Genomic DNA, 288,358 nt, shown 5'->3' with positions numbered 1-288,358 from the left:
CATTTCCGTATCGTCATTCACTTTTCAATTTTGACGCGCCATGCAGATGTCAGCGGTCAGAAAAAATAATAAACTGTCGATGATTTATAGGTCATGTCAGAATTTAAAAGCACAAACTAGCTAGTTAAAAAGAATCGTCTTGTTTTCAAGGTACTGTGTCGTGTTTTTTAAAGGTATTAGTGAACTCTGGTGTGCCTCAATTCTAGAGCTAACGTTAGGTTGCTACAATAGATTTTCCAATTAAATCATTCTTTAAGTGTTATGATTTAATATTGTAAATAATTTTTTTTCACTTGGATGTGTGAAGATTGTACCCAGGTAATGAGATCTCATAGAACAGTCTTGGTAGAGAATAGTCTAAAATGCTAGGTTGTCTATGCACACGAGAGTTTGCTAGCTAGCTATGTTTTTTTTTTTTTTTGTTACCACACTATTTTTTACAGTCAATCTACCACACACAACGTTTCACCTACATTTTTCAATTTCTTTTTTTTTTGGAAAGTTATTAATTGGATTTTTGTAAACTCTTATGAATCATAAGGTACTACCGGTATTTCATATGTCACTATACTTATTTTGTAAACAATCTATTAATACTACCCTCTTCTTTTAGGCAAATCACATTAGTGTGTGTAAAGGGACAGAGCTACCATCAATACAGAAATGCACAGAGTCTGCAGCCGGTATCACTGATTGTGTAAGATTGTGTAATTTCCAATAAATATTGCAAAACCATGAAGTGTTAATTTGATCTGGATTGTTTGGTAAATTGTCTGATCATGTGAATATACCTATATTTTAAAAACAGAAGTGGTTATATTTACAAAAGAAAAAAAATAATAATTGAATATCCAAATGGGCAAGCTAAAAAACTGTGGTCAATTAACATGTACAAGTCTGTTGTATTGACACAACGTTATAGTCCATTGATCAAGGCTGAATTTAAGTCACAAAAAATAGTGATATGATCTGAACAATGAATATTTTCAAGGTGGTTCTTGTGAATGCAGTTTGCATGAATTACTGATGTTATAATATTAAGTATATTATTGAGAATTGTTTTATGTAAAGAGATATGATAAAGATCATATTTCAATTTGCACACAGTTTTATATTATATATTTTAAGTCATAAAAGTAAAATGACAATACGGAAAAATGTGTGCAATTAAGCCTGCAAAAAATGCTGTCTATCCACTGGTGAAAACAGAAAATAAATATGCTGTCTATCTATAGGTGAAAATATAAAATAAATATATGTCTATCCAGAGGTGAAAATATAAAATAAATATATCTCAATCCAGAGGTGAAAATAGGAAATAAAATTGCTGTCCATCAGCGGTGAAAACGGAAATTAGCAGCGAAACGGAAATGACGGTGAAAATGGAAATGACGTAGGCTGTCTATCCACTGGTGTCCAGCCAGTGTCTAGTCGGAGGTGAGTCCAAGTAGGTATCGCTGCAGCCCGGAGACCTCCAAGTGGGAGGAGCTTTTGCCGCAAGTGGGCTGGACTTCACGGAGACCTCCAAGTGGGAGGAGCTTTTGCCGCGAGTGGGCGGGACTTTACAAATGTGAGGAGTTTAAGCGGAAATTTCAAATTGCGTCATTGCCCGGGTGCGCGCGAATGAGGATGGCATAAAGTAGTGATACTAATGAAAAACAGATTTATTGTTTTTCATTGTAGCTAGTTTAAATTTTATTAACGAGAGGTTGTTATTTAATTTTGTGACAACTGCAAACATTCAAGTATATTAAATTATATTAATTTCATAATTACATCAGTTTCAAGAAAATGAATGAGTAATTTAGAGCAATAAAATGTTTACTGTATGTTAATGTTTTTCTTTAATGCAAGTTTGAAATCTGAGGGAGAATTATATTGTTTAGATTGTTACAACCCCCTTGGCTCTAGGTGAACCAGCATTACAAAAGGCCACATATGGAAGTAAATTTGACAAATAAACATTTAATTAAAAAAAAGAAAAAAAATCTAAATAGTAATACAAGAATTAATAATAATAAAAAAAAACATTCCAAGACTTTAAGAGGAAAATATTAATGGTACTAAAGCCCAATTTAGTACCATTCTTTTCTCCATCTCCTTTTTATCACCAACTCAATCACTGGTAACGCTCCACACCATTCAAAATTCAAGTTTTATTTGTTATATGACATGCAAAAAGCAGTGAAATGTAGGTCTGGCATACTCTTTAGACTGTGCAAAAAATAAGAGAAAATTTAAATACAAATAATGAAACAACAGGAAAAAAATAAAAAGTTTTTTTTTTGGGGAGATAATTAAATACAAATAATGAAATATGCACAATATACTGTATTAAACTACTACACAGATGATTTGTAGAGATGCTACACAGAAACTACTACACAGATGATGTGCAGAGATGTAAACAATGTGCAGTGAGGAGGAGTTGCATAGTTAGGTTGTGTCAAAAAAGCGCAGTGTGCAGAGAGTTATTGGGTAGCCCTAAACAACCGGTCTATAAAGTTCAGTGTGTTTAATGTCCATGTTTAGTAGTCTGATAGCATGAGGGAAGAAACTCCTCCTGAGCCTCTCTGTTTTTGTCATCAGACTGCAGAATCGTCTGCCTGACTGTAGCAGGTGAAACAGTGGATTTCCAGGGTGGGTGGGGTCTTTAAGGATCTAAACAGCCTTAGATTTACATCTTCTGGTGTGGATGTCTTGCAGAGAGGGGAGAGATGTTCTGGAGATGCGTTCAACTACTCTTTGCAGGGCATTTGAAGTTATTGAAGCTGCTCACTCTCTCCACTGTGGTCCCGTTAATGATGATTGGAGTAGATCCGCTGCTGCCTCAAATAGAAAAGAGTAATTGTAAAATATTATTACAATTTACAATTTGACTGTTTCTACTGCATTTCTGAACAAATAAATGAAGGGCTGGTGAGCATCAGACTTCAAAACCATAACAAAATCTGTCCAACCCCATACTGTCCGGTAGAATAGATATTTAAGGAACCTGAGGTTTTAACCTGCTTGATTTTTATCAGCATTGGAACACTTTGCTGCTGCTTTCACTCCAAGGCTATGGATTATATTTTTACTGGAATGAAGTCTCATTAGTCACTCAGTCAACATTCAGTCCAATGACATCCTAAAATAATTCACTGTTGACAAGTTAACATTAACTAAAGTACAATGCACATTTATGTGAGACGTCCACAGAATGTAATGTCATTTACATTCCATCATTTCTCATTTAGGACAGTCTCTGACCATACCCCTGGAGCAATTTTAGGGACAAGCGCTGTTGCAAATGTCCACCTTTAAAGTATAAACATAATTTATCCACACAAAGACCCACCCACACACACACATTAGTCAAAATTCTTCAGACACAATAAATTACACATCTTGATTCATAGAAAGAACAAGAAAAAGGTGGAAAGAACAAAAAATTTGTTCAATTCCTTTGGGTTTGCAGAGAGAGGCGGTAACCAGGTCATTGAAATTTTACTTCTGGCCACCCAGACTTGAACTTTCTGTAACACAAAGTTTACACATAATGTTTTTGTTTGTTGGTGTTTCCTACAATGACAAAATTATAGGCTACTGTTCATATGTAATGCATGGTAGTGGACACGGCCGTTATCTTCATATATCCACTGTTATGATTATTAAATTGAAAAATGAATTTGGTAATTAAACCAAATGTTTCAATTGCATTACATTATTTGGATTAACGTTACGCATAAAAATAAATAACATTTTAAAAATATAACAGCAGGTTTTGAAACAATGACCAGCTTTGTTAAAGTCAAGGATTATCAGTTAGGAGTTGTAACTAAGACTCATTCTTATGGAACACTGTACTAAATCTATTAATAGTTATTGATCGCTTAAATATCAGTGCAGTTATAATACATAGGCCTACATATTTTACGTAACGTTAGTCACAATACCCGCTTATGGTCTTCAGTGTCCATAATCTGCAGCGTAAATCCTAAATATGTATTGCAGAAATATTTAGCACAAAAGGGTAACAGACACAATAAAGATGTCATTTATCTGTGCTGCTAATGCTGTTTTAACGTGCTCTCTGAATAATCGTAAATATGAGTTTTGAAGGTAAAAATTGCACATGAATGTCCTCCCATTTTCAAACTTGAATGCAGTGAGCTTGTAATCATGATTTAACTACGTCAAGACTAAAACATCAACTGCCAAGATACTGCACTTTTTCACAACTTGTAATACGTTGTACAACTCTAAACTTACCCCTTCAAATTCCTCTTTCTTGACGCTGAAAAGCCTTGGGAAGGTGACGTCGTCTTTTTTTTTTTTTTTTTTTTTTGGTGGGTCGGGATTTGCAGCGTGCATTAACCCCATGACATTAAATAAATCAATCAAAAGACTCTGGAGGTTTGTACAGCCCACTTGGAGCTGAAGTCCCACCCATTTGGAGCTGAACCGCCCATTTGGAGCTGGCTCCGACCTCCGTTTATACCCATCTCGGTGAGTCTGCGGGGCTGCAGCTGGATGCTATTGGATATATGTTTCAATTTGCGGGTCCCATACGGCCCCGCCGTGGAGGTAAGGTTTTAATCGCGGATGCAGCGTGGAGCAACGGCGGGTCCGCGATTCGCCTTTGTTTCGGATCCGTCATTGCGCGCAAGTGGACGCCGACACGGGTCCGTTTCCGGCTCCATTCCGAAGCCGCCATACCTCCGCGGCCAATTCGCTGTGGAGTCCTTTTCCTGTGTGGGATGATTCGCGAATCTGCTCCGAACTGCCGAACTGATTCAAATGATTTGCGATCCCCAAAATGACTCAAATGATTCGCGAACCTGCTTTGAACTCCCGAACTGATTTAAATGATTTGCGATCCCCAAAATGACTCAAATGATTCGCGATCCCCAAAATAACTCAAATGATTCGCGATCCCCAAAATGACTCAAATGATTCGCGATCCCGCTCCGAACTCCCGAACTGATTCAAATGATGTGCGATCCTAAATTTACTCAAATTATTGAAAACATACATAAAATGATAGTATATCACTTGCTAATCATTTATGAATATCTTGTAAATGATTAGTTCAACATTATTTAACCACTGACTTATAAATGACTTACAACTGAACGTTATTATAAAGCGTTACCCTCTTTGGCAACTCCAAATCAAATATAGTATGATCATAACTCCCTGAGCAGCTGATGGCTACTTTGCAAACACAAATTGTTCAGTCAGGTCGACTAAATGCAAGTAAATGGAGTTTACCCACTGCTCAAATGTCAAAAATAGAGTTTATCCACCGGTTTATGTAATGTAATGTTAAGAGTTTACCTCTAAAAAGATTGTTATAGGACCTTAACAAACTTAAAATATTACAAAAACACATTGATTTATCCACATACAATATGTGCTCTGATCAAGGGACCATTTAATACCACTGATATTGTTTGAACATTTTGGATGTCTTTTTTAATGACCGATAGCGAAAGGCTCGACACACCTGGATCATGAATTCATAGTTTACCCACTTCTTATTTTAACCTCCACAACCCTGTTTATAACTTTGTAAGTCACGTTTCTCACACACCTATCTCAAATATTGTATTGTGTAAGCATACTTGGCTTTGGACGCTACATATCATAAACATATCTGTCTGTTTGATTACATGCGCTGTGAGGAAAAACACTGACGCGGTCAGCCACGGATGCAGAGGTCACCAAGCACACAATCAGGTGTTCAACCTGGCAGCAGATCGGGCAACGAGGAGACGTGTCCCGCATCCATCCACACAAACAGAGTAAAAGACATGTTTAAACCATAAACCATCTTTTTATTGAACCTCTTGTCGTTCACTAGTTATTCATTTTCTGATGCTGTGCAGTGCAACATTTCATTTAAGTTGTGGTCTAATAGATCAAATATTTTTATGTTGCCAGATGAGACCGTATTTTTATGAGTCTGTTGCGGGTCCGTGGCGGATATATGGAGAAGCATCCAGCCGCAGACTCACTTCTTGCTGGACACCAGTGGCTGGACAGCAGACGTCATTTCCGTATCGTCATTCACTTTTCAATTTTGACGCGCCATGCAGATGTCAGCGGTCAGAAAAAATAATAAACTGTCGATGATTTATAGGTCATGTCAGAATTCAAATGCACAAACTAGCTAGTTAAAAAGAATCGTCTTGTTTTCAAGGTACTGTGTCCTGTTTTTTAAAGATATTAGTGAACTCTGGTGTGCCTCAATTCTAGAGCTAACGTTAGGTTGCTACAATAGATTTTCCAATTAAATCGGTCTTTGAGTGGTATGATTTAATATTGTAAATAATTTTTTTTCACTTGGATGTGTGAAGATTGTACCCAGTTAATGAGATCTCATAGAACAGTCTTGGTAGAGAATAGTCTAAAATGCTAGGTTGTCTATGCACACGAGAGTTTATTAGCTAGTTATGTTTTTGTTTTTTGTTGAAGTAGTACTTTTCCCTATGCAAGTGTAAATGCCTGATGTTTAATATGTTTATGATGATGTTTAAAGGGAGAGTGAAATGCTCGTTTTCACTCAATATCTTGTTAATCTTGAGTACCTATAGAGTAGTACTGCATCCTTCATAACTCCAAAAAGTCTTTATTTTTATTATATTTATAAGAGAAAGATAGTCTGTACCGATTTTTCCCGGAAAAACACGAGCGCCTAGAGGCGTGACGTGTGGGCGGAGCTAAAGAATCACGAGCGCGAGTAGGCTTTTGAGTTGAGAGCATGTGGAAGCTGTGACACAGATCCAGAGGCTGTAATTTAACAAGAGCAGCATCAGCAAAGGCGATATGCTATGTGGTATGTACTGAAACTGTATATATTTGCTTAGCGGTTTTGGAAAATGACTAAGTTCCACTTTATGTCGTCTTTTTTTTTTTTTTTTTTTTTTAAGCTGTACATGTGGAAAGTGCAGTTTGATGACAACATCGCATGTTTACTTGATGTGCTCACGCGCCGATAGCTAAGTTAACAACACAGAGATATTTGAAGCAGTTTTACTCACCGCATGTGGTTCCAACACACGATCGTGACCCTTTTCCGTTGGGACTGCATTATCCTTAAGAAATAAACGACGTGCAATCCGAAATGCAGGGAACAAACAAAAACACTTGCACAACTCCGTTGATGATAAAAAAATAAACTCCATCCACTGGTCCCTTAATGCTGTTTCTCTTTTGGTAATCTGTGCAGGGTTGTCTTGCCCTGGCAACCAAAAACACACTCCTTTTGTGACTTTTCGCGACGCTCTCGCTCTGATCAGTGAATGTCTGTGCTCTCAGTGCTCTGCTATACAGGAGCGCGCGCTCTTCCGGCAGAAGTGCCTCAGGACCCATATAAGGAAATTCCGCTCCATCTAACGTCACACAGAGCCATACTCGAAAAAAACTTTCCGAAACTTGTGACAAACCGGAAGAGGTTTTTTTGGAACAAAAATACTCCTTCAAACGTACAACTTAATTTTTGAAACTTTGTCCATGTTTAGCATGGGAATCCAACTCTTTAACAGTGTAAAAAACTCAGTATGCATGAAATAGCATTTCACCCCCCCTTTAAAGCGCTTTGGTGTCCGTGGGTCTGTTGAAGTGAAGTGAAGTGAAGTGACATTCAGCCAAGTATGGTGACCCATACTCAGAATTTGTGCAGATGCCTTGCTCAAGGACACCTAAGTCGTGGTATTGAAGGTGGAGAGAGATCTGTACATGCACTCCCCCCACCCACAATTCCTGCCGGCCCGAGACTAGAACCCACAACCCTTCGATTGGGAGTCCAACCCTCTAACCATTAGGCCACGACTTCCCCTTGAAAGCGCTATATAGCCTAAATGCAGTCCATTTACCATTTTACATATTTTGTATAGGAGAATGTTAACATTTATATTTATATAGTTTTTTTTGTTACCACACTATTTTTTACAGTCAATCTACCACACACAATGTTTCACCTACATTTTTCAATTCCTTTTTTTTTTTTTTTTGGAAAGTTATTAATTGGATTTTTGTAAACTCTTATGAATTATAAGGTACGACTGGTATTTCATATATGTCACTATACTTATTATGTAAACAATCTATTAATACTACCCTCTTCTTTTAGGCAAATCACATTAGTGTGTGTAAAGGGACAGAGCTACCATCAATACAGAAATGCACAGAGTCTGCAGCCGGTATCACTGATTGTGTAAGATTGTGTAATTTCCAATAAATATTGCAGAACCATGAAGTGTTAATTTGATCTGGATTGTTTGGTAAATTGTCTGATCATGTGAATATACGTATATTTTAAAAACAGAAGTGGTTATATTTACAAAAAAAAAAAAAAAAAAGAATTGAATATCCAAATGGGCAAGCTAAAGAACTGTGGTCAATTAACATGTACAAGTCTGTTGTATTGACAAAACGTTATAGTCCATTGATCAAGGCTGAATTTAAGTCACAAAAAATAGTGATATGATCTGAACAATGAATATTTTCAAGGTGGTTCTTGTGAATGCAGTTTGCATGAATTACTGATGTTATAATATTAAGTATATTATTGAGAATTGTTTTATGTAAAGAGATATGATAAAGATCATATTTCAATTTGCACACAGCTTTTATATTATATATTTTAAGTCATAAAAGTAAAATGACAATACGGAAAAATGTGTGCAATTAAGCCTGCAAAAAATGCTGTCTATCCACTGGTGAAAACAGAAAATAAATATGCTGTCTATCTATAGGTGAAAATATAAAATAAATTAATGTCAATCCAGAGGTGAAAATATAAAATAAATATATCTCAATCCAGAGGTGAAAATAGGAAATAAAATTGCTGTCCATCAGCGGTGAAAACGAAATTAGCGGCGAAACGGAAATGACGGTGAAAATGGAAATGACGTAGGCTGTCTATCCATTGGTGTCCAGCCAGTGGTGTCTAACCGGAGGTGATTCTGCGGGGCTGCAGCTGGATGCTATTGGATATATGTTTCAATTTGCGGGTCCCATACAGACCCGCCGTGGAGGTAAGGTTTTAATCGCGGATGCAGCGTGGAGCAACGGCGGGTCCGTGATTCGCCTTTGTTTCGGGTCCGTCATTGCACGCAAGTGGACGCTGACACGGGTCCGTTTCCGGCTCCATTCCGAAGCCGCCATACCTCCGCGGCCAATTCGCTGTGGAGTCCTTTTCCTGTGTGGGATGATTCGCGAACCTGCTCCGAACTCCCGAACTGATTCAAATGATTTGCGATCCCCAAAATGACTCAAATGATTCGCGATCCCGCTCCGAACTGCCGAACTGATTAAAATGATTTGCGATCCCGGTCCGAACTCCCGAACTGATTCAAATGATTCGCGATCCCCAAAATGACTCAAATGATCGCGAACCCGCTACGAACTCCCAAACTGACTCAAATGATTCGCGATTCCGCTCCGAACTCCCTAACTGATTCAAATGATTTGCGATCTCCAAAATGACTCAAATGATTCGCGAACCTGCTCCGAACTCCCGAACTGATTAAAATGATTTGCAATCCCCAAAATGACTCAAATGATTCGCGATCCCCAAAATGACTCAAATGATTCGCGAACCTGCTTTGAACTTCCGAACTGATTTAAATGATTTGCGATCCCCAAAGTGACTCAAATGATTCGCGATCCTGCTCCGAACTCCCGAACTGATTAAAATGATTTGCGATCCCCAAAATGACTCAAATGATTCGTGATCCCCAAAAGGACTGAAATGATTCGCGAACCCGCTACGAACTCCCGAACTGATTCAAATGATTTGCCATCCCCAATATGACTCAAATGATTCGCGATCCCGCTCCGAACTCCCGAACTGATTCAAAAGATGTGCGATCCTAAATTTACTCAAATTATTGAAAACATACATAAAATGATAGTATATCACTTGCTAATCATTTATGAATGTCTTGTAAATGATTAGTTCAACATTATTTAACCACTGACTTATAAATGACTTACAACTGAACGTTATTATAAAGCGTTACCCTCTTTGGCAACTCCAAATCAAATATAGTATGATCATAACTCCCTGAGCAGCTGATGGCTACTTTGCAAACACAAATTGTTCAGTCAGGTAGACCTATGCCTGATGTTATGTTTAACACAATGCAATAGTTAGTGCATCAGTGAAAACGGACGGACACGGTCACTTATTTAGTAGGAAAAAGTAGGCTACTAAAAATATTCCTGTTAACTATCAAGCAGTGGAATAATGATAATAATAAAAAGCCGATATGCAGTAAATCTTCAAAATTGCTGTGAGACTCCCTCCGTCTGATTCCTTCAGTTTGTCGCCGTCACTGTAAACGGTGTTGACCATAGGTGCACTTCTAGAAAGTGGAGATGCCAACTTCCGGCACAGTCTTGGGGTGAAACAGTGGCGTACCTGCACTTGTGCATAAAAATGTAACTACGGTGGAAGTTTAGGGATTGGAATCACAGTGGATTGTCATGTCAAGAGAAACGCACCCCAGGTGTGGGCAACAGGCCCATCATGTTATCAAAGTAAATGCATGCAAACGTATCGGCTGCCTGGTGGTTCTGATAGCTTTGCTCGTGTACATTTATCTTGTATCCCCATATTAATAATAATAATAATAATAATAATAATAATAATAATAATACACACTGATGGAATGCAGTTTCAGTTTTTTAATTTAGTGTTGATTTTGGGATGGTTAACCTAACACCTAAGGTCTCTGCTTCAACATATAGCTTGAATGTTTAGTCACTTTGAATAAAAGCATCAGCTAAATGACTTAATGTAATGTAAACCAGGACTAAATGCAAGTAAATGGAGTTTACCCACTGCTCAAATGTCAAAAATAGAGTTTATCCACCGGTTTATGTAATGTAATGTTAAGAGTTTACCTCCAAATAGATTGTTATAGGACCTTAACAAACTTAAAATATTACAAAAACACATAGATTTATCCACGTACAATATGTGCTCTGATCAAGGGACCATTTAATACCACTGATATTGTTTGAACATTTTGGATGTCTTTTTTAATGACCGATAGCGAAAGGCTCGACACACCTGGATCATGAATTCATAGTTTACCCACTTCTTATTTTAACCTCCACAGCCCTGTTTATAACTTTGTAAGTCACGTTTCTCACACACCTATCTCAAATATTGTATTGTGTAAGCATACTTGGCTTTGGACGCTACATATCATAAACTTATCTGTCTGTTTGATTACATGCGCTGTGAGGAAAAACACTGACGCGGTCAGCCACGGATGCAGAGGTCACCAAGCACACAATCAGGTGTTCAACCTGGCAGCAGATCGGGCAACGAGGAGACGTGTCCCGCATCCATCCACACAAACAGAGTAAAAGACATGTTTAAACCATAAACCATCTTTTTATTGAACCTCTTGTCGTTCACTAGTTATTCATTTTCTGATGCTGTGCAGTGCAACATTTCATTGAAGTTGTGGTCTAATAGATCAAATATTTTTATGTTGCCAGATGAGACCGTATTTTTATGAGTCTGTCGCGGGTCCGTGGCGGATATATGGAGAAGCATCCAGCCGCAGACTCACTTCTTGCTGGACACCAGTGGCTGGACAGCAGACGTCATTTCCGTATCGTCATTCACTTTTCAATTTTGACGCGCCATGCAGATGTCAGCGGTCAGAAAAAATAATAAACTGTTGATGATTTATAGGTCATGTCAGAATTCAAATGCACAAACTAGCTAGTTAAAAAGAATCGTCTTGTTTTCAAGGTACTGTGTCGTGTTTTTTAAAGGTATTAGTGAACTCTGGTGTGCCTCAATTCTAGAGCTAACGTTAGGTTGCTACAATAGATTTTTTCACTTGGATGTGTGAAGATTGTACCCAGGTAATGAGATCTCATAGAACAGTCTTGGTAGAGAATAGTCTAAAATGCTAGGTTGTCTATGCACACGAGAGTTTGTTAGCTAGCTATGTTTTTTTTGTTTTTTTTGTTTTGTTTTGTTACCACACTATTTTTTACAGTCAATCTACCACACACAATGTTTCACCTACATTTTTCAATTCCTTTTTTTTTTTTTTTGGAAAGTTATTCATTGGATTTTTGTAAACTCTTATGAATTATAAGGTACTACCGGTATTTCATATTTGTCACTATACTTATTATGTAAACAATCTATTAATACTACCCTCTTCTTTTAGGCAAATCACATTAGTGTGCGTAAAGGGACGGAGCTACCATCAATACAGAAATGCACAGAGTCTGCAGCCGGTATCACTGATTGTGTAAGATTGTGTAATTTCCAATAAATATTGCAAAACCATGAAGTGTTAATTTGATCTGGATTGTTTGGTAAATTGTCTGATCATGTGAATATACGTATATTTTAAAAACAGAAGTGGTTATATTTAAAAAAAAAAAAAAAGAATTGAATATCCAAATGGGCAAGCTAAAAAACTGTGGTTAATTAACATGTACAAGTCTGTTGTATTGACACAACGTTATAGTCCATTGATCAAGGCTGAATTTAAGTCACAAAAAAATAGTGATATGATCTGAACGATATATATTTTCAAGGTGGTTCTTGTGAATGCAGTTTGCATGAATTACTGATGTTATTATATTAAGTATATTATTGAGAATTGTTTTATGTAAAGAGATATGATAAAGATCATATTTCAATTTGCACACAGCTTTTATATTATATATTTTAAGTCATAAAAGTAAAATGACAATACGGAAAAGATGTGTACAATTAAGCCTGCAAAGAATGCTGTCTATCCACTGGTGAAAACAGAAAATAAATATGCTGTCTATCTATAGGTGAAAATATAAAATAAATATATCTCAATCCAGAGGTGAAAATAGGAAATAAAATTGCTGTCCATCAGCGGTGAAAACGGAAATTAGCGGCGAAACGGGAATGACGGAGAACATGGAAATGACGTAGGCTGTCTATCCACTGGTGTCCAGCCAGTGGTGTCTAGCCGGAGGTGATTCTGCGGGGCTGCAGCTGGATGCTATTGGATATATGTTTCAATTTGCGGGTCCCATACGGCCCCGCCGTGGAGGTAAGGTTTTAATCTCGGATGCAGCGCGGAGCAACGGCGGGTCCGCGATTCGCCTTCGTTTCGGATCCGTCATTGCGCGCAAGTGGACGCCGACACGGGTCCGTTTCCGGGTGCATTCCGAAGCCGCCATACCTCCGCGGCCAATTCGCTGTGGAGTCCTTTTCCTGTGTGGGATGATTCGCGATCCCGCTCCGAACTCCCGAACTGATTTAACTGATTTGCGATCCCCAAAATGACTCAAATGATTCGCGAACCTGCTTTGAACTCCCGAACTGATTTAAATGATTTGCGATCCCCAAAATGACTCAAATGATTCACGATCCTGCTCCGAACTGATTTAACTGATTTGCGATCTCCAAAATGACTCAAATGATTCGCGAACCCGCTCCGAACTCCCTAAACTGATTCAAATGATTCGCGTACCCGCTAAGAACACCAATGATTTCTCAATGACTTTCTTATTGAAGTCAGGAATGTCTCTGATGAGTTTCTTCTCCATCGAAAGCATTGCCAAGACATTAAGGCGATCTTGGGTCATTGTATTTCTTAGGAAAGTCTTGATCCTCTTCAAAGATTATGATCTTGAGCAGACTGAAAGTCTCTGTGAAAGTACTTTGAAGATTGTTCACAATGAAAAACTGGTACAGAGGCACGGCACCACTGCCAACCCTAAACTCAGAGTTCTCATAGATGAGGGACAGTTCTGTTTTGAGCTTGGCCTTGTTCAGCATGGGGTATACCTCCACTGTTGTTTCAGTGCTGATTCAGGAAACTTCACACTTGTGTTGTGGAAACAATTCTCCATGCAGCAGTGTTGCACTGACGAGATGCTGGGTAAAGGAGAACTGCTCCTTGGTATGAATCAGGATAGTATGACATACCTGTAAAACATTTTTAATCAAAGTTATTCTGCGTGAACATAACATTCATCATGAACAACAGCGATGAGAAAAAAAAAAAAAACTGGATAAATCATTGACTCTTGTTCAATACTAATAACACTGTATCACTGCATTCTTTTTAAGTGACAGTCTTTATATTAATCGAAAAACATCAACATAGAAATTACTCACTGCTCTTGATTAAAAAGCTTTTTTAACTTTAATCACATTTAACCACATGAATTGTGTGGTGACTGCAGCAACAGAGGAGTCCTGGGGTGGAGCCAAATTCCCTGATTTACTGTCCCAGTCGCCACTGCACATCACTGAAGCAGCTCAACATCGACTGAACGCTTCTTCTGCAGTTCAACACACACACACACACACACACACACACATCGATGCGAGGAGATGCTGCTCTGAAAACACAAGCACACACAGGTCCCAGAGGTTTTAGGAGGAAACTTCAGTGCAGTATTTCCAGCAGGTGAACATCTGTCCTGGTTCATGGGTTCGAGCATCGGTGATCGTTTGTTCTTGATTCTGTTCTTTTATTCGCAATGTTTATTAGAGGATGGGTGAATAGGAAACATTTGATGTCTAGCTTCTCTTTACAGAAGATGTGAGAAATCAAAACATTTGAAAGACACAATGGATTCATGTTACAGTGTTGTGTTTGAAATGCTCAAAAAACCTTTAGTTTCAAGCCCTTTAAGTTTTTACTAGACATAAATTGATATTAATATATATATATAAAGGCACAGTGTTACCAAATGTCATCAGTCCGAATGAATCCAGTCTAATTCAGATTCGAGCTACAGTAAGTATAACTCTAATTTGTGTCTTGATGACATGTATTTAAAGAAGAAAGCTTGCAAATATATCAGAAGAGCTTTTTAGCAAATGTTTAGGGAATCATTTGTGCATGTGACCATTTCGACAGATGTAAATAAACTTATTTTGAAACTAGCATAGTCAACTGGCAATAAATCCGACTAAGTGAAATATGTTTTATTTGGTAAAGTTGTTTATGAAACAGGCCCCGGATACTAACAGATTATTTGATCGTGTTTAAACATCAAGAGGTTTGACAACTAGCCGCTAATATTGAGGAGGTAAGGGGTGTAGCCTGATTCGATTCAATCACTAATTAAAAGCTTTATTAAAGTTAATCAAACTAAATGATGCAGTTCAGTTACGTGGACACAGACCGTATGTCCGTATAAAGACCAATACATTTTGTTTTGTGCTGTTTATTATTATTATTATGTATTTATATAAACCACGTGGGTAACAACTAACCCCTTGCTGCAGAAGTTGACGTGGTTTGTGTTCAGATCTTGAGCACTAGAGGGCAGCACTCACACGGTTTGTGTTTCTGTGTTTGGTTACGTTCAAGGACAAGTTTTTTTTTTTTTTTTTTTTTTTTAAATATGCAATTTAGTATGTTTTTTTCTTAAAAAAATAAAAAAAGATTCTGTTTTAAATTAATTTTTATTTTTCTATTTTTATTTTAAAGTTGATGTATTTTACTTTTTATTTTAATATTTTTAATTTAGCATTTTAGTATTTTAATTATAGGATTTTAGTATTTTACATTATCAAAGTAGTTTATTATTAGGCTGTTTTATTTTTATTTGTTTTGACATGTAAAATATTAGAATTTTGTAGTATTTTATTTTATAGTGTATTTTAAAATAGATTATTTTAATTTTACATTTGTGGTTTAAGATGAAGTAATCAAAATAATAATGTTCAAACCCAGCAGAGAAACGTATTTCAAACCTCACAAACATCTCTTTTGTTTTGCTGGAGATTTTCTGTCAGTTCTGTAAATCAGTGTGTGTTGGGAAAAACCTCTTCACATAAAATAAAACTGACTGAAACTTAATGGAAATCAGACATGTTCTTGTTGGGCTTGTTTTCTGGGTCACAGACGGCTCTGATCTCCAACATGTGTAGTGTTTCATCTGGCTTTGTGTTGGGTAACTCATATGACAGACATAAATCATGAAAATCAGAAACAGATTTTATTGCATGTGTACTGTGTGATTAATTCCATCTCATTTCAGTTCATTTCAGAAAGAAACAAGATGGTACTGTAAGTCACAGATCCATGCTAGGGTTAATTATAGTTCATGAAAACCATGAATATAAAGTTTTGTTAATTTAATTTAAATCAAATTTATTTAATAATTTAAATTAATAATAATAATTTTAAAAGTAAAAGTAAAAAAAATAAAGTTTACTTCAGGACGTTGCCAAGGAATAATGTCCCAGTTTCATTAACAAAAAATAAATAAAATAAAATAAAAATAATAATAATAACTATAGACATAAAAAAGACAAACCCACATCAAAACTAAAAAAATGTTTTAAAATTTTTCTAAATAGTAATAAAAACTGTTAAAGTATCTCACAGATCCAAACCAGGTTTTATAGTTAACTAACAATAAAATGAAACCTTAAGAGTTTTGTTACTTAAAAAAATGTATAATATAAAACTATATTAAAATAACATACTTTAGAAAATCATCTTAACACGGCCTGAACTGGTTTACTGTTAGTCTTCTGATCTGTTTTTTGGGTTTACATGGCTTTAGACACTTTTTGTTGATTTTGTATTGTGTCTTGTTTAAATTTGAAAGCGTTTGCTTATTTAATTTGGATAAAAGTATGAATAAAACTTGAAGTTGGTCAGATCAGGAGTCCATATAGGCTGGTTTAAGCTGTAGTTTCAGCAGTGTAAATGAATTATGAATAACAAATAAATAATAAATGATTGCATACTAGCAATTCTAGTTTTTGTTCAGGATTTGGGTTTGGGTCAGGATCACCAGTCTTCCTGATTTTTACTGTATTTTTGATCAAATAAATGCAGTCTTGGTGGCTTTTGAAGCTAATGTACATGAACTAAATCTGATGTTTGTGTGTGTGTTCATATAAATAAAGCAGCTTGGAGTTTTATCAATGGGAAGTGATGAAACACTGGTCCATTTTCTGTAAAACATCTGCTTTAGTTGATCTGATAATGAAACTGGATTCTTATGTGCTTGCATCGGCTTTCTCAATATAGTTGCGCAACATATTTCCCCTTTGTTGTAATAATTCTTATCATTCGTTGTTCCTCTCTGCTGTCGGAATGATATATTGAAAGACAAAGAGAAAGATTTTGGTTTGAAAGCCCTGTTCCTGTTCTGAAGACACTAGTCCTTGTTATCTGATCAAACCACTTTCACAATAAGTGTTAAAGCATTAGTGCTCCAGAGATGAATGATTCTGGTTCAGTGTTTTCACCTGCTCGAGCAGTAAATGTGTGAGATTCATGGGTAGATTGTGCACAAACACTCAGAAGTGTGTTAAAAATAATCATCGTCCATGTCCAAAATGAAATTTCAATTAGATTTGTACATAATTCTGTCTAGTTTGATCATTGTGATGATCAAATGTTTGAACGTCCTGTTTAAAACACTGAAAAGAGATTTGTGAAGACCTTGCAAACAAATCTGATTCTTACTGAACAGTTCAACCAGAAATAAAGCAAGTCATTTTGTGGATAGAGGACTTGTGGTTTGAGGTTGAAAACGTTTTAATGCTGGACTTGTTTCAGCTTTTGTCTTCTCCAGATGTGAACTGATGGACTGGATTACTTGTGGATTATTGGGATGTGTTTATCAGCTGTTTGGACTCTCATTCTGACGGCACCCATTCACTACAGAGTATCCATTGATGAGACCCTGATGCAATGCTACATTTCTACAAACCTGATGAAGAATCAAATTGAGAGTGAGGATATTTTCAGCCAATGTTTATTTTTGGGTAAACTATCCTTCCTCATCGTCTTCTTTTTTTTATTTTTTTATCTAAGAAATCAAACATCTTTGAAACGAGACCAATTTACTTACCTCGTAAGATAATTAGACTTTTTTTTTTTTTTTAGATAGTTTTAGTTTTATTTATAGATGTTTCTGACCATAATAACCTCAGCACAAATACAGTGAGAACATGATTTGTGTGGTACAGTTACTTATCTCTTTAGATCGAAGCATGGTACCTGTTCTAACATGTTTCTCTCTCTCTGTGTGTTTCTAGACATTCCAAAAGTGCATTTCTGGTTTCCTTGGAAGCAGACGTCTAAACAGAGGAGATTTAGGATAGAGACAGAGAAACGCTTTCAGTATATGAGCACGAAGAGTTGTGACATTAGTACAGATACATTAACTCCAGCACACATTCACATGAACATGTGATTAGACCGTAGAACAGTGTCAGTGAGGGGAAACACTCACACACTCAGAAATGAAGAAAGAATTGAGTTTTTAACCAGGGGTGTGATCTGAAATGATCCCGTGATTTTCATTGCGATTCAATTCTAGAAATGAAAGCGAGAGGAAACGTTTTCTCTTAAGTTTCTCATTAAATAATCCAATCCTTTAATAGAAAGATGCAAAACACCATCAGATTGGTGATTATGGTTATGAATATCTGGATTGTTCATTATGATACTGTAGAGAAAACAGTCAGTGAACTGATTCACTTCAGAGAACATATGAATCATTTGTGCACGCTGATTAATTCAGGCACTCAGTATGACTCACATTCAGGATCATATATTTAAATACATATTTTATATTTTTGACATGAAATGTGAAACACACGCATGTGGTCTTGATCGGAGGTGTGAGTGAGAGCTGTATGTGAACTAATGTGTGACACACAGTCAGCAGCGGTTTTGAGCGTCCAGTGATTCATGATTGTTGTGGACAGTCTGAACTCGACTGCTTTATTTAGGAAGTAAAACCACAGCTCGGAGGATTGTGCTGATCTGACTGAACACTAACCGTCCCGTCATCAGGATTCAGATTGCTTTGTGGTAATTACATAAACACATAAACAATGCAAAAGGAGTCTGTTTACATTAATGCATCTAGCAGATGTTTTTTATCCAAAACCACTTCCATAGCATTGCTTTTGATCAGTTCATGCTTTCACTGGGAGCATGGTATTGTTTGAGTATTATTTATCATATTATTGTTGTTCTCAGTGATTTTAATAATGCTAATCTCACCCGTGAACTGCCCTTACACTGTTTTAAAGGATGCACAGTACTCCTGAGCAGCTCTGGGACTCTCTGACCACTGTTTGGTTCACCTTCTTCCAGCCTCAAAGCCTGTGCTGTCCAGCTATCGTCCATCTTCACACCGCTCTTCAACAGATCCCTGAAGCTGTGTGAAGCCCCCTCCTGCTTCAAACGCTCCACCATCACCCTTTTACCCAACAAACCAAAAATCACAGGAATTAATGACTACAGACCTGTTGCTTTAACATCTGTGGTCATGAAGTCATTTGAGAGGCTCGTGTTGGCCTACTTGAAGGACATCACTGGACCCTTGCTGGACCGGTTTGTTTACTTGAGCAAACAGGTCTGTGGATGATGCCATCAATATGGGATTGCACTATATCCTCTGACATCTGGACAAACCAGAGACTTGTGCAAGGATCCTGTTTGTGGACTTCAGCTCCGCTTTCAACACCATCATCCCAGAAACCCTTCAGAATAAACCCACACAGCTTTCTGTTCCTAGCTTTATCTGTCAGTGGATCACCAGCTTCCTGACAGACAGACAGACAGCAGCCTGGGACAAACCACATCCTACACCCGCACCATCAGCACCGGAGCACCCCAGGGCTGCGTCCTCTCCCCACTGCTATTCTCCCTCTACACGAATGATTGCACATCTAAAGACCCATCTGTCAAGCTCCTGAAGTTTGCAGATGACACCACACTCATCGGCCTCATTCAGGACGGTGACGAGTCTGCCTACAGATGAGAGGCAGCTGGCTGTCTGGTGTACTCTCAACAACCTGGAGCTTAACACCCTCAAAACAGTGGAGAAGATCGTGGACTTCAGGAGAAACCCCTGCTCTGCACAGAGGACACAGTTTTACTCCGCTATTATTGAGTCTGATCAGATTTAAGAAGACTGCAACGGACTGTTAGGAATGCGGAAAGGATCATTGTGGGACCTTTATTCATTTAGCTGACGTTTTTATCCAAAGCAACTTACAATTGCTTTATATGTCAGAGGTTGCATGCCTCTGGAGCAACTAGGTGTTAAGTGTCTTGCTCACGGACACATTGTGTGTCAACCAGTGGATTCGAACCCAGGTCTCTCCGACCAGTGACATACGTCTTATCCTCTGCGCCATCACCACCCCATCTTCAGGACCTAACTCCAGAGTGAAGAAACAGACAGGTAACATCATCACAGACCCATCTAACCTCGGACAGATGCTACAGATCTCTGTGCACTTCAACGTCTAGACTAGGGATGCAACAATACGGTTAGCCCACGGTTCAATACATACCTCGGTTTTTAAACCACGGTTTTCGGTTCGGTTCGGTTCTGATGGCTTGACACATAAGAGTGTATTTCTGTTATTCTATGCACAGGCAATAAGAACAGTAAAAAAATATTTTTATTGCAATACTCCTTTATTTTACTTAAGAGCAAAGAAAAGCCCACTAGTTCCTAGTGTATTGTATAATATATATTTTTTTATTTTATTTTAAAACATCACACAGCTGTTTGTAGCCCGTGTACAAACTGGGGAACACATAAATTCCCAAATTTTGAAAATAAACATACATGTCAAGTTAGTAAACATAAATTGACCATTTCAAATAAACATACTTGTACTTAACTTAACATAAACCATCTTAATTAACCTTAACAGTACTCCAGTACAGTATCCTTCATTCAGAATGTAAAATGCAATTTGACTTAGGTCAGCTATCTATTCTTGGATTTTGAGGTTCTTCTGTAAAAAGATAAGCCTGTCAACATGCTCTGCAGCAAGGCGAGAGCGTTTTGCACTTACAATGTCCCCGGCAGTGGAGAAAGTTCTCTCACTCGCAACGGAGGTGTTGTTGTGCAGCTTTTGCTACATGTAGTATAATTATTACACATATAAGCACACAAAGCTCAGAACCACAACCACCTCCAGTGTAACATATGACAAATGTTAAATTATTTTGATCAGTGAAAAGGACACAATTTATAAGAAGCATCTAAATAGATAAAACAATCAAAATGACAAACGATAAAACACAAAAACAAATCAAATAGTACCTGCTGTTCATGCTCCAGAATTTCATGGATGATATTCCTGTAGAGCTTATCGCGAGAGTCTTCATCAAGGTAAGGCGGGGATTCAAACCTGGGGTCAAGGGCTGTGGCAATTTGGAGGTAGTCATGAAGATTGGGGTCAGTGTACCTCTTTGCCAGGTCATTTATAATGGCTGCTTTGGCTTCTTTGACTGTCGCACTGTCCTGGTCTCCTGGTGACATGGATTTGAGAATCATCTCTTTCAGAGGAAGGATCATTGATATAGTGGGGGTTGTTTCACTGCTCATGAGAGCTGTCACTGTTTTCAGTGGTGTGAGGACCTGAATCACTTCTTCTGCATGGTTACGTTCTTGACAGACAGCTTCAGATCTTTGTCCAGTAAGGCAGGATAGATGGCGGGCTGCTGTTCTGTGTATCTTTCCAACATGTCATGTACTGTATTCCACCGAGTTGTGACATCATGAATTAACTGGTGTCTGGGCAAGTTTAACATCTCCTGCTTCACAGTCAAAACATGGTGGGCTTTGGTGCTTTTGTGAAAAAATGTCACTATTTTTCTAACCCTCGCCAGGAGGCGGGACACTGTGTTGATTGACACTGCTTTCTTGGCTGCTAGGTTTACAACGTGCGCAAAACAACTTATCTGTGGCCCCAGCCCATCAGCTTCATGGACTGCATTCACAATATTCGGAGCGTTATCTGTTGGTACTGGGAGTAACATATTTGGCCTCCTCAACTTCCACGTATTCACTGCGTTTGTCAACTCTTCTGCCAAATGAGCGCTTGTATGACCTTCATACAGGGGACGCGTTTGGAGTACAGCGCTTTTCATTTCCCAATCCGACATGCAGTGAACAGTTACAGTGAGGTAACTCCCGCGAGGTCCAACCATCTGTGGTCAGAGCAAGGCTCTGTGCTTTAGCCAATTCGTTCACAATACTGTTGCACGTCTTTTCATAGAGGTCGGGAATTATCTCGGTGCTGAAAAAAGTGCGAGACGGTAGTCTGTAATGCGGATCGAGAGTTTTTATAAGATGACAAAAGCCCGCGTCTCCAATCACCGAAAACGGCTGCAAATCTTTCGCAATGAACACCCGCACTGCCTTTGTTATTTTTATGTGTCTCTCGGAACTAGTTGGGTATGTGTGCTGGAAGGATTCAGCGAGGGACTGTTGTTTTTTGGAGGACTTTATTACCTGCTCTGCTATCCTGCCTTCAGACAGTGATATTGCTGGGTGATGGCACCGCAGATGTGCAGTCATGTTGGAAGTGTTACCGTTTGAGTAGGCTACACGTGTAAAACAATGCTTGCAGACAGTCATCTTTTTGTTGTTTACCGTTTTTTTCTTCCTCGGCGTTATAGTCGACGGCAAAACCGAAATGTCTCCACACTACGGATTTGAAAGACGCCGGCGCTTCCTCGGACTGTAGCCTCACTTCACCGCCGCTCGCCATGTTAAAGTGTGGATTGGAATAATTGTTCAGTGCCCCCTAAATATTTACTCGCGGGGAGGAGTTTCCTCCTCTCAGCTCGTACACCAGGCACACACAAACAGTAAATTCGGAGAGAAATAAGACACATTTAAATTATTTAAACGTAAAACCGAAAAACCGCAATTCACAAGCGCGTATTGAACCGTGGATGTCGTACCGAACGGTTCAATATTATATTGAGAATTGTGACATCCCTAGTCTAGACATAAAAACTGATTTTCTCTCATGCCATCTCCAGCTTAAACACTTAGCATATCAATTATTACCTGTGTTCTGTTCTGTTGTCATTTCCGTAAATCATTCTACATCTTTCATTAATGCCTTCTCAAGTGTTATGTAAATATCTATTATTTATAATTTAATTTGATTTCAGTTTATTTGACATTCTATAGTAGGATCTGGATCGATATCATTAAGATATATAAGATCTTTCACCCATAGAAAACATTTGGTGCATCATAAAGAGGAAGATGCGACAAAGAAAACCCAAGACAGTTGAGCAACTAGAAGCCTGTATTAGTCAAGAATGGGACAACATTCCTGTTCCTAAACTTGAGACACTTGTCTCCTCAGTCCCCAGACGTTTGCAGACTTATAAAAAGAAGAAGAGATGTCACACAGTGGTAAACATGGCCTTGTCCCAACTTTTTTGAGATGTGTCGATGCCATGAAATTAAAAATCTTGAAAACTAAGTATGTCATATTTTTTTACTTTTTAATCTTTTTAATATTTAGTGAGTCAGTAGCTTGTTACATAGAAGAAAAATTTAATCATTGCACTAAAAATAAAAAATAGCATGTTTTGATATATTGTTGAATTATTTACTTTTAAGAATACAATTCCCAAATGCTTTTAATGTAGAATATTTGCTAGGTTTTCTGACTACTGTATGACACCTAGAAATATTGCCTATCGTAAGGTCTTTTTGGGTTTTTTCATGTTCATGTTTTCTTGTCTTTTATTTTGTTATCGTTTGTGTCATGCTTCCCTTTTCCCTCTTGTCTTCATGCTATTGGTTCCTCTTGTTCATTGTGTCATGTTCTGATTGGTTTATTGACTTTTCATGTGATTATCAATTCTGTTTGCTCATTGTTTGCTTTAGTCATGTGTCTTGTTTCCCATTGGATTGTTCTTGTCATGTGACCCTCATTGTCTGTATAAGTAGCCATGTCTTTGCCATTGTCTCTTGTCATGAATTAAGGTATGTACCTGCTGTTGGTGAAAGTGTTCAAATCAAGTATGTTCATACCTTGTCAAATCTTTGGTTATTGGCTGATTATGTTTAGATTTTGGATTGCCATTTGTAAATAAACTGCACTTGGGTTCATCTTCACTCACCTTCAGTGGACTACTGTAGGAAACTCAAAAGGTTTTCAAAACTTACTTTTTGCTTCATAATATGCATTGCTAAGAGTTAATTTGGATAATTTAAAAAGTGATAATTTTTTTCAGTATTTTTTTTTTTGCACTCTCAGATTCCAGATTTTCAAATAGTTGTATCTGAGCCAAATATAATCCTATCATAACAAATTTATTCAGCTTTCATATGATGCATAAATCTCAGTATGACAAATGTTATGGTCCAGGGTCACATATAGCCTGTAAATGCTGTCTATGTAGGAAACTCACTAGATTTGTAGGCTATGGTGCCTAAAATTGCTTTGTGGGACACACAAATTTCTTCTGGTTTTGTTTCTGAAAAAAAGCCTAGCATGCAATAGAGTCTATAAGTCTATAATCATAGCAGTGAAATCGTATAAAACTGCATTTTTGATATATTTATATTCAAGAGACCTGCAGCTTGCACAAGTCCAGTGTGAGTTCATAAACAAAAGCATCTGGGTTTAATCATGTTCTAGACGCTGTGTGTTATTATGTAGATGTGAATTGTGTGAAACAGATTCAGAAAAATAAACCTTTTGTCTTGACGTCATTTCCAGTTAAAGGTGGTAAAGAGACCGACTAATCGGCCCTTTCCATGGAATAACAGAATTTCACAAGCATTGCACTGATTTCAGAGAACGCTATTTGATCTTGTCGTGGTGATAAACGACAACAGATCTCTTCTTGCGGCCGGCACTGCAACAATCCTTCTTGATCAGTGTTGTCTTGATTTAATCGTCATTAGTAAACCTGAAGGCATATACTTGAAAAGCAGAGATACAATTTGTGGTGCACGCTTCAACACAATCACAATGTGATTTTGAATCTTCTTTTTATGTTGCTTTCTTGAGTCAAGTTACATGCAGACTCAAAATTACAATTCACTGTGAAAAACTTGTTTTGAAAGTTTATTTTTCTGACCATATTTAGCAGTTTTTACGGAGTCCTATTACTGAATAATTTCTCAGTAATTGAGACTTATCTTAATTTGACTTCCTGTGCATCAGTTGTTTGCTCTGCTTTCTTTATACGCAGATGCTTTGGTCTAGATTTGGTGCTACTGATTTCATTTCTTGTTTTGTTTTTCTCACTCGTGACTCGTTTAGGAGATGTGTTGCAAAACTTATTGTGCCACCTAGATAGACAGTATAAATATTGAGATTATTGACTTCGATGTCTGTGTGCTCATGATGCTGTCTAGGCAGGCAGCTCACAGTGTTTTTAATGTCTTCTGCAGGCAGAGGTTTTGCACGCTGTGTAGGCGTCGAGCTCACCATGTGAGGCACATGCTCAGAAATGCAGCCTAAATAAGTGTATGGGTAACTTTAGAGAGCAAATGTCTTGCTGTCTGCTTTTTTAAATGCATGGACTGCTCATTAAGGGCATGCACCTTAAAACATTGTCTGTGTAGGCAACTCACTCCTGAAAAATGCTGTCTACGTAGGGTTCTTATCAGTTTTATGTCTAGGTTGACAGCTCTTTAAGTTATAGGACGTTCCAAAAGTCTCTGTTTTTTTTTTAACGCCTAAAAATGCAGTCTGTGTAAGTAGTTTAAGATTATGATGCCTAAAATGTTACCCATGTAGGCAACTCTGAGTTTAGTAACTGTGTTTCTCACAAGGAAACTCACAAGTTTTGAGACTGAAACCTAAAAAAACAATGTACGCAACTCGCTCTTGATACTAGGATGACACCTTTGTTTTATATGTAGGTTTTGAGACACCCAGAAATGTTGTTTATGCTTAAACTCATCTGGTTTTAAGAATATTATACAAATGTTGTGTTTATAGGAAATGCCTTAGAATGTTCTCTATGTAGACAACTCACTTTTGAGAATATAATGCGCAGTAATGTCGTCTATGTAGGAAGCTCACTAGGTTTTGAGATGATGATTGGCTTTATATGTAGACCTCACTCTTGAGAAAACACCCAGAAATGTTGTTTATGTAGAAATACTCAATTTTGAGACTACAGTGTAATGCCTAGTAATGTTGTTTATGATACTCGTAGGTATGAGATGCCAAATGCTGATAGGCAACTTTATCTAGGTTTTGAGAAAATGATACAGATACAGTTTATAGGAAACTCACTTGAAATGACTTAGAATGTCGTCTATGTAGGGAGCTCAGTAATGCTGTCTATGTGGTGCTCTAAGTGTTGTCTAGTGAGTGAGCGCAGTGCGCATTGACACAGACGAGGCAGCTGTAGCGGTTCTGAGAAAGTCAAGCAGGAAAAGGAGCGCTTCCTCCTCCCTCAGAGCGCGTTCTTCACGAACATTTCCTGTCGCGTTAGTGACTCACGTCCATCTCCGCGCGTTTCCTCTCAGCCGAGGGAGGAGGATGAGGCTCGAGCCGAACTAACAGTGTACACCCGGGGTCAGACGGAATGGAGCGGCTCGGTTCCGTCGCGTTCGGATCGCTTCTTCTCGTGTGTCTGCTGTCTGGTGAGTTTCCGCTTCTGTCTCGTTACTCGCGACGCGACGCGACTCTCAAGACGCGGACTCCGCTGTGATCCGCGAGCGCGTGCGTTTCTCTGGTGCGCTGCGAGCCGCTTCGCGTCACACTCAGTGTTTATGGGGTGTAATTAGATTAATTATTAGTTCCTCTTTCAGTGACTGAAACTGTCAGACAACACGAGCCTGACACACGTTTCCTAGTGTGTGTGTGTGTGTGTGTGTGTGCGCGCGCGCTTGGAACGCTCGGAACGCTCCAATTCTGTTCCAATTCTGTTCCTGTTGTCTAATTGTGTTTGTTCTGTGTTTATTCACTTACTGTACTCTGATATTTGTCACGATATAAAGAGTTGTTACTGTGGTGCGTCATCGTTCAAATATTTACCAAAGTTTCACTAGTGCGATGGAGCCATAGTAAAATAGGCCTATTAAAAATGATAGCTAACTTTAAGTAAAATGTAAAAAGAAATCGTAAATTTAAATAACCTTTGAAATATATATTGCCTTTAATCTTTTTATATATATATATTAACAGTGGCGGTTCTACATTGAAATACACCCTGGGCGAGACCCCTTTCGAGCGCCCCCCCCCCCCCCCCCCCCCACACACACAAAAAAAATAGCAAACAAAGTTCTGCACAAACAGCAATATTTTATATTTTATTATAACAACTGTTTTCATATGATGTGAGATCATTGCATGCATGTTTCCAATTTGCCATTCCTGCACTTGTTAAATTGATGTTCCTCTTGGAAAACAATTTGCAGCAGAAGCAAAAGAGGCTGTTGTTCTTAACTGAAGAAATCAGCCAACTTCTTGCCATCTTTTCACCACTTACTAATGTCTTATTAAAATATTAGTGGTGGCAACTTCTCCCATTACTCTCATTCCTACGGAAAACAAAGCCAGGTGGCACTTTACTTGGTCCTCTGTGAACCAGCTCAGTCCGAATCCTGTCAGTCAGATGTGAGGGCCAGTGGGGCTCAGTGGGGGTTCAGCTCCAGGCATTTCTATCAGACAGCATATTGGCATATTACTCAAAACACATAGCAGTGAAAAAACACAGTCCTACTCATAAATTATCAGAAATATTAAAATTACATTAAATTGCAGTTGTCTTGTAGCCCACACACACACACACATACACACACACACCTAGACCCGGAAAATAAAAAAAACATTTATTTATTATTTTTTTTTCCCCCATGTCATCACATTTTTTTAGAGCATAGAAACAAATAGTAAAAAAAATACATTGAAAAATTATATTTTATTCACGTTGTGCTATGGTCACTGGGACTCAGTTGTTTAAAAAAATATAATGACTTTAAATTATATGTATAGGCAAAAACAAAAACTTTTTGGGTTTCAGGATATTTTTCAACCAAAATTTGTATATCAATCTAACTTTCATGGAGGTGCCATTAGGTTACTGCCTCAAATTATACGCATGACACACTTTTAGTTATGACTTGTAAAACTATACTTAGGAAACTATACTTAGCATACTGTGTAGCAAATAAAATGCCGTTGGTTATTTACAGGGCCTAATGTTAAACCAACTGATGGAAATGATAACTGAACTTTTAACAGTTTTATTGCAAAGCACAATATTATAAATTAGATCTCGTGATTGAGTTGAAACCAAATTATTGTTGTATAAGCATAGCAGGCATCATAGCAAAAAGGCTAACAAAGAGTTATACCCACCACCAATTAACATTAGCCCTTCATTCATGAAATGGATTCTGTAATCATACAGAGACAATAGTTGCATACCTTTATCTTTTGCTCGTTTCTCCTCTTCTTCTTTTCTTTTTTTTTCGAAATTGGGCACCTGGCTTTGACCTTTTCTTCTCCATCTCTGTTTATTTGGCACTCGACAATCAACAGATTTCCCATGCCCCCAACTGTCATTCAGGACCAGAAGTCAAGACTAAACCAATTCACCTTGATGACCGCATAATCGTTTTGTATTACCTAGTTTCATTTGCAGGAACTATAGGCCTGTATTATAACATTATGAATGAAATGTGCGTTATTTGGAAGAAAGTCGAGGTGTGTGACTGACTTTAGCTTATTATTAATTATATTACTAGTGTGGATCCCCCGTCCCCGTCCACCCCCGCCCTGTCCGTTCCATTTGAGAGAGACCCAGAGGTGAAATGTCGCACGCGCCTCTCGCCCCACTCCCTTACACTTCTCTCACAACACAAAGCTTCAGTGGATATTTTCAGCAAGCAGGGGCGCCGGCAGCTGCAGGGAGCGCCAATTTGCCAATTCCACACACAGTGAAATGATATAAATGACGAAGAACCGCTTTGCGACACAGAGGATATTTTGTTTGTCTGCTCGTGCTGCCGCCCCCAATGTGTCACGAAAAAATGACGCCCCGGGCGGCTGCCCGGTTCGCCCGTGCCTAAAACCGCTACTGTATATTAACATCATAAAGTGCATTAAACGTTACATCACACCAGGGTTTCCCAATCTGGGCTGCAGTGGGTTTATGTGTTAAATTAATTCGATCATAAAACAAGTTTCTTTTAAATTGATAAAGACCTTTTAGTTTGTATACGTGTTTAGATTAGATAAAAATAAATTCTTCTTAAATGAGGTTACAGGTGTTTTGTCCTGTGTCTTCATCACTAAAGTAAAACGCAGCGTCCGTCCACACCGATGTTTCTGCAGATTAGCATGAAACAACATAAACATCCGGTTGCATTTAAGAGATCCTGAAGATCCAGATATATAATTTCCCAATGCAGCATGTGTTGGTGTTTATTTTCCTGGCAGACGCAGATACTGAAGCAAGTCCAGCTGAATGTTGAGACGATTATGTCATCAGATTCTGAGATGCCTGTTGCTTTTTCATTTTTTTTTTTTCATGTGTTTAGAGTCTAAAAGTTAGTTTATTAAAACTTTTCAAAGAATTACAAAAAAACATCATACTAAAGCTTCAACTGCCATTAAAACAAAGATGAATTCAAAATATTAATGAAAGCTATAAGAGTGTCTCAATCTGGTTCTGATCTCTCCTCTGTTTGTGTCTCAGGTGCATCAGCTCTGTTCAACACAGCCAATCCAGACAGAGTGTGTAAGTCATGTGACCCTCAGCCGGCAAACTGCAAGGCGAATGAGTGCAACGTAAACTGCAGCGTATCAAGGCCCTGCCCGAGTCCAAATGTCTGCGCTGCCGTCTGGTATGATGCACTCGTGAACATGAGTCATGCAACTGCGATGGAGTTTGTTCCAACACGCTCAGACGTGATGCAGCATTCTTTACTTAAAGCAGTAGTTCACCTAACATTAACATTTACTGAAAGTGCACTTGCCTTTAGGCCATCTGAGATGTTGGTGAGTTTGTACCTTCATCAGATATGTAGCATTGCATCACTTGCTCAGCAGTGGATGCTCTGCAGTGAATGGGTGCCGTCAGAATGAGAGTCCAAACAGCTGATAAAAACAATAATCCATACTCCAGTCCACCAGTTAGTGTCTTGAGAAGTGAAGAGCTATATGATTGTTAGAAATAAAGCCATTATGAAGACATTTTTAACTTTAAACTGTTGCTTCTGTTTAAAGTTTCCGACAAGTTTGAGAGAGTTTGAGAGAGGCGGGGCATAGAGGACCTACAACAATGTACAGTAGACTATACACAAAATAATGATCTTTAAAAAACATCATGTGACCCCTTTAAGAAATGACAAAGTCTTGAAGCAAAGAAGCCTTTTTAAAAATAAAACCAAAAAGTTTTCAACCTGAATCATTCTTAAAGGTATAGTGCACCTACATTTTTTTTGGGTGAATGATCCTTTACTGGAAGTTATTTTTCGGATACATGAAGGTTTTTTAAGGCACCAGAATATAGTTGGATGAAAAGAACCAGAGAACTTTAAAAGTTTCTCCTGTGATGTAAAATGACAAAACCATCTTTGATATAGATGTGTAATAAATCCAAACCAACCTGTACACTGCTGCATTATGGGTTTTGTAGTTTTAGTGATTATTACATGAAAATGGAAAATGCAACAGGAGCTTATTTCACTTTCCATGCAGCAGAAGATACAGGAACAACGACCCAAAATACACAAACGCGGATGTAAATCAGCTGACGTACTGTTTCTCTTACTATCTACTATCTGGACACAGTACAGCTGTTAAATGTGTAGTATATACTGTGAACTAGCTATGACGTTTGTGAATAACGTGAAAGTAAAAGCACATTTTAAAGATGAACATTTCATAGTTCACTGTGGCATCCTTTAATTATCATCAGCTTGTCAGTCAATTAAAATTTTAATCTAATTTATTATATTATGTGTTGATTAATTAATCAATCTAATAATCACAATTTACATTCGGCTGTGAAAATTTCCCCCAAAGATTGTTTAAATGTTTTTTTTTTTTGTTGTTATTTTTTTTTGGGGGGGGGTAAATGAGAAAGTATTAAGTTGAAATTACTAAATGACATTTACTGAATTATATGTTTTAGAAATATATATTTTTTACTTTAATATACACTTTATTACACATTTATTATAGTTTTTTTTCATTCATGCAATGGAAGACATTGGTAACCAAAACAGCTTTGCTACCAACAGTCTTCAAAATACTTTCCTTATGTTCCACCAATGAAAATCATTCAGGTTTGAGTAAATTATGACATAAAAAAACTTTGGGTGAACTATCCCCCCAATAAGAAAGTAAATCTGCCGGCAGGTGGTTGTAAATGTCTTTATGACTCATTCATCCGCCTGCTGATTCATTCAGGAACTCAGTAAACGGCTCTTTCAATGAATGGATCTTTGAATCATTGAATCACCCGATTCGTTCAAAACGCAGATTCATTCAGAAACTAAACACTGCTGCGTTGCTCAACTTACACTTGAGGAATACAGTAAGGGATACAATTTTCAGCCCACTTTTGACAGTCGAATGTGATTTTATCAGTAATATAACTTAAATTTTTTTCATAACACGGGAAATGAAATGTTGAGCTCAATGCATTTTAGGATACAGTATCACACACATTGTGTTCAGTTATAATACTGCGCATTTTGACGAATGTAGTAGAGCATCAGGATACTGTGCAGACATACAGCACTGTGCAGAATAATATGAGTATGGTGGTATAGTGACTGCATGAACTAGAGCTGTGCTTGCCGTTTCTGTCTCTCAGGTGGAGGGATGCTGGGGTCGTGACGGTGGAGACGAAGTGTCATGACCCGACACAGCCATTGAGAGATGTGATGCTGGACGACTACAGCAGCTCGGACTGTGTGCTGTCGATCAGCAACACGAACCCTAACATCCGTCTGTGCGCCTGTACGGGACCAGAGTGCAACAAACACATTCTGCTGGAAAAACCCGATGAACGGACATGTGAGTGCAGTGGGGGAGTGTGTGTGTGTGTGTGTGTGTGTGTGGTTTCCTTCTATTTATCATATCATCAGTACCGAGTAGGTGTGTGTTTGCGGTTTCATACGTGTCGTGTTTGTTTGAGGTCTCCATCAGGTGTGTGTCTGGTTTTACGTGCATAGTATATTTCATGGATCATCTGCATTGAGCTAAATCTGAAAATGTCATATTTGCATTTATATTGTTCTTGTGCTGAATGTGAAATTGATTCGTAAAGCGCCTGTAGTAATTGTGTTGGTTTTACATAAGGCGAGTCAATCAATATAAACTTTTCTTATCTAGTTATAATAAGTGTCATGTTGTCACGGTCTGGTGAAGGGATGAGGACTCAAATGCAGGAAGATAAGACTATTTATTAATAGTAAAAAATAAACAAAACTACAACAAACTACCCCTAGGGGGAAGAATAGACAGGCCAAGACAGGGCACAGCACGGCAAGAGGAACATACACACATCTGACAATACTCTAAGACATAACGCAGAACAACGAATCAGCCCAGGACGGCAGACACAAGGAGAATAAATAGAGAACCGAACGAGGAGGCTAACGAGGGAGACACAGGTGGAGCAACTAAAACAATAATGACACAACAAGATGGGTGGGATAAGACAATAGAACGGAGAGAACACAATGCACCAAATAAACACAACACCAGCCGTGTGCTCACAAAAAAAAAAAAACACAGTGTCATATAGTGGCCACACCAGCTGAAGACTGACACATTCTGAACTGCACTTGTATTTTTTTTCAGGTAACATATTCGTAAATTTTGAAATAAACATTAAAGGGGCCATCGAATACGATATGCACTTTTACGTGTCGTTTGAACTGAAACACATTTACCCTACAATGATAATATCCACCCAGAGTGTTTTTTTTTTTAAATCTTGTTAAATCATTTCCCATTTCTCAAATCAAGCCATTGTCAGATGCCTGTCTGTGTGATGTCACACACACAAGCTCCTCCCACAATAGTTTGATTGACAGTAGCCTTTCAGCATAAGACTAGACTGGTGTTTTACCTTAGCTCCGCCCTGAGTGACTGTCATATTGTTTCACCACCATAGTTGCCAGAACTCCCCACACACACCAGTGAACACACGAAAGACATCCTGGGATTTATTTTTATGGCCACAGGGAGTCAGGAGCCCGGTTTAACGTCTCATCCAAAGAATCTTTGCAAAAGGCCTTTCCTCATAGTGTCCTTGTTTGCAAGTTTCACGATAACTGCAGCTAAAGTTGACTGTCTCTCAGAGAGCAGCTCGGAAGAGGGGGCGGGGTCAGCAGAGCTCATTAGCATTTAAAGCAACATGCACTAAAACAGCTTGCTGTGTGACAGGGTAAAAACAGTGTGGTTAAGACCCTAAAGAATCATATCAGCTTGTGAAAAAATGTGCACACAACGACCAAACAAAATCAATAAAATGCTACATGCGAGTAAATATTTTAAGCGTTGTTAAATTCCTTTGAAATTCCAATTAAGATATTATATATTTCTCTGTGTGTGTTTTGCAGTGCCTACATCAGAACCTATAGGAGGGTTCAGACTCCCTCAGCTCTGTAGGTTCTGTGACATTGATTTTACCGTGTGTAACGCCACCGGTGTCTGCAAATCCTCCTGCAACCTCTCCTCCATCTGTGAGAATCCCAGTGAGGTCTGCGCCAGTGCCTGGTATGTGTCACTTCTCTGTGTTTTACATCTATGTTTTTGTTTACAGACTCTCAAATACAGAATCTGCGTTCGGGTTCACTGCTGTCTAGACATTTGAATTTACCACATCAATCTCTGCATGAACTCTCTCTGTATCTATTCAGTATGAATGTTGCCCACGACTGCGTTAATCAGGAAATAGCTTCGCTGGGATACAGGAAATCCTGTCTGACTTCCAGAAAATCCCGCAGGAAATAGTTCAGTTCGGGTCGCAGACAAACTCTGAGAGTGAAAACAGATAGTCCGAGTGATCGTGACGTGACAGAAAGAGTTTAAAGGAGTAGTTCATCCTAAAAATAGCATTTGACAAGTTTGTTTCTTCATCAGATTTGTAGAAATGTAGCATTGCATCAGAGTCTCCTCAATGGATGCTCTGCAGTGAATGGGTGCCGTCAGAATGAGAGCGGATAAAAAATATCACAATAATCCACAGCACTCCAGTCCATCAGTTAATGTATTGAGTGAAAAACTGACACAAATCCATAATAACAACGTGTTTAACTGCAAACTATTACTTTTGGCTAGAATACAAGCGTAATACTACAAAAACACAGCACAATTTCCTAACACATATTCATGTTTAATGTCTTTGAAATAAGTCTCTTCTCCTCACCAAGGCTCCATTTATTTGATGAAAAATACTGTAAAAAGAATAAAATATTATACAATCAAGAATTTCTGTTTTCTCAAGAAACATTTCTGATTATTATCAATGCTGGAAACAGTTGTGCTGCACAATATTTTTATGGAAACTGTGATGCATTTCATTTTTTTAGGATTCTCAGATGAACAGAAAGTTTAAAAGAACAGCATTTATTTTAAATTTGAAATCTAATGTAACTTTATAAATGTTTTTTATGTTGATGTAATGCGTCCTTGTTGAATTCAAATATTAATTTCTTTCAAAGCATTTTAAAGCAGTATTTGGTGGCTTTTAAAGAGGACACACTTCTGGTATTCTCTGATAAAAGCCAGTCAGCTCACATTGTGTATGTTGTGTTTCAGGATGAGGAAAAATGGGAGTCCCATCATGGAGACGGTGTGTCACAATCCAGCGGTGCGCTTTCACGGTCAGTATCTGACAGACTACAACAACACCATCTGTCAGATGAAGCAGGTGAAGGGCATGGAGGATTTATACATCTGCTCCTGCAATGCAGAAGAGTGCAACGATCACCTCTACTTCACTTACGGTGAGTGAGATGTGAATGACAGCAGCTAGAGCGCATTTATCAAAGAAATGAATACTTTTATTCAGCAAGGATGCATTCAATTGATCAAAAGGGACAGTGAAGACACTTATATTGTTACATTTTTATTTGAAATACTATTCTTTTGAACTTTCTATTCATCAACGATTCCTGAAAAATAAGATGTAATAATAATAGGAGGCACCACACTAGTTTCGACATTGATAAGATTTATATTAAGAGCTCAGTAATAAGATTTATTAGTTTCAGTTGATGTACTAATATAACAAGAATAGGAATTATATATATATATGAGAGAGAAAGAGAGAGAGAGAGAGAGAGAGAGAGAGAGAGAGAGGGAAATATATATATATATATATATATAGAGAGAGAGAGAGAGAGAGATAGAAATATATATATATACATAGAGATATATAGAAATATATACATAGAGATATATAGAAATATATATAGAGATATATATATAGAAATATATACATAGAGAGATATAGAAATATATATATATATGGAGATATATAGAAATATATATATACATAGATATATATAGAAATGTATACATAGAGATATATAGAAATATATATATATAGATATATATAGAAATATATATATATATATATATATATATAGAGAGATATAGAAATATATATATATATACATAGAGATATATAGAAATATATATATAGAGAGAGAGATATATAGAAATATATATATATATATATATATATATATATGGAGATATATAGAAATATATATATACATAGAGATATATAGAAATATATATATATAGAGATATATAGAAATATATATATACATAGAGATATATAGAAATATATATATACATAGAGATATATAGAAATATATATATACATAGAGATATATAGAAATATATATATATACATATAGATATATAGAAATATATACATAGAGATATATAGAAATATATACATAGAGATATATAGAAATATATATATATAGAGAGAGATATAGAAATATATATATAGAGAGAGATATATAGAAATATATATATAGAGATATATAGAAATATAGAAATCTAAAAAAATTATTACTTTTTAAAAAAATTATTAACTTAAACTAAAATTAAAATATGAAAATAAAATATTAATAAAAAAAGATGCCCAGTCAATATCACCTCCTTTTCAATGACTTACTATTTTTACATAAACTATTTATTTTTTAAAGTTTGTGCTATTTTCATGTAAAGGTCCAGGAAATGTAAAAGTTTGCCGTCTTTGGAAAGAAATAATACTTTTATTGATCAAGAACACATTAAATTAATCAAAAGTTCCAGTAAATACATTTCTAATGTTAGAAAAGATTTGTATTTCAAATAAACTTTGTTCATCTGTGAATCCTGAAAAATAAGAATACATCACAGTTTCCATAAAAATATTGTGTAGCACAACTGTTTCCAACATTGATAATAATAAGAAATGTTTCTTGAGCAGTAAATCAGTTAGAATGATTTCTAAAGATCATGTGACACTGAAGACTGGAGTAATGATGCTGGAAATACAGCGCTGCATCACAGAAATATATTAAATTTCAACAGGTATTCACATAGAGAACAGCTGTTTTCAATTGAAAAAACATTTCACAATATATCTATTTTTACTGTATTTTTGATCAAATAAATGCAGCCTTAGTGAGCAGAAGAGACATCTTCAAAAACTTTTTATATATATATAATCTTAATGATTCCAATCTTTTGAAGAGTGCTGATGTATCAGTCAGATGTTCACTTGGGCAGTTCTCCATCAGAATAAGAATATTAAGACTCAGTGTTGACTCTTTCACACTGTGTTGTGTCAGTTTAAAAGCGTTCTTGGGGTGAACTGTGCGAGTCGTTGTTTTATAATGTCTCCGTGGAGCTGCTGAAGCGTTCAGACGTGTGGTTTCCTGTCTGTGTCTGAAGATCATCACATTCTCAAATCTTGTTTTTATAGCCGTGTGTTATTTCTGTGTGTCTGCGTGTGCACATGTGTGTTTTGTGTTTGGTTGCACATTACTATGTTTACTGTAACGTGTATCTTTAGGGAGTTTTGTGCAAGGAAAGGACCACTAACGTTTATTTCTTCTTCTGACTAGAGTCTAGTTTTAGATGAATTAAACAGGAAGCTGCCTCATGTGATTCTGAGAGGAAACTTTTGGTGCAGAAAATATCTCTCTCCAAATGTGAAAACTGCAAAAGTGATGTTCAGCCTCTGGTTTTTGTCATTTTCCAGTGTTTAAATATTTCTGAATCACATTTAAATATGATGACATTTTTCTTTATTCGTTGTTTTTTTTGTTCAAATGTTTTCTGAGGAATTGTGAGATGTCAGAAGAAAAAAAGACTGAGAAAAAAATCTATTTCTGCATTCTCAAACACATGAATTCATAGACTATACAGTAAAATGGCATAATATTGAGAACTAAGCAGGATGGTAATTTTGTTTGTGAATTTTGCAACTCAAACTAAATCCTGACGCTGTTTCAACGGTTCAATGCCAATAATTGTATTAGTTCAGTGATTAGTTATTACTTTCTCAGAAGTGCTCCTAAAGCTTTTATTTATTTATTTTTTATTTTTATTTTGAGTGTTTTTACTCCCGGAAGTTGTGTCAAGTCAGACAATCAGATTAGAAATTAATTTTCAAAAGATCTTTACAGTATTGTTTACAATATAAATTGTATGACATTTAAGATGGACAGTACATCCCCAAAAAAAACAATCCTCTAACATTTATTTTATTTATTTGTTACATTTTCATAATTGTTTGCACTTTTGTCATTTTCATTGCTTTTTTTATATATATATTATAAATTATCATATTATATATATATATATATATATATATATATATATTATAATTTAGGTTGAAATATTATTTATTTTTTATCATTTATTTATTTATTGTTTTAAGTTTTAATTCCTTATTTATTTTAAGTTGGTAAGTTGGGTGCTTTTGGCTTAATAGATAGTTCACCCAAAAATGACAATTCTGTCATTTATTACTCACCCTCATGTCGTTTCAAGCCCGTAAGATCTTTGTTCATCTTCAAAACACAAATTAAGATATTTTTGATGAAATCCGAGAGCTCTCTGGCCCTCCAAAGACAGCAAGGGTCCTACCATGATCAGGGTCCAGAAACATAGTAAGGACCTACAGTAGTAAGGAGATTAATTGTTGAATAAAGTCATTATTTTGTTTTCTTCGTGCATTCTAGTTTTGCATTGCATTTACATAAATAACTACTTTTGACTGGTCCATCTTTGGTGATTGTGCCAATGTAGTTTACAATCAGTGAGTAAACAACTTTAAATTGAATATATTTTACTTTGATATTGACATCTGATCAGGGGACATCTGTTCCTGAAATGTAAAATTAAATTATTTGATATTTCAGGTAACAGAAATGCTTGTAATAGTTCTGTTCTGAGTAAAGCGGTAGTAATGTTCCTCTGGTGTTCCTGTGCAGTGCCACCTGATCCTAGAGACCTTGAGAAGACTCTCCCGCTGTTGGTCACTCTGGTTCCTGTGCTGATCGCTGTCGTCGTTCTCCTCTCGGCCGTCTACTACTATCGGGTGTTCCACCAGCAGAACCTCAAAGCGCCCAAAACCAAAGGCATTGACAGCGAGACCTGCGCCATCATCATGAGCGACGACGACCGATCCGACAGCAACTCGGCCAACGCCAACAGCCTAAACCACAACACCGAGCTGCTCCCCATCCAGCTGGACGCTATAGTGGGGAAAGGCCGCTTTGCTGAAGTCTACAGAGCCAAACTCAAGCAGGGAGCGACGGACGAATCCTTCCAGATGGTAGCGGTCAAAATATTTCCCTACGAAGAGTATGCATCGTGGAAAACAGAGTGGGAGATTTTCTCCGACGCCGAACTTCGGCATGAAAATGTGCTTCAGTTTTTGACCGCCGAGGACCGGAAGATAGAGCGACGCTATTGGCTGATAACGGCCTATCACGAGCGAGGGAACCTGCAGGAGTTCCTGACGCAGCACGTGATTGGCTGGGACGAGCTGTGCCGATTGGGTATGTCTCTGGCGAGGGGCGTGGCTCATCTCCATGCTGACCGGACGCCGTGCGGACGCCCTAAAGTGGCCATCGTGCACCGCGACCTGAAGAGTGTGAATGTGCTGGTGAAGTCGGACCTCAGCTGCTGTCTGTGTGACTTCGGTCTCAGTCTGAGACTCCATAACTCCATGACTCCTGAAGAACTGGCCAACAGCGGACAGGTGAGAGTGTGACATCACTGCTGACCGAAGCCCTGGCTCATTTTTAGTTATAAATGTATATTATTATTTATTATATGTATTATATTAATAATTAATTATTTAAATTATATGCTAATACTTTAGATAGTATGTGTATATATATATATATATATATATATATATATATATATATATATATATAAATATATAGGTGTATATGTATATATATTTAAATTAAAAATTACATTTATGCATTCAGCAGACGCTTTTATCCAAATCGACTTACAGTGCAATTCAGGCTATCAATTTTTACCTATATATATATATATATATATATATATATATATGTATATATATATATATATATATATTCTATATTTAAAATAATATATTTTTAATTAATATATAGTAGTATTTAATTATAATAATTTATTATGAATAAAGCATATATTAATTAATAATAAATAATATATTCCTATAATAAATTCATTATATTAGATATATAAGGTTATGTAGAGAAAAAATGATTCTTATAAATAAATGTATTTATTTCTTTATTTTTACTATTTCATAACATTTTCTTTCAAAATGCATGTTTTAAAAATCACGTATCTATCTATCCGTTTGTCTGTTGTTAATTTGGTTTACAGTTATTTGACAGAGATATTGAAGGTTCAGTGAGTTCAGTGTATGTCTAAAAATAAGTAAATAACATTACGACACAGCCCAATGCTGAACTGAAATATAAAACAAACACTTTTCTAGAAAAATGAAAATGAAAGCATTATATACGCACAATTTGTTCCTTGTTTGTTTTACATTTCTGTATTACTTCTGATATAACACAGTGATATTAGCAACAAAACAAGCATTTTAAAATAAAGGTATGTAGTATGTTTTATATTCAAATGTAATTGCATTACACACCAAACAGAGTTAAATCTGTCCGATAATGTGATCTTAAGTTCATTATATGAGCTGACAGAAGCTCTGCTGGTCTTTCTCAGGTGGGGACGGCCAGATATATGGCTCCTGAGGTGCTGGAGTCCAGGATGGACCTGGAGAACATCGAGTCCTTCAAACAGGCCGACGTTTACTCCATGGCCCTGGTTCTGTGGGAAATCACGTCCAGATGCAGCGCTATCGGAGGTAAGACACGCCCACCAGTGATTACACTCACCATAACACACACACACACACACACAGACAGATACACTCTCACACTCACACAAACACACACACTCACACACACAGACATAAACAAACACACACTCACTCGTACTAAAATTCACACACACTCACATTCATGCACACGCACACGCACACGCGCACAAACACAAACTCACGCACACATGCACACACACAAACACACACACCATCTCCAAACAGAATTTGTTGTAGAAATGATGTATAAATCCTTAAAAAGGCCCAGTTGGATTAAAATATAAATATCTAAAAGATATGTAATTACAAATTATAGATAAAAGATAAATGCCCCAAAATATGTAGTTAAAAAACTTGTGTTAATTATATATTATATTATATTATATTATATTATATTATATTATATTATATTGTATTATATTGTATTATATTATATTATATTATATTATACAGCATTTAATATTAAATATCATTAAAAAGATTAGATGTTCAGATATAGATGGATGGATGGATAGATAGTAGATGATTGTTATAAATGATAATTACACCATAATTATAAATATATTTCATTATAAACATACACTATAAAATGTAGATATCGACTATTCTATTTAATAACATATATTTTATATAATAGCTAGTCCCAATTTATATTAACTGTTCCTAATACTTGTGTACTTACATAGTAACTAGATGTGTACAGAGTGTGTGACCACAGTGTAAGTACACATGGGTTAATAGTTTCTACAGCTGTGATGTTTGTGTAACTACACACATGTAATAATCCTCAGGATGCTTGTGTAACAAGATGTTTTTTTTTTTTTTTTTTACTTTACTAAGTACTCATGTAACAGGAATTTTATAACATACTTTCATAATTTTGTACCAGCAATATATATTATAGTAATTGGAACCATTTGGGTTTTAGAGGTTTAGGGTTGGAAATGGGATCCTGGGGTGGGGATGGGATATGTAAAGTGGGAGGAGTTGGATTTGAAGTTGGAGTTGGTGCACCACTGTAATACCTGTATAATTACATGGTTACTCCTCAGGAACTGTCCACTTAATATTCTGGACACCAACCACAAGCCTAACTTACTGACCGCTGCTGTGTAACATCAGAGTAATTACGTGATACATCTAATATAAAGTGTTACACTTTACACATCTGTACTTTCATTACGAAAAAGTGTTGTTACCAGTGTCCTGTTACACATCAGTACTTGCACATACCATTCAGTGTGGTGTCACATGTGTGTAGTTACACAAACATCACAGCTGTAGATACTATGTACCAATCTGTGCTTACACTGTGGTCACACACTCTGTACACATCTAGTTACTCTGTAAGTACACAGGTATTAGGGACACAATATAAAGTGGGCCCAAATATTTAAAAGACGTTTGTTGAAAATAAAGAGAAATACCCAAAAAGATGGTTTTCTTAAACATATTAATTATATATAAAATATAAAAACATATACAAATCATGTGTGTGTGTGTAATTATATTATATATGTTACAGTTATTATTTAACAAAGATTGTATAATATTTATATATATTTGATTGATTATTAGCAAACATGTAATGCTTCCTGTTTTTGACTCATGAATTTCCTGAGAACTGTAGAACAGAGCTTGAACGATGCTTTTCTGTAAATCTACTGAAAAGCAAAATTAAATTTCTGTTCTGAAGTTCCCAAGAAATGTATGTGACAAAAACAGGAAGCATCGCTGTGATGAACTCAGCCGTGACACGCGTCATGACACACAGCCCACTTCCTGTCTCTGCTGTATGCACTTCCTCCACGGCTTTGTTGTTGTTGTTGTTGTTTAAGGGTCTTTATTTCAGATTCAAGAGTATTTGTGGCAGGAAGCAGACAGATTTGTGTAGTTTGTTGTGAATGGCTGGTTAAAACCATGATGACGCACTTCCCACAATGCCATTCTGCAGTTCCCCTGTAGGTCCCTAGGTCCCCAGAGCTCATGCTGGTGTGTGTGTGTGTGTGTGTGTGTGTGTGTGTGTGTGTGTGTAGATGTGCGGGAGTACGAGCCTCCGTTCGGGAAGCTGAAGGATCATCTGTGTGTGGAGAGCATGAAGGATGATGTGATCAGAGACCGACTGAGACCCGAGATACCGGCCAGCTGGACTAACCACACGGTAACTAGCTAAACTAGTCTCACAGAGCCTGACGCTTCACTAAACCAGCACCGCTTGACCTTACTGACGTAAAACTGCGTTATCGAAGACTATATTCACAGACCCGAGACACTTCTAGTGCGTGCGTAATGCTAAGGAGCTGTGAAGCTGCTCATATTTCCACTTTTTTTTATTTACAGCATATTATAGGCTTATTAAAGTGAACTAAAACTAAAATCATAAAAAAAGTGTACTTGAAATAAACCAAATGTTAACTGAAATTAAATCTAAAAAGCCTACATTTGTTATTTCATCTAATTTCCAAGTTTTTATTTTAAACTTAAAATAATTAAAACCATGAACATATTTAAAAAGATAAAACTCAATAATATCGATATTGAAGCAATTTTTTATAAATTTAACTATAATATATATACTCACTATAGTACTGTGCTAGTAGATTTTTAATTCTTTAAATCTAAATTGTATTATTTATTTTAATCTATTGTACTTATTTTAACAACATTTATGTTATTGATTTAGTTTTTATTAATTATTTTAATTATTTTATAATTCATATATTTTCATCAAATGTTTTATTTATTTTAATATTTTTATACTCTGTTGTATCCTTTACTTGTAGATGTATTTATTTAATAATCTATTTAAATATTTAAGTATTATGTTTACCAATTTTTTTATTATGTACATCTATTTTATTTATCATAACCATTCATTTATTTAATTTTTACTATTTGTTCTTGTCTTTTGTTTTTATTATGTTTTAACTAAATATTTATTTTTATATAATAATTTTTAAAAATGTTTATTATTTAATAATATTTTTTTTAATCATGTATTAATGCATTTAATCTTTTTTTATTTATTATATATATTTGTATTTATAGTATACAAATATATATAATATTTATAGTATTTATTTAAATTTGTTTTAACTTGTTTTTATTAATTGTTGTTGTCTTTTGTTCCATTATATGTTTTAATTATTATATATTTTATTACATTTAATTTAATAAAAAAATTAAATCTTTATTATTTAATAATGATAAAAAATATTTGAATCATGTATTTATGCATTTAATTTAATCTTATTTTTTGTATTTATAGTATTTATTTAAATCTATTTAACTCGTTTTTATTATTTGTTGTTGTCTTTTGTTTTTATTATGCGTTTTAATTATATATTTAATATAATATAATATATTTTTTTAATATTTATTATGATTTTTACTCTGTCTCTCTCTCAGGGCGTTCATCTGCTGAGCTCCACTATAGAGGAGTGCTGGGATCACGACCCCGAGGCGCGTGTGACAGCGCAGTGTGTCGTGGAGAGATTCGGTGAAATCAGCAGCGCTGTGATCTCGCCCCTCGACACCGACACCAAGAGCGCACAGGATTCTGGGAACGATGAGGAGGAGATCTGAGCCACAGACACCCGTCTGTCCAACCAGCTGATAAACAGCCTTTTAGACAAAGTGACATTTGCACTTTTCAGGAACAACTAAACACACCAAATCCACACATGTGTACAGCACAGGTGATGCTTCCTTCTCTATGAACTCATTCTCCATATCCAGAGCGAGTGTATGACGCCAGTCGCTCGTTAGCAATCATTATAAGCTTCAGGGAAAATCTGCTTCGCTGACGTGAAACAGGCAAACACAGAGGAAGTCCTGACGCAAAGGATTCTGGGACATGTGAACTCATACCAAGAAAATCCAAGAGACCCTATGTGAATTTACAGTATTATAAAGCCGCAAGTTGATTATGAGCGATAAATCTGATCGAATCCAGCTGATTTAAGTTTTTAATAAAGTGCTGTCAAACGATTTATCGCTTTCAAAATAAAAGTTTTTGTTTGCTTACTATATGAGTGTGTACTGTGTATATTAATGATGCTTTTATACATACAAACACATGCATGTGTATATATATATATATATAAGACATTTTTTATGTATTATATTTTTATATAAAATATAAGAATATAAATGTATATGCATGTAAATATTTTAAAATATATACATGCATGTGTTTGTACTTATAATATACATGATAGAGATATACGGTACACACTTATTATGTAAACTAAAACGTCATTTTGGATGCGATTTAATCGTTTAACAGCACTAAAACTAACCAAAGAGAACTGTGAGCCAAAGACGATCTGGATTATAGAGATGAAATATGAATTCTGCTGATTTTGAGACTCTCAGCTGAAGCTGTTTGTTTATTAATGTGAAAATAAGACTTTTACCCACGTGCCTTACAGAGCCGAGGTTCTGTTGACGATCAGAAAACGAGGATCTGAAATAACAACTTCAGCGTCTGATATCAACAGTTAGAAAAGCCAAGAAAAGAGCACTTTTTGCATATATGCATATATAATCATTGTGTATATTTGTTACATTTTTTTTATAAAACATCATAATATCATTGTTTGTGAATGTTGTTTATGGACTGCTTACACACCGCAGCTGAATATAGTGCTTTAACTCAAATTAGTTGCACACATTATTTCATGTCAAGTCAACGTGCACATTCGTAGCAGGCCAAAACGATCAAAATATGCTCTTCTGTTATTCTGATTTCTGTTATCAAATGCTTTTATGCAAGGAAAGATTACTCCATATAATAAAATCTGTAAAGAAACCAGGGATTTTGTGAGGATGATTTGAGGCTCAGACTCTGCCTCCTGCTGGAGAGATTCAGCATCACACAAATACGAAATAATAAGAGTTTGTGTTTATTAGCTGCTCTCACAATAACATCAGTTTTCGCTTAGATTACCATCGTTTCAAATATGTAATAATTCATATATTATATGATGGTTTTTCATATTTTAAGATTGAAAGCCAGGTTTCGGATACAAGTAAATAAAAAAAAAAAAATCAAATAAATAAAAACACCATACAAATGTGAATTAATTATTGCATGTTTGAAATGATATTAATCTAAACTAAGAGTGAAACAAACATAATTGTATAAAAATTTTGCGTAAATATCAACATGCTATTTCAAATATTGTTGGCCTGGATATTTTTGTTTGTTTGTTTGTTTGTTTAACAGGAGAGGAGTGAAGAAAACAAAGAAAATTTAAAGTAAATGACACTTGTGAACAGAACATTTTGGTGTAATTTCAAATTATTTCTTTTTTTTTTTTTATGCAAAATGAGTAAACATTACTTATGCATATTTAAGATATAAAATGCCATCTGAATTAGCATTAGTGAGAAAAATGTAGGCTGTGCCTTTTAAATGGCAATTTACAGTGATAGCTATATTTAGTTTTTCAGGATTCTTTTATGAAGAGAAAGTTGAAGAGAATAGCATTTATTAGAACTTTTGTAACATTACACATTTTTGCTGTCACTTTTGATCAATTTATTGCATCATTGATAAATAAAAGTATTAATAAATATGAGCTTTGAAGTTCCGTTCTCAATCAAATGATTCACGATAAACGCCCCGAATCTGGGTCTGAATCAAATGATTCACAGCTGTGTGATCCGATTCGAGAGCTTCAATACAAAATCATTAGAAGTGATTTTTTTTTTACCTTTTTTCAGTTAGTTAATAGCGAAATGAATGATCGAAGTTACGAGTTTGAATCCATCGGAGCAGTTTCAGCATAAATGACATAAATGACTTAGCTTGTTAGTTTTATAACGTTAATTGAAATAAGCGAAAATATTATGTTTACAAAAAAATAAAATAGAATGCAGCACCCACTGCAGCAACCAAAAAAGATTGTAGATTGCAGAGTAGCTGTTTCACAGGAATGCAGTGGCCAATCAGAGGCGTTCAGATGAGTCATCGCAAAAACTGCTGAGTTTTGTTCAGTTAGCGCGTTCACGGTTTTTATCATCAAAAAACAACAAAGTGCATTTCAGTATTCATTTGAAATTAGATACATTTCAAGACAGCTTCATTAATTATAGCGGGAGTTGTTTTGAGAGCGCTTAAACTCGCGCTAGAGAGTGAAAATGTGCTTTGATTTTTTTCTTTGCTGGCTTTTTTTTAATAACCGTGGAAATGAAAGGTCTATAATTAGTAAATTAAAATGTTTGCACATATATATTTGCTGATGTGTAATTATTTTCAAGGAAAATAACTACACATTTTAAAGAGTAATTAATTGTTGATATGAATGAAAATTTTATTTACATTAGTCAGAAACAAAGTAAATGTACCACATGTACCACCCCAAGATTTACTGTGTCCTCCTCTTGCACCCCTTTCAAAATTGAGTGCGCCACTGAATGCTAACTAGTGAAACACTCCATTAATATAACGAGCTGCAGCTCAAAATATGTTAGATGGAAATATTGTTCATTATGATGTATCATAATGAGTTTGTAGCTTAATTAATTATATTTGAAATAGTTTGAGCTGCAGTTCAGTTGGTGACGGTTCAACAGGAAACAGTTGAAACCATGCAGTCATCTCATAACACTGAAGTAAAAGATAAATTAGCATATAAATATTTTGATTTCTCTGATTGCGTCTTTATAAACTCTGGTGAGAATATGCTAGTCTAACAATGTCCGCTGGAACGTCAGTTAGGGGAAGATTGCGGTTCTCTAATAAAACAAAACAAACATCTATTCACTTCAGGAGGCCTTTATTAACCTCCCGAAGCCACGTGGATCACTTTTAATTATGGATGGATGCACTTTATTGGACTTCTATTGGACTATTGAATTTCATCAGCCAATCACTGCCATTATAAAGCTAGGAAGAGACAGATTTTTTATTTTTTAAATGTAACTCCAATTGTATTTTTTCTGAAAGAAGAAAATCATATACACCTTGGATGGCTTGACGGTGAGTAAATCATGTGGTAATTTTCATTTTTTGGTGAATTATTCCTTTAAACTTTATCCGTATGATGGGGAAAATCACTTTGATGAAGCAAAGATAATATGTAATGTTTGTGTTTGTTAATGAGCTCAAGCATGTGACAAAATAATGAACTGCTCTCAAGCCCTAAAACTCAAAAGATTAAGTAATCAATCCTTTCTCTGATACAGACTGAATAGCTTCAGCTGAATAAACGACTCAATCACAAAGTCTCGAGAGATCAACTTATAAATTCTGCTTATGGCAGAATCGGCAGATCACATACTGTATCTTCTGCTCAGAGGCGGATCTAGAAAAATATTGACGGGGTGGTGAAAGGGGGCAGGAATTTTTGAGGGGTGGTAACAAATGGCAGACGTATATATACTGAATTTAGTCACAGATATCACAGTTTGATGATAAATACATGTGCACACTACAAAAGGACATAGGCTGCCATTTACAAACTTACTCTCATGCAATCAATGTCTTGCATTTGAAACAGTTCATGTAAGGAATAAGTGACCATACCCCATAAGCCCCACACACTCACTAATGCATACAGTGTGCATCCACATGTAATTAAGAGCGTTATAAAAGATTCAGTGTTATCAATATGTCAATGTATTATAAGAAACGCAAGACTTTAATAGCCAATGACATTTCCAGCTGGGGAGACTCAACTGATTTTCTACTGTTTAGTGTTAATCATCATCTGACTCAATCAGTCAAGAGCTACATTTAACCTTAGATGTTATATGAACCTGAAGCATAGGTTTTATTAGCTGACAATAATAATAAAGAAATAAACATTATAGGCACAAATACAAATGTACTTTTAGAAATTGTTTTTGAAAAACATGGTGTTATTGTTTTGGCAAGCTTAAATTAAAACTTCTATGAAAACGTGTGATATTCCTTTAAAATAATGTTTTAGTAGATCTTTTTTAAAGTATATTTTATAAAGCAATTTCTTACATAATTTCTTTGAGTAAGACCAAACTTTTATTTTGGTGGGTTGTGAGTTTCTGTGTTTATTAATTAACTATTATTATTAGCTATTAAGCCTACTTGATGTATATCATACTCTACTGTGCAATAGTATTATATTTCTGTTTGAATTTCTTCAAGTTATACCGAAATTTTATTTTGACAGGTTGTCGTAAAGACATTGTCGTTTCTGTCAGTCTGTGTATACGATACGAATGAATGACGATAGTTTTATCAAATGAAATGGTTAAATCCTCTCATAGCGCGCTGATGTGCACATGTGTAGCCTACATCATGCGTCAATATAGTGAAGAGCTGAAAACACCACGCGTGCTTCAGTGTGTGTGTGTGTGTGTGTGTGTGTGTGTGTAGTATAGCACACATTCCCAAACACCTTCAGGGCCGCTGCTGGCCAAATGGGTGCCCTAAGCAGGATTGTATTGTTGTGCCCCCCTTCCTCAAATATGGTGATGGAATAAACACCTACTTTAGGGGAGAAAATAGGACTTTAATCATATAAAAACTTAATGCCCATGTGAAAGAGTAGCATAATTTACATATGATTTACAGTTTATTTTAATAAATATCAAACATTTAATTCAATTGTGCATTATAGCTGACACCTACATGAACAATTACAGTTGTTTTTATGACTATAAGTCATTCTCCTCAAATGCTACTGATGTTAGAAAAGTGTATACCAATATCGCATGTAACTTTAGAAACGGTCCCTAAATTTGAGACTCTCGAACTTTCATCGTCAAGTCAACTTTATGTCTGTTTTTTTTTTTACTTTTAGTTTTCTTTTCTTTTCTCTTCGCTGGATTGGATTCATCCATCAATTATGAACATTCAGCCGCAAACATGAGGTGCGAGCGGTTGCGAGCGCGGATGGGAGAATGGAGGAAGTTTTTTTTTTTTTTTTTTTTTTTTTGGAGCAACTGATGGTGCCCCCCCCCCTGGGAGTTGGTGCCCTAGGCAGATTGAGTCAGTCAGGGAGTTCGGAGCGGGATCGCGAATCATTTGAGTCAGTCCGCGAGTTCAAAGCGGGTTCGCGAATCATTTGAATCAGTTCGGGAGTTCGTAGCGGGATCGCGAATCATTTGAGTCAGTTTGGGAGTTTTGGAGCGGGATCGCGAATCATTTGAGTCATTTGGGGGTCTCGAATCATTTGAGTCAGTTTGGGAGTTCGGAGCGGGATCGCGAATCATTTGAGTCAGTTTGGGGGTCTCGAATCATTTGAATCAGTTCGGGAGTTCGTAGCGGGATCGCGAATCATTTGAATCAGTTCGGGAGTTCGTAGCGGGATCGCGAATCATTTGAGTCAGTTTGGGAGTTTTGGAGCGGGATCGCGAATCATTTGAGTCATTTGGGGGTCTCGAATCATTTGAGTCAGTTTGGGAGTTCGTAGCGGGTTCGCGAATCATTTGAGTCAGTTTGGGAGTTCGTAGCGGGTTCGCGAATCATTTGAGTCAGTTTGGGGATCGCAAATCATTTGAATCAGTTCGGGAGTTCGGAGCGGGATCACGAATCACGAAAGATTCGCGCTCGTAAATTTTCAAATTGGCCATAACCTTTAATTTGTTGCTGCCAACTGTGGTGGCAGCAGGGGTGGCAAGGCTTTCTTTTAGGGTGGCATTTGCCACCCCGGTAGATCCGCCCCTGCTTCTGCTTATGGGGATGTGACATGAGGAAAGAATCAATGACTCCATTCGGGAGGTGAGGGGAACTTACAGACTGCATAGACTGATGCAATGAATGAATCATTTTTGTTTCTCATTATCTGGCATTAATTGCATTATAGTTTTTTTTTTCTTATTGGAAAAAATATGTAATCAGTGTCATGTAAGTAGATGTGTTGGGGTTTTTGACTATTAACATGTAATAGTTTAACACATTCTGCTGGAATGAATGAAATGACATCCAAATGAACAATATTCAAAGATCTGAGTGAGTAAAATGATCCAAACTTCTCATCACTAGTGGCAGTGATAGAGTTGCTGGCTGTATTTTTCCTTTTGGAAAAGTGGGTGGCAATGTTGTCAACTTAGCAAATTTTGTTGCCAGATTGGCAGCTTTTCAGACTACCTTTGCAAAAGCCACCAATTATACCCAATGACATCTCAGCATCACTTAGCAATAAATCAGTCGTTATTACTGTCAGGCAAAACTTGCAGCAACAGCTTTTTGTAAATTAAATGTGTGGCTTCCAGCGTCAACGATCGTGGGAGGGGCCTGTACAGAACTACATCAGGAATCCAGAACAGACTGGACTGAGAAAGTGATTATTATTATTGGGATAAAAAAAAAAAGCACTGGGTGGATTCTTTATTATTATAGTGTGAATGTGTACAAACACTGCCAACAGAAATTTCAGTTCAAACAACAGCAATCAATCAGCAAGAACTAAACTAATGTAACAAGTATTCTAGAAATAAAAACTGTAACGTTTAAAAGAAGCATTTTAATTTAAATCTAGATTAAAAACACATCTCTTTCGCCAAGCATTCGACCCTCAGAGGACCTCAGATGATGCTAACCCTGAAACAACATACAGATCTACCAAATATTCATACAATGTTACTGCACCATATAATAATAGCTGTTAATAGTGTTCATCGACTACGTCTTGTATTAACTTTTCTCAAAATTCCTGTCATATGCAAATAAACTGACAGTCATCACTGATAAGCTGCTACTGAATATTGTAGAAACTTAATTTTCTGTAAAGTTGCTTTGCAATGATTTGTATCGCAAAAAGCGCTATACAAAGAAACTTGAATTAAATTGAACTGAATTCATTTAAGTGTAAATGTTCTCTCTAATCCCTTTTTACCACAATAGCCCTAATTCTCGTCCTGCTTTTTCGTCACTATCTGAGCCGGTGAAGGGCTGCTATTCACCAGGGGAACAGTGAACCTTAGACTCCATAACCTGCCCAGAAACATACAGTACTGAGAATAGAGAACATATCTTAACCTTAAATTAATTAGATTCAGCTTTATGTAGAATAAAGCGAGTTATTGGTTAGTTATGCAAGGCAAAGTTTCATTAGTTGAAATGACTGACCAATGCTGAAGCATTTAACGACTGACATCTCATCCTTATATGTTGCATGCATTAAATAATGTAATGTACAGCACAATGAAGACTTTATGTATGAAATTAAATGTATACAACCTTTATTTCGCTGATGAACCGCTCTCTCCTAACTACCCAGCAGGCTCAACCCAAAAAATAAATAAATAACCCAGCAGCTTAGTTACAGACAAACAACCCATTAGTTTTATCTTTTTTTCATAACCAAGTAAAATGAACCAACAAGATAACTGGTGTTTCTTACCATTATTATTTTAATGTATTGTCTTGTAAACACACTGGTTTGCAGCACAAAAAGTTTTACCGTGCGCTGCACTTTGACGTTCTTCTCATTAGTATGTCTTCCACTTTCTCAGAAAACAGCTTCCAGCATGCAGCAATCTTTTAGCCAGCTTCCCGATTCTTATGTAAATGTACAGGGCACTCATCCAATATTTAAGGTAAAAAATCTACAGACTTAAGAATGGTTTGGTTTATCTTTTTGTTGCATTATCCTTTTCTGATCGACGCAAGGCAAGGTAAGAACAAGGATCATTCATTCATCATGCATTACTTCCTTCTGATGACAGTGACATTGAACAGTTACTCATTTTTCATAGTGTATCAGTGTTTTTATTATTGTTGTTTTTTTGTGTTCCTCAGATAAACACTGCCTCAGCAAGTTTGGAAAAGATCGCAGACTGCAGAAATCTGGATCGATGCTCCTGCAGGACACTTGAGTCTTTAGACTGGTTCATACATCAGTTTAACTCTCTGTCAAACTGCTCAGACTCACAGTGTTCTGGTGAACTTCACGCTTTACTCATCAATTATCAGACAAATTATGAAATTGCATGTATTTGTGGTCGCACTTTATTTTAAGATCCATTAAGCACTGTTAACAAACCATTAACTATGACTTTTGTCTAAATAAACTCTGAATTTGCTGTGAATTAATAATTAGTAAGGTAGTTAAGTGTAGTTAAGTAACAGCCAATATGTTAATAATAGACATACTAATAAGCACTAGTTAATACTGAGAACTGGTCCCTATACTAAAGTGTATATGTATTTGTTTATGTACTGTAAGTTTCTCATGAACGTTCCACCTGGAAACAAAGATACCGTGCTGCCAAACCCCCTCACGAATGTGACAAAAGAACAAACTGCTCAAGCCCTAAGACTAGAAAGATGAACTGGGCTGCCTTTCCCGAAATCATCGTAAGCTTAAGTTGATTGTAGCTCCATTGATTTTAATGGGTCTACAATGTACTTAAGTTTATGATGCTTCTGGGAAACACAGCCCTGGTCAGTTCTGTTTCTGTTACAGACTGCGTAGCCAACTTTACTTGACAGTTGAGTGAATGAAGTATCCAACATTCCACACTTTGTTTTTCAGTTATTTACGTGCATCATCCAGGTATTCAAAATTCACTATTTCTTGTTGTAATTTTCATTGTGAGCCCACAATAGAATAGTACTTAAATACACAAATGGGGACACATCTACTGTATAGTGTGTTCTGCCTAATGACACTGTTTTGTTACGTAATGATGTCACTGCTCAACATTATTTAGCAACTTTTAGCAGCAAATCATCCTGTTGTTTACAACTTAGCTAACATTTGCGGCCATTTGTAAATTGAATATGTCAGCTTCCAGTATCATCCACTTCCATCTATTTTCTGGGTTCGAGTCTCGGGCCGGCAATACCATGACTGAGGCACCCTTAAGCAAGGCACCGAACCCCTAACTGCTCCCCGGGCACCGCAGCATAAATAGATGCCCACTGCTCCGTGTGTGTGTGTGTGTGTGTGTGTTCACTGCTGTGTGTGCACACTTTGGATGGGTTAAATGTAGAGCAAGAATACTGAGTATGGGTCACCATACTTGGCCTTACATTTAAATTTTACATTTACATTTTATCATTTAGCAGACGCTTTTATCCAAAGCGACTTACAAATGAGAATACTACAAATAATCAGATCAATGCATAGCCAGGTTTTTTTTTATGAAAGACAAGAAAAGGAAGAAAAGTGCTAATATTAGTTGGTTAAGTGCTGGTGAAAAAGTTGAGTCTTTAGATGTTTCTTGAAAATGAGTAAAGAGCTGTACGAATTGAGATTGGGAGGTCATTCCACCAGCTGGGCACAGTCCAAGAAAAGGTCAGTGATTTTGAACTTCTTTGGGATGGCACCACAAGGCGTTGTTCACTTGTAGAGAACAAACTTCTGGAGGGCACATAAGATTTTACCATTGAGTTTATGTAAGTTGGTGCCGTGCCAGTGGTCGTCTTGTAGGCAAGCATCAGTACCTTGAATTTGATGCGAGCGGCTACTGGTAGCCAATGTAACCTGATGAGGAGAGGAGTAACATGAGCTTTTTTTGATCATTGAAGACAACCCTCACTGCTGCATTCTGGATCATTTGCAGAGGCTTGACAGTACATGCAGGAAGAGCCAGGAGAGCATTACAATAGTCCAGTCTGGAGAGAACAAGAGTTTGGACAAGAAGTTGGGTGGCTTGCTCTGACAGGAAGGGTCTAATCTTCCTAATGTTGTATAAGGCAAATCTGCAGGACCGGGTCGTTGTAGCAATATGGTCTGTGAAGCTTAACTGATTATCCATCATAACTCCTAGGTTTCTGGCTGTCCTGGAAGGAGTAATGGTTGACGAACCCAGCTGTATAGAGAAGTTGTGATGAAGCAATGGGTTAGCTGGAATCACCAGGAGTTCGGTCCTCGTAAGGTTAAGCTGAAGGTGATGGTCATTCATCCAGCTAGAAATGTCACTCAGACAGGCTGAAATGCGAGCAGCTACCGTCGGGTCATCTGGTTGGAATGAGAAGTAGATTTGGGTGTCATCAGTGTAACAGTGATAAGAAAAGCCATGCTTCTGAATGACAGATTTTAAAAACGTCATGTAGATGGAAAAGAGAAGTGGTCCAAGTACTGAGCCTTGAGGAACCCCAGTAGCAAGTTGTTGTGACTTATAAACATCACCCCTCCAAGACACACTGAAGGATCTGTCAGAGAGGTAGGACTTAACCCACAGGAGAGCAGTTCCAGAGATGCCCATCTTTCTGAGGGTGGACAGGAGAATCTGGTTATTAACGGTGCCAAAAGCAGCAGACAGGTCCAATAAGATGAGTACTGAGGATTTTGAAGCTGCTCTTGCTAGTCGCAGGGCTTCAGTAACCGAGAGAAGAGCAGTCTCAGTTGAGTGGCCACTTTTAAAGGTCTGTGTGGGTCCTAATGCTCCAGTGTAGTTATTTAGTCTCACATATTCACAGAAAACACCTTCCACATTTAATAAGAAGGTGGATTTCCCATTCAGAAATTCGCATAGCAGATCCCTCCGAGGACTTCCAATTGATTTTCCGTTTTTTTTTTTTTTCTATTTCTTTTTTTTTTTACAATTATCTTACAGTTTTTGCCAAATAAAAATATGCAGTAGACCAGAAATTTGTAGCAGAAACTGAATGCGGTTCAGGAACATTGTTTGTTTTTTGTTTAAACAGAATTCTTTCATTTTTTAATGTATTATGTGCATTGTTTCAATGTTCCTAGCTATGCTAATCATGAACACATTGTCATTGTCATACAGTAGGTTGGATTCAATGTGGTGTTCAATGTGCAAAATCAAAAATAAGTGTGAGTGTGTGTTTATGTGCTGAACATGAAATCACTCACTGCTCTGCTCCCTGATTAACCCTTGTAGCTTGAGTAAAGATTCGTTTATATTCAATTTATAGTTTGTGCATAAACAATTTCGAGTTTGTGAAGTTGTATCTAAAGTTCACTTAAATTAAAAGTTGTTTATATTTTTCAAAGCCCATAAAATTTAAAAAATTATAGATTTCAGTTATACTGTACAGTTAAATGGCTAAAATTAAGAGAAAAAACATCAATAGCAGTACTGGTCTTCATTAGTAATTGGCTTTTTAGTAATGCTATCTTTATGACAGCACATGATTTGATTTTGATTTCATCAAGCGAGTTACAGTTTAATAGACATACAAGGTGCATGTTTGAAACATAAAATATAATAATATAAAACAAATAATAACAAGAACAATAGGGTCTGTTTTAAAACATTTTCTATAGACATATGTGTGGGAACATACAGAATGTGTAACAGTTTTATTTGCAAGGCTGAACTACATCTTTCTTTCTCTTAAGAAATGTTAAAGAAGTACACAGTTCACCTGGGAACTGAAAGTATGCCAACGCTGGGACAGGCAGAGAGGAATATTAATGCAGTTGAGATTTACTGTATGTGTTCTTGGCCACTTGTTCTCTTCTCATGAGCCACTTCTAGTCTGACTCTTGCCTAGACAAGACATTGGACTCTGCGTCTCTTCATTCCCGGTTCAACATTAGAATGATCTTCCATTTTTATATTATTTTATCCCTTTCTAAGTGACGCAAGGCAAGGTAAGAACAAGGTTTATTTATTTCCATATAAAGCTCTTTTGCTGATCATGAAAACTGTTCACTCTGTTTTTAGGTTATATATTTGACCCTGGAGCACAAAAGAAGTCATCAGTAGCACAGATATATTTGTAGCAATAGCCAACAATACATGGCATGATTCAAAATGATATAATTTTATTTTATGCCAAAAACATTAAGAATATTAAGTAAAGATCATGTTTGATGAAGATATTTTGTAAATTTATCATGTTTGAATGTTGTGTTTTCTATCTTTCTTAGAGAAATGTTTCCGGTCATGAGAAACATTGCCTGTGTTCAGTGCTGTGGGTGAGCCGGTGTCAGACTGATCTAACACAACAGCGTTCTTCTCATTAATATGTCTTCCACGTTCACAGAAAACAGCTTTCAGAAAATACAGCCATCCTAAATTTAGCCGTATCTCTCCGGAAGCACTCTCCTCATTTTAACACTTCCGCTTCCGCAAATCTACAGGACACTCGTCCGATATTTAATGACTCTCATTTAAAGCATTTTCTGCAGACTTAAGAATGGTTTGGTTTATCTTTTTGTTGCATTATCCTTTTCTGATCGACGCATGGCAAGGTAAGAACAAGGTTCTTTAATGTCTGCATACATTACTTCCTTCTGACGACAGCAACATTGAACAGCTACTCGTTTTTCATAATATTTTGTTATATAAACCAAGGTGTTTATTAAATGTTTGTTTGTTAATTGCATTATTATTTTCTCTTCCAGCTCCACCAGATGTTCGTGTGTTTGTGAAGAAAGCTCCTGATCACAGTAAGCTTGTTCTGAGCTGTCTGGCCACTGGTTTCTACCCCAGAGATATTGAGATGAACATCAGATGGGATGAATCCGTTCTTGAGAACCAAACCTCATCTGGAATCAGACCCGATGACGAAGGATCCTTTCAGATGAGAGTCAGTGTGGAGATCGACAGAAACCTCGGAGGGTTTTATGACTGTGTGGTCATTCACAGCGGTCTGACTCAGACACGAGCGGTTTTAACCGTGTGGACCGTATATAACCAAACATTTAGTGGCGAGTAATTATGAACAGAATATCCATTATGCACTAATGCTGCTTATTAAGTGAAGATTAAATACAAATCACTACCTGTAGAAAGAGGAGCGTTAATGTTTTCAATGTGATAAAAGGGGTCATGAAACGTACTTTTAGATGCTCTTATTATGTTTCTGCAGTTTAGCCTTTTTTTGGCATAAAAATGTTAAATATGTTGTAAAAATGATCATTTTCTATCCTCAATTTTAATCTGTCACAAAATATTCAATGCAAGAGGAATGAGGAATGAAACTTGCAGCATGTTTCACTGTATCTTGTGTATATATCAAAGACATGTTGATGTACCCTTTAGTGTTATTGTGACAAACAATTTATGTTAAACTCTATCCACAGGATAAAAGTATTTATGATGCATTATATCTTTTTTTTTTTTCCTCAGCAGAGTCTCTATGGTCTGTCACAGCTGGGATATCTGCAGCCCTGGTTATATTCCTCCCTGTGATTGGTTGCTGCATCAATCAATCAACCAATAGAAAATCTGAAAAGGTGAGTTATAATATATATTCAGCCTGATCAGTGGCTTTAATCTCTTTAATATCCCTTTTAACATAATTGAAATATGTATAAACCGTTTGACAGTAAATAAAACTATTAAAAAGTTGAGTTTTTTATTATTTACAATATTTGAATTCCATTCGATAAAACAGACTACAAGATTATCCATAATATTCATCAGACAAATGTAAAGTGTTGCATCGTTACTGTAACATGCAGATATTTACAAGAACATGTTATTTATGTACTCAAAATGAAGTTTTTATATATTGTATAATCTGCGGTTTCATCTTTTTCTAGCTCTTGATGTGAAGTGACCCAATTATGTTGAAGTTGGAGTGACTGATATATATACAAGCAAGAGCATCAAATGTTACTCTATACAAATACATGTGGTCCCCAGACTGGAGATGGTTTCTTTTCAGTTTTGAGTCTGTGTAAAACGTGCTGTCTTGTGTCCAATAGTATTATTAATAGTATTCCTCGCATGCTGCATCATGATTCGCTCAGCTGCATGAACACTAGTGATATACAGGGATCCTGTAACTTGAATAATGATGATCGTGGCGTTGGCAGGAATCCCAAATCATGGGTTTGATTCAGGGATCAAATATATAGACTGAATGCAATGCAAGTCTTATTGAAAGAAGTGTCTGACTCTTGCAAAACATGTCTGTTTGGACAACGTGTTGTATTCAGTTTGCAATATCAGAAATAAACGTCTGAAGTGTGAATGTGTTTACTGGACATAGTGAAACATGCTGAGATATAAAGATCTTCACGTATATCAGACATTTCACTCAGCTCATATGAATGCACTGTATTAGATAATCAGAGAAAACTAAATTAAAGACCTTTGAGAATGATAATTAAAGCTTTTTTTAGCTTAATCGTCTTAGAAAAAGTAGAGCCAAACTGCATTGAAATCTCATTATTGTGTGAATATTAATGTGCTATTATTTCAAACCCTTGAAATAACCTTGTCCCATCCAGTAACAACTAATGTTTATTTTTGAGATCATGCACTCCAGACAAATGTATTTTCAGGTAAAGTATCACATCCCTGATTTATCAGAAATTATCATCATATTAACAAACAAACATATTCAACTACATATTTAACAAACCCCAAAATATATAATCTATAATCCACATCTCAATCCATGCATTACATTTCAAACAACTAAAAGTACATCACTATATATTTACAGTCCTGAAATAAAACAGTGAATTAATTTTTTTGCTTTATTCTATAAACTACAGACAACATTTCTCCTAAATCCAAATAAACACATAGTCATTAGAGCATGTATTTACAGAAACCGGCAACTGGTCAAATTAACAAAAAGATGCAGTGTTTTCAGACCTCGAATCATGCATTTGTATTCATTTTTAAACACGATATGTTTTAGCTTATAGGAAGAGTTTAGAAATCAATATTAATAACCCAGATTTTCAATCCCAGCTCTCGTGTGTCTTGGCACGTTCTGCATCAGTCTTTCACATTGCCATTAGGTGACTTTATAGCACTGCTGGCAAAATGTGGATGCTGGATTTGTTCGGTGGTTTGTTGACTATCCATCTTCCTGTTGATCGAGTCCCAGAGGTTTTCAACAGTGTTCAGGTCTGGAGATTGGGCTGGCCGTGAGTATTGATCCGGTGCTCTTTCATTTACACCAGAGATGGGAAACTATGATTGTGTCGAGGGACAGTATTTATTCTCCTTCACAGCAAGGGGACAGATTACTAATGCACGTCCACACACCTTTACATTGTCTTGATGGAAATGAAATTATAATGAATGCCATTAATTTTTTAAGATTTGATTAACTATTAAACTTGTGCAGTTCAGCTAATCCAGAAGGGAAACGTTGTTGTCAGCTGACAGTAATATTTCCCCAACATTTCAGTATTGTCTGTAGATTTGCAATAAATAAATGTACAGAGATCTTTTTTGTTTTATTAGTGGCCTTCAGAACATACTCAAAACAACCTAAGAGAGGAGTTAAAACGGCCTTATTCCAAATAAATCATAATAATTTCAAATGGTATGATAAAATAACCATAATAATGATAAATTTAAGACTTTTAAAGACTGTTTTAAAATATGCACTTCATGTTTCACCCTTTAAACAATTTTTAAAAGGAATGAGTCACAGGTATCTGATATTACATTATTTGAAATAAATATTATCAATTAATTATTAGCTGTAATAAAATGTAAATGTGTCTTAGTGTCTTAATTGTTTTGATTTTTATAATGCATTAGCTTTTTGTCGATCGACTGGTCCACGTTTAAAAATATGCAGAAATATAATAATTTTCCCCAGTACACAACGCAACACATGTGCAGCGCTCATTTATTCAGTGAAATCACTGCCTTTTGAAGTTTAATCCTTATATTAATTCTTGTCTTTCCATCCCCAAATTTAAGACCTTACATAATTAAGAGTTTTTGAACCATTTAAGTGTTTTCATGGCCTTAAATTTAAACAATTAAACTGAAGACATTTTAAGGACCTGCAGAAACCCATAGTTTAATAAAAAACATTTCCATCATGCATTGGCAAAAAGCTTTTGTTGACTATGAATTTTAAGGCAAGTGCAAATTTGGCATCCCCAGTTATTTGTGAGCAATGATGTGATGGTGATTTTAATAAAAATATAGATTTCCAAACAATCTACATATTGGTTTACCATATTACTTGTAAAAAATATATTCTGTTTACCATCTTAACTGAAAAATATTGCAGCTTAGACGCTTCAAAAACATATAGCTGCCCTCTTCAGTTCATCTAGAACTCCATCTCATAGATTAAATCCTCAAATAAAGACCAGTGTGGAGTACAATATTCATTATTTTCAAGAATCGATTTTAAAGATAAAGTCGAATGAGAACACCTTTATCTCTATAGTGCTTTATACAGTACAGTTTATTTCAAAGATATTGAATAATACAAGTATTGAAGTACTATATAAATCATTTGTTGGCAGAGACTATTAACAATAACTTGGCCCATCAATGCCCATTCATCTCTAATATCAATAACGCAGCAGATAAACTTTGTGTGATGGTTGATTTTGACTCGAGTGACCCGAGTTCAAGGACGTCCTTTACCAAACTTGTTCCACTCCTCTTCCCATCACATATCAGATCAGAAAGGCATTTGTTTTCAATAAAAATAAAGGAAATATTTGCAAATTTGAAATAAATGTCTCATTAATTATATAGTGTTATGAGGTGGTTGGCAGTATAGGTGTAGGGAGGTTTTTGTCCCAATGAAGTTAATTTAATAATACTTTTAAGAATGATAATATAAACACACTATATTATTTCATACTGTTTTATAATGTACTACAGTACTGAAATAAAGATCTACCACCTAACTACTATTTACACAATTATTATTAGTTCTGCTCAGTATGTAAAGTTCATTATTTTTAAATGAGTTCAATTGGGCAAATACAGCATTGTTTACTAGTATGAATCCTTAATTAACAAGCCTTTGTAAAAAGAATGGTTTGTACATTTATTTGTGAGGTAACAACCTCAGCAGCTGTGCTGAATTAATGTTTAGTCATGTGACAACACTTTAACACAATACTCTGAAATATTTGTTGCTTATTGTATACAGTTTCACGCACTATTCTTTAAAAATAGTAGGCAGTAAGCAGTAAGAAGTATGCCATTTTGAACACAGCCAATGTTAGTGCACTTCTTACTATGCTGAATACAGGGAACAGCTGGAAGCTAGCGACCTCTCCTGGTTGGAGGTAGCATTATCATCAAAACCTCAAAGCATTCTTTATGTGATTTAATTTTTAAATATTTTAAACTGCCCCATTATGGATTTTTGAAAATGACATTATGCAGCATGTAACACAGCTCAAAGTGAATGAAAACTGAAAGTATGAAAGTGCACCGTGTGTGAAGTTATTTTCTCTCAAAAGAAGGCATACAAGTCTACTGACATCACAATTGACTATTTACTTTACTATAGCACACATTGCTAGTCTTGATGTAAACAATTAATCTGTTGAAAAAAATGTTTGTCTTCATAATCTTTCATCAAAATCTGATCCTTCTGGAATGTTATTCCTTTTCTGATGACAGCTCGGGCAGAATATCCCGTTAGATTGCTATGAGTGAGAGACCGAGAGGAGGAGCCTATACAAAACCATGCCCTATACTGACCTCAAGGATTTGAACTAAAACAGGTTAGTGTTTTGTTTTTTATACCTTCATGTACTCACTCAAAAGTTGTTTTAAATTTGAAAAAGTTCCCATCTTTTGCAAAACGAAAAAAAAAATGTTATACTGTAGATTTGGGACAACATTTGAGTGAATGAACAGTGACAGAAATTAAATTTTAGGGTGAACTATCCCTTTAATTACAGTGGACGCATGCTCAGTACTGTCCCTTTAAGAACTGCACACATCTGTGTCTTTCAGGTGTTTACTTTCATTTTAGACATAACCAACTGAGGCTAAACATAAACTTTGTGTGTTTTTACAGTATTAACACAAAACATAATTTAGTTCAGTAATCAGGCGCATTTTGACTTTTTTTTTCTTGTGCGCATGCTTTGAGTTTGCTCAGAAAGAAAAGAAGAAGAAGAAGAAACGCGCGTCAGAACAGCACACAAATAGAACAGGGCTTTAAAACAAATGCATTTTTTTTCTTTTGTGAATAAGTGCAGTGTCCCATGGGGATGGTAATGTATCCAGGGCTGCTGCCGGCCAAATGTATGCCCTTAGCAGAATTGTTTTGTTGTGCCCCCTCCCCAAATTATTATGGAAAAAAATACACCTACTATAGGGGTCAAAATGTAACTTTAATAAAATATAAAAGAAAATAACTAAGTTGTAATTAAATTGTATTATTTACAAATTGCAATTGTCGCTAGACAAAAAAGAAAAAGAAAAGAAAGATTAAGTGGATATTTTAATTCAATGTTTGGTCAATATTAAACAAGGATTTGATCACCCTGTTACAACAGAAATTATCAGGCCTTTGTCGCACTTGCCGGGCATTTGTAATATATATATCTTTTCGTAGTAAAATTACGGTTAATTTTCGGAAGGTAACATGGAAACTCAGAGAATGATAAGGCAGATGTGGCAACACGTTATTAACTCAATGTTATCAAAATCCAAAAAACAGAACTTAAAAAGTTGGAAAGTGATGCACGGGCCTCATCTTGGACTTATCTCGGCGCCGGACTGCTGTTGTCTTTTCCAGGGCATAGTTGACCATCAGTTATGATCATTTGCAGACAGCCGCAAACATGACGTGGGAGCGAGCGCGCGCGCGGATCCGGGAGTGGCGCGTCACGCGTGCTTCGCCGGTCTACTGTCTTCACTGTAAAAAGTTATATATATATATATATATATATATATATATATATATATATATATATATATATATATATATTATGTTTATATTTTCATCTTTACATGATTATTTACGTATACGTAGCTATTTGTTAACATACATATAAAACAAAAGGTTTTTTTTATTCCTTTTTTGAGCAACTTGGATGGTGCCCCCCCACCCCCCACCCCCACCCCCAGGAGCTGGTGCCTACGCAAACTGCGTAGTCTGCGTACAGGGATCGGCGGTACTGCATGCATGTAGCAGTCAGTCTATGGTCCCAGTCCTATATTAATTCGAAGTCAATTCAAACAATCCGAAAGACGACTTCGAAACTCCTGAAGTGTTTCCACTTTCGAGTGATGTATGCATCAGATGCTAAGCCAGTGGTCAGTGGGCGTGACATCTGAGGCTGAGCCTAAACAATGTGTAACATTATGTGCATGGTAGAAAGAGCTTAACTGATGACTTTTCTTTCAGCTCATTCATGCACTGACAAGATCTAAACATCTATAAATAAAATAATAATAATAATAATAATAATAATAATCTAATGTATATTTATAAGTGAAAAATACCGATACCTGACCTTATGAAAACGGAAGTGTAGGCTAAATAAAGCAGTCAGTGCGGCACACAGTCGACACCGGGAACAGACGCGTTCATCTTTAATGTGCGTCTAGGACGCGAGTCTAAATTGTGTAAATGGCTAACAAGAGTAAAAACATTCTCTTTATAAAAGTAGTTTTTATTATTTTTCACATATTTCTAAGTGATGCGCAGCAAGGTAAGGTACTTTTGTATTAGGCTACTTCACTGCTGGAAAAAAAAATAGAAACCATTACAGAAATCCTAATGTATTTCATTACAAAACCATTAAAAACTATCAGTCATTAACTGTCCAAGTTAAGTATATATATTTAAAAAAAAAAAAAGACTTGCCAACCATTTTAGCCCGAGATACCGGGATCGAGGAGAATATCGACTAAATCAGACCGCATTGCGTCTCGGCTGAGTCTGACCATGGCAAGACATTCTGACTATTATTCATTCGCAGGAAATGGATTCATTGATATCAATAATTTAACTTTCACCAGTTAAAATGCTAATTCTTGATACAAGGAATTTTTGATATCAGGAATTACATTTCCACCATTTAAAAATACAATTATTGATATTTGTATATTTACTAGTTAAAGTCACGAGACTGCCATTGAAATTCAGTTGTTGATATCAAAAATGTATTTCTTACTAGTCAGAAATAAAAATTTTATACTAGTAAAATCCTTTTTTATATATCAGTAATCACGTGGTTACTATATAGTGCAAATGTCTATTCCTGATATCATCAATTGAATTGCAACTGGTGATGTTTGAATTGTTATATATATATATATTACATTTTTAGTGACAATGTTCATTTCTGATGTGATTGTTAAGAAAGAAAGCCATTTTAGTTATCAGAAATTATACAGATATCAGAAATGCATTTTTAAAAATCAGAAATAATAAATGTGTAACACATTGAAATACATTTACTAATAAAGAATGAACATTTCAGCTAATAATGCAAAAAAGTCTGTGTTAGGACAGTTAAAGAGAATAATTTAATATTATTAGTTATAGTATCAATAACAATACAGCACAATCTCTTTTCTGCACTTAAATGCTTTAGTGAGATTGAAATGGTAAAAAGGTATAAGTGCAAGCCAATGTTTGAATAAAATTCTGGCATATTTAGTGCTATTTGATAAACACGCTGTTTGAAAACATGTTTGTCCTCTGTGACAAGCAGGTGTCAGAAACACTGTACAGGGAAAACCATATAACTGCTGTATTTCTGCTGTTCCTAAAGCACCACGTCCAGTGAGAGAGTGAACTTGCATTTTTATTCAGCCTGTTTTCTTTTTTTCATATCTAGAGATAATAGTCATATTTTTAAGCAGCAAACATGCAGCGTTGTAAAACTCAACAGGTACGTAAATGTAATAAGCTAATATGCACTGTAAAAATCTAATCAATTTGGATATTAATATATCTAGAATTATTCACGTATGTTGAAGTGCAATAATATTGGATTTCCACATGTAGGCATTAATGAATTGCCTCTTTCCACTGAATTGGTCATGCAACAGAATAATAATCCTCTGTTAGTTAAAGCATTTATTGCAACTACTTTTATTCTCTCTCTCATCAAACAAACAGATGACTTGACAAACGTAATTGGTGCACTGAATAGACAGGGCTTACTTCTGTATATTCATCGATTCTCCATGGCATATATTTGGTGTTTATTTCAGAAGTACCTTAAATCTGCACCCACTTTACCTGTTAGTCCAGTGGATTTCAAACTTTTTTCTTTTTTTTATTGATGTGATATCATAATTTCCTCATGATGATGTTTCCTTTTGCTTCAGGTTCCCCAAAGATTCGTGTCTTTGCGATGAAAGCTCTTGACGATCAACACAAGCCGGTTCTGACCTGTCTGGCCACTGGTTTCTACCCCAGAGATATTGAGTTGAACATCAGATGCAATCAAACTGTTCTTGAGGCTCAAACATCTACTGAAATCAGACCAAATGATGATGGATCCTTTCAGACGAGTGCCAGTGTGGAGATGGACAGAAACCACAGAGGATCTTATGACTGTCTGGTTAATCACAGCAGTCTGACAGAACCAGTTTTAGAGAAATGGGGTAAAGGCCCAATTCAGTTTGGAGTGAATATGCACAGAATGACCGTTATATGTAACACTGCTTTGCATGTATAACATATGAACATTAATACAAGTTATAATTAAAGTGCCTCAATTCACTTCAACAGGTTTAATGCATTTATGATCTTCTTTTTTTATCATTCTGCAGATGGGACTTATTCTGACAGTGAAACAGAATCTCAGTGGCCTGTTATTGTAGGAGTTGTAGCAGTTGTGGTTGTAGGTTTGGGGTTATTGAGTTGGTTGTGTATAAAATTTCAAAAGGTGAGTTCTAGTTCAACCTCCTTGTTTAAAATAAATATCAGAAATTGTATATGCTTTATCTTCTGTTTTTCTAGGCTATAATTCACAATGCTGAAACATCATTGACTTCACCCTGTAATCCTCCTGACCCTGAACAAGCTGCGAGTAATGTGTTCAAATATGACTGCGGAGAGGCAATGCTGACTTAGATGCTAAGCTGCTATATCCTTCATATTGATTTTAATTATATTGCATTATTTCTTGTTTGATTTAGGTTATAAGCAACGCCTGTATTTGCTTTTCTGTATTTAAAAATGATAGTAATAATAAGTAAATATACTTTTTTATGTTTTTAACTAATTAAATTGTATACTAGTTATAATTAACCCTATGCTTTTGTCGTACAGGCTTTTTTTTAATTGCATGAATTTATTTATTCATTCAATTTGTGCATTGATTGAAAGCAGTCTGAGGCAGATTTATAATCTATTTCTGAATTTAAAAATGCAATTTCCCATATGTGTGCAATGTTTGTTCGGGGTGAAATACAACCCATTGCTGGGTAAAATATGGACAAACCCAGTAACTGTTTCATTAACACATGCATTCATTCATTACTTAAATATTTACTTGATTATTTAGATGTATTCATCTTGGCTGCATTTGACTGGTATGAAGTCGTGCATAGCCATGGCATATGACAAAAAAATTATTACAATTTGTTTTACGAAAAATATAGAATTATTGGTCACCATTTATCATTATTATTGTTCATAAGTGTTGGGGTATGCTAAAACATGAATTATGAATTAATATAGTTTTAACTCTATATAAGATGCAAAATGAAAATGTCCAAGCAAAAACTGTAGCAAAATGATCATTTAAGTCCTATTTTTCCTGAATGCACTTAGACTTGGGATTGCACTTTCATCATAATACCACATGATAATTGTTGCAAAAAGCAGTGTGAATAGAGTAAAAATGCACAAATCTGTACATAAATCAATCTACTCTTCTGATTCATGCACCTTATTTATTGTTAAGTCTTACTATTTAAAAAAATACAAATTCTGTTCTCATGTCAGAAATGCATGCATGGATGTATGTACCAGGAGCACAACTGGCAAATAAAGTTAATTCTGATTTAAAAATGCCAAAAATGTCGAAATGTTTCACGTGAGCAGGGAGGTGGATGTTGGGAATTGTGTAATGGTGTATCATGACATGTTTTTATAAAACCGTTAGGACTTTCAGAAAAAAATACTTCCTGAACACACACTTTGGTCTTTGGTCGTGGAAGATCATGTAAGGTATTTATGAAATTATGATTTGTTGAAACTTCAAATTCTGTTTATGCTTTTATTTCATTATCAGATTTAATTACATTGTGAAAGTGTTAGTTACAGAAAAGATGTATTATTTTTTACGCTGCAAATATGACGCTGAATTTCACATTTGTGTTGCATGAAATTCAGTTCTCTTATTGCTTAAGTCGAATGAACATTGGTGAATTATGAAATGGTGTTTCATATCAGTGGGAGTTTAAAAACATAGGTTTTAATGCTCTGATCAAAAGAGCCACAAAAGTTGGAAACGCATAATCAATGCAGATCAATGTTACAGTGTTACACTCTTCAGGAAGCTGTACTACTGTCTACTTGTAGCTGCATATGAGTATCTATTTAACATAAAATGACCCAAAATGACAATCAAATTAATTCTGAAGACTTTTACTTACGTGCCTTACATAGCAGAGACTGATGTGCATCTCTCTATTGAAATTAGATCTCACTTATTTTTAAATAAGTTCAAGGATCGAAAAAAACGGACTACATTTTATGGAGTAGCCTAGTAATTATTTATTAATTTACTTATTGATTGATAGGCCTGTTTGAATCTCGACAAATGAGGAAACTATAAAATGTTTTGATATATGTTCCCAGTCTATGCTCTTAAATAGTGTGAAAACGGTCTTTGAAGAGCGTTTAAAAATGCAAATACTGTAAAAGACTAATTTAAATAGTTTTACGACTGTAATTTTCCCCGAGGACCTCAGAAATGAAAGTGAAAGTGTGATTTCATTAATCCGCCAGTGAGGGGCAGTGTGGAGCAGCAATGCCTCATTACTCCACTCTTCAGTGTCACACGTCCTTCACAAATTATTCTAATATGCATATTTGTCAGTGCTGGAAACTGTTGTGCTGCTTAATATTTTTTTGGAAACTGTGATACTTTTTAAATATATATTTTTTTAAATATCAAACTTTCCACCCACACATTACATTTCAGTGCAATTTTAAGATTACAAGAAAGTTTTTTAGAACGAAGAACAACATTCTTTTTTTTCTTTTATTTTTTTTTACATTTTGTTCCTGAAATCCACACTTTTGAAATCAAGATAATCAAAGGTAATCAAACCAAGTACAACCTTATAAAACATGTTTAATGAATAAAGGGTTTTGTAAAAAAAAAAAAGATCATGTTGTTGGATATTCTATTAATATTACAAACATGTGGGTCATTCTTGACAAACAATCTGGTCCCATTGATTTGGAAGCATGTTTCATCTCCCAACATTTAGACTGATTTCATTGAGTTTGTTCATGGTGTATAAATCTCTGTTTGCCATTTGTTGTTCATATAGGAATTTACTTTAATAATGTATTTAATAATTTACTTACAGCAGAAATTCTATAACATATGCTTGCTTGTGTTGATCAGTATCCCTAAACACATATACAAAGTTGTTACACCCTTGTGTAGCTTTCACCATTTTTTTTCCAAAACATGACCATGTATTTTATATTTATACAGGTGTGTAGTAAATGTCATTTATTTAATGCCTTCACCACATCTGTTAATACAACTTTTAACACAGAATCATCTGAAGTCTTCATACAGCAAAAGCAATCTATCTATCTTTGAAATTAAAATGTACAAATTACTGTATGTTTTGATTTAGCCATTTGTCATTAAACTACAAAACATTTTAATTGTTATAAGTTTGTAGAAAATAAGCAAAACTTTGTTAAAATACTGCAAGGTTGTGGATTTCAAAACTTGAACAATACACATTTGAGTCAAGATGATTTTCAAGTGCACCACAATGCAGTATATGATTGAACACAAAAATAAAGTGTATAAAGACATTTTTACATATTTTTTTAACTAAATAGTGCATGTTATCTACTAAATGTATATTTTTGGGGGCAAATAAATAAAAATAAAAAAATACAGAGATTAAGAATTTTTATATTCCAGTTTATGTGTGTATAAAAAAAAACATTCAGCTTTCGCTTTTGTTATTTAAAACATTTTTTGATTGAGCAAACGATTAGGAATGACACAGAATAATTATTTTAATTTATAATTTATTATGGCACAACAGATACATTTTGGCAAAGTTATTAAACGACACATTTTAAGGACTCTTAGTTATGTAAAATGAGAATATTATAAAACTGCTTAATTGTCCCTTATGAAAGGAGAATATATTTACCAATATATTTCTTAAAATATATTGTGATATACTATTGTTATATATTATTTTCCCTTTTTATTTTCTAATATATTATATATTTGAATACATTGAATAATATATTGATGATTTAATATTCAAATGATTGCCGCTTTCAATATATTGCAATATATTGGAAAAAGTAAATATTAAATCCCATATATAAGAATATATGCCTAATATATTACATGATATTTTCCAATAAACTGCAATATATTTTTGTTTCATAAGGGGTTGTAGGCTCATTTGGAGCATAGCCTGCCTCAGGTAAATCATTACGAAAATCACTAACCATGACACAATCTATAAATTATTTTGCATATTAACAATAGTAATAAAAACAACAATAAACTAAGCATAATGGCAGTCTACGCTAAAACATACTTTTTTGAAAATCGTTTATGTTTCAGTAACAAAGTACTAATATTTTCAGTGTCGCTTTAACGCGAAACAGAAAACTCATGAATATTCATATATGCTCCGCCCAGCGTCACCCGAACATTTCACAACGCCATTGTGCGTCCTCACCTAACCAAACACATACCTGACGTAGCTACGTCACCGCGACCAGACTCTGCAGTGAGGGGTGTGATCTTTCACTTTAATGTCGATCAGTTCAGAGCGCTTTTCGAAAATGTAAATGAAAAAAAAAAATGCATTTGATTTTTTTTAAACACTTTAATTTTTTAGAATGTTTTTGCCTTTTGTGTTTATTATTTTATTGTTTCACTCTTTTCTTGGCTTTGGGCTGCAAGGTAAGAACAGAGTTTTTTTCGTTTTCAGTCGACTGATAAAAATGGCGACCTACAATCTAGTCACTGACAAACACACTATGCATAGTTTATACTATTATACAATTGCATGTAAAATACAATTTTACAGTATTCTTTAGTGGAGTTTGAAGTCAGGTTTGAAATCAGTTTTATCCACGTTTTGTCCGTTTTGTCATGGCACGTGTTTTACACTGTTCCTCAGAGAAACATTACCTTCACTTCAAGTTCACAGCCTTTTCCAAAGCAAACACACTCCCAGAGTTCAGTGCTGAGGCTGTTGCTGACGGCAGACAGATCAGACACTACAACAATAAAGATAACTCCTGGGTAAGATCGAGTCTGACTGAAGATGACTGGACTGAATTTCCTGATTCTAGAGACTGGTTCATACACCAGATGAAGACTCTGTCAAACTGCACAAACACACAGTGTTCTGGTGAGTTTCATGCTTCACTCCTCAATTATATCGGATATGTTGTGAAATGTAAATTCCTGCATACAATTTTATTATTTATCTTTTTCTTTCTTAATTTTTTGCACAGTGCTCTATACAGTATGTCTCGAGTGTTGTTCTGTGATTGTAGAGCTCCATATCCTCCAGAGAAAATCTGGTTGTGAACTGGAGAGATATAATGGAACAGTGACGAGTCTGAGAGCGTTTGATGAATATGGATTTGATGGAGAGGATTTTATTGCCTTTAATTCTGACACGCTGCAGTGGATTTATAAAAACATCAAAGCCAAAGAAATCAAAATCAAATGGGATCAGCAAACAAAACGCAATGAACTCCTGCAGCATTTCCTCAAGACCTGCATGAACTGGATCTCCACAGTTAACAACACTAAAAAGAGTAAGTTCTGATCACATCACTTTAATGAGCTGTAACTCTTTGTGAGCATGAAATAAGTTCAGGAGGTTGTGTCCACAGACGGTAAAAAGAGATTTTTGATTGAAGAAAGGGGAAGTCCCAATAAAGCATGGACATATTGCACTGATTTGAGACCAGAGTCTGCACAATAGAGAGCGAAGTGGAGCTTCAGTCACAAAGCAGAGTCAATGGCAAGCACATGCTCCTGACTCTTTTTGAATTAGCCTGACAAACTGCTACAATTTTTGTCTGCTTGATTGCCGTACAAGAGGTTTGTGTTCAAATAAAGTAAATACAATTCAAATCTCCTCCGGAAGATCCCGTAAAAGTCTGTTGGTGCCTCTGTTTGCTCAGAGAAGCTGTCAATCATTTTTAAAGCATCACATAACTAAAAGGAAACTTATTTTAAAAAACGAACACTTAAATTTACATCAGCATGATAAAAACTATTTAGTTTGTCTCACGTCCCGTTAAATGAAGAGGGCGGGGTTTATGATGTATACTGGAACCTGAGAACAGGGGGCGATCGAAACGTACTGGCTTCGCTTTCAAGACAAAAAAAATACTGATCAGTTCAAAATGTTCATCCTTGTCTGAGTGATTGATTTAACTTTGTTGTGTTTGTATCTGAAATGATACACTTACACTATTGATTTAATATAAATGATAAGGCTTTCAAAGTTGTGTTTACATGGGTGTAACTGTGACCATTTTACTCACAAATGGGCAAATGTTATGGGACAATATCCTTACAAAGATGACAATATCCGAAATCCTTGTCATTTTTTTTTTTTTTTTTTTTGAGAAAAAACAAGCTTATAAATCAGACAGAATTAATAATAAATCTAAAAATGCACAAAGTTTCATATAAGGGGTAGGTTTAGGTTTAGGGTAATAGAACAGGCTACACCATTATACCCATAGAATGTCCCCATAAAACATGGAAACCCAATGTGTGTGTGTGTGTGTGTGTGTGTGTGAATTATCAAATTGTAAATATTTGTTAATTGCATTATTGTTTTCTGCTCAGCTCCACCAGATGTTCATGTGTTTGTGAGGAAAGCTCCTGATGATGACAGTAAGATGAATCTGAGCTGTCTGGCCACTGGTTTCTACCCCAGAGATATTGAGATGAACATCAGATTGGACAAAATTAACACAGAAAACAAGATATCATCTGGAATCAGACCAAATGATGATGGATCCTTTCAGATGAGAGTCAGTGTGAAGATCGACAGAGACATCAGAGGATCTTATGACTGTTTTGTCATTCACAGGGGTCTGACAGAACCAGCTGTAGTAGAATGGGGTAAAATAATACATCTTTGATTGAAATCGTGAAGAATGGCTTTTATACACTAATGGTCCTTCTGTGTGAATAACAGATGAAACTCAATTCATCAGTACAAAACTCAGTATGTAGAAAGAAAACATAACCTTAATGTTGCCGGTCACAAACAATTACAGTTAAAAGGTCTTTACTCTTTAGCTGAAATGAATTGTATTTTTATTTTATCTATTTTTTTGCAGAAGGGAATTATGCTGACTTTGAAACAGAATCTCAGTGGTCTTTGAAAGCAGTATTAATAACAGTTTCAACAGTTCTAGTTCTCATTGTGATCTCTTACTGCATCTACCGAAGGAAACGGTTAAATGGTGGTGAGTTATAAATATTCAACACTTTTCCTTTTAGATGTTTTGTTTTTGAATAGCATTGTTTGAAAGACCTTTCAAAAAAAGTATGATGTTTGATGGTATATGCTTTATGACTAGGGTTTGGAATCGTAAAACAAAAATAAAAAATAGTGGTAAGAGAAAATGCACAGTACTCAATGCTCAATACTGTTTATACTGTCCACCTAAATTAAAGTTTGGCAATGTCAAAATTCAACATTACAGTATACAAATTTTTGGGTTCTGATTCCGGTTCCATTTGAATTAACTTATGTTTTTTCTACTATTTTACCTTCATTGAATTTAGTGTTGCTGGAAGGTAGTAAGTAATGTTGAGTAATGCTAGTCCATCAATCAGCATGTGTTTCAAAGTTGATGTTTTTTACAAACATATAGTCCTTTGAGGTCTAAGACACTTGTTCATTTCCCTAAAATTAATTAAATATAAACTGTTATACTTATAACCATATATACCCACACTCCATAAAGCCCCTATTTTACAAATAATAATCCAGTCAGGAGATGGTGTGATGCAATGAGTGTTTTCCATATTTTTAAACATTTAAAATGCATGAAAATAAATATTTTCTATCACTTTGTTTATCACTCTTGAAGTTACCAGGGGCTTTTACCATGAAACTTAACTTAGAAATTGCTCACGGTACCGGTTCTTTAAAAAAAAACAAAAAAAAACGGTTCTGAATTAGAACTGTTTCTTGGTCCCAATCCCAAATATTTTATTTGACGATCACAAATTACAAGGAACACAGCAAATGATAATTGCAAAATTGCGGTAGGCTATATATTCAAGCTAAAGCTTTTATGTAATCTACTGTATTTTCTAAAGACTGGTCGACTACAATGTTTAGTCTGTTAATTACAGAAAAAAGGCAGCGGCTATTTGCATTGAGTGAAAATAGCCTTGTTGAGACAATAAAGCCCTCCCTACACCTACCCAATAAACATTTTATATTAAGGTTTTAAACCTTATTGTATATTATTTTCCCTTTTTTATGATATGTAATGTGAAAAGGGTGAAGAATTAATTCGGCAAAAGGCAAAAAGCCAAAAAATGTCCGTGATGAAGAGAAGGCTCACCTGTCATTCATCCACCTCAAATATGACTCAATCACTGAAACATATTGAAAGCTATATTTCACCTAGAAATTACAATTCTGTTATTAATTATTCACCTTCATGTCGTTCCAAACCTGTAAGACCTTCGTTCATCTTCGGAACACAAATTAAGATATTTTTTATGAAATCCATGAGCTCTCTGACCATCCACAGACAGTAATGATATTACCACGATCAACATAGAAACACAGCAAGTATATCGGTAAAATAATGTGATATCAGGGCTATGAGATTATTTTTGTGCACAAAGAAAACAAAGCAGTGTCAGTTCTTTCCTTTCTTATTATCTGCTGTTTTTTTTTTTTCTAGGTCAGAGAAGGAGTAATGAAGTTGAAAACGGGGGGAAGATGACACCTCACTCTCATAGAGGAGAGATGGCCAGTCCTGAAGGTAAAAGAAGAAAATTGTATTATAAAAAATAAAAATCCCCACACACAGGTATCTCCGGATCTCTGCGATGTGAACAGCTTATGTTTGTAGACCTGATTAGAAATTATGTTTGCACAATACATTTGCTATTTAAGTAACAGTATTAGGACTGTCACATAAAATTGCTGGTATTTTCGGTCTAGCTTTCGCAACCCATACTGCACTTTGGGAATTCTTTATTTTCTTTTTCTGCATGGATATGAGTTTTGTTACATCTATATTTTTTAATTGTTTAACTATTTTAAAATTAATAGTGTACATATTTGGTTAAAATCGATTCCCTATTTTCATTTTTTTTTTTACTTTTTTTGGTTGGTCCGATCGATTGTGCAATCGATTTTCTAACTAAAATTGACAGCCCTAACCAGTATTGTTCTCTATGTTAGTTTCAGGGAGTACTGTAAAATTACATATTTAGGTTTATATTAAATATTTGCACTGATATCATTAGTAAACCATTTTAACATTTCACTTTTGTATTTTCATTTGCTCCAGCACCAAAAGTCATAATCCAAAGTAGCATTTATTGACTTTCTTCATTAAAACAAACAAATAAATAAATTAGAAATTGATTACTGCTGTCAAAAGAGAAAAGTAAAATTAACGTAATTTTTTCAGTCGTTGTGTTTACTATCAAAAACAAAACCTCACCGTTTATGAAAACAAAAATTGCAATATTTTGTTGCTGCTCATATTTTTTTTATTAAGTTTGTTATTTTACCAGTATTATTATTATTTTTTAAATAGCTTTATTGTTCATTATTGGCAATAACAGTTCTATAGAAATGAACAGTTTGTAAAACCTGTCCATTTCACAAAAGCAGCTATATAGTCGAAAAAACTATTTCAATTATTTTGCTGCTATTTGTGTACTTTTTAGTGTTTAGTGTTTAGTTTTAAACTGTTTTGCTGACTTTGTTATTTTCTTATCTTGTAAAGCACTTTGATCGGCCTGTGGCCATTTTTATGTATTTTATAAATAAACTGAACTTGATGCATCTCTAGTCACTGAAATGTTTTTTGTTGGAATCAAAAATAGTTCTTTCCATAACAACACTGTGAAAATTTTTTTTGAACTTCCATAAATAAAATTTAATATTTTTCAATGTATCTTATTGTACCAAAGGTCCGATGACGTGCCAGTGGTGGTAAATCACAACTTAAAACATGTTTTCATAAAAATATTAATTGCTAATGAACTTTAGTAATTGTATAAGGTGACGTGAACACTGATTTTGGATAAAATATTTGTCATTGTTTGCAGACTGTAACACCATCCAAACAGTGAAACCACATAATAAATAATCAATTTACAAACATTTGTAAATTCATGTAAAAAAACAATATTTTTATTATTATTATTATTATTATTATTGGTAAGATAATATATTTTAGTCTATTGTTAATTCTACAGTAGCCTATTGAAGAATGCAATCATTTAAATTAGTTAAGTTGTTCATTTGCTTCACATAGGCACTGTATTTTTATTATTAAATAAATGGTACCTCCCTTGTCTCTTATTAAAATAATGCTTATGTTTCTGACTACACCTTAACTGTAATAAACAAATCGGTAACACTTTAAAATAAGGTTCATTAGTTAACTACATTAACATTAACCAATAATGATCTGCTCTTATACATCAATTGTTCATTTTTGTTAATGTTAATTTCCACATTTAATAATACTTTATTAAAATCTTGTTAATATTAGTTAATGCGCTGTGAACTATCATGAACAAACAATGAACAGCTTTATTTCTATTAACTAACATTAACAAAGATTAATAAATACTGTAACAAATGTATTACTTACTCATTGTTAGTTAATACATTAATCTTTAATAAATGAACCTTATTATAAAGTGCAGCCTCCGCCATTCTTTCAAATCGACTCTCTGTCAAGAGACCCGCCCTCCTCCGACTCTGATTGGCCGTGAACTTGAAACAAACCAATCAATCTAACGATGGCAGCGAGTATTACCCAATCACGGGCCGAATAGGATGAGTCTTCACAGAAGGTGGGATGATATGCATAAGATGTTGCATTCAAGACAACTCCGAAAATACGGGACAAACCCCGTCCCGTATTGATTCAAAACGGGAAGCGCTATTTTATTCTCAAATAAGGGACGATTACGTATTTTAAGGGATGGGTGGCAACCCTATTATCAGACTGTAACATTGCCCACTCTGAATATTCCTCCAAAACAGTAACGTTTGAGATCGAGACCTAAGTGGCATAACGATTACTGTGATTGACTGAGAAGTGTATAGTATTGCTTTTGCTTTGTTTTGCACAAGGTCAGACATATTCCTTTGCAAGTGTTCAGAGTTTCGTGTACAGTAGCTACCAGTGATGCGCGGGTTGATCAAAAATGAGCGGGTGCCTGCGGTAACCCGCGGTTACGAGTCATACAAAAATATTTTTAATGATATTTGGGTCGGTCGGGTCCTTTGAAATAAAGATGCCAATTAAACCTTTGTAATTTATATAATACACGATTTAGAAATATATAGGCCTACACTTTACTGGCTGTACAGGAATTTTACCCTTTGTCCCGCCTCATGCAAATTGAGCATCTTTCCCGCTTTTTCATTGGACCCCTGAGTTTTTCTGTGGGACATGGAGGAGAATACGACATGAAGCGACATGGTGCATGTGAGTACCACAGAAAAAAAGCACATCATCAAGAAACATGCAAATCAGTGCAATGGTTTTACAATGGTCCGTGTACTTGTTGGCCAACGGATTTTCGTTTTTAAATGTGGTACCCGTCAAGGAGTAAATCTTTATGGTTTGACTACGCCACCCCCTGATGATGGGCAGGAGGACCCACAAGTCTTCCCTTAATGTAGTGTAGCTAACTCTATATTTTCCCCGCAAAGGGACAGTTGACAAGAGGCAGGTATATAAATGTATTTCAAATTTATTACAATTTAGTACAAAAAGTGTGGAAAAGTTATTAAAATGGCTCTTAAATACTGCTATACAATTGGTGGATTCTCCTCAGTCTAGGAAGGTCGGATCAGCCAATGCGAAACCCCTGCTCAGGTGGACCCTGGTGAGACAAAAAGAAACAGGAGACAGCAACCCAGCACCAGAAGAAGCATGCAACACAGCAAGCACCACTCATTCAAGATCTTCAGATACCATGACAAAAAAATCTCACACCGTGTTATGGTTATAAAGACACCCCAAACCAATGTCTCTAACAATGTGGTCCCTTGGCAAGAAGGGGCAAAGCATCAGTGTGGATCCGGCCTTGTACAGGGATAGCCTAAGCAGAAGACATAGTTAGGGAGGAGACCCACCAGCACGGATAACACCAGTTTAAGGAACCATGCTACTACAAGTAGGGCACATGGGTGGTAGGCCCAGAAGCAAAATCACATCACACAAACAAACCAACAAAACAATAAAAAAATGCACATTAATCACAAGAAAACAGTGGCTGGCCTGGTCCCTTTTGGGAAATAAACAATCATGTTAGTTGCCAGCCTCATTAAACTGCATATCATAGTCAACTCAAACATGGCTAAAAAATATAGGCCTACTTTTCAGTATGCTCAACTGTCCCACAGCTCATTGACATATGAAGACAAAGGTGAACATTCCGTTGCTACAGACAGAAAAAGTATTTTAAAACATGTTCCAATGCAGATATAAAACACTCAATGGCATATTAAGGCATTTACCGATGCAGCCCAGCAGCTCAGGTCACAATGAGGTGATCACAACACATTTTAAAACTCCATGCAGAAGCCTGTGTCCTCCATGAAGAGTAGACACACACTTCTAGAAATTACCCTGATAAAACAAAATAAATATTAAAATTCAAATGGCAGTGATTAATCATGCTCTACCATGACCAACAGTACCTACACTGAAAAGGAAGCCCAACACGCACAACAGTGTCCAGCACCAACACAAAGAGAATCTGCCTTGCAACCAGCAGACACTTATCACTTCCTAATTGGTCATGTGACTTTTCAAAACATCATGTGATCCTGGGTGTGAACGTGATGCAACTAGGTTGTGTGCCTGCCTATGTAGATCCCCACACTCACTCCTCCCAAAAGGTGTCGTCGCCCCCGACGATCAAACCTCAGCCCCAAGGAATGCTGCAGCCCTTACCCTCCCACATTGGCACTGGATACTGTGGACCTTGGCAGATTGTGAGGATTCTTGTGTCTTCCAGCTGTTACTCGCCTGGTGCGTCTAAGACCTGGTGACCTGTTTTGAAGTAGGGGATGCCCTTCATCGCTGTCATCATTATCATCGTCATCATCGTCATCCTTGTCCCAACCCTCATCCTCCTCCACAAGTACTTCTGCAACTTCATTGGGGGCCGTTGGTGGCGGATCTGGAGTGACAGCAGCTACTGGAATAGGTGTTGCTGCTTCTATCCAGGTAAGGACATCTTCGTCACTGCAAGTTGAATAACCTTCTGGGTAAGTAGTTTTTGTGGATGGCTGAGGGACCTTTGGTACTGATGGTATAATATCCAACTGTGATGCTCTAATCTCTGTTCTGTGGACTTGCCGGACATTACCAGTTCCATCAGCCAATGTGACAGTGTAGGGCCCACCAGGGCCAGTTGGTGTCCTGACGACTTTGTACAGTGCTGGTGACCAGACATCTTGGATCTTGCGACGACCTTGGCAGAGGTGATCTTTTAAATAGACCAGTTGGCCATCTGTAAAACCCTTATCACACACCTGTTGGTTGTGGTTTCGCTGCCGGTAATCTGCTGCCTCCTCCATGTTCTTGCGGGCTAGTTCACGAGTTACCTGAAGCCGTTCCTGATGCCGTATGACCCATTCATCCAAAGAGCTTGTTTCTTCGATGTCGTTAGCCCCCAAGAGGAAATCAATAGGGAGTCGAGGTAGCACGCCAAACATCAACGAGTAAGGGGAATGACCAGTGGAGCGGTGGGTAGAAGTGTTGTATGCCCACACCAACTGAGAGATGTACTTTGGCCACACCCGTTTCTTTTCCACAGTGAACGATCGGAGGAGGTCATGGAGGGTCCTGTTAAATCGCTCACATTGGCCATTCCCTTGGGGATGGTATGCTGTTGTTCTAGACTTTTCAATCCCATATAGCTGACACAACTGTGCGATGAGTACACTCTCAAAGTTTCTCCCTTGGTCGGAATGTATTCGTTTAGGCACCCCGAAGCGGTTGAACCAGCAGTCAACTAGAATCTTTGCCACTGTTCTGGCACTTTGGTCTTTGGTTGGGATTGCCTGGGTGTATTTTGAGAAAACATCGGTCATGACCAACACATTTTCCCTGCCATCTGTTGCAGACTCAAGCAGGATAAAGTCTATGGCAAGTACTTCTAATGGCTGACCTGCCAGCAGAACCCCCTGGTAAGTCTTGACTTTGGGCTGGACAGCTTTAGACAGCACACAGCGTTGGCAATTCTGACAGTACTTCTCAATTTCTGCTCCCATCCCTGGCCAGTAACACCGTTGCCTCACCAGGTCAGTGGTTCGCCGTACTCCTTGATGTCCATGTTGGTCATGGAGACCCCGGAGAAGTTCCTGGCGAAGACACTGCGGCAGGAGTAGTTGGGTATATGGCTCTCCATGAGGGGCAGTTGTCTTCCTGTACAGCAGGCCATCTTTCTCCAAGATACGATCCCACTGCCGGAGGAGATGTTGTACATCCTTGGTGAGTTTGGTCTGCTGTTCCTTGCTGGGAGGCCTTCCTAGTCTCCAAAGAGACAAAAAGTCTTTCAAAACAGGATCCACCCCCTGCAACATTGCCAGTTCGGCATTGGATCGACTTGGAAGGACTCCGATTTGGTGAGATATAGCTCCCTCAGCCCTATCAGGGATGAGGGGTTGGTAAGGTTCAACTCTCAGCTGGTCAGTCTCCAGATCTGTGGTCTCTGCCTGCATGCTGTACTGGCGAGAGAGAGAGTCAGCATTAGCATTATTTTTTCCTGGTCGGTAGTGTACAATGAAGTCGAAAGCTGCCAACTGGGCAACCCATCTTTGTTCAGTAGCCCCCAACTTCAGGGTCTGAAAATGACTTAAAGGGTTATTATCAGTGTAAACCTTACATTTGCTGCCAAGCAAGTACTCTCTGAATTTTTCTGAAACTGCCCATTTTAATGCTAAGAACTCCAGCTTCATGGAGCTATAATTCTCCATGTTGCGCTCTGAACCACGCAATGAGCGACTAGCATATGCCACCGGTCTCAATTTTCCCTCCTTCTCCTGAGAAAGGACTGCACCTAGCCCTTGATGACTAGCATCTATCTCCAAGACAAAGGGCTTTGTGAAATCAGCAAATGCCAAGATGGGAGCACTTACAAACATGCTCTTCAACTCAGTGAAACTTCTCTCACATTTTTCAGTCCACATACTGGGAAGGATGGCAGCTGGCCTGGTCCTACACACCTTTGCAGTTTTAATTACATCTGCCACTAGTTGGTGAAATGGGGCCGCTAACTGAGCAAACCCTTTAATGAAGCGGCGATAATAGTTGCAAAATCCAAGAAATGATCGGACTTCGGTCACATCAAAAGGCCTCCTCCAGTTACTCACAGCAGACACCTTCTCTGGATCAGTGGCCACACCTTCTTTGGACACGCGATGTCCCAAGTACTGCACTTCCTTCCTGAAAAAATGGCACTTACTCAGCTTTGCCTTAAGCCCTTTCTGTTGGAGTCGGCTAAGGACCATCTCCAGTCTCTGCAAGTGCTGGGCCACAGAAGAAGAAAAGATTATGACATCATCCAGATATAAAAGAACTGAGTGAAAGCTCTGATCACCAAATATTCGCTCCATGAGCCTCTGAAACGTGCCAGGAGCATTACATAGCCCAAATGGCATCCTTTCAAATTCAAACAGGCCAAAGGGGGTACAGAATGCAGTTTTTGGCTTATCCCTCTCAGCGACAGCAACTTGATTATAGCCACTAGCCAAATCTAGAGTTGAGAACCACTGGGCCCCTGACAAGGCATCCAACGACTCCTCAATACGAGGTAATGGGTAGGCATCCTTTCTTGTCTTGGCGTTAAGCTGACGGTAATCGACACACATCCGCAGCTCTCCAGTTTTCTTTTGCACCAGGACAATGGGTGATGCGTAAGGGCTGCTACTCTCCCTGATCACTCTGCTGTCCAGAAGCTGTTTTATGTGGTCCTTTACAGCCTGCCACTGTGTAGGGGGGTATTCGCCTATATCTTTGTCGGACTGGGGCATCATCTAAAAGAGGTATCTCATGTACAATCTCATCAGTGCAACCCAGATCTCCATCATATCTAGCAAAGACATCACTATACTTCTCTAACAGCTGTTTTGCTTGGCCCTCCTCTTCAGGTGAAAGCTCTGACCAGTGTAAAGCTGCAAGAACTTCTGAGATGGAGGCAGGTGGCCCCCCAGCAGTATGTATATTAACTAGGGCAACATCACCATTCTCCCCTTCAAACTTCAGCTCCTCTGCCTGAATGTCAACCACTGAGTGCAACATCCCCAGCACCTGCTTTGAGTGGACAGTAGCACCAGTGGCTCCTACATTTACTACAGGAACATATGTCACACCATTGGTAACACTGAGTAGCGACGGGGACAACAGCAAACCTGGGGCAAGATCGGAGCCTCCAGGTTCCAACAGCATTGTGGCAGGTGGCGTATGTGGGACTTTTGGGCAGGTGACTTTAATAAACTTAAGTGACCCAGCAGGGATGAATTCCCCACCCCTTTCTAGGACCCGCACCTGACCCTCATGAGTTAAATGGCACACATCTTGGCGGCGACAGTAGCGGAGCACAGACTCCCAACAGGCCTCTGCCTTAACAGCACCTAGAGAAGCAAATAATTCCTCACCCTGTTGTGCAAACAACTCCCTATAACACTGAGAAATGACATTCATTCCTAACAGCCCAGGAATGGAATGTTGTAGTGTGCCAGGGGCATCCTTCACCACCAAAACCCCCCGCCCTGGAAAGGTTCTACCCAGTACCTGGATATCCATCTCTAAATATCCAACATAGGGGATATTTAAACCATTTGCAGCTTTTAATGCCAACCACCCACATGACTTGAGCCTAGGTGCTCCCCAATGTTGAAATACTTCCTTAAAAAGGGACTCTGTGATTGTTGTCACCATAGAACCAGTGTCCAGTAGACACTTTACTTTAACACCCCCCATCTTTACCTCCACTACAGGGCATTTACCTACAAGTGAGATTGACTCATCTGAAGAGAGCAAGACCTGATTAGAGGGACTAGGATTGTTTGTCACAGTGCTTGGATCAATATGATGCATACCTGACTGTCCTGTAACTGCAGGATTTTCCTCGGGCTGGACATTGGGTAAACTGGCTGTTCGCTGCCTCGGTCCCTGTCGACACTGACGGAGGACATGCCCAGGCTTACGACATCGGAGACAGATGGGTTGGCCTTCTGGGGTAAACTGGTAATTGGGGTTATGAGGACGAGAAGTAGGCTGGTTTAACACAGATTCTATCTTAGACAGACTCAGTAGTATTTTATTAATCTGTGACTGCTGTTGGTTAAGCTGTTCCTGCAAGACAGAAACTTCAAACCCTTTTCCCACCCCCACTGCATGACAAGCCCCTTCAACATTTAGATCCACCCCACAGTGGTGAAGCTCAGCTCGAGTTTGTTCAGATGGGCGCTCACCCTCTTCCATCCATCTAATTGCTTCATGCCGTAGTGCTATAAAAGCAACAGCCGGATTTTGACGCACAATGCTCTTTAGCTCTCGTCTTAAGGAAACATCACGTACATGCTCCATGAACTGATCTCTGACTAACATATCTGGGTCTGTCAACCTATTAGGGTAAGCACGTTTGATTTCTTCAATTAGAGCCCACAAACAGTGAGAAAATTCTTTTAGAGACTCCCCATTTTTCTGTTTTCTGTCAAAGAATTTTCTTTGCAGGCTGACAAAGGAGGAGGAGGAACCATAAACTTCTTTTAAAATGTTTAAGATTGTATCCGGATTTTCCCGCTCCGCTAAAGAGCGGAATCTGATTTCAGCTTTTGCTTCTCCTTCCAAATGATCATAAAGGAAGAGGGCCTTCTCCCTAGCGCTCATATTCCTATCCCTCATGCATGACTCCATATTTTCTATCCAATCATAAATCAATATATCAGATTTAGATTTCGAGCCGGAGAAGTGGGGGCACTTTCTCTCTCTTTGAATATAAACAAAACGTTCTGGTCTAGGTTGTGGACCAGAAAAATTTTGTGAGCCCAAATCGCCACTGGGGGCTATCCCACCAGCAGTAGTGCCATTACCAGAGGTACCTGCGCTGGCACCTCTTCCTCTCTGAAGTTGTTCATTAGCCACTCGTAATCTCTGCACTTCTTCCCGAAGAGTCAAGAGTTCCTCAGGTACATGTTCCTCCACCTCAATCATCTTACCAGTTTAACAACCTCACTACCACAGAAGAGAATATGGAACAATGTCAAAGACATGGAAATCAAAAAAACACTTCAGTTGAGATTTAGTAGTCACTGGCTGTCGATTCCCATCGATTTTATTTGTGTTTTGGCCATCCACTTGTAGTCTTCTGTTGTCCAGAACCAGCCACTGTTTCTATTTTAACAAATAAAAAAAAGATACAACAAAACCATGTAGACAAAACAAAATATCAATGCCTCATTTAGATCCTGCCGACTACGCCATAAATGTGGTACCCGTCAAGGAGTAAATCTTTATGGTTTGACTACGCCACCCCCTGATGATGGGCAGGAGGACCCACAAGTCTTCCCTTAATGCAGTGTAGCTAACTCTATATTTTCCCCGCAAAGGGACAGTTGACAAGAGGCAGGTATATAAATGTATTTCAAATTTATTACAATTTAGTACAAAAAGTGTGGAAAAGTTATTAAAATGGCTCTTAAATACTGCTATACAATTGGTGGATTCTCCTCAGTCTAGGAAGGTCGGATCAGCCAATGCGAAACCCCTGCTCAGGTGGACCCTGGTGAGACAAAAAGAAACAGGAGACAGCAACCCAGCACCAGAAGAAGCATGCAACACAGCAAGCACCACTCATTCAAGATCTTCAGATACCACGACAAAAAAATCTCACACCGTGTTATGGTTATAAAGACACCCCAAACCAATGTCTCTAACAATGTGGTCCCTTGGCAAGAAGGGGCAAAGCATCAGTGTGGATCCGGCCTTGTACAGGGATAGCCTAAGCAGAAGACATAGTTAGGGAGGAGACCCACCAGCACGGATAACACCAGTTTAAGGAACCATGCTACTACAAGTAGGGCACATGGGTGGTAGGCCCAGAAGCAAAATCACATCACACAAACAAACCAACAAAACAATAAAAAAATGCACATTAATCACAAGAAAACAGTGGCTGGCCTGGTCCCTTTTGGGAAATAAACAATCATGTTAGTTGCCAGCCTCATTAAACAGCATATCATAGTCAACTCAAACATGGCTAAAAAATATAGGCCTACTTTTCAGTATGCTCAACTGTCCCACAGCTCATTGACATATGAAGACAAAGGTGAACATTCCGTTGCTACAGACAGAAAAAGTATTTTAAAACATGTTCCAATGCAGATATAAAACACTCAATGGCATATTAAGGCATTTACCGATGCAGCCCAGCAGCTCAGGTCACAATGAGGTGATCACAACACATTTTAAAACTCCATGCAGAAGCCGGTGTCCTCCATGAAGAGTAGACACACACTTCTAGAAATTACCCTGATAAAACAAAATAAATATTAAAATTCAAATGGCAGTGATTAATCATGCTCTACCATGACCAACAGTACCTACACTGAAAAGGAAGCCCAACACGCACAACAGTGTCCAGCACCAACACAAAGAGAATCTGCCTTGCAACCAGCAGACACTTATCACTTCCTAATTGGTCATGTGACTTTTCAAAACATCATGTGATCCTGGGTGTGAACGTGATGCAACTATGTTGTGTGCCTGCCTATGTAGATCCCCACAAAAAGGAAAAAAACGAAAAACGGCTCGTTTCCCAATTTCCATTAGTAAATAGGAAAACAAAAAATGGAAAACAATCCATTTTTCTTTTTTTCTTTTGATGAAGACGGAAAACGGAAAGCAATCTCGTTATCCGATTGTGTTTATAGATGGAAATCGGAAATCAAAATACGTATGTATGACCTAATCCTGCATCCTGAATTGGTACTTTTTCGTGAACCGGAAGTTACTCCCGCCCAGAGCTCCCGCCACGCCAAGAAGACCCGCCCTTCACCCAAGGTAATGTAAAACACGTAATTGATGTCCGAGCTACTGCGACAATGGAAACAACAAGTTATGTTCTCTTTTGAGAAGGCAAATGTGTCACAGTAAGAGATGATGACATGTCTGTTGACAAAATATGCAGGATATTTCAGGTACTGAAATAATACACAATATATAAGTAACGTTTGTTAGAATTTACAGTTTTGCACGCAAGGACATAACGCAGTATGTTCCTGCACAACCGGAGGCTGCATTTTCAGGACCGCAGATCTAGTACCCTATTGGTTTAGTTTGCAGTCACGTTACTTTGTATATAGCATCAATATATTAATCTCAGTAGTATTTGTTTTTAAATGTGATTTTTGATTCAAAATGCAGCAGAGGTTGATTACTAAGTTTATTGTTCATTTAAACATGAATTTACACAAAATATAAATGAAATATCAATTTTGTAAATTCGAAGTATATCAATTTTAAAACAATTGTAAAAAATGAAGAACCTTAAAAGTCTTAGTCTCTTGAATTATACAGTATATTTATTAACCTCCTTAAGGTGATTTAGCTCATTATTAGGTAAGTTAAAGTTGGAATCAGTGTATGGAGTCACTAAATTACAGCCGATAGTTTAAAAGTTGTTGAGAGGCAAGACAAGACACAAGAATGTTTATATATATATATATATATATATATATATATATGTCATTTTTGTGACAACATCACAAGCACCAAAGTGAACCCCTTTTCCATCAGTTGCTGCATGGACAGAATGGCTGTAGGCTTCAACTCTAGAGAAAGAGAGACAGAGAGAGATAAATAAGAAACATTTGTTTAACATATTCAATTGGTGTGTATATATATATATATATATATATATATATATATATATATATATATATATATATATATATATATACATATATATATATATATATACATATACATGCATTTTGTTTATATTCGTTATTAAACTAACAATGAATCTAATGGATTAGCATTTGTCTTTTTACTGTTTACCATTTATTTTAAATGTTCATTAAACTTATGCTATTTTTGAAAAAAATAATAATTTCAGTTGTTATTGCCAGATATTTTTAGGGTTAGATTGAGGTCTTCTCAAGGGAAGACGTTAGGTGTTTCTCAATGTCAATGAAGGATCCTCGGAAGCCAGTATTTCAAGGATGCTACGTTATCGACATCCGTCGAAGGACTGTTCCAATGTCGAGGATGACTGAGTCCTTCATTCTAAAAATATCCCATACACAGGAAAGGATGCATATGTGTATCCTTCGCGCTCTTCGCGTTCTCAAATCACCCACAATCCTATGCGTGCAGCTTTGCTATCTTGTTCAAAAATTCAGAAATGTCGAACGTTAGCGGAGTCGGAGTGTTAACAGTTTTTATTTACGTTACCAAACATTTGTTATAACTGTAGTAAATATAAGTAAAGTTTAACGTTTAAATGTCAGTTCAAATTACTACCATATCGATATTGTAAATTATACAAATACAAATACAAATGGTTAACTGAACCGGACCTGTCATTTAACAATTGTTAGCTTGGTTGCGTCATCTGCATTTCTTTTATAAATAACTAGTTAAGTTGTCCAAAGTAATTTAATGATACCATTCACATCGTTATTCAAACGGACCTTTTCACTGATGTAATGACGCAATTACGTGCACTTGCTAGCCTGTTCCATTTACGTGTTCTCCGAATGCTAAAGAGGAGTCTCACCTAGCCTCTGAAGGAAGTGACTTGGAAGGATCAGTCCTACCAAGGAAGTATCCTTGACATTGAGAAACGCCTCTTGTTTTCTGTGAGACACTATGATTCTGATAATAAATACAATTTTGGTCTTATTTTTTCTTGTCTAAGGTGCACATTAGATCAAGAAGAAATAGTTTTTTTCTTTTCTTGAAATATCTTTTTTTATTTAAAGTTTATGAGTTTCATTTCCTTACCTTTTTTCCTCTGGGTTCATGGTTCAGCATGCTTAGACTAGCAAATGAACTAGACCTACACTTCCCAGCATTCCATATGACGGTATAAAACAGGAAACAGGAAGGCCGCACTTCCTCTTCAATGCCCAACTTGAATGTCCCCAGAGTTACTTGTGAGTCATTAAACTCTCTTTTAACTGCAAATAAGAAAAAAAAGAAAGTCATGCAGTAAAAAAGTTTATTTATGCTGTATGATGCGGGTTGTAATCTTAAATGTAACCCTGGATTACAGGTTGTTTCCTTGGATTATTTCCAGATCAACATCAAGAAGACAACTCCTTGTTCAAGCTCTTGTTCTGTCCAAGGCTGAACTATTGCAATGCCCTCTTGGCAGGTCTTCAGCCAGTTCTATCAAACCTTTACAATTAATTCAGAACGTGGCAGCAACACAAATTTTTAATGAGCCAAAAATAATGCACATCATCGCTCTGTTTATCAATTTGCACTGGCTTCCAATAGCTGCTCGCATAAAATTCAAGGCATTGATGTTTGCCTACAAAACTACCACTGGCTCTGCACCCATTTACCTAAATTTGTTACTTCAGACTTCTGTGCCTCTAGAAGCTTGCGTTCTGAAAGTGAATGATGCTTTATTGATCATCCCAAATTTGCAATAAAATCACTTTTACGGACTTTTAAATTAAATGTTCCCTCCTTTTGGAATGACCTTCCCAACTCAATCCGAGCAGCTGAGTCCTTAGCCATCTTCAAGAATCAGCTTAAAACACATCTCTTCCATCTTTAGCACTCTCTATTCTTAAAAAAAAGTTTCCATTTTAGACTTGCACTCTATTCATTTACGAACTGCTTGTTTTCAATAAAAAAACGAACACTAGCTTTTCTAATCTTTTTGTATTCTATTTATGTTTTCTTTTTATTTATTGTACAGTTAACAAAAGCACAAAGGCCTCTAACACTAGCTTGCTCCATTATTTTTTTCTAAACTGTTTTCTCTTTTTATTATATAATAAAAAAAAAACTTTCTATGTGTACTGCGTTAAGCTAACTGAGACATGTTATAGCATTTGCGTATCATTGCTCTTTTGTGGATTTTGATTGCTTCCTCATGTGTAAGTTGCTTTGGATAAAAGCGTCTGCTAAATGTAAATGTGGTTAATAGCTATCCAACAAGTATTGTGTTTTAGCCCCTGAGTATATAAGCTGCATGTTTATTGTGCATACTGTGCTGTTTGTTGGGTTGTGATTTACATGTATTTTTAATGTGATTGGTTATGGGGTTTTAACAAGTTAGTAAAAGGCAACAATTCAGTCAAAATCAAATCATCTAAACATTGCTTTTTGTGATAATAAATCAACATTCATGTGAATCGTTGTATTTGTGTGATGTGACAGATGTAAACAGTCACGTGTAAACTGATCTCATACAAAACACCAGCTGATTGAGTCGTTGAGCAAAAAATGAAGAAAAAAGTGAGTTTTAAAAAAAGTTACTACAGGGTTTTGTTTGTTTTTACTATTTCTGATGAAATTAATGTTCACATTTAGCAGATGCTTTCATCCAAAGCGACTTACAAATGAAGGCAATGGAAGCAATCAAAAACAACAACAAGAGCAATGATATATAAGAACTATAACAAGTCTCAGTTAGCTTAACACCGTACACGTAGCATGGTTTTTCAGTCATATACAGGTTTTCCCATGGGTCCTTGAAATCCTTGAAAGTTTGTGAATTTTTTGACAGTTACTTGAAAGTGCTTGAATTTAAGTTTTCTGGAAAAAAAAAAACAAATCCATATTATTCCCTCTTGTCCACTAATGTGTTGTTTTGCATACAAGCTTTTTTGATTTACATTTTCCGGATTTATGCATAAAGTTAAGTGTTTTGCAAGTGACCATCCCTGAGCTTCAGAAGGTTTTAGAAGGCATTCTTAGGGTTTATATGAAGGTATATTAATACTAAATAGATTTGCATATGCAGGGTAGGACTTGTGGAAGTGTAGTCAAGTCAAGTCACCTTTATTTATATAGCACTTTAAACAAAAAACATTGCGTCAAAGCAACTGAAAAACATTCATTAGGAAAACAGTGTCAATAATGCAAAAAACTGTACATAAAACTGTAAGCCTAAATTAAATTTGTATGCACAAGAAAAGCTTTGTGAAGGTGTAAATCGCGTTTCAAGCGTTAGAAAACAAAATATTTGCTGCATTTTACTTTTACTCAAAAACGTAATTGAAGTATTGTGAAACTGCAGCTTCATACTAAAGCAAAATAAATATTATCTGCATTCTTCTGACTGTCATTATTGAGTGTGCCTTAAGTGTGTAAAGTGTAAATTTGGGACAACATTGTATATCAAACATATATCACAGAGAATCAGTATGATTTCACAAATGAACAGAAATTATACTTTTATGCTTTTGGCAGATGCTTTTATTTGAAGCGACTTGCTTTGCATTCAAGCTATACATTTGTTTGTTTTTATAATACTGCACATCATTCTGCAAAGAAAGCTTTATTTAGATCCATTTATATCCAGTTCAAACAAATGTGTGGTATAGCAATATTTTTTTTAATGAAAGATTAAAATCAATATTTTAAAGCAACCTCCTTTGGATCCTCACTACCACTGCATTGGAATAAAATAACGCTCTTTAAAAGCAGGGCTGTGGATCTTTGTTCTCTTCAATCTCTTGACTTTCATAGTGCACAGGTAGTTTGTTCTTACATTTAACGATAACATAATAATTGCCTGAAGTACAATTGGTAATGTTACACTCTCCATCTGAGCTTTTCTTAGAGCTTACAAGGTACACTTTAAATGAATATTTACTTTTGGTATAGTTCCCTAAAACACTGCCGGAGCCGTTACAGATTTTTTTTATGTTTTTATCACTGCCCTTGATGAAGGATTGCGTTTTAGATCTTCCACAGAGTTCATTCTTCTGTAGATACTCTTCAGCTTGCTCCTTGGATTGAAATGTAGTTGAGAGAATGTGTTTTCGCTTGAATTCATTAAAGTTCTGACAGTCTGCTCCATCACTGAGAGCCAGAATGAAGAGGAGCGAGAGAAGAGCTGCAGATCTCATCCTGACACAAACGAGAGAAAAGAGCAGGTTGAGAAAGTAGTAATTTACTATGAGAGTAAACAGCATCTGTGAGAACAGACATTAGCAGTGTTTACTATGGTTTGAATGTCTAATTGTCCAGACAGACAGTTGAATGCCATTGACAGTGTTAAACTGTAACATGATAAAAAGTGCTTGTTGTTTTTTATCATAATATCTAGAATACTGTTGGATGTTACATTTTCATTTGGGGGACCCAAAGCAAGTCAATGCTCTCTGAATTTCACTGAAACTAAGTATAATCTGTTTGCTGGAATGTTTCTTTTTATCATTTTTCAATCCTCAATGTCTTTGTATCAGCTGGTGTTTGGATGTTTTCAGTGGATTTATGAAGTCAGTTCTCATCAGGTTCACAATCACAATAACTATCTACATAACCAGAAATACACACAATTCTCAACAAAATTATTACATGAAGAAAAATAAGGCAAGAAAAATAAAAATACATTTTTGCTTCATTTAAAGAGGAAGCAGATTTACCTTTGCGTTGTTCTTGAGCTCGTGTAAATGAAGGAGTCTGGTCTGAATCTGGTCTGAGTCTGGTCTGGTCTGGAGTTCAGAAAGCATCAGAAGTGTTAGAGATGCTGACTGGACTGATATTTATTAGGCTGAAAAGAGGCAGGTGTGAAAATACACTGTGTTTCTTGGAAGTGCAACACAAAAACATTTCTTGCAATATGAGTAAATTTGAGTCTAATAATAATCTAGATGGTTTAAAGGCAGCCATGAACATCACACTAAAGATGATGAGCTCTTCACACTCAGTCGATGTGGTTCACACTTGATGTTGGTTTTTAACCAGCCAAACCAAAATGGACACATGAACAAAAGGCATGTGTATACTAAGAGGTTCAGGTTTGGCCTCATGATCTTCCTCAAAACACATTTAAGCCATTAAGCACACCACAGTTTGTTTATTTAGTGGCACTTTAAATAGAAATAAATAAAAGTTATATTTAAAGAAGTTATATTTATTTATATATTTCCTTAATTTGTTTTTAAATATAGTGTTATCATTGTTCTTTGGATACTACTGTATTCATAAAACCATTTTAGGTTAACATCTGGTAACACTTTAGAATACTGTTTCTTACTTACTACATAACTAATTAGGAATTATTGAAGAACTAACAGGTGATTATTCATTAACACTTAACTCACTACTGTTAACTACTAAGAAAGATGTGTTAACTAATCAGTATGTAATATAATTTTATGATTGTGTTAAGTAACAGTTAGCTAATCAGTAACTAATATATTCTGTGATACCTCCTGAATAACTACTATTAATTATCTACTAGTTAAGGTTCAAGAAAAATAACTATGAAATAACTACTTCTGAACAGTTATACGCAAAAAAAAAAAAAAAAAAACTATAATAATCAGGCTGTGTCCCACAAATCAAGTACTTGAGTAAAAGTACAGATACCCCAATAAAATATTACTCCAGTAAAATTATAAGTAGGCTTGTTAATTTTCAAAATTACTTGAGTAAAAGGACAAGTACAAAGAACTACTACAGTAGCAACTTTGTTACTGCCCAATTATTAGCCTATAATGGAAATGAAATATGGATTTAGTTTGCTTCTTAATGTTTAACTTTTGATTATGAAATGTTTGTTACATTAATTAAAATGTGGGCAGTATACATGTTAAAATGGAATAAAATATGCTGTATTAAGAAATGTTCTCATCTGAAATAAACAGATGAGAGTATTTTGCAAAGTTTATGATTACTTTTATAGGTTGTTCTTAGTCAAAATGATGTAGTTTATTATTTACTAGGTTCACTTTAGAATTCTGTAAGTTCTGCAAAATTATCTGATAATTCTTTATTAATTACTAATGGGTTCCCTATGTTTTCACTTTAGAATACTGTTTCAGATTCTAAGTAATTCTTCAGGAATTATTTGATAATTAATAATTAATTACTAATGGGTTCCCTATGTTTTCACTTTAGAATACTGTTTCAGATTCTAAGTAATTATTCAGGAATTATTTGATAATTAATTATTAATTACTAATGGGTTCCCTATGTTTTCACTTTAGAATACTGTTTCAGATTCTAATTAATTCTTCAGGAATTATTTGATAATTCTTTATTAATTACTAATCGGTTCCCTATGTTTTCACTTTAAAATACTGTTTCAGATTCTAATTAATTCTTCAGGAATTATTTGATAATTCTTTATTAATTACTAATCGGTTCCCTATGTTTTCACTTTAAAATACTGTTTCAGATTCTAAGTAATTCTTGAGGAATTATCTAATAATTCAGCCTGATCTCACAATCAAAACGTACATATTTAGACGTAAATTAAAACTGTCCAATACGTATGTGCCTTTACGTATTTACAGTGTTGTTTACGTATTATCTGGACGTAATTACAGGTTTCGATACGTAACTAAATTTACATAAAAACAACCTAAAATACGTTAGGATAGTACAGATAGAACGTGTTCTCTGACCAGTCAGTTATCCATAGAAAAATGCGTAACCCCACCCGAACCTAAACCTACCCAATTTATACAGAATGTTAAAAGAATAAAACATATTAAAACACAATTTTAGTAAAAATATAACATTAAAACGTTATTTTGAGCCACTAACGTTAATTCTACACCTACTCCTAAACCTACCAATAACCATTTCTTAAAATTACATAACGTTACTGTTATAAATAAACAAATAACAGACAAACAAACGTAACATTAATCATTTATTTTTTGCGAAAAGATCAAAAGTGGTACCAAAAGTAGTTCAAATGATAATGAGTTCCAGTCGCAGTCCTCTCTGGAGGTAATAGTTTTTATAAGGTACAGAGCAGAATTTAATTTATTAATCCGTGAAATTATGAATCTGTCTTCTCTCCGTGAAGGCGCACTGGCGCAGTACTGATTTCAAATGTCTATCAACTGAAACACGGCATGTAGCAATCTGTGACGAATTAGGTGGGAACCAATGACAGTTTGATATCAGTGCCGTAAACCGTGTCGTAACGTTTCTCGAGGGTGGCGCACTGGCGCTATTTTCACATTCAAATCATATAACGAGCGCGGGCTTTGACTATGTGATGGTCGCTGTTACTGAGAATGAAGATGAAGATCGATTGATAAAGGGCTGAATTTGGATATGTTCCTTGCAAACTTCTGGATTCTAAAGATATGGAGTACAGCAAACAAATAAAATGGATGTGATTTGTAATTTCATGCTGTGCTTTTGTATGGTTGTAATGCAACTCATTGGATAGGAGAAAATCGCACAGCAAAATATTGCAAAATGTTTCAGGTTCAAAATAAGTTATTCAGAATTATTTGATCATTAATTATTAATTACTGATGGGTTCCCTATATTTTCACTTTAGAATACTGTTTCAGATTCTAAGTAATTCTTGAGGAATTATCTAATAATTATTTATTAATTACTAATGGTTTCCCAACATTTCCACTTTAGAATAGGTTTAATGTTTCAGGTTCAAAATAAGTCCTCAGAATTATTTGATAATTAATTATTAATTAATAATGGGTTGCCTATGTTTTCACTTTAGAATACTGTTTCAGATTCTAAGTAATTCTTCAGGAATTATCTGATAATTCTTTGTTAATTACTAATGGGTTCCCAATATTTTCACTTTAGAATAGGCCTAATGTTTTAGGTTCAAAATAAGTCCTGCATAATTATTTTATAATTCTTTATTAATTACAAATTGGGTACCTGTATTTTCACTTTTCCTGGTATATATATATATATATATATATATATATATATATATATATATATATATATATATATATATATATATATATATAATGTGGTATATGCGGAGGAAGCACACACACAGTACTGTATATAAAATAAAAAAACTAAGGTAAGTTATCACAAGGCACTGGAGTGGGGTTCCTACTAGAAGGTGATTTCTTACAAAACACACTCACAAACCAATTTACTACATAGGCAAAACCTCTATAAAATGTATTGCATTTATTAATATTGCATTTTCATACTACTACTATTATTGCTAATAGCATTTATATGAAAGGGTCACAATTCAATGTAATAGTGTAAAACTGTTCATTAGTAGTTACTTCATAGTTATTTTTCTAGAACCCTAAGTAGTAGATAATCAATAGTAGTTCTTCAGGAGGTATCACAGAATACATTAGTTATTGATTAGCTAACTGTTACTTAACATAATCATAAAATTATATTACATACTGATTAATTAACACATCTTCCTTAGTAGTTAACAGTAATGAGTTGAGTGTTAATGAATAATCACCTGTTAGTTCTTCAATAATTCCTTATAAGTTATGTAGTAAGTAAGAAACAGTATTCTAAAGTGTTACCGAACATTTTTATAGGAAACGATCCCTATGATAAGGGAATGAGTGTTGCATCATTAGCCATGCTATAAGCTTCATGTGAATCGATGTCGTTTCAGTTACATGATTCTGATGAAATGATGGAGGTTGGCTCCACCCTTTCTGGCAGACTAAAGTGTGATTGGTTTGAGCAGCTACACAAATGTGAACAAATCAGGCTTCAGTACAGAGAAGAAGAAAAAAATTTCCTCATATGAAATACTATTTCCCATTTCTCAGAAAAATCGATTTTGCAGTAGCAGTTTGTTGTGTTGTGCATGACTGGGACACCATAGTACAGTCAACAGTCTTACTAACTTCAGTCAGACATACAAATGTATATTGCTAATCAATCATCAAATAATATAAGTGATGGCAAAGCAAGGCATTCTGAACCAGCAAGGCTTTCAACACAATTCTATCGGAAAAAGGTTCGTTACACAAAGCTTTTCAACACGGTTCATGCTGTGTCCATCTAGTGGTCATAAAAATGAATAAGACCTTCCAAAGTGATGTGTTCCATTACTGCCACTGGTTTCACATCTGGTTCTACAAATTATTATTATATTTAATTATTACATAAATAATGGTCATTGTCAAAGTCATTCATTTGTGTCATTGTACTGTCACTAAAATAAGGTCAGGTCTCCCTTGTAATAGAGCTTTCAGAGACTTCCTGGTAAAATAAAGGTTTAAAAAGTTGTTGCGTCATGTTTAGTTGTTTAGTTTTTATTTGATTATAGAAAATAAACGTTATTGCTCTCCTCACACAAAAAAAACGCAACTTTTTTTTTTTACTAAAAGGGGACCAGTGCATCTTTGAGCCTCTATTTAGTGCGAGAAATCAAGGTTTTAGTATTTTGTTTCCTAGAATGAAGAAGTTTACATGTTGAATCCTCGCTCACTACTAGAAATTTCCCAGACATTTGGTGAAGTGACATTTCTGTTGTTTAACCTTCTTGCCAACTCTTAAATTTATTAATTCTGTATTAGTTCTGATTGTGACCAGCAGAAAGCAGCATGGACTTGTGTCTGAGAGTCTACAACCTTTAAGACCTTTATAACCTTTTGTGTCCATGTCTGATCATGTGTGTTTTCTGTATTGCAATGTTGGATGCATGAAATTCTACATAAGGTCATTGTGCTGAATTCGTGTCATTAGGCTAGAAACGTTCAATAATAAAATAAAACACATTGTGTCTCCCTGTGTGTATATTTTGTGTTTACATCAGTGACGCTTGGTGCTGTGATGCTGTTGTGATCTGCAAACACTGCTCACCCCTGCTGGAGTTTATGATTATTAAGTGCTCATCTCGGTTTACATGAAGCTGAACTCGCTACTCCCTCTTCTGCCCCAGGCACCACAGAACTATGAACTGTACAGTATGTATGTAACCAAAGAATGTGCTGGGTTTTTCTGAAGAACTGTGGACTGAACCTGACTGCTAAGAACAAACATGGAAATTATCATGAAAACATATAAAAACAGAAAAAACTAGAAAAAAAACAAAAAAACTATACTACACTAAATTAAAAACAGTCGTGAATCATCCAGGTATGGTAGATCACACAGTGATGAGAACCAATAAAGGCTTTTGAGAAAAAGCCTTGGTCTGATATTTACGGTGACAATCACATTTTACATTTATGAATTTGTTTGTTTGCCTGTTTGGACCTGTGTGGTTATTAGTGTCTAAGAGCGTTTAAAGAAGATGTTGTTGACAATGACTTTAAATCTACGGATGGAAAACGAAAGTGTAATTTGATCAGCAGCCAGTGAGGGACAGTAATGCGCTCATTCACACCTGGAAGAAAAAATGATCAACTTTCACTTTACTGTTTGATCTGTTTAGGGCGCGCGCGTCTGAGATAACGAGGACTGAGATAGTTCACGCGCTCTGACTGTCTGTGTGTGTGCGCGTGTGTGTAGACAGGAATGGTTTGGCTAATATTATTATTTATTTTCCTTTTAATTTCTCCTCAAAGCAAAGCGAAAGAAGGTAAGCACAAGTTTTGGTCAAAATTGGCACTTATACAGTTACGTAAATAATATAGGCTACATAGATTTCTGCGTCAATAAACTTTACCTGACAGACTTGAGTATTTTAGACAAATACAGTGTAAGTGCAATGCTAAAATTTACATTTTAAGAGAGAGAACATTATGTGAATAAATGGCTGTCTTTAACGCGAACCTGAGCTAAACAGCACTCATCTGTAGCAAAATCAATCATAATAATAATTTTTATGTTAAATCGTGTTTTTTTTTCTTTTTTTTTTTTTGAGTTTATTGATTTGTTGATCCTTATTTATGTCAAATACAGTCACAGAATGTTGCAGATTAAACCCATCATGTTGTTGCTTGTTTCCATTACGTGGTCGTTGTTTTGTTGCTTTAGTTTCCGGTGTGGTTTGCTTTTTGTGCACATTTGGCCCACATACACCCTCAGACAAAAAGGTACAAAAGATGCCACTGGCCTGGTACTCTTTCAAAAGTTACTAAATTCCACCATTTGGGTACTAAAATGTATGCCTACTTTATAGGTACTAAAATGCACCTTTAACATACTAATATGTACTTTGATGGATAAAAAAAAACAAATATACCTTTTGAAAAGCTAAGACTACAGTTACAGCTTTTGTATCATATTGTTTTTAGAGTGTAGCTAGCTATGTTTAGGTTTAAGAACAAAAGGTGCAGCCAAAGAAAGTACAGAGTTAGTAAAGTCTCTAGTTTGGATTTTACGTTCCAGTTTAAGAACTTCCAAATGGCAGGTGCGACCCAGAGAAAAGTGTGTTTGCAGCTTCTTTTATTGTGGTTTGTGTTTTTTATCTTCCTCAGAGAAACATTACCTATACTACACATATACAGGCTTAACCAAAGCAGGTCCATTCCCTGAGTTCATTGCCGAGGCTGAATCTGATGACAAACAGATCGCTTACTACAGTAATGAACGACAAGCCTGGGAAAGATTCAATCTGACTCACTGGAACAAAGCTCCTGCAGAACCGCGTGAAACTAGAGAAGCCCTCTTACATGAACTACATGATCTGTCAAAGTGCACATTGACTACAGAGTGTTCTGGTGAGTTTAGTGCTTTTCTCTTATATATATATACATATATAATATTGCAATTCATCTCAATCAAACTGCAGTTGGGTTATTCTGATTAAGTAAAAATAACTAGGAAAAAAAACATAACATAACAAAATAAAACCATAACATAAGAAATACATAATTTAAAAAATTAGTTTTTGCATATAAACTCTTCAGATATCATTCAGCTAACAACACAGTATTAAGAGTCAGGGGGTGTAAACTTTTGAACGGGGTCATTTTTATAAATGTAGCTATTCTTCTCTATTGTGGAATAGATGTAAACATATTTTATGTGAAATTTCTTGTTCAGGTCAGTACTAAATAAACAGCATGCAATTTGTATGATCCCTCTTATTTTGGTACAATAACAAAAATTTTGCAGATTCTGAAAGTAAACTTTTGACCTCATACTAATGATTTATTATTGACTTTGTGTGTGGTTTTAGAGTTTCATGTTCTCCAGAAAAGAATTGGCTGTGAAGTGGTGAAACTTCATGATGGAAAAGTGATAAGTCTGAAAGCCTCTGATGAGTCTGCATACGATGGAAAGGATTTTATTAGCCAAATGTACAACCAACCTCTTCCGGGGACCAAAATAGGTCATCAAACTGGACAAAATTCCTTCCCCACAGATTTCCATAAAAACTGCATGGACTGGATCTCCACATTTAACAACACATTTAAAAGTACGTTCTGATTGCAATACTTTAAATAGCTCTTGTGTGTGTTTGCGTTTTTGACTCTTTCTCATTATGTCATGGTAGAGAGGTTATCATCATCACCACCACCATTGAGGACACTTCAAGAAATGTCTATTTATTCAAACATATGACTTTCACTGTAAAAAAAAAAAAAAAAATCCACCTCAGTTAAAAAATATAATTTGCAACTTTAGTTTTTAAATATAATCAAATTGTCCGTAAGTCATCAAATGTATAGGCTGATCACATATACCTTAACAATTAAGTTTTCTGCTCAGCTCCATCAGATGTTCACGTGTTTGCAAGGAAATCTCCAGATGATCACACCAAGCTGAATCTGAGCTGTCTGGCCACTGGTTTCTACCCCAGAGATATTGAGATGTACATTAGATTGAACAGAGTAAAACTTGAGGATCAAATATCATCTGAAATCAGACCAAATGATGATGAAACCTTTCAGATGAGATCCAGTGTGGAGATCGACATAAACTCTGAAGGATCTTATGACTGTTTTGTCATTCACAGCAGTCTGACAGAACCAGTTTCAGTGAAATGGGGTAAATATCACCAGAAATACAGTCACTCACATATTTGTAGCAGGAAAACATGATAATACTGAAATAGATACATGTTACAATTAAGTGTCTTAATGCATTTCAGTAGTTTCTGATGTTTATTTAAAAACAGTGATTATAAAATTATTGATTTATTATTTTCATCTTCATTGTGCAGATGGAAGATGTTTTAACTGTGAACCAGATACTCCTCTGTCTGCTAAAACAGGAGTAGTGATAGGAGTCGCAATTATCATTTTTCTCATTTTGATTGTTTACTGCTTCTGCATACAAAGGAGAAGATCACATGGTGAGTTAGAAATATTCAGCATGCATTAAATCCTCTAAATATCCTTGATATGATATCTGTATGTGTTAGAGATGAAGATTTGAGAATATGCTGTCTCTTTTCCAGGTCTGTGAAGTTACCAGTGGGATATATACGATGAGTAGTTGGAATAATTATTATTTTACATTTAGTGATTTAGCAGATGCTTTCAACAAACGCAATTTACAAATGAGCCAACAATAAAGCAATATTATGTAAATGCTGTGATAAGAAAGATGCAGTACACACAGCAACAGTATTCTTCAATTCTTTCTCTATTATGCAAGGGGTTTGTTTTTGTTTATTCAGAACATTTAATCAGAATAGAATATTTGTTTATTATGGTTATTATCTTTCTTTATGCTTAGTTGATACGTGTTTCCACATTTGAAAGGTTATTGAAACATTTCATAAAATGTGTAACTTGAAATGTAGTTCTCTATTCTCTCGCAAACTGACATTGTCGATTATGAAATGGTGTATAATAGCTTATAGTATATGCTTCTGAACAACTGATTACTGTACAGATGCTTAACCACTTCTGGTCACTGAGGTGTATTTACGGTTATTGTAGTCTAGCTGATGTTCTTTGTAGTTTTAATAAAGTAAGGTATTTTATTTCTGAGGCACTGAAAAAATAAAAATGACTTTTTCCTGAACACTCCTCTTTTGTGTAATTGGTTGGACGAATACCTGTAGTCCCACCCCCAAACTCGGGCCAACAGATCAATGTCAAACTGTTACAAAGTCAAACGACTTCTAGTGTACTGAATATAAGTGAAATGATCTCTTATCTTATAAAATATTTTTATTTTGTCAGTGCTACTTGAACAGCATTTCTTTATCCTGGTCCTTGTGATGCCCCGCTTTGCACAATTTGTTTTTACAATTTGTTTGTTCCTCTTCTTGCTTTAGAGGTTTGTTCAGTTTCACTGTAAATGCACATGTTCCATTCAAAGACAGTGTATAAAGTACCTGAAAAAGTCCTACTCAAGTTAAAGTACAGATATCTTACCAGAAAATGACTTTGCTAGAAGCAAAGTATGTGATATTTATTGTACTTAAGTATGTTTAAGATAAAAAATATATATACTTTTTGTACTCAAGTATTGAAAGGAAACGTACAAGTAAATGCAAAATGCAAAAGTAGCAAATACATGTATATAAAATGTTTCATACAAAGCTTGAGTAGCAAGATTGATGCATTTACAGATGCATAAATAGACCTTATGTTTTGTTTTTAACATAAGACATTGAATACTGATATTTGAAATAATTTAAAACTTGAAAAGAAATTGTCCAGATGTGAAATTATAACATTATATGAGTCATTGAGATTTAACCGATGCATTCAAATATTGATTCAAGCAAATTCAGTAATGAAACACTGTCCATTGCACAATTTGTTTTTTATATTGTCGTTTACGTTCTTAAATAAAGTGTTTGATTTCACCAAACAGGACTGAAAGTGTTAATGTTGTCTTCAGGGATTCTAGCAATGACCCTTGTTGACTGTGAAAATTAATAAACAAAAAATGTACAATATATAATATTTTACAAAAATAGATTTGTAGATTTTTTGTCATTTGTACTTGAATGAAACATTACATTTCAGTTCAAGATATATAGAAGCCTTACTATTCTAGACTGTTTGAAACATTATATGTATGTCTTGAGGTTATTGCCTCAAGAAAAAGCACTTTTATTTCTCTCTATTGACAGTGAAATTAAATGGACTACATTTTTACAATTTCACTTTTCCCATGACATAATGTGTCTTAGCAATGAAGACAGTGTAGGCCTAATTTCATGGAGCCAATGAGGAGCAGCAATGCGCTATATAAAGAGAACGAAGTCTTTCAATTTATCACAGAAAGTGTCTGCTGGAAGAAATATTTATGGTGGATTTTTCACTTCCTTTTGATGTTGTCTAATACTACAACGGCCCGACTTGAACTTTTCCGTCTTTGTCCTGTAGAGGCGCACTCTTCCATTAATAAAGAGCGCGCAACCAGAGACGCGTCAGAGCGCGCGTCTAAAATGGCAAAATGGTCCACACGCGCTCTTCTCTTTATAGGAATAATAACGGTTTGGCTTACTTCTGACCCTTGTCTAAGCGATGCACATCAAGATAAACTAGGTAAGTTTTCTGAGTAGCCTAATTCTGATCTGCAACAGCCAACATGTTTTCAGTTTTTGTAAAAACAGGTCTCTAATGTTTTGCTCTATTGCTTTGTCAACGCGTGTCAAACGAAGTAAAATCGAAAGGCTTTATGCCTTTAATGATGAGTGTTTTTCACTTGTTTTAAAGAGAAGCGCGCACTCTGCTCACGCGACCAGCTTCGGCTCGGTTCAGTGAATGCGGTGAAGTCAATCTCTGCATGTGCAGTGAGTTTGGGAACACAGCGGACACCAGCATTTTCAGATTCGCATAATTTCAAATGAAGTGTGGACAAAAAAGTACAGCGTTTGTCTGATTATTTAATGAGACGCGTTTGAAAGCTTCTTCAGCAGTTTCTGGTCGGGTTTCATGAAAAGTCGAGTCATGTTATGTTCTTTGCACTGGTTGCCGTTCCGTAACAGTATCGAATGGCTCTGTTTTCTATATATATATATATATAATTAAAAAAATAAGAAAAACATCTAGGGTAAGTAGGCCTAAGTTAAAGACTTAAACATGAACAAAAAATCTGCCAGTGGGCTTTGAGTTAATTATTCAAGTTTTATTTTATTTTCATTTTTATTCTATTTCAATCAGTTTTTCTTACCACATATTTGTTCTTGTTTTAAGCTTAAACTCTCTTAAATTTTATTTATTTTTCAGTATCTTAAGTAATTTTGATCTCAGGTGAAGAATGTGTAGATAGTGTAAAGCAAGACAGAAATATTGAGGAAAAAAAAGGCCTTTTTGCAGTTTTTGAGGTATAATCTCTTATAATTGTTATGATTTTAAATTTTTTTTTTTTTTAAATGCATTACGATCTATAGGCCTATATTTTTTTATGCACTTTCACGTTTATTTTTGTATTTGTTTTACAAAAGTGCTTTACAATAAGAGATATTGTGGAAAAGAAAATGCATGCATACGTACTCCATCGCCGCCCCATCCCTTGAATTGTCTGACTTGTAATGACTGTAAATTACTCAGTAAAATTACAGCTAACATATCTATTATCTAAACCTAAGCCAAAGGCAGCTTGAATATAAGCCTAAATAATATATTTTTACAATATTGCCTAAACCCTGTGAAAGAAAAGCTCTGACTCTGAGAGTAACTAACCACGAGACTAACCAACAGCAGATTAACACAAACATGTCAATGAAACGTGGCAAACAAGACAGTGTTAATACATGAACACGGGGAATGTGTGGCAAGAGCAACCCACAAACAGATAAAACCAAGCAATAAAGAAGAACCAATGAGAACACGAGACACATGATGCCCACAATAGGCCAGGAACCAGGAAGTCTTTGTTTGGATATGTTTATGTTGTGCTTGTTCATGTTTTGTTTAACAAACATGAAAGCATGACTGTGAAAAACCTAAAACACATGTGACATGGTCACATGACACTCAAACCACAGTTTTACTTACAAAAACTTTGGAAGCAGTGAAAGAGGAAGGGATAAGAGTTTGAGGTTAGCAGCTTCATGTTTTAGTGCCATTTCCCATTGATTATTGGTCCGAGACCTTCTACATTGCTTGACACTTGACAGAACTGGAATAGTCTTCTCAACGCTATCTTTAGTTTCAACCAGATTTAAATCCAAGATAATAAAACTCTTTTTATGAAAAACTGATCAAAATTATCTTAAAACAGGAACAAAATTCTGCAAGTGGGGTTTAAGTTTATCGTTCAAAATTGTTTTTTATCACATTGATATTTGTTTGTTGTAAGTTAAAACATTTTCGGAAACTAATGCAATATTTCTATTTTATTCTCATTTAAATGCTTTTTGATTAAAGAATGTGTAGGTATTTGTACTCGAAATCAAGAAAATACTGAAATACTGGGGAAGAATTTTTTTTTACAGCTTAACAGCTTTTGGTTGAGCATAGGTGGAGTGTTGGCCATGGGGATTTGGGTCAATAATGCCCCTGCACAAACAAATATAATTGATTACATCTTTTGCTAACAAAGTGAATATAAATAGACAGTGTCGATAGCGGCATTGAATTAAGATCTTCTCATGTTGTGCCGTATTTTATTTTAGCCGTTTTTACAGTGTTGCACATTTTAACCAATCACACACAATTCTGTTGAATTTAGGAATGCATTGGCCAATCAAAAGAGTTCAGATGAATCTTCGCTAAACTCATCAGTTTTGTTGTGCTCGTGCGTGTTCGCTGACTGAATTCCGGACGCTTGCGAATTCCCTCATCATAAACAACAAAGGGCAGATGTATGTACAAAGTAAGAGATTTTTTTCACAGTTTATACAGATTTAGTAATTATAACGTTAGTTTTGTTTGCTTTTTTTTTTTAAGAGAGTGCTTAAACTCGCGATAGATCAATATTAGTGATAATATCACTCTATATAATTTATTCTGTTTGAATAATTGTGGAAAGTAGGCTATATCATTATAGAATTATAAATTTCTGACGTTATTATTAAATTTTAATCTCCTTAAATACAAATTCAGTGCCATTAAAAAAAGTATTTACCCTACATGACACCCATGTCTGGTCCTTGCCTAAAAGGACATGTCATCTTGTGCCATATGGTCATCCAGAATTGCAGAATATATTTTAGTACATGCATTTGAGAGACGTTCTTGTGTGCTGTGTACATACAGTTTGCAGTTCTAATTGCCTTTTTGGTGATTTCATGACTAAGACGACAGAAAAGGGAAGTCGTGGCTAGAGAGTATAAAGATCACTAACACATGTGACCAACTGGGCGGCAACGTCATCGGAACGCAAAGAATTATGGGTATGTTTGGCCAGTTAACATGGTCTGGCATAGCAGGCTAGTGTTCTGGCATGAAAATAATGAAAAATTAGCATGAAAAACAGAATACAATCCTACAAAATGGAGCGTGCTAAAGAAAACATTGTCGGACCATACCGCCTAAAACTAAATCCTAATGCAAAGATAAGAAAATAAAGAGAATCAAAGGACTCGATCCTTACGAGCAGAGCGACTGGTCAAGGTGACACCCTCCAGCCCAAAAGAAGGGCATGTGAAAAGGCTGTGTTGTGGTGCTTTTGCAGACAGCCTGAAGAGCTTGATGACATGTTAGCTTGCGATAATCAGAACTGTCCTATACAGCGGTTCCATTTAGACTGCGTGGGGTTTGGGCCGGCAATCCCATGATTGAGGTGCCAAATGCATTTCTTATCAAGAAATAAAGGGAACAAAAATTTTTTTTTTCATCCCAGTTTTGTGTGGGATGGCCAAAGGAGTGTCCAAAATGTCAATAGTGGTGGCCATGGCCACCCCCTGGCTCCGCCAGAGCCTTCCTTACCCTGGAGTTGATTCACCCTTCGCCTATGAGTGCAGGGTAGAATCTCTTCTAATTGTTACGTCTCTTTTTTCCATTTGCACTGTAGTAAACTTGTAGTTTCTATGCACTGCCACTTACCCAAGGTTTTTTTTTTTTTTTTTTTTTTTGTATGGTTATTTCACACAGTGGTCAACTACTGATGTTTTTACTGTGCTTTAAAAATAAAATCTGTTTTAAAATCATGTCAAACTATATCCATAGAGCCCATCTGCAGTTAACCCAAAGTACTTTACGGTTAGTAATATAGGAACAAAAAACACATACATATATACTGCAGTGCCACCCGTACCTTGAATTGGCTGATTTTAATGACCGTAGATTGCAACAACCATGATGATCACATAAGGAAAGAAGAACTTGAAAAAAGTGCTTTCATGTGCTTCAAATTTTTTGTTCACATTTTATTTAATAGGCATGAAAACAAGAACCATGACATGAAAACAAATGTGATAAATGTCACTTGACACTTAAACCACAGTTTTACTTACACAGACGTTGTAACATTGTATTTTGTGCCACATATTTGGCACAAACTAGAACCGAAATCACAATATGGCTTAGTGCACAAACTTATTATCAAATCACAAAAAGTCAAGTAATTATATTCGATATATCGGTCTCCCTTTATGACAAGAGTTTTTTGTCCCATTAAAAAGTGTTTTATTGTTTGTGTTGTTTATGTTCCTCAGAGAAGCATTACCTGCACTATATGTTTACAGTCCTGACCAAAGCAGATCTATTCCCAGAGTTCACTGTTGTGGGTGTTGTTGATGACAGACTGATCTCAAACTACAGTATTGAAGTTCCAGATTGGACAAGACTAATTCTGACAGAAGATTATGGGATTGAGACTCTTGTACAATCACGTGACTCTGAAGACTGGTTTATGGATCAGGTACACATTCTGTCAAACTGCACAAATTGTTCTGGTGAGTTTAATGATTTTTTCCTATTAATTATCAGACATGTTATGAAATTGTGTGTATGTCCTACTGTAAGCGTCTCATCACTGTTGTGACTGTGATTGTAGAGCTCCATACATTGCAGAGAATAGTTGGTTGTGAATTGGAGAAGTTTCCTAATGGAACAGTGAAGAGTCTGAGAGCATTTGATGAATATGGATTTGATGGAGAGGATCTTATTGCCTTTGATAATGACACAATGCTGTGGATTGTTGAAAGTCCCAAAGCCAAAGAAATGAAAAAGAGATGGGACCTTCAGATAGGACGAAACCTGTGCATCAAGGATTTTTTTGGGAAATGCATGGAATGGATCTCAAAATTTAACAACACACATAAGAGTATGTTTTAATCAGATTACTTTATTTAGACTCTGTGTGTTGTTCGGGTATAACCTACTGTATGTTATAAGGACAAAATGTCAGCAATATCCAAAAAAATGAGGAAAACGGCTTGTAAATCCAGATTAAAATGCAAAATATATTCATATGCGCAAAAAACATGTAAATGAAAACATGTTAATACTGTTTTGACTTCCCTTCTTCTCTGTGATAAGCAAGTAGACATGGAAAGGTGCTTCTCTTTTCTAGAGGGGTAACTATGGTAAACGCTGTATTTCTGGGCTTTCATAAGCACCACTTCCTGTCAGAGAATGAAGTTTAATTTTTATTCAGGTCTTTTAAAGTGACCTTGATAAAACCGTGCAGGACACTGTTGTGACACTGGCATAGCGTCATTGAAACTCTCACAAAATGCTCAATCGATTCAACAAAACACGATGCAGCAGCCACCATTTCTGCATCACTCTACCTTCGGGAAATTTTAACCAAAGAATGTTATAGACTTTTCATTAAGACCCTAAAGAATCCTATCAACTTGGGCTTACGATGACACCTTTAATATGGCCGCTCAACTCACAGGAAGCCCCGTCGTTTGAATGGAGCTAATCACTAATCTGTAAAGTTAGCGTGTCACTGCAGCTGTCATTAGAAAACATGTTAATGCTTTAGAAACAGTCAGTGTTCTGCGCATGCACAGTGGCTGATCTGGTCAAAAGTGTGTTAATGAAATGAAAACTCAAACTAAAACATGCAAAAAAAACTGCTTTTAAACAGATTGCAAATGTTTAATTTAAAGCAGGGATAGGCAACTCCGGTCCTGGAGGGCCACTATCCTGCAGAGTTTAGCTTCAGCCCTCATAAAAACTCACCTGCCTGTATCTATCTAGTAATCCCGAAAACACTTTGTTCAGGTGTGTTTAATTAGGGTTGGAGCTAAACTCTGCAGGATATTGGCCCTCCAGGACCGGAGTATCCCTGATTTAAAGTATAATTCATTAATGCAATAAAAATAATAACATATGAAGTGTCTGTATAATATGCTTTAGATTCATTTTGAGAGCTAGTAAGAGACTATTAACTAGCCTACTTCTCACCCTTTTTATTACACGTCTCACTAAAAATGTCTACAAATTGATGAAACTGATCCAAGATCAAGCCATAGACACTGGTTCAATGCTTTGCCACTGGGGCGATCTCAATTAATGAATTAATCACATGATTCACAGGTTCACAGAGATTATTACCCCCCCCCCCCCAATGGCGGAGATAGTATTAAAGAAAGAATTACAAAAGCAAAAATGCATAGGCTTACTCATGTCTTTCAGAATGCATTTGATGTGCAATCTTCTGTGGAATATAACCCGATTTCTTCACTGCATATTAAAAAGGTTTGTTAATTGCATGACCTATTTCTCCAGATTCACCAGAGGTTTTCATCTCTGCAAGGAGAGATTCTGATGATCACACAAAGCTGAATCTGAGCTGTCTGGCCACTAGTTTCTATCCCAGAGATATTGAGATGAATATCAGATTGAATGGATCTGTTCTTGACAACCAAACATCTTCTGAAATCAGACCAAATGCTAATGAAACATTTCAGATGAGAACCAGTGTGAAGATCGACATAAACTCTGAAGGATCTTATGACTGTTTTATCCTTCACAACAGTCTGACAGAACCAGCTTCAGTAGGATGGGGTATATCACCACAAATACAGTCACTCACATATTTGTAGCAGGAAAATATAATGATGCTGAAATAGATGAATGTTGCTGATCCCAAACAAGTGCCTCAACTCAGTTCAACAGTTTACGGTGATTATATGTAATGTGTATTTATTATCTTTATTTTCATTCTGCAGATGGAACATGCTCTACATTTGAGACAGAATCTGATCAGGCCTTTGGAGTAATACCTTTGGTTTCAGTTGTAGCTGTAGTTTTTGTCATGATCTGTTCTGTTGTGATTCTTTACCATTGCAGGAACGAATCCAGTGGTGAGTTATTCAGCATGATCACTGCAGCTTTAAATGGCTTGTTTTTAATATTTTAGTTTAAAAATAATTTAAAATACGTGTATAATGGTAGAAATATGTAAACATTGTGATATAGATTTTTCATTACTGTTTTTTAGTTTGACATGGGTATGGTTATCAAACAAATGTGGAGTGTGGATAAATATATTTAAACCTATTTACATGAACATTTGATCTGTTTTAATACTGTAGAATCTTTCCCTCCTCTGCGGAGAAGTCGTCATCCTGATTATGGTTCAGTGAGTGAGCAGATATCGATGAGGACTGTTGCGAGTGCTGGTTCTTCTGAAGAATAGCTCACTGTTGATGAATCTGCAAACTAGACTGGAGTGTTAACAGGTGTTACATTTCTGTTCATTCAGAATAGAAACTGTGTATTCTAGTTATCCAGCTCTGTTCAGAAAAACTTTTGTTTTGTGGGTTTTTTCTGTCATCATGTTCTAATCTGAGTCAGCTCTTATCACAGTTCTTGTTTATGAGGTTGTTTATGCTCACTTGAAGTATGACACTGTTTTTCATAGTTGAGCAACATGATCTCATGAGAATACATGCGTATTTTTATGTTAAATATGGTTCTACCACACGTATATTTACTTACGTTTTCATGCACATAACAACGTACAACTTAGACGTATTTATAGCAGTAAAACGTACAAATACTTACATGTTAGCAGCTAAAAAATGTAATAATCTAACGTAAAGTGTGAATGTATATGAATTCCCATGTATTAATATTAAAATCGTGGCTTTAATGATTTAAATCTGTTGTATTTAATTGTCATATTAATATGTTTTCATTGAATTTATTGACAGCAGTTTACTCATCTACTTAATAGGAAATAACATTTCTGTGCATGCTGCAAACTCGTTTCGGGGGATTACATAATGTTGAACGAGACTACACTTTGAAACATTAAAATGAATACAATTTATGTAATTGTTTATATTTTGCTGTGCGATTTTCTCCTAATGACTGACAATACAACCATAGATACACAAAAGCACAGCATAACATTACAAATCACATCCATTTTATTTGTTTGCTGTACTCCATATCTTTAGAATCCAGATGTTTGCAAGGAACATATCCAAATTCAGCCATTTATCAATCGATCTTCATTTTAATTCTCAACAACAGCGACCGTCCATACACAGTAAAAGAAATGGACACAGCGACCCCATTGGAACTCAATTGAGACAAATGAAGCCCAGTTTTAGCGTTTTTTTAGCACTTCCGTTTCTGACGCGCAGACTCAAACGAAGCTTGACGACGTCAGCAACCTGTCTGCCAGATGTAAATCTTCTAAGTGGCTGTGCGTGCAAACTGCCATCGTTAATCTTGCAGAGACGGCGAGCTTGAGCGGGGAGTTCTTTGTCGTGAGTGAGCAGGAGTAAGTATTCTGATTAATTATTTTGTATGGTATTTTAAAATGTAACGCCAGTACGCCATATTAAGTTAATTTGCTGCGAGCTTCTCCACCTGTCTGTACGGTAATGCGACAGAGAGACGAGTGGTTATGACGCAATCGTTAGCCTATTTTTAACAAAAACTGTTTATACGGGGCCATAATGTAACATAGAAGGTAATGGAGCCCTTTATACATTGTCGTGTATCTTTAGAAATAAATAATGGACAAACAGAGTCTTTAAACGCCTCAGATGTAAAGTTATTCGCTGTCAAAGTGACGCCAAAATGAATGGGAGTCAATGGGAATGCTAACGCAAGTGAAGTTCTGCTACAAGATGGCAGCCCCCACCCGACTTCAACTTCCGCTCGAGTTCCTTGCCCCTTGCGACCTTCAAAATCAAAGCCCGCGATCGTTATGATTTGAATTTGAAAATAGCGCCAGTGCGCCACAATGAGGTTACGACATGGTTTACGACACTGATATCGAACTCTCATTGGTTCTCACCTAATTCGTCACAGATTGCGACATGCCTTGTTTCAGTTGATAGACATTTGAAATCAGATTCAGTCAGGCGGCAAGGAAGTCGACCGCAAGTTGAAGTCGGCCGGGTGCCGCCATCTTGTAGCAAAACTTCACTTGCGTTAGCATTCCCATTGACTCCCATTCATTTTGGCGTCACTTTGACAGCGAATAACTTTACATCTGGGGCGTTTAAAGACTCTGTTTGTCCATTATTTATTTCTAAAGATACACGACAATGTATAAAGGGATCCATTACCTTCTATGTTACATTATGGCCCCGTATAAACAGTTTTTTTTAAAATAGGCTAACGATTGTCATAACCACTCGGCTCTCTGTCGCATTACCGTACAGACAGGTGGAGAAGCTCGCAGGCAATTAACTTAATATGGCGTACTGGCGTTACATTTTAAAATACCATACAAAATAATTAATCAGAATACTTACTCCTGCTCACTCACGCCAAAGAACTCCCCGCTCAAGCTCGCCGTCTCTGCAAGATTAACGATGGCAGTTTGCACGCACAGCTACTAGAAGATTTACATCTGGCAGACAGGTTGCTGACGTCGTCAAGCTTCGTTTGAGTCTGCGCGTCAGAAACGGAAATGCTAAAAAACGCTAAAAATGGGCTTCACTTGTCTCAGTTGAGTTCCAATGGGGTCGCTGTGTCCGTTTCTTTTACGGTCTATGGATTCAGTACTGCCCCAGTGCGCCTTCACGGAGAGAAGACAGATTCATAATTTCACGGATTATTAAATTAAATTCTGCTCTGTACACTATAAAAACTATTACCTCCAGAGAGTACTGTGACTGGAACTGATTATCATTTGAACTTCTTTTGGTACCACTTTTTTATATTTTCGAAAAAATAAATGATTAACTTTATGTTTGTTTGTCTGTTATTCGTTTATTTATAACAATAACGTTATGTAGTTTTAAGAAATGGTTATGGATAGGTGTAAGATTAACGTTAGTGGCTCAAAATAACGTTTTAATGTTATTTTTTACTAAAATTGTCATTTTCCTACAAATTTCTGTCCATTATGTTTTCTTCTTTTAACATTATGTATAAAATGGGTAGGTTTAGGTTCAGGTTTAGATACGTATCGAACCTGTAATTACGTCCAGATAATACGTAAACGACAATGTAAATACGTAAAGGCACATACGTATTGGACAGTTTTAATTTAGGTCTAAATATGTATGTTTTGATTGTGAGATCAGGCTGAATTGAGAGATTCTTGAAACAATTAATAAGGTCAAGATTACATGATATGTGCTACATCAAACTCAGTTCTCTACTTGTTTCCATTGTTTATTTTTATTTAGATCATTACTGAAAAGCTAATCAAGAATTTGTGTTTTCTAATACTTATTGCTCTTAGATAAGATACTATTTTTATAACTGATAGTCTTCTCCATTTACTGTATACTGTAATACATTATCTACTGTAAGTTATACTGTGATTTTGTTTTAACTTTCAGTGGTCATGAATAAAGTCTGAATTAAAGTTGGAATGTTTTTAAATCCAGTCAGTAGACAAGTTTTTTCAGATTTGTGTCCCAATCTAAAGTCTGGAGAAGTCAGCGATACCTAAAGTCTGATCCAGTTTGCAGATTTGAGATTTCAAATAGAGTCATGTAGTGCATGATGGTCACAGACTTTGCTTCAGACTCTGATTCTATGCAGTCGGAGGGTATCAGAAATGTTTAATATTTCAGCTGATTTTAGAACACACATTGTTTTCACGTTTTATGTGAGTTTGTTGTGACTGGGACAACTTTAAAGTCTGTGTGATCCTCAGTCGTTTAGTATTTGAAGGCCAGTTTTAACTTTGTAAGTTTGTGAAGACTATAGCCTTTATAAAAATCTGTTCAGACGCTGGACAGATGTATACTATAAAAGCCTAATTAAACAATGTGTTAAATGTGCAATATTAAGAAATAAATGAGTCTTGACTAAGTGTGATTGTGTGTGATCTATATATATATATACATATATGTATATATATATATATATATATATATATATATATATATATATATATATATATATATATATATATATATATATATATATATATAGGGGCGTAGATTACATGGGGGACGTGTCCTCCCACTTTTAATATCAGGTATATTCGTCCCCCACACTTTTTCGGGCAAGTGTGTTTTCAAGAGCTGGTATGAATAAATATAGATTTAAATTCAAAGATACATGATAGTCTGCGCATGACCTGATGTTTTTTTCGGAGGGTGCTTTCACGCTGAAAGTCGTAACCAGGAATTTCCTAATATGGGCAACAGCGTCCGGCTATCGCTGTATTTTCACAGACACCAGAAACGTTTGGGTTTGGAAACAGGAAAACATTTGATTGTGACAAGATATGGTTTATTTGTTTTTCAAGTCATATCCAGGTAGCCTAATAAATAAAGTAGCCTATGGTATATGAACAATGCAGTGCTAATTGACACAGGCCAAGCATTTATTATAGTACAGAAAATATTCTGCTTTATGTTATTGTAGAAAAAAGTTTTTGTAGTATATAAACAAATCATTAGCCTATTATTGGTTATTGTCCAGCAGTCATAGATTTCTAAGCCAATTAAAAGCTAGAAGTTAGAGAAAAATGAAAGTTGCCTAAAATATCCACTGCCACTTTTAAAACAGTAAGATTTTTAGTTTTTTTAAAGAAGTCTGTTCTATCCACCAAGCCTGCATTTATTTGATCCAAAGTACAGCAAAAATGTAACATTTTGAAATATTTTCACAAGGCCATTTAAATTAACGGTTTTCTATTTGATACATATTTTAAAATATAATTTATTGTGATTTATTGTCATTACTCCGTCACACAGTCCTTCGAGATCATTCTGATATTCTGATTTTCTGCTCAAAAAACATTTATTATGATGGTGTTGAAAACATATTTTATGTTTCTGTGTTATGTTAGGTTTCTGTGATAAATAGAAAGTTCAGAAGAACAGCATTTATCTGAAATCTAAATATTTTGTAACATTATAAATGTCTTTATCATCACTTTTGATCAATTTAAAGCATCCTTTCTAAATAAAAGTAAAAATCTCTTTTTCGAAAAAATAAAATTAAAGCTTTTGAATGGTATAGTATATAATGTTATAAAAGCTTTTAATTTCAAATAAATTCTGATCTTTGGATCTTTCTGTTCATCAGAGAATCCTGAAAAATGTACTCAACTGTTTTAAATATTGATAATAATAATTTTAAAAGGTTTCTTGAGCAGTAAATCATCATATTAGAATAATTTCTGAAGGATCATGTGACACTGAAGACTGCAGTATAATGATGCTAAAAATTCAGCTTTGATCACAGAAATAAATTACACTTTAAAAGACATTCAAATAGAAAGCAGTTAATAGTAAAACAATTTCACAACATTACTGTTTATGCTGTACTTTGGATCAAATAATGCAGGTATCTCATTCCTGCCACCCTCACTTCTGAAATGACGGCTATGTCACTGGCTCCGCGTAGCAAATGTCATCAAAACATAATATTTTTATATTTATATTTTTTTTCTACCGCGGTGTGTTTTGTTTATGTGTGTTTCTTTGTGTGTGTTGTTGCGCTGATAGTGTTGATTCCTCCGTGAGTCAAACCGGATCACGAGCCTCAACTGACGTCACCTTGATACTGTCAATACATTATCCGTTATTAGTCACCATTTACACTGAAAGTAATAAAATCAGAGTCATTCTCGCCAAAGTTTGGGTGCTGCCCTAGTTATTGTTTGTTATTAACATTTTGATCCAGTTTATTGCACCCGATTCGAACGTTATCACTCGATTGAATGGGGCGTTATCAGCAGTTATCAGCCCATAGAAATGGGCCAGGAGGGGCCTCCTGCACCTACTAGTAGGCTCAGAAGGCCGTGATCATCCATCCAAATGGTTGATCACCCACAAATATACAAGAGAAGACTCCAGATCCAATCCCAGAATTCCTGCTCACCGGTAATCGGAAGTCTACCGGACGAATGCGGGAACGTTGCGATATTTCCTGCTTAATATTTTCAGGTAAGACTATTAAAATTATAAAACTGAGCATTTAAACTGTAATGGAAAACAATACATACACTCGTATTGCGTGTCATGATTGTTGACATGAGATAACCTTATAGCGAAACGTTATCGCTAACGTTAGGCCATATTACGTTATTAGCCTGTCGTTACGTTAACGTTGCATGCTTTATGTGAGCATTAACGTTGCTGTATTTACTTCTGAAGCTAATGGGAGAATTTAGTTTCTAGTTAAACGCAAAGTTAAACTGTAAACATTTAAAAACTTTTTACACTCTTACAGGCTTATTGCATATTGTGTATGCTCGATAACGCCTCACTGAAGCCGGATCATTGGACTAATGTAACCCATATCGACTTGAGAGAAATATTAAACACAAGACGTATTTTAAGGCTGTTTGGAAACCTTGGGATCTTGACTAGAGTGTAAAATAAAGTTCTGTGGGTTTGAACAAAGCTTGGCTGGATTTGATCCTATATCAGGAAGCTTTGGATCTGTCTTTCTATCTATATACCTTCTCAAAAATATAAAGGGAATACTTAACAACACAATATAACCCACAAGTGTTCCCTTTATTTTTTTGAGCATTTTATATATATAGCTAGCTAGCTGTGTATCTATTTATATAATCTATCTTTAGATATAGATCTAGCTCGATGTCTATCTATCTATCTATCTATCTATCTATCTATCTATCTATCTATCTATCTTGCAATCTATATATCAAGTTATCTAGCTAGCTGGATCTATCTAACTATCACACCAAATATCCCTCATCTGACTGCATCCCATTTTCACTCGTGTTTCTGTCTTTTAGGCTGTGATAAGAAGTACGGTAAGGGTTGCACTTTGCTTTATGTAATAATTGTCAAATATTTTGATTTCAGATATGGGAAAAGCACTTAAGATGAGCACACGTTTCAGGAACGTTAAAATTAAGTTGGTGAGGAGGTCTATGGTGGGCCCTGCAAGTTTTCTTACCTCAGTCAAGGTCTTCCCCAGCCCAGCTACAATCAGACCCACCCTTCAGACCCTTCTATTACATCTCAACCTGCTGAACCTGATGATGCGACACAAGCTGTTCTGAGAGTGCATACAGTAAGGCAAAGAAGAGAGAGCTTCATGCCTGGGATGCAGTCTAGGATGAGATGCTTAAGGTGTCGTTTGAATGTTCAGCACCGATCACTACCCAGTGTGCTGTCTGCCGAGAACATGCTGATTATAAGTGCATTGAGTGCAGCTCCACTGCAGTGTTCTGTGAGGTTTGCCTGAAGAGGATTCACAGAAATTCACTGCATCTTCCTGAAAAGTGGACTGTAAGAACAATAGCATACAGTCTTACATTGCTATTGCTATACTTGCATACAGACAGCAAACTCACAGTAATGTCAACAGATTCATTCGATACTTCGAATTGTTTTAGCACTATGCAGTATCAACTGTTAGTGTCACAAGTTTGTTGTATTAAAAACATTAGAGCTATCCATCTTTCTTACAGAGTGTTTACTATGAGCCATCCTCCCTGGGGTTATTCTTATATTTACCTGAAGCCCATGGCACCCATGCTGTGTACACAAAGGACATGAAGGTCATTGTCAGCACAGGTTTGTCATTTTACCTGATACAAAATCTTAATGTATTTAATTTTATTGACAGGTTAAGGAATTCAATCATATTACATGTGGAGTTATGATTTCCTTTAAGGAATTAATCAAATTTGTGATGCAATAAAAAAAAAAAGTCATGATAGTTATAGTTTATATACTATCATGATAGGTAAAAATGTATAGCCTGAATCCACTGTAAGTCGCTTTGGATAAAAGCGTCTGCTAAATGCATACATTTAATTTAATTTATACTGATATGGTAGTCTCTATAGTACTACTAGGTTATGTTTTTATGTTATTTTCCTCTTTATATTTGGCAGGACGGCTCTGCACCGTTACAGTCAACATGTGTGCGTGTGAACCAGAAACCTGTACTCTGCTAAGATATGGGCTCTGATTAGACAGCCTTCTCCATCCCTCTGCTAGAGCTTTCTGTTTCTCTGTCACTGGAGTGTCAGGTTTCTGTTGAGGGTTTTTCGCAACACCCCATATCCCATTTTAGGCATCACCACTTCCGACAAAGAAGTTTGGTTGATATTTGCCCACAATTAAATGATGGCACCATATGCCCAGCATGTCCAAAGGTTGGTTATAATTCCAGCGTGGTTCTTGTTTGATTAAATTAATGGCATAGAAATAAAATCTGAATTAATATCAAACTTAAAAGTTAATTTGTGTATGTAGTATTGTAATAGAATAGTAATAGTATAAATGTATAAACCTGGTGCGGGTACAAAACCAGTGTTACTGTAAGTGTTTGTTTTCCAGGCGGATGGAGATATGATTGTCACATTGGATGCCAACTTTGGCCTTGTGAGGAATCAAAGCTCTGGGACAAGTGCGGTTGATCCATTACACGGAACCCGCATGCTTAGAGGAATACCTGCTATCACATCTTGACAGCTCAAAGCCTCGAGGTGAAAACTTGTGAAAAAAGATCACTACTCCTCTCATAAATCTATGTTTTCCTTAAATATTTAGGACTGCAGTAAGCTGCTCTCATTCAAGGTATTATAATATAATATAATATAATTACTTTACTGCGTTACTTGTGCAGACATGTTGTTTTACTAGGTCTGATCTATTTTAAAGCTTAGGCACTGTATTTAAGCATACATATCCCCACTAGTCTGTCTGTATGAGTACAAAATGAAAAAATAAACTGTCTATAATTGTTACTGTACAAGCACAGTAAAATATTTATATAAAAAATATTGCACTACTGTTATTTTGCATAGAATACATTGTTCAACAATATTTTTGCACACTCATCCAACTGCATTTATTACCACTGTTCTCACGTTCCTGCTCTTCATAATGTTTATATAATCCTTCATTGCTCTGTTCATAATGTACATACAATCCCTACATTGCATTCATATTTATATTCTGTATATACTCTGATCAATATTGTATATAGCAACTACACTGTACTTTCTGTATATCATAGCTTTACTTACTCTGCACTTTTATGTATATAAAACACTATATTCTTGCACTTCTGGTTAGATGCTAACTGCATTTCATTAGCTCTGTACTTGTACTCTGCATAATGACAATAAAGTTGAATCTAATCTAATCTAAAAAAAAAAAAAAATGTGTTTACCATAATGTAATATGTTATTTACTGTAATGTACAAATGTGTGGGAGGTGTTTTGTTTTTTGTGAGCTCACCATCAAAATCCCCTTCGACTGAGTTGAAATGAAAATAAATTATTGGATCTTGAATCCTCTGAAGCAACTATGAGTTTGTAAAAACATAAAATAAAAGGGAACATAGAGGTGTATTGACTCTACGAGTTACAGCCATGTTTTCAGCCATGGTGCTCTGCACTTATTCACAGCACATTTAAAGTCAATGAAAAGTAATTTACTTAATAAATAACATACAATGAATTTACAGTCATAATCCGTATGTGACAGTGTGCCACATTCAGTATGTTCCTACATAACTGTTATTGGCTTGAAATTCTCCAGATCCAAGCCTATGTAATTTAACACATTTTTTCTCTTCTTCCCATTGGCTGTTTTCGTTTTATTTTCACTTTCTTCTTTCATTGAATGTATATTACATTTAGTTTGTTCGTTGTTCGTTGCCATGGTGGTTACGCTGCTATCGCTGAAACCACGTGGCTTGCATAACGTACTTCCGTCCAAATTTTATTCACAAGACACTTTTTTTAAAATGATGAATTCAACATTTGTCCACGAAAAAAACAACAACAAACAGATAACTCAACAATAAGATATGTTAATATAACTTTTGCACATTTCTCCTTCGATTCAGAGAAATACATTTTTGGTAGCAGAAGGTTACGGAAGTGCATTGTGTTGTGGGCGGGGTTTGCGCGTTCTACATTTCGGCTAAAAAGTCTTAAATAAACAAATATATTTAGATTTTCTTAACGTAAATCATCTAGATGCAGCGTAATTAATAGATTGGTTGTACTAGATATTTGATATATTCAGTAGATATATCTTTTTACAACCCTAATTTCCAACCCTAATTCGCAAACCAGATACTACAACTGCAGTGCTTGATTTGTATCAAGCTGCACTGAGTAGCTATAGGGAATTGTAGTTTTAAAAAAAATCGTGTATTTCTTAGAATTGGATATTGCAAATAGTGAGTTGAGAGTACAGTGTGGAGTTTAGGCGGATTGTAAACATATCTATGTAAACAGATTTTAAATGTCTAAATTTTAAATGGGTTCAAATTACTTTTAACCCGATTTGACAATATACAGAGCTGTTGACTATATTTACATCATAAATGAGGACAAGAGCTCTCTATAACAGTTAGTCCCATGTGTGTAGCCCTTTTTATTGCTTTATTATAAGCCTTCAAATATGCACCAAGGTGATGTTTCAAAGGTCAGTATTTCAAAACAGGAGCCATGTAGAATCTTCATACTTACATATGTTACTCTCTGGGTCAAGACCTTTCTAACAATGTATATGGTTTAGCTCTACGACAAAGTTTTAATTTTCTCATTTCACATGCACAAGCCATCTCGGGTGTAGTTTCAGAGAGCTATTTGAAGGCTCAATAGCCATAGCCTATATAAAAAGAAGCTATTTGCTTGTTTGTTTGTTTCTGACTTTGTAAACAGATTTATGAACCCACAACATGACAAATACCCTGTCCGCACACACACACACACACACACAGAGAGACTCATTTTGCATTTCTGTTTGGTTCCCATGTGGCAAATCTAATTATGGGATGGTTCCCCCAAAAATGAAAATTCTGTCATCATTTACTCACCCTCATGTCATTCCAAACCTGTATGAGTTGCTTTCTTATGTTGAACATAAAAAAAGATAATTTGAAGAATGCTGGTAATGGCTGGTAAAAGTTAAAGTTTTTACAAGGTTTCTGAGCAGAAGATGGCTAAATGTTTTCTCAGTCCATGTTACCAAAACTCATGTGTCATTTAAAAAGCATGTTTGAAAGCATGTCAATTAATTTCTTTGCATTCATCTAGATGCAATGTAATTAATAGTTTGGCTATACTAGATATTTTATATGTTCAGTAAATATATAATTTTACAACCCTAATTTGCAATCCAGATAAACTAATCAGATTTAAAATGTATAATTAATTATATATATATATATATATATATATATATATATATATATATATATATATATAATATAATTGACCGACAGCACTTTGAATTAAATGTAGTCTACCCACGGCAGACAACTGCAAACAAAAGTGGAACACACCAGTCCTCCCTCACATAAACTGACAATAAACTTTATTTATCTGAATCCAAGGAGAAACAATTGATATCCTTAACACAGATAAAATGATACCCTTCACATTTTCTCTTAAATGTTTATCATTAAAATAAAAGTGTAACAGTAATTGTGAAGAAAATACTTCAGAGTGGAAGTAAGCAATGCCATAGAAACCATTTAAATTTAAAATAAATAAATTGTAGTGTTCAGCTGTATACCAAAGTTTCTACAAGTACCAGTAACCATCTTTTCAATATATTTTTTTGCCAAGCATCTCCTAGTGACCGCAAAACTGTGAAAAATATAAAGTTATGTGAAGCATCTAATCATAACATGAAATCATACTCTGACCCACTGTTGTGAATATTAAGGTGAGGTCCTTGCTAAAACCCAGCCCTACTGAACCAATGATGAAACAGGTGTATATATATATATATATATATATATATATATATATATATATATATATATATATATATATATATATATATATATATATATATATATATATATATATATATATATATATATATATATAAACATGTAGACTCAATTCAGTACAATATAACTTTATTGGTCCCCACATAAGTCCTGTATAAAGGAGAACACATTGATGGTGCCAACAAACAACAATAATAAATAAAAATGGGGTGAATGAAAATAACAAAAAGATCACAATTTTCTTCTTACGTGTGAAGTGTGGTCATTACAATAAATTTGCAGCATATGTATGTATTGTGTGTGTGTGTTTGTATGGATGGGTTGGGGGCCGTCAACACAGTAAAAACAACCCAAACAAGTAACAAGATACATCTTCAGGGTGTTTGCATGGTGTCTTGACCCTGACAGTGAAGGCACATGTTCTTTTTAAAGCCACATGCTGTGTGTGACCATGATTGGCACACTGTGCACTGAGACCATGAATGCCACTTCTTTCTTGCATTCTTCTTCTTATCATAAAAATGGATGCGGCAGACACAGCACAAATTGCCTCCATCTACCAAAGAAAAAACACAAATATTTTGAAAGTCAAGCCAGTTAGTTTAAATCATACTCATCACTATATTTAAAGCAACATCTCAAAGGCAGCTTGTTCATTTTTAACTGTTGCCAAAGGAATATGTGGGTATTGTACATCAATTCATCTCAGATCTTTAGGAAAACTCTGGGTTTTTCGTTTCAGAAATGGATGTAAATCAAACCTGAAACAGAGGGGTAACTACATTTTAATTTAACAAATCTCATGACCACTTTTTTCTTCAGCTGCTTCAAGTTTGATATGGTGGTATGAGTCTTTGACAATTTCTTCAATGTGAGAATATTTGATGTTGATAGCCTTGTAAACAAAAATCAGCTGGAATATTTTTTTGTAACGAACTCATTTGAAATTATGATAAAAACTAGAGATAAACAATCCAGTTGTCTAACACAATGTTCTGCACACACCACAATTGCTGTTGATCATCCTTCCATCTAATACTTTAAGAATACCACTAATGCTTAGCAAATGAATCCTGTTTCCAAACATCTAACTTCAGCTTCTTTAAGTGCATTGTAATTTGGGCATCCCTCATCTCAGGGTTTAGGTCCTGCGCCTGCCCATATGCCCTCAGTGCTGCTGCCTCTTGAATGTATTTCTGCTTTGCATCTTCCCCCAATGTGGCGCACCTGCCCTTAATATCATTCATTGTGCCTGAAGAAAAAATAGATGCACAGAAAACTTAACGCATTAGTCAGCATCTCCTTTTAAAGTAAATTCATACAACGACAATCAGTACTTGGGTTGTGAAAACCATTTATCTGTAACAACTCTGTAAAAACAAGATAACGTGTAAAGTAGATGACCTGATGATTCTTTTCAATACACTCAGCATTCTTAAACTGATGAATGCAATTTGTGTGAGTGAAGTACTTCCCAAATACTATCATGAAAATCTGTTTCATGACGCTTCATGTATATATAGATAGATAGATAGATAGATAGATAGATAAATTATATAAATATATACACAGCTAGCAAGCTTTAGAGAGAGTGAGAGAGAAAGAGAGAGACAGACAGATAGACACAGACAGACAGCTAAATATATATATATATATATATATATATATATATGTATGTATATATATATATATTTATATATATAGAGAGAGAGATAGATAGATAGATAGATAGATAGATAGATAGATAGATAGATAAATTATATAAATATATACACAGCTAGCTAGCTAGTATAGAGAAAAAGAGAGAGACAGACAGACAGACAGATAGATAGATAGATCCAAACCCACAGAACTTTATTTTACACTCTAGTCAAGATCCCAAGGTTTCCAAACAGCCGTAAAATACGTCTTGTGTTTAATATTTCTCTCAAGTCAATATGGGTTATATTAGTCCTATGATCTGGCTTCAGTGAGGAGTTATCGAGCATACACAATATGCAATAAGCCTGTAAGAGTGTAAAAAGTCATTTTGACAGTTTAACTAGAAACTAAATTCCCCCATTAGCTTCAGACGTAAATACAAACTCATATTAGCAACGTTAATGCTCACATAAAGCATCCAACGTTAACATAACAACACGCTAATAACGTAATATGATCTAGCGATAACGTTTGCAGATACATCGCAATACGGTTATCTCATGTCAACAATCATGACACGCAATACGAGTGTATGTATTGTTTTCCATTACAGTTTAAATGCTCAGTTTTATAATTTTAATAGTCTTACCTGAAAATATTAAGCAGGAAATATCGCAACGTTCCCGCATTCGTCCGGTAGACTTCCGATTACCGGTGAGCAGGAATTCTGGGATTGGATCTGGAGTCTTCTCTTGTATATTTGTGGGTGATCAACCATTTGGATGGATGATCACGGCCTTCTGAGCCTACTAGTAGGTGCAGGAGGCCCCTCCTGGCCCATTTCTATGGGCTGATAACTGCTGATAACGCCCCATTCAATCGAGTGATAACGTTCGAATCGGGTGTTTATTGTCCGGTCGGGCAAATATATATAGCCTAATTCTCTTTCACTTGCCGCAGTCATGTAGCCTAAAATTATACAGAAATAACTGATGAAAGACTCCTCATATATTTCAGAATGACCAAAACAACATAGGTCATCTTAGCAATTCGGAAAAAGCGACGGCTTTTCTGCATTAGGTATTATTAAGTGTTTTTAAAGGCCAATTCAGTTTGGGCGAATGCAAAACATCATGAGCGCAACATCCAGCAAAACTGGAAAACATTCAATCTACCTGAGGGAAGACGTCTTTAACTATTCTAAGTTATTGCCGGGAAATAAAGAAATATATATATACATTTTAAAATATTAACTTCACACGTATTCTTAAACGTAGACCTTATTATTGTAGTACAAATGAAAAATATTTAATGGAAAAAATATGCATTTTTATTTATTGATATGCTATAATGTTGTAATGAAATTGTGAAAAAAAAATATAAGTGCCATTTTGTGTGTGTGTGTGTGTGTGTTTGTGTACAAATATTTTGAGCGTCCCTTATGGTGTCCCTTTATTATTTCCTTTAAAAAACAGTTGTCACCTATTTTCCATTTCTGAAGTTTTTTTTTTTGTTTGTTTGTTTGTTTGTTTTTTACATCAAAACGAAAGCTCTAGAAAAATACAATTAAATACAAGGTTGTAGTGAACAGTGCACTGCTGCAGACGTATATAGCCTACTGATGTTTAATGACATTATTTTAATATAGTCAGTCATGAAGTCTGCTGGTCGAAGGCATGTTTCAAAAAATGAGTCCCACTTCGGCCCTGTTTAGTGATTCAAGTGATTGATTATTTATTGTTAGGCATATGCCCTATTGGTCTTTTTTAATTTATGCAATATACTGGAGCCAAACCTGAGGAATTAGACCAGAATATTGATTATAAGAGGAGTTATTAAGGCAGTGATAATGTTCTTTAATCTGAATGTTCTTTTTCCGCTTTTCCCCAAATTTACGCACTGTTTGAATAACCGTGAAAATTAAAGCATTATAATTAGTAACTTAGTATTATAATTAGTAATTATAACTAAAAATGTTTTTGTTAAATTGTGACCAATTTAAATAGCCTACAAATTCAGTAATATTAAAATATTTCACTAGAACTTATCTGGTACACTCCACACGGTTCTTTACTCAACTCCAAAGAACCTTTTATGCTAAAAAGGTTCTATAATGACAAGAAAGAACCCTTTTGGCACAAAAGTTCTTTAGGCTATTTCATTCATATATTACATTATTCTGCAACATTTTGTATTTGTAATTAATTTATTGTTCTGATTCTGATTCTGATTCTGATTGTATTAACATAATATCACAATTTAATCATGTTGATTTTTGGAGAAAAACTGAAATGGCACTTTGTGTGATATTCATTAACTACATAATATGATATAAATATATACATTTTCTAACCCCCATATCTTGAATTTTGTGATCCTTCACATGCATTCGTTAATGCATTTAAATACACCTAATAATGCAGTGAAAGAACGCACTCAAAATACACACGCGCACTAGTATGACTTCATCATGTAACTTTACATTAGTATAGATGCGGGCACTTTTTAGGCACGATTTGTTTAGTTTTTTAATATACTTGATACTGTTAAAAGACACATCATTAAAACAAAAAATACAGTTCACATATCACACCTAAACACGCGTGGAAAACGTAATTAGAACTAGCTACTAAATTAGTTAAAAATGCCTAATGATATACAGCTATGATGCACGAACCCCAAACTCCCGATCCCGCTCCGAACTCCCGAAACTGATTCAAATGATTCACGATCCCCAAACTGACTCTAATGATTAAGGAACCGAACAGACTCAAATGATTCGCGAACCCGCTCCGAACTCCCAAAATGAAACAAATGATTCACGATCCCCAAACTGACTCAAATGATTCGCGAACCCCGAACAGACTCAAATAATTCGCAAACCCGCTTTGAACTCCCGAACTGACTCAAATGATTCGCGAACCCGCTCCGAACTCCCGAACTGACTCAAATGATTCGCGAACCCCGAACTGACTCTAATGATTAAGGAACCGAACAGACTCAAATGATTCGCGAACCCGCTCCGAACTCCCAAAATGACTCAAATGATTCGCGAACCCGCGCCAAACTCCCGAACGGACTCAAATAATTGAAAGTATGCAAGATTGTAAGTTATTTCACAAATAATTTCTGTTTTTCCAGCTTGCAGGAATCAGTAAAGCCAACTCCGACTATAGGTTTTCTTGAAGCTTCAAACCCCCTCCATGAAAAAGAGCCAGCATCAATATGGAGGGTGTCAACATTGTGAGCGCAGAAATGGATGTGATGGAGGTAATGGAGTGCCTCTTTGTTACTTATTTCATATTCAGTGTGGAATACCCCAAGCACATCACTCACATGATGAATTTTGTTGAGCAATACCTGTTTAAACTCTCCACATTTTTTAGATTAATATATAGATATAGATAATAATATAGATTAATGTAATTTTATAATGGACTTATTTTGTAATATGTAGATTTAGGTGAAACGCTATTTTCATTATTTATGCGATTTTTTAAATGGTTGGTGTTTTAATGTTGATTTGTAAATTTAAAGGCCTTGAATATTTGAAATTACAGTAGCATTCATTCAGTAATAGTAATTATTTTTGTTAATATAAATAAATGACTAGTTTTATGCACTTTGGGTGTGCTTTTTTTCAGTATTCATGGGTGACTTTTTTATGTGAATTACATTTTTACATTAAAGGGTCTTGATGTTTGTCAATTATATGAAATATTTAATCCAGAAAGGACAAAAGAAATAATCATGAATGAACCCCTAAAAGGTTCCATATAAAACCTTTTTCCTGGTTATAAAGAACCCTAAAGGGTTCTTTTGATTGAACCCTTAAAAAGGGTTCTAAATAGAACCTTTTAGGGCTTCCAAATACGTAGCGCCTGATAGAACCTTTTAAGGTTCTATATAGAACCTTTTCTTCTAAGAGTGTACTTGCCTAAATAAACGGGTTTATGATATGAATAGATTACAGTAACATTAGATATTTAATTCTTCTTAGTTTAGTGATTGTTTGGTACACCTATGATATTGAATAAGCTTTTATTTTAGAATTAAGTTTTCTCAATGATAACCAGGAGAAGACAAAATATTATTAATCATCACATGATTGAAACTGATAAATAAAATTCAACCTGTTAAACAAGTGGCGCAACTACAGCCAAGATAGATCGCTCCCATTTTAAGCAATAGCTGTATAAATAGCCCTGGCAAGGAAGGTATGTTGGTGCTTTTGGCATTTCATCTGAACATATGAACATCTCCTGAGCATCTCCTGAAATATCGGACACCCTGGGAGAACAGGTGTAGTAACATTTGAATTGCTCTATTTAATTTACAGCTCTTTAACTACAATATCTTATAGTAGTAAATACATATCTAACATTCAAAACCCAGACCCATGACCAGTAAAAATGAATTATTAGACATATAATCCTGGAATTTTCACTAATCAAAATAGCCTTTGATTTATTAAAACACTGTAAACATTCAATGCGGGTGAGACTTAGATTAAACATTCAACAGCAAATAAAGGGGACAGCAAACAGACATTTTCAGAGAGTGTTATCACAGCTTAATTTATATTCTAAAACTAGCAAATATATTTTCCTGTCCTCAGTAAATAATGTCCTCAGTTGTATGTTGATGTAATGCTGTACTGTTCTGTGTTATGTATATGTGTGGGTCACTAAAGTGTAAGCTACTGAAGATGCGTTTGCGTTATGTTTGTCCCGGTTGATTTACGGTTCTCTCTTACTGAAGCCTGTCTGACCGTGAGACTGATGTGTTGGCAGCTTGAAAAATAAATATGCCAAGAACGGTTAAAGAAACTATGAAAAGGTACTGAAACTATGAGTGTAGCACAACTCAGTCCAGAAACTCTTTATTACAAAACACAGAAATTCAAACACGTGGGTATGGTCTCAGCAAAGCACTGACAAGACTGGACAGCTTGAATTGAAGATACAGGGACTGAAATAGACAAGCAAACAAGGTGACAAAGCTGAACATGCTAAGAAATCATGTTGGTAATCATAGTAACAGACAGGTACAAACGCAAACCAAGTCCAAACTGAATCAAAAATTTTTTTTAAATAAAATAAAAATCTGACATGAATATCTGTCTATGAAAACATGAACACATGATAAGGACAGGTTAGATTATGATTATGATCAAGCAATGATATTAATAAAGGAGCAAGAAATATCTGCCTGAGGTGAAGAGTGTACTAATAAATGGAAGCTAATTCTATGACACATCCTATGATAAATCAGATAACTGAGATACATATCAGACGTAACATTACAACTTGTATCAGCACAAAAGGATGATAAGTTATGCGTTAGACCGAGAGAGAGAGAGAGAGAGAGAGAGAGAGAGAGAGCGCGCGAGCTCCCTTTAATGCATTTTCATGACAGCGTGCTGAAAGAAGGACAGATTTTACTATAGATTCCTATAAAGTTCTCATTATATAAATGTATGGCAGATTTGTGCTATATTTTCATCTACGTTATTTAGTGTAATAGGTGTAATTAAGTTTTATTTTTAAGTTAAGTTTTATTTTCCATGAACCACCTGCGCGTTTTCGAAGCCATATGAATTGAATTATGCTCACAAATATGACGAAAAAAAAGCTCGGCTGCATTATTATAACATCAATAATAAAATAATAACAATAATAATAGAAAAATAAAACATTTAAGAGCAATATCATTATCGCGCATTGCTTATGTGAGCATGAAACGAATTTCAGCATAATTGTTCATGTTAATTAATCAGATGTAGAATAACTCTTGCAACTTTTATCTGAAAAAAAAATCGCCGATGCAGATGTGAACTTGACCGAAAGTGTAACTGGGATTGCGCTTTACAAACACGAAAGTACAATAAATTCAAATTAGTGTCACTATCATTATTTTTTTTTATGTATTCTAATATTTAATTAATATTTTGTATTCACTTTGCACATTCTGATCAACCAAAATATTATTTAACAGCATGGAAATCACTGATTATTGCTAAATAATTGAATAAGATTTAAAATATAGATAAAAACTATGACAAACAAATAATTTTGATTTCGTCATCTCTATGAATATGTTTAATGTAATTAGGCTACAAATATATCCAGTGCATTTTTATTTTATAAAGACCATTTCATTATTTGTCTGTGATTTAAAAATTAACCCACAAAGATACTTTTTCTTTTTTTTTTTTTGCTAGTTTATTCAACGGCATTTATTTTAACAAAACATTGTCTTCCAGTATAACTTTAGCAGAATATTTTGATCCAGCGGTGAAACGTAGTTTTTAAAAGATAAAGAAAAAAGTTCACCAAGTTTAACCAAACAACTATTATAAGGTATAAAACAGAGACCAAATAGCCTAGATAATTTAACTATGGCTAAAACTCAAAACTGTAATAATAATATTATTTAAGAAAATTGATATTATATTTACGACCGGTGAAACATGCAAAATTCAAAAAGATAAGTCGGTCTACGTGCTCAGATGAGAGCCGAGTGCGCAGCCTGTTCACATTTAGTGGAATAAATTCGCTCTGCTGGAACAGATGTTGCAGGAACAGCCAGGCACCACTGGACAAGTAAACCTTCTCTGTCCCTGAAACTAATGGGCAGCACATCTTTCACCACCATTTTAGCGAATAGCTTTGTCGTCTTCTCGGTTCTGCCTGTGTTGCATTTAGGTCTTACGGCAAGTGATTCAATGCTCGTCTGAGTTGCCGCTCTGTTATCGCCAGATATTTTATGTACACATTTTAGATGATAGCGCATTGTATTTGTTGTAGATTTGTGTGACAGCTTGGCGCTGCACAGCTTACCCTGAACTGTATTTTCATCGTTTTTCTTAAAGGGAAACAAGCTATCACTATGTGACTTTTGAGGCCACGATTATCTGTTTTCTAACGTCTTTTGAGGCATCAAGTGGGAAGCTAACCAATCAGAGATCAGGCCCAACGTGCTGCCATAACCAATCAAAAAAATAAATAAATAATAATTTCGATCATCGTTTACGTGATCGATCATCGCTGTTGCGGTCGAGTACTCGAGTACTCGATCACTGTTGCACATCCCTAGAATAAAGGCCTGAGAGCTGTGTCTCACACACGACTCAAACTGGGCCAGACTTTCTCTCTTCTCCATTCATCACAGCATCTCTCCTCCTCCAGACGCCGCGGAGGAAGTGATTCGCAACGGCGGCGACTTCTAAACCAGTCAGGCACAATTGCACGAGATTGCAATTCACACACTCTCACATGCATGCAAACACACGCACACACACACACACACACACACACATGGGGCAGGCAAATGTAGACATAAACGCACACACATACGCAAATGCAAGCATTAACAGTTTCACAGAGCTGAAGATAAAATTCAAATAACATGCAAATGAGTCGTGCGGCGCGAGGTGTGTGTGTGTGTGGGGGGGGGGGGGTGGCTGAAAGCGTCACTCCTGTAGCTCCAGGGGTTTCAATTGTGCTGAAGAGACCATCACGACCATCACAACAATCACATCCACACTACAGAAAACACCAATACATAATCAAATAAAGACTTGTTACTACAAATACAATTTCCTAAAGTCATTTTTGTATTAAATTTTCCCTTATTATTTTCTGCATTTATAATTAGTTTTAGTTTTACCTTTATTTAAAATTTTATTTTATTTTAATTTTGTATAATGTGTTTATTTATATTTATTCTTTAATTTAATTTAACTTTTAATTTTTTATTTGTAGATTAATTTGTAGTATGGAAACAAAATACATGCAGAAATATATACATATAAAAATAAATGAATGTATAAATATATAAATAATAAAAACTAAATAAACAAATAAGAAAAAATCATAATAGGGGGAAAAATGAAGGAATAAAAGACTTTTATTAATACAAAAGTAATGTTTAATTCAATGTAGTCCTAAATTAATTTAGTTATTTTATGTATTTATTATTTTCTATATTGGTTGTACTTATTTAATTTGCTATTTATTTGATACATGTGGGAATAAATATAAACATAAAAATAATTAAAACATAAATTATTATATAAAAAAAATACATGCAATAATAGGAAAATAAATAAATGAATCATTTTTTTAACCTTTATTATTTGTTTTCCATATTTATTTGTAACTTTGTTTATTCTTTTTAACTTAATATTTTAGACTACCTTTAATTTACTTTATTTATTTGTGATGCGGAAATAAATACTAGTGGTAATAAATATAAAATAAATAAAAACAATTATATTAATTTAATAAAAGCAATGAAAAAATCTAAAAATACAGTTAAAAATAAAGAATAAAGGAGGGAAATGAATACAAAAATTATTTCAGGGCTTAATTTAAATATATAATTTAATTTAAATATAATAAAGGTCACTCTCACTACAGTGTCAATATCAAAATGTTTCTTCTTGCAATAGAAGCACGTATTGTCTGTTGATGTTCTCCACTGCATCATCAGTCATTTATTTCTCTCATCACATTCAATGGAAACTCAGGCGAGTTATCATTTCTCTGGCTGTGATGGTATTGCATGAGTGTTTGGTTTGATCTCATCTGGTTGGCTTGTGCGTGAGGAACTGTTTTCTGCTTTAATACGCTCGGGTCTGTGAAGAGAAAGGCGCAGGCGAAGGGAATCTGGCTGATTGGGTCGAACAGCAAACCGTGTCACTTCCAATTCTGTCAGGGAGGAAAAAACTGCTGGCGTGGACGAGCAACGGCGTCCCATGTTCACCTTCCTGAAAATGACATCAGCTGTCGGTTCAGATTTAATCAGGCGGTTCACAACACAACAGCCCCGGAGCATTGCCTTCTCAATCTCATCGTCTGACCCGAGACACCTTCAACACAATCACATGCTTTAGTCTACACGCTCCAGTCCAGCAACAATGAGCTGCTGTATCTGGGTCGTGAACAACTGGAAAACATTGTTGTTGTTTTTGTGTGTTTGTTTCATATGGACAATTTTAGCAGACATTTAGGAGATATAGGAGATACCGCTTACTTAAACCACTAAATAAAAGAATTATCCATGTGTGCAGCACTATCCGGAAATACACTACAATCAAAACTATGGGGTTGGTTTGTGTCTCTCCTGCACACGAGGCTGCATTTATTTGATTAAAAATACGGTAAAATTGTGAAATATTATTGCAATCTAGACTAGATGTTTTCTGTGTGAATATCTCTTAAACTGATATATATTTCTGCGATCAGATCTGTATTTTCAGCATCATTCCTCCAGTGTCACATGATCCAGAAATCAGTCTAATAAGCTGATTTGAAGCAACAGTTCGGTTTATTATCAGTTGAAACTCAATATTTTCGTGGGAACTGTGCAGGATTCACAGATGAATAGAAAGTTAAAAAGAAGTATCTGAGATAGAAATATCTTGTAACATTATAAAATGTATTTACTGTCACTTTTGATCAAGTTCATCTATCCTTGATTAACAAAAAAATCATACCAATCCCACACTTTCTGAATGATAGTGAATAACTTCTTATAAATGATAAAAAAACATGATCAGCACAGTTGACTGTGCATCTATATGAAAAAGAAATACGGATCTAAAGCTCATATCCATGATGCTAAACACACACACACACAAAACAAACACACACATATTTCACGTCCTTCTTCCATGAAGATGATTTGTGGTTTAACAGGATTAACAGGGAAACCAAAGCCAAAGGTCACGAGAACAATCGCTTTCCTGCTGCATTCAAATCAAACAGATGCATGAAAGAGAACCATGCAAACTAGTGCACTGCTAGATGTGTGCATATACACTTATGCATTTAGCAGATGCTTTTATCCTAACAGTGCATTCAGGCTATACTTTTTTTTTTAAGACCAGTATGTGTGTTGCCTGGGAATTGAACCCATGACCTTCTGCACTGCTAACACAACGCTCTACCACCGAGCCACAGGAACACACATGAGATGCATGTCTGCACAGTACTCACGGGCTGACGACTCTGAACTGGACGTAAGGGACGAGCTGCAGCAGAAGACGGACGCCGTTCTGCCATTCCTCCTCGCTGCGAAATTCACAGCCCTGAGCATCGCACTCCTCGAACGAGAACTGGTAATATGTGTTGGAGTCTTCAAACACCAGCCGCTGGTCGACTGAGGGGACGACAGAGAAGCATTTAAACACACCACACTCGTGTGTGTCATATATTACAGATACAGTCTTCCATGCTGTGTTCCATAATCCAGACAATATTCCAACGCTGTATTCAAGATTGCATTCAGGAAATTCTAAATTCTAAAAAAAGTAGCAGCAGGAAATATTGCATTCCAAACATGCAGTGTGTGTGTTCACCTAAAACATTGAAAAACCATTGAAACAATAATCATTTTCATTAAAAAACAAAAAAACAAAACATTAAATGAAATAAAACATTTTGATTAAGTTACTTGTCTGGTCGGGCAAATAGAATTGTATTTCACTTGCCCCTTCACAAAATCCACTTGAATATTACATGACAAGTGGACAAGCGTTAATGTTGAGCCCTGGAATATAATAATTTTCATATGTAATAAATAACTTGAGCTTCAGATAGAGCAGGCGTAACATTATAAGTCATTGCTTTTAGAGGTGGATGCTGCTGTTTCAGAATGACCAAAACATAGGTCATCAATGCAACTCAGAAAAACAGACGGCTTTTCTGCATTAGGTAGCCTATGTTTTTCTAGCCATTCCGCCTATGAATCTCATGTGTGCTACTAGCTCATATAGGGGAGACCGGGGATGATTGTAACACGGGGAGAGTTGTAACACTACCAATTCCATGAATCAGGGACAAGATAGGAGTCATGTGACAATTTCAGTTTCATCAGGCTTCCTTTACATTCCCTCATGGAGGTTTTCTAGTCTGTGTTGCTATCTCTCCTGAAGCTACAGCAGAAAATCTAATTCTCAGGTTAGAAAGTAAAAAAAAATAACAAGATAATATTTTGTTTAGTACTTCTACCATTGTAGATAATGTTGTATGAGTTATATCAGGTCAAACTGTAGTTTCTCTAGTAAAGAATGGTGTATCAACCTTCTGCCAATTTCAAAGCACCATGCTAATACAGCTTGCTAAACAATGGGTGACAGTGAAGGGGTAGGTCGTAACACGTGTTTTGAAAGTGTTACAACCATCCCCTTACATACAACCAAGAACATTTTTGTGATTTTAACAATACTACAGAATGCCTAGAACTAGAGTTGGGTCCGAGTCCACCTTTGTCGAGTACGAGTCAAGACCAAGTCCGAGTCTGAGTCCGAGTCCAAAAGAGGCCGAGTTGGACTCAAGTCCGAGTTCTTAAAGGCCGAGTCCGAGTCGAGTCCGCCCGAGTCCAGAAAGTAATTAAATTAAAAAAGTTTATAAATCGGTATTGTAAATGTTTACATTCTATTAATATTTTAACCTTTCAACCCATTAAACCAATGGCAATATAAAAATGTAATAAAAAAATACCACTGTTACATCTAGTCATTGCCATTGAACATTTTTATTTTATGTCAACAGAACTAGTTTCCTATCAAAAAAGGTTTCAAAGGTTTTATTGTATTACAAGTGCATGAAAATACAAATGAACCTGTTTTATCATTGTATCACACTATATTGTCCTCACGTTAAAGCTGACATTTCAGTTATTTAATGCCTCTCCCCCACATTTGACAGAGGTAAAGTGCAGCCAATGAGGAGATCCTTAATGATGACATTATGAATTTCATGTTGCCTTGGAGAACTTGCATCATAAAGTTTCATTGCTTGTTTGGTCAGTTCTGGTCTTGCAAATCCTGCAATTCTGAGCTGTGTAGCATCTGTTGGTTGCTGCTGCTGTCTCTGGTAGTCGGTTGCATCGGTTTTCGGATCACCAGTACACTGAACCGAAAACCGTTTCTTTCGGAGGCGTCCGATTTGAGAACCGATGAGCTGATGATACTGCGCATGCGTGTAATTTTTCAAGTATTTTGTTAAACATCGCAAAGTGTGATAAAACTATATATATATACGTTTTTTTTTTAAGATAGGGGCTACATGTTTCTAATCTGTATATTGTAGATTATGTATGGGCCAAATGGGTTTTCAGGGAAGTTGGACAATAATTAAGACTCTAAAGACTCCATGTTTAATATGAATAAGGGATGATTTATGAAATATCTGTACTGTATTTATAGTTAATGATGACAGATTCACAAACTGAGTTTGTAGTAAACAGAACATGGACACGAGTAGAGCAGCTGATGATACTGAACTGCAGCATGTGTCCGTGTCCTAACATTTTATCCTACCCTGTCAGATTTTCCTACCCGGGTTTTGAGCGATTCTCGTTTTTGAGTCAAGAACCGCTTGTATCAGTTTTCAGATCATCAGTACACTGAACCGAAAACCGTTTCTTTCGGACGCGTCCGATTCAAGAACCGAGGAGCTGATGATACTGCGCATTCGTGATTCAGCATGAAGCCGACTGACTCACAGCGCGTCTGAACCGAACTGATTCTTTTGGTGATTGATTCTGAACTGATTTTGTGCTAATGTAATGAGTGCGGGTAAACCTAGGGCTTGAATGAAGGGCAATCTGACGAAACGTAAGTTCATTTAATAACTAATACATCGCAATGGATTATGTATCCGGTGAACTGTTTTTTTTCAACCGGTTTATTGAATCAAACCGTCCGAAAGAACCGGTTCGCGGAAAAGAATCGAACTTCCCATCACTAATCCACATTGATATCCAGTGAGTGGTGCGTGTGTTTCGTCTGCAAGCATGAGACTTCTGCCTGCCGGTGTGGTGCAGTAAAATGACAGAAGGGGAGACATTCATTAATTTATGCTGGTTTTATTGTTACACATGACGCGGACTCGACTGTACTCAGAATATTTTCCGAGTCCAAAATGTTCAAGTCCGTGTCAAGTCCGAGTACAAATTCATCCGAGTGCGTGACAAGTCCGAGTTCATTCAAAATTGGACTCGAGTCCGGACTCGAGTCCGAGTCCAAGTTCGAGTACCCCAACTCTACCTAGAACTTGGTTGGGAAAAACAGATATTGGAGTCGATGCTAGTCTTTTAAAAAGAGCAGCAGAGAAAGTTAGGAAAGGAAAGTCTGTTAGGGCAGTGGCAAAATCCCACGGAATCTGCCATGTAACCTTGAACAGATATTGGCAGAAATATAAAGAACTGAAAGACCAGGGATTGAGGGACCTCCCTCGTGTAGGATACTACAGTCCTCACCAGGTCTTCCCCAGGGAGCAGGAGGAGTCTTTGTCATAAGCCAGAGAAGAAAATGGCAGGGCCTGATTGGTTTGGCTCGTTTATGAAGCGGAACCCCAGACTTCCAGTGTTTTTTTTTTTTTTTTCTTGTCACCATTGTGACTGGTAAAGAATGAATTTCATTTGTTCATTCTCTGGAGTGGGGATAAACATACGTCTGTTAATTTGCTCACACACACACACACACACACACACACACACATCCCATAGGTGTAATGGTTTTTATACTGTAGAAACTGTATATTCTATCACCCTTCACCAACCCTACCCCTAACCCTAACCCTCACAGGAAACTTTGTGCATTTTTACTTTCTCAAAAAAACTCATTCTGTATGATTTATAAGCGTTTTGAAAAATGGGGACATGGGTTATGTCCTCATAAGTCACCCTCTCCTTGTAATACCTGTGTCATACCCATGTCATTATATAGAGTTGTGTCCTGATATGTCACAAAAACATGCCCCCACACACATACGTACACGTACAGACATGCACAAAAACACACAAAATATGCTCATACACTCCCCATATTCACACATATTTATTGTTGCAGCCATTCACTTAAAATAAAACTGTTGTTGTGGCATATCACTTGGAGTAACCTTAGTTTTTGTATATTTTGTCTACCTGTTACAACTTACCCCAGTATGTGTTACAACCTACCCCAGTAGTGGGGTAGGTTGTAACAAAGGACCACCTTGTATTTGTCATCATCTCACAAAGTCTGTGATATAGTTGAATAAATTTAAATTGTTGCCATTTGTAGTATAAACATGTGGGTACTTTGCCTAGAAGTTTTAGACGTTTAGCCCACAAAAAAAGGTAATTTTAGGCGCTGAAGAAAAAAGTGTTACAACCACACCCGGTCTCCCCTACTGTAGCCTACTTTATTCCCTTCACCGTCCGCATTTCCATTCAGCCAAATCAGTTTGGGCAAATGCAAACATCATGAGCGTAACATCCAGTAAGACAGGAAAACATTCAATCTACCTGAGGGAAGACGTCGTTCACTATTGTAAGTTAATGCTGTTATATAAAGAAAAAAATATATACATTTTAAAATATTAACTTCACACGTATTCTTAAACTTGGACCTTATTATTGGAGTATAAATTAAACATTTTTAATTGATAAAATAAGCATTTTTATTTATTGATATGTTATAATGTTGTAATGTTATTTTTTATCAAAATGTAAGTGCCATTTTTTTGTGTGTGTGTGTAGAAAGAATTTTGAGCGTCCCTTATGCTGTCCCTGATTATTTCCTTTAAAAAAAATACAGTTGTCCCTTATTTTCCATTTCTGATTGATTTTTTCACATCAAAATGAAAGCTCTAGAAAATACAATTAAATACAAGGTTGTAGAGAACAGTGCACTGTTGCAGACTTATATAGCCTACTGATGTTTTAATGACATTATTTTAATATAGTCAGTCATGAAGTCGGCCGGTCCAAGGCATGAAACACAGGGTTGAAAATGAGTCCCACTCCGGCCCTGTTTAGTGGATACAAGTAATTGATTATTTATTTTTAGGCATATGGCCTATTGGTATTTTTTATTATTTAGGAAATATACTGAAGCCAAACCTGGGAATTGATTATATTATAAGAGGAGTTATGAGTGCTTAAACATAGACTAAAAGCAGTGATAATGTTCTTTAATCTGAATATTCTTTTTCTGCTTTCTCCATAATTTATTCACTGTTTGAATAACCGTGGAAATTAAAGCATTATAATTAGTAACTTAGAATGATTTTATTAAATTGTGATCACTTTAAATAGCCTACAAATTCAGTTATATTAAAATATTTCACTAGAACGTATCTGTTACTTGTGTAAATATACGGGTTTATGATGTGAATAGATTAGCCTACACTAACATTAGCTTAGTGATTGTTTGGTACACCTATGATATTGAAAAAGCTTTTATTTTTGAATGAAGTTTTCTCAATGATAACCAGGACAAGACAAAATAATATGAATCATCACATGATTGAAGCTGATAAAAAAAATAAAAATCAACCCGTCAAACAAGTGGCACAACCACAAACAAGATAGATCGATCCCATTTTGAGCAATAAATAGCACTGACAAGGAAGGTATGTTGGTGCTTTTGGCATTTCTCCTGAACATATGAACATCTCCTGAACATCTCCTGAAATATCGGACACCCTGGGAGAACAGGTGTAGTAAAAATTAAATTGCTCTATTTAATTGTACAGCTCTTTAACTACAATATTTACTAGTAAATAGACATCTAACATTCAAAACCAAATACAGAGACCCATAAAAATGAATAATTAAATTGGCTTGAAAAAGCCAACTTACTGATCTACTATTTAATATTATTATTTTGGCTTGGCAACCAGCCAATATACTGTTATGCTATTTAAACTTCTTCTTGTTATTATTATTTTTCTGAGACTAAATTTCCAAACGTATCTCCTCCTAGGGCTTTAAAGCGACAAGCCCCAAACTCGACAGACACCTGCGGCATAAGGGGGTGCTTTATTCTATATCTTTTCAGACTGATCAGACTTAAAGTTTTTGTTTTATTATTCTTTAAATATAAATTTCCCATAGACTTCCATTGTCTGAGAGAAACTATGCCCCTACTGGAGCAATACCCGGGAGAGAAGGGAGGAGTCTGGCTCAGTTTCACTTTTAAATCGGTTAAAAATACAAGTAAATAATACAATTTCCTTTAAACTCACAAGCAACACCAACATATCTGATTATTACAGGGGTCAGGGATCATTAATAATTTATTTCTGGGCAGAGAGCAGTCAGAAAGACGAGAGAAGAATCACTGCTGGTCAGCTCAACACGGAGCGAATTTATTCTTATTTAAGACCTTTTAAAAATAAAATATTACGGCGATTGCATGCAATCCACCCATTAGAACACACCAAGAGCTAAATTCAGATGTTTCTGACCTGTTAAAGTAATAAAATATATATTCGCTATATAAATATATATATATGATACTTTGTGTGTGCTGTTAGCTTGTGTTGATTTCCCTGTCAAACCGGCTCACGAGCCTCAACTGACATCACCTTGATACTGTCAATACATTATCCGTTATTAATCACCATTTACACTGAAAGTAATAAAATCAAAATCATTCTCGCCAAAGTTTCGGTGCTGCCCTAGTTATAGTTTGTTATTAACATTTTGATTAAGTTACTTGTCTGGTCGGGCAAATAGAATTGTATTTCACTTGCCCCTTCACAAAATCCACTTGAATATTACATGACAAGTGGACAAGCGTTAATGTTGAGCCCTGGAATATAATAATTTTCATATGTAATAAATAACTTGAGCTTCAGATAGAGCAGGCGTAACATTATAAGTCATTGCTTTTAGAGGTGGATGCTGCTGTTTGGGAACACAGTCTTGTAGCGCAGTCATTTGATGACAGACTCCTCCGATAATTCAGAATGACCAAAACATAGGTCATCAATGCAACTCAGAAAAAGAGACGGCTTTTCTGCATTAGGTAGCCTATGTTTTTCTAGCCATACAAGTGAAACACCGCCTATGAATCTCATGTGTGCTACTAGCTCATAAACTGTAGCCTACTTGATTCCCTTCACCGTCCGCATTTCCATTCAGCCAAATCAGTTTGGGCAAATGCAAACATCATGAGCGCAACATCCAGTAAGACAGGAATACATTCAATCTACCTGAGGGAAGACGTCGTTCACTATTGTAAGTTAATGCTGTTAAATAAAGAAAAACAAAATATACATTTTAAAATATTAACTTCACACGTATTCTTAAACTTGGACCTTATTATTGGAGTATAAATTCAACATTTTTAATTGATAAAATATGCATTTTTATTTATTGATGTTATAATGTTAACAGGGATGCTCTTAGGGGCCTCTGGACCAAGTTCAAATACTGACACTGGACAGGACTTGTTGAAATGCCCTCCTGGGCTGCAGGAATAGGCTCAGGAACCGACTCTTGACTCCTGCTGGGGGATGACGAACTGCCCTCTGGGGCTATGAAGATTGACCAGGAAACTGGCTCTTGACAGCCCTCTGGGGCTGCTAAACTACTCTCCAGAGCTGTAACTGGCTCAAAGACAATCTCAGGAACACCTCCTGTGTCTTCTAAACGGTCCTCTGGGGACACAGCAACAGACTCTGGGATGGATTCTTGAGTGCCCTTGGGGGCTGCTGGAACAGACTCATGAACAGATTCTTGGATTACTGATGCGGACGCTTGACTGGCCTCTCGGGCTGCAGGGACTGGGTCTTCAGGAACATACTCCTGGACTGGTACTGAAGCGGATTCTGAAGCAGACTTTGGAATGAACTGGGATGAAGACTCTAGACTCTGGTGAGGGGCTTGTGAAGATTCTGGAGGCTCCAGGGCGGAAGCATATTCAGTGCCTGTGGGGGCTGACGGCTTGAGAATGCCCTCCATGGATATTACCGACATTGAGGGCTGTTTAGGAGTGGTCTCCATGGTAGTGTCAGGAGTGGCCAGCTCAGGCCTGACATGAGTGGCGGTGACAGAGAGAGGGGGCTGCTCAGGAATTACGTCCGTTACCATAACAGGAAAATCATGCTGCTTAGAACCTGCCTCCATGGCCATAACGGAAGCATCAGGCAACTTGGGATCATCCAGGGCAAGTATATGAGGGGTCTCTGAACAAAGGGTTCTAGCCATCCTTGCACGGGACCTCCTACCCTTACGCCCCCCAGGACCGTAATTCGTAATCTTGCCCACTTCTTGAGAGATTTGGACTGGCATAAACACAATTATTAAGACTCGACATGACTGGCTTTGACTTAACTGGGACAGACTTGACAGACACTGGAACAGAGGTTGACTGGGAAACTTCTCTTAAAGCTACCTTGATGGCTTTAGAAGGCTTCATTGACTCAGAAGCAGGAGCTGGCACTGAGCTACTCTCAGAGGCTGGAGCCGGCACAGAGGACTCCATGGCAGCTGCAGCAACTTGGGCCGCCCTCTTCCTTCGGGCCCTTCGTTTCTCAGTGGGAGTCAGATGATGATCGTGGACTTGACTCGAAGAGGGAAGGAGGGCAGGTTGCTGGTCACTGCTGAAATCCTCCGGAGGGTTAAGGATTTGCCAGTCCTTGCGGTGATGCACATAATTAGAGAAGTCCCAGAAATTCAAAATACGCAGCTGCTCCATCTCCCATCGAGGTAAGGGGTCATCTAGAGTGAGGTTGAAGGCCTCCTTCAGGGTTGCATCATCATATTCAAGGCCCCTAGCCATGGTCCAAAAGAAATGGGCATAGGACCGTGATTCCTGGTCCTGCTGACGAAGCGATGCCAGTGCCTGCTGGAGCGCCAATCTCCCTTCTGCAGTGGCAGGTGGAACAATCTTAATACTCATTCTGCTGGGTCCTATAATGGCTGGTTCGATCTGTCAGGGTTTGGCAAGGGAGGACCCAGATGCAGAATTATCAGGGAGGAAACAGTTTATTAACAAGCGTGAAACACGGATGATGTAGTAAGACAGTCCACAATAGGGCAGGGCACACGACAGGAGAACAGGCTGGTCAGAAGGACATGGCTCCAGACTCTGTGGCAAAAGGAGACCTGGTAGCAACTCAAGTAGAAAGGGCCTGACCCAGTTGAAGGAACCCCTTGTAGCACCACAAGGTCTGTCAGGTCAGACGAACCAGCAACCAGGGAGGATTCAGGAAGCAGGGCAGGAACCAACACTGACACAAAGACAAAACAGGGGAGACAAGAATTTGACAGATTAAAGTACACTTGCAAACCAATGCCTAGGGAGAAACGAAAACTAAAAAGGGAAAAACAAAAAGTAATACTAGAAATAACTGGAATTAACTGAAAACAAAAAAGGATAACAATTGGAAAAAGCTAGGTATAACTAACTAGAACTACAAACCAAAATAAAGAAAATGGCAACCTTGCTGAAAACTAGAAAGAAAATAAAAAGGTGGGAAAAACCCCAAAAGGTTCAAGAACAAAAAAACAAAATTACAAAGACTATAACTAGACTACACAGGGGAACAAGTGAAAACTAGAAAACAAGAGGGAACCAAATAAGTTGCAAAATACTGATTAAAGAGTTCTCACAAGACTAAATATCTAAGCAAGAGACTGTACACAAGGCACGCACAAAAACGAACCAGCAAAGACCAGAGGGAAATGAGCACAATATAAAGGGAGCAGAGCACACAAGGATCAGGTGAACAATTAGACAAACAAAAGGACTAAACAAGGGGGCGTGGTGATTAGAAATGAGGAGGCAGGACAAGGGGAGCACACGGCCAACATAAACAAAGACACAACCATGTGCTCAGGCACAAAATGAACAGAGACACATTAAACAAAGATAGGACAGACAAGACTGTCAGGGCAGGATCCTGACAGTTATGTCTTGTACAAAGTTTACTGTCCGTATTGTCGTATGCGTATTTACTCTGTGTGATTTGTAGTTTGATGTATTATTCGTTCAATTATTAAAAACCAATATATATTCATGATTGCCTTTGTCTAAGCGCTCACATTACGAGTCAATGAAATGTCTGATATTTAGCTACAAGCTTTTACTTTTAGTAACAACATTTCATAATGATAGGATAATGTTTTCATGGCCAGAGAATATTTTTCCTTGAATTATAAGAAGTGATAACTTTATTGAAAATTGATAAGTTAATCTTACGGCCGTTTGCTGGCCGTTGATTTGCGGTAATTTACAGTAAGAGATATCACTATAATTGATATGAACAATTATGAAGATTTTTAATCTTCAATAATTTTAATGTAACTGTCATATGAGCTATATATATCAATCATATTCCTGATTAATTATTCAAATTCCCTATATATCATTTGAGTTCATTATTATGTACAACCCAGTGCGGCTACAAGATGTTGGGGAAGATTCAAAATCACATGTAGTAAGTGGACTTTAGTAGAAAAGCGGAAAAGAAAGTTCAGGAACTGAAAGTGTGCAAGAGTGCCATCAGGTGAGGAGCATAAAGGAAGAGTACAAGGTATTGGGTTAAGTTTATGTCCGAGCAAGCAAGTAATATGAATCCTTTGAAACTGAATAAATCATTGAGGGAAATGGTGTGACGATCGGGATCCAGTGAAACACAGGGAAAGAGAGATCCAATTGCAGTATGTTTTTATTTAGGGTAATCCAAATCGTAATCCAAACAAGCCGGGGTCAAAACCAGAAAACAGTCCAAATAAACAAACCAGGAAGGGACAGGAAGGGAACAGGAACGGAAAGAAGAACAGGAACTCGGAATGCGAGGAACTCGGAATACGAGAAGACTGGGTACGGAAGGAAAGGACTCCATGCAGACAACAGGAAAAGACTGGTTAATATAGGGAGGCTAATGACTAATAAGTGAAGGCACCTGGTGCAATTAACAGGAGTGCAATTACTGCGATGAAGGGACAAGGCTAGTGGGAATTGTAGTGCCTACGGTGAGGTGCCTAAGGGGAAGTGAGCTCACTAGTGGACACCCAGGGCAACAGAGACCAGACAGCGTGACAAATGGTTGGAAATATTGAAAGTGCTAAATTGTTGAGAGTTAACATTTTCTGCAAAGATCATAAACAACAAAAGGGATTAAGTCCATGTTGCAGGTTAACCACCACTTTCGATTAATGGGTACATAAATCACTCAAGATATGTATATCATTTAAAAAATGTCTCAAAGATGGTCTTAAAGAACAGTTTTTTTACATTTTTGGTATTAACAGGGTTTTTTTACGCAATTCGGTGATGACGTCACATTGGGGATAAGTCGAGCAAAGGTAGCCTCAGCCTAGTATGATGCCGCGTTCCAGACAACCCGTAACCCGTGTTTTTCCAACCTTAAACCTGTGAAAGTGAAATGGAACGGCAGTCAAACCCGTGACTTCCCACCCGTGAACTTGTGTCTCGTACTAGATCGATGTACTCCAAGTTCCGAGGTCACACAGCACTCGAAACAACGATGGCAACCCCTACGAATAATACTGCCTAGGGATGCAGTTTATGCAAGTGGTACACATTGAAAAAATTATTTTAGGTCAATGTAACGTTGCAATAAAATAAATAATCTAGTTACAATTCCTTGCGCTCAGAAAGTTTGGCATAACTTGCCTGGAATGGTATAAAGTCGTTAGTCGTGGTATGAAATAGTGATTACAAGCTCAAAAACCTGCCTGGAATGCAGCATCAGAACTATAGCGACTGACTGGGATGAGGAAAAGGTGGCAAGAACCAACATGTATGATGGCCCGCAGCTGTGTCATTTCGAACCTGCCAGACGTGAGAGGGCAAATGAGGAATTCCCAAGAACTGATGTCCGTCAAAGCACATTAAATGCATGGTCCGAGGAGAATGAGTGGAGAGTTGGTGAAGTGTCCTGGTGAGTTGCTATCATTTAGCATCGCAGCAATGATCACTGGAGCTAGTCTATGAGCAGCAGTGCACAATAACGACACATATATTTTTTTACTGTCATTGAATAGCATAGAGTGAAAAATCTACGTTTTCTTTATATCTAGTGGCAGTGATCATGACGTTAGTTCAGATAAGTACCGGTAACCTTTGATATAGTGTTGTAGAACTGGTAATCTTTGTCATCTAGAAATAGAAGGCATCATGCTAGCTATATGGACGTTTCTAAGGGTTTATCTCTTCCTCCGGTGAAAATGCTGTTGCAAACGTAGCCGCGTGTCTGTCGCTGTGTTGGGCAGGTGCTTGTGTGGGTGCCGTCCCATGGAAACTACGTTGGGAAGCTTGTGCTGTAGGGAAGCGAGTGGGTTTGGGTCGCTGTTGGTCGATATCTATCTATCTATCTATCTATATATCTAGTCTATCTATCTATCTATATTTATGTATTTATCTATTTATCTATAATCTGAATACTCTCGTCTCTCTAGTCACTCTCAATGCTCTCAAGGCGGGCTTTGGTAAATTCTCTCCCCAACGTGACGTGATGCAATGCATTGTGGGGGAAAGGAGACCGCTGTAAGATATTACCTACTTTTTCATATTATATTCCGTTTTGTGATACCCAACAACAAAGCAAATTGCACAAATTCGTTAAAAAATTAACCCTGCAACACAGCCTTTAAGGAAAAAAAGTCACAAGTCAGGTTATGGGTGGTGTGTTCACGGTGTGTTCACTTCTCACTGCTGTGTGTGTACACTTTGATGGGTTAAAGTCAAGTCACCTTTATGTATATAGCGCTTTAAACAAAACTAATTGCGTCAAAGCAAATGAACAACATTAATTAGGAAAACAGCACTGTTGGGAATGTTACTTTTAAAAAGTAATTAGCAATAGTTACTCACTACTTGTTCCAAAAAGTAACTGAGTTAGTAACTGAATTACTCTATAATAAAAATTAACTTGTTACCAGGGAAAGTAAGTATTTGCGTTACTGTTAAAAAAAAAAAAAATTTGATATGTCTACAAAGTCTTCGCTCCTGGACATAATGTACACATTACATGCACGTTCTTGCCTTTGACCACAATGAATTTGAAGTAGTGCTTATATCTCCACGTTGAAAATGCCATCTTTTCATCGGATTGCTTCTGACTTGCCATCTATGCTGCTGCTACAAATCTCTGTTTAGCTGGTAATAGATAATCGCTTATCACGTTATTAACCCACCACCTCACTATCTGTGCAATCATCTGCAATCAAGTCAACGATATCGATGTAGATGAAGTGACCCCAACTAAGCAAGCCAGAGGCGACAGCCGCAAGGAACCAAAACTCCATCGGTGACAGAATGGAGAAAAAAACCTTGGGAGAAACCAGGCTCAGTTGGGGGGCCAGTTCTCCTCTGACCAGACGAAACCAGTAGTTCAATTCCAGACTGCAGCAAAGTCAGATCGTGCAGAAGAATCATCTGTTTCCTGTGGTCTTGTCCTGGTGCTCCTCTGAGACAAGGTCTTTACAGGGGATCTGTATCTGGGGCTCTAGTTGTCCTGGTCTCCGCTGTCTTTCAGGGCTGTCCTCTCTAGGTGCTGATCCACCATCTGGTCTGGATACGTACTGGATCCGGGTGACTGCAGTGTCCCTCTGATCTGGATACAGACTGGATCTGGTGGCTATGGTGACCTCGGAATAAGAGAGAATCAAGACTAGATGCCATTATTGTAATGATGTAGCAAGTACATCGGGTGTTATGGGAAGTGTTCCCAGTTACGGTTTACCTAATTAATGCATCCTAAAAATCCTTTTACGGATTTGGATATTAGAAGCGTATTAGTGTGTTATGTGTAAGCCAGGTTAAAGAGATGGGTCTTTAATCTAGATTTAAACTGCAAGAGTGTGTCTGCCTCCCGAACAATGGTAGTAAGGATATTCCAGAGTTTTGGTGCTAAATAGAAAAAGAATCTGCCGTCCGCAGATTATAATGCAATAAGAACTCGTTCAGATACTGAGGGGCTAAACTATTCAGGGCATTAGAAGTAATAAGCAAGATTTTAAAATCTATACAATGTTTGCTAGGGAGCAAGTGCAGTGTCAACAGAACCGGGCTAATATGGTCATACTTCCTGGTTCTAGTAAGAACTCTAGCTGCTGCATTTTGGACTAACTGAAGTTTTTTTATTAAGCGTACAGAACGATCACCCAATAAAGCATTACAATAATCTAACTTTGAAGTCATAAACAAATGGATTAGCTTTTCTGCATTTGACATTTAGAGCATAGGCCGTAATTTAGGTATATTTTTGAGATGGAAAAATGTTAAACAAATGCTAGAAATGTGGTTTTCTAAGGAAAGATTGCTATCAAATAACACACCTAGGTTCTTAACTGGTGACGTAGAATTGACAGAGCAGCCATCAAGTCTTAGAGAGTGTTCTAGGTTAATACATGCAGAGTTTTTAGGTCCTATAATTAACACCTCTGTTTTTTTCCGAATTTAGCCGTTGAAACCTAACACAATGTTTCCTGATGATATCTCCCAAGGGTAACATGTAAAGCATGAAGAGTAACGGCCCTAGTACTGAGCCTTGAGGTACTCCATACTGCACTTGTGATCGATATGATACCTCTTCATTCACTGCTACGAATTGATGACGGTCATATAAGTATGATTTAAACCATGCTAATACACTTCCATTAATACCAACAAAGTTTACTAGTCCATGCAAAAGAATGTTGTGGTCAATAGTATCGAATGCAGCATTAAGATCCAATAGCACTAATAGAGAGATACAACCACGATCAGATGATAAGAGCAGGTCATTTTTAACTCTTCGGAGAGCAGTCTCAGTACTATGACAAGGTCTAAATCCTGACTGGAAATCCTCAAAGATACCATTTTTCTCTAAGAAGGAATATAATTGTGAGGATACTACCTTTTCTAGTAACTTGGACAGAAAATGGATATTGATCTGTAATTTATCTAGATTTAAGAAGTTTTTGGGACATATCCTAATGACAATGAGGAATTAATAATAGTCAGAAGAGGATCTATGACTTCTGGAAGCACCTCTTTTATGAGCTTAGATGGAATAGGGTATAACATACATTTGGTTTAGATGATTTAACAAGTTTATACAATTCTTCCTCTCCTATAGTAGAGAATGAGTGGAACTGTTCCTCAGGAAGTCTATAGCACACTGTCTGATGCGATACTGTAGCTGACGGCTGCAGGTTTACAATTTTATCTCTAATAGTATCGATCTTAGAAGTAAAGTAGTTCATAAAGTCATTACTGTTGTGCCAATGGGAAATGTCAACACTTGTTGATGCTTTATTTTTCATTAATGTAAGCTCCATATGGTTAACTCTACTGACTGTAAAGCTTTTGCAAAATAAAGAAAACTACTTTCTACCATCTGGATCATGGATCATATCACAATAAAGTGAAACTCAGCACATTTTGTTAATCTGTCAATAATTTAAGTGAAATGTATTTTGTTCATAGGCCTATATATTCCTTTTTTATGTAAGTCTAGTTTTATTCTGTATGATCCATCCACAGAAGCCCTGCAGGTGCTGTGATCTGTTGAATCCATCTTCCAAAGACTATACTTGGATAAACTCTTACGCCGATCCCTTGCCATTGCGACTTACCTATCATGAATTCACAGCTGAGTGAGGGCATTTCACTCATTGGATGTGTCAGCATCACATTTGCATAGGTAATACTACTTGAATTTGTGATTGGATGACAACAAATTTCAAATGTTTAATGTAACATAAAATAATGTTTTTAACAATGTTCGTTATGTAGGAAGGAAGACGGCAGGGTCAGCTGTGACTACTGACTGTTTATTTAGAAATTCTCAAACAAAAAGTGGGCAAAACATGCACCAACAAAAGACATAATCAACATAAATTCAGTCCACATGTAGCAGCAAGCAGTCCTTCTCTCTCTCCCCCGCTCCTGTTTCTTCTGGTGTTTTATACTCTCTCCACGCCAATTACTGCAACAAGAGACAGGTGTTTGTTATTTGCGCTTAACCCACTCACTCACCGTGCGTCTCCTGACGCTCTCCCCCACTGCAGGATTCGCTAAACCATGCCCCCCCCCCCCGTAAAGCTATGTACCAACAAGTGATCCGCGCGTTGGTATCCTTCATGCGGAACAGACACTGCAGGGGAGCGTGGTCCGAACAGTGGGTGAATTCCCGTCCCAGGAGATAATAGCGGAGGGTGAGGACGGCCCACCTGATGGCCAAACACTCCTTCTCCACGGTGCTGTACTTAGTCTCTCTCTTAGAGAGCTTGCGACTAATGTACAGCACCGGCCGTTCCTCCCCCTCTATCTCCTGCGACAGGACAGCACCCAGCCCCCTGTCCGACGTGTCCGTCTGCAACAAAAAAAGGGAGAGAGAAATCAGGGGAGTGAAGCAACAGCCCGCCACATAGAGCAGCCTTCACCTGGGTAAACGCCTGCTGGCACGGCTCTGTCCACTGAACCGTATCTGGTGCTAACTTTTTAGTGAGATCAGTCAAGGGGATGGTGAGGTCCGAATAATTAGGCACAAACCTTCTATAATATCCCACCAGCCCCAAGAACCGTTTCACCTCCTTTTTGGTATTGGGACGCAGACAGGTCGCAACCACTGCAGTCTTATCAATTTGGGGACGCACCTGTCCATGTCCCAAGTGAAAACCCAGATACTTTACCTCCATGTGCCCAATCGCACACTTCTTCGTGTTGGCCGTGAGCCCAGCCCCTCTCAGCGACCTCAGTATTGCCCTCACATGCTGCATATGCCGCTGCCAGTCATTACTAAATATAATGATATCATCTAGATAAGCAGCATGGGGCCGCAACACCCTGTCAATCAGTCGCTGAAACGTAGCCGGCGCCGAACAGCCCGAAAGGGAGTGTAACAAATTGGTGTAATCCAAACGGCGTTGTGAAAGCTGTTTTTTCTCTGGATAATGGAGACAAGGGGATCTGCCAATAACCCTTTGTTAAGTCCAATGTCGAAAAAAAAACGAGCCATACCGAGCCGGTCAAGCAATTCGTCAACCCGTGGCATTGGATATGCATCGAATTTCGACACAGCATTCACCTTGCGAAAATCCACACAGAACCGCACTGAGCCGTCCGTTTTAGGAACTAAAACTATCGGGCTCTCCCAGTTACTGTTGGATTCTTCTATTACCCCCACTTCAAACATCGCACCTGATTCTTCCTGAACTACTTTTTTCTTGTTTTCAGGCAAGCGATATGGCCGGCTGCACGCCTGGCTTTGTCTCGATATGGTGCTGAATGAGATTTGTATGGCCAGGTAGGGAAGAAAACACATCAGCTAACTCCGCCTGTAATGTAGTCAAATCAATGAGCTGGGAAGGCGAGAGATGATCTCCCCCTGGGGCCAGAGCGAGAGATTTTTTTATATTCGCTTCTGGTCCAAGATCATCCTCTCCACTAATCACCATCCTCAACATCACTGATTCTCCCTCATCCCATTTTTTTAGGAGATTGAGGTGATAAATTTGACGTGCTCCTCTCCTATCTGAGCGTATTACCTCATAATCGAGCTCTCCAACTTCCGTGTGACCTCAAACGGTCCTTGCCACTTTGCAAGTAATTTTGAACTTGACATTGAGAGTAATACAAGCACTTTATCACCCGGTGCAAATTTATGCAAATTGGTTCCCCTGTTATACAGCCGGCTCCAGGGCCGCGGGAAGTAATTTTGAACAGGGGGTGCTGTGATTTTTTTTTGTTTTGTTTTTTTTTGACAAAAAACCTATGAGCCTATAGGCCCATTTAAAATACATTTAAAAAATAAATACATTGAGATTGACTACTTTATTGTCATATACACTTCAGTGCACAGCCAGCCAGGGTCTGAAACACACAGACATCAGTTCTCAGATATGCGCAATGCGCTATTAATCTGAAGCAGAAGCAGAATCAGAAATAATAGTTTAATAATCGAAAGAAAACGAAATAATTACTTTCATTACAATTTCAGATAGCCTATACATACATGCACCTTATTTAGATACAACAAATAATATTACAACAAAATATAATATTAATCAAACTTCACAGTAACGCTAAAACAATGCAATCGATTTGGTCAACTGGCTTGAGTCACTGCATGTTTATGTCACACGCAACTCTATTAACTCCAAAATCTTTTTACGCATACCACAAGGAAATAATCTCTGACTATTTAAGCAATTTGTTTATTGAACAGTTCTCCACATCCATTACGCAAAGAACACACGCACAGTATAAAGCTTTCTGTCTCCATCTCCAACCTTTTTACACAAACCACAAGGAAATAATCTCAGACTATTTAAACGTTATTTAACAGTTCTCCACAACCATTACGCAAAGAACACACAAACGAAATAATACTCTCCATCTCCATCCCCACCACCTTACAAAAATACTATAGTATACTACTTACAATTGCTTGGCTAGTCAAAGCTGATCCCACACTTGTTGCCAAAAAAATAAATGTTACAAGCGCGGCAGCACCATACTCTTACCTGAGCTACATGCAGGCGGGGTGCCCTGGTTACAGGTGTCCAAATGTCGAGGTGCGCTGTATTATATAAAGATGGATGTATTCTGCATGGAACGAACGGGAAACCTCGTTACTCGGCGACCAAACCTGCCTGCCTGACGTTGACAACGTAACTTCCGAACCTGTGTTGATTAGGCCTCAAAATATGAAATTAAAATCCAAAATATACGTAATAGCCTACGTGTGTCAAAATCATTTTCTAAAATATTTTAATAGGCCTACATTTTTTTTTTTAAATCTCCCTCTCGTCACTAGGGGGTGCTGCAGCACCCCCACTTCCCGCGGCCATGGCCGGCTCTTTTTGTTCTGGGCCTGTAACAAATTATCCATAGAAAGCCACCCCAAAGTGTGGAGTTTTGTTCTCAGGTCCATCACAAACTGAATTTCGTTTTTAGATTGAGAAGGTCCATCCTCCCAAGTCTCTCTTATGACATCCAGCACCCCGCTGGGCTGGCGACCATAGAGCAACTCGAAGGGGGAAAACCCCGTGGAGGCTTGCGGGACCTCTCGCACAGTGAACAACAGGGGTTCCAACCATCTGTCCCAATTTTTGGCGTCTTCTTGAATGAATTTTACGAATCATTGTCTTAAGCGTGCGATTAAAACGTTCGACCAGCCCGTCCATTTGTGGGTGAAAGACGCTGGTCCGAATCAATTTAATGCCCAATAATTCATAAAGTTTGCGTAATGTCTGTGACATAAATGTCGTGCCCTGATCAGTGAGGATTTCCTTAGGAATCCCCACTCGGGAGATTAAAGAAAACAGTGCGTCAGCAACACTCTTGGCGGAAATGTTGCGAAGAGGCACTGCTTCTGGATATCGTGTTGCATAATCCACAATGACTAATGCAAAACGATGTCCTCATGCTGATCGCTCTAGTGGCCCGATGAGGTCCATGCCAATTCTCTCGAAGGGGACCTGCATTAATGGGAGGGGGTGCAAAGGCACTTTTGGGGTGGCCAGTGGGTTTACTGACATTCACGACAAGCCACATTCTCGTGAATGCCCAGCCAAAAAAAAAAAACGGGTCATGAGGCGATTTAGTGTCGTTCCTTGTCCTAAATGACCAGCCTTTGGATTAGAATGAGCCGCCTGAAAAGCATTTAAAAGCTCCTAGGAACTAATAACTGGGTTGTATCTTCTTTTGTCTGAGCGTATTGGGTCACTCGATACAACCTATCTTTAATTATTGCATAATATGGACAGGTAAGCGGCTGTCCAGGATGGAGAGGCTGACCGTCGATGGTCCTGACAAGTTCAAACACGCGTTTCAGCGTCTCATCCTGAGACTGCTCCAGGGGAAAATCATTGCGCTCCGAGAGAATAATTCTCTCGATTTCACTCTGTTCCCCTGAGGCAGTACTCATTGGTCCCGGTTCAGTCTCTCCGCCTGCACACTTGCATTCCCCTCCGGTGCATTCTTTCCTGAAGAGGCATCCGTACATAAAACCCCCAATAATTCTTTCAACTCTGGCCAATTCGTCCCCAAAATTAATGGATGCCGGAGGTGCGAATTAACTGCCACCTCAACACTATGGTTTTGTCCCCTAAATTTAATAACGACTGGCACAATGGGATACTCAACCACATCCCCGTGCACACACCATACTTTAACCATGCGGCTCGTATCCAATGCCCCAGATTGTATCAAACTTTGATGGATGGAGGTTTGGTTACATCCTGAATCCACCAATGCCTCATAGGTACCCCCCTTAATACTCACAGGTATTTGGTACCACCCAGCCTGACTGGGGGCAGTCTGCGGGATGTCCGGGACCAGGATCATTGTCCCCACCTCCATAACGGGACACTTGTCCACAAAATGGTCCGGATCCCCGCAACTCCAGCAGGCCAGCCCAGACCTCCCCGCCACTCCAGTGGCAGGGAGTGGGTTAAGCGGTTGGCGTGGAGAGAGCGGGGACACAGGGGCGGGGTCCACCCCGGCCGATGCCAGTCCCGCCCCCCTGAGCCGCATAGTGGCTTTGGCCATTCCGCTCCTGTTTCTTCTGGTGTTTTATACTCTCTCCACGCCAATTACTGCAACAAGAGACAGGTGTTCGTTATTTGCGCTTAACCCTCTCACTCACTGCGCGTCTCCTGACGCTCTCCCCCACTGCAGGGTTCGCTAAACCATGCCCACCCCCCCTGCCACAACGTTATTAACTGATTCATGACCATTTCAAATTTTTTATTCTGTTCGGAACTATAACATTTTATTTAGTTTCTGTTTCAGCCAAAATTTTGTTTATTTCTCTTTTTTTGTATTCGTTCCTTAAAGAGCCACACAGATGAGAAATCAAAAATTACCTGTATTACAGTGTATGATGTAGCTGTCCATCAGTGTAAACAATGTGCAAAGTAATTAAACTAAAAAGTACACGATTTATAAAGTTATTGGCTTCTAAAGTAAGGAGTCGACTCTGAATTGCTGAAACGAGTCGTTATAGATTTCAAATCTTTTGCCCATCTCTATGTACGTCACTAGAACACTTTGCATAATAATCTCCGCCTACCGTCTTGGGAGAAACGGAACTCTGACCTGCCACCCCCCCCCCCCCCCCCCACAGACACTCTGGTTGGTGTGAGAGCATCATGTCGAGGAGACGGTGCGTTTTTAATTGTAAAGGCAAGTTTGGTTTATTTTCACTGCCAAAGAATGAAGATCAGAAGAACCAATGGCTAAAATTCATTTTTACCACAATACCAGAGCAGTACAACAAATCCTTGTTGTGTTCACAACATTTCACTGATGACTGCTTTTCTAATCTCGGTGAGTACAAGGCGGGATTTTCAAAGCGTTTGGCCATAAAAGATGGTTCATTACCAACTTTATTTAGAACAACGAGCATCTCTGAATCACAACGTGAAGTATGATTATGAAGTTATGTGTCTGTTTTCTCCCGAGCGTCTTATCAGTATGTGTGCTGTCTGCAGCCTGTCTGCGCTGTTCTTCATTTACAAACACGTCATTAAAATGAACTGTAACTCAGTGAATACTCAACGAAGAGACATGAGAGAGATATCTATAGAAAGCTTGACATCTACTTTAAAACTAAACACGTGCTGCTAACAGATATTCGGTGATAAAGTAATCCATATGAAAACAACGCGATGTCTGTTTTTCATGTCTCCCTTCGTTATATCTAATGTGACCACGCCCCCGCGCTGAACGCTCTATTCAGATTCAAACTGAAGCGAGCGGCTTGAATACACCCACACAGAAGAAAAAGCAGCGAGACTGTTCAAGTTTTTTATTTTACTGTTTGCTTCACGGTGAGAGGAATAAGACATAATTCACCCCAAACAGATGCTAACGCATTGTTTACCGTGAAGTTGTGTGCGGAACAACCAATCAAAACTATGTTAGTTGACCAATCAGAACACAGTATGCTACCGAAAGGTGGGGTTTAAGGAAACTGAATCTTTTGAACAGCTTCGCGCGAACCGTTTGGGGATCTCTGAGAATTGAGGTAATTTTAAAATGATATTTTGACAAAATGACAATGTTTTTTAACCTTGGATGGATTTAAACCTAATGTACAGGACTTATAGACAGTGATAGGAAGCTTAGAATTTTCATCTTACTGGCTCTTTAAGCCTTAGAGCCCTGTACAGCAGTACATCTAACCTAATGATTTGTTTGTATAAGCCCAATGCTGTTGTGATGAATTATGTATTTATTTTTATTTACTTCACTTTAAGGGAGGTATCCAAAATAAGAGCAATCTAAAGTTTCATAGAAGACAAGGTAAGTCATTTTTAAAGCTTTTTTATTTCAAATTTACCTAAGGTAAATTTATGAATAATACAAATAATGAGAGTCTGAACAAATGTTTGGACCTTTGTTTATTGTGTCTACAGAAAATTTGAAAGACAAAAAGAAATGAACGCCACTGCCCAAGAAAATCAAGCTCAGCTCAGTGTTATCTCTTGGAATATAAATGGACTAAAAGAAAAACTCAAAAAATACAGAAATAAAAAACAATTACTGAACATTTTTGATAAATATGACATTGTCCTGCTCCAAGAGACCCACTTAGGTAAAAAAAATAAAAACAAAAAGAAGGTAGCAAAGGCTACACAGCTAAGAGAGGAGAAGCAGCTCTTAGAGACAGGGCTACATTCAGAGAATGAGAATAAGGATGAGGAGGAAATGAAGTTGGAAAATAAGGATAACTCAGTGGATTCTGAAAAGCAGGAAGAGCAAATTAAGGATGAAACTGATTCAGAGAAGGAAGATGAAGACGAGGAGGAAATGAGTGAAGAATATGAGAACACAGTGGATTCAGAGAATGAAGATGAAGACAAGGAGGACATGAGTGAAGAATATGAGAACACAGTGGATTCAGAGAATGAAGATGAAGAGGACATGAGTGAAGAATATGAGAACACAGTGGATTCAGAGAATGAAGATGAAGAGGAAATGAGTGCAGAATATGAGAACACAGTGGATTCAGAGAATGAAGATGAAGACGAAGAGGAAATGAGTGAAGAATATGAGGAGAGGACAGTGGATTCAGAAAACCAGGATGAGCAAAGTGTGCATAGAATAAATTCAAAGGATGAAGATGAAGATGAAGAAGACGAGGAGGAAATTAGTGCAGAATATGAGAACACAGTGGATTCAGAGAATGAAGATGAAGACGAAGAGGAAATGATTGAAGAATATGAGAACACAGTGGATTCAGAGAATGAAGATGAAGACGAAGAGGAAATGAGTGAAGAATATGAGCAGAGGACAGTGGATTCAGAAAACCAGGATGAGCAAAGTGTGCATAGAATAAATTCAAAGGATGAAGATGAAGATGAAGAAGACGAGGAGGAAATTATTGCAGAATATGAGAACACAGTGGATTCAGAGAAGCAGGATGAGCAAATTGATGATGACATTATAGATTCAGAGAATAAAGATGAAGAGAAAGTCTTCATTTTTTTAAAAAATAGTGGTTATACTGTAGAAGTGCTACAAAATCAGAAATGCATAAATCCTAGGACAAGAGCTAAGCGCACAATCTATCTAACAAAATTCAGTTCAAATAGCAAGGGTGTTGCCATTCTTGTGAATAAGCAGCATAAATGTCTAAAAGCATTTTGCGACGGAGGAGACTATGCTTGGGTTTATGTTGAGATTGATAAAAAGAAGTACACATTTGTGAGTGCTTATAACCATCCCAAAGAAAAGTCTAATCTCATGTTGAGGATTATCTGCAGCTTTGTGAAACAAGAATCAAAAGCTTGTAAATGGCCTGTCATTGGTGGAGACTTTAACACAACACTTAATTACAAATTGGACAAATATAGCACAACAGATAGCAAAGATAGCAAAGAGCACAAACCACACAGAAAGAAAATCCTGGAAATCATGGAAATGACAGAGCTAAAAGATGTCTGGAGAGAGAAACATCCAAATGAAAAGAGCTTCACATATTCATGTAAAATGTCTGAGTCCAGATTAGACTATGTGTTCATGTTTAAGAAACATATGTCTTGTGTGCAAAACTGTGATATACGGCTGGATATAGACATGGTTTCAGAACTGTCTGACCACTATCCTGTGAGTCTCACTCTGACTAGGAAGAGTGTTTGAAGAAAAAAAATATGATTTATTATTAATATTTAAAATAAATATTATTCTAGAACACTTATTAAATTAATATGAAATGCCGAAATACTGTGCAAACTGTTTTTAGGAATGATTATATACATTGTATGTAACTGTCATTTGTCAAATACCTAAATTTTAATTGTGTGTTATAATATAAGGAGTATTTAGTGTTTTGGTGATGTGATTTACCTTTTCTACATTCAATTCTATTGGTCATTTTATAATCTAAAAAAATAAATTAACAATGAACAAAAAAGTTGTTCAGTGTTGGTTCATGATATCTAATTAATTAACGATCATCAGTAAATTGAATCTTGTTGTAAATATGTAAATGAGTTAAATGTTGCATAAAAAATAAGAATCAAATAAAATATATTGTATTTAGAACTGTATTCAACCAAAATAAAATAATTTGCATATAAACAGTACTTGTGTAGTGCATCTTATAAAATATTTGAGAATTTAAGTTAGTCTAAAAATATTAATGCATGTGTAAGGTTAAAATAAAATAAAAAGGCTTGTATTTCTGCAAAAGAAAATAGGGGGCAGCTGTGGCCTAATAGTTAGAGAGTTGGACCTGTAACCCAAAGGTTGACTTTCACTTTCAAAAATAGATTTGACCCAGCCATGGATTTCTTTAAACCTAGCATTTTTTGTATGTGTTTGAAGTAGGAAAAGAAAAAGAAAGAAAGAACCGTTGTGCTGAATATCAGCTCCCCACCGAAGCATTGCCCCTAACATCTGAGTCAACATTACTCCTAGTAAACAGCTGAACATATTTTTATTTACCTCATTTTAAAGGCTCTCGATATCTCTGTGATTAGGATCTTATCATCAATAATACATTTAAAGCAATAAGTAGTTTTTAGCTATGAAACATTTATATTTAATAGGTAAAAATAATCACAGCTTTTTAAATTTGGAAATATTTTTATTGGTTTTAAACGAGTTATAACAGTGGATGGGTCAATGACATGACGCCTATATTTACAGTCCGATTGCATTTTTATTTTATTTTTTCAGTTAAAAAATAAGTTTAAAAGCATAAGATGCCATATGTAAAAACCTTATCCCCCTGCAGCCCAAGACTGGTCCCCCACTGAAGCCTGGTCAGTACCTGGATGGGAGACCTCCTGAGAAACTAGGTTACTGCTGGAAGAGGTGCTAGTGAGGTCAACAGGGGGCGCTCTCCCTTTGGTGTGTGGGTCCTAGCGCCCCAGTGCAGTGATGGGGACACTATACTGTCAACGAGCACCGTCCTTCGGATGAGACGTTAAACCGAGGTCCTGACTCTCTTTGGTCATTAAAAATCCCATGGCACTTCTCGTAAAGAATAAAGTCCTGACCAAATTCCCCCTTGGCCTTTGTCAATCATGGCCTCCTAATAATCCCCAACCACTTGATTGGCTCTGTGTCTTTCTCCTCTCCAGTTGTAGCTGGTGTGTGGTGAACGCACTGGTGCCGTTGTCCTGCCGTCAGACCGTCCAGGTGGATGCTGCACACTGATGGTGGTTGAGGAGAGACCCCCACATGATTGAAAAGCACTTTGGGTGTACACCAATATTCATTCATTCATTCATTCAAGTAAATGTACCTTTTAAGCTCACAAAAAAATATACATTGAGTTTTTTTTTAGTGCACAAGATATTGGTTTCAGTACAAAAAGTTGATCTCTCACAAACATATTCAGTTTTATTTTAAATGACAAAAGCATTTAAATTAAGATATACATCATTAAATGCTAAAAGTTTGTCTGTGCTCAATGAGTACATTTTTGTATCCTTTAAGCTCACCCCGTTCACATTATGCTCACGTCATGTTTTATCAAAAACTGTTTATTTATACATATATACATATACATATATATACATACATATATATATATACATATACATATATATACATACATATACATATATATACATATACATATACATATACATATATATACACATACATATATATATATACATATACATATATATACATATATATACATACACATACATATACATACACATACATACATACATATACATACATACACATACATACATATACATACATATACATACATACATATACATACATACATACATACATATACATACATACATATATACATACATATATACATACATATATACATACATATATACATACATATATATATACATACATATATATACATACATATATACATACATATATATACATACATATATATACATACATATATATACATACATATATATACATACATATATATACATACATATATATATACATACATACATATATACATACATACATATATACATACATACATATATACATATATACATACATATATACATACATATATATACATACATATATATACATACATATATATACATACATATATATACATACATATATATACATACATATATATACATATATATACATATATATACATACATATATATACATATACAGTATTGTTCAAAATAATAGCAGTACAATGTGACTAACCAGAATAATCAAGGTTTTTCGTATATTTTTTTATTGCTACGTGACAAACAAGTTACCAGTAGGTTCAGTAGATTCTCAGAAAACAAATGAGACCCAGCATTCATGATATGCACGCTCTTAAGGCTGTGCAATTGGGCAATTAGTTGAATTAGTTGAAAGGGGTGTGTTCAAAAAAATAGCAGTGTGGCCTTCAATCACTGAGGTCATCAATTTTGTGAAGAAACAGGTGTGAATCAGGTGGCCCCTATTTAAGGATGAAGCCAACACTTGTTGAACATGCATTTGAAAGCTGAGGAAAATGGGTCGTTCAAGACATTGTTCAGAAGAACAGCGTACTTTGATTAAAAAGTTGATTAGAGAGGGGAAAACCTATAAAGAGGTGCAAAAAATGATAGGCTGTTCAGCTAAAATGATCTCCAATGCCTTAAAATGGAGAGCAAAACCAGAGAGACGTGGAAGAAAACGGAAGACAACCATCAAAATGGATAGAAGAATAACCAGAATGGCAAAGGCTCAGCCAATGATCACCTCCAGGATGATCAAAGACAGTCTGGAGTTACCTGTAAGTACTGTGACAGTTAGAAGACGTCTGTGTGAAGCTAATCTATTTTCAAGAATCCCCCGCAAAGTCCCTCTGTTAAAAAAAAGGCATGTGCAGAAGAGGTTACAATTTGCCAAAGAACACATCAACTGGCCTAAAGAGAAATGGAGGAACATTTTGTGGACTGATGAGAGTAAAATTTTTCTTTTTGGGTCCAAGGGCCACAGGCAGTTTGTGAGACGACCCCCAAACTCTGAATTCAAGCCACAGTACACAGTGAAGACAGTGAAGCATGGAGGTGCAAGCATCATGATATGGGCATGTTTCTCCTACTATGGTGTTGGGCCTATTTATCGCATACCAGGGATCATGGATCAGTTTGCATATGTTAAAATACTTGAAGAGGTCATGTTGCCCTATGCTGAAGAGGACATGCCCTTGAAATGGTTGTTTCAACAAGACAATGACCCAAAACACACTAGTAAACGGGCAAAGTCTTGGTTCCAAACCAACAAAATTAATGTTATGGAGTGGCCAGCCCAATCTCCAGACCTTAATCCAATTGAGAACTTGTGGGGTGATATCAAAAATGCTGTTTCTGAAGCAAAACCAAGAAATGTGAATGAATTGTGGAATGTTGTTAAAGAATCATGGAGTGGAATAACAGCTGAGAGGTGCCACAAGTTGGTTGACTACATGCCACACAGATGTCAAGCAGTTTTAAAAAACTGTGGTCATACAACTAAATATTAGTTTAGTGATTCACAGGATTGCTAAATCCCAGAAAAAAAAAATGTTTGTACAAAATAGTTTTGAGTTTGTACAGTCAAAGGTAGACACTGCTATTTTTTTGAACACACCCCTTTCAACTAATTGCCCAATTGCACAGCCTTAAGAGCGTGCATATCATGAATGCTGGGTCTTGTTTGTTTTCTGAGAATCTACTGAACCTACTGGTAACTTGTTTGCCACGTAGCAATAAAAAATATACTAAAAACCTTGATTATTCTGGTTAGTCACATTGTACTGCTATTATTTTGAACAATACTGTATATACATATACATATATATACATACATATACATACATATACATACATATACATACATACATATACATACATATACATACATATACATACATATACATACATATACATACATACACATACATACATATACATACATATACATACATATACATACATACATATACATACATACACATACATACATATACATACATACATATACATACATACACATACATACATATACATACATACATATACATACATATACATACATATATATACATATATATATATATATATATATACACATATATATACATATATATATATACATACATACATACATATATATATACATACATACATACATACATACATACATACATACATATATATATATATATATATATATATATATATATATATATATATATATATATCTCAAACTTTCACCCCTTCAAGCGAGTGAACAACGCGAATCAAGTTGGGAATTTTACATCACTATTAAAAAGCAAGAGATTGACTCAGAAGAATCATCTGTTCAAGAATCGGATCATGAACTTGTTTAACGAGTCAAAGGTGATTTATTGAACATTTCGAACAAATTAAGACTTGAAGTTCATCTAAAGCACATAAAGCTATGGTTTGAGTTTATAAACCTCTATTTCATGCATGATTCATATGGATCTGTTAACTGATGCAAAGTGTGAGTTCTAGGAGAATGTTTGTGTCGTGATGAGCATGTATCGCTCACAAGGAGTCGCTAAATGTGCAGCTTTTATGGTTTGTTTGTTTGTTTTTTTCAAGAGAGGATCAGTTGCCATATTGGTTAAAATTCCCAAACTGTTTACTTAAATATTAAATTAATAAATTAAATCGAAACAGGGGCGGATGTGTTAGGATGTGGTTGACTGCTGTGGGCCAGAAAGTCCAGGGCCACTTTTTGGTCCGAGTCCGCCCCTGTTGTGAGCAATGAAGTGCTGCGTAACTGAGTAAACAAAGATAAAACTACAATAGCATCTTTACAGCTGAAACTGACCTGCACTTGAAACCCTGAACAGTAGTTTTCTGCTCCAGCTGTGCGCTTCAAGAGTCCACTTCATTCTCTCTCTCACATTGATTACTCGGAGTCTGATCCAAACCGTTTGACGGAGCGCTCGAGCCAAAGCATCGACTGTAACGACTCACCGATTCATGATCGATTAGAGATTTAATAATCGAATGGCGGACTCTGAAATTATCATGTTCTTGTTATGTGGGTTTGTTCATATAAAACATCAGAGGAGAGCACTGTGACTGTTGATCAGCTTTAATACCGCCACTAGAACACACACACACACACACACCGGATGCAACAACTTCTACACGTCCACAACACACACTGCCCTCTAGCGGGACCTTGATGTAACTAGCATCAATACTCACTGACTTGAGTTCTTTTAATTACCGCATATACTACAGAAATAATCGCTTTATTACATGTGACATGCAATTATACAATAATAATATTAAAATAGTGGGCCAAATCGGCTTCCAGGCCACCGGGAATTGTCCCTGTTCTCCGGGAATTGTCACCAGCAGGAAATAAAAGCAATGTGCAATTTCAGTCTGGTGTAGTTCTAATCCACAATAAAGGATGCTTTTACAAATGTAGTTGTTTTGATTGTAAAAAAAAAAAAGACAAACAAAACAAAAACAAAACAAATTTGACATCAGTGAAAGACAACAAACAGCATATTACACAATGTGCCGATTTTATTCATTTTGTTAATGCTATTATTTTCAAAAATAACACTGAGAACTGAACAAATGATAGCTGCCATGAATTCCCTGAAACAACTGTAAAGTGCATTATGTAACAGGGAACAAACATGGAAATACAAAAAGGTGATAATCACAGCATATTTTATACAAATTGATACAAAAGAATTTGATTAAATTAATTTAACACATTGCACAATTTAACACAATGCTACTAATAATAAAAGCATAAAAAATTAAGTTAAGATAAACCCAGCTCTCAGTAACACAACTTCAGCATCAAAAATGCACTAAGCCTTTGTTGAACTAATCTGCATATTTAAAGCTGAACTATTGCAGTTTTTCTCAGGTGCTTTGGCACATTTTCACATTTGGCACAAAGCATTAATCTCTAAGTGCAATTGTCACAACAATTTGCTAAAACAACACAACCCTGATGCATGTCTGCAAAAGCTATAACTCACCCAAAACATTTAATTCATGCTTTAAAATCTAGTTATTGTTTCAGTGACCTGACCAATGCCACCAAAAATAAGAAGAGTTTTTGTCATTGTGTGATCCACGGTGGACAAAATGTTTAGATGTCTATTCACCATGGAAATATTTGTTATATACAATTTTCATTTTATAATCTTCAACACTTCAGCCGGTGTCCATTATAACACACTCTTGCTTTTAGGTCAAATAACTGACTGACATCTGGACATAAGTCACTATTCTCTGTATTAGTCGGTGTTGGGCAGCGAAGCTACTAGTTTAACTACATTTCTCAGTAGCTTGGTTGTAGCTTTGCTACTTTCTGAATCAAATAGCTTATCAGTAGCGAAGCTCTTTTTTTTACCAAGTAGTGCGGTAGCTTCCACACAAGCTTCATTTTCGCAAGCATTTCTGAGGCTCAAACTCAGATCGGGAAATACAACTGCTAAGATCGCTGATCCTCGATCTAGTTCATCTTGTTCGTGTTTACGGTGGATAGCAACCAACCATCCTTATGATGCATTACCGCCACCTTCTGCTCCAGATGGTACCACTCCTTGGCCAGTCACGCAAAAAATTATTTGATGAAATGATGGCATAGAATGAGGTCGAGAACAGTTAATCCCAAGGACTCGACAAGTACATGACACTGACTGAGATAACAGAGAGAAAATATGTTTTCAGATGCTGCTTGTAAAAATTATCAGGGTCCAGCCTGGCCATTTTTTTGGACTGTTTGGAGGTCTTGCATTTTGTTCTGCAAAGTCCTACAATATATTAAGCATGCACATGCAACAGGTGCATACACTTACCTGTGCGCACATTGTTAATTACATGTATTTTGATTGTTTTTTGTTGCCAAATTGATAAGGAACACAAAAAACTATTAAACTAAACAATTACACCTGCCTATCTGTTTGACTGACAGTTTTAAGCACAGAGATAGCACTGACTTGTAATAAAACGTGTTCAACATAAAAATTTAATTTTAAAAGTAGCTTAGATGTAGCAAGCTACTGTTGATGTAGCTTAGCTTGCTACATTTCCCAGGGGGGTAGCTTCAGTGTAGTGAAGCTTCATTTACTGTAGAGTAACTGCTAGCTTAGCTCACTACATTTTCCAAGTAGCTTGCCCAACACTGGTATTAGTGCTGTTTTGGACGTATTACTTGAATTTGTTTACTGGATCCTGGACTTTCAAAACCTGCTTCTTTTCATTTGTGTTGTTTTTGTCATCATGTATAACCATAATTAACTGTTATTCCTTCATACCCCACACATTGACAACCCTGAGGTAAACCGACTACGGTTACATACACATTCATGTGGTTTGTCAAGATGAGAGGTGACTCCTTCTGGAAGTTTGATTTATATAATGTAGTGTAATTTTTCTAACTTTGGTAATTTCACTGGGAATCTACTCATCAGTTTTCATCAACAAGCCCCGTGCATTTAGTAATTCTGTGAATTTTAGACAATAGCACTTACCCATTTGCACACATGCCAAAATATGTGCAATCTGCTTAAATCAATAAGAAATTCAAATCTAATGTGAACAAGAAACTATTTGTTTAGACATCTGAACTTACTGTTTTGAGAGAAAAAAAACTCTCATTTAAGGACTGAGCCAAAGCAACTGAGAAAAACTGTAAGTAGTTTGAGGTAATAGAGCTTTGTTGTGTTTTCAGGAATGGGAGCTGCAAAATTTAGTGATGTGATGACACTGACAAAACCAAATTTAAACAATATTAAAACAGTGTTTTAAATTTTAGTCTGTCAAGTAATCCCAATTAAAAAGCTAATACACTACTGCAAAAAGCAATTAAAAATTAATTAGCTTAATGGAATTTTTTTGTACAGTATCTACAGAGTAAGTGAGTGATATACTCACTCATGAAATGATAAGATCGTAGATGTCACATCCAGGATCCTGCTAGTCAGTGTGTATCTGGTTAAATGCTCTCATGTGAATCACTTCCAGTGAGGGGATCTGTTGATCTTGAGGTATAATGTTTTCACACTGTTCTGTGGTGGAACTACTGCAGTTCATCTGGCCTAGAGATGATACAATATATTATCAGAAAACTTTAGCATCAGCTTGTGCTGATTTTATACCAATTCAGTACAAAGTGTCAGCTAAATGAATTATATGTTTCACTTGATAAACCCCACTTTAAACTAACCCAACCGTTGGAGTTGAAACACTCAGCAATTTTAGTGTGTGCACATATTAAACTCATAAGCCTTTATGGTACCAGACTTTACAGCATGGTCTCCATATTTAAATGCTGAATAAATATCAAATTAAATAATTAATCTCAGGTTAGAGACAATTGAGAATGAGGAAAATTAAATTTGAAACATGCTGTTATAGTGTTTGTCCTGTTTGGAGTTGATGGATGGTCATTTTTGTGTATGACATGAATAATATGGAATAATATGTGGGTGAGTAAATAATGGGTCAATCTTTTTCTGATTCTCAATTTTCTGATTCTGATTTAGTCCTGGAATTAATATGAACTCACCATTGAACCTTCTGTTTTTGTAGAGTAAAAAGATGATGTATAGAACTGCAATCGCAAGGGCACCTGCAGCTAGTGCTGCCCAGTGATGACTTCTAGATCCCAGACTTCCAGCTACAGGGAGAAAAAAAACAATGTTCTAAACATTCTATAAATTCATGCAACAAGTAAATACAGTTTCTTGACTAATTCTGAGCTGCAGCTGGAGTAGGAAGCTACTGTCAAACAATTTTGCACACAATTTTGCTCGGCGTTCATCTTCAGTTCTCTCTTCACAGCAGTTCAGTCAGTGTACTGTTTGAGTAAATGAATTACTCCGGGATATTGGTTTGTTTGAACTCAGAGGGAGTGTCAGCCACATTAAACAAGTTAACAGCTTAAGTCATTTGTGGATTAATGCGCATTAGAGATGCAAACCATTTTAAAACGATTCAGTTCGATTCAGTGAACTGGTTCAAGAAGATCCGGTTACATCGAATGATTAGTTCATGAACCAAATATCAGAAACTGCTTTGTTTTGAACTCTCTCACCTCAGACACGGAAGAGAAGACAATGCTGAATAAAGTCGAAGTTATTTTTGTATAAGTCGTAGTGCTATTTTTGGACCAAAATGTATTTTTGATGCTTCAAAATATTCTAACGGACCCTCTGATGTCACATGGACCATGTGCAAAAGGTCATGGTCAAGTTACATTTATTTTCATATTATAGTCGTTTAGTATTCTGTTCAAGTGTTGCGCCTGTTGAGTGGGCGGAGCTTAATCGGAAGTCTCGCGAGTTTGGTGAAAATAGCGTGAGATCAGATATACGGCAATGGAGAAAAAGGAAGAAATGCGGTCCGTGTTAGTATCATAGACAGTAAAAGAAATGGACACAGCGACCCCATTGGAACTCAATTGAGACAAATGAAGCCCAGTTTTAGCGTTTTTTAGCACTTCCGTTTCTGACGCGCAGACTCAAACGAAGCTTGACGACGTCAGCAACCTGTCTGACAGATGTAAATCTTCTAGTAGCTGTGCGTGCAAACTGCCATCGTTAATCTTGCAGAGACGGCGAGCTTGAGCGGGGAGTTCTTTGTCGTGAGTGAGCAGGAGTAAGTATTCTGATTAATTATTTTGTATAGTATTTTAAAATGTAACGCCAGTACGCCATATTAAGTTAATTGCCTGCGAGCTTCTCCACCTGTCTGTACGGTAATGCGACAGCGAGCCGAGTGGTTATGACGCAATCGTTAGCCTATTTTTTACAAAAACTGTTTATACGGGGCCATAATGTAACATAGAAGGTAATGGAGCCCTTTATACATTGTCGTGTATCTTTAGAAATAAATAATGGACAAACAGAGTCTTTAAACGCCTCAGATGTAAAGTTATTCGCTGTCAAAGTGACGCCAAAATGAATGGGAGTCAATGGGAATGCTAACGCAAGTGAAGTTCTGCTAAAAGATGGCAGCCCCCACCCGACTTCAACTTCCGGTCGAGTTCCTTGCCCCTTGGTTAGTATGGGCTAGTTGCATATCTCCGCCATCTTGGATTTCCGGTCTTGCGAGTGTGTGCGTAGATATTTCCGGTTGTGCTTAAAGTCAGTGCAGAAAACTGGAGGTGTCCAAATATTACCTTCTATATGTTTACAGGATTTATAATATCACTTCATATGCAAATAAGATATACACTGCTATTATCACTATACTACAAATGTTAACTGAGCCAGTGGATTTGAAACGTGTGTATGTTTGGGTCCGGTGAATGATTTAAATACTAATGTTCACTACTGTTCAGGAAATGAAAGTTGAACTCATGGCGTGTATACACAGCTATATAATGTATTTTATCTTATCAAATATGTAAATGTACAAATTACTTATTTCTCGAAAATGTTTGCATTATTATTATTATTTTTATATTAAATATTTACCTCGTGAGACGTGGTCTGCGGTTTATCTTCAGAAATATCTATTTCTCAATTGTACACATACATCAGTCTGTTTCATTTTCACAACATATTTTATTATTTTACACAGTAAAAAATACGTGACTAATTTTAATATGTTTAATCTGATAATTAATGCAAAACAATAACAATATACATAGACAGATAATGATTTATGCTACAGATCTCATAAAACAAATAGAAACACACATGAATGCAAACAGCGATCTTTTATTTAATGCAAACATACCATAATTATATTACGTTTAATTGTACAGTTAGTTATAAATTATGTTATCAAATAAAGTTAATAAAACATGCTTTATCAGAAATCTCTGTCCGTCTTGTTTGACAGTCAGAAACATTTATCTTACATAACAGAACAAAACCTGCTCTTCAAAATGAAAAGTATTGCATATTTGAATGGTTTGTGTTTGAAAAATGAAATCCCTGTGGTCCTGACCTGACGCTGATCCGCATAATCAACAGAAGAATAAAGCAATCTCCGCGTTGTATCTTGATGAATTTCCACACAGATGTACGCAAAATATAGGGAGGATGTTTCCCCATGTTTTTGATATACCACTATCGGCTGTTAAATTTGAAAATCATTAATTATATACATCTAGCCAAGATCCGTGTGCAAGTTTCCATTACAGTCAATGCGAGCGTCGCAAGACCGGAAATAAGTACGCACACACTCGCGTCGCTGAAGCTCACCGGCGCCATCTTGTGCACCTAGCCCATTGTAAATTCATGCGGCAAGTTGGATTAAAGCCATCAAGCTATAGATTGATAATATAGCTCTCAGCTGGTGAGCAGTTTGGCATTTCAGATGTGATGGGCGGCCAATGTTGTGTGATCGCTTCAGAAGTTGCTGGAATTATATGGTGAATATCAGCGCGTGCGTCATTGCAGAACGTAAGTGTTTATATCATATTATTCAGTCTAATAATCATCGTTTGATATGCTGCTAGATGCATCAATAAGATATTTCTTCAGTTATGAAGGAACAACTGTTATATTAGGCTTTTATCATATGTTTTCGATGGCTCTCGTGTTTAATCATGTGAAGTGATGACACAGCACTTTGTTGTACGAAATGTAACAGACACTAATTGAGTTTATTTGTTTCATTATAGAACCACACGTTTATCCACGTTTGTCCAGCGGACTGTAATCACACAAACCCAACACACACACTGAATATCGCAGCACACGAAGCTACAGGCCTCACTGTTATCACCACATCATATTAACCCTATCAGTATCAAACAAAGATCCCTACTAACATACCGGCTGTTCAAGTTCCAAATGTGATGACATCACGTCTGAGGATCGACGTCTGAAGATATCTGTGCCTTCCTTTCCTTAAGTGGACATTCTCTGGAAACCTGGGACTTGTTGGGACTGAGTATTCTCAATAACACATTTCACTGCCTTATATCAACATTATTGTATCTTTTGATTTAAAGAACTTTGTTTTATTGTTTTGGTTATTTTGCGTAGGCCTACGCTGTTTTATTGTGTCATTTACATTGTGTTAACATTGTGAGAAAATAATTCGTTTTTTCATTAATACATTGAGTTAATTGGACACATGACTCTGGCTTCTTTAATCCTTTCCTAGTTACTGGACATTATTTGTGTAAATAGTACTCTAAGGTGATTTAGAACCGTAACAGTAATCAGTGCATACTACAGTCTACAATACATTTAATGGTCCTTCGAGCCGGATTCTATAACCACTTTAGCAATGATGTCCAGAACTAGTGAGGGAGTTGTAGAGCCAGAGGTTGTACGCCCACGTAGAGTAATAAGAAGCCCAACACATTTGCGTGATTATGAGGTTAGCTATCCACAGAAACAGCTTGCATTTGCAGGTGAGCAGTCTGATATGCTCAGTTGTATGAGTGAATTGAGAGAGGAAAATAGACGAATGAGGCAAGACATGCAACGCTTATCTGATATGATTGTTAACTCTTCTGTGTTAGCTTCACAGGTTTCATTATCTGATCAACAGCTTTTGAATGAAGGAGCAGTGGTGTCATCTACACCAAAGTCTATTAGTATGCAGGAGTCAGTTAAGGGCGTTGGAAACTCTAGCCAGACAGAACATACTCCTTTGGTGCCACCTAGAGATGAATCCCTCCTTACAGTTCGCAGTTGTGAGCAAGAGCTCATTGAAGAGCTTACAGACAGTCTACAGAGAGCAGGTTGGCTTAGTGATAGTCCGCCTAATTCAGGTATGTCGACCCCTTCGTATAATGATCCACATAGTAGTAAGAATGACTTGCTACAGTATGATCACTATTATGATGCTAATGTTCCTCTGCGGCCACCTCATTCATCTGATATTCGTCAGCAATATCCAGATGACCCACCAGTGTTGCGGTCCACTATGCCTCCTCGTGATGTTTATTATCATCCAGCAACGGATCCTTACCATCGCCGCTTAAATGACAGAGAGCGTCTGCAGAAGGATGTCTTCACAGATCGTTTCGATCATTCTCCAAATGATTGGAGGCAAGAGTACAGTCGAAATTATAGACCGTTACGTACATCGAATGATTCTCACCATTTGCTTGGAAATTCTGAGCTTCCTCGTCCTGTGCATTCACCCCCAATGCAATATCGAGGGCTGACTCCTACAATTCCCGATTTCGGTCGGGATGATCCCCGAGAGTTTTCCCGTCTTAAGCTTGCATTAAACAATGTTCTTCCTGAAGACGCTTCTGAGTCGTTTAAGTTTCAAATACTTATGGACCACCTTAAGCTGGAAGACGCTTTACTTGTCGCTGACTCATATAGTCACAGTCGTACTCCATTCAGTGACACTATGAGAGCGCTCACTGATATGTATGGGCAGCCACATCAATTGGCAATGCAAAGGATCACTAATCTGATGGATGGGCCCAATATCAGGAGCGGGGATGTGAAGTCTTTCAAGGCATTTGCCCTTCGTGTCCAAGCACTGGTTGGAATGTTAAATCAGTTGGGTAGCACAGGTTGGACTGAACTGAAATGTGGCTCACATGTTTCTCGTCTCTTAGCTAAATTGCTGTATGACCTAAGAGCTAACTTCAAGAGATTCATTAACCCCCTTCAGACACCTATTCCAACTCTGATTGATTTCGCAGAATGGCTGGAATATGAGGTTCGCGTGCAGGTAGAAGGAACACAGTATGGGTCCTATTTTGAGCATGCGAAACACAGTGTTCACAAAGACAAGTGAACTGGTTTTGTTCCCGAAAGCCAACTACTGTCCTACATGGTAAAGAGCAGAAAGTAGGATCAGTAGAGCTACCAAAGACTGAATGCATGGACTCAGAAAGACCACAGGAGAAGCTGAAAAAGTATTGTCAGTTCTGTAACACAATTCAACACTATATGAATCAGTGCTCTAACTTCAAACTCTTAACTAAAGAGCAAATTGAAAGTTGGATCAGAACAGGACATAGATGTTGGCATTGCGGACGAGGGCATTCTTCCTCTAATTGTATGTTAAAGGTGAAATGCAAACGGTGTGAAAGGAGGCATCTTGATGTTCTTCATGAAGTCAATGCCAACGCTGATGTGATGAGTAAAAGTAATAACCGGACATCGGAGGAAAGTTCAGTAAGCCCTACTTCTCAGGCCCTATACTTGGATCGACCTACGAGTAGCAGGCAAGTGCTACTGAAGTTAATTCGAGTAATCATTCGGAATGGGGATAAGGAATGGGTGAAATTGAAGATCTGGCTCTGCGTACAGTGAGGCAGGATGTCCATACCATTCATGGAAGATCAGTATCTTTCTTCATAGCCCCTGTTTCACACACTGACAGATCTTACCCAGTCAAGGGTGCATTCACCGCAAAAGAGCTAGCCCTGGTTCAACATACTTACCCCATCTCTGACTTGCAAAGAGGATATCACCATCTCCGTGACTTACTTTTACACGACATCCATGAAGCGCAGCCCTTGGTACTTATCGGCTCAGATTGTCCTCACTTGATAACCCCTGTTGAGCTAGTGAGATTAGATCCTCCTGGAGGTCCAGCGGCAGTTCATACAAAGCTCGGCTGGACATTGCAAGGTCCCTCAAGGCTTATTAAACCTCACTTGCAGGCTCAAGAATGTTTATTCATTTCTTGTGTTTCTCCTGAAGCTGAGCTATTCCGTAAAGTCGAAAAGCTTTGGCAACTGGATACTCTTCCTTATCAATCTGAGAAAGTGGTCAGTCGATCACGACAGGATGCAGAAGCTATTCGCCTCCTAGAGGAAAAAACCATCAGGATCGATGTGAATGGTGTAAAAAGGTATGCCATGCCTCTACTCTGGAAAGAGTTGCCTCCACCTCTGAACGCACCCAAGGAGGCTGTCATGGCCCTGCTACGCAGCACAGAGCAAAAGTTATCTAGAGAACCTAGTATGACTGCGTCTTATGGATCAGAAATTCAGAAACTGCTGCAGGCAGGTTACGTCACACCGTTGACAGCTGCAGAATGTGATCAGAGTTCCCAGTCATGGTACATACCACATCATATGGTTCATCACAATGCAAAGAACCGTATTGTCTTCAATTGTTCTTTTGAGTACCAGGGTCAGTCTTTGAATGAACATCTCTTGCCCGGTCCTACCTTAAGTGCCAGCTTGTTGGGAGTTCTCCTCCGCTTTCGAGAACATTCTGTGGCCATCTGTAGTGATGTGAAGGGTATGTTCCATCAAATCCATCTCCTTGATGAAGATAAACCCTTCCTTCACTTTTTGTGGCGTCATGGGAATACATCTGAACCGGCCATCGTGTATCAGTGGCAAGTTCTGCCATTTGGCACTACGTGTAGCCCTTGTTGTGCTACTTATGCACTTCAGTCCCATGCCAAGGTGGATCTCGAAGGTACTGATGAAGTACGTCAAACGGTGGAGCGTAGCTTCTATGTTGACCATTGTCTTAAGAGTGTCTCTACTGAAGCTCAAGCTGTAGAGCTGGTAAACCGATTGCAGTGCCATCTTATGAACGGTGGATTCGAATTGAGGCAATGGGCCAGTAACATCCCTGAAGTTATTCACCACCTTCCTGCGGAGTAAAAGTCAAAGAGTGGGGAGATTTGGCTAAGTCAAGAAATGACCAACCTTCAGGAGAATGCTCTTGGATTGATATGGCAATGTAGATCACACACATTGGTATACAAATCGTACCAGAAAGATGAAGGTGAAATTACAATGCGGAGCATCTATCGCACTTTAGCCAAGCTTTACGACCCCCTTGGATATCTCATTCCGTATACCACCAGAGCCAAAATTGTTGTGCAGTTGTTGTGGGATAAAAAAACGAGGATGGGATGATCCTAATTTACCGACGGGCCTACTAGACATTTGGCATCAGTGGGAGAGCGAGCAATTGTCTCAGATCCACCTACCAAGATGTTACAGATCCAGCCTTCAGTATCCTGTCAAGAGCCACAGTGTTCATGTGTTTTGTGATGCTTCTGAAAAAGCATACGGCTCTGTAGCATACTTGTGCTCTGAAGACAGTCAGGGTAATATGCATGTTGCCTTCATGGCGGCAAGGTCAAGAGTTGCTCCACGGAAACAAATCTCCATTGCTCGTTTAGAGCTTTGTGCTGCATTGACAGGAGCACAACTAGGAGACGTCTTGAAGAAAGAGCTGACCTTAGACATCTCCAAATTCGTCTATTGGTCTGACTCCACTACAGTTCTTTCTTTGCTGCAGTCTGATTCTTGCAGATACCGAGTGTTTGTAGGAGTTAGAGTCACCGAAATCCAAGAGTTGTCTGATCCTGGAGATTGGCTCTATGTCGATTCAGCAGCCAATACTGCTGATGATATCACGCGTGGGTTATCACTGGTTCAACTAGCTAAAGAAACACGATGGAAACAAGGACCAGCCTTCTTAATGCAGTCTAGCAGTTGTTGGCCTAAGGCACCAGAAGGACAGGCCCCTGAAGAAGTTCAGGAACTTAAGAAATCTGTGTTTTGCGGCTCATTGACTGAACATAAACTGCAAGTTGAACCTGATCCCAGTCAATTTAGTAGCTATCCTGAGTTACTAGAGGCTACAGCACGATTCCTTCATGGGGCGGCTGATAACACTGATTCACTCAGTGCAGATGCGTTTCAGAAGGCAGAATTGTCTATCCTTAGACAATGTCAGATGCATGACTTTCCTGACTAATTTGCTTTACTCAAGGGAGTAAAAGACATTTCTGTACATAGCCGACTCATTAAGCTTGCTCCTGAATATGACAAAGAACAAGACTTGATTAGAGTAGGAGGACGACTTCATAGGTGCCATGGATTGAGTGATGCAGTTCTACACCCTATTGTTCTGTCACAAGATCATCCAGTAGTTAAACTCCTAATAAAGCATTATGATGATCAACTGCACCACCCGGGAGCTGGCAGGGTGTATGCTTAGCTGCGCCGTAAGTGTTGGATTTTGCGAGGAAGAGAGGCAATTAAAAGACATCAGCACCACTGTCTTGATTGTAATAAATGGAGAGGCAAACCAAAGATTCCTAGAATGTCAGACTTACCCACATCAAGTCTGAGGTTATGTAGACCCCCCTTTTACTCCACCGGAGTAGATTGTTTTGGACCACTGTTAGTGAAGGTTGGCCGCCGTACTTAGAAAAGGTGGGGTGTCGTATACAAATGCCTCACTACTCGAGCTGTACAGTATTGTTCAAAATAATAGCAGTACAATGTGACTAATCAGAATAATCAAGTTTTTTAGTATATTTTTTATTGCTACGTGGCAAACAAGTTACCAGTAGGTTCAGTAGATTGTCAGAAAACAAACAAGACCCAGCATTCATGATATGCACGCTCTTAAGGCTGTGCAATTGGGCAATAAGTTGAAAGGGGTGTGTTCAAAAAAATAGCAGTGTCTACCTTTGACTGTACAAACTCTAAACTATTTTGTACAAACATTTTTTTTTCTGGGATTTAGCAATCCTGTGAATCACTAAACTAATATTTAGTTGTATGACCACAGTTTTTTAAAACTGCTTGACATCTGGGTGGCATGGAGTCAACCAACTTGTGGCACCTCTCAGCTGTTATTCCACTCCATGATTCTTTAACAACATTCCACAATTCATTCACATTTCTTGGTTTTGCTTCAGAAACAGCATTTTTTATATCACCCCACAAGTTCTCAATTGGATTAAGGTCTGGAGATTGGGCTGGCCACTCCATAACATTCATTTTGTTGGTTTGGAACCAAGACTTTGCCCGTTTACTAGTGTGTTTTGGGTCATTGTCTTGTTGAAACAACCATTTCAAGGGCATGTCCTCTTCAGCATAGGGCAACATGACCTCTTCAAGTATTTTAACATATGCAAACTGATCCATGATCCCTGGTATGCGATAAATAGGCCCAACACCATAGTAGGAGAAACATGCCCATATCATGATGCTTGCACCTCCATGCTTCACTGTCTTCACTGTGTACTGTGGCTTGAATTCAGAGTTTTGGGGTCGTCTCACAAACTGCCTGTGGCCCTTGGACCCAAAAAGAACAATTTTACTCTCATCAGTCCACAAAATGTTCCTCCATTTCTCTTAAGGCCAGTTGATGTGTTCTTTGGCAAATTGTAACCTCTTCTGCACATGCCTTTTTTTTTAACAGAGGGACTTTGCGGGGGATTCTTGAAAATAGATTAGCTTCACACAGACGTCTTCTAACTGTCACAGTACTTACAGGTAACTCCAGACTGTCTTTGATCATCCTGGAGGTGATCATTGGCTGAGCCTTTGCCATTCTGGTTATTCTTCTATCCATTTTGATGGTTGTCTTCCGTTTTCTTCCACGTCTCTCTGGTTTTGCTCTCCATTTTAAGGCATTGGAGATCATTTTAGCTGAACAGCCTATCATTTTTTGCACCTCTTTATAGGTTTTCCCCTCTCTAATCAACTTTTTAATCAAAGTACGCTGTTCTTCTGAACAATGTCTTGAACGACCCATTTTCCTCAGCTTTCAAATGCATGTTCAACAAGTGTTGGCTTCATCCTTAAATAGGGGCCACCTGATTCACACCTGTTTCTTCACAAAATTGATGACCTCAGTTATTGAATGCCACACTGCTATTTTTTTGAACACACCCCTTTCAACTAATTCAACTAATTGCCCAATTGCACAGCCTTAAGAGCGTGCATATCATGAATGCTGGGTCTCATTTGTTTTCTGACAATCTACTGAACCTACTGGTAACTTGTTTGCCACGTAGCAATAAAAAAATATACGAAAAACCTTGATTATTCTGGTTAGTCACATTGTACTGCTATTATTTTGAACAATACTGTACATCTTGATCTGTTGGATCACATGGATGGAGATTCATTCCTGCTGTCTCTCAGGCGTTTCATTGCCCGAAGAGGGAAACCTTATGAGATTCTCTCTGATCAGGGAACAAATTTCCGAGGTGGATGTAAAGAGCTGGAGGACACTTTCTCCCATATGCAGACCAGCATTAGAAACCATCTAGCAAAGGAACAAATCAGATTCAAGTTTAATCCACCCAGTGCGCCTCATTTCGGCGGCTCATGGGAAAGAGAAGTGAGGTCTGTAAAGACAGCCTTAAGAATCACCTTAGGTGCTCAGACAGTTACCGTGGAGGTATTGAGAACCATCTTGATTGAGGTGGAGGGAATTCTTAATTCTAGACCCTTTGGTTATGTCTCTAGCGACATAGCAGATCCAGACCCAGTAACGCCAAATTCTTTGCTGATGGGGCGGGCTGACTCCTCCTTGCCCCAAGTTTTCTATTCAGACCATGAATTACTCAGTAGAAAAAGATGCAGACATAGTCAGGTTCTGAGTGATCATTTTTGGAAGCATTTTATTCACGACTTCCTACCCACATTGCAGTCAAGGCAGAAATGGTAAAGAGAGAAAGAGAATATTGCAGTTGGTACTGTAGTACTCATTGTTGATGAGCAGATCCCAAGAGTGCTCTGGAGAGTTGGTACTGTCTCTGCTGTCATTCCTAGTTCAGATGGGAGAGTCAGAACAGCAATGGTCAAAGTGAAAGATCAAACATACACAAGACCAGTAGCTAAGTTGATTGAATTGCCTTCCTTACCCCCAGACACAGAGAGTTCCTTATAGACCCTACTAATGGCAAATTTGCATACCAAATTTGGGGGCAGCTGTGCAAAAGGTCATGGTCAAGTTACATTTATTTTAATATTATAGTCGTTTAGTATTCTGTTCAAGTGTTGCGCCTGTTGAGTGGGCGGAGCTTAATCGCGAGTTTGGTGAAAATAGCGTGAGATCAGATATACGGCAATGGAGAAAAAGAAGGAAGAAATGCGGTCCGTGTTAGTATTGTAAATTCATTCGGCAAGTTGGATTAAAGCCATCAAGCTATAGATTGATAATATAGCTCTCAGCTGGTGAGCAGTTTGGCATTTCAGATGTGATGGGCGGCCAATGTTGTGTGATCGCTTCAGAAGTTGCTGGAATTATATGGTGAATATCAGCGCGTGCGTCATTGCAGAACGTAAGTGTTTATATCATATTATTCAGTCTAATAATCATCGTTTGATATGCTGCTAGATGCATCAATAAGATATTTCTTCAGTTATAAAGGAACAACTGTTATATTATGCTTTTATCATATGTTTTCGATGGCTCTCGTGTTTAATCATGTGAAGTGATGACACAGCACTTTGTTGTACGAAATGTAACAGACACTAATTGAGTTTATTTGTTTCATTATAGAACCACACGTTTATCCACGTTTGTCCAGCGGACTGTAATCACAAAAAACCCAACACACACACTGAATATCGCAGCACACGAAGCTACAGGCCTCACTGTTATCACCACATCATATTAACCCTATCAGTATCAAACAAAGATCCCTACTAACATACCGGCTGTTCAAGTTCCAAATGTGATGACATCACGTCTGAGGATCGACGTCTGAAGATATCTGTGCCTTCCTTTCCTTAAGTGGACATTCTCTGGAAACCTGGGACTTGTTGGGACTGAGTATTCTCAATAACACATTTCACTGCCTTATATCAACATTATTGTATCTTTTGATTTAAAGAACTTTGTTTTATTGTTTTGGTTATTTTGCGTAGGCCTATGCTATTTTATTGTGTCATCTACATTGTGTTAACATTGTGAGAAAATAATTCATTTTTTTATTAATACATTGATTAATTGGACACATGACTCTGGCTTCTTTAATCCTTTCCTAGTTACTGGACATTATTTGTGTAAATAGTACTCTAAGGTGATTTAGAACCGTAACAGTAATCAGTGCATACTACAGTCTACAATACAGACCACTTTGATGATGTTTTTCTTACCTTTCTGGACATGGACAGTATACCGTACACACAGCTTCAATGGAGGGACTGAGAGCTCTCGGACTAAATCTAAAATATCTTAAACTGTGTCCCGAAGATAAACGGAGGTCTTACGGGTTTGGAACGACATGAGGGTGAGTTATTAATTACATAATTTTCATTTTTCGGTGAACTAACCCTTTAAAGTCTGACTGTTAATATGGTCATATTTACCCCATGATGTTGTAAATGTCTGACCGCTGTGAAGGACGTGACACTCATAGCCCTGTTTCTCATCTCGGTGCATCTTCACACTGGTTCTCATCTGAAAGGTTTGGTTATCGTTGGGTCTGACTCCAGAAGAGCTGAAGGGTTGGACTGTGATGTTGTTTAGCGTGATCTTCATCTCTATGTGTTTGGGGTAGAAGCCAGTGGCCAGACAGGTCAGATTCAGCTCACTTTGGTCATGAGGAGCTGCAGATGCAAACATGTGAAGAACTGGAGGAGCTGCAATAAGAAGCAGATGATAGAGGAACTGATTCTGGACAAAAAGACATAAATGATTGAGTTTGAAACACTGAAGTCATTAGAGAAACACATACCGTTAATCGAAACATTATATGTGGAGATCCAGTCCATGCAGTCTTTGAGGTAGAACTGAAGAAGATGATTGTGAAATCTGTCAGCGTCCCATTTCATTTTGGTTTCTTTTGCATTTGGACTTTTTTCAGTCCACTTCATTGTGTCATAATTAACGAAAATAAAATCCTCTCCATCGTATCCGTACTCGTCAAGTGCGTTCACATTCATCACTGCTCCATCTGGATGTTTCTCCACCTCACAGCCGACTCTCCTCTGTAGTGTATGGAGGCCTAAACATGTCAATTCATAAATAAATGAAAAACAACAACTAATTATTACAAGTTTAAAAATATGTTGTAACTGAATAAATAAAGTGATATATTTTTAAGTGTACAATGCTTTTATGGGTCAATGTCATTCCAGTAAAACTCAATGAATTCACCTTCACATCTGGAGCTTGTGCAGTTTGCCAGAGAGTTAACCAGATGTATGAACCAGTCTCTAGATTCATGAGGTTCTCTGGTATATCTCCAGATTTCTGCATCAAAACAATCTCTTTTCCAGCTGTGTTCTTCATTACTGTAGTGAGAGATCGATCTGTCGTCATACACACACACTGCACTGAACACAGGACCAGAGACTCCTTCAGGTTTGCTGAGGACGGTGTAAACAAACAGGAGATGGTGTCTCTCTGAAGATAAATAAAGATAAATGCAAGAGAATAAAGGTGTTAAGGTCATGTCAACATTACATATAGTCAAACTGCCTGAGAGTACTCCAATTAATATCTTTATCTCTCACTTAAATAATTCAGATGCACCTCTAAGACAGGTCAGTTCACTCAAGCTTATTAACACTAATAATATTTACATACCTCAGATTTATTTTATAATATGTAGTAATATAGTAACTGTAACTATAGTATTGTTGCAGAAATGTGAGTCATTCATATCAAATTTTATTATAATGTTATCAACATACACTAGGCTTGAATTAAACATTAAAGCAGTGATGAGTTTGAACTGCAATGTGTTTAACCTCTTCACTGTCACCCACCCTTTTTTAAACATAGAGAAGTGAAAGTACACAATTCAAAGTTAAATTGTTATAATTCATAAACGCTTTTGAATACAGAATAAAGCGCTCCAACACTCATATTACAAAATAAGAGCAAGAATATTAGCTTGCTGCATCATTTAAAAATCTATTAAAATAAAAGTTTTGGATTGCACAAAACTAGTTCCACCTCAGATTGAGATTACAGTATATCTTCCCACAGTGTCAGATGCTTTCCACATCAGACAGTCCTGAAACAATTACAAAATTTAGAGCCCCTTCAACTTTCATATACGTGTTGTTTTGTTTCTACTTTCAGAAAGCTATAAAAATAAAAGTTGTGTAAGTTGTGACATTTGCCAAGTATGGTAGCACAAACTCAGAATTGGTGCTCTGCATTTCTGCAACTGGGGATTCAGTGTCTTGCTCAAGGGCACTTCAGCCATAGGTATTGAGGGTGAAAGAGAGCACTGTTCATTCACTCCCTCCCACCTACAGTACAACTCTTGCCAGCAAAGAGACTTGAACCAGTGACCTTCTGGTAAGTAGTTCAACTCTCTAACTATTAGACCACAGCTGCCCCAAGTTATAGATTGTTCCACATCAGATTGAGAATACAACTTCCCACAGCGTCAGCTGCGTCGTTTCAGGACTGTCTGATGTGGAATTACAAAATAAGAGCCCCTCAACTTTCATATAAAGGTGAATCTCAATCATTTAGAATGTTGTGGGAAAGTTCATTTCAGTAATTCAACTCAAATTGTGAAACTTGTGTATTAAATAAATTAATTGCACACAGACTGAAATAGTTATTCTTGTTTTTATTTTGTAATATTGTATTATTCAAGCTCAAGGGATGAGGCAGTGTTGTGGAGCAGTAAAGACTACACCCATTCCAGCTTTACAAGTATTAGTAGGAGAGATGCCACTAGAAATTAGAAGGAAACAACTAATGGTCAATTACTGGGCTAACCTCCAGGGACATAAAGATGAGCATCCCACCACAATAATGGTTTTACAGAATTGTTGGGAACTAAATGAAAGATATATAACAAGTTTTGGGTGGAGTAGTAAAATATCTGCAGAAGAAATGCAAGTAAATAACATCAAGATGAGTCCAACAGTTGTTATTCAAGAATATTAACCATGAGTTTATGTAACAAGTAGATTTGCATTTGTTAGAGGTTAAAAAAAACTGAAAGAGAAGCTGAATTGTCATCCGTTTTTACAATATACAACAGAATCCAATACCCTCGGCATTTACAAGTGTATACGGATGGATCAAAAGATCCAGAACGTCATATAACTGGGGCTGCTTTTTTAGTTCAAGACAGTGATGGCTGGTGGATCAGTGGAGTAAAGCAAACGTCAAATCATTTGGCAGATTATACTGTAGAAATGATGGGAATGTTCTTGGCATTGCTTTGGGTTGAGGAACGAAAACCTGAGAATGTTTTAATTTGTTCTGACTCAGTTTCAGTCTTAAAGAGTTTGAAAACTTTTAAATCATGTCACCAAGATATTCTTTTTAGTATCCTACAAACAGATTTAAGAATTGTTCAAAAAGGTGCATCAATCAGTTTTATATGGGCCCCAGCACACAGGAATAAGGGGAAATTAAGAAGTTGATAAATTAGCCAAGCAAGCTCTTCAGAGAGAAATGATAGAGATACAAGTTCCATTAAGTAAATCTGAGATTTAGGTTTTAATATGGAGTAAAGTGATTAAAGAATGGCAATTGAAGTGGAGAAATGAGGAAAAGGGTAGATTCCTCTATAGTTTAATAAACAAAATAAGTCAGAATATAAAATGTGTAGGTAAGTCAAGAAAAGAAGAGGTCATCTTTAACAGGATATTGTTAGGGCATTCACATTTAAATAGCACTCTTAAAATAATAGGGAAACATCTAAATGGGTTATGTGAACAATGTCATGTTGAAGAAACAATACCTCATGTATTACTTGAATGAAGTAAGTATGAATGGGAAAAAGGAAAATTTATAATAATGAAAAATGGAATTCAGGATATTAATTTTAAGGTTTTAGTAAAATGGGCAAGTGAAATAAATAGTAAAATATTCTTTGATTTTATAAGAGAGACGGAGCGGTTATATAGAATTTAGAACTCTGTTCCACACTCCGGAGCAGAAGGTGGCGATAATGCACCTATTTTACGTTGGTGCCAGCCGCCGTTAAAAACCAAGAAGAATAAGTAGTAATATTGTATTATTGTGGTATTGGTGGGCTTTTATTTTGGTATTCGGCATCAGAGTACGAACTGTGCGTTGGGGGAAAAAACGAAGTCCCTAGAAGAGCGAGCCTTAGGTCTCTGCAGAGCAAAAGTGGGCGTTTATCACCATGTGGGTGGTTTCAAACTGTTGGGTGTTTCTGAATCATGTGATCTAAATGATCCCCCTTACCCAACCTCACCCCTAAACCTAACGTCACTATTACATCAACCAATCAGGTATCACGGTGTAAAAACACCTTGATCTTGTAACTCCCATTACTTTCCTGCAGAGACCATTCGCTTGTTAAGTCTGACGTCACGTAGCAGCGCTTCCGTGTCCAAACGCTCTATCGGTTAAACGGGGTCCAAGATGGCGCCTTGTTAAGTCGAAGTTTTCAGAGCTCCTGACCAAACTTTAAACACTAAGATCGTATAGCTGTATTAACGTTTTTTTTTTTTTTGTTATATTTGCTTGATCATATTTTAGTACATTCAACTGAGAACATTAATATGCCATTTGACAAACGCAAAGAGCGATCAGACACTAGCGACATCATGGATGTCCACGATTATGCTTCTCCTGCTGTAAACGAGCTAGATGTTCTCTGCGCGACTTCACTCCCTGTCACTACTAGCAAGCCACCTGCTCATAAAAAAGGTAAATCTTCAAGTCCAAACGAACAGGGCGACTCTGCCATCATTTCTACACTCTCCTCGTTGATCAATACTCGGTTTGACGCACTGGAAGGAATGATTAGTGCCAATGCTCTAAAGATAGAAGGGCTGAAGAAAACGGTAGACTTTGTGTGTGCCGAAGTACAAGATCTAAAAACTAATATGAAAGATGTAGATTCCAGGCTTAAAGATCAAGAACATCTCACGAGCGCCTGGGAAACATGCATTTCTGATCTGGAGAGATACTCTCGCAGGTGGAATTTGAGATTGTATGGAGTGCCTGAGACATTCAAAGAAGACATCAGATCCGAGGTCATTCGAATCTGCAGTGAGACTTATCCCGAGGCCAAGAGCAAGTACCCTGATGTTGTTGACACTGTGCATCGTTTAGGGAGGAGAGGTGACAACACAAAACCTCGCGCCGTTATCATGCAGTTCTCCTCACGAGTTATCCGCGATGCCTTATGGAAAGCTGCCAAGAATTCACAGTTTCTCAAAGACAACAACCTACGCTTCGCAGAGGATCTGACTTCGCTGGACCGGGAGAGACGGAAGAGCTTGTGGCCGAGAGTGAGAGAGGCGAGGGCTGCTGGAAGAATGGCTTATTACGTCGGAGCGCGTGCGTTTATTGACGGTGTGGAGATATCTTTGCGAGTTCCATCATGTGGACCGTGTACTCTTTTGTAAAATGATGACTGTTAACTGTCACTATGGCGTTTAATCTATCGTCCTACTACAGCTGGACCTTTAAGTTGGTCAGTTAAGCTCTGTTCATCTCAGCTTTTTTCTCATCTATCGGTCAGTTTTGATTTTTTGCCTTTGTTTTGAATCGTGTTAACAGCTGTTCATTGCTGTTCATTTTTTCAATGTCAATATCGTTCATTTCTCTTAATGCCAGGGGTCTAAGAAACAATGTGAAGCGCAAAGCCCTCTTTTTGTTTGTTAAAAACCATGGATCAGAGTTTTGCTTTTTTCAAGAAACCCATTCTACACAGGACGATGTTACATTTTGGAAGTCCCAGTGGGGCAGTGATATATGGATGTCACACGGCACAGAGCGATCAGCAGGTGTCACCATTTTAAAAAATAAGTTTGCTGGTAAGATTCTGCACGTTGCGAGTGATCCAAAGGGTCATTTTCTTCTATTAGTGCTTTCACTTGGTCAGACCATCTCAGTGTTATTAAATGTTTATGGATACAATTCTTCTATACAAAATACTTCTTTAATGAACAATATCAGTGAAAATATACAGCACTGGTTAAAGAAATACCCCGATGCTGTTCTTATTTTAGGTGGGGATTTCAATATGGTTTTAAAAAGTGATTTAGATAGGTTTCCCACAAGAGCTGCTTCTACAAGTACCATTATGTATAATTTCATGTTGCGTTTTTGTGTTGTTGATATATGGAGAGAAATGTATCCACAGCAGAGACTCTATACGTGGAGCAGCAAGGACCGTTCTAAGCAGTCCCGAATAGATTACTGGCTCATTTCTCAAAGCCTAAGGAATAGTTGTAAATCAGTCAGCATTCATGCTACACCTCTTACAGATCACAGCGCAGTTTCTCTTAGGCTTTGTCTCTCTGTATCCCTCGATTTCAACTCATCTCCTTCTTACTGGAAATTGAACAATTCTCTACTCCATTTTGAAGATGTTAAGAAGAATATTACATTATTGATTGAGCAGTACTGGAAAAAAAGCTTTAGTGTTAGATTCATATTGTTGCCAGTGGGAGCTGTTAAAGTTTGAAATTAGTAAATACTTTAGAAAATTTGGTAGTAATCTAGCTAAACTTAAGAGAGCAGAAGAAAATAAGGTGGTGTCTAAAATTGCAATACTTTCTTCTAAACCCCCTGAGTTGTTTTCTGAATCTGATAAGCTTGAGTATGCTGACCTGCAGTCTAAATTAGATGAGATGTACACTTATAGGGCACAGGGTGCTTATATTAGATCTAGACAAAAATGGCTGGAGGAGGGAGAATGTAATGCTGTGTTCACACCAAACGCGAATAGAGCGTCTGGCGCGAATGATTTCAATGTTAAGTCAATGCAAAGGCGCGTTTACGCGCGTCTGGAGGTCTCGCAGCGCGAATGGGGCGTTAAGCGCGGCGCGGAAGACGCGAATTCGCCTCATTCGCGCGTCTAGTTCGCGCGAATGACGCGAATTGACGCGCGAATAGGGCGTTTCGCGCGAAACGCGCGTTAAGCGCGAAGGTGCTTTTTGTGCATTTAGCGTTTGACGCGAATTCGCGTCTGCCGCCCGAGTTGAAAAATTTGAACTTTGGCGTCAATTCGCGCCGCGTTAACCAATCAGGAGCCTGCTAGGAGTCACTCATTCAACAGAATGTTCCTGCAGCCTCCGGTTGTGCAGGAATACCCTTCTCCACTCATTCAACAAGGAGGAACGACTGATGTTGTCAGTGAGCAGTCAACCGGAGCTATATGACAAAAGTTCATATTTCTATAGAGACAGGAATAAAGAGGACATATATGTATATAAAAAACATATTAATAGATAAATTGAATAAAGGCCAATTGATAAGAAACGTTTCATTTTACCCCAAACGAATTATATTTTATCTTGAACCACTAAAGAGACATCAGAGTCAGCGGCAAATGTCAGAAGGTCTAGCCGAGCCGAGGCTACTCTCGGCGGATACATGATGACGGAGCTCCCGCTGGTCGCATGGAGCTCATCTCCGAGATCGGCGAAACACATTTTTTTAAATAGACGCTGTCATTATAAATAAACCGCATATCTGAGTTTAAAACAACTACATTCTCGCCTGAAATACTTTTAAAACTACATTTCATGACACAGTAACAGTAATATTTTGAAAATTATCCGAATAAAAATGGCGGTTGAAAATGCTGCGTGAACTCAGCTGGCAGAAGCCCCCCCATGACGCGAATTCGCGTCTGTTGTGAAGTTAATTCCACGCGCGAATGAAGCGAATGATCTCAAAATGGTCAAGCGGCAAACTAGACGCGGTAGACGCGAATTTGAACTAGACGCGCGAATGAGGCGAATTCGCGTCTTCCGCGCCGCGCTTAAAACGCCCCATTCGCGCCGCGAGACCTCCAGACGCGCGTAAACGCGCCTTTGCATTGACTTAACATTGAAATCATTCGCGCCAGACGCTCTATTCGCGTTTGGTGTGAACACAGCATTATTAATTGACAATTGGCGACCCATTTCTCTGCTTAACAGTGATTATAAAATTCTAGCTATTATGTTTGCTAAAAGACTTAAATCTGTATTGGGTTCTGTTATAGATGAGACACAATCTGGTTTCTTGAACAAAAGACACATTGTTAACAATATAAGGTTGATTCTTGATTTATTAGATTATTCAGACTTGATTCAGGAGGACAGCTTCATTCTTTTCTTAGATTTCTATAAGGCTTTTGATTCTTTAGAGCACCAATTTATTATTAATTCATGAGATAAATTTGGTTTTGGGGACATGTTTTGCAGATAATTAAAACCCTTTACAATAATGGAAGTGCTTCGATTAAATTAAAGAATGGCACTTCACCAAGGTTTAGTTTATCCAGAGGAGTGAGACAAGGTTGTCCCCTTTCTCCCTATTTATTTCTTCTTTGTGTCCAGCTTCTGTCAACTTTTGTATGTGAAAGTGGTATTCAGGGTATCCGTGTAGCAGATCGAGAAATATTTATAAGTCAATTAGCAGATGACACCAACTTATTTTTGAGAGATGCTTCCCAAATCCCTATAGCCATTAATTATATAAAACTGTTCTCACAAGCTTCAGGCCTTAATCTAAACATAAGTAAATGTGAACTAATGTCTATTAAAGATTGTACAGCACTCACTATTTATAATATTCCAGTTAAATCCGAGATTACATATTTAGGCATTATGATAACTAAAAATCAGGATAAAAGATGTACATTGAATTTTGATCCGGTTATAATAAAAGCCCAAAGAAGATTCAATGCATGGTTGCAGAGAGACTTGAGCTTGAGAGGCAGAATACTGCTTGCTAAGGCGGAGGGCATCTCCAGGCTTACATACTCTGCACTCTCTCTATATTTTGTATATATACAAAATTTGTAAATCAGTTGATAAAATCCTGTTTAATTTTGTTTGGAAAAACAAAATCCATTATATTAAGAAGTCTGTATTAATGAACACGTATGAGCATGGTGGGTTGAATTTCCTTGATTTCTCTTCTTTGAACAACACTTTCAAAATTAATTGGATTAGACAGTTTTTTGTGTGACCCAAACTCAATCTGGAATTTTATCCCCAATTACTATTTTTCCAAATTAGGTGGTCTCCCTTTCCTATTGATCTGTAATTATAATATTGCTAGAATCCCTTACAATTTATCTAAATTTCACAAACAGGCATTACTTGCATGGTCATTAATCTATAAGCACAATTTCTCCCCTCACCGGTACTTCATTTGGAACAATCAAGACATTGTATATAAGAGAAAATTGTTGTTTTTTAGTAGTTGGTTTGAGAAAAACATTATGATTGTTTCCCAGTTATTTAACTCAGAAGGTCTTCTTTTAAGTTACGAAGAATTTTTATGTAAATTTAATTTTCCAGTAACTCCCAAAGAATTTTCCATTGTCATGGACGCTATTCCTAAAGTAGCTGTTATGCTTTTAAGGGACTCTGTTAGATCATCCAGCACTTTATCTATTTCTTTAGACCCATTTGAAATCCCAGTAGGAAAACTATGCTTTCTGTCACCTTCTTCATCACGTAACTTTAAGATTAGATCACTTTTTCAAAAGGAGCTTGTAACAACTCCTTACGTTGTGTTTTATTGGAAGAATGTGGTTGATCATATTGATTGGAAAAAAGTATGGAATCTGTCTTCGAAATACATAATAACAAACAAGGTTAGAGAGATCTCATTCAAATTATTACACAGATTTTACCCAACTAAAGTGTTTTTGAAAAGATTTAAATCAGACATCGATACAAGCTGTTGTTTTTGTAGTGACCCTAATGAAACAGATGTACATATATTTTGGGATTGTCCTCACACACAGCAATTTTGGATTGAATTCTGTAGTGTTGTCAATCGCAGTGTGCTCCATGGTTTCTCTCTGCTTTTTAAGGATGTACTGTTTGGCTTCTTTAATATACCAAAAGATAAAATTAAGGAATATTTTATTATTAACCTATTATTACTTCTTGCAAAATTTCACATTCACCGTAGGAAATTCAATCGTCAAAATCCTTTATATATTGTTTTTGAAAAAGAGGCTCAACAGTATATTCAAACTATTTCATCTTCTAAGAATCTCAAAGTTTGTAAAACGATTCATTTATTTAATATTTTTAATTTATTTTGTTAAAGTTTTTGTTTTGTTTTATTTATTTACTGTTGCATATGTCTATAAATTATGCTTTGCATGTAATGTCACCTCATTGCACGTGATGTTGTTATTATCTGTATTTGTATTTTTGGTACCTTGGCATTAATTAAAAAAAGTTACCACGAGAAAACAACAAAAGGTGCTAATATAAACTCACAATGTGATACAATACTAGCGAAAAAGTTATAATCTTAACCTTTAACTCCATACCGAAGTCCCAGATAGCCAGACAATGAAAATATAAATATAAAAAAAAATATCTAAAAAATATTTGTGTTTGGGACGCTGTGAGCACGGAGACTGTAGGTAACCCGTAAGTTTGAAAGCGTTTAGCTTAAATTATTAATATGAATAAACAGTGCTCATAAACGGCTGCTGAGATCGTATTCTCAAGTGAAACGAGTTGAGGCTTGGACCCGGAAGCAGCGCTTCTTACGTCATCACTTAACAACCGAATACTTGGGAAGAGCACTGCATTGGGGGCGGTCCAAGATGGCGCACTGACAAGACGTGTTTGCTAGAGCTCGGCGAACTCATGTTTAATTTGATTTGTAGTGCAGTATTTAAGACTCCTTCAGTTGTACTTAGTATAACTACGATTGCTACGACAACCGAAATGATTGAAAATGGGAAAATCTGAAAAAAGGAAAAGCAAAAACATGAATGGCAAAACTCATTCTGCAAAAGCAACATTGCAGCAAACCTCGAACACGGTTTCGAACAACAACCTACACGACTATCTTGAGTCAGGCATGGATCCTACAGATGTCATGCTTGTGGAAGAAGTTTTTCCTCCGCTCCCTGAAACCCCATGCAAGTCTCCGGCTGTTAAACAACGCAAGGTAGAGAAATCGGACATAAGTTTTCTGACGCAATTTCGCGAGCTCTCAGATCTGATTAATAACAGATCGGATGCACTTGAAAAAATGGTGAAAGAAAATGCGAAAGTAATCACAAGTGTAAAAGATGCCGTAAATGAAAACACCAAACAGATAGCTGACGTGAAGAAAGCCGTTGAATTTGTGAGTGGCGAAATTGTTGATGTCAAAGTCCGAATCGATACAATGGAGCTGCAAGTAAAGAAGATTGATATCCAAACATCTGAGCAAGAAAAGCGTCTCTCACATCTCGAAGGATACACGCGCCGCTGGAATCTCAGAATTTACGGGATGCAGGAAAGGGAGAGGGAGGATGTTCGTGAACGAGTCATCCAGGTATGCCAACAGTTACTACCAGACGCTAAAGATAAACTTTCGTTTGTTGTTGATACTGTACATCGACTTGGTCATAAACGGCCCGCTGGCGACAAACCAAGAGGAATCATCTTTCAATTCACATCTCGCTTCTACCGGGATGCAGTTTGGCGGGCAGCGAAGGATTCGTCGTTCCTCAGAAGCAACAACCTGAAAATCGCTGAAGATTTATCTCCGTCTGACAGAGAAAAAAGAAATAAACTATGGCCTCTCGTGGAAAAAGCACGCCGTGAAAACAAACGGGCTTTTTTTGTCGGTGGTCGAGCTTTTGTGGATGGCACTGAGATATTTCCACCTGCTTGAAATCTGAAGTAGGCCTACTATCTATCAGACATGAGCAACGTGGGATAAAAAATAAATAAATTTATAATACTTTGGTAAACGAAGTTCAACCATGGCTGCATTTAGCTAATCAGAACTTTAATTTGTATGTTAAGTTTGGATTCAGGTTTGGACGAGTGTTTTTGCTTATTGTTTAATGTTGCCCACTCGTTTGGGCTTTTTTTGCACTGCATCAATAAGACTTTTTCTTTTGTTCTGGAGTTTGCTGTGCTCATCTTTGCACAGTTGTCTTAACAAGTGTGTTTGGCACATTACCTGTGTCTTATTTGTTAAAAGGTTTCATTTAAAGTTACTTATTTTTTATTTTATTTTTATTTTTTATTTTTTCTCTTTCTCTCTTTTTCTCTTTGATATGGCTCTATCTATTCTTTCTCTTAATGTTAGAGGGCTACGAAATTCTTTAAAGCGTAAAGCTATTTTTTTATACCTTAAACAATTTAATACTGATTTCTACTTTTTGCAAGAATGTCATTCACTCAGAGAAGATCGAAATCTCTGGAGATCACAATGGGGTTTGGACATGTGGATGTCCCATGGATCTTCAAGTTCAGCTGGTGTTTGTATTTTACTTCATGGTTTCAAGGGGAAAGTTTTGTCTGTTGACTGTGACCCGAATGGCCGATATGTTTGTCTTTTAATTGAAATTTCTAATAGGAAGATTATTATCACCAATGTTTATGGAACTAATCAACAAAAAGAAAACGAGATATTTTTTAGTCAACTAGAAAAACATATTCTTTTATTGTTAAATAACCACCCCAATTCTTATCTAATCTTTGGAGGAGACTTTAATATGGTTGTAGATAATAACATTGATAGATGGCCCCCAAAATCAAATAATTCTAATTCTTATTTAAAGATGTTCATGCAGAGGTTTTCTTTGGTGGATAGCTGGAGAGAAACTCACCCCTCTCAAAAATCATTTACATGGAGTAATAATTCATTATCACTGCAATCCCGTATTGATCTTTTTTTGACTTCTAAAGAACTTGTTAATGTGTCAACTGATATTATACCTTCACCCTTGTCTGACCATAAGAGCATTACTATTTACATTCCTCTGTTTAATATTAATTTAAAAAGAAACTCCTGCTATTGGAAACTTAATAATTCAGTACTCACTCATGACGAAGTTAAAGACAAAGTTAATTATATTATTTCAAGATTTTGGGCCAAAGCAAAAGGTGAAAATAAATATGGTATTAATTGGGAGCTAGCCAAATATGAGATCTCTAAATTTCTACGTAAATTTAGTAGCAATCTGGCAAAGAAGAGCAGGCATAATGAAAATGAGGTCATCTCTAAAATAGGCAACCTTCTATGTAAAAATATGGACAACATCACTATCTCTGAAAAATCTGAACTTGCAGATTTACAACATCAACTAGACAATATTTATAAGTATAAAGCTGAGGGAGCATATATTCGTTCTCGAAGAAAGTGGCTTGAGGAAGGGGAACAAAGCTCTGCTTATTTTTTTAGATTAGAAAGAGAACAATCTAAAAGTAATAATATAAATAAACTTATAATTAATGGGGCAGTAAATGAGAATCAAAAAATCATTGGGCAATATTGTGCTTCTTTTTATAGTGATTTGTATACATCCAAACTGTGCCAACAAGATGTGGATACTTTTTTTGAGTCCATTCAGAATGTACCAAAATTAGATCAGATTGATAAAAAAATTTGTGATGCCCCTATCACCCTTGAAGACACTATTGATGCAATTAAGTCATTAAAAAATAAGAAATCCCCTGGTACTGATGGACTCACCTCAGAATTTTATAAGTTATTTAGTGATAAATTGGCGCCATTTTTATTAGAGGTTTTTAGAGAAAGCTCAGTTAAAACTTCACTTCCTCCCACTTTATGTCAAGGAGTAATAACCTTAATCCCCAAACCAAATAAAGATCCCCTCATTATAGATAATTGGCGCCCTATTACTTTACTAAATAATGATTATAAAATAATAGCTTTAATTTTGGCCAAAAGACTTAAATGTGTTCTTAATTCAGTTATAGATGAAACACAATCAGGATTTCTGCCTAATAGACATATCTCTAACAATATACGTTTAGTTCTAGATATATTAGATTACTCACATTTACTTCCAAAAGAAAGTTTTATGTTATTTTTAGACTATTATAAGGCATTTGATACGCTAGAGCATGGGTTTTTATTTCAAGCACTACATCGTATCGGATTTGGTGATCATTTATGTAATATGGTGAAAATGCTGTATACGAATAGCAATAGCTCGATTAAATTAGGCAATAATACCTCTCCCAGATTCTTCTTAAAGCGTGGGGTACGACAAGGATGCCCTGTCTCTCCTTATCTTTTTATAATAGCAACACAATTTCTAAGTCTATATATTAAAGAAAGCCCTTTAAAGGGAATTGGGATTGAAAACTCAGAGATAATTATTAGTCAATTAGCGGACGACACCGTCCTGTTTTTGGAAGACTCTCTCCAAATTCCTATAGCACTGACTGCTCTCCAGCTTTTCTCCAAAGCCTCAGGTTTACAACTCAATCTTAACAAATGTGAACTATTACCAGTTAAAAATACAATGACTTCTTCAATTGATGGTATTCCTGTCAAGGACTGTGTAACATACTTGGGCATAAAAATAACAAAAAATATGAGATGCTCTGCAAACTTCGATCCAATCATTACCAAAACAAAGAAAAGATTTAACTGTTGGCTGCAGAGAGACCTGTCTTTAAAAGGCAGAGGGTTGCTTGTGAAGGCAGAAGGTTTATCTCGCCTTATTTACGCCGCTCAGTCATTATGTGTAGATAAGTCTATCTGTAAAACAGTAGATGCAATGTTATATAATTTCTTATGGATAAATAAACCGCATTATTTGAAGTCAGTGGTAATAAATTCTCAGAACAAAGGTGGCTTAAATTTTATTGATTTTAATATTTTAAATAATTCAATTAAGATAACTTGGCTTAGTAGTTTTTAAAAAAATCCAACCTCTGTTTGGAATATTTTCCCCCAGTTAGTTTTTTCACAGCTTGGTGGAGCAAAATTTGTTTTAATGTGCAACTATGACATTCCAAAACTACCTGTCAAACTGTCACAGTTTCACCAGCAAATTCTTCTTGCATGGACACTTATTTACAAACACAACTTCTCTCCCCACCGCTGTTATATATGGAATAACAAGAATATTTTATTTAAAAGAAAATCGATATTTTACAAACACTGGTTCAGCAATGGCCTGATATTTGTTGGCCAACTTTTTGATAAAGATGGTATGCTCTTTAGATATTCAGAATTTCTGTCGACCTATAATATTCCAGTGACACCAAAGGAGTTTGCCACCGTTATGGATGCTATTCCATCTGGCCTTTGTATGCTTTTCAAAAATAATACCTTAATTTTGAGGTATGACCCATTACCTGAACCTGTTAAGACCCCAATTGGAGAGATATGTTTTACAGGAAAAAAAAGTCATTCTTATAAAGTTAGAGCCTTATTGGTTGAATCAATTGCCTGTACCCCTTCTGTTGTCTCCTATTGGAATAGTTTTTTTGACAATTTAAATTGGAAACCTATATGGTCTATGCAATATAAACTTTTTGTTACAAATAAAGTAAAAGAAATATCTTTTAAAATACTTCATAATATTTATCCTACCAAATATTTCCTTAAAAAAAGATTTGATACACATTTTGATTCTGACTGTGTTTTTTGTATAGATAAAACTGAGACCATTCTTCATTTATTCTGGATATGCAAATATACTCAGCAACTGTGGAAACATGTTGGCTTGTTTATCTCAAATGTGATCTTAAAAGGTTTCAATTTAAATTCCAAAATTGTTCTTTTTGGTTTTTTTGATGGAGAATCAGATGTTTGCCTCATTATAAACTTAATTTTGTACCTCTGTAGATTTTACATACATAAATGTAAATTTTCTAATTGTATACCAATATTTACTGTATTCTTACAAGAGATTAAGCAGTATTTAAAAACTATCTCTGCCTCTGTAAATAAAAAAGCAATTAGGACATATTCAATCTGTAAAAGCTATAAGCTTATAAATGTACTCAATATGTAATTTATTTTGTGTAGTACCCTCTTCTACTTTGTTTATTTATTGACTCTATATTAATCTTTCCAAGCCTTTTTATTTATCCTTTATTTATTTTATTTATTTATTGATTTATTTTTTACTTGTAATTACTTTTTGTTTCATACCTATTTCTGCTGATATAATAATTGTATTATATGTTGATATATTTTTTTGTATTCACGGTTCTGTTATTCATAAAGTTCAATAAAAAAAAAAAAAAAAAAAAAAAAAAAAAAAAGAAGAGCACTGCATTCATAATATTATTATACGGCTTCACCGTAATACGCAGTTTATGCGCGACCCTCGAAATAACGTGGCGGGTAAATTGACCGCATCTTTCCTGCTCCCGTTTATTTTTTTGTTAAAGTGACTTAACATTTAATCGACAGCGCATTGTTCGATCATACTGATCCTGATACGAAATTTATTAAATATAAATGCACACAATTAAAGTATGTCTTTCAGACCACAATACATGCACATAATTAAAGGATGTCTTTCAGAGTCAACACGCGGCTTTTTAGCTATGAGTAAAGAAAGGAAAAGTAGCCTACACTTTTAGATAAAAACGATTGCACTCGTGGAGTAAGAAAACAAAGATTTTTTTGACCAGCAAGATTATTAATCCAACCTCCGAGAAAAAAAATACATTAATACATATTGAATAACTTACCGGAATAAACGCAAAATAGCCCGATGGACACAAGCATTACAATGAGAGAGAACCTCAAATCCATTTAAAGTTTAGAAGATTCTGCAACGAACAAGTGTAGCAAACACCACATGGTGACCAACTTCCTATTTCAGGTCTCCGCCAGATGGAGACTTCTCGTCTTCTTCTTCTTCTTCTTCTTCTTCTTCTTCTTCTTCTTCTTCTTCTTCGTGCTTATTTGGCGGTTCGCATTCTTAAAAAGAGCATTACCGCCATCTACTGTGGGTAATAAATCAGAGACAAAATACACTGGACTAGATCACCACTACCAGAACAATCAGGACTCGTGCTTTCAATGTTGCTGCGTGTTCAGCTCCTCCATCTACGGCAAAGTCCATCTCATTCCAGAGAGGGATGCTGTAACAAAAAAGAAAAAAAAATGTATACATTTATAACCCTTCTATATTCTATGGATCAAATTAGTTCTTCTTAAAACTTTATTATAAACCTACCCCCTTCTACTGAATTTAAAATGATCCTTAATGTTAATTGCTGATTACCTACCATCTGTAGTTCTTCTCTTAGCTTACTTCTTTCCTCTGAATATTTATTACACTTAATTAGTACATGCTCCACTGTTTCTCGTATTCCACACCAATCACACAAACCTGTATGATGTTTTCCTATTATTTGCATTGTTGAATTAAGTCCTGTGTGTCCCAATCTTAATCTAGAAATAATACAGTCTTTCTTCCTTTTTCCACTTGTCTTCCTTCCTCTACCTGGTTGTATTGAATGTAAATGTCTACCCTGTTCCTCATTGTCCCAGTACATTTGCCAATTATTATTCATCTCCCTTTTAATTATTGATTTGATTTCTAATTTGCTATATATAATTTCCATATCTATAGTTTCTTTTGCCATAGCCTGTTTTGCTAACTTGTCTGCTGCTTCATTTCCTGCTGCTCCAGTATGTGCCAGAACCCATAAAAACTGAACCATCTTATTTTCCTGTTGCATCATGAACAATATCTGTAGGATTTCCAAAACAATATCTTGTCTAGTATCTGATTTCTGAGCTTCCAGGCACATCAAGGCCGAACTTGAATCTGAGCATATTAACGTTTTACTTAAGCCCATTTCATTTATTTTATTAATTGCTACCATAATTGCTAGTAACTCTCCTGTAAACACTGATACATGATCTGATATTCTTTCCCCTCTTGCCACTTTCAATCTGGGTATGATGTACGCTACCCCCACCTGTGCCTTTTGTGGATCCTTAGACGCATCTGTGAAAACATGTACATATTGTTCATACTTACTCCCAATATACTCTTTTGTCATCTCTGCCTCCAACTGCCTCCCATTTTTATCTTGCCTTGATTCCAATAATAATAAATTTCACTTTCACTTTCACTTTCACTTTCATAATAAATCTACCTTGGGTTCAGGTAATATCCATAATGGTATTGTTGGTAATATTACTCCTGGAATAACACTGTACTCATTTAATTTCATATCCTGAACTAAATCCTTAATGATCCAACCAAAATTGTTAACTTTCCCTTTCCCATGTTCCCAACATGTTTCAAGTATACCTTTTGTTGGCTGACTATCCTTCTGCCCTTTTAGATTAACCCAGTATGCCAGTGTCAATTGCTTCCTTCTTAAGTGAATTGGCATCTCCCCCATCTCCACCTGTAATGCTGAAACAGGAGAGGAAGGGTAAGCTCCACAACATATTCTCAACGCTTGAGATTGAATTCGCTCTAACTTTCCTAACTGTGACTTAGCTGCTGTTCCGTATGCAATACAACCATAATCTAATATTGCTCTTATCATTGTTGAATAAATTGTTTTTAATGCCACTCTGTCAGCCCCCCATTCTCTTCCTGAAATACACCTCATTACGTTTAATATCTTCTTACACTTTTCCTCCATCTTGTTTATATGTACACTCCATGTAGCTTTGGCATCAAACCACATACCTAAAAATCTTATGTCTTTAACTTGTTCTATTTCTTTATTATATAACTTCATCTTTAAATCAATACTTGACCTTTTATTTGTAAAAAATATATATTTAGTTTTCTCCACTGAAAATTTAAAACCCCATTTATAAGACCATTTCTCAACACTTTTTAACACTGCTTGCATTTTATTAACAATATATTCTACATTCCTACCTCTAAACCACAGCGCTCCATCATCCACGAACAGTGATTCATTTATATTCTTATCTATTGTTGCAAATACATCATTTATCATAATAATCAACAACCAAGGGCTTATGACACTACCCTGCGGAGTTTCATTCTCAATTATTCCTTTCCTTGATATATATTCCCCAATCTTTACTTTAATATTTCTTTCCTTTAAAAACTCTTTAATCCAATTATATAATTTTCCGTCTATTCCAATTTGATCCAATTTGATCAATAAACCTTCCTTCCATTGCATAACATATGCTTTTTCTACGTCAAAGAAAACTGCTACTAGAGTTTCTTTATTTATCAAAGCTTTCCTTATATCTGAATCCAAATTAATAATTGAGTCCATTGTACTTTTTCCCTGTCTAAAACCATTTTGATATGGGGAAAAAAATTATTCTTCTCCATATGATACATTAAACGTTCTGTAATCATTTTTTCCATTACTTTACCTAAATGTGCTGTCAACGCTATCGGTCTGTAGTTTAGTGGAATACTTGGATCTTAACCTGGTTTTCTAATAGGAATTATTACAGCTTCTTTCCAATTCTTAGGTAACGTCCCTTCTTCCCATACCCTGTTGTTAAACTCTAGAATGACTTTAAGAGATTCTTCACTTAACTTTTTTAACATTACATAACTAATTCCATCCTGTCCTGGAGTTGACGCTTTTGTATTTTTTAATGCCCTCTTCAATTCTGAATATGAAAAAGGCACATCTAGAATATTATTTGTTACTCTTTTTTTCCCTAAAATAAATGGATGTTCTTTTAATAACTTCTCCCTCATTTCCTTACATTCCTTCATCAAATTATTCGAACTATTTATTTTTGAAAATTCTTTTCTAAACATTTCTGCTTTCTCCTCATCACTTATTGCTATTTCTTCTCCACTACTTAACACAGGATACTCATATTCTCTTCTAATGCCACTCATCTTTTTAATCATACTCCATACTTCCCCTATTGGAGTATTTTTCCCAATTTCGTCACAATATGCTCTCCAATATTCTTTCTTCACTTCCCTTATTGTTCTTCTAGTTTCTGCTTGTGCCTTTTTATATATTATCATGTTTTCCCAATTGTGAGTTTTTCTTAGAACTTTAAATGCTTTCCTTTTCCTCTTAACTGTTATTGCACACTCCTCATTCCACCATGGGACTATCTTCCCCTCCCTTTTTCCTTTGTTTTTCGGAATACATTCTCTTGCAGCATTCTGTACCACTGATATTATTTCTGTATATATTCTTTCAATTATTATTCTTTCTTTCATCTTGATCATTTTCAATCCTTCCTCACATATTCTTTCAAATTTTTCCCAATCTGCCTTCTCATATTTCCACTTTCCTGTATTTACTTTCTTTATCTTCCTTATTTCATTATTTACAATTGTACTTAATATTGGAAAATGATCACTACCCACTGTACAGTTTAATACCTCCCAATGTATTATTCCCCCCAATTCATTAGAAACAACAGTTAGATCAATTGCTGATTCCCTCCCTAAATTTACATCCATACGAGTTTTTGTTCCATCATTTATACAAACTAAATTCTCCTTTTCCATTACCTCTTCAATGACCATACCATTTGTATCGGTCAATAAACCTCCCCATAAAGTATTATGGGCATTAAAATCCCCACACCATATTACTCCCATACTTTCTTGTGTTATTTTTTTTTACACGGATTATAAAAGTTTATTATAACATAATTCTTATTTCCAACCCATATTTCTACTACTATATATTCCATCGTTTCCCCTTTCTCCAAAACTCTATATGGTATTCCCTCTTTTACAAAACTGACACATCCTCCTCCTTTTCCTTCTACCCGATCTCTTCTCACACTTATGTATCCTTTCAAGACAAATTCTAATCTAGGATTCAACCATGATTCTTGAATACATATCACATTTGGTTTATCTTTCATTTGGTTTATATACCCTTTAAATTCTTGTCCATTAGCATACAGGCTTGTAGCATTCCATTGTAATAGAGCTAACATACTAGCCTACCCCTAATTCCTGACTTAACTGAGATTCTGTAAGGTTTTTCATTATGTCTTCACATTTCAATCCCTTTATATCTAGAAATCTCTCTGCCGCTTTTACTATTATTTGTAGATTTTCTGTTCTCCTTTCTGTTTGCGCTGTACAATTAATTACTTCCACCATAAAGAGCACAAAATTTCTCTTAGTAACTATCATTGCATCTTCTGGTAATCTACCTTCATCCATTCTTCCTGTATCTTCATTTATTTTCCCATACTCCAGTCTCTCAGTTCCACTTTGTCTATATCTATTATTTACCGCTTTCACAGCTTCAGCATATGTCCCATTATTCTTTGTCTTTTCCTGTTGAACTTCCACTGCCTTTTTCCTCACCTCACAACCTCCATATGCCGCATTGTGATTACCTCCACAGTTGCAACACTTCAATCCAACTCCCTCTCCAAACTTCTTTGAGATCTTCTTCTTCTTTGGTGTTTTATTGGCGGTTGGCAAACCAGCTTATAGATCCATTACCGCCACCGACTGGACGGGAGTGTGTTAGCTGATTTCCCCAATAAACCTGACAAAGAAAAATCATGGAGTTTCAATTTCTTCACTGACTGAATAAGGCGATATCTTTCATTGTTATATTTTCCACATTGAAGTAATACACGTTGTCCAGTGTATTCATTCCCCAGTTGGGTGCTTTCCAATTCTATGTAAAGTACTATTAAGTCCAGTATGTCTAATTCTACGACATGTAATGATACTTCCTTCTCTTCGATTCCTATTCTCCTTTCTCCCAACATCAACTGTTTTTTTGTATATTATACAAATGTCTACCTGTTTCATGATCATTCCAGTATATCTGCCATACTGATTGTGTATATGTTCTAATGTAAACTTTAGCCACTGCTATACTTAAGGGAATATGTAGATCTATTTGCTTTATTCTTAGAGTTTGTTTAGCCAGCATATCCACCTTTTCATTTCCCTCCACTCCAACATGAGCAGGAACCCAAATGAATTGTGTAGAAATAGCCTTAACTGTCATTTCATACATCCTGCAGAATATTTCATTAATAATATCCATCCTAACTAATGACCGGCCAGATTTTACACGTTCAAGTGCTGCAAGACTATCAGATGCAATGACAGTGTTATTTACTTCCTTCTCTTCTTTCCACTGTACGGCCAATAATATTGCCAATAGCTCTGTAGCATATACTGATAAATGGTTGGTTATTCTTTTCTTAATATAAAATTCACCCCTTGCTTCTTTGAGATCTTCTTCTTCTACTTTATTTAACTGCGGTTGGCATCCAGCTTAATGGTGCATTACCGCCACCTTCTGTTCCGGAGTGTGGACCATTCAGTAGGTTTACATCACAATATAATTCTATACTAACTTAGGGAGGGAAAAAACAAAAAAACCTTTAACCTTTTTCCAGTATCCCCAATAATATAGAAAACCCAATAATAAAAACCCAACAACTCTCTCACCTGTGCTCTAACATTCATATTTAATATTGTATTTAAAGTGAGATTCTGTACCCCTAATTCCTTCAGTTTATTATCCATTATCATCCGCTCCCTTTGATATTTCCTACAAAATAGAATTACATGCTCCACCGATTCCTCTTCCTGGCACTCCTCACACAATCCCGTCTGATGTTTCCCTATCATTTTTAATGTTTTATTTAGAGCCTTATTCTTGTTAGTACAGTTTCCTCTTTCCTGTCTCCACTTCCTACATTATTTACCTTAATACTCTCCTGGATATGGTATAGGTGAAGCCTCTTTTTTGAGCTTCTTCTAGTGTTTTGGCAAATTATAGGCCTATTTCAAATCTTCCATTTATGTCTACAATCTTTTAAAAGTTAAAGGGTTAGTTCACCCAAAAATCTAAATTATGTAATTAATTAATTAATTATGTAATTAATAACCCTCATGTCGTTCCAAACCCGTGAGACCTCCGTTAATCTTCAGAACACAGTTTAAGATATTTTAGATTTAGTCCGAGAGCTCTCAGTCCCTCCATTGAAGCTGTGTGTACGGTATACTGTCCATGTCCAGAAAGGTAAGAGAAACATCATCAAAGTAGTCCATGTGACATCAGAGGGTCAGTTAGAATATTTTGAAGCATCGAAAATACATTTTGGTCCAAAAATAGCAAGATATTTCAAAAAAACAAAAATAAAATAAAAATACATTTTTGCCATATCGCCCACCCGAACAAATAATACTGTTACCATGATGGTGTTTAGTGTTTGTGTGAATGAAATACAGTACTTTATTGTGAATTTAATAAGTTAAGTCTGTAAAACCTTAAATGTTGCTACCATATTTTTAACGGTGAAGTTCTGGCAACACAGCTGCCTTTATTTAAACCTTTTTATATATTTTTATTATGTCTATGAGACAATTCGCTGATTTTAGGTTCATCATTGTGAAGAGCTTAAGCTCAAAACCTAGACAGTAGAAAGCGTTTGTTTTCTTTATTATATAAAAAAGACATATTGTTAGTGCACATCAATAAAAGTAGACCCTTTAAAGTTTAGTATGATGTATTACTCTTACCTTGAATAATGACTGTCTATTTCAAGTTGTTTCCACTGTCGACCGTCCTGCAGAGCCACTTTAGCTTCCACTCTCACAAATGATTGGAAATGCTTCTAACAGCACATGTTTTTGTAGCACATATTTTACTTTTTAAGAGTGTTTTTACAAACAAGGTACAATTTAGATTTGTATTTACCTGGATATTTGATTAACTAAGTTAATCCAAATAGAGTTATACTCATAATTTGTGATACGATCATGTAAAAATATATATATTGTTGAAAGTGGATTTTTTTGTTTGATTTGACTTTTGAAATTTGATTTGGTCAAACATATTTTTTTTTTGTTTTTCAGTTGAGAAAAAGTAAACCAATTAGTGAGAAAAAAGAAACATCTGGAGTTTCAAAGATATACGTTTATTACAAAATAGTATAATAACTTAGTCTTTTAAAATAAAGAATCTCAGTATAATTGTACGTTTAAGCGAGGAAAGACCATTAAAAAGAATAATACAAATGAGGAAAAGTAAAACCATAGTAGATGAAGATGATGAAGACACTTTAGGAAAAGTGAAGACTCTTCCACATGCAATAATAAATATAAATGTAAAATTATAGATACAATACAGATAATTAAAACTGTAATTAGATTGCTTCAAAACAACTTTATAGTGATAAATATAAAAGACAAAAACACTGATGCAAATTATGCAAACAAACTTCAATATTTCAGACATCCTTTGCAGATCTGTTGATCTGGGCTGTGTCGTGGGTGTATGGATAGCGATGACGATGCTTTTTGGAAATGCACAATCACCTAAAGCAATTTCTGAGTAACCAGTGACTAGTATGGGTTAGAATTACTTAATTCCAAATAAAATGTAAAAATTAAACATTCACAAATAAATAGAATGAGATCCACAAATATATGTTAGGAGCTTCACAAAAATAAATTGTTCACAAATAAAATTTGATTCTCCAAAAATAAAAACATTCAAAGATATTCACAGTTTAATGCTCTAAAGAAATTAAATTTAAATAAATAATCGGCTACACTTTGTTTAAAGGGATACTCCCCCCTATTAGGCCTATTCTGATCATTTCTTTCATACTTTTATGGACCTTGACACTGTTATTTACTTGTCAGTCTATGGGACAGTCACAAGCAGACCCGTAGCTAAATTTGAAGCAATAGGGCATGATTTAAAAATGAGCAACCCTCCAAAAACATCTACACTTCTGTCTCTTTTCAAGTGTTAGTGTATATAATTAATTGTATTTATAGAGGTTATTATAGCACAACTCTATAATAAGGGGGTTATTATAGAAACCTGGGGGTAAGTGAATGACAAAATTTTCATTTTGGGGTGTAGTATCCATTTAAAGCCTTTTTTTATATATATACATAATGCATTATAAAATTATAATTATCAATAATATATATATATATATATATATATATATATATATATATATATATATATATATATATATATATATATATATATATATATTATATCTTATCTGTATTCATTATAACCAAAGTTTAAATACATATAGTGAAATATTCTGTGATTCCTGGACATAACTATAATCAGAGCAAGAACAATCAGAAGCACAGAAAAACCCATTCCAATAAACATAATCCAATGGAGAACAGCTGGAAGAGAGAAATTGGGAAGAGAACACATTTTTTAATGTTCTTTAAACTCACAATAATCTGTAAATCTCTAAATGTGTGGGATTAAATTTCCAGCAAAAGTGTTCAGTCACAGATCAAAAATCAAATCACTGAATTAAATATTTAAAAACTCATCTAAATATATTGCACAAAACTGAAATACAAATGCAAAAATCGAATAGCAAAAATAAATGAATGAATTGTGAATCACGCATTTGACTTTATTTTAAGGGGCAATATAAGGTTTGGATGCCTTGGAATAAAAAAGGCTGAGAACCACTGCCTTAGTCCGAACATTCACACACACACACACACACACACACACAAATGCTCAAATATTAGAGTAGTTCTGTTGTTTCAGGTTTATTGATTCTTTGTTTATGTTTATCATTATATGTCATATGCATTTTTTTATAAATAAAATAATATAATAAATTTTTTTTTCAATCACTATTGGTTTTGTGGTGTTATTTTTCCATAAATGCGATGTATTGACTGTTGTAATATACTGTGAGATATTAGTGTCTGGTGTATGTGTGGTGTGGTCTATTTGGGGGAAAATCCAGGGCCATATTTACTCTGAATCCGTCCCTGTTCAGAAGCTACATGCTTCAAACAAGACAAAAGTAAATTAACCCTGATCTTCAAATTCAACATTTCACCCCCAGCTCTTAAAACATTGTGTTTTCTTCTGAAGCATCAGCAGTGAGTGTTTGAATCTTCTGTAATAGTTGCATTTGAGTCCCTCAGTTGTCTTCAGTACGAAAAGATGGATCTCAAAATCATACAGTTATTGTTGGAAAGGGTTCAAAAAGGGTTCTCTTATTTTGGGAAAACAATGAAGATTCTGCATAGTGTATGTAAACTTTTGACTGCAACTGTATGAAGATTGATATATAAATCTTCTTTATTGAAAAATGGTATTGAAAACACTTAGCTAAGTTAGCTCTTTACCTCAAAATAAAATCAATAGATATCGCTGTTAAGAGTGGAAGTAATGAGTTTCTCATGGTTAAGTGCAGACCTTTTTATCTGCCGTGGGAGTTCACTTCCACCATTATAACTACAGTATTCCACCGGATGCTAATGCCAAGCTTGCTTTGAATGCACCTCATGTGGCCATTAGTAAACAACAGACTGATCACCCGCCGATTTTAATCACTGCAAATTAAAGACAGTGCTCACCAAATTCCATCGGCATGTTTCCTGCCACACCAGAGGAGACAAAACTTTGGATCATGTTCCAACTTTGGATCGTGTGTTCATTTCAACACACTGACTGGAGTATGTTTGCTTCTCAGGCTGCATGTGGCTCTCACACGGACATTGATATCTACACCTCCTCTGTACTGGATTACATCAACACCACCATTGACAGTGTTACAACACAGAAACAGATCACAACATTCCCTAATCAGAAGCCATGGATGAACATGGAGGTGCGACTTCTCGTGAAAGTCTGCAACACTGCCTTCAGGTCAGATGACGCTCCGATCTACAGCAAATCCAGGGCTAACCTGAAAAGGGGCATCAAAAAGGCCAAGTACTGCTACAAGCTGAAGGTAGAGAAACACTTTTCCAACTCTGACCCCAGACGCATGTGGCAGGGCATCCAGATCATCAGCGACTACACGTCAAGCAACTCTGCTACTACAGTCAAAGAGGTCTCCTTCCTTAACAAGCTAAATTACTTTTATGCTCGTTTCAACAGCGACAGCAAGGAGACGGCCGCCAAATACCCCGCAATTTGGATGCAGTATGTACAGAACTGCAGTCTGCACTCACACACTTGGACAATAACAACACGTATGTACAGATGTTGTTTGTTGACTTCAGTTCAGCATTTAACACCGTCATTCCCTCCAAGCTGACCACAAAACTTGGAGACCTGGACATTAACACCTCCCTCTGCAACTGGATTATGTACTTTCTGACCAACAGACATCAGCATGTTCGGACAGGCCACACCTGCTCCACCACCATCACACTTAAAGGGTTAGTTCACCCAATAATTAAAATTATGTAATTGATAACTTACCCTCATGTCGTTCCAAACCTGTGAGACCTCAGTTTATCTTCGGGACACAGTTTAAGATATTTTAGATTTAGTCCGAGAGCTCTCTGTCCCTCCATTGAAGCTGTGTGTACGGTCTACTGTCCATGACCAGAAAGGTAAGAAAAACATCATCAAAGTAGTCCATGTGAAATCAGCGGATCAGTTAAAATATTTTGAAGCATCGAAAATACATTTGGTCCAAAAATAGCAAAAACTACGACTTTATTCAGCATTGTCTTTTCTTCCGTGTCTGTTGTGAGAGAGTTCAAAACAAAGCAGTTTGTGATATCCGGTTCACAAACTAATCATTCGATGTAACCGGATCTTTTTGAACCAGTTCACCAAATCAAACTGAATCGTTTTAAACGGTCCGCGTCTCCAATACGCATTAATCCACAAATGACTTAAGCTGTTCACTTTTTTAATATGGCTGACACTCCCTCTAAGTTCAAACAAACAAATATCCCGGAGTAATTCATTTACTCAAACAGTACACTGACTGAACTGCTGTGAAGAGAGAACTGAAGATGAACACCGAGCCGAGCCAGATAATGAACAAAAGAACCGTTTCTGTCAGACGCGTCCGATTCGAGAACCGAGGAGCTGATGATACTGCACATGTGTGATTCAGCGTGAAGCAGACCGACACACAGAGCGTCTGAACTGAACTGATTCTTTTGGTGATTGATTCTGAACTGATTCTGCGCTCATGTTATGAGCCGCAGGCTTGAATCAAGGGCAATCATCGCCAATGACATCATTACATCGAGCTCAAAAGAACCGGTGAACCGTTTTCTTCAACCAGTTTATTGACGCGAACTGTCCGAAAGAAGTACTGGTGATCCAAAAACCGATGCAACTGGTTCTTGACTCGAGAATGAGTCAGTCTATTGTTCATTATCTGGCTCGGCTCGGTGTTCATCTTCAGTTCTCTCTTCACAGCAGTTCAGTCAGTGTACTGTTTGAGTGCATGCATTACTCCGGGATATTGGTTTGTTTGAACTCAGAGGGAGTGTCAGCCACAAACACTACTTTGATGATGTTTTTCTTACCTTTCTGGACATGGACAGTAGACCGTACACACGGTTTCAATGGAATCAAATGGAATCACGGTTTAAATCAAAAATTTCTTGAACTGTGTTCCGAAGATAAACGGAGGTCTCACTGGTTTTCAATTCATATAAAGTTATTAATTACATAATTTTGATTATTGGGTGAACTAACCTTTGAACACTGGCATACCACAGGGCTGTGTGCTGAGCCCATTCCTTTACTCCCTTTACACCCACGCCTGCAAGTCTGTGCATGGATCCAACTCCATCATTAAGTTTGCAGACGACACCACGGTGATTGGTCTCATCCCAGACAACAATGAGACTGTCTACAGGGAAGAGGTACAGCACCTGGCCACATGGTGCACTGACATTAACCTGGTCCTTAACACCAGTATGACTAATGAGCTCATTGTGGACTTCAGGAAGAAGAAAGGAAGCATGCATGACCCCATCCACATTAACGGGATGGTTGTTGAACGTGTCTCCAGCTTCAAGTTCCTGGGAACCACCATCTCAGAGGACTTGTCCTGGACCACAAACACCTCCAGCCTGGTCAAGAACGCTGACCAGCACCTCTGCTTCCTCAGGACACTGAAGAAGAACCAGCTGTCTTCAGCTATCCTTGTGAACTTTTACCGGTGTGTGATCGAGAGCATCCTGACCAGTTGCATCACAGTCTGGTATGGGAACTGCTCAGTGGTTGACCGCAAGGCACTGCAGAGGGTGGTGAAAACTGCCCAACGCATCACAGGGACACCACTTCCTGCTCTTGAGGACATCCAGAGGAAACTCTGTCTACATCGAGCTCGCAGGATTTTCAAGGACTCCTCTCACCCTGACCACAGAACGTTTAACCTCCTGCCGTCCGGGAGGCGCTTCAGGTTCCTCCAGACAAGGACCACAAGAGTCAGGAACAGCTTTTTCCCTACAGCTGTCTCCTTTCTGAACTCTGCCCTCTGACACCCCCCAAAACCCCCCACACCACACACACAGACGCCTCACTCCTCCTCTTCACCTCATCTGACTGATTATTGTGCAGTGACAATAAAGCTGAATCTAATCTAATCAAATATGAACTTTCACTGGATATTTTAATCTGAACAAGTAATAAGTCTGCCACTTCTGATCAACTGAAGAGAAAGTATCACATCAAATCGTGCAATTTTTTATTATTATTGTTCTCAAATTGTTAATGTTAACGTGTGTAGTGTGTTCTGTAGATTTCCATTTCTGTGCAGTTTAATCTCTAATTGTCATACCATTAAAATTTTATATTTTTTTACCAGTGACCAAAAAACATTTGTCAGAAATTGAATCCCTTATTACTGTCTCCTGTTTTACTTACAAACTTGTTTAGTGTGAGCAGTTTTGTCATCTGTGTGGTTTTCCTTCGAGTCTGTACCAGATCCTGTGAGAATATCAAAGATAAGTTATACAGCATCAGTTTGCTGTTCAAATAATGAATAAACGTCAGCTGTCCACTTTAAGTATACTGTGATCAAGATTTCATCATCAAAGTCCAGAACTCTGTATGTTTCTGCATCAGTGACTGTTAACTCATTAATGTTCAGTTCATCCTTAACCATTGTTATTATTATGGTGGAATCAATCAAGAACATAATATTAGGGGACACAATGTAATCATTTAAAAATCAGCCATTGAACAGCCTCTAGTTAAATGAACTAATCTGAATATTGGATTAGATGCATCACTTTAAATGTCTTTGGTGGTTATGGCTCTGCATGCAACACTAACATTATTACACTGTTTTTAGGAAAACCAGAAGACACATGCTTTGATGAGTTTTGACTTTACCCTGAATATGAAGATAGTACTCCAGGGTTAATCGCTCCAGCATTGACTGTGCATTATTGTAATCAACTCTCAAAACATATTTCCCTGCGTCACTGAAACTCAGATCCTTGATGACGACGTCACAGTTTCCTTGTTTAAATACTCGTCCATTTTCACTTTCACATTCTTCATTCTGACAAACATAGATAGTTTTTGACCAACTGCTTAAACTATAATGAGAAATCTGTCTGGCCTCCAATTCACACGGCAGGATGATGCTGTCTCCCTTTTTTCCTGTCACATGGAGAAGTTTAGTTCTTGCACGAGGGGTTCCTGCAAATACAGATTATAAAATTATTTCAAAGTATCAATACTGAAAAATTATAATCAATCTCCCACAATCACTTTAAATGACATGAAAGTTAAAAAATCAACTACAACATCTCTACATGCAACTGAAAAAACAAATGTAAACAGAACTGATACTTACCACTGTAAGAGATAAAGCAGAACAGCAGCAGAAGATTTGAAAACCTGACGAGAAAAGAGAAGAGCTGATTTACAGTATGTGACAGATACATATCTACATCACAGACATATTTATAAAATGCCCCGATTGGTCAAATATCTAAATATTCACTTTCGTTCTGATTATTTCACACATGGATATTGAGGTGACATGATTAAAAAAGTCTAATAAACATGTACATTTACATTTAATCATTTAGACACTTTTATCCAAAGCGACTTACAAATGAGGACAATAGAAGCAATCAAAATCATCAAAAGAGCTGTACACAGTACACAGCAAGGGCTTAATAAAAAGAAAACAGATAGAATAGAAAATAATAGAGCAAGCTAGTGTTAGAGTTTTTTTTTGTTGTTGTTGTTGTTAATTGTATAATAAATGAAAAGAAAACAGATAAAATGATAAATGCAAAAAGATAGGAACGTTAGGGTTAGTTTTTTTTTTTTTAAGGAAAAAGCAGCAAATGAATAGAGTGCACGTCTAAAAGAGACAATTAGCATCAAACTATAATCTTAATCGTTGGTATAATTAATGAAAATTAATTATTACTTTGCAAAATGATCAGTCAAGTGTATTATAGCTACTCAAAAAAAAACTAGTCACTAAGATAATATAATAATAAATAAATAAATAAAACATCGTCATAATCATACGTTTAGTGTAAACATGTTGAATAATTTCCGGTTAGTTCCCTACAAATAAACAACAATATAGTATAATATAATAGCACAAAAACACACAGCTGTGTTTATTTTTAAAAACCGGAACACTTACATGGTTAAAATCATGAACGAGTCAGGTTCAGGTTTGAAAAGAACTGCGTGTTTATCCAGCTTTAAAGAACAACAAACCGAAAGTATTCACCTGGTGAGCTATTTTCATAAACCTATTGAACATTTTCATTGTGACGTTTGTTTGCTGAACAATGTCGAGCTTAAAAGGGAGTGTCTCCAAATGTAATGTATTAATGTAAACGAATCGTAATATAAAAGAATCAGTGTAAAGACGTAAATGGCAAATTAATTATGAATTGTAGCATTGTAAAAACATTGCAACATTTTGTTCAGAGACTGTCCTTTTCATAGAGACACGATCACAACAACTACAATGTTTGACAAACACCTGTCACATATCTTAATGAATGCAAATATTATTATTATTATTATTAATATATATATATATATATATATATATATATATATATATATATATATATATATATATATATATATATATATATATATATATATATATTTATTTATTTATTTACTTATTTATGTCCCTATTTATGCCAATTTCTTTAGCACAGTTTTGTACGGGTTGATAAATCGCGTATTATTTATAATTTATTCAGATGTCACTTGTAACACTTGTGCTTCTCTGAACTGACTCATTTCATGTTCAGTTGGTTTGATCACTTCAATAGAAACAAGTGTGAACAATTTTGAATGGCTGTGTGCAAACAATACAAAGATATGTTTTAGTTGTGTTTAACTTTTCAAGTGATTAAATATACATGGTGTTCCTATAGAGCATTGCGTGTGGGTTCGATTCCCAGGGACCACATTCGGTAAAAAATGTTAGCCCGGATGCACTGTAAATTGCTGTAAATATTGCACATCATTTTCGCGCATTAGGGAGCAGCTTTTAATATGCAGATTATTTACATTTTTTTTGAATGAGCGCTCGTGGTTCACTTTCACTTTCGATTTAACGATCACGCGCTCTGTGTAAAGGAAGATCAGATATTTGTCAGTGAGCTCAGAATCTGTTGTGCATGATCGGTCTGCTGTGTCTCCTCTCAACCCTGATCAGTCATATCTGTTGTGTTCTTTGATGGAATTGGCTGCTTTTAAACTGTTACCATGGGTTTATTTCCCCCGTTTGAAATGTTCCTTTAATTACCTTTAACTGAAATGCTTGTATTGAAACATTTTGAATTCTGGGACAAAACTGTGCTAGATGTTAAGTTTTGTGAAGGATGGCCGCTGATATGAAGCTTTTAATCTGTGTTTATGATCAATATAACAGTGACTGTGTAAAATATGTATTTTAGGTAGGGAAATGACATATTTTGAGTTTTGATATTTGGGATATGGTCATTGCGCTTTAGGCATTACTTTAACCACCAGCCAACCACACAAAAACAGAACTGATCGAAATCTGATTCTGAGCTTTAACAAAACAAGAGAAAGGAAGAAAGAAAAATATGTGTAACTGAATTATGAATTACAGTTAAGAAAAAAGAGGAAAGGAAAATCATAGAGACAGAGAAAGAGAGAGAGAGAGAGAGAGAGAGAGAGAGAGAGAGCTGCTAAACAGAAAAAAAAAACTTTGAATTACAACTATACAAAGTTAAAGTTAACTGCTTAAACTACAAAAACCAAAGTAAAACAGTTATTATGGTAAAAAAAAAAAAAAAAAAAAAAAAAGAAGAAGTGTTGTTGTTACTGGGCATTTACTAACAAGATCAGGATCGAGCTAACGTTACAGCGCTGTGGTAAAATCACATTCGTTCAGGCATTCACAACACATTTGTAAAGAAAACGTCAAACTGCACTTACTTTCACTTTAATAGCATACAATCAGAACAGTACCCTAAAAACCAAACCATGAAATAGAAGTTTACACACCGGGACATCGACGCTCGGTGAACTGCTTGGTCAGTCCTCCCCTTTTGGCTGGTAACAATGGTAACGACAGTCAAAGGTCAGATTATGACGACACACCTGACAAACGAGACGAGTGCTGTGTCCCAAACCTAAGTGCATGGACTCTGAAGTGCGCATTTGAAGTGCGAATGCGTCACAGGAGCGCGACGAAGAGTGACGAATTTCGAAAGCGACTTCAAATGCGCCCTTCAGTTCCCTTGAAAATGAAGTGTACATCTGATGGACACTTCGCACCCTACCATATCCCAGAATCACTTGCGTGCATATGACGACGGTGGCAGGTGAGAGTTCTGTGGAGGACTTCACACTGATATGTAAGTAGTCTATTGTATTTTCATTCACTCAAATACCTAGTGAAAGTGTTAAAAGCCAGTTTTTTTTATTATTTGATTTGATTTTTTTACATAAAGTAAAAATGGACAATGGTCTTTCTCTTTGTTGTGTTTTTGAAGTGCTGTCATGCAAGACATGTCTTCAAATGTTTTAACCAAACTTTAGCACTGCAGTATTTTTTATGCATGTCCTGCTGTGTCATATTTTCTATTGATAAAATTACAAACCTGTCTTTATATTTTTCATAGGTGTTTCCATTTTCTCTTGTTTTATTACTATTCTGGAGTGAGTGAGCCTGCTGGGAAAGACTTAAAAATACAAAGTTAATAGTACATTTTTAGTTGAAATTCCTTGTGCTGTTGTTGTTAACAGGTACAGTTTATTTGCTAAGTGTCCTGGGACAGGTGAGGAGTGAGTGAGTGTCCTGGGAGAGGTGAGGAGTGAGTGAGTGTCCTGGGACAGGTGAGGAGTGAGTGAGTGTCCTGGGACAGGTGAGGAGCGAGTGAGGAGAGAGTGAGTGTCCTGGGACAGGTGAGGAGCAAGTGAGTGTCCTGGGACAGGTGAGGAGCGAGTGAGTGTCCTGGGACAGGTGAGGAGTGAGTGAGTGTCCTGGGACAGGTGAGGAGTGAGTGAGTGAGTGAGTGTCCTGGGACAGGTGAGGAGTGAGTGAGTGAGTGTCCTGGGACAGGTGAGGAGTGAGTGAGTGAGTGAGTGAGTGAGTGTCCTGGGACAGGTGAGGAGTGAGTGAGTGAGTGTCCTGGGACAGGTGAGGAGTGAGTGAGTGAGTGAGTGAGTGTCCTGGGACAGGTGAGGAGTGAGTGAGTGAGTGAGTGTCCTGGGACAGGTGAGGAGTGAGTGAGTGAGTGAGTGTCCTGGGACAGGTGAGGAGTGAGTGAGTGAGTGAGTGTCCTGGGACAGGTGAGGAGCGAGTGAGTGTCCTGGGACAGGTGAGGAGTGAGCGAGTGAGTGTCCTGGGACAGGTGAGGAGTGAGCGAGTGAGTGTCCTGGGACAGGTGAGGAGTGAGCGAGTGAGTGTCCTGGGACAGGTGAGGAGTGAGCGAGTGAGTGTCCTGGGACAGGTGAGGAGTGAGCGAGTGAGTGTCCTGGGACAGGTGAGGAGTGAGTGAGTGAGTGAGTGTCCTGGGACAGGTGAGGAGTGAGTGAGTGAGTGAGTGTCCTGGGACAGGTGAGGAGTGAGTGAGTGAGTGTCCTGGGACAGGTGAGGAGTGAGTGAGTGAGTGAGTGTCCTGGGACAGGTGAGGAGCGAGTGAGTGTCCTGGGACAGGTGAGGAGTGAGCGAGTGAGTGTCCTGGGACAGGTGAGGAGTGAGTGAGTGAGTGTCCTGGGACAGGTGAGGAGTGAGCGAGTGAGTGTCCTGGGACAGGTGAGGAGTGAGTGAGTGTCCTGGGACAGGTGAGGAGTGAGTGAGTGAGTGAGTGTCCTGGGACAGGTGAGGAGTGAGTGAGTGAGTGAGTGTCCTGGGACAGGTGAGGAGTGAGCGAGTGAGTGTCCTGGGACAGGTGAGGAGTGAGCGAGTGAGTGTCCTGGGACAGGTGAGGAGTGAGTGAGTGTCCTGGGACAGGTGAGGAGTGAGTGAGTGTCCTGGGACAGGTGAGGAGTGAGTGAGTGAGTGTCCTGGGACAGGTGAGGAGTGAGCGAGTGAGTGTCCTGGGACAGGTGAGGAGTGAGTGAGTGTCCTGGGACAGGTGAGGAGTGAGTGAGTGAGTGTCCTGGGACAGGTGAGGAGTGAGTGAGTGAGTGAGTGTCCTGGGACAGGTGAGGAGCGAGTGAGTGTCCTGGGACAGGTGAGGAGTGAGTGAGTGTCCTGGGACAGGTGAGGAGTGAGTGAGTGAGTGTCCTGGGACAGGTGAGGAGTGAGTGAGTGTCCTGGGACAGGTGAGGAGCGAGTGAGTGAGTGTCCTGGGACAGGTGAGGAGCGAGTGAGTGAGTGTCCTGGGACAGGTGAGGAGCGAGTGAGTGAGTGTCCTGGGACAGGTGAGGAGTGAGTGTCCTGGGACAGGTGAGGAGTGAGTGTCCTGGGACAGGTGAGGAGTGAGTGTCCTGGGACAGGTGAGGAGTGAGTGTCCTGGGACAGGTGAGGAGTGAGTGAGTGTCCTGGGACAGGTGAGGAGTGAGTGAGTGAGTGTCCTGGGACAGGTGAGGAGTGAGTGAGTGAGTGAGTGTCCTGGGACAGGTGAGGAGCGAGTGAGTGTCCTGGGACAGGTGAGGAGTGAGTGAGTGTCCTGGGACAGATGAGGAGTGAGTGAGTGAGTGTCCTGGGACAGGTGAGGAGTGAGTGAGTGTCCTGGGACAGGTGAGGAGCGAGTGAGTGAGTGTCCTGGGACAGGTGAGGAGCGAGTGAGTGAGTGTCCTGGGACAGGTGAGGAGTGAGTGTCCTGGGACAGGTGAGGAGTGAGTGAGTGTCCTGGGACAGGTGAGGAGTGAGTGAGTGAGTGTCCTGGGACAGGTGAGGAGCGAGTGAGTGAGTGTCCTGGGACAGGTGAGGAGTGAGTGAGTGAGTGAGTGTCCTGGGACAGGTGAGGAGTGAGTGAGTGAGTGTCCTGGGACAGGTGAGGAGTGAGTGAGTGTCCTGGGACAGGTGAGGAGTGAGTGAGTGTCCTGGGACAGGTGAGGAGTGAGTGGAGCTGTTCAGGGAGCACATCAAACTCCAGAGAGAGAGAGAAGAGCACAAGTTTTCTCTTGTTTTCTCTTTCTCTTGTTACACATTCTCTTAAGAGAATGCGTAACAAATACATTCTTCATTAGCCAAGAGATAACAGTGGGGAAAAATGTGTATATTACAGACTTTCAATATATTTTTTTTTTAAATGTCATATTGTCAATGGAAAAACCTAATTTCTCTAGTTAAATGAAAATGAAATGCATAAGTTGCATACATTTTTCTTTTTTAGTGTGTAATTTATTCATAAATAAACTACTTTCTGTACATTTTGTATTTTTGTTTTTCATATTCACATGTAACTAAAAGAGAAGCACTCATGTACATTGTAATTTTTTTTCTTCTTCACAAAACATTCTTTTGTGTGTTTATTTTTTTGGCATGTAATTTTTAAACATTAAAACAAATTGTTCTATACATAACTGAAAGTACTTTTTACAACCATTTACAGCATAGCTTAGGTTTCACATCAGAAAAACAGCATCAGTTTGAGCCCAGCGCTGCCTCCATGTGTTCTGGGGTCTTCAGGAGGTGAGTCTCTTGGTGAATGGCCAGCAGCTCCTCAGAGACTCGGAGGATAATACAGTGGACAGTGGAACAAGGCACATGGAGACCATCTTTATGATGTACCACTGGCAGACAAATCAGAAACACCAGGGTCTGGATTGTGGCACTTCTCAGAAGATCCAACAGCTCTGGCTTGTGAAGACTATAGTAGCCATTATAAAAGTCTGTTCAGAGCCTGGACAGATGTATACTTATAAAAGCCTAATTATTAATTAAACAATTTGCTAAATGTGCAATATTAAGAGATAAATATGAGTCTTGACTAAGTCTGATTGTGTTTTTCAAGAGCTGGTATGAATAAATATAGATTTAAATTCACAGATACAGGATAGTCTGCGCATGACATGATGTTTTTTGTCGGACCCAGAATAAGGCGAGATGAACATCACGGAGCGCTAAACTCCCTGCAGAGTGTGTTTCATTCATACTCGAAACCGGAGCGCGCTCTCGCGCTGAAAGTCATAACCAGGAATTTCCTAATATGGGCAACAACGTCCAGCTAACGCTGAATTTTCACAGACACCAGAAACGTTTGGAAACACGAAAACATTCGATTGTGACAAGATATGGTTTATTTGTTTTTCAAGTCCAGGTAGCCTAATAGATAAAGTAGCATACTGTATATGAACAATGCAGTGCTAATTGACACAGGCCAAGCATTCATTACAGTACAGAAAATATTTTGCTTTATGTGATTGTAGAAAATAGTTTTTGTAGAATATAAACAAATCATTAGCCTAATATTGGCTATTGTCCAGCAGTTATAGATTTCTAAGCCAATTAAAAGCTAGAAGTTAGAGAAAAGTGAAAGTTGCCTAATAGCCACTGCCACTTTTCAGACAGTAAGATTGTTAGTTTTTTAAAGAAGTCTGTTCTATCCACCAAGCCTGCATTTATTTGATCCAAAGTACAGCAAAAATGTAACATTTTGAAATATTTTCACAAGGCCATTGAATTAACGGTTTTCGATTTGAATATATTTTAAAAATAGAATTTATTGTGATTTCAAAGCTAAATTTTTAGAATCATTACTCCGTCACACAGTCCTTCGAAATCATTCTGATATTCTGATTTGCTGCTCAAAAAACATTTATTATGATGGTGTTGAAAACATATTTTAAGAAAACATATTTTTTTTCTGGTTTCTGTGATAAATAGAAAGTTCAGAAGAACAGCATTTATCTGAAATCTAACTATTTTGTAACATTATAAATGTCTTTTGATCAATTTAAAGCATCCTTTCTAAATAAAAGTAAAAATCTCTTTTTCGAAAAAATAAAATTATAGCTTTTGAATGGTATAGTATATAATGTTATAAAAGCTTTTAATTTCAGATAAATTCTGATCTTTGGATCTTTCTGTTCATCAGAGAATCCTGAAAAATTTACTTAACTGTTTTAAATATTGATAATAATAATTTAAAAAGGTTTCTTGAGCAGTAAATCATCATATTAGAATAATTTCTGAAGGATCATGTGACACTGAAGACTGCAGTATAATGATGCTAAAAATTCAGCTTTGATCACAGAAATACATTACACTTTAAAAGACATTCAAATAGAAAGCAGTTAATAGTAAAACAATTTCACAACATTACTGTTTATGCTGTACTTTGGATCAAATAATGCAGGTATCTCATTCCTACCCCCTCACTTCTGAAATGACGGCTATGCCCCTGGCTCCGCGTAGCAAATGTCATCAAAATATAATATTTTTATATTTATTTTTTTTTATTTATGTTTTTTTATTTAGATATTTTTGTTTATGTGTGTTTCTTTGTGTGTGTGTTGTTGCGCTGATAGTGTTGATTCCTCCGTGAGTCAAACCGGCTCACGAGCCTCAACTGACGTCACCTTGATACTGTCAATACGTTATCCGTTATTAGTCACCATTTACACTGAAAGTAATAAAATCAGAATCATTCTCGCCAAAGTTTGGGTGCTGCCCTAGTTATTGTTTGTTATTAACATTCTGATCCAGTTTATTGTCCGGTCGGGCAAATATATATAGCCTAATTCTCTTTCACTTGCCGCAGTCATGTAGCCTAAAATTATACAGAAATAACTGATGAAAGACTCCTCATATATTTCAGAATGACCAAAACAACATAGGTCATCTTAGCCATTCGGAAAAAGCGACGGCTTTTCTGCATTAGGTATTATTAAGTGTTTTTAAAGGCCAATTCAGTTTGGGCGAATGCAAAACATCATGAGCGCAACATCCAGCAAAACTGGAAAACATTCAATCTACCTGAGGGAAGACGTCTTTAACTATTCTAAGTTATTGCCGGGAAATAAAGAAATATATATATATATATATATATATATATATATATATATATATATATATATATATATATATATACATTTTAAAATATTAACTTCACACGTATTTTTAAACGGAGACCTTATTATTGTAGTACAAATGAAAAATATTTAATGGAAAAAATATGCATTTTTATTTATTGATATGCTATAATGTTGTAATGAAATTGTGAAAAAAAAAATATAAGTGCCATTTTGTGTGTGTTTGTGTACAAATATTTTGAGCGTCCCTTATGGTGTCCTTTTATTATTTCCTTTAAAAACAGTTGTCACTTATTTTCCATTTCTGAAGTTTTTTGTTTTGTTTTTTTTTACATCAAAACGAAAGCTCTAGAAAAATACAATTAAATACAAGGGTGCAGTGAACAGTGCACTGTTGCAGACGTATATAGCCTACTGATGTTTAATGACATTATTTTAATATAGTCAGTCATGAAGTCTGCTGGTCGAAGGCATGAAACGCAGGGCTGAAAATTAGTCCCACTTCGGCCCTGTTTAGTGATTCAAGTGATTGATTATTTATTGTTAGGCATATGCCCAATTGGTCTTTTTTTAATTTATGCAATATACTGGAGCCAAACCTGAGGAAGTAGACCAGAATATTGATTATAAGGAGTTATTAAGGCAGTGATAATATTCTTTAATGTTCTTTTTCCGCTTTTCCCCAAATTTACGCACTATTTGAATAACCGTGAAAATTAAAGCATTATAATTAGTAACTTAGTATTATAATTAGTAATTATAACTAAGAATGTTTTTGTTAAATTGTGACCAATTTAAATAGCCTACAAATTCAGTAATATTAAAATATTTCACTAGAACTTATCTGGTACACTCCACAGGGTTCTTTACTCAACTCCAAAGAACCTTTTATGCTAAAAAGGTTCTATAATGACAAGAAAGAACCCCTTTGGCACAAAAGTTCTTTAGGCTATTATTCATTCATATATTACATTATTCTGCAACATTTTGTATTTGTAATTAATTTATTGTTTGTAGTAACATAATATCACAATTTAATCATGTTGATTTTTGGAGAAAAACTGAAATGGCACTCTTCGTGTGATATTCATTAACTACATAATATGATATAAATATATACATTTTCTAACCCCCATATCTTGAATTTTGTGATCGTTCACATGCATTCGTTAATGCATTTGAATACACCGAATAATGCAGTGAAAGAACGCACTCAAAATACACACGAGCACTAGTATGTCTTCATCATGTAACTTTACATTAGTATAGATGTGTGCACTTTTTAGGCACGATTTGTTTAGTTTTTGAATATACTTGATACTGTTAAAAGGCACATCATTAAAACAAAAAATACAGTTCACATATCACACCTAAACACGTGGAAAACGTAATTAGAACTAGCTACTAAATTAGTTAAAAATGCCTATAATGATATACAGCTATGATGCACGAACCCCAAACTCCCGATCCCGCTCCGAACTCCCGAAACTGATTCAAATTATTCGCGATCCCCAAACTGACTCTAATGATTAAGGAACCGAACAGACTCAAATGATTCGCGAACCCGCTCCGAACTCCCGAACCGACTCAAATGATTCGCGAACCCCGAACTGACTCTAATGATTAAGGAACAGAACAGACTCAAATGATTCGCGAACCCGCTCCGAACTCCCAAACTGACTCAAATGATTCGCGAACCCCGAACTAACTCAAATGATTCGCGAACCCGCTCAGAACTCCCGAACTGACTCAAATGATTCGCGAACCCGCGCCAAACTCCCGAACGGACTCAAGTAATTGAAAGTATGCAAGATTGTAAGTTATTTCACAAATAATTTATGTTTTTCCAGCTTGCAGGAATCAGTAAAGCCAACTCCGACTATAGGTTTTCATGAAGCTTCAAACCCCCTCCATGAAAAAGAGCCAGCATCAAAATGGAGGGTGTCAACATTGTGAGCGCGGAAATGGATGTGATGGAGGTAATGTAGTGCCTCTTTGTTACTTATTTCATTTTCAGTGTGGAATACCCCAAGCACATCACTCACATGATGAATTTTGTTGAGCAATACCTATTTAAACTCTCCACATTTTTTAGATTAATATATAGATATAGATAATAATATAGATTAATGTAATTTTATAATGGACTTATTTTGTAATATGTAGATTTAGGTGAAACGCTATTTTCATTATTTATGAGATTTTTTAAATGGTTGGTGTTTTAATGTTGATTTGTAAATTTAAAGGCCTTGAATATTTGAAATTACAGTAGCATTCTTTCAGTAATAGTAATTATTTTTGTTAATATAAATAAATGACTAGTTTTATGCACTTTGGGTGTGCTTTCTTTCAGTATTCATGGGTGACTTTTTTATGTGAATTACATTTTTACATTAAAGGGTCTTGATGTTTGTCAATTATATGAAATATTTAATCCAGAAAGAACAAAAGAAATAATCATGAATGAACCCCTAAAAGGTTCCATATAAAACCTTTTTCCTGGTTATAAAAAGGGTTCTAAATAGAACCTTTTAGGGCTTCCAAATACGTAGCGCCTGATAGAACCTTTTAAGGTTCTATATAGAACCTTTTAAGGTTCTATATAGAACCTTTTCTTCTAAGAGTGTACTTGTCTAAATAAACGGGTTTATGATATGAATAGATTACAGTAACATTTGATATTTAATTCTTCTTAGTTTAGTGATTTTTTGGTACACCTATGATATTGAATAAGCTTTTATTTTAGAATTAAGTTTTCTCAATGATAACCAGGAGAAGACAAAATATTATTAATCATCACATGATTGAAACTGATAAATAAAATTCAACCTGTTAAACAAGTGGCGCAACTACAGCCAAGATAGATCGCTCCCATTTTAAGCAATAGCTGTATAAATAGAACTGGCAAGGAAGGTATGTTGGTGCTTTTGGCATTTCATCTGAACATATGAACATCTCCTGAGCATCTCCTGAAGTATCGGACACCCTGGGAGAACAGGTGTAGTAACATTTGAATTGCTCTATTTAATTTACAGCTCTTTAACTACAATATCTTATAATAGTAAATAGACATCTAACATTCAAAACCCAGACCCATGACCAGTAAAAATTAATTATTAGACATATAATCCTGGAATTTTCACTAATCAAAATTGCCTTTGATTTATTAAAACATTGTAAACACTATGCTTGGGTTTATGTTGAGATCCACAATAAGTTCTACACATTTGTGAGTGTTTATAACCATCCCAAAGAAAAATCTAATCTCATGTTGAGGATTATCTGCAGCTTTGTGAAACAGGAATCAAAAGCTTGTGAATGGCCTGTCATTGGTGGAGACTTTAACACAACACTTAATCACAAATTGGACAAAGATAGCACAACAGATAGCAAAGATAGCAAAGAGCACAAAGCACACAGAAAGAAAATCATGGAAATCATGGAAATGACAGAGCTAAAAGATGTCTGGAGAGAGAAACATCCAAATGAAAAGAGATTCACATATAAAACGTCTAAGTCCAGATTAGACTATGTGTTCATGTTTCAGAAACATATGTCTTGTGTGCAAAACTGTGATATACGGCTGGATATAGACATGGTTTCAGAACTGTCTGACCACTATCCTGTGAGTCTCACTCTGACTAGGAAGAGTGTTTGCAGAAAATAAATATGATAATTATTCTAGAACACTTATTAAATTAATAAGAAATGCCGAAATACTGTGCAAACTGTTTTTAGGAATGATTATATACATTGTATGTAACCAACTGTCATTTGTCAAATACCTATTTTTATCATGTGTATTATAATAGAAGGTTTATTTATGTAGTGTTTTGGTGATGTGATTTACCTTTTCTTCATTCAATTCTATTGTTCATTTTATAATCTAAAAAAATAAATTAACAATGAACAAAAAAGTTGTTCAGTGTTAGTTCATGATATCTAAGTGATATCTCATTTCTAGTCTTACTTGATCTTAGTGCTGCGTTCGACACCATAGATCATGACATACTCATAGATCGATTACAAAACTATACAGGTATTCAAGGGCAGGCTCTAAGATGGTTTAGATCCTACCTGTCCGATCGCTACCATTTTGTTTACTTAAATGGGGAGTCATCTCATTTATCATCAGTAAAATATGGAGTGCCACAAGGATCCGTCCTAGGTCCCCTTCTATTTTCAATATATATGTTGCCCCTTGGTAATATTATTAGAAAATACGGAATTAGCTTCCACTGTTATGCTGATGATACTCAGCTATATATCTCAACGAGACCAGATGAAACTTCCCAATTATCTAAGCTAACAGAGTGTGTTAAAAATGTAAAAGATTGGATGACACACAATTTTCTCCAATTAAATTCGGATAAGACAGAGATATTAATTATTGGACCAAAAAACACTACACAGAATCTTGTAGATTACAATCTGCAACTAGACGGATGCACTGTTACTTCCTCTACAGTCAGAAATCTGGGTGTTATATTAGACAGCAATTTGTCTTTTGAAAATCATATTTCCAATGTTACAAAAACTGCATTCTTCCATCTTAGAAACATTGCCAAGCTACGAAACATGTTATCTGTTTCTGATGCAGAAAAGCTAGTTCATGCATTCATGACCTCTAGACTGGACTATTGTAATGCACTTCTAGGTGGTTGTCCTGCTTCTTCAATAAACAAGCTACAGGTCGTCCAAAATGCAGCAGCTAGAGTCCTTATGAGGTCAAGAAAATATGATCATATTACCCCAATTTTACAGTCTCTGCACTGGCTACCTATTAAGTTCCGTATCAGTTACAAATTATCATTACTTACCTATAAGGCCCTAAATGGTTTAGCTCCAGCGTACCTAACTAGCCTTCTACCACGCTACAACCCATCACGCTCCCTAAGGTCACAAAACGCTGGACTTTTGGTCGTTCCTAGGATAGCAAAGTCCACTAAAGGAGGTAGAGCTTTCTCACATTTGGCTCCCAAACTCTGGAATAGCCTTCCTGATAATGTTCGGGGTTCAGACACACTCTCTCTGTTTAAATCTAGATTAAAAACACATCTCTTTCGCCAAGCATTCGAATAATGTTTCTTTTTAATTGTGAGTGTAGTTGCATCTGTTCAAAGTTGCATTTTTATTCATTAGCTTGGGTTAAACTAATTTTACTTTGTTGGATCAGCAGCTATGCTAATGATGTCTGTATTTTGTTTCTATGTTTCGCCACGGGATTTACATCCCGTGGTAACTAGGATTTAAACAAGCTCCAGTCTGGATCCAGAACACCTGAGAAGAGATGATGCTGACCCTCAGAGGACCCCAGATGATGCTAACCTTGAATCAACAAACAGAACTAACAATTATTGCTAAATGTGTGACTGAATCATATAATAACTTAATCATATTGATAGTTCATCGTCTAGCTGACTACGTCTTGTATTATTATTATTATTTTTTTCTAAAATCCTGTCAAATGTGCACAAACTACTAGCTACTACTAAATATTGTAGAAACATAATTTTCTGTAAAGTTGCTTTGTAACGATTTATTTTGTAAAAAGCGCTATACAAATAAACTTGAATTGAATTGAATCTAAGTAATCATCATCAATACAATGAATCTTGTTGTAAATATGTAAATGAGTTAAATGTTGCATAAAAAATAATCAAATAAAATATTTTGTATTTAGAACTGTATTCAACCAAAATAAAATAATTTGCATATAAACACAGTACTGGTGTAGTGTATATTATAAAATAATTGAGAATTTAAGTTAGTCTAAAAAAATTTACACATGTATAAGGTTAAAATAAAATAAAAAGGCTTGTATTTCTGCAAAAGAAAATAGGGGGCAGCTGTGGCCTAATAGTTAGAGAGTTGGACCTGTAACCCAAAGGTTGACTTTCACTTTCAAAAATAGATTTGACCCAGCCATGGATTTCTTTAAACCTAGCATTTTTTGTATGTGTTTGAAGTAGGAAAAGAAAAAGAAAAGAAAGAACCGTTGTGCTGAATATCAGCTCCCCACCGAAGCATTGCCCCTAACATCTGAGTCAACATTACTCCTAGTAAACAGCTGAACATATTTTTATTTACCTCATTTTAAAGGCTCTCGATGTCTCTGTGATTAGGATCTTATCATCAATAATACATTTAAAGCAATAAGTAGTTTTTAGCTATGAAACATTTATATTTCATAGGTAAAAATCATCACAGCTTTTTAAATTTGGAAATATTTTTATTGGTTTTAAACGAGTTATAACAGTGGATGGGTCAATGACATGACGCCTAAATTTACAGTAGGATTGCATTTTTATTTTACTTTTTCAGTTAAAAAATAGGTTTAAAAGCATAAGATGCCATATATAAGAACCTTATCCCCCTGCAGACCAAGACTGGTCCCCCACTGAAGCCTGGTCAGTACCTGGATGGGAGACCTCCTGGGAAACTAGGTTACTGCTGGAAGAGGTGCTGGTGAGGTCAGCAGGGGGCGCTCACCCTGTGGTCTGTGTGGGTCCTAGCGCCCCAGTGCAGTGATGGGGACACTATACTGTCAACAAGCACAGTCCTTCAGATGAGATGTTAAACCGAGGTCCTGACTCTCTGTGGTCATTAAAAATCCCATGGCACTTCTCGTAAAGAATAAAGTCCTGACCAAATTCCCCCTTGGCCTTTGTCAATCATGGCCTCCTAATAATCCCCATTCACTTGATTGGCTCTGTGTCTTTCTCCTCTCCAGTTGTAGCTGGTGTGTGGTGAACGCACTGGTGCCGTTGTCCTGCCGTCAGACCGTCCAGGTGGATTCTGCACACTGATGGTGGTTGAGGAGAGACCCCCACATGATTGAAAAGCACCAATACACAATAAAGTGCTATATAAATGCATCATTCATTCATTTCTTTCATTCAAGTAAATGTACCTTTTAAGCTCTCAAAAAATATACATTGAGTTTTTTTTTAGTGCACAAGATATTGGTTTCAGTACAAAAAGTTGATCTCTCACACAAACATATTCAGTTTTATTTTAAATGACAAAAGCATTTAAATTAAGATATACATCATTAAATGCTAAAAGTTTGTCTGTGCTCAATGAGTAAATTTTTGTATCCTTTAAGCTCACCCCTGTTCACATTATGCTCACGTCACGTTTTATCAAAAACTGTTTATTTTAATATACCTCTTAAACTCTGCAGACCCGGTACCGGGTCCGAAAATAGCATGCCAGATGTTTGTGTCTCATTTGCATATCCTTCCTTATATGGCATTTGCCCAAAAATGGGTTCATTTGAAAGCTTAGAGTGTTTTCTTTACAAAGAATACCATTAATTGGGGTTTTATGATACATAAAGTAGTCAAATTAAGCTAAGAAATATATTTCCCCCCCCCATAAATTTCCATCTAACGATTGCGAATACGTTTTCGTAAGAATGTGTATTTAAAATATTTTTCACAAAACAGTCAAGTCATATATCACAAGAAAGCTCTCATTCTCAGGAATCTGATGATGTAGATCATTTTATTGTGTGACAATCACAGATCGAATGATCTTCAACAGAATCGCGATGTAAAATTTCTCACCTTATTATTTATACATTTTGCACCGCTTCAGTCAGCCGCAAACAGCCACGCATACCTATATACTCGATATAATCTTTTAGATTAGAATCTCTTCTTTCAAACAAGACCATTTTTACGTTTCTGCGTGCTTCCATTGCTGAGATATAAAGCGTTTTGTACAAGTGCGCAAAAGCGCTCCAAGGGCTGTATTATTGAAAAGATCTTCAAGTCATATAGACGGGTCTAAATGCCTTTCTTCTGCTATAGACGTCTGTTTTCTTTTGTGAAGCGCTATTTGTCATGATAGGTGCCATTCACAAGTCGTTCTCTCCAATCGAAGCTGTGATTCAGCACCGCGGGGGTGCTGGAACTGGACAGCGACTGCCCACTCTTTTCCGCTCGTTTGACGCACTGATGTCTGGGAAATTGAGTTTTTTGCTGCTTCTAAACAAAGGCCACGCCAGGCAAAACTACAAATGGCCGAATCTCCGGATTTATAATGCATAATATTCATAAAACAAGTTATGGGTGGCCAACTTCGCCGTGGAGAGGTCAGGACGCGCATCTGGTAAGCCTATACGCGTGCTACTCGCTTTCATACATTTGATTCTTTATTCTGAGGCTTGGAAGCTTTGCTAGCAATAAGCTAATATGTTTATTTTCATAACTGTGCAGTGTTCGACCGCATCTCAGTGAATGTACAGTAATCCGTACAGTACTGGGGGAATAAACATAAATTAGTTTGTTGACGCTCCGAAGTTCGCGCAAAAGCTTCGGGGAGCTTGTTTACGCTGTATAGAAACCGAAACCAAAATACACGCTGATAAAAAATCAAAATATTACATATGAAAGAGAAAGGCGAGGTCTCACAATCTCTACACGATGCAGAATAGACATAAATGAAACGATATGAAGCTGGAGATTGTGGATTCTATTTTAGATTGTGATAGACCAGATATTTTTTATAATTTTATGCATGTTGCTATTGTGTAATATGACTTATTCTCTTTCAGAAAACCCACACAAAAAAAAAGCACATTGTATTGAGATGGTTCATCATATGTGAAACAACATAAATAATACTATTTGTCACAAACAGCAGCTTTTTATGTAACTTCTGAGTGTTTTCTGTAAAATAATATACAGAGATCACATTATTCCATACTGCAAGTGTGCAAAAGATGACTTCATACTTATTTAGACAAAAATTTTATACAAAAATGGTATTATTCCTTCCTTCAGTTGAAATAGAATAACTTTTGCATAGATTAGGATAGAAAGAAATTTCTGTTTTCCTCTAAAAGCTGACAAATGGAACAAGCACAAGACATTGGTCTGAAGTTGCCAGCCCCTTCAATGCCTGAGTTATACCATTTCAAACTTCAGTTTACACAAATAAAATAAAAAAGCGCCTTGTTTTTTTCCCTATTTATAATAACACAGACAGCATATATTGTCATTTTTATCAATTTCAACAGTGTTTTATGTAATTTCAAAGGGTTTCCTTTGAAATTATACCAAACTTTCTGAGCTTACACTGTAGCATTAGTATAGGCAGGCATTCAAAATTAGGTAGGAAAATGAAAAACGGAAATCCCCAAAATAGCATTTGTGCTTTAATATATATATATATATATATATATATATATATATATATATATATATATATATATATATATATATATAAAACTTTCACCCCATCAAGCGAGTGAACAACGCGAATCAAGTTGGGAATTTTACATCACTATTAAAGATAGCCCATCGGGCAGCAAAAGATTGACTTTTGAATCATCTGTTCACGAATCGGATCATGAACTTGTTTTATTGAGTCAAAGGTGATTTATATAACATTTCGAACAAATTAAGACTTTAAGTTCATCTGTAAAGCACATTAATCTATCGTTTGAGTTTATAAACCTCTATTTCATGCATGATTCATATGGATCTGTTAACTGATGCAAAGTTTGAGTTCTAGAAGAATGTTTGTGTCGTGATGAGCATGTATCGCTCACAAGGAGTCGCTAAATGTGCAGCTTTTATGGTTTGTTTGTTTGTTTGAACGGAGGATCAGTTGCCATATTGGTTAAAATTCCCAAACTGTTTACTTAAATATTAAATTAATAAATTCCACTTTTTGGTCCGAGTCCGCCCCTGTTGTGAGCAATGAAGTGCTGCTTAACCAAGTAAACAAAGATAAAACTACAATAGCATCTTTACAGCTGAAACTGACCTGCACTTGAAACCCTGAACAGTAGTTTTCTGCTCCAGCTGTGCGCTTCAAGAGTCCACTTCATTCTCTTGCTCACATTGATTACTCGGAGTCTGATCCAAACCGTTTGACGGAGCGCTCGAGCCAAAGCATCGACTGTCACGACTCACCGATTCATGATCGATTAGAGATTTAATAATCGAATGGCGGACTCTGAAATTATCATGTTCTTGTTATTTGGGTTTGTTCATATAAAACATCAGAGGAGAGCACTGTGACTGTTGATCAGCTTTAATACCGCCACTACAACACACACACACACACACACACCGGATGCAACAACTTCTACACGTCCACAACATAACACACACTGCCCTCTAGTGGGACCTTAATGTAACTAGCATCAATACTCACTGACTTGAGATCTTTTAATTACCGCATATACTACAGAAATAATCGCTTTAGTACATGTGACATGCAATTATACAATAATAATATTAAAATAGTGGGCCAAATCGGCTTCCAGGCCACCGGGAATTGTCCCTGTTCTCCCGATGTTCAGCCCGCGCCTGATTTGCGGATTTACATAAAGTCACATTTATTTTGTAATTAAATTATGTTAACGCCGTAAAACAAAAATGCTTTATCCATCTCTGATAATCCCATGTTATATGATCATGCAGGTTGTTTATACATGATTAAACTTTATGATTAAACTTTATGACCCAGCCCAGAAGATGGGTAAAAATTGTACATTAAAATCACATTAGAATCAGAAAGAGCTTTATTGTATGTTATTGTAGCATGGCTAGGATGAAAAGACCACTAAGAAATAAGAGCTGAACTACACTCTGATATACTTTCAGATGAAGCTGTTTATTAATGTGAAAATACTATCTGAAGATACCGAGTCTTTCTATTGATTCACAGATGAATGTTGATATCATTTGTTTATGTGGAAGTATTTCTTCAGAATATTAAATATCAATACCCATTGTTCCGAATTCTCCATGTTTTGCGTGGTGACAAAGATGCATACAGAATTGGCGCTGCCCGTAATGGTATAGTGCACAACCGGCACAGTTGCGGATCCTACGCTGATTAATAGACTGAGAATAAGCGTAAAGCCAGAGAGTTGCATCAGCCGATCTGATCGGGAAGTTCTCTGGATTGCTCGCATTAAAAGGACAATATATGAGTAACGGACAAGTAAGTCCACTGTTATTTTAATATTAATGTTATACTGCAAGTATAGTTGTTGCAGATACTGTTTCTAAGTTTATTCATGTATATTAACGTGACGTATTTACCGCATGTGAATTACGCGCTGTATTATATGCTGTCAATCATTTTCAAGTTAAGAGTAGCGATCGATCACTGTGACTTATATAAGTAGAAGATACTTTATGTTGTTTATTATTTATATCATTTATGTGACATTTAAGTGATCCATCTAATTATTATTTTTATTTTGTTGTTCTAGAAAACCTTGTACATGTCCATCTATATTGATGCCAGAGCAATCATTAAAAGGCTATCATTGAGACAAGACTCTGAGTTCTCTGACAAGAATACTGTAGCGGTCAGTGCAGATCGATCCAGCTATAAATCCTAAATTAAACACCCATGTTCTGCATCTCATTGTGTGAGTCATTATATTATAAACCTGTCATAAAATGATGAATGTTTGTAAGTGTTGTATTTTCATTGACAGCTTACAAAAAGAATATGGTGTGTAAGTTCATTAAACTCCGGTGTGTTGTGTTATTAAATTATAATTATGTTGCTTTTGCTTGGGAGACAGATTTAACATGCAAAGAAAACTAGTTAACCAGCAAATCAACCAAGAGATCACAAAATTAGGAAATTAATAAAATGTTGTGGGTGTGATTTTCCACCATTTTACACTTAAGTCAGTAAAAAAAACATGTTTATTTGAATTTGTCTGCACTCAAAAATTGTTAAGATACTGCAATCACACAATTTCAAAACCTTTTTTTTTTTCTTCAGGTCAAGTCAATATATCCAAAATCAGACCAGCAGGAAATAAAAGCAATGTGCAATTTCAGACAGGTGTAGTTCTAATCCACAATAAAGGATGCTTTAACAAATTTAGTTTTTTTGTTTGTAAAAAATAAAAATAAAAAGACAAACAAAACAAATTTAACATCAGTGAAAGACAACAAACAGCATATTACACAATGTGCATATTTTATTCATTCTGTTAATGCTATCATTTTCAAAAAGAACACTGAGAACTGAACAAATGATAGCTGCCATGCATTCCCTGAAACAACTGTAAAGTGCATTACGTAACAGGGAACAACCATGGAAAAACAAAAAGGTAATAATCACAGCATATTTTATACAAATTGATACAAAATAATTTGATTAAATATATTTACACAATGCACAATTTACCTCAAGACCAGTATTGTTAAACACTGGTTTAAGGTGCAAAACAAAATCAAGAATGGGGGGGGGGGCTACTAATAATACTAAGTTAAATGCTACTAATAATAAAAGCATAAAAAATAAAGTTAAAATAAACCCATTTCTCAGTAACACAACTTCAGCATCAAAAATGCACTTAGCCTTTGTTGAACTAATCTGCATATTTAAAGCTGAACTATTGCAGTTTTTCTCAGTTGCTTTGGCACATTTTTCAAAAGCCTTAAATCTCTAAGTGCAATTGTCACAACAATTTGCTAAAACAACACAACCCTGATGCACGTCTGCAAAAGGTATAACTCACCCAAAACATTTAATTCATGCTTTAAAATCTAGTTATTGTTTCAGTGACTTGACCAATGCCACCAAAAATAAGAAGAGTTTTTATCATTGTGTGATCCATGGTGGACAAAATGTTTAGATGCCTATTCAACACGGAAATATTTGTTATATACATATACAATTTTATTTTTTATAATCTAAAACACCTTCAGCCGGTGTCCATTATAACACACTCTTACTTTTAGGTCAAATAATTGACTGACATCTGGACATAAGTCACTATTCTCTGTATTAGTGCTGTTTTGGACGTATTACTTGAATTTGTTTACTGGATCCTGGACTTTCCAGGAGTTTTCTGGTTTCAAATGATCTGACTGCAAAAACCTGCTTCTTTTCATTTGTGTTGTTTTTGTTATAATGTAGAATGATAATTAACTGTTATTCCTTCGTACCCCACACATTGACAACCCTTGAGGTAAACCGACTACGGTTACATTCACATTCATGTGGTTTGTCAAGATGAGAGGTGACTCCTTCTGGTAGTATGATTGATATAATGTAGTGTCATTTCTAGCTTTGGTAATTTCACTGGGAATCTACTCATCAGTTTTCATCAACAAGCCCCGTGCATTTAGTAATTTTGTGAATTTTAGACAAAAGCACTTACCCATTTGCACACTTGCCAAAATATGTGCAATCTGCTTAAATCAATAAGAAATTCAAATCTGATGTGAACAAGAAACTATTTGTTTAGACTTCTGAACTTACTGTTTTGAAGAAAAAAAACTCATTTGAGAACTGAGCCACAGCGACTGAGAAAAACCAAGTAGTTTGAGGTAATAGAGCTTTGTTGTGTTTTCAAGAAAGGGAGCAGCAAAATTTTGCAATGCGATGACACTGACAAAACCACATGTACAATTTAAGAAAAAAAAAAAAAAGAAAACATTACAACTGCGTTTGAAATTTTAGGCTGTCATGTAATCCCAATTAAAAAGCTTATACAATACTGAATTTATTTAAAGTTTATATACAAAAAATTATTTAAAGTGATTTAACGGTTTATACAGAATCTACAGAGTAAGTGAGTGACATACTCACTCATGACATGATATGACAGTAGATGTCACATCCAGGATCCTGCTTGTCAGTGTGTATCTGGTTTAATACTCTCATCTGACTCACGTGCATCAGAGGATCCGCTGATCTTGAGGTATAATGTTTTCACGATGTTCTGTGGTGGAACTATTGGGCTTCATCTGGCCTAGAGATCATACAATATATTACTAGAAAACTTTAGAATTAGTATCAGCAGCTGATTTCATACCAATTCAGTATGTTATATGTTTCACTTGATAGACCCCACTCTAAACTAACCCAACCATTGGGTTCAATTTTTACATAAAATTTTTAACCCAAAAGTAAGCTTAGTCCATATTTGACCCAAACTTGGGTTGAAACAACACTGCTTTTTTCAAACTGTGTGCATATTAAAAGCATTTATGGTACTAGATTTTACAGCATGGTCTCCATATTCAAATGCTGAATAAATATTCCATTAAATAATTAATCTCATAAAGACAAATGAGAATAACATTTGAAACATGCTATTATACTGTTTGTCCTGTTTGCAGTTGTTGGATGGCCGAACGTGACCGACTATTCATCTCGCCTATCTGCTGTGGTTTCATCCTCTCTTCCACCATTCTCTCAGTTTTCTGCTCTGGACACGAACAGTGCTACGGACACTCTTTGCTCCACTTTAACATCTTGCTTGGACAACTTTTGCCCACTGTTGTCTAGACCAGCACGCACTGCCCCATCTGCCCCCTGGCTGTCCGAGGTTCTCCGTGAACATCGCTCAAAACTCAGGGCTGCAGAGAGGAAGTGGCAGAAATCTAAAAACTCTACGGACCTCAGTGTGTATCAATCACTCCTCTCTTCCTTCTCTGCAAAGGTCTTAACAGCTAAAACATCCTACTACCACAACAAAATTAACAGCTGCTGTGACGCTCGGACACTATTCAAGACTTTCTCTTCTCTTCTTAATCCGCCGCCTCCACCTCCTCCATCGACTCTTACAGCGGACGACTTTGCAACTTTCTTCACAAATAAGACGAGATCCATCAGTGAACAATTCTCCACGCCACAGACTGAGGAAAACTTCACAATGACTGATGCACACTCTTTATCCTCCTTCTCCCCACTCTCAGAGATGGACGTCTCCAAAATTCTCCTGTCCAATCATCCTACTACTTGTCCACTTGATCCTATCCCCACTCACCTCCTTCAAGCGATCTCTTCTTCAGTCATACCTTCACTTACTCACATTATCAACTCCTCTCTTCAATCTGGAACATTTCCCTTAGCATTCAAGCAGGCTCGGGTAAGCCCACTGCTCAAGAAACCATCTCTAAATCCAGCGCTTCTTGAAAACTACAGACCGGTATCCCTTCTTCCATTCATTGCAAAGACACTTGAGCGGGCTGTGTTCAACCAGCTTTCTATGTTCCTTGGACAGAACAACCTCCTGGACAGCAACCAATCTGGCTTCAAAAGTGGCCACTCAACTGAGACTGCTCTGCTCTCGGTTACTGAAGCCCTGCGACTAGCAAGAGCAGCTTCAAAATCCTCGGTACTCATCTTACTGGACCTGTCTGCTGCTTTTGACACTGTTAATCACCAGATTCTCCTGTCCACCCTCAGAAAGATGGGGATCTCTGGAACTGCTCTCCTGTGGGTTAAGTCCTACCTCTCTGACAGATCCTTCAGTGTGTCTTGGAGGGGTGATGTTTCAAAGTCACACCACCTTGCTACTGGGGTTCCTCAGGGCTCAGTACTTGGACCACTTCTCTTCTCCATCTACATGACATCTTTAGGATCTGTCATTCAGAAGCATGGCTTTTCTTATCACTGCTATGCTGATGACACCCAACTCTACTTCTCATTCCAGCCTGATGACCCGACGGTAGCTGCTCGCATTTCAGCCTGTCTGAGTGACATTTCCCGCTGGATGAATGACCATCACCTTCAGCTTAACCTTACAAAAACTGAACTACTGGTGATTCCAGCTAACCCATTGATTCATCACAACTTCTCTATACAGCTGGGCTCGTCAACCATAACTCCTTCAAGGACAGCCAGAAACCTAGGAGTTGTGATGGATCATCAGTTAAGCTTCACTGACCACATTGCTACAACGACCCGGTCCTGCAGGTTTGCCTTATACAACATTAGGAAGATTAGACCCTTCCTGTCAGAGCAAGCAACCCAACTTCTTGTCCAAGCTCTTGTTCTCTCCAGACTGGACTATTGTAATGCTCTCCTGGCGGGCCTTCCTGCATGTACTGTCAAGCCTCTGCAAATGATCCAGAATGCAGCAGCGAGGGGTTGTCTTCAATGAGCCAAAAAAAGCTCATGTTACTCCCCTCCTCATCAGGTTACACTGGCTACCAGTAGCTGCTCGCATCAAATTCAAGGTACTGATGCTTGCCTACAAGACAACCACTGGCACGGCACCAACTTACCTAAACTCACTGGTTAAATCCTATGTGCCCTCCAGAAGCTTGCGCTCTGCAAGTGAACAACGCCTTGTGGTGCCATCCCAAAGAAATTCAAAATCACTCTCACGGACCTTTTCCTGGACTGTGCCCAGCTGGTGGAATGACCTCCCAATCTCAATTCGTACAGCGGAGTCTTTACTCACTTTCAAGAAACATCTAAAGACTCATCTTTTTCGCCTGCACTTAACCTACTAACACCAGTACTTTTCCTCTTCTTGTCTTTTTCATTTAATTAAAAAAAAAAAAAAAAAAAAAAAAAAAAATTAAATACACCTGGCTATGCGTTCTATACTAGACTAACTGAGACTTGTCATGGCACTTGTATTCTGTTGTTGTTCTCTTGTTGACCTGACTGCTTCTATTGTTCTCATTTGTAAGTCGCTTTGGATAAAAGCGTCTGCTAAATGATTAAATGTAAATGTCAATGTAAATGTAAATGTCCATAATATGGAATAATATGAGGGTGAGCAAATAAAGACTTTTTTCTGGGTCAATTAGTCCTTGAATAAATATGAACTCACCGTTGAACCTTCTGTTTTTGTAGAGTAAAAACATGATGCAAAGAACTGCAATCACAAGAGCACCTGCCCAATAATGCCATCTAGAACCAAGGCTTCCCTCTGCAGGAGAAAATTAAACAATGTTCTAAACATTCTATAAAGTCATGCAACAAGTAAATGCTATAAATACCAATTCTGAGCTGCAGCTGGAGTAGGAAGCTACTGTATAATATTAAAGTCTGACTGTTAATATGGTCATATTTACCCCATGATGTTGTAAATGTCTGACCGCTGTGAAGGACGTGACACTCATAGCCCTGTTTCTCATCTCTGTGCATCTTCACACTGGTTCTCATCTGAAAGGTTTGGTTCTCGTTGGGTCTGACTCCAGAAGAGCTGAAGGGTTGGAGTGTGATGTTGTTTAGCGTGATCTTCATCTCTATGTGTTTGGGGTAGAAGCCAGTGGCCAGACAGGTCAGATTCAGCTCACTTTGGTCATGAGGAGCTGCAGATGCAAACATGTGAAGAACTGGAGGAGCTGCAATAAGAAGCAGATGATAGAGGAACTGATTCTGGACAAAAAGACATAAATGATTGAGTTTGAAACACTGAAGTCATTAGAGAAACACATACTGTTAATCGAAGCATTATATGTGGAGATCCAGTCCATGCAGTCTTTGAGGTATAACTGAAGAAGATGATTGTGTACTCTGTCAGCGTCCCATTTTATTTTGGTTTCTTTTGCATTTGGACTTTTTTCAATCCACTGCATTGTGTCATAATTAAAGAAAATAAAATCCTCTCCATCATATCCGTACTCATCAAGAGCGTTCACATTCATCACTGCTCCATCTGGATGTTTCTCCACCTCACAGCCGACTCTCCTCTGTAGTGTATGGAGGCCTAAACATGTCAATTCATAAATAAATGAAAAACAACAACTAATTATTACAAGTTTAAAAATATATTGTAACTGAATAAATAAAGTGATATATTTTTAAGTGTACAATGCTTTTATGGGTCAATGTCATTCAAGTAAAACTCAATGAATTCACCTTCACATCTGGAGCTTGTGCAGTTTGCCAGAGAGTTAACCAGATTTATGAACCACTCTCTAGATTCATGAGGTTCTCTGGTATATCTCCAGATTTCTGCATCTAAACAATCTCTTTTCCAGCTGTGTTCTTCATTACTGTAGTGAGAGATCGATCTGTCGTCATACACACACACTGCACTGAACACAGGACCAGAGACTCCTTCAGGTTTGCTGAGGACGGTGTAAACAAACAGGAGATGGTGTCTCTCTGAAGATAAATAAAGATAAATGCAAGAGAATAAAGGTGTTAAGGTAACTATAGTAACAGTTACAATAGTACTACATATTATAAAATACATCTGAGGTATGTAAATATTATTAGTGTTAATAATCTTGAGTGAACTGAGTTGGTGTTTTGAGTTGTTTAGCTGATTGGCCATGTCACTTTATTCAAATTTGTTGAGATTTGGAGGGTTTTTGTGAAATGTGAGCCAAAATAGTCACATTAAAAGAATCAAAGACTTAAACTACTTCAGTCTGTGTGCATTGAATTTATTTATTACACGAGTTTAACAATTTGAGTTAAATTACTGAAATACATTTTTCCACATCATTCTAATATATTGAGATGCACCTGTATATTAAAGTTAGGGGTCTCATATTTTGTAATTGCACATCGGAAAGTCCTGAAACGACACAGCTGACACTGTAACAAGGTGTACTCTCAATCTGAAGTGGAATGGGTTAGTGGAAAGTGGAATAAACGCAGCGTAGCCCGATGTACACAAACAGTACAATGAGAGAGAACATCAAATCCATTTAAAGTTTAGAAGAATCTGCACCGAACAAGTGTAGCAAACACCATAGATATGTCTATGACAAAAACCACATGGTGACCAACTTCCTGGTTCAGGTCTCCTGCTTTTAAGATATTTCCTGTCATGTCAACATTAAATTTAGTCAAACTGCCTGAGAGTACTCCAATTAATATCTTTATCTCTTTCTTGAATAATTCAGATCCGTCTCTAAGACAGGTCAGTTCACTCAAGCTTATTAACACTAATAATATTTACATACATCAGATTTACTTTATAATATGTAGTACTATAGTAACTGTAATTATAGTATTATTGCAGAAATGTGAGTCATTCACATCAAATTTTATTATGTTATCAACATACACTAGGCTTGAATTAAACATTAAAGCAGTGATGGGTTTGAACTGCATTGTTTTTAACCTCTTCACTGTCACCCACCCTTTTTAAACATAGAGAAGTGAAAGTACAAAACTCAAATTAGGCCTCGGTTCCAACAACACCTTCACAGATCCCGGTGCAAATTCCATGCACGAGGGTGAGACAGAGAGAGCCTGTAAATCCCCAACTCTCTTGAGGGAGGATAAAGCCATAAGAAGAAATGTCTTCAGAGTCAGGATTTTATCCGGTACAGTTTCCAAGGGCTCAACAGATGCCCTAATAACCCTGCAACACAATGGATAAATCCCATGAAGGAACTCGCACGGGCGGAAAGGCCTCAGCCGTCACGCACCCTGTATGAAACGAGAAACCAGTGGATGACGGCCCACTGAGGTACCGTCTATATATTTGTGGTAAGCTGAAATAGCTGCCACGTAAACCTTAGAGTGACTGGCGTCACTCTATTCGAAAAACGATCCTGAAGGAACTCCAGCACTGAAGCCACTGGGCAGTAAACTGGATCCACATTACGATTTTCACACCAGGTCGTAAACAGTCCCCACTTGAAAGCATATAAGCGTCTCGTAGAAGCTGCTCTAGAATTCAGTATAGTCTCAATGGTTTCAACAGAAAGACCGGGACATACTAACTCACTCCGCTCAGAGGCCACACCCACAGTTTCCACAGATCTGGCCTCGGGTGCCAAATCAGTCCCTGTGCTTGTGATAATAAATCCTGTCTGAGGGGAAACTCCATGGAGAGCCCGCTAGCAGACTGATCAGATCCGCAAACCACGACTGCGTGTGCCATCGCGGAGCCACCAGCAGCAGCTGTTCCACTCTGTCCAGCCGTGTTTAGGATAACAAATGAGGGAACAAATGAGTTGGGGAAAAAGCATACAGACTGATCCTGGGCCAACTGTGAGCTAACGCATCCACGCCCAGGGGCGATGGGGGGCATAGTGAGAAGCATAGTGGGCAATGCTTGGGACTCTCCTGGATGGGAGACCTCCTGAGAAAACTAGGTTGGTGCTGGAAGAGGTGCTAGTGAGGCCAGCAGGGGGTGCTCACCCTGTGGTCTGTGTGGGTCCTAGTGCCCCAGTGTAGTGATGGGGACACTATACTGTCAACAAGCACCGTCCTTCGGATGAGACGTTAAACCGAGGTCCTGACTCTCTGTGGTCATTAAAAATCCCAGGATGTCTTTCGAAAAGAGTAGAGGTGTGACCTCGGCATCCTGGCTCAATTTCACCCATTGGCCTCTGACCATCATGGCCTCCTAACAGTCCCCATATCTGCTGATGGCTTCATCACTCGGTCTCCTCTCCACCAGTAAGCTGGTGTGTGGTCGGCGTTCTGGCGCAATATGGCTGCCGTCGCATCATCCAGGTGGATGCTTCACACTGGTGGTGGATGAGGAGATACCCCCTGACTATGTAAGCGCTTTGGGTGTCTAGAAAAGCGCTATATAAATGTAAGTAATTATTATTATTATTATTATTATTATTATTATTATTATTAATGCGTAGGCATGCTCGACGCGAATAAATCCACTCTCTTTTCTCCGAAAATCTGCCATAAGAGATTCACTGTTTGGGGGTGTAATTGTTTCAGAGCCTGTTTGGATAGCATATCCGCTCCGAAGTTCAAACGTCCGGGGACATGAACAGCTCGGATCGACAGAAATTTGTTCTGAGACCAAAGAAGAACATGTCTCGCCAGCATGCACAGGGGGCGAGAGCGTAATCCTTCCTGATGATTCAGGTTTGACACAACCGCTGTGTTGTCCGATCTGAGCAGCACATGACGGCCGATCAGCAGATTTGCGAAATACTGGAGAGCCAGAAAAACTGCCAGTAATTCCAACCTGTTTATATGCCAACTGCGTTGTGCCGCTGTCCACACTCCTTGGGCTGGTCGCCCTTGACAAACAGCTCTCCAACCGGTCAAAGACGCATCCGTCGTGACGGTCTCTGGGAAAGCACAAATCCCCAGCCGAACCCCGAGGAGAAATTAGGTTGGCATCCATAGTTTTAATGACATCACACAACTCTGTTTCACCGAAATCGTCCGATGCGGAAGACAACGGGGTGAAATATTTCATCTTTTCGCCCACCACTGAAAAGACAAATTACGGGGAATGCCGCTGCGATTAGACCTAAAAGTCTGAGGCACAATCTCGCTGTCTCTGTGCGACCCACTTTGAAGCGCCGCACGCATGACGCAATCGACTGAGCGCACGGGAGAGAAAGCTTTGCTGTCACCGCGCGAGAGTCCAATTCTATTCCCAGAAAGGTTATCCGTTGAGAGGAGATTAAAATGCTTCTCTGGAAATTTGTGTGTAAACCAGGCTCTTTAAGTGATTCAGCACAAGAACCCGAAGAGAGTGTGCTTGAGTCTGCGATTGCGCTAAAACCTGCCAATCGTCTAAGTGGTTCAAACACGGATGCCCTGGAGACGCAACGGGGCCAGAGCTGCATCCATGCATTTTGAGAAGTACGGGGTCTCAATCCGCCGTCTTTTTTTTTTTTTTTAACAAAATAACGGCTGTAAAACCCTGCCTCCATCTGAGAGGGGTGTACATCTTCTATAGCCCCTTTGCTCAGCAGAGTTGACATCGGTTTACCACCGTGGAAAGAATTCTGCGGAAAGGAGGCGGGCCTCTTAAAAACTGAATGGTGTATCTGTGACAAATTGTGCGTAACACCCATTGAGAAATGCCGGGCAAGCGTTCCACACAGCCCGAAACAATCCTAGCGGTCTAAAAATTTCCGCTTTCTGCAACGCTGTCGTACACATTAAATGCCCGTGCATGAAAAGCCTGCGGCATTCGTGCACAGGGGAAGTGTATGCATAAGAGCCATTGCGTCCCGTTGTGTATAATCCTGAAACGTGTCCACGGCAGGAATTAGACCAACGAATTGAACATTGGGCTCTGCCACTAACGAAAAGCGGCGACTGTGCGAGCCATCATAAACGGGTCGTCTGTGTAGGACCCTTGATTCGCCCCTCGAATTCTGAAAGCTGGATTGCGCAGAGTGTTTGAGGGATTTTTTCTTCTTACGTTTGCCGTTACAGCCCGATCCAATGCTGCTCAAAGCGCTGTTTGCTGCGAGACAGTCAATGTTAGAGCGTAGGGACGGCAGTGAGAGTGTTGGATGTGCATTAGCGGTCCAACAGCACTCTATAGTGGAGGGCACAGTCCCTGGCAAACATGAAGGAAAGCGCATGCGTAAATCTCGCTGCATTTCGTTGTGTATAATCCTGAAGCGTATCCATGGCAGGATTTAATCCAACAAGATAAAAATCGGGCCACGCCGCTAGCGAGAACGTGGCAGCTCAGCTGTGTGTTCGAGCGTAGGGACGGCAGTGAGAGTGTTGGATGTGCATTAGTGGTCCAACAGCACTCTATAGTGGAGGGCACAGTCCCTGGCAAAAATGAAGGAAGTGCATGCGTAAAACTCGCTGCATTTCGTTGTGTAAATCCTGAAGCGTGTCCACGGCAGGATTTAATCCAACAAGATAAACATCGGCCACGCCGCTAGCAAGAACGCGGCAGCTGCATGAGCCATCATAAACTGGCCATATTTGCCAGCCTCTTGTGCCGTCCTCAAACTCTGAAGGCTGGATTGTGCAGAGTGTCTGAGGGGGCGCTCAAATGATAGCTCAATCCAATGATGCTCGAGGTGCCTTTCCTGCGAGACAGTCAATGTTAGAGCATGGGGACTGCAGTGAGAGGGTTGGATGTGCATTAGCAGTCCAACAGCACTCTCTAGTGGAGGGTACAGACCCTGGCAAACATTGAAGGAAAGCGTATGCGTCAAACTCGCTGCGTTTCGTTGTGTATAATCCTGAAGCGTGTCCACGGCAGGATTTAATTTAACAAGATAAACATCGGGCCACGCCGCTAGCGAGAACGCGGCAGCTGTGTGAGCCGTCATAAACAGGCCATATTCGCCAGTCTCTTGTGGCGTCCCTCAGACTCTGAAGGCTGAATAGTGCAGTGTCTGAGGGGGCGCTCAAATGACAGCTCAGTTCAATGACGCTCAAAGTGCCTGTGCTGCGAGACAGTCAATGTTAGAGCGTGGGGGTTAAGAACGAGAGGCTTCTCGTTAAGAACCGCAATAAAGAGAATAAAATTTGCCGGAATTAGACACGACGATACGCCTTCGACGAGACTTAGGCCGCGGCCGAGTTCGGCGCAATACGTTCGGCTAGAGAGGTAGTCAAACGGCATCGCTGTATAATAGCAGTCCGCCATGTCACTTAATCGTGGCGAAACCCACGGCGTTCGTGATATGCGCTGATTAAGGCTGCTTCCAGGACCTCGAAACCTCTTGGTTCGAAGCCGCGGTTAAACAAACATAGTAGAAAAGCAAATCTGCTCTGATTAACACGCTCGAGTGTTAAAAAGTGGAAAAACTCCAGTGCATCACTTTATTCATAGTCAAGCCGCACATATCGCCCCTAACCAACACCTCGTGCGGGGCCTCGGCGACCGCAGAAGCGAATGGTGGGGGTTAGACGCGAGGCGACTTAAGAAATAGACTCCAGAGCGCGGATACTTTTTTTATTTTACCATAGCCGTAGGCTATCACAGAGAGAACATGTAAGAGAGGCTGCTAACGAATCTCTCATGAGTGCCTCCCTGTGATAAACCCATTATATGGCTCTTACCTTTCGTTGACTCATCGCGTCCGCGAAAGAGGAGTTAAACACTGCTCGTAGAAACTGCTGGAGAACGCGAAATGATTCTTAGGGCACAGATGATTCGCTTCCCTGAAGGAATGAAATCTGAGCGAAATGGCGCACGGCACCCAGGTATACGACGCATGCATAGGGCGGTGCCAAGCGCTATTTGGCCAATAGGATTGGCGGGATGGTATAGGGCTTCAGACATTCGTCACACCGAAGGTGTTCCCATAGCAGGTGACATCACCGCAGCATCGAAGTGACCTATGAAAGGGAACTCGTGTATTAAATAAACTCATTGCACACAGACTGAAATAGTTTAAGTCTTTGGTTCTTCTAATTGTGATGATTTATTCTGTGGCACCCGGGGAGCAGTTGGTGGTTCGGTACCTTCCTCAAGGACACCTCAGTCGTGGTATTGAGGGTGGAGAGAGCACTGTAGGTGCACCTCCCCCCACCTACCTACAATTCCTGCACAACCCTTGGATTGTGAGTCCGACTCTTTAACCATTAGGCCACGACTTCCATGATATTGCTTGACAATCCTCATAAGGCTGTGGTTTTCTTGGTTGGTTGTGCATTTTTTTCTTCCATACTTTTTCCTTCCACTCAACTTTCTGTTAACATGCTTGGATACAGCACTCTGCGAACAGACAATTTGTTGAGATTTGGAGGGTTTTTGTGAAGTGTGAGCCTAAATAGTCACATTAAAAGAATCAAAGACTTAAACTACTTCAGTCTGTGTGCATTGAATTTATTTATTACACGAGTTTAACAATTTGAGTTAAATTACTGAAATACATTTTTCCACTTCATTCTAATATATTGAGATGCACCTGTATATAAAAGTTAGGGGTCTCATATTTTGTAATTCCACATCGGAAAGTCCTGAAACGACACAGCTGACACTGTAACAAGGTGTACTCTCAATCTGAAGTGGAATGGGTTAGTGCAATCTATAATGAAATCAATAACTTATTTATATATATTTATTTTTTTTATAAATGCAGCAGCATATTTTTGAGATTTGGAAAGCTCTTACTTTGTAATTTAACATCAGACAGTCCTGAAACGACAAAGCTGACACTGTGAGAAGGTGTACTCAATCTAGAACTTTTATTTTTATAGCTTTTTTAATGTAGAGATGCAGCAAGCATATATTATTGTTCTCATTTGTATATATATATTCTAACTTTTATTTTCATAGACATATAGACGTGTCTATGACAAACACCACATGGTGACCAACTTCCTGGTTCAGGTCTCTTGCTTGTAAGATGTTTCCTTTCAGATGTCAAACAGACATTTATTAGAATGCATGTAAAACTGCTTCTAAGACCTTTATCAGAGTACACGGCAGATGATTCCCAGATCTTGGCCTATAAGTACTTCTCTGCCGGCTTAGTGATCATTTAATTTAATTTATTTTATTTTTAAATAATTGTTTACTTTACTATATTATGAAACTTTTAGTTTTATACATGGGGGAAAAGCTATGAAGGATGAACAAAATAACTTTATAAATATAACAAAATAAAAATAACTTTCAAATTCTGTAATACTTAAAGCATTAAAGAGTAATTAAACCCTAAACCAACTTGTTTTAGTTAATGATCTGTAAGAATGGGGCTTTATTAGTGCTGTTCATTGATTCGAGTAACTTTTTTGACATTTGAGTATAAAGTGTTTTAATTCTACAATATATGGTGTAAAAACGTCTGAGTGCTGCCCTCTTCAGGTTGAACGGTGGCTACTGCAGTTGATTTTTCCTATTGGAAGTTGCGGTGGCAGGTGACGCAAGCAGTTTCCAGCTCACCACGCCCCTTGGTACGTGCTACCACGCCCTTGGCAGTATAAAACCATCTTGTTCCGTCAAAAATCACTGTAGTGACTCAGTGAGTTGGAATTGCGAGTATTGAAAATGACCAGGAGGATAGACTGTTATAGCATCTATTTAGCATAGCAATTATATAGTTATTTACATTATTTTGTGTAGCCTATGTAGTTAATTAGCATAGTTGTTAGTGTAATGTTAGTATTGTTAGAAGCTTAGTTAGTTAGTAGCATAGTATTGCATCAGTTAGGATAGCTTCAAGTTAGCGTAGATTTATCTGTATTTAGTACAGTGGTCAGGATGGTACGTAGGTGTAGTGTTGCTGGTTGCGACAGCACCGCTGGACTGCATAGTTTTCCAGCAGGCTTTAAAATTAGGCGCCAGTGGTTGCATGCACTTAGCCTGGAAGACAGTGAGTTCCCCCCTAGAGCTAGAGTGTGCAAACTGCATTTTACACGGGATTGCTTCTCCAATGCAATGGAGGTGGAAATGGGCATCTCCACACAGCTCGCGCTGAAAAGCGACACGGTGCGGGAGTTAAGACCGCAGTTTGAGCCAGCAGCTCGAATTGATATGGCTCAGTCCACAGACACCTCGACATCCTCCTCTTCAGGTGAAGGTGGGGGAGAAAAGTCCTCTACTTCAAATAAACGTTCCGTTGCAAAGCTACTTGCGTCACTAGAGTCACTCTCCATTTTAGCGACTCTGACAGCAGCTGTCAATCAATCCGTCATTGCGGGTCTCAGGTTCACGCCGCACTCACTCAGCCCCGCCCTAGGTTCGTCCCCTCTATCTCCGCTGTGCTCTGCCCACTTTTCAGCATTTTTCAAAAATTGCCAGTGGGTGGAGTCAGGCTCTGACCAGGGGTTTAGTTACCCACTGTACACTTCACCCCGGACTACAGTTCCCATCACCCATTGCACTAATTGCACACACAGCTGAAGGCACTGATCTCACACACACTGCTGAATATGCTGATTACACTCACTATATAAACACTCACTCAGACACCTTCAGGCTGCTGAGTATTGTATGTGCTTATCACTAGTTAGCTGATAGCTACCCTACGGAGCCTGCTTTTTTTGAGGTTTAAATTTACTCTTAGTCCTGCCTTGCTTGTTTCCCTGTGTTCTCTTCTTTGCATGATTGCCTCGGATTACCTCTCTTGTTTAGCCCTGTTTGGATACTGTTTGCCCCTGCCTGGACCTTGCTTGTACCTGGATTATCCCTCTTGTCTCACCCTGCTGGATTTCGTTTGCCGTGAACTGACCCTTGCTTGTTTCTCGGTCTGCTCTAGCCTTTCCTTCTACACGCCTGTTTGCCATCACCTGATCTATGCCTGTTTCTAACCATGTCTTGTCAATGAAAGCTTTGCATATGGATCCGCACGTCTCCCGTCTGGTTCGCTCCATTACAGAAGCATTTAAAATCCCTCGAAAACATTAGAGCATTTCTGCCACAATTTGCCCCTGTAGATTTGTGTTTATTGAACAATGTTTTCCTGGTTTCCACATCAGGGGCGTTTGTTCTGATATCAGCTTTAACAGAATTATTGTACATCGGTCATGATGAGAACACAAGGCTGTTTATTCAATTTTTGGATCAGAGAACTTCCATTCATTGCAAAGACACTTGAGCGAGCGGTGTTCAACCAGTTTTCTATTTTCCTTGTACAGAACAGCCTCCTGGACAGCCACCAATCTGGCTTCAAAAGTGGCCACTCAACTGAGACTGCTCTGCTCTCGCGTTACTGAAGCCCTGCGACTAGCAAGAGCAGCTTCAAAATCCTCGGTACTCATTTTACTGGACCTGTCCGCTGCTTTTGACACTGTTAATCACCAGATTCTCCTGTCCACCCTCAGAAAGATGGGCATCTCTGGAACTGCACTCCTGTGGGTTAAGTCCTACCTCTCTGACAGATCCTTCAGTGTGTCTTGGAGCGGTGATGTTTATAAGTCACAACACCTTGCTACTGGGGTTCCTCAAGGCTCAGTATTTGGACCACTTCTCTTCTCCATCTACATGACGTCATTAGGATCTGTCATTCAGAAGCATGGATTTTCATATCACTGCTACGCTGATGACACCCAAATCTACTTCTCATTCCAACCAGATGACCCGACGGTAGCTGCTTGCATTTCAGCCTGTCTGAGTGACATTTCTAGCTGGATGAATGACCATCACCTTCAGCTTAACCTTACGAGGACCGAACTCCTGGTGATTCCAGCTAACCCATTGCTTCATCACAACTTCTCTATAACGCTGGGTTCGTCAACCATTACTCCTTCAAGGACAGCCAGAAACCTAGGAGTTTTGATGGATCATCAGTTAAGCTTCTCAGACCACACTACTACAACAACCCGGTCCTGCAGATTTGCCTTATACAACATTAGGAAGATTAGACCCTTCCTGTCAGAGCAAGACACTAAACTTCTTGTCCAAGCTCTTGTTCTCTCCAGACTGGACTACTGTAATGCTCTCCTTTTTTTTTCCTGCATGTACTGTCAAGCCTCTGCAAATGATCCAGAATGCAGCAGGGAGGGTTGTCTTCAATGAGCCAAAAAAGCTCACGTTACTCCTCTCCTCATCAGGTTAAACTGGCTACCAGTAGCTGCTCACATCAAATTCAAGGTACTGATGCTTGCCTACAAGACGACCACTGGCACCAACATACCTAAACTCACTGGTTAAATCCTATGTGCCCTCCAGAAGCTTGCGCTCTGCAAGTGAACGACGCCTTGTGGTGCCATCCCAAAGAAGTTCAAAATCACTCTCATGGACCTTTTCCTGGACTGTGTCCAGCTGGTGGAATGACCTCCCAATCTCAATTCGAGTCTTTACTCATTTTCAAGAAACATCTAAAGACTCATCTTTTTTGCCAGCACTTAACCAACTAACACCAGCACTTTTCCTTTTCTTGTCTTTTCATTTATAAAAAAAAAATAAAAACCTGGCTATGCTTGTAAACTGTTGTTGTTCTCTTGTTGACCTGACTGCTTCTATTGTTCTCATTTGTACGTCGCTTCTAAGCCCAAATTCTGCTGAAAATTTGTAGCAAATATGCGATCTTTTGTGAAAATTGCGGAGTTCGCTTGATTTGGCGATTAACTCAGCTTTCACAAAATAGCGAAATCCTGGAGGGACTGAAATTTCCCACGATCAAAAAGAGGACTCTAATATGCATAAACGCAGACTTGTTCATTCCATGATTTTGATATTCTTGTAAAGATTAGAGGTTATTGGTATGATCGCCTGTAGAGGCTAAAGTAAGTAGGATAAACAAAAATAATAATAAAGTCTGTGTTGGCACGGTTTGGGGTTAACTTTTTGCTTTTTCCTTTACCACACCAAAAACAGGGACAGAAAATAAGTTATTTTTTCATATGTCAGTTCCTTTACTTGTCTACTAATAATTTTTAACATCCACAAGTAGGTCATATTTGCCACAATAAGCTCATAAACACAAGAAGCTTTTTTTGTTCCATCTGTACCCATGTCTGCAGTTGGAACAGTACCCGAGTACAGTTGCAACAACCCTCCATAATGCTGTAAAGCTGACTAACCAAGTCATTGCAAATGTACAATACATTTAAAAAATTGAATTCAACAGTTTTTATTTCCATTCAGTGTTTTATTTGATCATTTGTTTAGTTTATAGTAGTTCATTTGTAAAACATTGTAGAGTTATGACAAACAGCAATACATTATTTAATTTCAGTTCATCATTTTATAGTTAACAGTTGAAAAGTTGAGCAGCAGTAAACAATTGCAAACATCAATAATAAAACAGATCAAATGCAAACAAAAATAACCACTACAATAATGTAGTGCAACTAAAATGCATGTTCCCCAATAGGAATATAAATATATTGTGGTTTTATTATTTATGCTATCGTTCACTTGGTACATGTACATGGTACATTTTCTTTAGAAACTGCTGATGTCTCATTATATATTCGCAATATATCGAATATATTCACGAGATGAAAATAACCCTTATATTTCATTTTTTTTAAGTAATTGTGTAGTGAAAGCAAATCTCAATGTACAAAGTATTACCTTTATAAAAATATTTTATATTACATAATAAAGTTAAATATTTCAAATACTTATATAATCGAATAAAATAGCAGCTAGTGAACACAGATAACAAGTTAACACATTTATAAAGTAATTGTGGAGAAATCTAGAATATGTATATCGATAGATGTCCACGTACCATTAAGTCAGTGCTGTCGGGAGAACAGGAGGAGGAACTGCTCACATCAGTTGCAGAGATCCCCAAGGAAGTTCTGAGAAAAGCCCAAGAAGATGATCCTGAAATCAGAACAGCCATGATGTGTATCAAATCGAAATCACGGTCCATAAAGAGGAGACAGGGCAAAGAGGCTCGGGGACTGATGAGGGGAAAAGCCAGACTTTACTTGGATGAGCATGGTCTGTTGTGCAACCCGTCATCAGCTGGTCCTGCCAAGGAAATATCACCAGTTAGTTTATAAGTAGTTACATCAAGATATGGGCCATCTAAGGGCAGAACGAGTGCTGAACTTGATCAAGCATCGATTTTATTGGCACCACATGCAAAGGGAAGTGGAACACTATGTCACTCGTGTTTGCAGTTTGCAGTCCAAACAGGGTGACCCGATTTCCCCTGACCCGATTATCACCACCACTTATCCATTTGAGTTGGTCTCCACTGATTTTTTACATCTAGAGACGTAAAGGAGGTTATGAATACATTTTAGTTTTGATGGACCACTTTACACGGTTCGCTCAAGCATATGCATGCACGTAGAAACAAGAGTGCAAAGACAGCTGCAAAGAAAAGTGTTCGGAGACTTTGTTTTGAGGTTTGGGTTCCCAACGAAGCTGCACCACGATCAAGGTAAGGAATTCGACAACAAGCAAGCTGTTTGCAAAGTTGCAAGAGTACAGTGGTGTGAAAGGCTCCCATACAACACCTAATCACCGCATTGAAACGGGCAAGTCGAGCGATTTAACAGAACTTTGCTAGCAATGCTGAGGACCTTGCCCGAGACCGCCAAAGCTGACTGGAAGAATTCAGTTGCAAAAGTTGTGAATGCGTACAATTGTACAAGGAATGAGGCAACAGGTTTGCACCCTATTATTTCCTCTTCGACCGAACGCCAAGGTTGCACATTGATATCATGTTTGGTTTTGCAGTTAAGAACCAAAGTTCCTCTTACACAGAAACACAGAAAAATGAAATGCACTTTGACGGTTCAGATGGTGAAGATGATTGGAGAAGCCTGGCTGGACTGCCAATTGACAGGGAGAGTTGAAACAACAGTAAGCATCTACAATCAGAACACTTTTAATATTTTTAAGTTTTAATGGTAAAGTAGTAGCCATAGCATTCCAGATGAAAATACTTATGAAGTAGATTGTTTCAATGGTCCAAGGTTAGATTCCTTCAGTGAAAGGACAGATTCCTGTTGATGAACAGTGGTGGTGGTGGAAGATCATGGTGCACAATGATGTCTGCTGCAAACACACTGCATGGAAAAGGAGATAAATATTGAGTGGCGTGTGAATGTAGCACAAGTATACTTAAAATTTGTATCACTGTCACCGTCCCATTTTATTTTGGTTTCTTTTGCCTTTGGACTTTTAGCAATCCACTGCATTGTGTCATAATTAAAGAAAATAAAATCCTCTCCATTGTATCCGTACTCGTCAAGTGCGTTCACATTCATCACTGCTCCATCTGGATGTTTCTCCACCTCACAGCCGACTCTCCTCTGTAGTATATGGAGGCCTAAACATGTCAATTCATAAATAAATAAAAAACAACAACTAATTATTACAAGTTTAAAAATATGTTGTAATATAATAAATACAGTGGCCCATAAAAGCATTGTACACTTAAAAATATGTCAATATAATTCCAGTAAAACCCAATGAATTCACCTTCACATCTGGAGCTTGTGCAGTTTGCCAGAGTTAACCAGATTTATGAACCAGTCTTTGCTGAGGACGGTGTAAACAAGCAGGAGATGGTGTCTCTCTGAGGAAAGATAAATGCAAGAGAATAAAGGTGTTAAGGTCATGTCAACATTACATATAAATAAAATATCAATTTTATTTCAATTTTCGTTTTCATGTTTCAGAGGAAAAAAATCAATGTTAAGGCATCTTTCCTTTATGGAACGTTCTGAAAGCAGGATTTATAAAAACTTGTTATAAAAAATGCTTTAAAAACTTTAACAGAGATGTCTAGTGGGTATTTAATTGGTCTGCCCCCCACGTAAAATTAATCTAGTTACAAGTAGTCAGTTCATTTAAGTCATTATTCAACTAATCGCAGGTTTATAATCACATTGGAAGCGCCTTTAGAGAAATGCAACCTTCACAAATTACATAATGATTTAGTTTTAAATTGATTCGATTTAAGTAGACATTTCAAGCTTTCTGTAGATATATTTCTCATGTATGCGAGACGCCTCCCTGACATTCATGCACATTAATACATTTCTCACAAATAGCTACTTGAATATGAATAATAATAAAGCACGTTTCCTTTCGGCTACAGTAGCGAATCCGCATTAAAAAAATAAATCTTCATAAGTCTACATCCGAGACAGATGCAGTTATAACCTGTAAATTGAAGGCTATTTGACGTTTTATATTTATCTAATGCCGATGCCTCTCCAAATCACTGATGATTCGTTTTTCTTGATCAAGATTAAATGGATGCATGACTCTTATATACTTGTTTTAATAAATCTCTTTTGCATGAAATAATAAAGATTCAAAGCAGGTTAAGTATTATTGTACAAATAATTATACAAATTATATAGACTGCGAATAAGATTGCAGTTTCACATTTTGCATGTGCATTACAAAGTAAATAATTTGTAAATGCAATTATCCAAAATAAAACCAGACTAGATTTTTAATGAAGAAAAAATATGTAGACAAATAAGAATAAATGCTTCGTGTCGCACTCAGTTTCAAGCGAGCCACGCAAATCTTGCAGTCTCATGTTTTAAGGAATGATAACACTCCTGCATTTAAATGCGGCTGCAATTTTTTTTTCTTTACTTAAATTGTATGACATGTATATTTTACATGTGTGTGCACTTTGTTGATTATGATGAGACAACTTGAGTTTAAAGTTTTTTAATCTGTCCACTCTTTCGAGTTTCAATGATTTAGCTAAATTTTGCAGGTTTAATTTATTTGTTTCTTGTTATAATTGGGCCTAAATAATTGGAGCTAAATTATACAGCGCCTCACGATTTACTGAAATAATTGAAATAGTTTATAAAACACGCAAAAAATTCCTAATCAGTGTACAGACATGTATGTATTTACCAAAAAGTTATCTGTCAAAATAAAGGACAGGTAACGAATAACGAAGTATGTGCGTGACAAAAATGCATGTTGTTTTATTAAAACAATTTTTAAATATAAATAAAAAATGTGTTTGTGACAAATATAGGCCTAATATGTGAGAATATTGCCTTTTTGCATGTAGCCTAGCTCACTAAAATAGGATACCACTTTTAATGCTCCGATGAAAAGTTAACCACCATTTCTTTGGAATAATATAATGCATATTTCATATTATATAAATACTACTGCACACTCATTAAATGGTTAAAATCTAAAATATGGTGTAATACTGTGTAGCTTGGGGGGGGGGGGGTCGCATGCTCATAGGCTTGACATTTATCCTGCTTTAAATCACTGGGCTCAGTATGTATGTATGTATGTTCCCTATCATAGGTCACTTCGATGCTGCGGTGACGTCACCACGTATGGGAACACCTCCGGTGTGACGAATGTCTGAAGCCCTATACCATCCCGCCAATCCTATTGGCCAAATGGCGCATAGCACCACCCTACGCATGCGCACGCATGATATACCTGGGTGCAGCGCGCCATTTCGCTCAGATTTCATTCCTTCAGGAATAGCGAATCATCTGTGCCCTATCATCTCGCGTTCTCCAGCGATATTCTTCGAGCAGTGTTTAACTCCTCTTTCGCGGACGCGATGAGTCAACGAAAGGTAAGAGCCGTATATGGGTTTATCACAGGGAGGCACTTATGAGAGATTCGTTTGCAGCCTCTCTACATGTTCTCTCTGTGATAGCCTATGGCTATGGTAAAATAAGAAAAGTATCCGCGCTCTGGAGTCTATTTCTTCAGTCGCCTCGCGTCTAACCCCCACCGTTCGCTTCTGCGGTCGCCGAGGCCCCGCACGAGGTGTTGGTTAGGGGCGATATGTGCGGCTTGACTATGAGTACAGTGATGCACTGGAGTTTTTCCTATTGCTCGCTCTTCCCTACTCGAGCGCGTTAATCAGAGCAGTTTTGCTTTTATACTATGTTGTCTACCGCAGCTTCGAACTCAGAGTAGGCTCTGACCGGCATAAACGGTTCTCTCCCTCCGAGCGGACAGGAGAAACGCGCTTCCCCTTCCTCAGTGTGCTATTATGTGGCTATTCGCGCGGTGGATAAATTACCCTTCTCACGGACCTCCACCAAGAGGTTTCGAGGTCCTGGAAGCAGCCTTATCAGCGCATATCACGAACGGCGCGGGTTTTTGCCACGATTAAGTGACATGGCGGACTGCTATTATATAGCGATGCCGTTTGACTACCTCTCTAGCCGAACGGATCGCGCCAAACTCCGCCGCGACCTAGTCTCGTCTAAGACGTATCGAGTCGTGTCTATTTCGGAAAATTTTATTCTCTTATTACGGTTCTTTACGAGAAGCCTCTCGTTCTTACCCCCACGCTCTAACATTGAGTGTCTCGCAGCACAAGCACTTCGAGCGTCACTGAACTGAGCTGTTATTTGAGCGCCCCTCAGACACTGCACTATTCAGCCTTCAGAGTCTGAGGGACGCCACAAGAGACTGGCGAATATGGCCAGTTTATGACGGCTCACACAGCTGCCGCGTTCTCGCTAGCGGCGTGGCCCTATGTTTATCTTGTTGGATTAAATCCTGCCGTGGACACGCTTCAGGATTATACACAACGAAACACAGCGAGTTTGACGCATGCATTTTCCTTCTATGTTTTATGGGGTCTGTGCCCTCCACTGAAGAGTGCTGTTGGACTGCTAATGCACATCCAACCCTCTCACTGCAGTCCCCACGCTCTAACATTGACTGTCTCGCAGCAAAGCCACCTCGAGCATCATTGGATTGAGCTATCATTTGAGCGCCCCCCCCCTCAGACACTCTGCACAATCCAGCCTTCAGAGTTTGAGGGACGGCACAAAAGGCTGGCAAAGATGGCCAGTTTATGACTGCTCATACAGCCGCCACGTTCTCGCAATGGCGACGTGGCCCGATTTTTATCTTGGTGAATTAAATCCTGCCGTGGATACGCTTCAGGATTATACACAACGAAACGCATCGAGTTTACGCATGCGCTTTCCTTCATGTTCGCCAGGGACTGTGCCCTCCACTATAGAGTGCTGTTGGACCGCTAATGCACATCCAACACTCTCACTGCCGTCCCTACGCTCTAACATTGACTGTCTCGCAGCAAACAGCGCTTCGAGCAGCATTGGATCGGGCTGTAACGCCAGGCGTTAATAAATAAATAAATAATAATCCCTCAGACACTCTGCGCAATCCAGCTTTCAGATTTCGAGGGGCGATTCAAGGGTCTTACACAGACGACCCGTTTATGACGGCTCGCACAGCCGCCGTTTTAGTTAGCGGCAGAGCCTGATGTTCAATTCGTTGGTCTAATTCCTGCCGTGGATACGTTTCAGGATTATACACAACGGGACGCAATAGCTCTTATGCATACACTTCCCCTGTGCACGAATGCCGCAGGCTTTTCCGTGCACGGACATTTATGTGTATGACAGCGTTGCAGAAAGCGGAAATTTGAGACTGCTATTATCGTTTTGGGTTGCGTGGAACGCTTGCCCTGCATTTCTCAATGGGTGTTACGCACAATTGTCACGGATACACCAATTCGTTTTTTAGAGGCCCGCCTCTTTTCCGCTGAATTCTTTCCACGGTGGTAAGCTGATGGTAATAGCAGTGTTGTGACAGGAGATGTCAACTCTGCTGAGCAAAGGGGCTATAGAAGTCGTAGACCCCGTACTTCTCAAATGCATGGATGTAGCTCTGGCCCCGTTGCGGCTCCAGGGCGTCTGTCTGTTAACCACTTAGACGATTGGCAGCGGCATTTCCCGTAATTTGTCTGGGGTTACTTCACATGCGCCCTTTTCAGTGGAAAAATGGGCGGAAAAATGAAATATTTCACCCCGTTGTCTTCCGCATCCGACGATTTCGGTGACACGGAGTTGTGTGATGTCGTTAAAGCTATGGATGCCAACCGAGTTCTCCTACCGGGGTTTGGCTGGGGATTTGAGCTTTCCCAGAGACCGTCACGACGGATGCGTCTTTGACCGGTTGGGGAGCTGTTTGTCAAGGGCTACCAGCCCATGGAGTGTGGACAGCTGCACAACGCAGTTGGTATATAAACCGGTTGGAATTACTGGCAGTTTTCTGGCTCTCCAGTAATTCGCGAATCTGCTGATCGGCCGTCTTGTGCTGCTCAGATCAGACAACACAGCGTTTGTCTCATACCTGAATCATTAGGAAGGATTACACTCTCGCCCCCTGTGCAGGCTGGCGAGACATGTTCTTCTTTGGTCTCAGAAAAAATTTCTGTCGATCCGAGTTGTTCATGTCCCCGGACGTTGAACTTCGGAGCGGATATGCTATCCAGACAGGCTCTGGAACAAGGAGAATGGAGATTACACCCCCAGACGGTGAATCTTTTATGGCGGATATTCGGCAAAGCGAAAGTGGATTTATTCGCGTCAAACATGACTACGCATTGCCCGCTATGGTTCTCCCTATGCCCCCCATCGCCCCTGGGCGTGGATGCATTAGCTCACAGCTGGCCCAGGACCAGTCTGTATGCTTTTCCTCCGATTCGTTTGATCCCAGCGGTATTATGCAGAATACGGCGGGACAGAGTGGAACAGCTGCTGCTGGTGGCTCCGCGATGGCACACGCAGCCGTGGTTTGTGGATCTGATCAGTCTGCTAGCGGGCTCTCCGTGGGAGATTCCCCTCAGACAGGATTTATTATCACAAGCACAGGGGCTGATTTGGCACCCGAGGCCAGATCTGTGGAAACTGTGGGCGTGGCCACTGAGCGGAGTGCATTAGTATGTCCCGGTCTTTCTGTTGAAACCACTGAGACTATATTGAATTCTAGAGCAGCTTCTACGAGACGCTTATATGCTTTCAAGTGGAGACTGATTACAGCCTGGTGTGGCAATCGTAATGTGGATCCAGTTTACTGCCCAGTGGCTTCAGTGCTGGAGTTCCTCCAGGATTGTTTTTCGGATGGCGTAACACCAGCCACTTTTAAGGTTTACGTGGCAGCCATTTCAGCTTACCACGAATACATAGGCGGTGCCTCTATGGGGCGTCATCCACTAGTTTCTCGTTTCATACAGCGTGTGCGACGGCTGAGGCCTTTCCGCCCTGTGCGAGTTCCTTCATGGGATTTATCCATTGTGTTGCTAGGTTTATCAGGGCATCCGTTTGAGCCCTTGGAGCCCGTATCGGATAAATTCCTGACACTGAAGACACTTCTTCTCATGGCTTTATCCTCCCTCAAGAGAGTTGGGGATTTACAGGCTCTTTCTGTTTCACCCTCATGCATGGAATTTGCACCGGGCTCTGTGAAGGTGCTGCTGCGGCCCAGGCCTAACTATGTTCATAAGGTCGCATCTAACCTCTTTCGCTTTCAGCAAGTGGTTCTGGAAGCTTTTTCACCTGCTGAGGCTGGATCAGGAGATCTAAGTCTTTGCCCTGTGAGAGCTTTAAAGACTTATGTGGATCGTACAGCCCCTTGGCGTGAATCTGACCAGCTGTTTGTCTGTTTTGGACATAAAAGTAAGGGCCATGCGGTTACAAAGCAGCGCATGTCCCATTGGCTGGTGGAGGCAATTTCTTTGGCCTATGAGGCGCGCGGACTCGCTTCGCCCTTAGGAATTAAGGCTCATTCCACTCGAGCTGTGGCTTCTTCTCAAGCTTTTCTCAGTGGATCTTCTATGGATGATATCTGTGCTGCGGCAGGATGGTCCTCACCGAGCACTTTTATCAAGTCCTACAGTCTGGATGTGAGGATGGCTCCTGGCTCCCGGGTTCTCTCCGCTTGAGCAGATGCTTCCTCGGATCTCAGTTTTCAGGTACGTCAGGCGTTTTGGTATATCGTTCCTATACGTGGTGACGTCACCGCAGCATCGAAGTGACCTATGATAGGGAACATCTCGGTTACGTATGTAACCTTGGTTCCCTGAATAGGGAACGAGATGCTGCGGTTCTGGCCGTTCCGTACCTTGATAATTTCTTCATCTTCAGTCATGAAATCTGAGCGAAATGGCGCGCTGCACCCAGGTATATCATGCGTGCGCATGCGTAGGGTGGTGCTATGCGCCATTTGGCCAATAGGATTGGCGGGATGGTATAGGGCTTCAGACATTCGTCACACCGGAGGTGTTCCCATACGTGGTGACGTCACCGCAGCATCTCGTTCCCTATTCAGGGAACCAAGGTTACCGAGATGTATTCATTCATTCCTTTGACAGAGAAACTGGCTTCCCTTGATTTGACTTTTCACGCCATTACCGTAACGCTTAGTAACTGTGCGCACCACAAAACAACGTGGCCTGACCGCAGTAAGAAACGCACATAACTTCATAGGAAACTTTTTTGGAAGTCGTGGCCTGATGGTTAGAGGGTTGGACTCCCAATCGAAGGGTTGTGGGTTCTAGTCTCGGGCCGGACGGAATTGTGGGTGGGGGGAGTGCATGTACAGTTCTCTCTCCACCTTCAATACCACGACTTAGGTGCCCTTGAGCAAGGCATCGAACCCCCAACTGCTCCCCGGGTGCCGCAGCATAAATGGCTGCCCACTGCTCCGGGTGTGTGCTCACAGTGTGTGTGTGTGTTCACTGCTCTGTGTGTGTGCATTTCGGATGGGTTAAATGCAGAGCACAAATTCTGAGTATGGGTCACCATACTTGGCTGAATGTCACGTCACTTTCACTTTCTTTTTTCACTTTCACTTTTCACTTTCAACAGTGAATTTTAAATATTTTAACTACACTCTTAGAAGAGATTGAACCTCAAAAAAAGAACCTTTAAATGCAAAATTAACTTTGAGCAATCAAAAAGGTTCAAAGTTGAACTTAAAGGTTCTAAAATTATCCACTGGTTATTTGAGAAGGGTCTGGCTGCAGACTTGCACTTGCACTCTCAGACACTTGTGCTTCCGCTAGCGACTCCACTTGCAGTCTTTATTTTTTTATTTTGTAATTTATTGATAACTTTTTGTTTGAATCTATCAACATTTTACAACATTAGCCAGGTGGTGAAGACAAGAAAAAATAAACTAAATTACAATGTTGGAATGGTCAGAGCAAGCCACCCAACTTCTTGTCCAAGCTCTTGTTCTCTCCAGACTGGACTATTGTAATGCTCTCCTGGCTCATCCTGCATGTACTGTCAAGCCTCTGCAAATGATCCAGAATGCAGCAGCGAGGGTTGTCTTCAATGAGCCAAAAAAAGCTCATGTTACTCCTCTCCTCATCAGGTTACACTGGCTACCAGTAGCTGCTCACATCAAATTCAAGGTACTGATGCTTGCCTACAAGACGACCACTGGCACCAACATACCTAAACTCACTGGTTAAATCCTATGTGCCCTCCAGAAGTTTGCGCTCTGCAACTGAACAACGCCTTGTGGTGCCATCCCAAAGAAATTCAAAATCACTCTCACGGACCTTTTCCTGGACTGTGTCCAGCTGGTGGAATGACCTCCCAATCTCAATTCGTACAGCTCTTTACTCATTTTCAAGAAACATCGCAAGCACTTAACCAACTAATACTAGCACTTTCCCTTCTTTTCTTGTCTCTTCATTTATAAAAAAAAACTATATATACGTATATATATATATATATATATATATATATATATATATATATATATATATATATATATATATATATAAACATTACAAAATGTCTGTAATCTATATAACTTTACCAGTCAACAGTTTTTGAACAGTAAGATTTTTCATGTTTTATAAATTCTCTTCTGCTCACCAGACCTGCAATATTTGATCCAAAGTACAGCATAAACAGTAATGTTGTGAAATTGTTTTACTCTTAACTGCTTTCTATTTGAATGTCTTTTAAAATGTAATTTATTTCTGTGATCAAACTGAATTTTTTAGCATTTCATGATCCTTCAGGAATTATTCTAATATGATGATTTACTGCTCAAGAAACCTTTGTAAATTATTATTATCAATATTTAAAACAGTTGAGTACATTTTTCTGGATTCTCTAATGAACAGCAAGATCCAAAGATCAGAATTTATCTGAAATTAAAAGCTGTTATAACGTTATATAGTATACCATTCAAAAGCTATAATTTTATTTTTTTGAAAAATAAATTATAGAACTTAATACTTTTATTTAGAAAGGATGCTTTAAATTGATCAAAAGTGATGATAAAGACATTTATAATGTTACAAAATATTTATATTTCATATAAATGCTGTTCTTCTGAACTTTCTATTTATCACAGAAACCAGAAAAAATATATATTTGGCTGTTTTCAACACCATCATAATAAATGTTTTTTTGAGCAGCAAATCAGGATATCAGAATGATTTCGAAGGACTGTATGACTGGAGTAATGATGCTAAAAATGTAGCTTTGAAATCACAATAAATTAAATTTTAAAATATATAACAAATAGAAAACCGTTAATTTAATGGCCTTGTGAAAATATTACAAAATGTTAAAGTTTTGCTGTACTTTGGATATGCAAATAAATGCAGGCTTTGTGGATAAAACAGACTTCTTTAAAAAACTAACAATCTTAAGGTTTAAAAAGTGTTAGGCTATTATAGGCAAATTTCATTTTTCTCTAACTTCTAGTTTTAATTGGCTTAGAAATCTATAACTGCTGGACAATAGCCAATATTAGGCTAATGATTTGTTTATATTCTACAAAAACTTTTTTCTACAATCACATAAAGCAGAATAGTTTATGTACTGTAATGAATGCTAGGCCTATGTCAATTAGCACTGCATTGTTCATATACCGTAGGCTATTTATTAGGCTACATGGATATGACTTGAAAAACAAATAAACCATATCTTGTCACAATCGAATGTCTTCGTTTTTCCAAACGTTTCTGGTGTGTGTGAAAAAACAGCGTTAACCGGACGCTGTTGCCCATATTAGGAAATTCCTGGTTACGATTTTCAGCGCGAGAGCGCGCTCCGGCTTCGAGTATGAATAAAACACACTCTGCAGGGAGTTTAGCGCTCCGTGATGTTCATCTCGCCTTATTCTGGGTCCGACAAAAAACATCAGGTCATGCAAAGACTATCCTGTATCTTTGAATTTAAATCTATATTTATTCATACCAGCTCCTGAAAACACACTTGCCCGAAAAAGTGTGGGGGACGATTAAACGTGATATTAAAAGTGGGGACACGTCCCCCGTGTCCCCGCGTAATCTACGCTCCTGGCTACCTGTGACGTCACTTGCAATCAACACAAATCGTGCGTGTTGCCAACCCAGCCGGCACATGACCGACCTTCAACGTTGAAATATGGTTGAAATAAGGTCAGTTGTGGTTTCAATGTTGAAACAACGTTGATTCAAGGTTTAAAGCTGAATGGTTGAAAAACATCCAGCACATGACCAACTTTCAATGTTGAAATATGGTTGAAATAAGGTCAGTTGTGGTTTCAACGTTGAAACAACGTTGATTCAACGTTTAAAGATGAACTGTTGAAAAACTTCCAGCACATGACCAACTTTCAACATTGAAATATGGTTGAAATAAGGTCAATTGTTTTAATGAAACAACGTTAAAAATGTTTAATGCTAAATAGCAGAAAAAGGTTAACAAGCTTTTAAATTATTTATATTAAATTATTTAAATTAATTATTATTTTAATAGCATTTAAAAATATTTTAGTCATGATACCTATTCTAAAATCTAAAGGTATATGTTAAATATTATCATCATTAACAACAATAAAACGTCTCCGGTTACTATCGTAACCTCGGTTCCCTGAGAGGCGGGAACGAGACATTACGTCAGCTAAGACGTATATGGGGAACTCTTCCCTTCTCCACTTTCACTGAAATCTTATTGGCTAACGCCAGCTGGGGACAGCTGGCCAATTGACGCGAAGCATGCAAATACTGGCGGGTAAGCGTGCAGTATAAAATGCATGGGCGCGAAAATTACGTCAGAATCACGACTGAACGCTAGCACAGCTGATCAAACAGCGACCACGGCGGCTAACGTAATGTCTCGTTCCCGCCTCTCAGGGAACCGAGGTTACGATAGTAACCGGAGACGTTCCCTCTCGAGGCGGTAACTCAACATTACGTCAGCTAAGACGTATATGGGAACTGTATAAAATCCCGCCGTGAGAGCAGTGAAGATAAGCCCTGAACGGAGTCAATCACCCTCACACAAGCAGTACAGTTCTAGCCAATGGTCGTGTCGCTAAGAATGCTTGCATCTGATAGGCGGAACTAGGCCAATGAGACATCTGCTCCGACCCTAACAAAATATGCATAACTTCAAGCAATATATCGAAATCTGCACTAACCAGGGCAGACACAAAGCAATAAGCACTCAAGCATGAGAGTTAAACAGAGTCGACGGCGTTTGCGGTGACTGCTGCATAAACCATATTAAACCATAACACAGAGTTAGCAGCCATGGTAACTACTGTATAGCTGGTTATAACAGCTTTAATGAATAAAACTTAACTCACCGAAAAACATGTGACGCTACAGAGGGTACATCCAGCTTGTAAAACCTGGCGATTGTGTTCTGGGAAGACCAGCCAGCAGCAAAACATAAATACTGGACAGACATACCTCTAGACCAGGCCCATCAGGAAGCATTTATAATGTCCTCGCAGAATGAGCTCTGATGTTGAGGGGGTAATCCTTCCCCTGGCATTTGATAGCGTCCACGATCCAGTGAGAAAGTCTCTGTTTAGAAACAGCACGTCCCTTATTACATCCACCAAGCACACGAACAGCTGGTCCGACTGACGAAAGGCGGCCGAGCAATTCATATACATCCGTAAAACCCTAACAGGGTCCCGGCGCTCTGAGCATCAGCGTCGCGCGAGGCTGACGGCTCAACAGATAAGGCGGGCAGGGAAACAAAACGGTGTATTGAGTGACTTCGAAACGAAACCCGGTCTCGGCCGGAGAGTGACATTACAGTCGCCAGGCCCGAAACCAATGCAATATCGTTCACCAAACACTCACGAAATTCTCCAAGGCACTTCGCTGAGGCGAGAGCAAGAGGCAAGGCAGTCTTCAGGGAAGCTCCTTAACCGCAATCGAAGCTAATGACTCGAACGGTAATAAGAGATAGAGCTCTCAAAACTAGAGCGAAATCCCACGGCGGCACGGAGGGCGGCCATGAAGTACACAATCTACTTGCTCCCCTGAGAAAACTGAATACCAGAGCGTGCTTACCGATCGTTTACCCGTAACCGGGGAACGAAAGCGGCAATAGCGGTCACATACACCTTCAGCGTGGATGGTTTCAAACTCCCGCTATCCAACTGTGCTGTAGAAAGCGCAAAACATCCGACACGGAACAGGTCCCCGGGTCAATATAAATGTTCTCGCACCATTTTGTGAAAACTCACCACTTCTGCGCGTAGCAGCGAATGTTTGATGATGCTCGCGTCTCAGTAAGTGTGTTTAGCACTCGTCAGTGCAGAGTGTCCCGCTCATTAGGGTCCCCGCAGCGGCCACACATGAAGGTTCCACAGCTCGGGGCTGGGGTGCTATATTGTGCCATTCGCCTGAAACAGCAGGTCCTGCTTGAGGGGGATTCGCCATGGGGGAGCCATCAGTAACTCTCTCAGGTCCGCGAACCAGGGCTGATTCGGCCAGTTCGGGGCCACGAGTATAACTGATGCTTTCTCCTCCCTGATTTTGCACAACACAGGCAGAATCTTCACAGGAGGGAATGTGTAAGCCTGGCTTCCGGCCAGCGCGATGTCAGAGCATCTCCCAGCAGGGGGGAGTGAGATAGCAAACGTGTTCTCGCTCGTGGCAAACAATCCACTTCCTCCCTCCCAAATCATTAGATCTGATCTTGGGTGAAGCCAACATCTCCTTAAGGAATCCCGTTCCTCAAAAGCATGCTCACTCCACGGTTCAAAGTACCGGGGATGTGCGACGCTCCTATGGAGATGAAGTGTCGGTCCGCCCACAACAGGAACTCGCTGCCTGTTTGAATAGAGCTCTGGAGCGCACGCCGCCCTGGCGATTTATGTACGAGACCACAGACGTGTTGTCGGTTTGAATCAGTACATGTTTCCGCTCCAATTTCGACCGAAAGGCTTGCAGGGATATTAGGACACCGCTTCCATTAATCCAAACGGTTTTGTGTCACCTTCTCTGTGACTCCGACCACAGGCCCAGACGCACTGCTCCCCGGCCTAGATCGCTTTCGCAGAGAAAAGAACTCCTGGGCTGAACATATCCGGGCTGTTCCACGGTCTCAGAGTGCTGACGCAACTGTGAATGACCGTAAGTGCTTGTGGACCGAAGACCACGCCCTCGGCGGAACTCGAGTTACAGCCAAAACTGTAGCGGCCGCAATGTAGCAGACCCAGATGGCACACTGAAGAAGCCGCCGCCATCAGTCCCAGAAGCCTCTGAAATTCCCTCAGTGCAAACGACCTGCCCAGTCAGAAACAGCGCAGAGTCGATGAAATGCTCTAGAGAGAGATGGGCTTGTATCGCCATCGAGTCCAAACATATTCCCAGATATGTTACAGTCCGACTCGTAGAAACACGCTCTTCTGCATATTCACACGCAGTCCCAGCGTATCCAAACGGCGAAGCATTGTTTCCACGTGACTGATAGCACATCTCTTGAGTGGGCTAAAATCAGCCAATCGTCCAGATAATTCAACATGCGCATTCCGCTCGATCTGAGGGGAAATTTCGCTCTATCGCTCTCTCTCGAGCAGACTGAGAACTTCCTGTCGCAGAACAGGACGGTTTTGGGGCAAAGTCAGTGACGGGACCACGCCATTGAAGCGGGGAGGTCTGCGTTTGAATTGGAGAGAATATCCGTCGTGAATTATTCCCAGTATCCACGGTGAAACGCCCGGGATAGCCCTCTTACCGTCCATGAGATGACACGGCGGACGCGTTACGTCTACAGCCACTGATGGCTTATTTTAATTAGGGCCCCGCCCCCGCGAGGCTGGAAGCACTGGCGGGAGGGCGGGCGCGTCGCGAAATGGTGTGACACTCTTGCGCCATCATGAGGCCATTATAATCATGGACTGTGGCTCTGCGCTGTTTGAGACAGGGCGAGTGACACAACGTTGGGTGCAAGAATTTGTATATATGCTTCTTTAGTACAATTTTTACTCACAAAAACATCATTTAAACACATATAGCAATCGTCACCCATAGTGATGTGGGGGACATGATGCATGTGTCTGTGGTGTTGGCACTCTCGCTCCTTCGCGAGGCCATTATAATAATAGGTTGTGGCTCTGCACTGTTCTGAGACAGGGCGAGTGACACAGAGATGAGTGTAAGAGGAAGTAAAGCTCTTTAGTTGATTGTAACATGCTTTTATTGTGGAACTCACACAAACAGCATTCAAACAGACATAGCAATCGTCGCCCGAAGAAACATGGGGGACATGATGCTTCTGAACATTGAGGGTGACACCGTGTTCATGTGGTGTTGGCACTCTCGCGAGGCCAGTATAATCATAGGTTGTGGCTCTGCACTGTTCTGAGACAGGGCGGGTGACACAGTGATGAGTGTAAGAGGCAGTAAGTTCTTTCGCTGATTGTATACCTGTTTTTATTGTGGAGCTCACACAAACAGCATTCAAACAGACATAGCAATCGTCGCCCGAAGAAACATGGGGGACATGATGCATCTGAACATTGAGGGTGACACCGTGTTTATGTGGTGTTGGCACTCTCGCGAGGCCAGTATAATCATGGGTTGTGGCTCTGCACTGATCTGAGACAGGGCGAGTGACACAGAGATGAGTGTAAGAGGCAGTAAAGCTCTTTCGCTGATTGTATACCTGCTTTTATTGTGGAACTCACACAAACAGCATTCAAACAGACATAGCAATCGTCGCCCGAAGGAAATGGGGGACATGATGCATATGAACATGGCGCTTGGGGGCGGGGCCTCCCGCTCACTCACTCTTTCACCGTCAGGGAGACGGCTCGTATGGCGCGCTGGCTCTCTCGCGGCGCGGGGTCCTCAACTGACCCTGACGTTACCTTCCATGCTATTACCACTGCTGGTTTCGGCAGAAACGAGCGTCCGGTTCAGAGCGGGGTGCCACTGAGGGCTATTTTAGCTGGTTTCAGAGCCTGGCCCGGTGCATAAGAATCTCGCAGAAGAAGACTGGGGTGAGCGACGGGGTATCACATGGCTCATACTTTGGCGCGCTTTCTGCGTCTCTGAGAATAGCTCCATGACGTCACCAAAGAGTGTATGTGTATGTGATTTCATTAGACTAGTCGTGAATATGATTTTAGTGCACAGATTAACATCTTTGAGAGCTGGTATGTTGTCTTAATGCACCGCGTTTCAGTCATTATAATATTAATTCCGTTGTCTGACAACAGAAGCATTAAAATATAATAATAAAAACGTTCTATTGAGAATTTTTGCAGCATTAAAATGCAGTACATTAGCACAGAAAGGGCGAGATAATATGACGCACCTACGTCATGAATATGCTAATTAGCATATGACGTCATCTAGCGACATTTAGCGACTTTTCAGGCAGGGTTTAGCTACTTTCCATTGAAAAAAGTTGGCAACACTGGCTGCTCGTTATGACTGACTGCTCGGTCGGTCCCGAATTATTTCATATTTGCCTGTACATTTTTTATTTATTTTGAGCGAATTTGAGTCGTGACATGTCAATGGAGAACAAAAACTGTGAACACAAGAAGGGTCAGGTGTTCTGCGAGGTCCTGAAAACATCCTGTCAAAATGAGGTAAGAAAATCGCTAACTTTATCTTTATTATATTTTGAAAATAGTAAAGTATTACCAGAGTTTACAAATGGGTAGTTTAAAGGACATATAACCTGCAGATAAATAAATACCCGTGTGTCTATTTTTGCATTGCTTTATCACAGATGATCAAGTTAGATGCTCACCTAATGTGTTACTGGTGAGTTATGTGTTAATGTCTGTCTTTTAGAGATTTTCCCATATTTTCCTGATATGAATCCCATGCATTAGGTGTGTTATATATGTTTGTATTCTTATAATAGTTTCAAAGTGTTTTCTGCAACATATAAGTGCAAATGTCGGTATTTAAATAATATAATTTTAATGAATTAATGAAAAAAAAAAAAAAAAAAAGGATTGTTTAAAGCCATGGTTCTCAAAGTGTCAGGCCCCCTCTAGTTGTTATGCAGGTGAATCACTAAATTAAACTAATTAATGTTAATATATTTTAACTTAATCTTTGAGTAAGTTTTTTTTTTTTTTGCACATTTAAGTATGTTACAGTTAAAGTACAGTACAGTTTTGTAACTTTTATTACATAATTACATTTAAAATTACATTTTAATTTAAACTTTTTTTTTCATTTACCTGTGTATGTAAGCACAGTTGTAGTGTTAATGTTCAAACTGTATTTACCATGGTAAAGTGTCTGACAACAATTAATATTCTTATTAGAATAAAACTGCCTCATTTTTTAACTGTAGACCTGTAGCTGAATAGTTTGGTCTACTACGCTGCTGAAATGTAATGTTGGTCATTATGGTGCAACTTAATATTTAATAACAAATATTTTCTGAAGTGGTACTTGGTATAAAAAGTTTGAGAACCAGTGGTTTAAAGAAATGGTATAATATGAAATCCTGCTTTTTAAGAACTTTTCAGTAAACCATTTCTTCTTTCCCCTTGTAGAGTCATCGAGGATCCAGTTTATTCTTGAAACATTGGTAAGAAATTGTTCATCTGCTTCATTGCACTGTCACTTCTGCTAGAGATGCTTTGACCTTTTGTGATAGGTTTTGATTGTGCTTAGTTTAATAAAAATGTACTGAATTTGATTTGACTTGTTTTACTACACTGTAATGTTAGTGTTCTGATTAAAACAGTGTAACTGGGGGCTCTGAAAACACTGCTTGTGAATAATTTGTTAATATTGTACATTTTCATCTGAATACATTAAATAAGTGTTTAATGAATAGTGTTGTCCACTTTGTTTCCAACCTCACTGTTACTGAACTGTAAAGTGAAAATATTGTGTGATTTATTTTGCATTCAGTTTTCAGTTAAATATATTTCACAATATCAAAGTTATTGTGAAACATTGTGAACATACCTAAACTCACTGGTTAAATCTTATGTGCCCTCCAGAAGTTTGCCCTCTGCAAGTGAACGACGCCTTGTGGTGCCATCCCAAAGAGGTTCATAATCACTCTCACGGTCCTTTTCCTGGACTGTGTCCAGCTGGTGGAATCACCTCAGAATCTCAATCTTGAGAGTCTTTACTCATTTTCAAGAAATATCTTAAGACTCATCTTTTTCACCAGAACTTAACCAACTAATGCTAGCACTTTTCCTTCTTTTCTTGTCTTTTATATATATATATATATAAAAAAAACTGGCTATGCGTTCTGTACTAGACTAACTGAGACTTGTCATGGCACTTGTATACTGTTGTTGTTCGCTTGTACACCTGACTGCTTCTGTTCTTCTCATTTGTAAGTCGCTTTGGATAAAATCGTCTGTTAAATGATTAAATGTAAATGTTTATACAGGACGGTACAGAAAGTGCACAAGTGGGAGAGAGTGGAGGGCACGGCGTCAGAATGGACCTAGCGCTGGGACACTTTCAAGGATCACCCGAAGCACAACCACACTGTATACACTAAGGCTGCTGGTTCTAACATTTTAGAGTGCCCTGCGGTAGAAATCTCATTCTGCATTCCCCACGGTAAAGAAGACACAGTCCGGGGGGGTTCCCATTAGAAATCAACTGGTGGAAGGTTCCCTTCTCGAACTGTCCAACACATTTTCACTGCACAAATGTACACAACTTGTAATGAGACACATTACTTAAACATGTTTTTGACAGAAACTGTAGTTTTCCATCCAAATAAAAGATCCACTGGTTTCAGTCATAAAGGTACAAGGGTTTGTCTTGTAAGTGCTGCAAAAAAATATGCATTTATGTGCCAAATTATTTCACAAAAACCTTTAAATATTATTGTATTTGGATTGTTCTACTACCAGTTTTTAGCATTACCTCCATGCATACTCTGCATAATAAAGTGTGGGATTATTTTCATCTGTTTTATACAGTATGTTTCCAAAATTATGCTGTTTGACAATTTTGAGCATGTGGTAGTTTATTGAAGTTGTTTGTAAAGCCATTGCTGCCAGTCATTAGATTTTTAGCCTTGCATGTACCTTGTTGATCTAAATGCCAACTAGGATCTAGGTGTATTTATACACGGTGCGAGGTACGACGGGGAAACAACGTCGTGTTATCAACGCTGATTAACTTTTCAAAATCAACACCTCATTCAGCTTTCATCCCAGGTCTGCAGCACGACCCTCATTCACCCGTAATGCAGGTAAGACGGTGAAACAGCGTCGCCATTTCAACGGTGAATCCACGTTGTGATTTCAACGTTGATCCAATTTGCAAAATCGAAAGGTTATTCAACGTTGATTCAACGTCGGGATTTCAACGGTGAATCAACGTCGTTATTTCAACCGTACATCAACGTCGTGATTTCAACGTTGATCCAATTTGCAAAATCGAAAGGTTTTTCAACGTTGATTCAACCATGGTACCTGACGTTGTTTCAACGTTGAATCAACGTTGAAATGCCGGCTGGGAATGGAGACAAGACGCTGTGATGGTGATTAAACGATTAATATGGCATAGTGTATTAAGATACATTAAGTTCAATTAAAAGACCAAATTCGATATATAGTTATTATTTAATGTAAGCAGCAGATGCTATAAACACAATGCGCAAACTTTGTCCTCCCATACAGCAAAACGCTTAATGTGGCCTAATAACAGACTAAGATGATCAAGACAATTCAGTAGTCTTAGCATATATGTCTTGTTTTTGACTCAAAGTATATACAGACCAGCAAATATGAACGTGCATTATGAAATGCATTAAGTGATTTTAAAAGGATCAGCTCCGTACAGTCAAGCAGACGAGTACAGCATGCAGTGCGTTAAATTGTACATTAAACGTATTCCTCCCATAGAAAATAATTATAAATAAAACACAATGTAGCATAAAGGACAAAGACAGTGATATAAACGAGTTGTAGACAGTTTATTCTATATGGAAAAATGTTTAACGCGAAACTTTGCATGTTGCGTTTATTCTGGGCTCATGCTTGCCTGTACATATTAGTTGATAATGTAGAGAAGCATGTGAGTTTGGCCTTTTATCATCTTAGTCCATTATGGCACATATTGCGGTATGTGAGGAAAATACTATATAAATATACATTAAAATAATGAACTGTAGACCTATATTTAATTTGATATTTTAATAGCTTCTTAATACATTAAGCCATGTTAAATGTTTATGTTTTTCTACGCTTAGCGAGAGACTGCGCAAGCGTTCATATTCTGCTGTTCTGTGGTCACGGATTTGCCGGTCTGGTATTTTTTCTTGTAGGATCCTGTACGTTATAGTAGTACTAAATTAGGTTTAATCGTTTAATCACCACCACAGCCTCTTGTCTCCATTGGCAACACGCACGATTTGTGTTGATTGCAAGTGACGTCACAGGTAGCGGAGAGTGCAAGTAGCAATTGCAAGTGACATTCGCCACCTGGCTACTCTTATAACATGTTGAGAAATTCAAACAAAAAGTAATAAAAAAAATAAACAAAATAAAAAATAAAGACCGCAAGTGCTGTCAATAGCGGAAGTGCAAGTGTCTGAGAGTCCAAGTCTGAGAGTGCAAGTCTGAGAGACACTCTTGGGGTTATTTGGCAGTTATTTAAAAAACTTTTGTTGTGATAAAGGGTTCCTATTATAACATTTAAGGTTCTTTCATGAACCTCTTCTAAGATGTACTGTAAAGACTAGACTGAGTAAAGTTTGATTATTTTTTTAATTAGTAAATTACTAATTTACATACTCAGTTTTAATGAATTTACTGTTATTCGATGGGTTTCGTCTACCCATGATGACCACCTCATATATCACATATCTCTAAATTGCTCAATAATCTTTAGTGTCCCATGTTGTTGTCAATTTTTAGAACGCAAATTGAAAATCACAAAATAAAAGTTCAGTTTTATGCTCATAAATGAACCAGAAGCCATTCTGTGTTAAATGGAGAGAGTGGAATGAAATTCTTACCCCTAAAAATATATATTTTTTGTTTAATAGGCTATCTTTATATTTCACAGCCATACATCCTTTAAATTTTCCCAATACCACATTCAACCTTCAAATCTCAGAGACCCTACTTATTCTGCTCAGAGACATGACAAGTGATAAAAGTGAATTTGGTTGGCAACAGCGATCAGGTTGGTCACAAGTTTATATTGTTGAGAGAACACCATTATGTCATTCTGTGAACCTGGTACATGCAAGTGTAACTCCTCTCTCCCGGATCCTCGCCACCACACCTCGCTCCGAGTGGGCCTCTCGAGTCTCCGGCATGGGAGGCGGACGCACTAACAAGGAGGCTAAATGACTGCAGCAACTAGCGTCTGTTGCTAGTGCGTCTGTTGAGATCGGGGAGTGAGGTTTACCTACTCGCTGACCTCTGTTAAGATCAGAGGTCGCGTCAAAAAACAGTTTCAAACATTCAAGCAAAAGCAGAACGAATATAGTGATCTACTAACTCAAACTACATCGATGATATAACCGTAGATGACGCATCCAGGATCCTGCTTTTCAGTGTGTATGTGCCCTAATGCTCTCATGTGAATCACTTGCGGTGAGGGGATCCGCTGATCTTGAGGCGATGTTTTGTGATGTCCTGTGGTGGAACTATTGGGATTCATCTGGCCAAGAGAAGATACAACATATTATTAGAAAACTTTAGAATTAGCGTCAGCTGATTTCATACCAATTCAGTACGTTATATGTTTCACTTGATAAACCCCACTCTGAAACACCCAGCATTTTTAGTGTGCGCACATATTAAACTCATAAGCCGTTTTGGTACCAGATTTACAGCATGGTCTCCATATTTAAATGATGTATTAATATTCCATTAAATAATTAATCTCAGATTAAAGACAAATGAGAATGAGAAAAATGACATTTGAAACATGCTGTTATAGTGTTTGTCCTGTTTGCAGTTGATGGGATGGCCGAGTGTGACTGACTATTCATCAAAAATGTCTGTTCTTGCATATAATATGAATAATATTGAATAATATGAGGGTGAGTAAATAAAGACAATTTTCAGTTCTGGGTCTATTAGTTGGTCCTTGAATTAATATGAACTCACCGTTGAACCTTCTGTTTTTGTAGAGTAAAAACATGATGTATAGAACAGCAATCACGAGAGCACCTGCAGCTAGTGCCGCCCAGTGATGACTTCTAGATCCCAAACTTCCATCTACAGGGAAAAAATAATAATTTAAACATATAATGCTCCAAACATTCAATAAATGAATGCTACAAGTAAATGGTATAAATACCAACTCTGAGCTAGAGCTGTAATCGGGCCTTAAAAGTTAGGCCCGACAGGACCCGAGCCCGACAAGTACATTTTGATTGACAGATTTTTTTAAAGCCCGAACCCGTTTACAGCCCGACATTATTCAAATGTGCGTACGCACACAGCTCTTTTGTCTTTTGCCAACAATGAGCAATTTATTAATGTTTTAACATAATTTACTCATAACTAACGTAGACTAGACCACTTGGAAGTTGGAATAAAGAAATAAAATAAGTCCTCTGTGACATCGTAACATCTCAGCATTCTAGACATAGGCTCATTTAACCTATACATAGACCAACGCACCAATAAAAACGAGTCATTTAAAAAAAATTAAATTAAGATAAATTTTAAATTAAGATGGGTATTTGGCAATAACGAAATTAAGATAAAGGCTCCGCCGGATTTGCTTTATTTAATAAAAGAATAATGCCAACATTAGCGTAAACACTCTGTCAACATTATGCATTTAAGACTCAATGAATATTTAGTTATCATTTGAAAAACCTTTACTCACAGAGATTAGGCTAGGTCTACATGTTTATGTGGAGGAAAATGATTGAATCCACTGTAGATTCATTATTCACTCATTATTCTCATTATAAGCATGGTCAAAACTTTTCCACACCTCGCTCAGAGTTTGCTTTAGTTGCTGGTGCAACCAAAACTTAATCACCAGAGGCAAGCCTTCGTTACACCTGCTCAGCATTCATTTTCGCATCTTTCTTGCGCTAATCGAAACACATCACATGATCGCTCGTTTACCTCGCAAACCGGAGCACAAGCCCGAGCCCGGCCCGAGCCCGCGTAAGATGATAGAAATTAAGCCCGAACCCGACCGAACCCGTCGGGTTCGGGCAAAGATCTTCAGCTCTACTCTGAGCTGCCAGCTGGAGTAGGAAGCTACTGTACAACAATTTTGCACACAATATTAAAGTGTGTGCACTTTGGATGGGTTAAATGCAGAGCTCGAATTCTGAGTATGGGTCACCATACTTGGCTGTACTGTCCTGTATGTCACATCACTTTTATTATTTTAATAACTTTATGTACCCCATGATGTTGTAAATGTCTGACCGCTGTGAAGGACGTGACACTCATAGCCCTGTTTCTCATCTCGGTGTATCTTCACACTGGTTCTCATCTGAAAGGTTTGGTTCTCGTTGGGTCTGACTCCAGAAGAGCTGAAGGGTTGGAGTGTGATGTTGTTTAGCGTGATCTTCATCTCTATGTGTTTGGGGTAGAAGCCAGTGGCCAGACAGGTCAGATTCAGCTCACTTTGGTCATGAGGAGCTGCAGATGCAAACATGTGAAGAACTGGAGGAGCTGCAATAAGAAGCAGATGATAGAGGAACTGACTCTGGACAAAAAGACATAAATGATTGAGTTTGAAACACTGAAGTCATTAGAGAAACACATACTGTTAATCGAAGCATTATATGTGGAGATCCAGTCCATGCAGTCTTTGAGGTATAACTGAAGAAGATGATTGTGTACTCTGTCAGCGTCCCATTTCATTTTGGTTTCTTTTGCATTTGGACTTTTTTCAATCCACTGCATTGTGTCATAATTAAAGAAAATAAAATCCTCTCCATCATATCCGTACTCATCAAGTGCGTTCACATTCATCACTGCTCCATCTGGATGTTTCTCCACCTCACAGCCGACTCTCCTCTGTAGTGTATGGAGGCCTTAACATGACAATTCATAAATAAATGAAAAACAACAACTAATTATTACAAGTTTAAAAATATGTTGTAACTGAATAAATAAAGTGATATATTTTTAAGTGAACAATGCTTTTATGGGCCAATGTCATTCCAGTAAAACTCAATGAATTCACCTTCACATCTGGAGCTTGTGCAGTTTGCCAGAGAGTTAACCAGATGTATGAACCATTCTCTAGATTCATGAGGTTCTCTGGTATATCTCCAGATTTCTGCATCAAAACAATCTCTTTTCCAGCTGTGTTCTTCATTACTGTAGTGAGAGATCGATCTGTCGTCATACACACACACTGCACTGAACACAGGACCAGAGACTCCTTCAGGTTTGCTGAGGACGGTGTAAACAAACAGGAGATGGTGTCCCTCTGAGGAAAGACAAAGATAAATGCAAGAGAATAAAGGTGTTAAGGTCATGTCAACATTACATATAGTCAAACTGCCTGAGAGTACTCCAATTAATATCTTTATCTCTCTCTTAAATAATTCAGATGCACCTCTGAGACAGGTAAGTTCACTCAAGCTTATTAACACTAATAATATTTACATACCTCAGATTTATTTTATAATATGTAGAACTATAGTAACTGTAATCATGGTATTGTTGCAGAAATGTGAGACATTCACATCAAATAGGCATTAATTAAACATTAAGGAGTGATGGGTTTGAACTGCAGTGTTTTTAATATAGACAGGTGTATTAAAGACTATTCTGCGCTCAAGCATGTTGTAGCAAAAAAATAAAAATAAAAACTTTTGCCTGTGCAACCAACTGAGAAAAGTTAGTTGCAAAAGAGCTAGTGAGAAGGATGATTCTGGAGCCCTAAACTGCCCAGCTCAGCCTGTGAATGATCAAACACCCCTTCAGCACCTGCGATCAAAATGCCCACAGTGGCAGCTGGCACACCTAAAACTAGATGCAGAATTATTTTTTTATAGTCTCAATAAAAAATGTTTACTAAACTTGGGCTATTGTTGTTTACTTATATATATATATATATTTTGTTCGCGACTCGGTTGATTCAGATCGGCACTTCGGAGCATGTTCGCGACTCGGTTGATTCAGATCGGCACTTCGGAGCATGTTCGCGACTCGGTTGATTCAGATCGGCACTTCGGAGCATGTTCGCGACTCGGTTGATTCAGATCGGCACTTCGGAGCATGTTCGCGACTCGGTTGATTCAGATCGGCACTTCGGAGCATGTTCGCGACTCGGTTGATTCAGATCGGCACTTCGGAGCATGTTCGCGACTCGGTTGATTCAGATCGGCACTTCGGAGCATGTTCGCGACTCGGTTGATTCAGATCGGCACTTCGGAGCCTGTTCGCGACTCGGTTGATTCAGATCGGCACTTCGGAGCCTGTTCGCGACTCGGTTGATTCAGATCGGCACTTCGGAGCCTGTTCGCGACTCGGTTGATTCATATCGGGACTTCGTAGCATGTTTGAGATTTTTTTTAAATTCAGATCTGGACATCGAAGCAGGAAGTGTTTGTCAAACAGTTAATTGGTGATAAATGAATATTTGGATTTGAGGCTTTTTTTACCTGTCGATTCAGCATGTACATACACCCACACACAAAGGTGGACACAGACGGGTGTGCCAGGTAGGGTGACCACCCGTCCTGCGTAGCGCAAGCGCACAGCGTTTGAGCCCAATAAATGCCTCCCAAAAATTGAGACTGTGTCACGCATAATCAATGCTTGCTCAAAAAAAGTTGGTCGCTATATCTGGAGTCATCAACCCGTCGATCGCGGTCGACAAGTCGATCTTGGAAGCAGTCGATCGCGAAGATTTTTCAAAATCTGAGAAAAAAAGGTGCGAGCCTCCGGTGCGAGTTGGAAGGTGCGAGCCTCCGCTGACTGCGCGCGCACCTCCCGAAACAGACGAGACATTTATACGTGACACAACTGTTTTAAACTGAAAACTAGTTCAGCTAATAAATGTTTCTGTTGATGCATGCGCATTCTGGCTTCCCAGACATTACAAAAACATGAAAAAAAAAAGATCTATATTGAGCAACTACAATTCATTTTAATCCTATAATTATATTTTATAATTTATTTAAAGTGAATAAATTGTAATGAAAAACAAACAAAATGCAATAGCTAAAGTTCAAATTATCGTATTTGGAAGAAAATTATTACATTTAACAATTAACTAAATTTTGACACGACCTGCAAATTAACACTAGGAGTATGGTTGGACGGAAGCAGTGTGACAAAAAATACTATCCCATAATTTTGCACAGTAATCTGCCAATAAATGTGGCACACCCAGAGTCTCTTTTCTGGCTACACTACTGGTGTAGACTTTAATAAAACACAATCTAATATGGTAGAACCGTGAATATAACACAATTGCTGTATTTGAATTACTGTAAGGGTTAATAAATTATAACTTTACAGTGGCATTTTTCATTGTTAAACTGTAGCTACTATATCCAATGTTTAATGGGAGGTAGCAAAATCTGACAGAGCACCGCACCTGGTGCATCCATGTATTTTTGAAAAGCAAATTAAGCTTTTCCAACTCTAAACCCAGTCCCAAGTAAATAAGGGTTATTAAAAAAACTAGCCAAACGAGTTGGGTGGTGTCTCCACCATTGTTCAAAGCAAAAGTACTTCACTGCCAGTAACATATTTCTCAAGTATCCTGCACGAGTTCACACATGTACCCACTGAGATCTGAGGGGTGTGGTACTTTTCAGGGATTTTTCCTGCACAGTCTATTTTGTTATTTAAGTGACTAAGAATAAAATTGACAGCGCATTGTTCATGTTAAAAAATTAACATGGATTAATACGAAATGTGTTAAATATTCCATAAATGCACATAATTAAACGATGTCTTTCAGAGTCAACACATTGCCTTTTTTAGATACGAGTAAATAAAGGAAAAGTAGTCTACACTTTTAGATAAACATGATTGCACTCGAGGAGTTAGAAAACCTGCAAGGATTACTTGTATTAGTCCAACCGCCAGAAAAAAGAGAAAAAAAAACATTTATACATAACGAATAACTTACCAGAATAAACGTAGCGTAGTCCTATGCCTGCAAACAGTATACAGAGAGAGAATTTCAAATCCATTTCAAGTTTACAGGAAACTGCGCCGAACGCGCATAGCAAAACCACATGGACATTAAAAGCTGCAAATATTTCCTGAAAATCGGTGTTCAGAAAGGTGGTCGAAGAAAGGTTTGGCAGCTGCACACTTCATTCACTTGAACTTCTCACTTGCGCTTCTGCTGGTGACGTCACCCGCGGTCTTTTTTATTTTTTTAATTAATTGATTATTTTTGGTTTGAATCTCTCGACATTTTACAACAGTTGCCAGGTGGTGAAGATAAGAAAAAATAAACTGAACTACGAAGTCTCTTGCAGTCGACACAAATCGCGCGTGTAACCATGGAGACAGGATCCTGTGGCGCTGATTAAATTCTGAACAATTTAATACATAGTTGGATGCGATTTTTATATAGTCATCACAAACATTGTATCAGGACTTTGGACGTTTGGAGAAAACATGTTGTGTGTTTGTTTTCATAGATTTTTGTGTTTTCAGTGAAACATTACCTGCACTTACAGGTTTACAGCCCTGACAAGTCAAGTCACTTTTATTGTCACATCACCACAATTCATGTGTCCACCAGACTGATAAACTCTTTGGCTCTTTCAGTGGTTTGAATTGGGTTATACTTAAAAATAAATCAAAATCCTTAGACTGTGAACGGCAAAATAATCAAATGAAGTATAAAGAAGTATCAAGGCATTCACTGTCTCTATCATCTTTCCCTGAATCCCTCTCTCTCTGCACATTGAGTTTCTCTGCAATATGAAATAAGCACTTTCAATAATCTACATTAATTATGCAGCCATCAATTGTACGTCCCAATGATCACAGTCCTACTACTGATGACCTTATAAATCACAAAAGCACATATTTTTCTAAGAGTAGCTAGCATGTTTAGTTTTGCTAATAGCTTAAACTGTACCTGAAGGTTCCTGCTCTGACTCAAAAGCTGAACTGTCCACCCCCTTTTAATAGATTTTATCTATTGTAAGTCGCTTTGAATGAAAGCGTCCGTCTGCCAAATGATTATGTAAATATTACGGTGGAACAGTTCAACTTTTTCACCGTTCGGTTTGTTTCACGGTTTCAGAGTCACGGTTTCGGTAACGTTGTATTTGCTATGTTTATGGAAAAACTATACTTTCAAAAAATATATATATTATCATATTATTAAGAATATTCTAACTACAAGCAACAGCACAAATAAATACAACAGAGTAAAGATAAACTGACTTTCAGGGTTTTTTTAGGTAGGTCTTGCATTAGATTTTAAGGACAGAATTTAAATAAAGTAATCAAATGTAAAACAGCATTGCATTTTGGACTATAAATTATATGCAAAATGTCTCAGTTCACATTACTTTAATCTCCGATCTCTGTGTGCAAGTGTTTTGTTTGCATGTATGTCATTGCAGCAGCACATTAAACTTTAATTGTAATTAAACTGACTGCAACTATAGTGAATCAAATTATTTTAATGCACACCTTTTAGCAGATCAGAATCAGATATTCAGACAAATCATGGTAAAAATAGATTTATTACAGTAACCGTTCAACAAACCAAGCAACTAATGGTTGTGTAAAGGAAAAAAAGAACATACTTTTTGTGTTCGTGTCAATTTGCTGAAGTAAACTGTTCAGAACTTGAAGAGCAGTCTCAAGATTAAGATGAAGGTCCTTCCCAAACCACATCTTCACTTCATGCAGCAGCTACCAAAAAAAGAAAGAAAAGAAAATAGAAAGAAAAAGTCATTCAATTTTTTTTACTGTTTTTATTCATACAAAAAAAAAAAAATACTAAACTCAAAGGAAACAACACTAAAAACAAATACTCACAAGTTGTGGAACCCGAAGAAATGGGAACGTGTCCATGACCTCTCATGTTGATTTTGTCATTAAATCAACTCTTTTAAAAAGAGCGCATCTCATTAGATTTTTTGATATGTTGGTGTAGTCAGGTTGTCTTTTAAGTAGTTCAGCATTTATCACAGTAATGTGCTCCTGAAAACTTAATTGATCTTCTCCAATATTTTCCAGGTTTAATATAATCTGAAAAAGTAGTAAATAACAAAATTCCTATTGTATATCTACAATCTCCTAGCATTACTGGTCAATAACCAAGCAATTTTAAGACATTTTAGTGAAGAAGGATAAAACAGACAAACCTCCTGGGACTGGGTGGAAGCCGGATTATCAGTTCACAGGAGTACTGGAAAGTTTGCAGTCTTGCATCTTTTTGTTTGCTGAAATGAGCAAAAGACAGTTCATATAAGTAAAAATATTTAAAGTGACATAGCACAAATAACTGTAAATCAATTATCAGTAGAATTAAAGCATTGATTCACCCCCCCCCCCCCCCCCCCAAAAAAAAAAAAATCTGTCACCATTCACTTGTTTACCTTTGTTGTTCCAAACCCACATGACTTTTATTCATGGATGTCAAGAATAATAAAAAAAACTTGATTTGGCCGTATGTCTCATACTGCAGATTGTACGGCTGTTCTTCATTAACGTTACCATTTGAGTGTGCAGTTAAAAACTATGCTTAGGATCAGAAAACACAAAATGTAAGAGTTTGCAACAAGCACAACGGAACTTACCGATGTAAAGCAACTTGTGACACTGTCGCGGTTCAGGCTCTTTCGTGTTTTAGTGTAAATCCGCTTCAGAAACATTGACAACTTAATTACTAATGGGTTTAAAACTTATAAAAAGTAGATTACTTAAAAAATATATTTATCTGACTTACCATAACAATATTTCCATCAGAACATCAATTTTAATCAGCAGACGGGGATCAATCTCTTCTCGACCGTTGGAATTCAAATACATGCACTGCACTCGCGAGACAACGCTGCGTGAACATGCTCGCGCAACTGCATACAAATTATTTACTTTGTAAAATTTATGAAAATAATGATTTTATTACCTCTTTTTGTTTATGTTTGGTGTTCAACAGATAAAAAATTTTAATCCATGAAGCAAAACTGTTAAATTATGGTACATCATTTCACATAAATTCAAAGAATGAAATGAAAGAGCAGCAAACAAGGCTATAAGTAAGGGGCCGTTCACATATCGCGTCTCAAGTTCATTATTTCAAATGTAGGCGCGCGGTATGCACGCTCATAATGCAAGCTAGGCGCGCTCGTTTTCCCAGGTGCGTCCTCACCACATCGAGCTAAAAACATCAACTTTTCAAAATGCAGCAAGCACCGCAGGTCATGAGACAAGAACCAACCAATCGAGGAATCAGCTTCATCCTTTCCTGTGACAAAGTTGATAGCTCAGCCAATATGAAGGAACAGCTGATCATAGCTGTATATGGATAGGCATTTTTAACTAATTTAGTATCTAGTTCTAATTACGTTTTCCACAAGTGTTTAGGTGTGATATGTGAACTGTATTTTTTGTTTTAATGATGTGCCTTTTAACATCATCAAGTATATTCAAAAAAGAAACAAATCGTGCCTACAAAGTGCACGCATAGGCTAATGTAAAGTTACATGATGAAGTCATACTAGTGCGCATGTGCATTTTGAAGGCGTTCTTTCACTGCATTATTCGGTGTATTCAAATGCATTTATGAATGCATGTGACTTATCACAAAATTCAAGATATGGGGGTTAGAAAATGTATATATTTACATCTTTTTATGTAGTTAATCAACATCACACGAAGAGTGCCATTTCAGTTTTTCTCCAAAAATCAGCATGATTAAATTGTGATATTATGTTACTACAAACAATAATTTAATTACAAATACAAAATGTTGCAGAATAATGTAATATATGAATGCATGGGCGTAGGTTTAGGGGGGGACGCTAGGTACTAGTCCCTATCAATATTTTGAGAGGACAAATTTGTCCCCACCCAGTATTTAACAAATCTCATTTGAACTACTATTTGGATCTTTGCACTGCTATTTGGATCGATTCTAACGGCCAGGATGACGACAGTACAAGAAACGCTGTAATTTGATTGACGGCGGGGTATCTGACAGGCTACACGCGCGGGCCGGGACTACTTTTGTGCTTGCACTAGCAGCGAGCGGGTGATGCGCGCGCTGTGTGTGTGTGTGTGTGCGCGCGCGCATGTTGACGACGCCGACAGTCAGTTACCAAGGCTGTCTCTCTGCCACATACAAAGGCCAGAGTAAAAAAAAATTAATATTCCGTTTTTTTTGCCCCATTTTTTACTTTGTAGATGCCTTATGCAAAAGGGACATAAGAAGCTTTTGCATAAAGCAGAGTCAGAGTGTAAGCAAAATAACTAGCTAGCCACACAAATAAACTAGCAGTAGTGACTGACTAGGCTTTCAAATGCATATTCTACTGTGGAAAATAGTATTAACTGGTGATAGTATTACTCAGGATGATAAAATACTACGTTAGCAAGTAACTGAATGTCAGTTAGCCTTTACCTTAACTTAGAATCTTGCAGTCAACATAAACGTGAGTCTACTCTTGGGTAAATAGTATTTATAATAGAAAAAGGTTATTATATTTATTTATATTTGTTGGATTTGTATTTTTTGTTAGTGTAAATACTAATGTACATAATAATTTATGTTAATAAACGTTTGGTTGTTCAGCATTACACAGTCTCGGGTGTTTTTTTTTTTTTTTTTTTTTTTTTTTTGAGAGTGCATTTATGAGATTATACAGTTATACTAGCTCTTTAGGGACAGTATACAGGATGATATATCGGGGTCAGGGCACAATATAGTGAGATGAAGTAGATTCACTTACAACAAAAGAATTCCGCCGAAGCTGAGACCAAACCTACGCCCATGTATGAATGAATAATAGAGAACCTTTAGCATAAAAGGTTCTTTGGAGTTGAGTAAAGAATCCTATGGTTATATATAGAACCCCAAAGAACCCTTTTTGCTAAGAGTGTGTTGTCATAACGTTCACCTTGGAGATTGAAAATGTTTCTTTTTTAAGACCCTAGGAGCCCAAATTCAGACCCAGAACAATAAAACCCAGAGAAGAGGTGGGAGTTCAAAGGAGGAATCTTTATATTACCAAACTGCAGGTAGAGAGTAAGTCATGATCTGCAAGATTAACCACAATCTGATGTGATCAGTAAGTAAGAGAATAGTAAGAGAGTGAGAGAGCGGCTTCGCGGATCATTTGAATCAGTTTGAGAGTTCGGAGCGGGATCGGGAATCATTTGAATCATTTCTGGAGTTCAAAGCGGGTTCGCGAATCATTTGAGTCAGTTGGGGATCACAAATCATCTGAATCAGTTCGGGGGTTCGTAGCGGGTTCGCGAATCATGAGTCAGCTCGGGAGTTCAATGCGGGTTCGCGAATCATCTGGGTTCATTTGTGGATCGCAAATCATTTGAATCAGTTTGGGGGTTGGTAGGGGGTTCGCGAATCATGAGTCAGTTCGGGAGTTCAATGTGGGTTCGCGAATCCTTTGGGTTCGTTTGGGGATGGCAAACCATTTGAATCAGTTTGGGGATCGCAAATCATTTGAATCAGTATGGGAGTTCGTAGCGGGTTCGCGAATCATTTGAGTCAGTTCGGGAGTTCAAAGCGCGATCGCAAATCATTTGAATCAGTTCGTGAGTTCAGAGCAGGATCGCGAATCATTTGTGTCAATTTGAAGGTCGCAAATCATTTGAGTCAGTTTGGGAGTTCAGAGCGGGATCGCGAATCTTTTGAGTCAATTCGGGAGTTCGTAGCGTGTTCGCGAATCATTTGAGTCAATTTGGGAGTTCAAAGCGGGTTCGCTAATAATTTGAGTCAATTTGGCAGTTCGTAGCGGGTTCGCGAATCATTTGAGTCAATTTGGGAGTTCATAGTGGTATCGCGAATCATTTGAGTCAGTTCAGGGATCGCGAATCATTTGAATCAGTTCGGGAGTTCAAAGCGGGTTCGCGAATCATTTGAGTCAGTTTTGGTATCACGAATCCTTTGAATCAGTTCGGGAGTTCGTAGCGGGTTTGCGAATCATTTGAGTCAGTTCGGGAGTTCAAAGCGGGTTCTCGAATCATTTGAATCAATTTGGGGATTGCAAATCATTTGAATCAGTTCGGGAGTTCGGAGCCGGATCGCGAATCATTTTCAATTCAATTCAATTCAATTCAAGTTTATTTGTATAGCTTTTTACAATACAAATTGTTACTAAGAAACTTTACAGAAAATTAATATTTAGTAATAGCTTATAAGTGGTGACTTTCAGTTTGTGCACATATGACAGGATTTGTAGAAAAATTAATACAAGACGTAGTCAGCCAGATGATGAACATTATAAATATTATAAATAATTAATAATTATTATATGATGCAGTCACACTTGTAGCAATATGTATTAGTTCTGTTGTTGATTAAGGGTTAGCATCATCTGAAGTCCTATGAGGGTCAGCATCATCTCTTCTCAGGTGTTCTGGATCCAGACTGGAGCTTGTGGCAAAACATAGAAACAAATAGAGACATCATTAGCATAGCTGCTGATCCAACAAAGTAAAATTAATTAGTTTAACCCAAGCTAAAAAATAAGAATGCACATTTGATCAGATGCAACTACACTAACAATTTAAGATACATTATTCAAATGCTTGGCGAAAGAGTTGCATTTTTAATCTAGATTTAAACAGAGAGAGTGTGTCTGAACCCCGAACATTATCAGGAAGGCTGTTCCAGAGTTTGGGAGCCAAATGTGAGAAAGCTCTACCTCCTTTAGTTGACTTTGCTATGCTAGGAACTACCAAGTCCAGCGTTTTGTGACCTAAGGGAGTGTGATGGGTTGTAGCGTGGTAGAAGGCTAGTTAGGTACGCTGGAGCTAAACCATTTAGGGCCTTATAGGTAAGTAATGATAATTTGTAACTGATACAGAACTTAATAGGTAGCCAGTGCAGAGACTGTAAAATTGGGGTAATATGATCATATTTTCTTGACCTGGTAAGGACTCTAGCTGCTGCATTTTGGACTACCTGTAGCTTGTTTATTGAAGAAGCAGGACAACCACCTAGAAGTGCATTACAATAGTCCAGTCTAGAGGTCATGAATGCATGAACTAACTTTTCTGCATCAGAAACAGATAACATGTTTCGTAGCTTGGCAATGTTTCTAAGATTGGAAGAATGCAGTTTTTGTAACATGGGAAATATGATTTTCAAAAGACAAGTTGCTGTCTAATATAACACCCAGATTTCTGACTGTAGAGGAAGTAACAGTACATCCGTCTAGTTGCAGATTGTAATCTACAAGATTCTGTGTAGTGCTTTTTGGTCCAATAATTAATATCTCTGTCTTATCCAAATTTTATTGGAGAAAAAAACAAACAGGCTGGAATCAGTCGATTGAGATGTATGGTAATTTATAGGGCTGTAGTCAACCAAAGAAATACTTGGTCGACCAAAGTCCTGTCCTGTCCTTAACATTTATTAAACAATTTTCAAAGAGCATTTATAAAACAACAAACAAAAAACATCAATAATACATAAAACTATAATAATAATACAATTCTTTGAAAATTAAGTGATTGACAATCACAATTGTACACCTGACCACACCACACGCTACAAAAAATGTAACAGCTAAAACTGCCAGGACGTTTGTAATTTTAACAAGTGCACTTTATGTGCTATGGTGGGGCCTGAAGCCTGACTGAAATTCTTCATACAAATCATTTTTGTGTAGGAATGTGCTCAATTGAGCAGACAGAACTTTTTCTAAAATTTTAGACATAAATGTAAATAAATAATATTGAGAAGTGGTTGTTCGGCTGCAGGTAACAACTCTTTCAGTAATTTAGAGGGTACAGAATCTAAAATACAGTTCTCATTTTCTTTTAAGCGAATGCACAGTGTCTGCCAAATTTAAAATGGAAATACAAAGTCCGTTTGCACTTGTGTTTACCATATCTTAGAGCTATGAGCCTGTCATATTTAAATAGCAATATTAATTACCACATTTGCCATTTCACTCTCTCTGCACTGTGCATGTAAACTGCCAAAACTCAAATGGAATCGCAATTCATTTCTCGAATCCATTTCTCATCTCTTCTGGGAATGCACATATACAAGTCTTCTAGTAGATTTTTTGTATCTTCGATCATACTAAATTGTACCATGTTTTTACTATGGTAAATATGAGTTAATGATATTGTTTAAACCACAGTAGCCACAAATGTACAGTTGAGACGTTATGAAATGTTCTTTAACATCATGAACCATAAAATGTAGTCAGTGTTCTGCTATGGTTTATTTTCATAATAGGTAAACACAGGTCACAAGTTAACACGGTCACATTTCCTTGATTCAGCCAGTTGCACAATGTGAGACTGAGATGCCATTTAAAGGCTTTGCAGGTGTTTTGCGTTAATTAGCGGCTTTCGCGGATCCTTTGAATCAGTTTGAGAGTTCAGAGCGGGTTCGCGAATCATTTGAGTCAGTTTGGGGATAACGAATCATTTGAATCAGTTCGGGAATTCGTTGTGGGTTCGCGAATCATTTGAGTCATTTCGGGAGTTCAAAGCGGATTCGCGAATCATTTGAGTCAGTTTGGGGATCACGAATCATTTGAATCAGATCGGGAGTTCAGAGCGGGATCGCGAATCATGTTAGTAATTTCGGGAGTTCAAAGCGGGTTCGCAAATCATTTGAGTAAGTTTGGGGATAGCAAATCATTTGAATCAGTTCGGGAGTTCGTAGCGGATTCGCGAATCATTTGAATCGTTTCGGGAGTTCATAGAGGGTTCGCGAATCTTTTGAGTCAATTTCTGGAGCTCATACGGGTTCGCGACTCATTTGAGTCAGATCGGGAATTCAAAGCGGGTTCGCGAATCACTTGAGTCAGTTTGGGGATAATGAATCATTTGAATCAGTTCGGGAGTTCATAGCAGGTTCGCGAATCATTTGAGTCAGTTTGCGTCTCAAGAGGCAGAGGCGCTGATGTGCCTTGTTCAGCACTGCGTCAGTGTCTGTAGACCAGGAGAGATCCTCACTGATGTTAATGCCGAGGAACTTATTTACCCATTCCACATGTGTCCTGTTGATGGTGATGATCTGCTCTTTCTCCTGAAATTCACCACCATTTCCTTGGTCTTGTCGATGTTGAGTGAGAGGTGGTTCTCCTGACACAATTTAGTCAGGGTGCTCACCTCCTCTCTGTAGGCTGTCTCATCGTTGTCGGTGATCAGGCCTATCACCGTTGTGTCATCAGCGAATTTGACGATGACGTTGGAGCTGTGTTTGGCTGCACAGTCATGTGTGTACAGGGAGTACAGGAGCGGGCTCAGGACACAGCCCTGAGGAGCACCAGTATTGAGGGTCAGTAAGTGTTGTTCCCCATTCTGACCACCTGACTTCTGTCTGTCAGGATCCAGCTGTACAGAGATCTGTTTAGTCCCAGAGTCTGGAGCTTCTCAACAAATGTAGCAGGTACTATGGTGCTGAATGCTGAGCTGTACTCCACAAACAGCATTGTCACATAGATGTTCTTATTTTCAGGTGGGAGAGAGAAGTGTGTAGGGTGAAAGCAATAGCATCGTCTGTAGAACGGTTGCTACCATATGCAAATTGTAGCAGATCCAGTGAGGCAGGCAGCACAAAGCAGATGTAATCACTGCAAGTCTCTCAAAACACTTGCTGAAGATGGGTGTGAGCGCACTGGGCCTCCAGTCATTTAAACATGTGATTTAGTTTTTCTTTGGTATGGGCACAATAGTGGATTTTTTTAAGCACGAGGGAACCATAGACAGACAGAGGGAGAGGTTGAAAATGTCTGTGAAAACACCGGCTAGTTGGAATGCACATGCTCGGAGCACACGGCCTGGGATGCCATCAGGACCCACAGTCTTGCGGATATTCACTCGTCGGAAGGATCGGGTTACATCCGTTTCATAGACGGTGAGTGCACTCGCATCTTCTGCAGCAGCCGTGGGAGTGCTCTCTTTGTGGATGGTGTTGTCAGCCTCGAAACGAGAATAAAATTTATTAAGCTCATCTGGTAGATAGGAGGCAATGTTCACAGTAGCTGGTTTATTCTCTTTAAAGTCTGTGATGTTATTGATCGCCTGCCACATGCTGCTTGCATCGTTGGTATTGAATTGTTCTTCAACTTTGTTTTTATATTGTATTTTTCTACCCCAGAGATATTGAGATGAACATCAGTTTGGACAGAATTAACACTGAAAACAAAATATCATCTGAAATCAGACCAAATTCAGATCCAGTGTGAAGATTGACAGAAGCCACAAAGGATTCTTATGACTGTCTGGTCATTCACAGCAGCCTGACAGAACCAATAAATTAAGTTAAAATCTCAATTCAGGCTTGAGTGAATGTTTGTATTTTTTCAACCAGGATGATCCCATTGAGATATTTTACTCTTCTTCCAGCTAATCCTGGTGTATAAAATATGAAACAAATAATATAGTCAATGCTGTTTGTTGGAGCCATCTCACTGTAATTTGTGTCTGTGACACTAGAGTACATATGAGTATTTTTGAGTACATTTAAGCCAACCGCTGATGAGTTACAGGTGCGCAATGGAAGGTCAAACAAACTTTTTGACCTTGCTGTGCGTGCTATGATGAAGGTAGAGGAAATTGTGATCGTACCTCTTAACAGTTTTTTTTTTTAATGAAAATATTTGTTTATTAATGAAGAAACTAAGTTACGTTTAAGTTATATTTTTACTTTATTTTATTTTGTTATTTATTTCGACTTTATTTTTGGACAATGAAATGATTTATTTAAGGCAAAGCACGCGTCAGAAACAGACTTCTAAATTCCATTTGCGTCCCTACACTGTTAATATTGCTTGCCACTAATAATTACAGTTAAAGTGCCTCGGCTCATGCCAATATGTTCAATGCATTTATACATTTCTTTTCCTTTTATTGTGCAGATGTAACATGTTTTGACAGTGAAACTATGTGGCCTGTTATCGTAGGAGTGGTAGTAGCTGTAGTTGCTGTTCTAGTGTAAGCTTGTTGGCTTTGTGTAAAATATCCAGCGGCGACTTCTAAATATTTGTCCTCCTCCCCCTCCTGGTTCATTTCTAATAGCTGACGACATTGCCACATTTTTCATTGATACAGTTAATGAAATCTCCTGCAGTTGTACCTGCACTCACTCACAACATTAACACTTCCCTCCACACTGGTGTTTTTCCCTCATCATTTAGAGAGGCACGTATAACTCCACTACTTAAGAAACCCACCCTCAACCCATCTCTTTTAGAGAACTATATACAGACCAGTTTCCTTTAATTGCAAAAACACTTCAATGAGCTGCGTTCAAACAAGTCTCTGCCTTTCTCACACAGAACAACCTCCTTGACAGCCACCAATCTGGCTTCAGAAGTGGTCATTCAACTGAGACTGCTTTACTCTCAGTTGTTGAAGCTCTTAGACTGGCAAGAGCAGAATCTAGATATTCAATACTTAACTTGCTTTATATGTCCGCTGCTTTTGACATGGTTAACACCCAGATCCTCCTATCAACCCTACTGGCAAAGGGCATCTCAGGAACCACACTCCAGTTACTTATCAGATAGGTCCTTCAGAGTATCTTGGAGAGGTGAGGTGTCCAAGTCTCAACATCTAACTACTGGGGTGCCTCAGGGCTCAGTTCTTGGACCACTTCTCTTCTCTGTCTACATGGCATCATTAGGTTCTGTCATTCAAAAACATGGCTTTTCATACCACTGCTATGCTGATGACACTCAACTCTACCTCTCATTCCATCCTGATGATCCGACGGTAGCTATTCGCATCTCAGCTTGTCTAACTGACATTTCTTGCTGGATGATGGACCATCACCTTCAACTCAACCTTGCCAAGACAGAACTGCTTGTGATTCCAGCAAACCCATCGTTTCATCACAATTTCACCATCAAGTTAGGCACATCAACCATAACTCCTTCAAAAACAGCTAGAAGCCTTGGAGTTATGATTGATGATCAGCTGACTTTCTCAGACCACATTGCTAAAACTGTCCGATCCTGCAGATTTGCTTTATTCAACATTAAGAAGATCAAGCCCTTTCTTTCAGATCATGCTGCACAACTCCTTGTTCAAGCTCTTGTTCTGTCCAGGCTGGACTATTGCAATGCTCTCTTGGCAGGTTTTCCAGCCAGTTATATCAAACCTTTACAATTAATCCAGAACGTGGCAGCAAGATTAATTTTTAATGAGCTGAAAAAGAATACACGTCACATCTCTGTTTATCAATTTGCATTGGCTTCCAATAGCTGCTCGCATAAAATTCAAGGCATTGATGTTTGCCTACAAAACTACCACTGGCTCTCCACCCATTTACCTACATTTTTTACTTCAGACTTATGTGCCTCTAGAAGCTTGCGTTCCGCAAGTGAACGTCGCTTGATTGTGCCATCCACAAAAAGCACAGTCACTTTTATGGACTTTTAAATTAAATGTTCCCTCCTGGTGGAATGACCTCCCCAACTCACTTAGTCATCTTCAAGAATTGGCTTAAAACACATTTCTTCTGTTGGAGCCAGTGTCAATGTATATGTATTTCGGGCTGTCACCAGGTGGGGGCAGTAGGTGCACAGAGTGTTTTTAAACCAGTGTTTTACACGTAGAGGGAAGTGAGTTTGGTGGGGGAACGCATAGTTTTTACCTCACACACAGGTTTGACGTTCACCATCTCTCAAGTATGTTTAATGTTTGCATTTGGTAAATAAAGACACAGAAAAGTAGACATGGACTTCAAGACTGTTGATGTGCGTAAAAAGTGCGTTGTATAACCAAGCCGTCGGCTGCTACAGGAGCTGCTTTATCAGCAACCAATTACCAGTAGAGACCAACAGGGTTCATTACAGTTACATAATACATTGCAGTTATTTTTTTTATTTTTATGAAGAGATAAGCAGAAGAATGCTGTTGAGCAAAGCTTGTTGCATCAAATAAAAAAGACTTAAAAGAAGGCTCTGTCTTAAGTGTCACAATTTCTATTCAAAATCATTTCTGTATTAGTTTAATTCGTTCTCTTTCATATGCTACAGAATATAATCGCACATGTCCCACAGTCTCTAGTTAATTCAGTTACCCGAGTAGAGAATGACTATGAAGAATTAATATTACTGTGTCCTCCTTTCTACTTCCAAAGCTTTTTCTTCAATTTCCAACATATTCAAAGGTTGTATAGATGATGACCTTTAACCTCCCCATCCCACTTCTCTTGCCATTTCCTAATCATAATATCTGAACATCATTTGTAGAATATCACATAATATATCTTGTCTATGTAACAGAGGAGCGAGTGCGAGGAGCGTCAGAGAGGACCTGGGTGAGAGGGGTTACATTGGTGCCGTGACCCGGATGGGAGTGAGGTTTAGGGGGGTGAGTGTAACGGAGGCCAGAGAGTAGTGCTGTGCAGGTAAACCTCACTCCCTGATCCCAAGAGACGCACTAGCGACAGACGCTAGTGGCTGTAGCCATTTAGCCTCCTTGTTAGTTCGTCCGCCTCCTATGCCGGAAGACCCGGGTTCGAGCCCCACTCATCGAGAGTGCGAGGAGCGTCAGAGAGGACCCGGGTGAGAGGGGTTACATCTAGATATAGACTTACCACTTAATAAAGTTTTAACACAGAATATGAGTTTTTAATGGCTATATTTCCTCCATCTAATGAAGAGAAGTAAACTGAAACGTGGTAACTTGTCCTTTTAGCAATTCAAGTGATTGAAAAGATAATAAGTGGTAGACCAATGAGTCACATCGTGTAAAATCCTGCATTGTTATCAATGGGCCCTTTTTACCACGGCTTAAACAGATTAAACATAAACATGTAAGAAGCTTATAACATTACATAAATCTTTTATTGATTTGCTTTTGAACATTATTGTAAAAATGCAGGTTATAGAAAAGACGTGGTTTCTATAGCAACAGACTGTAAATATATTGCTTCGAATCTCTTTTTTAACATTAAGTTTTATATTCAGAGCATATCTATATTTACATTTGCAGATTACAACAACACTCCAGAAAGCCTTATACATGTCTTTTCAGTGGCTTTCTGTGCTCCTGATGATGACAGCAGTCAGATCAGTTTCATTCAGAAGGAGAATTATCTGTTCACTTTCAGTTATACAGCACAAGACCAGCCGAAATCCACCAGGACCCTCTGTGTGTTACATCTCAAACCTCAGAATAACTCACTCAACTCAGGGAATCTCACAAAAAAAATAATAATAATAATAATAATAATCTGTCCAAAATAGGTACATTAATACATTAATTTTATATTTTGTCACATTATGACATCACTTCATGACAGTTAATCACATAAAAAAACTCATAATTTGGCAAACAATTATTATTAGAATTGTGAAAGATATTTCTTGATACTATTTCAAGTTTGTAAAAAAAAAGATATAAAAAAAAGGAAAGGAAAATAAAAAATATACAAAGAAATAAAACATCTAGTCCATAATTAATTACAAAAGCATTTTTTTAATAAATGCATAAATAAACCAAAATAATAAAATACATTAAAATAATAATAATAATACAATTATTATATATATATTATAATTATATATATATATATATATATATATATATATATATATATATATATAAATTATTTCAATTGTAACCTATACATGTAATAGTACTGAGTAAAATTTTATAAAATAGAATTAAATAATAAAATAAACAGTAAATTAAAAAGAAATTGTGTCTGGGTGGACATTTTTTCTTTACTTGTTTATTTCTTACTCCTTGGGGTAAAATATGTGTCCCTAACATTTGTTGTACTGCATTTAATTTTATAAAATATAATAACAATAAAAGAGGGAAATTAAAAAAGAAAGAAAGAAAGAAAGAAAGAAAATAAAAACAATTATATCAGGTACAGGATGTTTTTCATTATTTGGAAACCCAGACATTTTGTTGTACAGTACCTAATTTCATAAAATATAATTAAAAAAACCTAAATAATAATAAAAAATCAAATGTGTTGGGACATTTATTTATTTACTTATTACTCTTTGGGGTGAAATGTGTGACTAAACATTTTTTGTGAGATTCACCGAAGCATCAGAAAGCTGAACTTTTATCTGTGAACAGCAGCATATCACAAAATAACACGAGTGCCATATATATTCATAAATAAGAAAAGCAGTGTGTGTTCAGTCGCAGCACATTCAGGCGAATGTGTGTGTGTGTGTGTGTGTGTGTGGCAGTGAAGAAACTGATGAAGTTCAGATATGGTCTAAAACTCAGGCTTTCCCGAGCTGATCGATTACAAACCCACAATCCCCATTTAATCAGGAACAGCTCAGATCCATGGGTTCATATCTGCAGCTAAAGGCTTGTAGAAAACACTGGACAAGATTCAAATCTCCTCGTATTGCATCGCTCTCCCATAATCGTGCTTGGCACAGAAACCACATTTCTTTACAGGTATCTACATTCTTACACGATCATGTACAAACAGAGATGTAAGTGCAAATACAGTATGCATGCATGAGCTTCAGCACTGCGAGCGAGTGAAGGGCAAAAACTCCACGAAACGAACATCTTCAAGAGCCTCGGCTCGGAGGAAATAATACTGTCGGCTCACAGGAACGTCACTGCATGTCCAATATCAAACATCGAAGAAAATCACAAGAACACGATTCAGTGTGAAGCCAGCGCTTGGCTCTATATGACATCATCGTCATGACCTTTGACACCGGTGTGTTTGTTCCTTCACTCTCCGTTCATAAGGTAGGGCCGGGCGATATATACTCTGGTTAGAAAACATCATACATTTATAAAATGAAGCAACACTGTGATGTTATTTCACCTCTATGTTTGTGATTTGAACTAACGTGTGAGTTTGATTCATTTCCATCGGTTCAAACTTTCAGTTTCAGTGAATTGATTCAAATGATTCAGTGATTCGTTTGCAGATTATATTTGTTTTATGTATTTACAAAATATAATTTATACATAAATGGATGGTTTTTATGGCCATTAAGTTTATTTGAACTTCAGTAGCAGTGAAAAGCAAATAAATCTGATTTATTTCCATGAATCATTTCTTGGATGAATCGATTCAGATGATTCAGTGATTTGTTTGTTTGCGTGTGTTATATTTCCACTTGTGTTTACAAAATATTGTATATTTAAAGACTGAAGCAATGTTGTGATGATTTTATTTTGGCCACTAT

General features: G+C 37.5%; 8 protein-coding genes and 6 long non-coding RNA genes across 33 annotated transcripts in view; 9 read left to right on the top strand and 5 right to left on the bottom strand.

Moving 5' to 3' along the window:
• The window catches only part of LOC127978698 (uncharacterized), a 13,430-nt gene extending 1,013 nt beyond the window's left edge, over positions 1 to 12,417 (top strand). Inside the window, exons 2-3 of one of the 2 annotated variants that reach the window (XR_008158597.1) lie at positions 5,929 to 6,092; positions 12,195 to 12,417. This is a non-coding gene — a long non-coding RNA (uncharacterized LOC127978698). Of the gene's footprint in view, positions 56 to 5,928; positions 6,093 to 12,194 lie in introns of both variants that reach the window. The other variant, XR_008158598.1, reaches the window with a different exon arrangement.
• Positions 12,418 to 12,905: 488 nt separating this feature from the next.
• Positions 12,906 to 18,849, top strand: LOC127978709 (uncharacterized). Its single transcript, XR_008158613.1, has 3 exons — positions 12,906 to 12,972; positions 17,556 to 17,764; positions 18,038 to 18,849. It is a non-coding gene; the product is annotated as an uncharacterized LOC127978709 (long non-coding RNA).
• Positions 18,850 to 26,195: 7,346 nt separating this feature from the next.
• Positions 26,196 to 45,430, top strand: LOC127978668 (TGF-beta receptor type-2). The gene is made up of 9 exons (XM_052583513.1): positions 26,196 to 26,397; positions 29,460 to 29,607; positions 31,587 to 31,789; positions 33,343 to 33,499; positions 34,544 to 34,731; positions 38,230 to 39,002; positions 39,989 to 40,130; positions 42,182 to 42,306; positions 43,554 to 45,430. The coding sequence occupies exons 1-9, from the start codon at positions 26,340 to 26,342 to the stop codon at positions 43,728 to 43,730; spliced, it is 1,971 nt and encodes a 656-aa protein (XP_052439473.1). The 5' UTR covers positions 26,196 to 26,339; the 3' UTR covers positions 43,731 to 45,430.
• A 10,769-nt stretch (positions 45,431 to 56,199) lies between these two features.
• Positions 56,200 to 57,984, top strand: LOC127978885 (beta-2-microglobulin-like). The gene is made up of 4 exons (XM_052583840.1): positions 56,200 to 56,254; positions 56,408 to 56,710; positions 57,135 to 57,241; positions 57,551 to 57,984. Exons 1-4 carry the CDS (start codon positions 56,200 to 56,202, stop codon positions 57,560 to 57,562), a joined length of 477 nt encoding a protein of 158 aa, XP_052439800.1. The 3' UTR covers positions 57,563 to 57,984.
• A 5,278-nt stretch (positions 57,985 to 63,262) lies between these two features.
• On the top strand, positions 63,263 to 65,945 carry LOC127978692 (beta-2-microglobulin). Its single transcript, XM_052583578.1, has 4 exons — positions 63,263 to 63,412; positions 65,043 to 65,321; positions 65,490 to 65,605; positions 65,680 to 65,945. Exons 1-4 carry the CDS (start codon positions 63,331 to 63,333, stop codon positions 65,791 to 65,793), a joined length of 591 nt encoding a protein of 196 aa, XP_052439538.1. The 5' UTR covers positions 63,263 to 63,330; the 3' UTR covers positions 65,794 to 65,945.
• Positions 65,946 to 69,437: 3,492 nt separating this feature from the next.
• Positions 69,438 to 99,648, top strand: LOC127978673 (H-2 class I histocompatibility antigen, D-37 alpha chain). Of its 2 annotated transcripts, none has more exons than XM_052583519.1 (10): positions 69,438 to 69,856; positions 70,077 to 70,310; positions 70,417 to 70,725; positions 71,774 to 72,052; positions 72,274 to 72,402; positions 73,864 to 73,944; positions 98,222 to 98,461; positions 98,755 to 99,033; positions 99,209 to 99,340; positions 99,446 to 99,648. In XM_052583519.1, the coding sequence occupies exons 1-10, from the start codon at positions 69,793 to 69,795 to the stop codon at positions 99,451 to 99,453; spliced, it is 1,755 nt and encodes a 584-aa protein (XP_052439479.1). In that variant the 5' UTR covers positions 69,438 to 69,792; the 3' UTR covers positions 99,454 to 99,648. The 2 variants fall into 2 exon arrangements, with proteins under 2 accessions (XP_052439479.1, XP_052439480.1); XM_052583520.1 differs by having other exon boundaries at positions 69,442 to 69,856; positions 70,459 to 70,725.
• Positions 76,895 to 84,930, bottom strand: LOC127978681 (uncharacterized). 4 transcript variants are annotated; one of them, XR_008158588.1, is made up of 4 exons: positions 84,784 to 84,930; positions 77,682 to 77,793; positions 77,541 to 77,605; positions 76,895 to 77,263 (listed from the first exon to the last, which is right to left on the bottom strand). XR_008158588.1 is itself a non-coding variant. In XM_052583535.1 (4 exons), the coding sequence occupies exons 1-2, from the start codon at positions 83,389 to 83,391 to the stop codon at positions 77,789 to 77,791; spliced, it is 1,122 nt and encodes a 373-aa protein (XP_052439495.1). In that variant the 5' UTR covers positions 83,392 to 83,499; the 3' UTR covers positions 76,895 to 77,263; positions 77,541 to 77,605; positions 77,682 to 77,788. The 4 variants fall into 4 exon arrangements, 1 of the variants encoding a protein (XP_052439495.1); XR_008158589.1 differs by lacking the exon at positions 84,784 to 84,930 and adding an exon at positions 77,865 to 78,136; XR_008158587.1 differs by lacking the exon at positions 84,784 to 84,930 and adding an exon at positions 77,869 to 78,135.
• On the bottom strand, positions 89,597 to 91,056 carry LOC127978699 (uncharacterized). Its single transcript, XR_008158599.1, has 2 exons — positions 90,795 to 91,056; positions 89,597 to 90,276 (listed from the first exon to the last, which is right to left on the bottom strand). It is a non-coding gene; the product is annotated as an uncharacterized LOC127978699 (long non-coding RNA).
• A 1,716-nt stretch (positions 99,649 to 101,364) lies between the features above and the next one.
• On the top strand, positions 101,365 to 109,193 carry LOC127978680 (zinc-alpha-2-glycoprotein). Its single transcript, XM_052583534.1, has 6 exons — positions 101,365 to 101,498; positions 105,557 to 105,796; positions 105,898 to 106,167; positions 107,586 to 107,864; positions 108,029 to 108,163; positions 108,395 to 109,193. Exons 1-6 carry the CDS (start codon positions 101,399 to 101,401, stop codon positions 108,496 to 108,498), a joined length of 1,128 nt encoding a protein of 375 aa, XP_052439494.1. The 5' UTR covers positions 101,365 to 101,398; the 3' UTR covers positions 108,499 to 109,193.
• Positions 109,194 to 113,933: 4,740 nt separating this feature from the next.
• On the top strand, positions 113,934 to 117,537 carry LOC127978703 (uncharacterized). Its single transcript, XR_008158603.1, has 5 exons — positions 113,934 to 114,184; positions 115,076 to 115,504; positions 115,687 to 115,792; positions 116,116 to 116,379; positions 116,564 to 117,537. It is a non-coding gene; the product is annotated as an uncharacterized LOC127978703 (long non-coding RNA).
• Positions 117,538 to 120,100: 2,563 nt separating this feature from the next.
• LOC127978706 (uncharacterized) lies at positions 120,101 to 122,531 on the bottom strand. 2 transcript variants are annotated; one of them, XR_008158610.1, is made up of 3 exons: positions 122,279 to 122,531; positions 121,074 to 121,240; positions 120,101 to 120,544 (listed from the first exon to the last, which is right to left on the bottom strand). It is a non-coding gene; the product is annotated as an uncharacterized LOC127978706 (long non-coding RNA). The 2 variants fall into 2 exon arrangements; XR_008158609.1 differs by having other exon boundaries at positions 120,101 to 121,240.
• Positions 122,532 to 161,368: 38,837 nt separating this feature from the next.
• On the bottom strand, positions 161,369 to 272,469 carry LOC127978683 (zinc-alpha-2-glycoprotein-like). 11 transcript variants are annotated; one of them, XR_008158593.1, is made up of 11 exons: positions 272,164 to 272,469; positions 269,254 to 269,502; positions 268,832 to 269,101; positions 268,464 to 268,736; positions 267,198 to 267,308; positions 266,584 to 266,745; positions 246,555 to 246,651; positions 246,318 to 246,402; positions 245,048 to 246,139; positions 244,843 to 244,940; positions 177,803 to 177,902 (listed from the first exon to the last, which is right to left on the bottom strand). XR_008158593.1 is itself a non-coding variant. In XM_052583538.1 (8 exons), exons 3-8 carry the CDS (start codon positions 192,957 to 192,959, stop codon positions 163,804 to 163,806), a joined length of 1,089 nt encoding a protein of 362 aa, XP_052439498.1. In that variant the 5' UTR covers positions 192,960 to 193,291; positions 194,476 to 194,583; positions 197,505 to 197,540; the 3' UTR covers positions 161,369 to 163,803. The 11 variants fall into 11 exon arrangements, 7 of the variants coding, with proteins under 7 accessions (XP_052439498.1, XP_052439504.1, XP_052439502.1 ...); XR_008158592.1 differs by lacking the exon at positions 177,803 to 177,902 and adding an exon at positions 233,025 to 233,170; XR_008158591.1 differs by having other exon boundaries at positions 244,843 to 246,139.
• LOC127978711 (uncharacterized) lies at positions 209,760 to 212,469 on the top strand. 3 transcript variants are annotated; one of them, XR_008158615.1, is made up of 6 exons: positions 209,760 to 210,165; positions 211,315 to 211,405; positions 211,439 to 211,500; positions 211,596 to 211,657; positions 212,299 to 212,331; positions 212,390 to 212,457. It is a non-coding gene; the product is annotated as an uncharacterized LOC127978711 (long non-coding RNA). The 3 variants fall into 3 exon arrangements; XR_008158616.1 differs by lacking the exon at positions 211,439 to 211,500 and having other exon boundaries at positions 211,567 to 211,657; XR_008158617.1 differs by lacking the exons at positions 211,439 to 211,500; positions 211,596 to 211,657; positions 212,299 to 212,331 and having other exon boundaries at positions 212,390 to 212,469.
• Positions 272,470 to 287,158: 14,689 nt separating the features above from the next.
• Positions 287,159 to 288,358, bottom strand: part of rapgef5a (Rap guanine nucleotide exchange factor (GEF) 5a) — a 40,754-nt gene continuing 39,554 nt past the window's right edge. For both annotated transcript variants that reach the window (XM_052585199.1, XM_052585200.1), the window contains one exon: positions 287,159 to 288,358. This exon is cut by the window's right edge and continues 889 nt beyond it. The gene's annotated coding sequence lies outside the window, so the exon portion shown is untranslated.

The sequence above is a fragment of the Carassius gibelio genome, chromosome B19 (genome assembly GCF_023724105.1).
Source record: "Carassius gibelio isolate Cgi1373 ecotype wild population from Czech Republic chromosome B19, carGib1.2-hapl.c, whole genome shotgun sequence".
NCBI classification, from domain to species: domain Eukaryota; kingdom Metazoa; phylum Chordata; class Actinopteri; order Cypriniformes; family Cyprinidae; genus Carassius; species Carassius gibelio.
This window is presented reverse-complemented; position numbering and strand designations above follow the sequence as displayed.

Excerpts from the sequence above, each read along its gene's own strand:
- LOC127978668 (XM_052583513.1), top strand. The coding sequence starts at position 26,340 with ATGGAGCGGCTCGGTTCCGTCGCGTTCGGATCGCTTCTTCTCGTGTGT. Across the intron at positions 31,790-33,342 it reads AAAACCCGATGAACGGACAT|TGCCTACATCAGAACCTATA; the intron begins GTGAGTGCAGTG and ends TGTGTTTTGCAG. Across the intron at positions 39,003-39,988 it reads AACTGGCCAACAGCGGACAG|GTGGGGACGGCCAGATATAT; the intron begins GTGAGAGTGTGA and ends GGTCTTTCTCAG.
- LOC127978885 (XM_052583840.1), top strand. The coding sequence starts at position 56,200 with ATGGTTTGGTTTATCTTTTTGTTGCATTATCCTTTTCTGATCGACGCA. Across the intron at positions 56,255-56,407 it reads TCTGATCGACGCATGGCAAG|CTCCACCAGATGTTCGTGTG; the intron begins GTAAGAACAAGG and ends TTTCTCTTCCAG. Across the intron at positions 56,711-57,134 it reads CGTATATAACCAAACATTTA|CAGAGTCTCTATGGTCTGTC; the intron begins GTGGCGAGTAAT and ends TTTTTTCCTCAG.
- LOC127978692 (XM_052583578.1), top strand. The coding sequence starts at position 63,331 with ATGGCTAACAAGAGTAAAAACATTCTCTTTATAAAAGTAGTTTTTATT. Across the intron at positions 65,322-65,489 it reads ACCAGTTTTAGAGAAATGGG|ATGGGACTTATTCTGACAGT; the intron begins GTAAAGGCCCAA and ends ATCATTCTGCAG. Across the intron at positions 65,606-65,679 it reads TGTGTATAAAATTTCAAAAG|GCTATAATTCACAATGCTGA; the intron begins GTGAGTTCTAGT and ends CTGTTTTTCTAG.
- LOC127978673 (XM_052583519.1), top strand. The coding sequence starts at position 69,793 with ATGTTTTTGCCTTTTGTGTTTATTATTTTATTGTTTCACTCTTTTCTT. Across the intron at positions 72,053-72,273 it reads ACCAGCTGTAGTAGAATGGG|AAGGGAATTATGCTGACTTT; the intron begins GTAAAATAATAC and ends ATTTTTTTGCAG. Across the intron at positions 98,462-98,754 it reads ATTTAACAACACATTTAAAA|CTCCATCAGATGTTCACGTG; the intron begins GTACGTTCTGAT and ends TTTTCTGCTCAG.
- LOC127978681 (XM_052583535.1), bottom strand. The coding sequence starts at position 83,391 with ATGATTGAGGTGGAGGAACATGTACCTGAGGAACTCTTGACTCTTCGG.
- LOC127978680 (XM_052583534.1), top strand. The coding sequence starts at position 101,399 with ATGGCAAAATGGTCCACACGCGCTCTTCTCTTTATAGGAATAATAACG. Across the intron at positions 101,499-105,556 it reads TGCACATCAAGATAAACTAG|AGAAGCATTACCTGCACTAT; the intron begins GTAAGTTTTCTG and ends TATGTTCCTCAG. Across the intron at positions 108,164-108,394 it reads TTGCAGGAACGAATCCAGTG|AATCTTTCCCTCCTCTGCGG; the intron begins GTGAGTTATTCA and ends TTAATACTGTAG.
- LOC127978683 (XM_052583543.1), bottom strand. The coding sequence starts at position 272,227 with ATGGATTTGAAATTCTCTCTCTGTATACTGTTTGCAGGCATAGGACTA. Across the intron at positions 177,502-177,653 it reads CACAAGCTCCAGATGTGAAG|GCCTCCATACACTACAGAGG; the intron begins GTGAATTCATTG and ends TGACATGTTTAG. Across the intron at positions 177,137-177,231 it reads ATATAATGTTTCGATTAACG|CTCCTCCAGTTCTTCACATG; the intron begins GTATGTGTTTCT and ends TTCTTATTGCAG.